Here is a 288,358-nt window from a genome sequence, read left to right as displayed (position 1 = left end):
AGTCAAAGAGACACTGCCTTTTGCACACTTGTTTTGCACCTTACCCCTTAGTGCTCATGTGTCCCTGCAGATAATTCTTTATTTTCACAGGATTATACCTAAGAAACTCTAATACTTTGTAGTCCATTTTATGATGATTGCAACCTCAATTTCTAAACTCTAGATTTTATTGTATATGATATACAGTTTGTAGTGATATTGGCTATTTTTTTTTTTGAAACCTGATTTTATTAGTATTGAGTACTGAATTTCCATTGTTTGGACTTTTGATAAACAGTAATGACAATTGCTAAAGTAAGTGAGTAATTAATGGTAGGATATAATTGGAGTTTAAAAAGGTTAATTTTCTCCCACTACTTCAAGTTTCTTCCTGAGTCTTTATGCACATAAGTACTCAGGGTAATAAATAATAATAAGTGACAGACAAAAATTATAGATGTTCTGTTTCTCATACAAATATTTACATTGTCATAGTAGTTTGTCATAGTACTTTTTGTCCTCTTTCCACTAATTCCCTTTCTTCTTCCCCATCTCATAAACTAAATATTAAGCATATCCTGTGGATAATCTCTGGCAGTCTTCATCTCAGTAATTTTATATAATTATGTCCTAATTTCAGGGAAATTCTAATGACAACTGAGTAGAAGACAATTGTGTATTTGCTATGGAGATGTGACTTATTTGTTGTTCTTTTTTTTAAAGAAAGATTTGTTTATTTATTTGAAAGGAAGAGCTAAAGACAGAGAAGGGGAGACAGAGAAAGGGAGAAAGAGAGAGAAACAGAGAGGGAGAGAGAGAGAGAGATAGAGAGAGAGATCTGCTGGTTCACTCCCCAAATGTCCACAATGGCCAGGGTTGGGCCAGGCTGAATCCAGGGGCCAGTAACAGCATCCGGGTCTCCCATGTTGGTTCCAGGGTACAAGCACTTTGGTCAGCCTCTACTATTTTCCCAGGCACATTAGCAGGGAACATATTAGAAATGGAGTAGCCAAGACTTGAACCATCACCTGGATGGGACGCAGATGTCACAAGAAGTGGTTTACCACTACTAGGCCACAATGCTGGCCCTGTGTGAAATGACCATTTGCATTGTTTCTTATTAAGCCACAAGAGTTCCAAATAGAGTGTTGTAATGAAAGTTAAAAGTAATGTCAACAGTGTTATGGACATAAAAATTGACTCTAAAGAGAGTTTTGGTATGTTTTTCATATCTAGGATATCAATTATACTTTACACTATTGCCAGCTGAGTTTCCCAGCATCTGAGGCGAGATTGGGTTTGGTACATGGGATATTTACTAAAGATAAACATCTCAAGGCTGCAACATTGCTGTAGGATTACCTTACAAGGAATTTGGAGACTCATATTTCATCAGAATGCTTTTGTGAGTGTCTTTGGGCAAATTGGCTTTCTAGAGCCAAAGCAATTGTGGAAATTGCTGAGTTGGAGCCTCTGTCATGATAGACAGTAAGTCATTCCTCAAAAATAAATCTTGCTCCAATATCCATGTCCAACACATTCTACCCTTTTCCCTAAATCCAGTTATTTATATTTTTTCAGGGTGTAACTGCTCCAGAAATTCACTGTATTTCTCTGCCTGGGGAACAGGAATCATGTCAGTTGAATGAACTACACCATAACCACTGTAGCAATTTACTGGCCCCAGAGCCACAGCTGGTACCTTCATTAAATAGTAGCCTTCATTAAATCCCATCAATTCTAAATTTCCTTTATTCTCAGCTACTTTTTTCTCAACTACTTGTCCATTTACTTAAAATTACTCACAGGATTTAAGGGGTTACCTCAGTGCCACACATATTTTTCTCTATCCTCATTAAGTTAGCAGTCCTACAAACTTGTGATCATGGTCAATTACCCTTGCCAAGGTGGTGATTCCCTTCTGTGACTTCTTGTCCCTAGGAATGGAACGTGAAGTGCTGAGCTGGCAGCCTTAATTTATAGTGATTTATCCTGGCATAGTTTCATCTACAAGTTGACAGTTAAACTGCAGACTCAGGAGAGTATACCAATCCATGGTCAGGCTCACACAATGGGTAGTATAGTATTTTATAGACCCAGTGGAACTTGTTTCACATGACTCACTCTACTACTGCCTTTATTACTCTGGAACACTATTACATGGGAATCTAGACCAATAGTTCAGCCATAAGCCCTAAGACTATGGTGCTTGTTGATGCCCCTCATTTGGGCAAATCCAAACCTCAGTGTTTATCTTATTCTATTAAAACATATATTTAGTCCCCCCATGATCAAAGGGCTCAACTGTGTACTTTTCCTGGAAATGGACATTTCCTTGAAAAATAATTCTGTACTGGGAAACAATTCATGGCCAATGTATCTGGCAGATTGGACATTCAGTATAAGTTGTATTTAAGTAATTCTTAATAAGTAAAACGTCATGGTATTGGTCCCATGAATAGTCTCCATCTCTCCCATTATTGCTACATTTTTTAACTTTTATTTAATAAATATAAATTTTCAAAATACAACTTTTGGATTATAGTGGCTTTCTCCCCCTATAACCTACCTCCCAACTGCAACCATCCTATCTCCAACTCCCTCTCCCATTACAATCTTCATCAAGATTCATTTTCAATTATCTTTATATATAGAAGATCTACTTAGTATTAACTAAGTAGAGATTTCAAAAATCTGCACCCACACAGAAACAAAAAGTATAAAGTAATGTTTGAGTAGTAGTTACACCATTAATTCACATAGTACAATGCATTAAGGATGGAGATGCTCCATGGGTGTAAGTGCACAGTGACTCCTGTTGTTGATTTAACAATTGCCACTCTTATTTATGACGTCAGTAATCACCTGAGGTTCTTTTCATGAGCTGCCAAAGCTATGGAAGCCTCTTGAGTTCGCTGACTTCGATCTTATTTAGACAAGGTCATAGTCAAAGTGGAAGTTCTCTCCTCTCTTCAGAAACAGGTACGTTCCTTCTTTGATGGCCCGTTCTTTCCTCTGGGATCTCACTTGCAGAGATCTTTCATTTAGGTCATCTTTTTTTTTTTTTTTTTCCAGAGTGTCTTGGCTTTCCATGCCTAAAATACTCTCATGGGCTCTTCAGCCATATCCGAATGTCTTAAGGGCTGATTCTGAGGCCAGAGAGCTGTTTAGGACATCTGCCATTCTATGAGTCTGCTGTGTATCCCGCTTCCTATGTAGGAATGTTCTCTCCTTTTTAATTCTATCAGTTAGTATTAGCAGACACTAGTCATGTTTATGTGATCCCTTTGACTCTTAATCCTATCATTATGATCAATTATAAACTGAAACTGATCACTTTGACTAGTGAGATGGCATTGGTACATGCCACCTTGATAGGGTTGAATTAGAATCCCCTGGCATGATTCTAACTCTGCTATTAGGGGTAAGTCCGATTGAGCACGTGCCAAACTGCATATCTCCTCCCTCTCTTCTTCCCATTCTTATATTTAACAGAGATCACTTTTCAGTTAAATTTAAACACCTAAGAATAATTGTGTGTTAATTAAAGAGTTCAACCAATGGTATTAAGTAGAACAAAAAATACTAAAAGAAATAAAATAGTAAGTTATTCTTCAACAGTCAGGACAAGGGCTGATCAAGTCATTGTTTCCCATAGTGACTTTACAGGTTTGCATTACCACCAACAATGGGTTAGTGTCCCTTTTTCCCCACATCCTCACCAGCATCTGTTGTTGGTAGATTTCTGTATGTGAGCCATTCTAACTGGGGTGAGGTGAAATCTTACCGTGGTTTTGATTTGCATTTCCCTGATTGCTAGTGATCCTGAACATTTTTTCATGTGTCTGTTGGCCATTTGGATTTCCTCCTTTGAAAAATATCTATTGAGGTCCTTGGCCCATCTCTCTAGTGGGTTGTTAGTTTTGTTGTTGTGATTTTATTGATCTCATTGTAGATTCTGGTTGTTAATCCTTTTTCAGTTTATAATTCGGGAATATTTTTCCCATTCTGTCGGTTGCCTCTTCACTTTCCTAACTGTTTCTTTTGAAGTACAGAAGCTTCTCAATTTGATGCAATCCGAAATGTTAATTTTGGCTTGACTGCCTGTGCCTCCAGGGTCTTTTCCAAGAAGTCTTTGCCGGTACCTATATCTTGCAGGGTTTCTCCAATGTTCTGTAATAATTTGATGGTGTCAGGTCATAGATTTAGATCTTCAATCCATGATGAGTGGATTTTTGTGTAAGGTGAAAGGTAGGGGTCTTGCTTCATGCTTCTGCACGTGGAAATCCAGTTTTCCCAGCACCATTTGTTGAATAGACTATCCTAATACAGGAATTTGTTTTAGATCTTTGATTAAATATAAGTTGGGCCGGGGCCACAGCTCACTAGGCTAATCCTCCACCTGCAGCGCTGGCACCCCAGGTTCTAGTCCTGGTTGGGGCAGCGGACTCTGTGTTCAACTTCTTCCAGTTGAGCTCTCTGCTGTGGCCCGGGAAGGCAGTGGAGGATGGCCCAGGTCCTTCCTTGGACCCTGTACCCACATGGAAGACCAGGAGGAAGCACCTGGCTCCTGGCTTTGGATTGGCACAGCGTGTTGGCTGCAATGCATCAGCAGTAGCAGCCACTTGGGGGGTGAACCAACAGAAAAAGGAAAACCTTTCTCTCTGTCTCTCTGTCTCTCTCTAACTCTGCATGTAAAAAAAAATAAAATATAAAATAAAATAAAATAAAATAAATAAAAGAGAAAGATGACTATGCCAGGTCTTTTTTGGTTTCTGTTGTCATCAAATACCGTATTCCAACCTTTCTTTTTCAGTCTGCATGCATCTTTGTTGGAAATATGTGTTTCTTGTAAGCAGCAAATAGATGGGTTTTGTTTTTTAATCCATTCAGCCACTCTGTGCCTTTTAACTGGAGAGTTGAGGTCATTTACATTCAATGTGACTATTGATAAGTAGTGAATGCCCTGCCATTTTTCCAAAGATATTTCTAATATATGCTTTGAACTTCCTGTGATTTTTTACTGAAAAATTTTGTTCCTTTACCTTCTTTCATATTGATGGCCATGTTTCTGTGTTTCTGTGTTTCTGTGTGTAACACATCTTTAAGCATCTTTCACAGGGCTGGATGAGTGGTGACAAATTCTTTCAATTTCTATTTGCTATGAAAGGTCTTTATTTCACTTTCATTCACAAATGAGAGTTTTGTAGGATATAATATTCTGGGCTGGCAGATTTTTTCTCTTAGTATTTGGGCTATATCTTACCATTCTCTCCTAGCCTGTAGGGTTTCTGATGAGAAGTCTGCTGTGGTTTGATTACAATGTGATGTGGTGAGGATCTCTTTTGGTCATGTTTATTGGAGGTTCTATGTGCTTCCTGTACTTGGATGTCTCTTTCCTTCTCCAAACCTGGGAAGTTTTCTTCTAGTATCTCACTAAAGAGGCCTTCTAATCCTTTCTCTCTCTCCATGCCTCAGGAACTCCTAGAACACGAATGTTGGGTTTTTTAATAGTATCCTTAGATTCCCAAAAAATATTTTTTTAGATTTCTAACTTCCTCTTCTTGTCTTTATTTTTTTTATTTTATTTATTTTTTTTATTGACAGGTAGAGTTAGACAGCGAGAGAGAGAGAGAGAGACAGAGAGAAATGTCTTCCTTCCATTGGTTCACCCTCCAAATAGCTGCTATAGTTGGACACTGAACTGATCCAAAGCCAGGAGCCGGGTACTTCCTCCTGGTCTCCCATGCAGGTGCAGGAGCCCAAACACCTGGTCCATCCTCCACTGCCCTTCCAGACCACAGCAGAAAGCTGGACTGGAAGAGGAGCTACCAGGACTAGAACCCAGTGCCCACATGGGATGCCGGCACTGCAGGTGGAGGGTTTACCTAGTGACCCACAGCACTGGCCCCTCCTCTTCTTGTCTTTGATTTGACTGTATACTTTCCTGTGTCCGATATTTTCTCTTCTATCTCACTGATTCTGTTTTTAAGGCTCTCAAATGTGTTTTTCATTTGTTCTATTGAATTCTTCATTTCATTTTGATTTCTCTTCACTATCTCAATTTTATGTTCTACTAAATTCCTCATTTCATTTTGATTCCTCCTTAAGATTTCATTTTCATGGGAGAGGTTTTCTGTCTTGTCCTGTATGGATTTCTGTAGTTCATGCATTTGTTTTTGATAACTTCTAAATGTTATCATAATTTTTTACATCCCTATCTCGTGTTTCTTCTATCTCATCATCTTCATAATCTTGTATTGGAGTGTTATGTTCATTTGGAAGCATTATGATGTTTTCCTTGTTCTTGTTTCCTCGATTTTTGTATTTGTTGTTTGGTATTGTGGAGATATTCTTTCGTTTCTTCTTTTTTCTTGCTGTGGTGTCTTTTCTCATTATACTATGACTTTAGACTAAGTAGACTGTCTGCTTTTGGTTAATCTCTAGAGGCTTGGTGTGGCCAGAGAGCTCCTTTCAGTTCTTCAAGTTTAAGGGTGTGCCAAAGGTGACACACCCAGGTTTGGCATGGTAAATCAATCTCTCTCTCTCTCTCTCTTTTATTCAGAAGGGAAGTAATTCTGCTCAGCTGAGCTCTTCTCCTTGATGGCAATCAATGCCTGTGCACTAGCCCCAGTGCATAAAATATTTGTCTGCTCTGTCCCAAGGACCACACAAAGGATCTGTGCAGTCCTCTTTGTAAGCTCAGATTCCCCTGCAATGTCTCCCACTGCATAGCCAAAGCCACCCGAATTTGTGGTGTATCCCACTGAGACTAATCACGTCTCAGCCACACCATGAATTTTCCCTCACACCCTCGGTTTTTTTTTTTTTTTTTTTTCCACAGTCGCAGTTCATAAGCTCCACATTCACTACGTCTTAGTCTTCTGTTATTTCTTCCTAACAGAGTCAAGTTTTTCTGCTTTGCTGAGGGCAGGCTCAGCCCCAATGTGGCACAGCTGTTACGTATGCCCAGAATGGCACCTGCTCTATTGTCTTGCTTGCCTTTGTAAGGTGAGTGGAGAGAGAGAATCATCTCCACAATGGTCCCTTTTATTTTTATTTTTTTTCTCTCCTCTAGTTAGGTTGGTGACTTTCCCCCATGGGTGTTCAAGCCTCGTTCCCTCTAGGCTTTTCTATTCACCAGTGTCTTAGGCTACTGCGGTTTTGCCTCACCTCCCTTTCCAGCGCTGGTGCATAGACTCAGCAGCTGGGGTCCCGAGTCGTGGTCGCCTGTGCCCTCCACATACGTCCACTGTGTCCCACTAATTCTGGAAGAGTTTCCTCTGCAGTTTTTTCCCTAACTCTTCCCTGAGACTGCAGTATCTCCACTTTTATTAAACTATCTTTTCTTGGACTATCAGTGAGCTCCCTCTCCATTCTGCCATCTTGGAACCCAAATCCAATATGTATCTTTTAAAAAAATAAAATGCTGTGTAAAATCCACCCATACAGCTCCTTATTAAATACAAGGGTCTCTATTTGTTGTAAATGTGGCTCTGATATTTCCAACATAGATAAAGTGTTGGTTAGGCATGCCACCTACTCAAGGATTCTCTAAAGTTCTGTTCTTTCTCCTCAGGTTTTAAAACATCTTTTAATTTACCAACAAAGTCCTTTTTCTTTCAAAATTGACTTTCAAATGTCTACTAAAAATAAGCAGCTTTTTTCTTTTCTTAAGAAGTCTTAAAAACTTCATTTAAAATGATTTCAAAAATTTTTGTATTAATATAAACTTATCTTTTAATTTCATTTTTTCCACAGATGTTTTGGAGTGCCATCGTATGTTAGTGATATTTGGCTATATGATTCCATTGTCCCTGCTTTTGTCACATCACTGTACTTCTTAACTCCCAATAACTCCCACCAGTAAGTACTGACCCTTCTTGTATACCATTTCAATTACCCACTAGTGAGGAAGTTTACAATTAGAACTCATGCCAGGAGCTCTATAAGCTCTACCTATTAGTAACTATTAGATTCGATTCTCACTTCCAAACAGGCAACAAGTGATCCACTTCTCAACTCTTGCCATGGTTTGCCTTCTCAGACCTCTCGTTGCATTGATCATCCAAATACAAAGGATAAGATGGAGTATGCTTGGCAGTCTGTTATGCATGAATCGACAGCTATGTTAAAAGAGGAGAGGACAACAATATTGGAGAGAAAGAAAATCGTTCTGCACTCCAAACACAACAAGAATCAAATATTACCATGGAGGAATATATGTAGCACATTAGAATATCACACATTCATCAAATTGCTTCATGAGTTATTGGATATAGGCCGCTCTTGGAAAGGTACACCACTGGATTTAGACATCTGTCTGTGGTGAAAGCAATTTCTGAAGGAAGTGTTAGCTGAAGGCTATTTCCTGTCAAGTAGGTAACAATTTCTTTCATGAAGGCAGATTTCTATATCCACCATATGGAACATGAATCAATGAAAATGCATTTTAAATATATAATGAATGTCATTTACTGTACCATGTAATAGGGTTACAAAAAATGGACAAAGAAAAGAAGTGCAGGCCCCACTTCAAAAAAACTTCAAAATTAATATTGAATATTGACAAATTAAACCAGTGCTTATAACATCATCTAAAGGGCAATGAAAAATGTATACCTAGATAGTATGTGAGTTTCAAGAGCAGGCATCTCACTATGACTGTGAAAACAGTAAAAGTTTCCCAGAAATGGGTACTAGAAATAAATATTAAAGTAGATATAAATGTGAATAGAAATTGAGGAGAATATTCAAAGTAATATATAATCATGTGGAAGTGAAGAAGAATTTAGTCTACTTGAGGAAATATTTCAACATAATGGGAACATAATATTCCAATGGGAAACTGGCAAGAAGTACAACTGAAAAGGTAAGTAGAATTTGGATAATAAAGGAATAAATGTGACACATAAAGGAGTACAGCCTAGAGGCAGAACAGAATCACTGACAGTTTGGTTCTGATCAAAACTATCATTTAGGATATTTACTCCAGCACATTATGTAGAGTGCATATGAGTAAAAACAACTAAGGCATGTTACTCTAAGTTAGACAAATGAGAAAAAAGGGAAATTTAAGTTAAAATAATATTTTTACTATGTGAACAAATTTGGTATCTTTAAATATTATATATTGCGGCATATATGCAAAACATCAAAGCTGCAAATGCCTCAGGGAAGGTCAATACAAATGTTAACAGATGCCAGTAGCATTACTACTTGGGGTGAATGTAAATGAGGAAGGGTTTTGCTTAGGCGATTATTGTTAGGTCTGTCACTCCTATAGAGTGTATCTGAGTTCTAAATAAATATTTTCCATAGCCAGAAGACTCCAATGGGAAAACTTCTTTCTTCCATGCGTCTATTCAGGTCAAGAGGGTTTTGTTTCCCCCGTAATCCACATTATTTTGAAATTCTTTCAAAATATTACTCTCTTATCCTTTTTAAAGTCTTCTCACCAATTCACATACTCTCTCTGGAATATTAGATAGGTTTTTTTTTTTATCAATAAAAGTGTTCAAGTTCAACTTAGAAAACATGGATTTTCACAAACAAAAATACCCATTCTGTTCACCGCTTGTGAAATCACATGCTATCATCTTTGTCTATTTCAGTCATCCTCACTCTGTTAGAGTGCCTTCTCGTTTTAAGCTTGTGCTGAGCCCCCAAGAGTCTCTTTAGAGGTCACTGGATGAAAGAGTCCTTTGGAAAAATGTTTTAAAGGATCTATATACTGCATTTTAAGCAAACACTTTTCTGAAAACTCTCCTTTTTCTAAATATAGCAAGGTTAGATATGTTCAGCTTTTTATCAGCTCATTGCCATGAAACACAAATACATATGTTCATCATTCCATAATTTTGTTATCCACACAATTAGCTCCTTAATCATGAGTTATCTTTAGTAGAAAGAATGTAACTTTATTTAAGTGTCTTTGAGACATTTGGATTTGGGATGTGCCTGATAACTTCTTACTCTGGGAGTAGACAAGAACACATATTTTAATTAACTTTGCAATTAGATATGGCATCATTGCAATAATCACATAAATGGAAGCAATTTGTGTCAATTCCTAGCTGGACACTTATAAGTATTTTCCATAGCTTTCACTTCCTGTGCATACTAACTGAGTTCAGAAGATAGCAGGGACTCAGACCATAGCAGAGGCAGAAAAAGGAAGAGTTGGATCCTTTACATGATAGCGCAGAAGTGAGCTGCCCTGCTAACCTGAGCACTCACCTACTTATGCTATTATAGGTGCAAGAAATAAAACCCTGGTTTTAATCTCCTTAATTTTTGAAAGCTATTCATTCTTCTGGCTTAACTGATCAATACTATGACCACTTTTCACTCTTTTCACTATTGTATCACTCACACTTCAACTGTTAAAACCTCAGAGGTCAAAGAGTAAACACCAAACTTCTCAGTCTGATTCCCGAAATCTTAAAAAAACAAACAAAAAAAAGTGATCTTTTCTTGTTGTTCCAATATCGTCTTTCACCACTGTTCCATTTTAGTACTAAATTATTTTCTACCCCCTGAAATGTCATGGATCTACAAATTTCTTTGATTTTGGCATTCAGGGTTCTCTTTGAAAGTTTTCCTCTCTACTTATTTATTAAATTCCCAAATCTCCTACAACACACTGCTCTAGTGATTATTCACTAGATCACCTCAATGCAGCATTAATTGCTTTTTCCCAGATACTTCTATACCCTACATATTCATTATTATTGGAACATATAGAATTGTATATTATAATCATTGGATTATGAATTTAATTCTCATTCTATACAATGCATTACTGAAGAATAGAATATTTCTTTATCCATGTCCCTATAAATATTTAAGATAAATTCATAGTACCCATTTAAGGAATGGATGACAAATAAATTAATAATTTAAGTTATCTTTAATATAAATGTTTAATTTGATTGAACTATAACTTTTTTTTTTTTGACAAGCAGAATGGACAGTGAGAGAGAGAGACAGAGAGAGAAAGGTCTTCCTTTACCATTGGTTCACCCTCCTATGGCCACTGCAGCTGGTCGAAGCCAGGAGCCAGGTGCTTCTCCTGGTCTCCCATGCGGGTGCAGGGCCCAAGCACTTAGGCCATCCTTCACTGCACTCCAGGGCCACAGCAGAGAGCTGGACTGGAAGAGGAGCAACAGGGACAGAATCCGGCACCCCGACCGGGACTAGAATCCGGTGTGCCGGCACCACAGGTGGAGGATTAGCCTATTGAGCTGCAGCCCTCCTGACCTATGACTTTTTATAGTTAAACTTCACCTATATACATTCTTTATAGCTTAATCAGGGAATCCTTAGTAGAAAATGAGCTTATATTCTGCAATTGTCATTCATTCACCTTGTGAAATAACATTTCTCTTACAAGTTAAGAATCTTAAAAGAAAAATACCTAAGGTGGGTAATAAAATGGTAACTGGTAAGTCTGTATCTGAGATGACCCCAAACACTCCAGCTACTTAAGAGCTTAAAGCACTTTATGGTTTAATTCTGATTGATTTGGGAACTGATGTGGCTCAGTGGGTTATGTCACTGCCTGTAGCATCAACATTCCTTATGAGTGCCAATTTGAGTTGAAGTTGCTCCACTTACAATCCAGCTCCTTGCTAATGTGTCTAGGAAAGTAACAGAAGACAATCCAAGCACTTGAGCCCCTGCCACTCATATGAGAGAACGGATGAAATTCCAGGCTTCTGGCTTCAGTCTGACCCAGCCCTGGTTACTGCAACCATTTAGAGAGTGAACTAGCATATAGAAGATTTCTCTCTCTTTCTCTCTGTGTCTCCCTCCCCCACATAACTATGCCTTTCAAATAAAGAAATCCTTAAAATTTTCATTTTTAACTTTTATTTAGTAAATATAAATGTCCAAAGTACAGTTTATGGATTACAATGACTCCCCCCCCCCATAACTTCCCTCCAACTGTTACCCCTCCCATCTCCCACTCCCTCTCCCATTCCATTCACATCAAGATACATTTTCAATTATCCTTATATACAGATCAATTTAGTATACATTAAGTAAAGATTTCATCAGTTTGCACCCACACAGAACATAAAGTGTAAAATACTGTTTCATTACTAGTTATAGCATTAATTCACATTGAACAACACATTAAGGACAGATCCTACATGAGAAGTAAGTACACAGTAACTCCTGTTGTTGACTTAACAATTTGACACTTTGCTTATGGTGTCAGAAATATCCCTAGGCTCTAGTCATGAGTTGACAAGGCAATGGAAGCCTTTTGAGTTCACCAACTTAGATCTTACTTAGACAAGGTCATAGTCAAATTGGAAGTTCTCTCCTCCCATCAGAGAGAGGTTCCTCCTTCTTTGATGGCCTCTTCTTTCTACTGGGATCTCACTTACAGACATCTTTCATATTTTTTTTTTGCAAGAGTATATTGGCTTTCCTTATTTTTTTCTTATTTTTTTAACTTTTATTTAATGAATATAAATTTCCAAAGTACGACTCATGGATAACAATGGCTTCCCCTCCATACCGTCCCTCCCACCCACAACCCTCCCCTTTCCCACTCCCTCTCCCCTTCCATTCACATCAAGATTCATTTTCGATTATCTTAATATACAGATCAGCTTAGTATACATTAAGTAAGGATTTCAACAGTTTGCTCCCACACAGAAACATAAAGTGAAAAATAATAGATGATTTTTTTTAATTATGATGAAATCAGATCAGACCTATTGTCATGTTTAATCCCAGTGAGAGTAAAGTTGGGAATTGATAATTTCTTTTTTTTTTTTTACAGAGGATCAGTTTAGTATACATTAAGTAAAGATTTCAACAGTTTGCACCCCCATAGAAACACAAAGTGAAATATATTGTTTGAGTACTCGTTATAGCATTAAATCTCAATACACAGCACATTAAGGACAGAGATCCTACATGAGGAGTAAGTGCACAGTGACTCCTGTTGACTTTACAAATTGACACTCCTGTCTATGGCATCAGTAATCTCCCTATGCTCCAGTCATGAGTTTCCAAGGCTATGGAAGCCCTCTGAGTTCTCCGACTCTTATCTTGTTTAGACAAGGTCATAGTCAAAGTGGAGGTTCTCTCCTCCCTTCAGAGAAAGGTACCTCCTTCTTTGATGACCTGATCTTTCCACTGGGATCTCACTCACAGAGATCTTTTGCCAGAGTGTCTTGGCTTTCCAGGCCTGAAATACTCTAATGGGCTTTTCAGCCAGATCCGAATGCCTTTAGGGCTGATTCTGAGGCCAGAGTGCTATTTAGGACATCTGCCATTCTATGAGTCTGCTGAGTATCTCACTTCCCATGTTGGATCACTCTCCCCTTTATTTATTCTATCGGTTATTGTTAGCAGGTACTAGACTTGTTTATGTGCTCCCTTTGACTCTTAGTCCTTTCATTATGATCAATTGTGAACTGAAATTGATCACTTGGAATAGTGAGATGGCATTGGTACATGCCACCTTGATGGGATTGAATTGGAATCCCCTGGTATGTTTCTAACTCTACCATTTGGGGCAAGTCAGCTTGAGCATGTCCCAAATTATACATCTCTTCCATCTCTTATTCCCACTCTTATGTTTAACAGGGATCACATTTCAGTTAAATTTCAACACTTAAGAATAACTGTGTATTAATTACAGAATTAAACCAGTCATATTAAGTAGAACAGACAAAAAAAAAAACACTACTAAGAGGGATAATGTATTAAGTTGTTCATTAACAGTCAGGGCTATGCTGATCAAGTCACCGTTTCCCATAGTGTCCATTTCACTTCAATAGGTTAGTATATTGGCTTTCCATGCCTAAAATACTCTCATGGACTCTTCAGCCAGATCCGAATGCCTTAAGGGCTGATTCTGAGGCCAGAGTGCTGTTCAGGACATCTGATATTCTGTGAGTCTGCTGTGTATCCCACTTCCCATGTTGGGACATTCTCTCCCTTTTTTATTCTATCAGTTAATATTTGTAGACACTAGTCTTGTTTGTGTGATCCTTTTGACTCTTAGACCTATGAGTGTGATCAATTGTGAACTGAAATTGATCACTTGGACTAGTGAGATGGCATTGGTAAATGCAATCTTGAAGGGACTGTATTGGAATCCCCTGGCACATTTCTAACTCCAGCATTTGAAGCAAGTCCAATTGAGTATGTCCCAAATTGTACATCTCCTCCCTCTCTTATTCCCACTCTTATATTTAATAGGGATCACTTTTCAGTTGAATTTAAACACCTAAGAATAATTGTGTTACTTACAGAGCTTAACCAACAGTATTAACTAGAACAAAAAAATACTAAAAGGGATAAAGTATTACATTGTACGTCAACAGTCAGGACAAGGGCTGACCAAGTCACTGTTTCTCATAGTGTCCATTTCACTTCAACATGTTTCCTTTTTTTGTGCTCATTTTGTCTTTAGTCCACATGTTGTAGCAAATATAAGAACCATTTCTATATCTGCAGGTGATACTCTTGAAATAGATGCAAAACCATATTTCTTTCAAAGATTTTTGTGTTAAATTCCGTAAGTTTCTAAATGTCAGTTTTCCCTTTACTCCTCTGCTGTATTATATTGCTTCCCTGCATCAACAAAACTTGTTGTCCTCTTATTTCTTCAAACATGACTCAAATAAATGGTAATGTTTAAGATTTCAAAATAGGAAAGAAATGTAATTATTGCATGAAACACTAATCTTATACATATTTTTTAACACATTTTCTAATTATTTCTGCCTTTAGCATTAAAATCAATGAATTTTTCTCTAGAAGTACCAGCCTTCCAATATACTGTTGGGCCATATGATTCCTTTTTGCTTTTATTTATTTCCCCATCTAGATATATGTTCCTAGTTCTCTAAATTCTAGTTTTCATTTTTTCCAGGATACAGAGATGTACTTTTTCAATATGTATAATGAAAAATGGAGTGAAATAGCCTTTACTATTGCTGCTCCCACCTATCACGATTTTATAAAGTCTTACATTTCTTTCATGTGTGTATTCGACCCCCTACAAAATGGTTAAGAACTCAGTTCTCTGTATTCAAAGGATTCAGAGTGCAGTCCACTCCTGAAGACAGTCATAGAATAAATGACAGCACTTGAAATCCTGTCATTTATTTTTTTCAAATTGTAAATTTTATTGTTAGATTAAGTTATCACAAAGATAATTATATAATTGTGTGTTGAAACTGATTGGAACTGAACGATGTACCAATTCATGATCATGACAGCTTTCATGAGTAGGAGAGCTTAGGGAGTGGCTAGGATTCCTGGAATCAGAAGAATCAGTCTGAAATGAAAACTTTTCCAGGCCCCACAACCTGCTTTCCTTCAAATTAGTTTTTTTTTTTTTTTTAATTTAATGAATTGGTTCCTTCCTTGAGGAGGGTCTGGTTCAGAAGAAATAGGAACTGGTAGAGCTGCCCCTGGCCACAGTGACCCAGCACTAACAACAATGCAATCTTGGGGACCCTTGCCTTCTAAATGCTGTTGTGGTCCAGTTCTACTGTGAAAGTACCCTTGTCTATATTCCTATATTCTTTCTACTTTTTACTTGTATAACTCTTTGTTTAGAGGAGTATTAACCCTGTTATTATAAAGTAAATTGGAAGTGTTATCAGAAGAAATTAAATAAAAACAGGAAAGGGAGAAGGAGGGATAGAGAAAGGGAGAGAAGGCAGTATTGTATTCTTGGAATTCTGTGAAATTCATGAAATCTTTTCTCTGTATACTAATGATTTTAAGATGTCATTTGAAAGAAAGCACACTCAGTTTGTGCTCTCATGTTTTGTGTTGGAGCTACATATATGCCCTATTTAAACTTAGCCATAGTCAGCGAATACTCCTTTTCCTTGGGTGATGTCAGGCCTAAATCCAAGCAAAACTTCATTGAAAATCCATACCCTTTCATTTTGCTATTCTTTGGCTGCAAGGATATGTCACTTTTATGCCCACTCAGATTTCTCCATTGTTGTTCAAAGCAATTATTGTGCAGAGTGTCTAGGTCTCTAGAGGCATTGCAATCTATACAGGACAATCCCAGAAGAATCAGCTGTTCCGAACATAATTGTTTTAGTAGTGAGCCATCCTCTTATCCTGAGTTAATGGTATTTAAGACTCTAATCACTTTAACATTTGATTTTTTCCATCACTATGCAGAAGTCTTTCTTTTTTTTTTTTTTTTTTTTAATTTTTGACAGGCAGAGTGTACAGTAAGAGAGAGAGACAGAGAGAAAGGTCTTCCTTTGCCTTTGGTTCACCCTCCAATGGCTGCCGCTGCAGCCGGCGCACCGCGCTGATCCGATGGCAGGAGCCAGGATCCAGGTGCTTTTCCTGGTCTCCCATGGGGTGCAGGGCCCAAGCACCTGGGCCATCCTCCACTGCACTCCCTGGCCATAGCAGAGAGCTGGCCTGGAAGAGGGGCAACCGGGACAGAATCCGGCGCCCTGACCGGGACTAGAACCCGGTGTGCCGGCGCCGCCAGGTGGAGGATTAGCCTATTGAGCCACGGCGCCGGCTATGCAGAAGTCTTTCATAGTGAATTTGGTTTCTTTGTCTTTCTTCCTAAAACTTATCTGGCTTTCTTACACAAATTATACTTATTTCCTGTCAAGTAACAATATTGGATATTGTTGACTCACAATCCTATACTCTGAATAAGTTTTACAGTGTAAAGGTAACAAGGCTCTTGGAGAGAAATTAGTTGATTCTAAAATTGCATTGTAACGCAAGTTAACTCTAAGAATTCAGTAGAGTGATTTCTTGAATCCCAAAATCAGCCTTACCTGATGCTAAAAGGAAAAAAAAAGCAATTCTATCAGTGGTCACTAATTTCCTTTGAATACAAGTTTCACACCCTAGTGAATTTTATTTTATGCCCAATTCAACCACTTTGCTGTGCACATGTACTTCCTAAATTCCGTCTCTGTCCCTCCCTAATCCTTTTATAAGCCAAAAAGTTGTCAAAACCGGATGCTTTTTTACTTTTTATCATTCCAGTGTCTTCAAATCCATTGACAAAGACTTGCTCTTGGAATAAGTCATGTTAGTCTGATTCTAATTATCCAATTATATTCTCCATATCTCTCAAATTTTTATGTTTGACAATACCTCTAGTTATCAATTTTATTTATATGTATATATATGTTATTTCTTTGTTTTTAGTTAGTATATATATACACACACAACAGTAATCAAATTTTATTTATGATTGAATATATTTCGTTATAATCAAAATTTCAAATATCCTATTATAAAGCAAACTTAATCACCTAGCTCTGCAAATCAGTGTTTTAACTGATCCTATCTAAATAACCAAGAGAAATTCTGGAATGATTTATTGATAAGGTATTGCATCTGACCCATACTTCCTTTCCCCAAAGAGAAGCTCTTTCCCTTTCCCCCTATAAAAGAGAAAATAAAATAAAAATCCTTAACATTAGAAAGTGGTGGTCTTTTACTGAGATTGTCCAAATTTTTCCCAGTTTCTAGAGCCCCAGGGTAGTTAGTCACATGCACTTAGCAAACCACACAGTGTTACAGCATCTCTAATATTTAAGATTGTAGCAAACTCATACTATCTCTATGTAAGGTGTAAGGGTGTGATTATTAGAGGGGATTGTTGTTGAAGAGAGCCTAATAAGATTTGTCATCTCTAAGACAGAGAGCAGCATTCCTAATGTAACTTTATAGGGAGGAAGCAAGAGAAGCCCTTCCATCACCATGTCCTGTAACTCTGTAGTCTGCTATCAATAAATCCATTAGAAAAACCAAGAGGAGGTCAGAAACCTACGGACGCCATTAATGTTGTCCATGTGACTCCACCTCCCTGGTTCAGAGCAGAACAATAGCAGTAAAAGGGGATGAGGGGGAGTGGTAGGTACATTTGGAAGGAAACAGAAAGTAATGAAGAGAACATTTTTACTGGAGGTCCCTGAAAGTGCAGTAACAGGAGATTTTATCTAATCATAATCTCTAGTCATACATTCTGCATACTTGTCATGCCCTCCCCACACCCTACTCTAGGGAGAGGAGTTTTCCTTTCATTTAAATTCCTGTGATGTTTTGCTTTGAGATATAGGACATAAACCATGACATACATTACCTCATTTTGGAAGACCAAAAATGAATGATTATGTTTTAGTTTCCTTCCCATTTCCTATCATCTATTCTGTGCCCTGATTCTGCTTCATTGTCTCTATTTCTGTATGTCAAAGCTACAGATAATGAGAATATTCTCTATTTTTGACACTCTGCCTCTCTACCTATGTGATCAGAGTAATTCTATCTAGTATTTCCAAAGTTCTGCTTTAAAAATATACATATATATATATTGCTTTACATTGATTGGGACATTTGATAATCTAGTGTTAAAAAATGGTGTACTCTCTATGGGAAAATGATCTGGGTAAAAGAATAATGGACAAAGTTAACTACAAAGACCAGATAGTGAATCTCAATATTTTTTTAGAAGTCTGAATCCTTTGCTTCCATCACTCAGGAAAGATGTTTCTCCTCTTAAAGTTTATTTAAAAATACAGGAAAAATAAGTGCTATTTCCTAGATTTAAAGTCTGCACCAAAATTCTTTAATAGGAGTAGTTCTGGGAAATATTTCCTAAAATCTATCCTTATCAGTGTTCCTTTATCCCCAATTTTGGGGAAACTTTTTATTCTGTTACTTTCTAGAGCAAAATCTCAGACAGAGTAAAAAACATATGGCAAAAAAGAAGTGTACCGTTTGCAATCACATTTAGGGTACCATACATGATTTTAATCTTTGCACTGGACATTCTCATTAGGAACTGCTTCAATAATTGATGTCAATTGATTCCCATAAAAGATTCTCCAGGAACTGAAAGAATATCATTGGACTGCAATTATTCTTATTTTAAAATATTTATAAACTATATTTAATGAAGGAAGATAATTGTACAAATACACACACATATACATATATATTTGGCTCAAGTTTAAATCCATTGTTGCTGTGAGAATTTTCTGGAAAGAAACCACACTGAAATTCCCCTAACATCACAGAAGACAAATAGTCAAGTGTTCCAGGTGTACCAATAAAATATTTAACCAAAATTTTTGTCAATTCTATAAAAGGGTTTCTACTTCTCATCCAGGAGTTTGGGGACACTCAGTATGCAGTTCCTTTTCTCCTCAAATAATTCACATTTTATGTTTTTACTCACAATGACTGCTTCTGGCATCAAAATATCAAGACTTCATATCACACCAATAACATCAATTTCAACAGTAGTGGTTTCAAGAGCTAGAATTATTTTATTAAGTAAGCTATGCAAGGACAAGCTGGAAATTCCAAGTATTTAAATAATCCAAATATTACCAGAGAACAGTGATCCTTCATAGTCTAGTAACTTGTACTTGCCATATAAATATTTTCCTAATGGTTGCCATGTCGTGATTACAAAATAGAAGCCATACTTTTCCTAATTTTATTTTATTCTTGGGTAAAGGAAAAAAATGATTGAAATATGAAGAGTGAAATGGTATAAGAGTGAAAATCTAGGGCCAGCGCCACGGCTCACGAGGCTAGTCATCCTTCTATGGCGCCGGCACCCCGGGTTCTAGTCCCGGTCTGGGCGCCGATTCTGTCCCGGTTGCTCCTCTTCCAGTCCAGCTCTCTGCTGTGGCCCAGGAGTGCAGTGGAGGATGACCCAGGTCCTTGGGCCCTGTACCCGCATGGGAGACCAGGAGAAGTACCTGGCTTCTGGCTTCGGATCTGCGCAGCACGCCGGCCGCAACACGCTGTCCGTAGCAGCCACTTGGGGGTGAACCAAGGAAAAAGGAAGACCTTTCTCTCCGTCTCTGTCTCTCTCTCTCACTGTCTAACTCTGCCTGTCAAAAAAAAAGAGTGAAAATCTAAAAAGAACACCTTTTCCTTGTAAGAACTTCTGGTTTTTGGCGGGTACTGTGGTTTAGTAGGTTAAGCCCCCACCTGTGATGCCAGCATCCCATGTGGGAACTGGTTCATGTACTGGCTGCTCCACTTCTGGTCCAGTTCCTTGCTAATGGCCTGGGGAAGCAGTGGAATATGGCCAAGTGCTTGGGCCCCTGCACCCACATAGGAAACCTGGAAGAAACTCTTAGTTCCTGGCTTTGAATCAGCCCAGCTCTGGGCACTGCGGTTATTTGGGCAGTGAACCGGCAAATGGAAGATTCTCTCTCTTGCTCTCTCTCTTTCTCACTCTTTCTCTCTCTCCCCCAATGTAACTCTGCCTATCAAATAAATAAATAAAAATTTAAAAAGAACTTCTGATTGTTAATAAACTTCGATCAAAGTTTGGCCCAACAATCAAGGAAAATGATGAGAATTCTGAATATTGAGTTGGGGATTTGTTTACCTAGCCCATAACATTTGCTTCATGAGGCGAATTCCAAATTGCATAACTTTATTAAAAAGATTAATTTCAAATCAACTTCAAAATAATGCAAAAATTATCTCTTGGAAATTAAGAGTAAATGGTTGTTACTAGATGCTTGGGTGAGTAGGAGGAAGGTAGGGAATGGGAGAGGTTGGTTAATGGGTACCAAGCTACAGTTAGAGAAGAGTAAGAAGCTCTAGCATTCTAGTGCAAAGTAGATTGTCTAAGGACCATGGTAATAAATTTATACTTCTCTAAATTTTTATGTCTTTTTTTGTGTGTATTTGAAAAGCAGAGAATCACAGAGAATGAGAGAGAGAGACAGAATTCGAGACAGACAGAATTCTTCCTCTGCTAGTTCATTCCCAAATTTTCCCTGACAAGAGTCATGGCTAGGTCAGGCCAAAGCCAGGTGCTGAGAACTCAATCTGGGGTCCTCTCATGGATTTCAGGAATGCGTAACCTTGAGCCTTTACCTGCTGCCTCCCAGATTTGCATTAGCAGGAACCTGGATCAGGAGTGGAGCAGAACTTGAACTCAGGCACTCTGATATGGAGTGTGGATGTCCCAAACACTATATACCCACTACATGAAATGCCTAACTCTTTGTATTTCTTATTCATAATACAAAGATATTCAAAAAGATTTTGAATGTTTTTGACCATAAAGAAATAGCAAATGTTTGAAGATTCACCGTTACCCCAAATGTTGTTACACAGTTTATATATGTAGATGAGTATCACGTGGTACCCCATAAACTTGTACAATTTGTATGTGTAAGTTAAGACAAAAATGAAAAGAAATTATGAAATATAAGTATACTGTGTGATTTTTAAAGATTTCTAAAGATTTTTATTTATTTATTCACTCATTTTGGAAGACAGACTGAGAGAGGGAGGGAGAGAGGGAGAGCACCAAACACTGTGCACTTACTCCCCATGTAGGATCTCTGTCCTTAATGTGTTGTACTGTGTGAATTAATGGTAAAACTACTACTCAAATAGTACTTTATACTTTGTGTTTCTGTGTGGGTGCAAACTGTTGAAATCTTTACTCAGTATATACTAAATTGATCTTCTATATATAAAGATAATTGAAAATGAATCTTGATGTGAATGAGATGGGAGAGGGAGCTGGAGATGGGATGATTGCGGGTGGGAGGGAGGTTATGGGGGGGGAAGAGCCGCTATAATCTAAAAGTTGTACTTTGGAAATTTATATTTATTAAATAAAAGTTAAAAAATAAAAAAAGTTCTTCCATCCACCGGTTTACTCTCCAAACAGCTGCAACAGCTAAGTCAAAGCCAGGAGCCAGGAACTGCATGGATATCTCCCACATGGGTGGCAGGAGCCTAAGGATTTAGGTTATCTTCTGCTTTCTTCTCAGGTACATTATCAAGAACCTGACTGGGAAGTCCAGTAGCCAGGATTCAAAGTGGCACCTGCTATGGAATGGTGGCAAGGTAAATAGTGACTTAAAATGCTGCAACATAGGCCGGCGCCGCGGCTCACTAGGCTAATCCTCCGCCTAGCGGCGCCGGCACACCAGGTTCTAGTCCCGGTTGGGGCGCCGGATTCTGTCCCGGTTGCCCCTCTTCCAGGCCAGCTCTCTGCTGTGGCCAGGGAGTGCAGTGGAGGATGGCCCAGGTGTTTGGGCCCTGCACCCCATGGGAGACCAGGAAAAGCACCTGGATCCTGGCTCCTGCCATCGGATCAGCGCGGTGCGCCGGCCGCAGCGCGCCAGCCGTGGCGGCCATTGGAGGGTGAACCAACAGCAAAGGAAGACCTTTCTCTCTCTCTCTCTCTCTCACTGTCCACTCTGCCTGTCAAAAAAAAAAAAATGCTGCAACATAATGCCCACTCTTACATGGTGATTTGTGATACCATATCCCTTAACCACAAAATTTCCTTAAAATGTATGAAACACAGTTTTTGCAGTTCTTGATAATTTAATGACACTTGTAAGAATTTCATTGTCTCAAGATATGCTTATATACCAGGCCTGTGCTAATTAATAAGAAATAGGATAAGGTTTTCAGAAAATAGCAAAGCATTATTTAGCCTATGGTTAGCAATGCTGCATTATAAGAAGCTGAAGATAATATCCAAAAAACTGAGCTCTCATCCAGGGGATAGATACTAAAATTTTTGAGTTAGAACTATTAGTGTACTATGAAACCAATTTAATTAGTTCTCACGGGTTAATAAAATTATACGCCAGTATACAGTGTATACACAGTATGCAGAGAAAAGGAGATGCTGCTAATAATTACTTGGATTTAACAGATATAAACCAGGAATTTGCCTGGACAATTTGCTATTAAGGTCACTCTAGTTATGGCAAGTATTTTTAAGTGACATCATCATAATAATAGATTATACAATATTTTAGTTGTCACACATGGTAAAATTCTGGATTTACAACTTTATTATGTTTTATATATATATTTAATAAACTTTACTGTGGAGTCACAGACAAAACATTTGAAACCCCTATGCTAAGTACAACCTCAAGTGCTTACAAGAAATCAGGGAAAGGAAAATGAGAAAACACTTCTTAAAGGACTGGTATGTGGGCTTCTATTCCTCTCAAATAAAATGAAACTATTGGTTATGGTTAAATCCCAGGTTGCTTAGAATGGACTACTGACAACATTGAAAATTGGAGGATATCACATGTCAGATTTTTGGAGATCTGGTTAAAATTGGAGAATAGTTTACTTCAAATGTAATAAATATAAACAACATTAATACAGATGTTTAGCCAGGATTTTATAATGTTAAGGAGCAGACACCATTCTTATTTATGATCAGGCAGGCACGGTAAATTTGCTTGTTGTTCATGCAGTTATCAAAAGTAGCTCACCTTTTTCCAGCTAATAAAGCTGTCAAAAAGTAGTGTTGAAGAAAATGATGCTTAGGTTCTTTGAGTATGAAAGAAACAGAGAAAAGTTCATTTTAGTTACACTCTTTTACTACCTGCTGGGTAAGGTATAAGAGTAACTGATACTTAATTTACTCCCAATCCCCTATCCCTTAGAATCAAATTTAAACATCAAGGGGATTTCATAGCATCAAAGCTGGTGCTCCAGAGTGTTTTGTATCCATGTGTGCAGATGTTAAGCCATTCTGGTTAGCTTGTCTTGGTCTCAGTCACCAGTAGGAAAAGCCACTCTGTGTTTGATGGCTTCAGTAGATGGCAATTGTGTGATATATTTCATATTTCTCAAATATGAAATAATGCAACATCTTCCATCACTCCAGTCTTTAAAACCCCATGAAGCTGGGAAAAGAATGGCAAAGCACAGGAGCTTCAGGACATGTTCATGGACATCTGCATCAGTTACTCTTTACCTCCTCCTCCCCAAACTACCCTTGAGTAATAAGAAAAGAAACTAAATCTCTCCCTATGTAAAACCTTACATACTTTGAGTGAATGAAACCATCCTATGACAATTATTTTGGAAAATGAAATCAGGAAAATTACTCATTTTTCTTTGTCATATCAATTCTTTGAATTGATTAAAAAAGGTGTTTAAAAATGAGATAGTGGCTAAGAAACACAGCGGACATCCAGATACATTTCATAAATTTATATGCAAAATTATATATCCTTTCTATATATTTTATAAATAAGCTTATTAAATAGAATAATATATAATACATTGCATATACTCTTATTTGTAAACACATAAAAGCTCATAACAGTACTTTTAAAAGTTCATGGAAAGGCTGGCGCCGTGGCTCACTAGGCTAATCCTCCGCCTTGCGGCACCGGCACACCGGGTTCTAGTCCCGGTCAGGGTGCTAGATTCTGTCCCGGTTGCCCCTCTTCCAGGCCAGCTCTCTGCTGTGGCCAGGGAGTGCAGTGGAGGATGGCCCAAGTACTTGGGCCCTGCACCCCATGGGAGACCAGAAGCACCTGGCTCCTGCCATGGGATCAGTGCGGTGTGCTGGCTGCAGTGCACCAGCCGCGGCGGCCATTGGAGGGTGAACCAACGGCAAAGGAAGACCTTTCTCTCTGTCTTTCTCTCTCACTGTCCACTCTGCCTGTCAAAAAAAAAAAAAAAAAAAAAGTTCATATTTATTTGAAAGGCAGAGAGAGAGAGAGCAAGAGCGAGAGTGAGAGAGAGAAATAGCTTCCATCCACTGGTTCACTGTGCAGATATCCACAACAGCCAGAACTGAACCAGGTCAAAGCCTAAAACTCAATGCATGTCTCCCATATGAGTGGGAGGGACCCCAGGTACTTGGGATATCACCTGCTGCCCCCGAGGGTGTTCACTAGAAGTAAGCTGGAATCAGGAGAATAGGGACTCAAACCTAGGCTCTCTGATGTGGGATGAAGGCATGCCAAGCAGTGTCTTAACCACTATGTCAAATGTTTGCACTACCAAAATTTCTCAATGGTATGCATTTTTTCTGATAATATTTATTTTCCAAGTACTTTTTGCAGATCTTTTATATCTATAAACTTATATGATATTTATGTAATTGAATTTTAACTTAATATGTTTGGCATAGACAATACAGAAACTACTAAGTCAAAATGTATGATACCCAACTGGAAAATATAAAATATTTTAATAAATGATTTGTCTCAAGAAAACAGATTCTGCAAAAATATACAATGTCAATAAATGATTGTGTGTTAGTCTCGTGGTTAGGTTTCTATATTAATTTTACAAGCTCTGCTACTATAAAATCTATACCTCAATACTTTTTTAAGTACCACTTCAAAATAATTTACATGAAATTGGGCCTAGGAACTTTGCCTTTATTTTAGTTTTTTCTCCATGATGAACAGCAGTCTCGACCATCATGGATTCTGCTTTAAATAATTGCTGGATATCTATTTTTAAAAACTGGCCTTGTCCCTGTTTTAATTATTCCAATAAGTTTCTATTGAAGTCATTTTATGTCAGTTATTGCTTGAAGTATGTATGATACAAAATTTTAAAAATTAGATTATATTCATAATCTCAAAAGCTCAGAATTGTTTGTGGAAGGTTAATCAAAAAGTAATTATAACATAGCACAATATATATGACAACGAGGTTGTATAAAGTCCGTCATCTCAGAGCAGTTTTCTCTCATCAAAATGCTACTGTTGAACTGCAACTCTTTTCTACATTCTGATGTTTGATGTTTCCTCCATCACAGTATTCTGGCTAGCTCTGATAGATATGCAGTCTTCTGGTGTGAGTTTTAATTTTATGCATGGCTTGTAAAAGACAATCCTGTATTCCACGCTCTTGCCAGATGCCTTGCAGTTATGCCAAAGCTACCAAGCTAGGTACCTTTTTTCTATTATTTAGATTTTATAGTGTAAGATACCTATTCCAAGTTCATGGTGATGGTGAAGGAGATGGCCTGGGGTATGAAGGATCTATAGAAAAATCACAAAATTATGTTATAGAATTAACCTTAACTTCTTCTCTGCTGCATTGTGTCTTCAGAGGAATGCAGAAGGTAACACAACAACGACATACCAACAGTTTATATGTAAGTGCATGTGAGGTGGGTGACTTCCTTAGTTGAAGGAATGTATCATATGTATTTTTGATGGTAAAATAATATATAGAATGACTCACATCCCCACCAAATACTGTGGAAAATGCTATTTTCTTGATTGTTATTTTGAGGTTTCAGAGAAGATTTGCAGAACTGAGTCTTAAAAAACAAACAGAAAGCCACCATTTTTAAGCTTGGGAGGATTTGTGCAAGTAGAGACAAAATACACACAAAGACGTAGAATTATAGAAATGCATGAAGTGCTGGCTCAATCTAAATAGGTATCATGGTGAGAATATGTTGGAAAAGAGGAGAGAGATGGTGTGAAATCCATCCAAATAGATTAGCTGAAGATTGTTTGACGGCACTGTGTCTAATGTAAAATTTAGTACTTGAGTCTAGTGATGAGAGTACAGTGATTGTTAAGCTTGGTCTTCCTAATCTTAGTGAATTCAGCATGGAAAGGTTTTCTTCAAAAGATAAATTTGAAATCCTCTGTGATTGCTTCTAATTTATCCCCAGCAATGTTTCAGGAATAATTACTATTTAGCTGAGTAGTCAGTGGATCTCATAGTTGACAGAATTTGTTTTAATAAAACGCTTTTAGAGTTCACCCTCGGAGAGAATTATGCAGAGAGTTATATCAGGCTGTTTCATTCTTTGTTTAATATCTATGTAAATCTATGGAAAGGCTTAAGGATATAGAATATTAAGAGCTTATAGTATTATCAGTAATATTCTTTTACACTCCTAGTGCTTATTTAATATGTATTCCTTCAAAACACAAAAGAAATAACCTTGTACTTCCCTGTCTTGTCACCTACAGTAAAATTTTTTGTAAGTTTTTAATTTGCTGGAAGTGTTAGATGAATGGATTAGAGACAGAGGTACGACAAGGCTGTGGTTTTATTAGCACTCCATTTAATTTACTTATGTTTCATTACACACCCTAACACCCTTATGTAGTTTCAGTTCCGTGGCATTAACTGCTCTGTCTTCTGTTAACGAGATATTTTATTTCGAATCACCTAGAATATCTAAACATGAATATGTTGCTAACAGGGAGAAGTTTTCATAGGATTGAAATGTTAGTTGTTTTCCATTTTGCATACTGAGTCCTAAAGACTGCAATGATAATATTACTGATTTTACCCTTGCAAGCACCAATGCCATAGTTAATACCTTAACACTCAATGACATTTTCTAGAGGTGGACAAGGAGAGAGAATGCATTAACAGAAGTCTGCTCAGCACATCAGCCACACTTGCACCTTCCCTGCAGTGATTACATTCCTGAAAATAGCCTGTCAAAAACAAAACAAAGAATTGGGAAAACTTTATGGCAAATTTAACTGAGAAATAGATGTTTTCTACATCAAGAGAATTGCCTGATAAATGCTTTGCAGAATTTAAAAGTCATTCCAAAATTAGTTGCAAAGAACTGACTGCAAATGACAGTCCCCAGATGTATTTTTCCTCCTTCTTCTTTTTTCCCCCTTCATTGCCGACTAGCAGCATTAAGAAAATCTAATGCTGAATGGACTACTCCTGTGAGATGTGAAAATAATTATACGTTCTGCCTGAACTGATAGGCAGAGAAACATTCTCTCTCATATTCTGCAAAGCATGTCAATTTCAAGTTTGTATGTTTTCTGTTTCTACTACCCACCAGTTGGAAAAGCAGTGATTGGAAAACGAAAGCATTATCCCTGCAGCAAGGAACCTTGAAAATTGGGTACATGACATACTTCTCTACTTTTAATGTGAGTAAATGAAAAGTGAAGTTTTTTCTCAGTATAGGTTTTAGGGTAGATAACAGAAACAATTTTGCAAATTTGAGGCTCAACAATTTTTGCATGCCAAGTTCTATTGCATTAAAAATAGAGAATTAACAATACATATTTATGGAGATGATGTAAGAAAAAAATGCTCTACAGTGGAATTTCATGTAATGAACCTAATTTTTCATTGACTTCAATTTTAAAGTCCAAGTAGATTTCCTATTTAAAACAAATGGCTAATAGAGCAAATTAGAAACATTTGAAAAAGAATCAGCTTTTGTAGATTGTTGAATACCAGAGGACCAGTAGAGATTTTGCAACATTTCCATTACTTAGCAACATTCTGGCATCTCATTCTCTGCTACTGACAGTTTCCAAGCCCCTCTTGGCTTTTATCCTGTCTGATAGACCAAGGGCTTTTTTCTCTGAGAAACCCACCCTTCCTCTCTCACTTAAAAAAAAAAAAAAAAAAAAAAAAAATCCTCAGGCAGGTGTTTTGGAGCAGCAGATTCAGCTGGTTAAACCACCATTCGAGGCCAGTGCTGAGGCTCAATAGGCTAATCTTCCACCTGCGGCGCCGGCACACTGGGTTCTAGTCCCGGTCGGGGTGCCAGAGTCTGTCCTGGTTGCCCCTCTTCCAGGCCAGCTCTCTGCTGTGGCCCGGGAGTGCAGTGGAGGATGGCCTAAGTGCTTGGGCCCTGCACCCGCATGGGAGACCAGGAGAAGCACCTGGCTCCTGGTTTCAGATCAGCTCGGTGCGCCAGCTGCAGTGTGCTGCCAAAGTGGCCATTGGGGGGTGAACCAATGGAAAAAAGGAAGACCTTTCTCTCTGTCTCCCTCTCTCACTGTCCACTCTGCCTTTCAAAAAATAAATAAATAAAATTAAAAAGAAACACCGTTCGAGATGCCTTCATGCCATATTGGAACCCCAGTTCCAATGGATGTTCTGCCCTTCCAAAAGTGCTTCTTGATAATGCACCTGGAGGTAGATGATGGCCTGTGTTCTTAGTTCCTGTCTGTCTCAGCCCTGGCTGTTATAGGCATCTGGGGAGTGATCCAGCAGATGGAATATCTCTCATCTCTCTCAGTTTCTTCATCTGGTCACCCTGCCTTTCAAATAAATGAATTAAAAAAAAAAAAAAACTCTATGCAAACTAATAAGACTTACAGAAATAAATAAATAGCTTCTTTTAGTAAAAGGGAAGTTTTTTTCAAGCATGGGATGATCTTATGTTGACAAGCTTAATTTATTAGACACTTTTCAAATGATAGCAAAAGTGCATCTATTTTGTAAAAAAAAGTCACAAAATTCAGGAAAGCATTAAAAATTCTTATTAATAAATTCTTATTAATACCTCTACCTGCACTTATCCATATTTAATCATTTTTGCATATTTCCTTATATTTTTATAGAAAAATATATGGAGATTTTATATAAATGATTAAATTATATATGTGACTTTTTCCCCCTGGTTTGAGCTTTTCTCATTTCATTAAATAAAGTATGTCAATTATTATTATTATTATATTATAAAAAATATATGATCAAATTTATAATTATAAGTGCTTAAATATTTAAGCATTTTTCAAATATTATCAGCATAAATGTAATATAGATGGCTCCAGACTCTCCATTCATAGTAGAAACAAATGAACAAATTAAAATATACTGTCTCTATCTCAAATGCTATGAAATTACTACATCCTTCTTCTATTTTGTTGGTTCTTGGGGCTCATATCTTTTCCTGTTCACACATTTTGGTTTGCTTTCTCCTCCATTCTCTCAATCTCTGTTGATCTCTTGCCTTCTATGACTGATCACTTCATTTCCCCTCCATATCTGTAGAGCCTCCAACCTGGAGAAAAGAGTACCACCCTCCAGAACATCAGCAGACAAGATTATTCTACATAGGTCATTTCCATTAAAGGCGTAGAAAAATGAAAGAAGTTTGCCTAATCGTAGAGCAAATTATTTGAACATCACATATCACTGCAAAAGAAAATTCTCAGGAATTCCCACAATAGGGAATTATTGTCAACAGTATTGCCAGGATCTCTGATATATAAACCCCGCCTTCACCTCTCCCCTATATGCACACTCCTAGATGCATAGAAATTTTCCCCCTCTCTTTCTCTCTTTCTCCTTCCTTTAAAAAATATTTATTTTTATTTATTTATTTAAAAGGTAGAATGACATAGAGAGAGAAAAGAAATCTTACACAAGTTAGTTCATTCCCTAAATGGCTATAATAGCCAAGTGTGGGTCAGGCCCAAGCCCTAAGCCAAGAATTCCACCCTGGTATCCAGTAGAGGTAGCAAGAGCCCAGGTACTTGAGCCGTCCTCTGCTAACTTCCCAAGCACATTAGCAGGAAGCTGGTTCAGACTCTAATATAGGACATGGGCTTTGCAATCAGCTGCTTAGCCCACTGTGCCACAATGCTGGCCCACCTTTAGCTCTCCTAATCCTGTGCTCTTCCACCTATTGCTTCCACTTCATTTGTCTCTGGCTATATCTAACTATTGGAACATCTCTCATTTTATTACACATGAAAATTTAGCAATACCCATATGCCATTAATGCTCAAGCGGTTTGATCTTTTTTCATCAAAGACCTATCAAGTTCCATTTATATATATATATATATATATATATGTATATGTTGTCTTGTTCTATTGATAGACTCACGTATTCTACTTGAGAGATTAATTATATTATATTCAGATTACAAAAAGTAACCAAAGTCAACTATTTATTAAATGGCATATATTTTCACAATTCAGGTCATGAAAAATGATTTTATTAAAACTTAAATTAAAAATGTCTAATCACTTCCTTAAGATGCATTAATATAAGAGAAATTTCTATATCAACATACAACGGGATTCTGTAAATCAAGAAATTGTTTTCAGAAAATGCAATAAATTATATTGCCACCGGAAGTAAATGGTTAACTAATTAGGAAATATTTTCATTAGATATATTTAACAAATTGATAGATAAAAAGGAAATTATTTATGAATATGTGCATATTTCACTACAAAGGAATATTAATTTATGTGTTTGTTGTTTGCCTTACTGAATTTGTTACCTGCATCTAAAACTTGCATGTCCATTGAGTAAGATGTTACTGCTGAGTATATTATTTTAATTGCTCTGAATTTTATTGGACATATTCCTAAATGAATGTTACGTGGAAAACGATGTCATATCTTATGGATAAATTAAGACCGACTCTAAATATTGCTGCATTGCCTAGAAGTAATGTACTCATTTTCCTTCACCTTTGAATACAAATGAGACAAATCCCAGTAATTGTTTTCCTCCTACAGCTGTGTGTGCAGGCAGGATGGTTAAACTAGAAACTCCTACCTAGGGAGGCAAAGTCTGAGTTAAGATATATAATGCATGGAATAAAGAGTGAGTGTAGCAAATGGGAAAAAAAAAAAGAGCAATTTATGAATAATAATGATAGTGGGAAATATATCATCACTCTTCTTCCAAAGAGCATTTTTAAAATTTTTTAAAGAAATTTATTTATTTGAAGCACAGTTACTGAGAGGCAAAGGCAGAGAGAGTGACAGGTCTCCCATCAATTGGTTCACTCCCCAGGTGGCCACAACGGCTGGAGCTGTGCCAATCCAAAACCAGGAGCCAGGAATCAGGAATTTCTTCTGGGTCTCCCATGTGGGTGCAGGGGCCCAAGGACTTGGGCCATCTTCTACAGCTTTCCCAGGCCATAGCGGAGAGCAGGATCAGAAGTAGAACATGGGGACTTGAACTGGTAACCATATGGGATGCTAGCACTGCAGGTGGCAACCTTACCCACTAAGCCACAGTGTCAGCCCACCAAAGAGAATTTCAATTCTAGAGAATAATATCAGCCATTTTTCTCACACAGAATGTCAATACTTGGGTAGAATATAAATACAGATACAAAGTCCCTCTAGAACATAAATTGGATTGAAGTTAACTTGCAATTTTTACCATACTATATCATTATATATATATATATATATATATATATAATGGTTATAATGGTTACATGTATCACATGGGATATTTTATACCCTTGAGAAACATTCTGATGTTGCACTGCATAGGATATGCTATTGAGAGGCAGATAGCCACTGATACATCAAGTACTTTCAAACAAGATAAAATTATTTGAACATCTTCTCTGCTACAAAGGTCAACACCTCACCCTTATCTGAAGAAGCTTCTATAACTCTTTTGACTTCAGAAGATATCTTTTTGGATAGAAGGCTCTATAATCAGGCTTTCATAGTATCAAAATAGTGTCCAGAAGCATGAATTTTAGCATGGCTTGGCCAATATTATCACTGATGAATTGCCCAAGAACATCAGTTAGGACATTTATGCTAAGCGTCAGGTGTGCTCAGACTTCCAGAAATTAAATATGTTTGTTGAGGCTGTCCTGGGAAAAGATGATTTCTGGGTAAATACAATGTAATTAAATTGCATAAATGCCACATATACTCAGTAGAAATAACATGCGTTATGTAAGCTACCCTGATCCCTGATGAAGGAAATGTGATTAGCAAGGTATAATGGCTGTGAAGAGACTTCAAAAGGATGACTTCCCTGGGCTACAATGACTCATACCTGAACAACATTATACACTGATCACAAATGTCATTTTAAAAAGATTTAATTATTTACTTATTTGAGTGACAGATGGAGAGACACACACAGAGTGACCCTCTATCTGCTGTTTCACTCTCCCAAAGCCCACAATAGTCTGGCAATGGGTCAAAGCAAAACCATGAACCAGGAGCTCAATCTGAGTCTCCCACATAGTTGGCAGGGACCCAAGTCAGGCCATCTTTTGCTACCTGCTAAGGTGCATTATCATTAACTAGATCAGAAGTAGAGTAACCAAAACTTGAACTGGCATTCCAATATGGCATGTGGGTGTCACAAGTGACAATCTAACCTATTATACCAGGATGACCACTCTCCACACATCTTGGTTCCACATAAAAAGCACTTTATAAAAGTTATCTATTACTTTCCAGGCAACTCTATTACTTTCCAGGCAAAAATAACTTTCCTTATCTTTCCATCATACTTAGGCCATTTCTTATTCAACTTTCATGAAAAATTTTTCATTAAACGCATGCAGTTTTTATATGTGCAAGAAACTTTTTAATATTTAATCCCCACAGAAATCTTAAGATATATGCATTGCTATCTCTATTTTACACTTAAAGAAACTTAGACACAAAGAAGTTAAAGGCTGTGCCTTATGTTTTATAGCAAGTTAGTGGCTAATCCAGCTCCTTATCCAGGATATCTGTCTCCAGAATCTCATTTAAATTACCATTTTAGCATCAACAGTTTTCACAGATTTTTTCCCCTTTGATCTCTTGTCCCTGTTTAGCTTCTCACTGAGCACTCATTGCTAAATTCATATTCCCCTTCTTTTAACATTCTATTTTGGACATACATAAGAATTTACCTATTTTATTGAAATAAAGGATGGTTTCACTTCAGGAAATGTTTCACAGCTGTATGTTTAATCTTCAGAAAAAGAGTAATTTGATGTGACAAAGCACACAGATCATTGAGACGCTCAGGTTGATTTAGAACTTTTTCAAATATACTAAAATTATCTTTTTTTACAAGAACATAAGCTGTATACTCTTGCCAGAACACTTATACCAAGTGCTGCAACTGGAAGATTGCATGGAAGCCACTAAAATTTGTCCACATACTGTCCAGAGGATCATTAGTGATCCTACTTCTATCCTTCCTACTTGTGGACATTTGCTAACATAAGTAGAGGTACAAATTTTAGACACACTTTTGCTTTCTTAAAATGCACCCCCAGAATATATTTTACACATAATCACGACCAATTTTTTTCCAAGGTCCATACTTGAAGATACTAGAGGATCCACTTAAGAAAGTGGTACTTCTTTCCCAAAAAATCTGCTTTCAGCTACTGCTCTTAGACAACAAACCACAATCTAAATTAGTGTTTAAAGGATATTGAAGTCTCCATTCAATTTCTACCACCTGTTTATCTAAAAATGCATTTCTGTCTTATAATAAAAAATAAATTTGCTTTATTACTTTCTATGATGACTCCTTTTTAAGAATTACTCATGCTTATCCCCTCAGAAATGTGTTTCACTTTCAGAACAACTGTGACCTATAAACCAAAGTTTCATATTCTTTATGATGACCCCATTGACTGATTCTGGCAGCCACACAGTAGTATAAGGAGTTTTATATTCTCTGAGACAAAATCAGGAAAGGATGATAACTACAGTTAAAACACACAGAAAGCTATACTCAAATTCTGTTATATTATCCTAAATACCGTGAAATTAGAATATTAGGTCCTGAGTTCCTTAAAGGTAATGGCATATTCGACCCAATGGTTAATTTTTCTCCTAGAGACTTACTGCATCATCATTTCTATAACTCCAAGCCTTATTTATTTATTTATTTATTTATTTATTTATTTATTTTGACAGGCAGAGTGGACAGTGAGAGAGAGAGAGACAGAGAGAAAGGTCTTCCTTTGCCATTGGTTCACCCTCCAATGGCCGCCGCGGCCTGTGCGCTGCGGCTGGCACACTGCGCTGATCTGAAGGCAGGAGCCAGGTGCTTATCCTGGTCTCCCATGGGGTGCAGGGCCCAAGCACTTGGGCCATCCTTCACTGTACTCCCGGTCCACAGCAGGGAGCTGGCCTGGAAGAGGGGTAACCGGGACAGAATGCAGCACCCTGACCAGGACTAGAACCCAGTGTGCTGGCGCCACAAGGTGGAGGATTATCCTATTGAGCCACGGTGCCGACCCAAGCCTCTTTCAACATGGATTTTCCTATTAGCACAATTTTGTCATATCCAGTTTTTTAGATACCCACTACTGTCTGAAACCTATCCAGCGACTGAGGATGTATATCACAGGTGTGCTATGGAATAGTTTCCATATTTCTCCCTTGATCTCATCAATCTAAAATACTTGAAAGAGATATAAACCAGGAAATCAACCAGTAGGCTGTATTTATCACTCTAGGAAAGCAATGGAGCACGCCCAAGTCTTAAAAAAAACACATAAACTTAAATCTGAGCGTGGTAATTGGTGAGGGCAGATATGATTCTGTCCCCAACTTTGAAAAGACACTCTTCTTTTTTCTCCTCTTGCTTGATCTTTCATTTCCCTCTTACTACTTAAAATAGTATCAATCAAGAAATTAACAAATAAAATGTTGAGTTTCTTCTGGAATTCAATGAGCTGAAATTTTGATTAAGTTCTTTGCCAGAAGAAGGAAATTTAAAAGTTTTGCTGACACTGCAAGATGTGTTTAGGTGAGCATAAGGGAGGCTGACTCTTTCCCAGTAGGGCTGCAATTGCCAGTCTGAAATTCAAGCTGCCTATCTGGGCCTTCATTGAAATAAATATAACGAGTATATCACTGTGATTATTGAAAATCAAGAGAATCAATTTTCATTGTCAAGAAGCCATTTTAAGAAGAGTAGATACGCATGTATAAAATAAAATGGAACTTTCCTATTATTATTTTCCTTCCTCTTATAAAGGCCATGTAGCCAGTACAGAAGCAAAGACAGAATAGGAGTTATTATGTGTAATGATATGATAGTACTCTATTTCACTTTCATTTTCTCTGTCTTCTTTAATCTTCACAAAATATATTTAGACAATTAATGCCTTCATGTAAAAAATGAACAAAATCTTCAGGTGCAAATAATAAACTCATTTCACAATTTCAAACTGTTATTGGCAACATGGGATCTTGGAATCGTGTTCTCTGGCTCTAAGGACACTGTGGATTCACCTCTGGAACAATTGCTTTAATTCTAAATGTACAAAAGATGGCGAATACAACCTAGTTTCTAGTTCATCACCCACAAATATTGCACAGCTTGTGGTTTGCATATTTTAAATTCATTCTTATTGCTTTCATTTGAATTAGGGCAAAGAAGAATTAAACTGAAACATGTATATACAGTCTCAAAAGCATAACCCAGCAGTATTTATTAATGGATGAGAGAGTGATTTAAAAATCTTATAATATCCAAAGCTATTTGTAAGATATACATGGGCACAGATATTTTTAAGTTTAAAATAATTAGAGAAAACTCAGGGAGAAGCTTCTTAACATTTGCAAAACTCAGGGAGAAGCTTCTTAACATTTGCATCCATAAAGTCCTTTGTTTCCGGAGGAAGTGTGTGAAGACAAAGACCCACTTCTTTAAAATCCCAGGCCTAAATATAGACCAGGCACTCTCTCAGGTCCTGTCTGGAGAGGTGCCCATCCGTTCTTATGGATGTCCCTTCCCTAATAAATCTTGCTATTTTACCTCCCACTAAAAAAATAATTAGGATGGGCTGTATAATCCATCTGAATTTAGAATTTGAAAATAGATTATTTCTTTAGTTATATAAGAACTGCACAGCTATAACCTACAGTAGTATCACCTTGTACTGATGTTATAATATATTACAAATACGCTTTAAACATTTATAAGTACCACAGTTAGCTACAAATATAGAGTATCATATGTGTCATATTGTCTACACTTAGACATACAGGACTTTGGATTTCATAAAATTCAGAAACTTATGTTTTATCTGACAAACTTGCAAAAGAATGTAATTTCAGTATATTCACTTTTCTATCATCCCATTATTCACTCTCTATCCATTTTTATGTAAAAATGAAACTGTTTCTGTGATGCCCTCTTGTTGGCTCTCTATACTGTTTCATACATCGTTTCATGCAGAACACCTCTGTTAAGCTTTTAGAATCAAATGGCTGTTATTGCTTTTTATTCTGTCATAGTCTTATCACAGTTTCAACTATGTTCATTCACTCTTAATATTTATATTCTTTCTTAAAGCAAAGATTAGTTTTAGAACAAATCTTCCAGAATTACCTATTATTTTTATCTTGCTACCAAGAATTTTATAATATTTCTTATTTTATCTGAATTCACTTAAGATTCTTCAAGCACTTTTAAAAATAAGCATCTCCTTCTCTTGCTAAGAATAAATATTGTAAGCAAAGATAAAACCTTTTCTACTATACTCCAATGTTTAATCTGAAATGTTCTGATCATAGGAGATAGCAAAGTCAACAGTAACATAATCCACATTTGGTCATCGGGAAGCAAAACATTTGAAGAAAGATTGAGTCATTGAATTGGTCTTCCCTCTGCATTTCATCCAGAGCTTAAAGGAAAACTGATGTGCCTGTGCTGTTAATTCAGACTGTAGGCTCCATGACCTCATTACCTGAGAAAAAGTTCTTCAAATAGAGTATACAAGACAGAGTTTTCCCCTCCAAAACAAAAGAAAAGGAAAGAAAGCAAGCACTCTCAGTGTTCCCTTGGAATTGGGTTGGGGGGCTATATTTTCTTATGGAGTCCTTTCTTAGTTGTAAAGTTAAGAGCAAGATTTTCAAGGGCACGCCATAGTTCTTTCAATAAGACACTAGCTGTTTTCAAAGAATGCAATCCCCTGCTTTTGGAACTAGTGTGAACAATGGAGGTCTGAATCTAAGAATTCACTTTCCAAGCAATGATATTTTGAATTAAAAAAAAAACACTTAAAGAAATAAAAACAAATGTATAAAGCCATAAAGCGAGCTTAAAAAACATTTCAGCTGTATTCATACCCTAAAACTGCAAGAGTTTTAACACATCAACAATAAAATATCTGGTATTGAGCAGATAAATTTCTTTAGTTTAAGGAAATTTATTGGGTCCAAGTAATTTTTTTTACCAAGTCTCATTAATTTCTCCCCTCAAAATAGTTGTGTATAGTCACACTCCCTCTGTCTTGTCTTCAAAAGTGGAAATTGAATCTTCTTTTTATCTCATGTTTCCTTCAGTCTTTTTATCCTATTATGCAGAAGTCTGGGCAATTTTATCAAGAGCAGATGTCTACTAGTCATCCTTTTCTTCCCTACATGAACCATTGCTGCACACACCAAGCACGAACTACTATCTCATCTACATTCCATGCAATCCATTCCTCATATTATTACCAGTCAACTCTTCTCAAGAAAGAAGCCTCTGCCTTGCGGCGCCAGCACACGGGGTTCTAGTCCCTGTCGGGGCACCGGATTCTGTCCCGGTTGCCCCTCTTCCAGGCCAGCTCTCTGCTGTGGCCAGGGAGTGCAGTGGAGGATGGCCCAAGTGCTTGGGCCCTGCACCCCACGGGAGACCAGGATAAGTACCTGGCTCCTGCCTTCGGATCTGCCTTCGGTGCGCCACCTGCAGCGCGCCGGCCACGGCGGTCATTGGAGGGTGAGCCAACAGCAAAGGAAGACCTTTCTCTCTCTCTCTCTCACTGTCCACTCTGCCTGTCAAAAAAAAAAAAAAAAAAAAGAAAAGAAAAAAAAAAAAAAAAGAAACTGTTTGTCACATAACATTTCCTCAATATGACTTTTAAGCATTAGCTGTTTGGGGGCACTAAAGCAAGTACCTATTTCTTTTGCTTTCTTTAGTGGTTCCTTAAGCCTCACACATGCTGTGAGATAGGGACTATGCAAAGCAGCAGAGAAACAGACATAACCCCTGCAATTCTTTATTTTACAGCGTAACAGAAGATAACCATTGAACAAGGAGTTGGTACACTGAGTTTTATAAAGGAAAAGTGTAGCAAACCATGCTAACATTTAAAGGGCACCTTATTATTCTTATTTTACTTGACATTATATTTCCCCAACCATAATATAATAACTATAATGAGCATTCTTCTGCTGTTTGCCCTGTTTCAAGATGTAATAATCACTTAGCACATTATTCTATTCATAACTGTATCTCATTGTCCATGTTTGCACTCCAGCTATAAACTTACTTAAAAACCCAGGAAAGATAGCACTCCAGATAAAATACCCTTTGTGTGGTGTCTATGTGTTATCTACATACTTTAAAAGCTGGTGAATCAGAAACAGAGACACACAGACAGGGAACTCCCACCTCAGGTTTACTCCTGAAACACCTACAACAACCAGGACTGCGCCAGCCAAAGCCAGCATCCCAGAACCCAGTCTGAGAGGAAGGACCAGGTACCTGAAACATCACTGCTGCCTCCAAGGTGCACATTGGCAGGAATTTCACATCAGAAATGAAGTCAGAGCTTAAACTCAGGGATTTCGACATGGAATGCAGGCATCCCACGTTGGGTCTTATCTGCAACGTCAAATGCCTATACTGTTTTTACTTTAGTTCCGTGAGCTAATTCCTCTCTTAGGTTGTTGGCATCTTGAGAGTAGAACTATATTTTACAAATGTTTGTAACACTGTAGTGTCTAGCATGATGCTTATCATATTACTAATCACTTTAGAGTGTACTATATTGCACTTAGTTATTTTGATAGATTAGTTATTTTGTGTCCTAAAATGATCTCCAAGTAATAAATTTAAAACAAGGTATAACTCATGCTCTCTATAGTTTCACTGATGGAAGCTGGTATATATTCACGTGTTCCCTATTCTTTACCTACACTGAACCCTTTACCTTACCAAGCCCTTTGTTGTCTCCTTCATCTTGTTTATCCACTTAATGTGTCATGTTACGTGCTGCTTCCCAACTAGATGTACATATTTCATTAATTTTAGAAGTACAAAAGTGAATATAATTATTGGATAAAAGCAAACAATGTAACATCGTGTAGCATTAATTTATCTCCAATATTTGATGAAACATATGTAATTTAACATGTAAGTAATATTCATTATTTTCTAATTTGCAGTGGTGTTTGTATGTATATGTCATATGGTATAATAACCAAAGTAAATCATCTTCAAAGTGAAAAATGAAACTTCTGTAATGTTTCAAACTTGCAGGGAACTGTCTTATTTAAATTTGATGTTTCTGCATGATTGAAATATTTTGGTGGAAGAATGTGTAGATCTCTGCCTCAGTCCATTTGTTTTGCTAAAACAGAATTTTTAAGACTGGGTGGCATATTAACAGCAGAATTTAATTTTTCATAGTTCTGGAGGCTGAGAAGTCCCCAATGAAACTACTAGAAATTCAGTGAATAGTGAGGTCCTGATCATTCTTTCCTGGATGGCTTCCAAAACACTGCATCCTCTCCGGGAGACGACTGCTATGTTCTCACAGGGAAAGCTTAGGGATAGATTCCTCAGCACCCAGTCAGCCCTAAGAGTCATTATCTCTAGTTACTAACACAGTGGTAATTAAATTTCAGCTTATGATTTTGGGTGAATACATTCAAAAATACTCTGAGATCCAGTGAGATGAGTAACCACTTTGAAGGTACCTGGATTTGGGTTTAATCAAGAGAATGATTTTTATTAACTGTGGATTCTCATAAAATTGATTTATCTTTCTAAGCATTATTTTTTCATCTGTAAATTGATGATAATAACTAGTTCAGCAGATTACTCTGAGTGTCAAATGTAAAGGACTGGCACATAGTGGATCCACGTATGTGAGAATCTCAAAAAGTAATTTACAGAGGCTATGACAATAGCAAGTAAGAAAATTAAGACTGTTCTGCCACTTACAATATATTCTAATTACTTCTATATTAGAACTTTCACAGCCATAGGTGTGTCTCAAGCATGGCATTGAGAAAATTAGCACAGAAGAAGCACATTTCGTAAAGAAATGTGCTAAAGAAAAGTTCACATCTAGGCATAAGGTCAAAATCAGTTTCATTTTAAATGAGAGCATGACCATCTGGTTGGTGTCCAAGGTCTCTTGGACATGAATTAGACATTTAAGCCCAAGGCTTAAGGAATACAAATGCTCCTAATAGAATAAATCAGAGGCCACTACTGGATTCAACCCTCTTGTCTAAGGCTCTAATGGAAAGGCCAGGGTTCAAGAGGCACAGAAGAAAATTCAACTCAAATTAAGTGCCTGTCTTTTCAGGAAGACCTTTGAGAGCATTTAGTTCCTCTCAAAGGACCTTTGCAACTCTTACTACACTTGGTATGGAAGCAAACAGGAATGCCAAGTGATCAAAATGGTAAATAAATAGTAATATTAGATAGCCAAAGACGAAGAAGGCTGGTTTGCCTAACCATTCCAGTAAAATTAATCACTAACATGATCTGACCAATCCTTCCTCTCCATCACAGAGGGGATGTCTGGCTGGCATGCCAAAAATAATTTATTAAAATATTTATGAATATGTAACAATTAATGTAGGGTTTCCCATTTTCAGTGTTTCCATAATGTTCTTATTTATAGTTTGAATTTATTAGTTGTTTCTTAAATTGTTTCTCCTGCCTTCTTTTGTGAAATTGATGGGATTTGCAATAAACAATGATACCTTCATTGGAAACCATAATTAGTCCTCTTCTCATTGCTTCTCAGAGAACTTAGTGAAACCAATTTTCTTTCTGCCTAATAGTACAAAACATTTTAAAAAAATCGCCTAAAGCACGGTGTCATGATATAAAATAAAAGTGCTCTTTGAGTGAGTTTATTTCATGAACATGGATTTTAAGTGGTGACTTCAAGAATAACAATGACTTCTATTGGCGATGTGGAAATTGATCCAACTGAACTCTGTTTGCAACTGCACTCTATTAACTGCAAAAGCTTAAATTCCTTTTCTCTGTATGCATTTCACAAGGCATGTGTGCAAAATTGTCTTAGTAAAGAACTACAAAGAAAATCCTTGCAAACTACAACATTATTCATTCAGTGGAATAGAAAAGGACATTTCTAGATAAAATAATTGATATTTTATTTTCATTTTTACTCTCAATGTAGTCATGTTTATTCTTTCCATAATTAGTATTTTGATACACAAATACATAAATATTATAAATTCACTATAAAATTATAGAGAACCTAAAACAAACCCACTGAAATATATCCACTACTCTTTTAACAAATGAACAAAATAATACAGTTAAAAGGATTTTATTTCAACATATAGAACTGAAATAAGCAGAGATTCACTTTCTAAAATCAATAACATCATTATCGTCATCTAGATATGACCATAAACTTTTCAAAGGAAGTAACACAAAATGAATCATATATCTAAATATTAAGTGCAAATCTGTTAAATCCCTAGATAGTAATACAGGAAATCTAGATAACCTTTATTTTGGTTGTGACATTTTAGATTCAAAATGCAAAGAATAAAAATATTCATTAAAGTTAAAAAGTGGGAGAAATATTTATAAAGTGTATATCTGATAAAGGACTGAAATCTAAAATATACCACAACAATGAAAAACCAAATGACCCCAATGTTTAAAGGGTCAAAAAAGAGGCATTTTAAGAAACAAGATTATGTAATAGCAAATATGCCTGTAGAAAGAGGCTCACTGCATATTTTCAGAATAGATTTTGAAACAAGAAAATGATTATTAAAATATGTAATGCAAACAACTAATAGCAAATATTATAGAATAGGGAAGCCACAGGAACTCTCATCCTTTACTTTTGGGGGATGCAAAATGGTATTGCCATTTTGGAAGACAGTTTCACAGTTTCTTTAAAAAAAAGAATTATAATTTTGCTAGCATTCTCTTTCCTTGGTTATTTATCCAATTTCATTGAAAACTTTTGTTCACCCAACACCTGCAAGATTTTGTACATAGTGGCTTTTTCCTAACCAAAACATGGAAACAGCCATGCTGTGGTAGATTCATATATTGAAAGCATAAAAAAAAACATGAACTGTCACCCTAGGAAAATATGTGAAGGGATATAAAATACCTATTGTTAAATGAAAAAAGCCAGCCAGAACATTTGATTTCATTCTAAGAGTGACATTCCAGGAAAGGCAAAGCTACAGAAAGAGAGAAAAGTTCAAGGGTTATCAATGGCTCAGACAGGGAGAGAGGAAGAGATGAGTAGAAGGAGCACAGAGGATGTTTATGACTAGGAAAATTTTCTGTGTGATACTTTAGTGGTCAGTATATACCAATGCACTCTGAAAGTTGTCAGATTCAAAATGGAGTCACTGTTTCAAGCCCTGGCAAATGGAACCTGGAGGGTTATGAAGGGAGGACTTTCACACCTGATTCATCTTATAAAGAAACTGTCACAAGGGAATTTTCTAAATCACAACTAACTACATAAGTCACACATTGGAAGTGAGCTTCTTAAATAAAACTCTGCCTGGCATACCTTCTAGCAAGACAAATCCAAGAAAACAACTTACTATGACTTTAAGAATATTTGACCTAATGACTACAGCCACTTATCAGTCAGAACCTCTTAGCTCTCACCTATAGTTTTAAGCACCACTGAAACTTCTTTCTAAACACCCTATGTAGCTTTCCTTTTTACCCAATAAAACCCAAATTGTCTTTGTGTTTTTTTTTTTTTTTTTCCAGATATATGCCAGAAGCTTCCTAGACCTATTTAGGAATAGCTTGGATTGCAATTCTATTTTTTCTTTATTGTCAAAATTAAAGCTTTACATAAAGACTCATCTCTTTATTTTATTTTTTTTTATAATACAGGTACCAAAACCCATAGAATGTATAACATAAAGAGTGAACTTCAGGCCGATACTATGGTGTAGCAGGTTAAAGCCCTGGCCTGAAGTGCTGGCATCCCACATGGGCGCCTGTTCTAGTCCCGGCTGCTCCTCCTCCAATCCAGTTCTCTGCTGTGGCCTTGGAAAGCAGTGGAAAGTGGCCGAAGTCCTTGGGCCTGTGAACCCACATGGGAGACCTGGAAGAAGCTCCTGGCTCCTGGATCCGGATTGGTTCAGCCCAGCCATTGCAGCCACCTGGGGAGTGAATCAGAGGATGGAAGACCTCTTTTCTGCCTCTCCTCTCTCTGTGTATCTCTGACTTTCAAATAAATAAAAATAAATATTTAAAAAATAGATATATGATATAGATATAGACATATACAGAATTAGAGATATATAGATATATGATTGGTAAAATTCATAAATATTTTATTTTTTCTACAAAAAATAATTTTCTACAAAAAATTATTTTTCTTTCTACCCAAAATAAGTTTCTGGCTCCTAGCTTTGAATTGGCCATGCCCTGGCCATTGCAGCCATCTGAGGAGTGAACCAGCAGTTGGAGGATCTCTTTCTTTCTCTGTCCCTCTATCTCTCTCTGAACTCAGAGTTTCAAATAAATAAATAAATATTTAAAAAACAAATTTTGGAGGCAAAATTTATACAATGTAAATAAAATACACAATATTTTGAAAAGTTGTATAACAGAGACTCGGATAATCACATGTATTGTAGACTAGAACTCACAGGCAAAGAGTTACCAGTAAAATGAAAACTAGAAGGTGTACTTGGGTCAGCCTGCCATAATTCAGCTTGAGTTGTGCTCCAGGAGAGTGACAGCACTCCTTGTTTGTCCACAACTAATGACTCTATGAGAGAGGTAGAATCCGCACATGTGGTTTATGGATTTTGTAAACACAGAATGTCATTGTCAGGGTAATCAAATCATCTGCAGCCGAAACAGGAAACTCAAAGGAGATGCATAACCATGCTGATGACCTGGCGACCTTCATGGAAGATAAAGCTAGGCATAAATGGGTGAAGTAGTCCAGTGTTAGAGTTGGTAAGGTTAAATCTAGTCCCATTAGTCTCAATTATATGTTGCCAGGTAACAGAAGACTGTTGCAATCCCTGGATAGATACCAAGAAAGGAAGATAAAATGTATCTGAAAGCCAGAAAATCAGTTGCTATTTTCAAAAGAATACTCAGGAAAGCCTTGAAGTAATTATCAAAGCAATGCGATTTTAAAGTAGATGAAGGAGTTAGTCCTGTGGTTATCTGGTAAAGAGGATTCTCAGATGTAGAGCAGCATGTATAAGGACCCTCATTTTCTAAATGGCAAGGACCTTGAGCATGGTATACATGCTATTCTGAATTACATTTTTAAGATAACTCTGCCTGCCTTTTTTTTTAACAGTCTGCCAGGGAACAAGAATATAAAGAGTGAGATCACTTAGAATGTTACTGAAATAAGCTTGGCGTGTGGTTCTGGGTCTTCTGGTAAGTAGATTCCAAAAAGGGATTCCGCCTACAAGAGATTTATTAAAAGGAAAGAATATGAGGGAAAATGAGGAGGGGAATGGGGGAGTAGTGGAGAACTAAACAACTGAGGGGAGGTCATCCCACCACTCTGAAAGATGGGCGAGTGGAGGAGAGGAAGGACAGGTGCATTAATCTTGGATTGTGTGCTCCTAAGAAAGTGTGGGACTTTAACCAAGGACACCTGACACATGAATACCACACCTCTCATAAATGGTTCTGACTTAGACCCCTGGTGTTCAGCCACTGACTAGAAACGATCCAAGGAAAACCTGACAGCAACACAACTGCAGCTGTAGGTTTCAGACTGTAGCAGAGGGATCCATAGATCCCAGCAGTCTCCTGCACTAGACATTTGCAAATGGCACACTCTCCTGTCCACCACATCAGGTGAGCAATGATAAGGGCTTACAATAGGGTACTACCAGTAGAGATGGGAAGGAATAAATCTATATATATTTAGAAGATGAAGAAAATATTTCTTGAAGAAGGATAGGCTTTTCGATGTGTGATCAGAGAAAGTATGATCTTTAACAAAGTTTAAAAATTGTAATTATTCATTTATCTGAAAGGTAGCATGAGAAAGAGAGAGAGAAAGAGAGAGATCTTCCATTTACTGGTTCACTCCCCAAATAGCTGCAACAGCCAGAGCTGGGCATGATGAGTAAGTTTATTCTGTATAAAAGAAAGTTATATTAATATTAATTATTTGAAAAAAAAATATCTTTTAAAAATCTTATTCTTTTTTTTTAGACCTTGAAAGTATCTTAAATTCAATATAGGTCTAAAAGACCCTCTCCTGGGTTTTCAAATAGAAAAAGAAAAAGTAATATGATTACTTCTCTGATGGAAATTTAGAAAAACTTAGTAGTTACTAATGAAAACAACCATAGCTACTAGAGAAGTTAATATGTTTTAAGTTGAAAAACTTATTGCTGGCGCCGCGGCTCACTAGGCTAATCCTCCGCCTAGTGGCGTCGGCACACCGGGTTCTAGTCCTGGTTGGGGCGCCGGATTCTGTCCTGGTTGCCCCTCTTCCAGGCCAGCCCTCTGCTATGGCCAGGGAGTACAGTGGAGGATGGCCCAGGTGCTTGGGCCCTGCACCCCATGGGAGACCAGGAAAAGCACCTGGCTCCTGGCTCCTGCCATCGGATCAGCGCAGTGCGCCGGCCGCAGCGCGCCAGCCGCGGCGGCCATTGGAGGGTGAACCAACGGCAAAGGAAGACCTTTCTCTCTATCTCTCTCTCTCACTGTCCACTCTGCCTGTCAAAAAAAAAAAAAAAAAAAAAAAAAAAAGAAAAACTTATTTACATTGATAAGATTATATTGCAGACATGTGAACTATAGATAAAAATTAACAGCATATTTTTATATCACTGAGATCTCCCTTCGAACTTTATTGAGGTAAAAATAAAGAAATGTTAGGGAAACGTAATACATTGATACTAGTGGAATTTTAAGAATTACGGGCTGATGTTGTGGCCCAGTGTGTTAAGCCATCCCCTGTAATGTCAGCATCCCATTTGAGTTTGAGTCTAGGCTGATGCACTTCCTATCCGGCTCCATGCTAATGAGCCTGGGAAAGAAGGTGAACACTGCCCAGTGCTTGAGCCCTCTGCCACGCACATGGGAAACCTGGATGAAGTTCCAGGTTCTGGCTTTCATTTAAGTAACATAATGATCTTTGTAAAAGTATGAAAATTGTTATGGTCCAAATTCGTTCCTTCAGTTTTGTGATCTTATTGTATGTTATGAACTAAAAGTTTGTGTCCCCTTGTTAGTTGTATGTTGAAACCTTAGCCCCCAGTGTGGTAATATTTGGAAATTAGAAATTGAGGAGGTAATTAGACTTCAAAGAAGTCACAAGTTTGGGAGCCCCTTATAGGATTAATTGTCTCTGTCTCTCCACCATATGACAATGCAGCGTGAAGGCAGCTGTCTCCAACGAGGAAGCAGGACTACCAGGGACACTTACAAGCAACCTTGAGCTTGGACTTCCCAAACTCCAAACCTGTGATAAATAAATTCCTGTTATTTAAGCAACTCAATGTATGATATTTATTATTCAGTCTGGAACAACTCAGATATTATGGTTGGAGGATAAATATGCCCTTCTCCCCCTATTCCTTTCCATACTACTTCTTAGCAATAGCATTACGTAATAGATCCGATTAGAGACAAAGCTAATATATTAAAAAGTACAACTGTGTGTATTTAAATTAGATTCAGGGAAAGTATTAGTAGAGATTAATGTATGCAATTAACAGGTGCTTTTATTATTTTGATTTGGCTTCAATAATTTATACAGAGGTTGTCTGTACAATCTCCTTTACTTGAAATTTTCAAAACAGTCATACACTCTGAAAAATTTCACCCTTTTTGTTGTAAGCTCTATTCTAGGACAAATGATGGCAGGATCACTTGCTGATTTACTATTTAGTGTTATATATTTATATCTTCTATAAATTATGTTAATAAACTTGTAGGCACATATATTTTAAGTCAAAAATTAATAGAAATATCTAAGCCTGCACTGTATATTAGTTACCATGCTGTTGGGCAACACTGTTAGTAGAGACAAATTTGTCCCTCATGAGATATACAGCAATATCTGGGGAAATGTTTGGATTTCACAATTGGGGATTGCTACTAGCATATAGTAGATTGAACAGAAGAATGTTTGTAAGCTTCTTACAATGCATAGGCCACAACAATTATCCCACTTAAAGTGTGGATATTGCTCAGTTCTAGTAGCGCAGTGATAGGCAGGACAGTATTGGTCTTCTCTCACATAAAATTGCACTTTGCACAAAGAACTTGAGAGCAACGATTAACACACAATATTGACTCAGAATATTCACATCAAAAAGTAATTTTATTTGAAAGTACTTTTACAGTTTTAACTTGTAATGTGAAAGATATGAAAAGATCCAATAAAACGCCCTTTTGTTTCATTTAATTTGAGACAAATTGAGTTGTGTCTAAGGGCAAAAATTATCTGTTTTCCTTTAGCAAATGTTAGGTGTCTGCATGTTGTTTAAATACATAAAGATCCAATCTATTCAGCTTATGTTCTTGTATTTCATCCATTCTACTCTGTGAAAATTGCCCTTTCGTCAACCCTCTGAAAGCCATGTTACAAAAACTCTGAAGCATCATTATGTTTAAAGTTATAATTTGTAAGGTATGAACATATAATTTATTAACTGTATGACCTGAAAAGATGTACTTTACCTTTGTGTAAAGTCAGGCTCCTTCAAGCGATAATAATGCTACTTATGTTATGTACTTTTACATGGATTAAATTGACAGCACCAAAGCAGTATTTAGAATTAAAACTCCCATGAAGGAAAATATGAGTACTTTCTGGCTGGCATTGTGTTTATACTCATCAAAAACTAAGAGTACCAAAAGTTGACCATTTGAATTTCCTCTCTTGGAAATGTCTGCTCAGATTCTTTTTCCATTTCTTAACTGGACTGTTTGTTTTGTTGTTGAGTTCTTGAGCTCCTTATAGATTCTGAATATTAAATTTTTATCAGTTGCATAGTGTTCAAATATTTTCTCCCATTTTTTCAGTTGCCTCTTCACTTTGCTGAGTGTTTCTTTTGCAGTGCAGAAGCTTCTCAGTTTGATGTAAACTCATTTGGTAAATATGGCTTTGATTGCCTGTGTTTTTTTGGGTCTTTTCCAAGAAGTCTTTGTCCATGCCAATGTCATGTATGGTTTCCCCAAAGTTCTCTAGTAATTTGATGGTCTCAGTTCACAGACTCAGGACTCCAATCCATTTTGTGTGGATTTTGTGTAAGGTATAAGGTACAGGTCTTGTTTCTTACTTCTGCATGTGGAGATTCAGTTTCCCAGCACCATTTGTTGAAGAGACTGGCATTGCTCGAGGGAGTGATTCTTGCTCCTTTGCTAAAGCAGGTCTTTTTTATTTTTATTTTTATTTTTTTAAAGATTTGTTTATTTGCGTTGAAAGTCAGAGTTACAGAGAGAGAGAAGGAGAGGGGGAGAGAGAGAGAGGGAGAGAGAGAGAGAGAGAGAGGTCTTCCATCTGGTGGTTCACTCCCCAATTGGCCACAACTGCCAGAGTTGCACCAATCCAAAACCAGGAGCTTCCTCTGGGACTCCCACATAAGTGCAGGGGACCAAGGACCTGGGCCATCTTCTACTGCTTTCCCAGGCCACAGCAGAAATCTAGATCAGAAGTGGAGCAGCCAGGACTTGAATAGGTGCCCATATGGGATGCTGGCACTGCAGGCAGTAGCTTTACCTGCTACACCACAGTGTTGGTCCTGCTCCTTTGTAAAATATAAGCTAGTTGTAGATGTGTGGATTGATTTCTGGAGTTTCTATTCTGATCCATTGGTTTACATGTCTGCTTTTTGTGCCAGTACCAGGCTGTTTTGGTTATAACTGCTTTGTAGTAAGTCTTGAGATTGGTATTGTAATGCCTTCAGCTTTCGTTTGTTGTATAAAATTGCTTTAGCTATTTGTGTTCTCTTGTATTTCCGTATGAAATTTTGCATCATTTTTTCCAGATCTGAGAGTAATGTTGTTGGTATTTTAATTGGGATTGCAGATTTAAATGACCAACAGACACATGAAAAAATGTGCAGGCTCACTAGCCATTAGGAAAATGAAAATTAAAAGAACAATGAGGTTTCACATCATGTTCATAAGAATGGCTCTCATACATAAATCGACAAACAACAAATGCTGGCAAGGATGTGGGGAAAAGGATATACTAATCCACTGTTGGTGGAAATATAAATTGTACAACATACAAGACAGTATGGAGATATCTCAGAAAGCTGAATGTAGATATACTGTATGACCCAGCCATCACACTCCTAGGAATTTACATAAAGGAAATGAAATCAGCATGTAAAAGGTTTATTGGTTTTACCATGTTTATTGCAGCTCAATTTATAATAGCTAAGATATGAAATCAACACAGATGTACATAAACTGAAGACTGGATAAAGAAATTGCAGTATATATACACTATGGAACACTACATAATGGTAAAAAAAATGAAATACTGTCATTTGCAATAAAGTAGATGCAACTGGAAAGCATTATGCTTAGTGAAATAAGCCAGTCCCAAGAAGACAAGTGTCATATCGTCTCTCTGATCTGTGGTAAACAATAGAGTACCTAAACGGTAATGTATAGGAGTGAAATTGGCAATTTGAGATGTGATGATTTTGAACAGCCCTTATGTCGACTGTTGAGGAACAAAATTTTTTCTTCGCTGTTCTTTTTTCTTCACACTATTTGGTGAATCTTCTACTTAGTGTAGGGTTAATCTTATGAGCATAAAATTAACTGAAAATAGATCTTTATAAAAAATAAAAATGTGAGAGGAAGGAGGAAGAAGAGTGAGAGTATAGGTGGGAGGGAGGAAGAGTGGGAAAAATCACTATGTTCCCCAATTTGTATATATGAAATGCATGGTTTGTATTCCTTAAATTAAAAAAAAAAAACTGAAAAAAGAATATCAAAAGTAAACAGAATTAAGTTTCTTTGTATTTTTCCATTCCTCAGAAAATGTATGTTTTAAGTGAAGAATATCAATATACAATTATAAGTTGGTTTATTTGCAATGTTCTTTCCGTTAAAAACTGTATTATAAACTTAGCTCAAAAGGGAAGGAGGAGATGTCTTCTCCAGTTTAGATTATCAGATATAATTTTCCATATGAACTAACTAGTTTTCCTATTGACTTGTCATTAGGAGAGAAACAAAAACAAAGTAGACCTCAAAGCTAGAAAATTCACTGTAAGGAGAAAAATCAGTGATTACTAGCTTTTTAATTGTGGTAAGGTAAATTTGAATTTTATCTATTTATTTATAATATAGATAAAGAACACAGTCAATTTTAGTATTCAATGCAGATAATTCTACTCAATATTTCATAAATTAACAAGAATTAGTGTAATATTTTTGTTTAAGAAAGTCATGAGTTATGTAAGAAACAGAAAGGAAAGCAAACAATAAAAGTTGAGAAGATAAAACTGATGCTGTCAACATTTCCTAACTGTGTCAATTATTTCATTCAAAAAGACAAAGAAATTCTGAGTTTATTTCACTTATTTTGATTGAAACTCACTTGCTTTTCTTATATTTTTATAATTAACTTGGGATTTGGGGAAGTATTTTAATTTTCACATGCCTAAAGGTTATTTTTCCATACTACTTCTTCTTAGTTGGTGCTATTGATTTGTGAAATTGAAAGAAGAATCAATAAAATTTGACTTTTTTGAAAGTTTTTTTAAAATCACAAATATAATATTTGGAGTTGTTGATACATATTCTCATATACAATTTGAAAAATATGAGAACAAATATGAGGTAAATATTTTCAGTAGTATTTAGCAAAAGTTTACAATATCTTACTGGACAGAAATATGCATGAGGAGTAAACCTTCAAAATAATACAATATTTTAAAAGCTTTACAGTTTTAACTTGAATTACAATGTCATAGTATTAGTTTCCTTATCTTTTGCTTCATAATTAATAAATTAAATTAATGTCTGATTTTATTTTAAATTGGCTGATGCTCATAAAATGAAGTGAGACAGAACAAAAGGTAAAAACATAACAAATAACAACAACAACAAAAAAAAACCTCTGCTCTTAGACCCTTATATTTCTATTTCTGTTTAACAAGAGAGGTTTTTAATTTTTTGTTATACTGCTGCTGATTTTCCTCCTTGAAAAAGCTCGACCCTCAATAAGGTAATCAGAAAATATGCCATTTAGATACTAGAAGTTTTTGACATAAAGTAGTAGTCACATGTATATGAATTATAGACCTTAGCTTTATTCAGTTGTGATGTTATTACTTTGTGCAGTACATATAATCTTAATTTGGACAAGAAAATTTAATTACTGAATATTAAATAATATTTTTTCTTTTCACTCTTCTATATTTTTCTCTAAATATATTTCCTCCCAAAGAAAAATCATGGAGATGCAAAATATGGTAACATAGTATGTGGAAACTGAGAAAATTTGTAAAATTTCATATGCAAAAAGAATTCTCAGGAGCTAGCATTTTTGCAAAGTTAACACACCAGTTGCAATGTTTTGAGTACCTGTTTTAGTTTGAGTACTCTCTCTGCTACCAATCCAGTTCACTGGTAATAGACCTGGGAAAGCATCAGAAGATAGTCTAAGGACTTGTATCCCTGCCCAAGTGGGAAAGCTGAGTCAGTTCTGCGCTCTTTGCTCTGGATTGACCCAACCCCATCCATTGTAGTCATTTGGGGAATGAACCAGCAATTGGAAGATCTCTATCTTTCTCTCTCTCTTTCTATCTCTGTTTCTCCTCCTCCCTGCTCTCTGGCACTCTGCATTCCAAATAAATATACAAATATTTAAAATAATAATTATCAGAAAAGCATTATAGTACAAAATAGCAGATGATAGAAAGGTAACTTTGCCTTATACATGATTATATAAAAATTATCATTTGTCTTATTTTATTATATCAAACAACCAACTAAGAACTATTTTCCTAATTTGATATTCTAATTTAATAATAAAACAGCAATTGGCAATCAAGATTCTGTAGTATGAATATATATATATGCAAACAGACTCTAAATGAATAAGTATATCTTTTCTCAAAAGAAGTTAATATAAAAATTAGAATTATACCTCTTCTGTTATTACTATGTTTTCTAAAGTATTTTATAAAACAGTAGTGTAACTTAATGACTACCAAGTAGAAACTCTACTTTATAAATCTCAGTAAAAAATAGTTTGACATATCATTTGGATCATTATTATGATACTACTTTAAAATATTTTCCCTTAGACTTTAAATTTGCTATCTCAGCTTCAATTCCATCTCATTTTACAGTTCATGAAATTAATCATATTATTTTAAAGAATAATTAACTGTTTCTCTAATCTTCTATAGGTTTAAATAAAGTGCTAGTTCAATAAATATTTAGTGATTTAGCTCATGCCATTGGTTAACAAATTTAGAATCATGTTTAGCCTTTTACTTCCTCACCTGTTTTTGATATAGAGGGTGGAGAAGTAAAATATTCACTTGTCAGACTCCTTTGAAACTATGTGTGCATAGATAACCTAATTCTGGTCTGAATTACACTAACAGAGTCGTTGAGGAAATGCTTTTTGAGAAAGCTCTGCTTACAAAACAGAAAGATACAACAAGAAATCTGTTAGTGTTATACTTTCGTTTTTGTCAGGCCTTCCTGCAAATAAAGTAAGTGGCTCTTTAGCAGCAATCTACATCAACTGGAGATAAACTGGAAGCATAAAAGGTAAGCACTGAGAAATAGACATAGAAATAGAAATATAAATAGAAATAATAGAAATAATAAAGAAATGATAGAAATAATAGAAACGGAGATAGAAAAAGAGTCTTAATACCTGATGATACCACTAAGTATATAGACTTGAAATCAAGAGATCTACTTCCAAGCTTAGTTGAGAAAAACTCTTTTTTTAAAAAAAATATGTATTTATTTGAAAGGCAGAGTTACACAGAGAGAGAAGGAGAGGCGGAAAGAGAGGTGTTCCATCCACTGGTTCACTCCTTAACTGGCCACAACAGCTGGAGCTGGACTGATCTGAAGGCAGGAGCCAGGAGCTTCTTCCAGGTCTCCCACGCATGTTCAGGGGCCCAAGGACTTGGGCCATCTTCTACTGCTTTCCCAGACCACAGCAGAGAGGTGGATTAGAAGTGGAGCAGCCGGTACTCAAACTGGCACCCACTAGGGATGCCAGCGCTGCAGGAGATGGCTTTACCTGCTACTCCACAGCACTGGCCCCAAAATTAAACTCTTAATTGGTTAAGTCCTATAGGTCGTTTTTCTATTCCTTGAAGCAAAATACATTCCCTACTGAGACAAATACCTACTATATAACACATTCACTAAAATTAAAAAAAAAATATGTGTCCATTTCCAATTCTTGTTAAAAATGGCTCTACATTGAAGGCACTGCATCTTCTACAGTATACAAAAAGACAAATACCATATGTTTTCCTGGATCCATGGCAATTAATAGATTACCTAAAAGTTATCTGTGGGAGCAAAACTGACACTTTATGATGCAATGATTCTGAACAGCCCTTGTCTTGACTGTTGAGGAACAATGAGTTTTTGTTTATTTGTTTTGTCTGTTGTTTTTCTTTTTATTTCATACTACTTGTTGAACTCTATACTTAGTGTAGAGTTAATTATATATGTACAAATTTAACTGAAAACAGATATTAGGATGGCAAAACCAACCCTTTTTTGCTTTCCATTAGCATGGAATATATTTTTCCATCCTTTCACTTTGTCTATTTGTATCTTTGTTGCAGAGAAATGTTTCCTGTAGGCAGCAAATTGATGGGTATTGTTTTTGAATCCATTTGGCCAGTCTGTATCTTTTAACTGATGACTTAAGACCATTTACAATCAACTTATCTATTGATAAGTAATGATTGGGTCTACCATTTTTCCATAAATATTCTTATTGTTTACTTTGGATTTCTTTTATAGTTTTACTGGTAGATTTTAGTTTTTTATAAAGCTAAAAAATTATACATTCTACCCTTTAATGAGTCATTTATAGTCTTAGAATTGTCACCAAAATTTTTTTTGAACTTTTATTGAATGAATATAAATTTCCAAAGTACAGCTTATGGATTACAATGGCTTCCCCTTCCATAACTTCCCTCCCACCACAACCCTCGCCTTTCCCTCTCCCTCCCCCCTTCCATTCATATCAAAATTCATTTTCAATTCTCTTTATATACAGAAGATCAGTTTAGCACATATTAAGTAAAGATTTCAACAGTTTGCACCCACACTAGTCTTGTTCATGTGCTCCCTTTGGCTCTTAGTCCTATCATTATGATCAATTGTGAACAGAAATTGATCACCGGGACTTGAGATGGCATTGGTACATGCCACCTTGATGGGATTGAATTGGAATCCCCTGGTATGTTTCTAACTCTACTGTTTGAGGTCAGTCAGCTTGAGCATGTCCCGAATTGCACATCTCTTCCCTCTCTTATTCCCACTCTTATATTTAACAGTGATCACTTTTCAATTAAGTTTCAGCACTTAAGAAGAATGGTGTATTGATTACAGTGTTCAACCAAAAGTATTAAGTAGAACAAACACAAAAAATACTAAGAGGGATAACATATCAAGTTGCTCATCAACAGTCAGGGTGAGTGCTGATCAAGTCACCATTTCTCATAGTGTTCATTTCACTTTAACAGGTTTCCTTTTTGGTGCCCAGTTAGTTGTCACCTATCAAGGAGAACAAGTGGTATTTGTCCCTTTGGGATTGGCTTATTTCACTCAGCATAATGTTTTCCAAATCCCTAACAGGGATCACTTTTCAGTTAAAATTTAAACACCTAAGAATAATTGTGTGTTACAGAGTTCAACCAATAGTGCTAGAACAAAAAAAAAAAATACTAAAATGGATACAGTATTACATTGTACACCAAAATTTAAAAGGATAAAAGAAAATATATAATCACAAGAAATTTTAGAGAAGAGTGTGTGTAGCAGCTTTATTTATGATACTCAAATACTGAGAGCCATAATATGGAACAGAATAAAAAAAATTGTGGCAAACGTATACTGTAATACCATGCCACAATGAAAATGAATGTAGTACTGATTCATGATCGAATCTCCAATCATTATGAGAGTTAATGAGGACAGAAGCAGGAATGGACATTTGTCAAAATGATTAAAGACGCTGTTGTGTATTTCTAAATCTCATATCCTCATACCTGAGTTTGAGTCCTTTCTCAACTTTTTTTTTTTCTTTTTTGACAGGCAGAGTGGACAGTGAGAGAGAGAGAGAGATGAGAGAAAGGTTTTCCTTTGCCATTGGTTCACCCTCCAATGGCCGCTGTAGCTGACGCACCGCACTGATCCAATGGAAGGAGCCGGGTACTTATCCTGGTCTCCCATGGGGTGCAGAGCCCAAGGACTTGGGCCATCCTCCACTGCACTCCCTGGCCACAGCAGAGAGCTGGCCTGGAAGACGGGCAACAGGACAGAATCTGGCGCCCCGACCGGGACTAGAACCAGGTGTGTCGGCACCGCAAAGCAGAGGATTAGCCTAGTGAACCGCGGCGCCGGCCCTTTCTCCACTTCTTATTGAGCTCTGCTATGTGTATCATGGGAAGAACTGTGATGACTCAAGCACTTAGACATCTGCCACCTACATGGGATACCTGGACTGAGTTCCACATCCTGGCTTTGGTCTGCCCCAGCCCTAACACTTGTTGGTATTTGGGGAGTAAACCAGCAGATTGCACATTGTCTTTTGTTTGTTTATTTGTTTTGTTTTGTTTTGTTTTGTTTAAATTTAAATTGCATACTAATAAAGATAAAATAATCTATAATTATAAATGTCAGCTCAGTCATTTTCCCTAGGCAGAAGCAATGGTATATAATACCATTGTGGAATTGACCAAAAATAACAATGAGAGAAGATTTTGAGATGGGAGAAATAATTTACAACTTGTTTTGTGCATATCTAGTCAAATGCAATTTCCAAAACGCATGAATAAACATTCTAGCTTTATTCATTTTAATTTATGTAAACTATATATTATTTTATAGATGCATATAATACATTTATTATACATATACATATTTTATTGTACATAAATCTAGATCAGAGAGAAGCTTGAGCTTTAAAATATCTATACCAATATATACCAAATATACATTTGAAATGAGGAATAGGTAAAAATTAGGGACACAGATGTAAGAAAAAGAATGGATCTGCTCTATTTTTTACATCTTCCTTGAATGCTACAAGACAATAAGATGATTTCCTTTTAATAGTGAGGGAATTATTTTTAATCAATATTTTATAGTCAGTTAAATTTTTAAGCAAATTTGGGAGCATGGTGACAACATTCAGACACTATAGGACTCAAAAATTATTTGCATTGTTTCTCTGGAAAGTTGTGGAAATTGTGTTTCATTTCAAAAGAAACCACCTAGAAATGAACAATAATGCCAGAAAAGCAGTGACTCCACATTCTTCCCTCACTCGGTGAGATCCAGACACATCTGTATTTCAGAAGCTGTCTTAGGGGACGTACACAGGCATACTCTCTGTCAGAAGACTTAAACTTCCTGATTACCCATCAGACATGATTGTTTTAGAGGTCTTTATTCACCGTTTTCCATATTGTAGCCTACTTAGCCCTAATTGTTCAACACCTCCTCACCCTCTCCCTGTAATTGGTCTTCATGGGATTCATCTCTATTTTATTTAAAATGAACGGGTACATTTATTTTAATGATACCACATCATATATATTTATATATTATGTGCATCAGAGAAACAAAATTAAATATTTATTAAATGGAACAGAATACTTGTTCATTCACTGTTATTTATAAGAATGTAAGCTCTGTGTTAACAGAGATTTTATTAAGTATTTCATAATATGCTTGGTAATGAGAATGTTATCTGCCATACATAATATTTATTGACTGCCAAACCTTTATTTCAATCATGTTTTCAAACATGACACTGGTTGTCCACATTATACTCTTTGCCCTTGTGAGAAAATACCATATTAATTTTACTGCCATTCAACAAAAAGATCTCTGTGAGTGAGATCCCAGTGGAAAGAACAGGTCTTCAAAGAGGGAGGTGCCTTTCTCTGAAGGGAGGAGAGAACCTCCACTTTGACTATGACCATGTCTAAACAAGATAAGAGTCGGAGAACTCAAGGGGCTTCCATAGCCTTGGAAACTCATGACTGGTGCATAGGGAGATTACTGATGCCATAAACAGGAGTGTCAATTTGTAAAGTCAACAACAGGAGTCACTGTGCACTTACTCCTCATGTAGGATCTCTGTCCTTAATGTGCTGTACATTGAGGCTTAATGCTATAACAAGTACTCAAACAGTATATTTCACTTTGTGTTTCTATGGGGGTGCAAATGATTGAAATCTTTACTTAATGTACACTAAAGTGATCTTCTGTAAAAAAAAAAAAAAAATTATCAATTCCCAACTTGACTCTCACTGGGATTAAACATGACAATAGGTCTGACCTGATTTCATCATCATTTAAAAAAAATCATCTATTATTTTTCACTTTATGTTTCTGTGTGGGAGCAAACTGTTGAAATCCTTACTTAAGGTATACTAAGCTGATCTTCTGTATATTAAGACAATCGAAAATGAATCTTGATGTGAATGGAAGGGGAGAGGGATTGGGAAAGGGGAGGGTTGTGGGTGGGAGGGACGGTATGGGGCGGGGGGAAGCCATTGTAACCCATGAGTCGTACTTTGGAAATTTATATTCATTAAATAAAAGATAAAAAAAATTACTGCCATTCAAAAGTATCTTGAATAAAGAGAGACATTTTTAACCTTCAAACTCTTTTATGAATCACTTTTAAATAGTCTTATGTGATTGGATAAAATTCCTCAGAGGAAATGTTGTCTAAGCTGTGAGATGCCTACTATGTGGATAGAAATGTCTTTAAAAAAAAAGGAAGAAGAGAAAGAAGTGATAAAATGTGATCAATACAACATTGGCATGCTACTAGGATGTGATAGTGAGATTATTATTTTACCAGGTGCTATGCCAGTGTATTAAATCTGGACCGAGAAATAAAATAGCTTGATTATTCTATAGATGTCTGGATTTTAGTGGGCGCAGACACTTATGGTCCTTTATTATTAGTTTGATTTTGTTTCATGAGTATAAATTTAATATAAACTAGATAGACTGATATATTCTTTAGTTTATTTCACTCAAATATAAAGTAATATAAGTATGCTTTCCACTTTCATGATTTAAATGGTATTCTTTAAATAAATGAAAAAAGAGTTTTCTGTCTCTTGGATTTTTCCTAAGAGCAAGTGAAATTTACTATATAATGCTTTCATATTGTATGCTTGAATTTTTTTTTAAAATAATGGCCATTGCTGATTATTGCGTTTGTCTTCAACTCCAAAAGAACTATAATCCCATAATTATATCAATAAATTCAAGCAATGCTTTGTAGGAATCACACATAACCATATCAGTTTTTATTAAGTGACTTACTTTGATATAGGACATTCTAAATATATTTTTGCTTTACACTTTGGAAAACAAACACTGGATACAAATCTTGTACCACTTATATTATTAGTTAGCAAAAATTCATGACTGGCAGGCCACCTAACCTCTCCACTATTTACTCTCCTTCTACGAAAATTAAGGAATTTGATTTCAAAAAGTAGTTTTCAGGTTATTCCTGAGTACTCTTGGAGCTCAACAATATCTTCAGGAATTACTTTGTTACAGTTAGGGGTTAAAAGGATAAATTAATGGGGTTAGAATTGGAAGATTTTTAGTCTTCTTTCTTCCACACTGGAGTGCTTTCCAAATGCCTTTCCAAACAGAGTATCCTACTATTAGTTATTTTATTTTTTGGCTTGCATATAAGAGTTTGTCTTATTTTTCCCTACAAAGATACCTTCAGTTCAAATTTTGGTGACCCTCTAACAAAAATTATCAATCTTTAATTCTTTATGATTTGTATACCCACAAAATGTTGTCAACCTGTTTTTTTTATTAGAGTTAAAAGCATTTAATAGAAGATCTACTGTCTTAACAGAATTTTAAGTGTATGATAGAGATTTAGAGCAGATATCTGTAGCATATTCATCATGCATAATTGAAATTTTATACTCATAAACATTTTCTCATGACACCTCTCCCCTACTCCTTGACAATCACCTTCACACCCTCTATTTACATAAAGTTGACTTCACTCAGTACATTGCACAAGCAAAATGATTGAAATTTTAGTCACTGACTCATTTCATTATAATAATATCCTGAAGAAACATCCATGTTATTCTATATTATATTATTTCCTTCTTTCTAAGGATAACTAACATCCTATTATGTACAGGATATACAGAATCTATATTTATAGCTAGTTACAATAAAAGAACATGAAAAAAAGATTAGATTGTGTGTATACCTTGACTAATATATATATGGCCATTCTAACTGGAGTGAGGTGATTTTTTTTTTTTTTTTTTTTTTTTTTTTTACAGGCAGAGTGGACAGTGAGAGAGAGACAGAAAGGTCTTCCTTTTGCCGTTGGTTCACCCTCCAATGGCCGCCACGGCCAGTGTTTCTTTTGGATTGCAGAAGCTTCTCAATTTGATGTAATCCTATTAGTCAGTTTGGCTTTTGATTTTCTGCACTTCTTATCCAGGAAGTCTTTCCCTAGGCCAAGGTGGCTCATGGAGTATAATTTTTGTCAGCTGTGGGCTTGTCATTTATCAACTTTATTGTATTGATGCAAATCATATCATAACTACTTTATAGAAACTTTTTAATCATGAAAAGATGTTTAATTTTTGTCAACTATTTTTCCTTTATCTATTGAGTTGATACTACGAATTTTGTCTTTTATTCTATTAAAGCAGTATATTATTGATTTGTATAATTGAAACGATGCTTGCATTATAGAGATACATCCCATGTGGCTTCAGTGTATGACCCTTTTAATGTATTGTTGAACTCATTGTTCTGGTATATAATTGATAATTTTACCTGGATGTTCTTCAGGAATATTGACCTACTTTTATATCATGTTCCTGCCTTGGATATAAGATTGTTCTAGTTTCATAAAGTATTTTTGGCAGCATCACTTCCTTCTTGAAATTTTGGAAGAGTTTGAGAAGGGTTGGTATTGATTTTTTAAATGTTTGTTCTGTTTTGTTCTTTTTTAAAAAAATTGCAGCTCTCAGTTTTCTTGATATTTTCTGCTTTTTTAAGCATTTAGGTGAAGATAGACAGAGAAGGTAGAGAAAATAGATTTCTGATCCACTAGTTCCTTTCTCCAAATGCCCACAGTAGCCAAGACATTTGAGATGGTACCAAATCCAGGACACAAGTTTCAGGAAGACAATCTGAGTCTACCATACAGCGCATGAAATGAAGCACACATTTGAATTTTCAATGCTGCATTCAAGGTCTGTACTAGAAAAAGTCTGTAGTCAGAAACCAGGACTAGGTATACCTGGACATCTCAACCACAAGGCTACAAACCAACTCCTTGATCTGTCCTATTTTTTTTTTCTGTTCTCTGTTTCTGCTTCAGTGTTTATCATTTGCTTCCTTCTACTAATTTGAGTTTAGTTTTTATCTTCTTTGTCTAGTTCCTGTTTTCAATGAAGTCATCAGATACTCCATTCCAAGGTGATAGTAGGGTTCTTTGAAAATGATTTATATATCTTTTTAGAAATATATCCTTCTCAGATGTCAATAAACATCCATGTGATGGATATTTTGAGTTTTCTGGCAAGCAGATGTATATTTTATTAAGATCAATTTTAGAAACTTTGGGAACTATTTCACTTTTTATTCATTTTCTTAGACTTCATTGTCTATTTTGAAAGATATGGAAAACAGCTATGTCTCCCTAGCTTTACTGACTGGTGTCAAAAGGAAGAAGACCTTCAACAATCACTGTAGCAGAGATTTGGGTAAGGCTTTCAAAACCTTTTGCTATCCCGAGAGCTTCATTTGTTCTGAGAGGCCCCTAGGAATAAAAAGTAGTCCAAGTCTCTTCATCACCTAAGACAAGGGAGACTGTAGCTAGTCACCATGAAGCTGGATCATTAGACACTGTTCACACTTTACTTAGTCAGCAAGAAGTTGGCATTGAAGGTTTGTAGCCCATTCATTACACACTGAGCTGAGTGGATGGGTTCTGGCAGCTGCTAGTTAAAACTGCCCATGAAGTTTTCACTGGTCCCAAGGCAGCAAAATCATGTTGAGTCCCGTTAATGCGTAAGATAGACAAGAGGGCAACTATTCCTCTGGGCAATGCCTGCAGAGCTGAGACATTGTACATATAATTGACATTTTTTTTTTCTATTCAGGGATAACAGGTGCTGGAATTTTTATCCATTCAAATCTGTGCCAAGACAAGGAGATGGGCAACTGTGACAGTATGACCCAAAATGCTGTTTTTACTCTAACCAGTTACCAGTAAACAAGAGATTACTAGACCCAATCAACTTATTTTGGACAATTTTCTTGAAACTATAACCAAATAATCCAAGTTTTATCACCTTTTATAAACATTTGGATGAATTTCTGAAATGTGTGCAATTTTGTAAGAGTTTCCATAATATACCAGACTATTTTCAATACAAAAATTTGGGAAAAAGGAATATTTTCAATCATGTATAAATAAAATAATATTTGAGTAATTATAGTGCTTTTAACAAATTGTCTCTACCTTGAAAAAATTTTACATGTTAATATTTCATATTGAGGTTATCTGAAATTATTATTCACTTGGGGAATTTCAAATTCTCAGTGCTTTGCTGTCATAGAAGACAGGATATGAGGGATATATCAGTTAATATTCATAATCTCTGTCATATAATCAGTTACATAAATATTATTAGGAAATTTGCAAATAAAATTTGCAACTCTAAGAGCTCAATAGTTCTATTTATAAATAATGTTGAAAGATGACAGTGATAGTTAAGTAACTCAGATTATTACCCCACAATATATTAGCCTATTGAGATATATATCTATATATATGTGTATATATAAAAAGAGAGATTACTATAAAATGTAGCTTCTCATGCTTGTTTTGGTTTCCATTTTCATGGTAAATCTTTTCCCATCCATTCTCTTTAAGTCCATGTTTTCTTTACTTGTGAAATGTGTTTTTTTTTTTTTTTCTGCTCCTTTAATTCACTCATCCAACATTAATTTGGGCTAAGGAATTTAATCCATCCACATAGAAGGTTAATATTGATAGATAAAGACTAAGTCATGGCTGGTGCCGTGGCTCAATAGGCTACTACTCCGCCTGCGGTTCTGGCACACCGGGTTCTAGTCCCGGTTTGGGCACCGGATTCTGTCCCGGTTGCCCCTCTTCCAGGCCAGCTTTCTGCTGTGGCCCGGGAGTGCAATGGAGGATGGCCCAAGTACTTGGGCCCTGCACCCCATGGGAGACCAGGAGAAGCACCTGGCTCCTACCCTCGGATCAGCGTGGTGCGCCGGCCATTGGAGGGTGAACCAATGGCAAAGGAAGACCTTTCTCTCTGTATCTCTCTCACTGTCCACTCTGCCTGTCAAACACAAACGAAAAAAAAAAATGACTAAGTCATATGTTTTTGTTGGTTGGCTATTGATTGTATCTACTTTGTTAGTGAATCTGATACTGTTCCGTTTTTCCATGATGTTTATTTCTTTCTGTGTTTTTATTTTTTCTTAATTAGTTTTATCAGGTTCAATACAGTTCATAGATACAATTCTAAGAATATAATGATATTCCCTTCCTCCCCCTCTCCCACTTTCTCTTCCATCCTCTCTCTCTTTGTTTCTTTCCTGTTTAGTTTTTGAGATAACAACCTTTAAGTTTATAATTTTTATTTTCCTTTAGTTATACAAGCTTCATTCATTTCATATATACAAATTTAGGAAAATAGTGATGTTTGGGAAGGATTTTATTTCTCCTTAAACTCTAACAGATAACTCTTTATCTATCTATCTATCTATCTATCTATCTATCTATTTGAAAGCAGAATTATAGACAATGTGGGAGGGAGACAGAGAGAGAAAGAGAAAGATACACACACACACACACACACATACACACTACACACACAAAGAGAGAGAGAGAGCTCTTCCATCTTCTAGTTCACTCCCCAGATGGCTGCAACAACTAGGACTGGGCCATGCCAAAGCTAGGAGCCTGAATTTCATCTAGGTCTCCCCTGTGTGTAGCAACTTCTCAAGTATTTGGGCCATCTTCCACTGCTTTCCTTGGTGCTTTAGCATGGAGCTGGGCTAGAAGTAGAGTAGGTGGACTCAAAATGATAATCACAAGGCATGGTGGCTTCATAGGCAGTGGCTTAACACACCACACCATAACCCTAGTTCCTTGTCCTTAACTTTTGACAATTTGGCTATAAGGGGCCTTGGAGAAAGTCTTTTTGCTTAACTTTGTGGTGTTTGAAGCTTCCAGTACATGGATGTCCACATTTTTACAAGACTAGGGAACTGTTCAACCATTATTTAAACAGGTTCTCAGTAACTTTTACCTTGTATTTTCTTTCAGATATTCTGATACTATGAACATTCGTTTGCTTGATGACCTGGTGTGTGCCATGTAGGGTTTCTTCATTCTTTTTAATATATTCTGTTTATTTTTGTCTGACTGGTTGTATCAAGAGTCTTTTAGCTTCTTCCATTGTGGCTATTCTGCCGTAGAAGATTTTTATATCATTGACTTAAGTTTTCAGCTCCAAAATTTCTGTTTTGTTTTTTTTTAGTGATTTTTATTTTTAAAAAGATTTATTTATTTGAAAGAATTACAGATGGAAAGAGAGAGACACAGTGAGAGATAAAAGAGAGGGAGAGATCTTTCATCTGCTAGTTCAGTCCATAGATGGCTGCAATAGCCAGGAATGGGCCAGGCCAAATCCATGAGCCAGGAACTTCATCTTTGTATCCCACATGGGTGGCAGAGATTCACACACTTGGACCATCTTCTGCTTTTCCCAGACTATAAGCACAGAGCTGGATTGAAGGTAGAGTATCTGGGACACAAACCAGCATCTATATGGGATACTGGCATTGTAGGTAGTAGCTTTACCCAGTATACCACAGTGCCAGTCTCTCTTTTTAATGATTTCTATCTTTTTATTGAATTCATTATTTATGGCATCTATTATTTTCTTTAATCCTTTAAACTGTTTATCTGCATTCTCTTGGTCTCTTTGAGTTTTCTTAGGAACATTATTTTGGGATATTTTCAAGCATGTCATAAATTTCCTTCAGATCAGGATCTACTTCTGGAGAACTGTTGTGTTTCTTTGGAAGTATCACGCTTCCTCCTATATTCACATTTCCTGTGTATATTGGCATTTGAACATCCAGTATAATAGTTAGTTTTTCTAATAGAGTAGCTTTTGTTGGAAAAAAACTTTTTTGTTTAGATGAAATGTGGGGTGTCAGTTCATGTTGATTTGGCTTTGGTTCTAGATGAGCCCAGAAATGTAAACGCTGAGTGGTTTTTTTTTTATTGGAAAGGAGTGTCAGTGGTTTCCACAAGGACCATAGTTGTCTAGTCTGTGGCAGTTTCTAGAGGTAGTAGAGGCTTTGAAGTGAATGTGAGTTTCCAAAAGGTGTGTGTCTTTAGTCCCCAGCTAGTTGTTGTCAATCATAGTAGGGACTGATTTTGATGGCTGTAGTAAAGTTTCTGGTGCTGTGAAATACAAAACGGGATGTTCTTACATTGCACCAGGCAGATAGGAGTCATGCTATGGCTAGTGTTTCTGGTATCTATCACCCTCAGATTGTATGATGTGGGTAGAAACTTCCCCACGTCTTGCTATGTTGCTATGTTGGTGTGACTAATGCTGTGGCTTTTAGCACCAACAATCCATGTATCAGCTGTGGGAGAGGGCAAGGAGAACTTGTTCCATTCTCATAGGGTAAATACTGGTTATACTGAGAATTGCACACTGGCAAGTATGAGTGTGGAGACATGGAATGTAGATAGGTTTCTTTTCCTCAGTCTTAACAAGTTATGCTCCAATGATTTGAGAAATATAGTACTAATAGTCACAGTCCTAGGGCTGTAGGATGCAATGGGGACCCTGAATAACAGGCTGAGCGCTGTTTCAATCGGGACTGTGGCCTGGAAGTCCCAAACCTAAAAGGAGAGGAATTAAGAAATTTTATTATAGATCCCACAGGTAAGTGTCAGTGACTCCATGGGTTGCACTACCAGCAGCAACAGTCCCAGAGTTGCAAGGCACATGTCCATATCAGATAAAATAGACTTCAAAAGCTCTAAAGAGAGACCAAAGAGGACATTGTATATTGATAAAATAATTGATCCAAGGAACTGATATTGTGGCGTAGTGGGTAAGGACACCATCTGTTTTGCTGGCATTCCATATGGGCAACAGTTTGAGTCCTTGAGGCTCCACTTCCAGTCCTGATCCCTTTTACTGCACCTGGAAAAGCAACAGAAGATGGGACTGGGCCCCTGAACCCCTGTGGGAGCCTGAAGAAGCTTCTGGATCACTCATCCTCAGGTGTTTGTCTCTGCTCAGTTTTCTTCCATTGTCAGGAAAAAAATTTTTCTCCTTTCCAGAAAATATTCTCTCCATGTACCTTCTTTCATTGAATTCTGAATTATTTGGAGAACTTCCAGATTCCTGGAGAAATGAATGGAAAGTTCAGATAGCTTGTAGGGGCTCATAGACTCCATACATCCGTAGCCTTCTCAGCCACTGGCACTCTGCATCAGGGTGGTACAGTTGTGTCAACTGATTAACTGTCAATGAAATACATTTGTCACCTATCCTCTACAGGTCATATTAGGGCTCATTCTTTGTGTTTTACAGTCTATGTAGCTTGAAAATTATACATGATGACATGTGTCTGTACCAATATCAAGTAAGAAATAGAATAATTTTGCTGTACTCTATTCATACCTCCCTCAGCTCTAATCCCTGGCAACCACTGATGTTTTTACTATCTCCGCAGCTTTCCCTTTTCCAGAATACAGTAAGAGAATTCCTCAACTATCCATGGAAAAAATGATTAAAAGATTATTGTATTATAACATGTTGGAAATCTATGCATATTTTTCACAATATGAATTCTCCATGAACTTTTCCAAAACATCTTGTAAGTTACATATTTTGCAGTTGTCTTATAGTTATTGATAGTATCCTCTGGTTGTGTTTTCTTTTTTGATTTGAGTTGTTTTTATTTTTCCTTTTGTATTTTGGAAGTTCCTATTTTCATGCCTTCACACCAAAGATTCTTCCTCAGTTATATCCAGTCTGCTAACAAGTCCATCAGAGTCCTTCTATGTTACTGTTCCAGTGTTTCTGATCTCATTCATTTCTGTTGATTCTTTCTTAGAGACTTCATCTCTGCTTACATTACACATCTGTTCTTGCATATTTTGTTCTTTTTCACCAATAACATTCTCAGTGTATTTTGCCAATTCCTGATGTGCTAACTACAATATTCTTCACATTTCTGACTCTGGTCCTGATGGTTGTTCAATATCTTCAAATGCTGTTTTGGCATTCAGTATGTCCTGTAAAGATGGGCTTAGCACACGTAGTGAAGGGAACTCTAGTAAGTAGGTTATTAGCAATATAGTAGGGAGGTCTGTAGGCATAAGAAGTGCTCTGTGGTCCTGTGGTTTGCTATTCTGTTAGAGTGCGTCCCTAGTTTTCCTCTCCATTTATTTGGAGCCAGAAGGCTACAGCTGTCTGAAATTGGGTTTTTCCCTTTTAAAGCCAATTAAGCTCAGCTAAAACCCCAGTATGAGTGCAGGATCTGATTAAATTTTCTGTTGTTTGTTTTGTTTTTGATTTTTTTAAGGGTTGGCCATGGTAACACAAGATCAGATGCACTGGCATATTTCAGAATGGTTTCTTCCTCCACCAGTCACTCCCACCCTGGAAATACAAGGAGAATTTTTCTGATATTAACTTTTATAACCAGGTGCAGCTCCAAGAGGTAAACTCACAAAATTGTGGGTACACTCTTGTTTGACACTCTGACATTTTTACTCTCAGACCCTCTTGCAATTTGTCAATTATCATTTGGGGTTCCCCACCCTAAAACTGATTTCTGAAGATATTTTCCTCCTGATTTTATATATATATATATATATATATATATATATATACACACATAGTACAACACATTAGGGACAGAGATCCTACATGGGGAGTAGGTACACAGTGACTCCCGTTGTTGATTTTACAATAGACACTCTCATTTATGATGTCAGTAATCACCCAAGGCTCTTGTCATGAGCTGCCAAGGCTGTGGAAGTCTCTGGAGTTTGCCAACTCTGATCTTATTTAGCAAGGCCATAGTCAAAGTGGAAGTTCTCTCCTCCCTTCAGAGAAAGGTACCTCCTTCTTTGAAGACCTGTTCTTTTCACTGGGATCTCACTCACAGAGATCTTTCATTTAGGGCATTTTTTTTTTTTTTTTTGCCCCAGTTTTTGGCTTTCCATGTCTGGGAAACTCTTATGGGTTTTTTAGCCAAATCTGAATGCCTTAAGGGCTGATTCTGAGGCCAGAGTGCTGTTTAGGGCATTTGCCATTCTATGAGTCTACTGTGTACCCTGCTTCCCATGTAGGATTATACTCTCCTTTTTAATTCTATCAATTATTATTTGCAGACACTGGTCTTATTTATGCAATCCCTTTGATACTTAATCCTATCTTTTTGATCAATTATGAACTTAAACTGATCACTTTGACTAGTGAGATGGCATTGGTACATGCCACCTTGATTGGACTGATTTAGAATCCCCTGGCACATTTCTAGTTCTACCATTAGAGGTAAGTCGAGTGAGCATGTGCCAAACTGTACATTTCCTCTCTCTCTTATTCCCACTCTTATATTTAACAGAGATTACTTTTCAGTTAAATTTAAACACCTAAGAATAATTGTGTGTTAATTAAAGAGTTCAAATCTTGATGTGAACATACACCCTCATTTCTCTTGGATTAGTATCTTGGGGTGAGATTACAAGCTCTTGTTCAATGAGTAAGTTTTAAGAAACTGCCAATATGCTTTCCAAAGCACTGTACAATTTTACACACCCATCTGCCATGTGTGAGAGATCCAGTTGCTTATATCCTGGCCAAATTCAGCCTTGGGATTCATTTTAATTATACCCATTCTAGAATAAGTACAGAGTTATATTTCCATGTGTTTTTAATTTTAATTTTCTTAATGACTACTGGTGTTGAGCTCCTTCAATCCATTTCTTTCTGTTTATGCATCATCTTTGGTGAAAAATTTGTTCAAGTCTTTTGTGTTTTTTTGGAGTACAAGCGAATCTTAGGGCCCAGGAATGAAGCCTAAGCTAAACTATGGACCTTGGCTGGTGATAATCTGTCAGTGCAGGTCCATTTGTCATAACAAGTGTACAACTACTTTGGTGCAAAATGTTGATCATGGGTCAAGTCTTGCATATGTCTTGGCATTGAGATCACATGAAAATTTTTTCTTATTAATTTTACTATGACCGTAAATGTTCTATATGCATTAGCATATATTTTGAAAATATTTTGCTTATTCTAAATTCAGCTATTCCATTTTTATTATTTGTTTCTGAGAACTTATTAAATATTCTGAATATGTGTCCATCCTCAAATATATATTTCATAAATACTTCTCCCTGATATCTAATTTCTCTTTTCCTTTACTTAGCAGTATATCTTGAAAAACAATTTTAACCAATTTCATTGTAGTGTGAAAGTTGGTATTTCCAGCAAAGAAATATTTGACTAATTGGAGGCCCTCTTCTTTTTGCTTTCTTTCAGAATGTTTGTTATTTCAATTCTTAGTTTTTCATAATGATCCAACTCATGCTAAATTATTAATACTAAAATATTGTATAAAATAGTTTGAATAATGTCTCATTTTATCTATTAGTATTGCATCTCTATAATATAGAAAATTATGATATAAAAGTATAAAAATCACAGAAATTAAGAGATGCATAATTGATTTGAAATTATATATTAGTATTCATATTATGATTTTGATTTTTGGACTTAAATTCGGTAAACCGTGTATGGGATGTGTTTACATTCTGTACACATGTTTAAATTTTTAATACTAAAAATAGATAAAATAGTAATATTTAACACTAATATAGGTATTAAATGTCATAATATAAATAAATATTATCATTTATGAGAAATGTTGAGAGGCATTTTATGTCATTTGATGAAATTCAGTCACAAGTAGATTTACATTACAATGTTGTAATATGTATTAATAACTTGCCTTTGTTAAATATTCAAGTGACATAATTTTCCAGTGGTAAAACCTTGCTTGTATATAAAAAGTTTCCTGTGGCTATTCTACTGCTTTCCAAGTATTGTAATATGAAACTTTATAATTGATATTAATTTTATCATATTATGATTTAAGTATATATTCTGAAAATTGTAGACATCTGGACAAATTAGCCTTTTTCTTTGAGTCTACTAACACAAAATTAATGAGTATATGCCTATGAATTTTCATAGGTAGTCAAATGCACACTTCTAAAATGAAGTTTTATTTGAATAATTTCATACAATTCTTAAGTTTGTATTTCTAGCCAGTTGGCTCACTAATCTTATTTTTTATGTTTTAATACACTGAATTTATTTTTGTTTTGCTTTCTTTTTGTTAGCACACTATGATTTGTTTCTATTTACATGTTTAATTCTAAATTTTTTTAAGAAATTATTCTAAGTGGATTAAATTCTTCATGCTGAGTATTAACATTCTTTTGATTGAAGATATTTTCTGTTTTAAATAAAGCAGAAGCACACTCTCATTTTAATAAAATCAATTGATACACTTTTATGTATTTAGATTAGTTATATCATTGCATTTGAGTTTTCTGTCTGAACTATAACAACATAGCTATGTATCCACTTTTTAATTTAATTTTTGAATTGTTTAACTGATACATAAAAATTCTACATATGGGGTGGATATTTTGAAGAGCAGTTAAGATGCATGGGAGGCCCATATTCCATATTGGAGTGCCTGGGCTGGAGTCCTAGCCCCACTCCTGATAATGTGTACTCTGAGAAGGAGTAGATGATTGATTAAGTATGTGGGTTCTTGCTACACACAAGTGGGAAACCCAGATAGGGTTCGGGGTTCTCAGTTATTCTTGGCCCAGTTCAAGCTGCTGTGAGCATTTAGGAAGTAAATCAGTAGATGGAATCTCTCTTTTTCCGTCCCTGTTTCATATGGAATGCAAAAAAATTATAAACATTTATGTATATGCCCTATGATGTTTCAATATATGTGCACATTGTTTAAGGTCCAGACAGAATAAATAAAATTGTCTGTTCATCAGCTTATCAATTGAGTATAAATGCTTTATAGTAAAAACATTAAAAAACTTTTCTTGTGGTTTTGTTTAGAAAAATTTGCATACTTTATCATTATTTATAGTCATCACTCTGTGCTATATAGCATCAGAACTTCTTACTCCTATGTAACTGTATTTTTAGATCCTATAAGAAACAGTTCCCAAAAATACCTCCCCTCTTCTCTCCCCAGCTTATGATAAACACAATTCTACTCTCAAGTTCTATAAAATGAAGTTATTTAGAGTCTACATATGCATGAAACCATGTATTACTTGTCTTTCTGTGATTCGCTATTTCTCTTAACATAATGGACTCCAATTCTACTCACATTGTTGTAAAAGACTTTTTTAATGGAAGTTATCTTTTTTAACATTTAGGTTAACAAAAATCTCAGCAGATAGTACAGTGTTCCATCACACTAGCAGTTTCATCTTCTAAAATTTTATAATACTATATTTAATATAATTAATAAGCTTATTCAGATATGCAAATTTTTATTTGTTTTCATTTACTTTGAAAGGCAAAGGCAGAGTGAGAGATTCAGAGACAGATCTTTTTTCTTTTTTATTTTTTAACATTTATTTATTTATTTGAAAAGCAGAATTACAGAGAGGAAGAGGCAGAGAGAGAGAGGTCTTCCAGCCACTGGTTCATTCCCCAGATGGCATCAATGGCCATCAATGGCTGCGCTGATCCAAAGCGAGGAGCCAGGAGCTTCATCCAGGACTCCCACACGGGTGCAGGCCCAAGGACTTGGGCCATCTTTTACCGCTATCCCAGGCCATAGCAGAGAACTGGATCATAAGTGGAGCAGCTGGGACTTAAACCAGTGCCCATATGGGATGCCCGGCACTGCAAGCAGTCACTTTACCCACTACACCACAACACCAGCCCCCAAAGACACATTTTCCATCCACTGATTCACTTCATAAATACCTACAATAGCCAAAAGGATGGGTCAGACCAGAGACAAGGGACCAAAACTTCTTCTAAGTCATTTATGTGGCAGAAACCCAAGCACCTGACTAATCACAACTGCTTCCTAAGGGTGCATGTTAGCAGGAAGCTAGATTGGAAGCAGAATAACTAGGACTTGAACCAGGCTGTGAGAGTCCTAATTTGCAACTTAAGTCACTGCACCAAACATTTGCCCCCTGTAGTGATATTTATTTATTAAATGAGGTCCATCCCTTATTCCGATTTCCCTAGAAAGCCTTTATATTCCAAGATCATCTCCAGGATACTACATTATGTTTAGATGTTATAGCTTAATTTCCTCTTTGTTGTGACAATTTCTGTGACTTTCCTTATTCATATGACTTAGAATTTTGAGGAGTCCTGGTCGGGTATGTTGTAGGATATTCATCTAATTGAGTTTTTCTCATGACTTTTCTGTAATTTCAGTGGGTTATGGGCTTTGGCATATAACAGAGGTAAAGTTTGGATCTAGCTGAAAAGCCCATGAGAGTATTTCAGGCATGGAAAGCCAAGACACTCTGGCAAAAGATCTCTGTGAGTGAGATCCCAGTGGAAAGAACAGGTCTTCAAAGAAGGAGGTACCTTTCTCTGAAGGGAGGAGAGAACCTCCACTTTGACTATGACCTTGTCTAAACAAGATAAGAGTCGGAGAACTCAGAGGGCTTCCATAGCCTTGGAAACTCATGACTGGAGCATAGGGAGATTACTGATGCCATAGACAGGAGTGTCAATTGGTAAAGTCAACAACAGGAGTCACTGTGCACTTACTCCTCATGTAGGATCTCTATCCTTAATGTGCTGTGCATTGAGATTTAATGCTATAACGAGTACTCAAACAATATAATTCACTTTGTGTTTCTATGGGGTGCAAACTGTTGAAATCCTTACTTAATGCATACTAAACTGATCCTCTGTAAAAAAAAAAAAAAAAAAGAAATTATCAATTCCCAACTTGACTCTCACTGGGATTAAACATGACAATAGGTCTGATCTGATTTCATCATCATTTAAAAAAAATCATCTATTATTTTTCACTTTATGTTTCTGTGTGGGAGCAAACTGTTGAAATCCATACTTAATGTATACTAAGCTGATCTTCTGTATATTAAGATAATCGAAAATGAATCTTGATGTGAATGGAAGGGGAGAGGGATTGGGAAAGGGGAGGGTTGTGGGTAGGAGGTACGGTATGGGGGGGAAGCCATTGTAATCCATAAGTCGTACTTTGGAAATTTATATTCATTAAATAAAAGTTTAAAAAAAAAGTTCCATTTTCAATACATTACATCAAGGGTACACACAATCAACATTGTTTCTCTCTGATGATGTTGACTTTGATCAGCTGGTTGAAGTAGTTTTAATAAGATGTTCTAATGTAAAGTATACTTTTAGCCATTCCATACTATATTCTCTGGAGGGAAATATTTATGTTCAGACCATACTACAGGCTTGAAGTGTGATGCTCAACTTCCTGAAGGGCAGTGATACTTTTGCCTGGAACATTTGTTTCTTCTCCTCCATTTTTAAATGGATTCAAACAATTTTATAAATTATGAAATCATGATTTTTTTATATATGAGGCACAATTCAGTAATAATTTTCTTAATTTTTTGCTCCAATTGCTCCAACTTTGGAAGTGGAACATGAGTATCTTGATCTTGTATTTGCTGGGCAAATACGTGTGTCCTTTCCTAAAATTAATTGGTTAGTAATTCAGAAGACACTGTCAACCAAAAATCTTTTCCAAAGAGCTATAGAATTATATTCCATAAGGGAAAAGAGGGCCAGCACTATGGCACAGTGGGCTAAAGCCCCAGCCTGCAATGCTGGCACCCCTTCTGGGTGCCTGTTCAATTCCTGGCTGCTCTTCTTCCAATCCAGCTTTCTGCTATGGCCTGGGAAAGCAGTGGAAGTTGGCTCAAGTCCTTGGGCCCCTGCACCTGCATGGCAAACGTGGAAGAAGCTCTTGGCTCCTGGCTTCGGACCAGCTTGGCCATTGCGGTCATTTGGGCAGTGAACCAAAGGATGAAAGAACTCTCTCTCTCTCTCTCTCTCTCTCTCTCTCTCTCTCTCTGGCTCTACCTCTCTCTGTAACTCTTTCAAATAAAAAATAATAATATACTAACTGTAGAGGACTAGACAACTTCTCAAACTTGCAATTTTTTTCTTTCTAATTTTGAATATAATGAGAGTCCTACTAAATGAGTTGTTCAACTTTTCATGGTTTTCAGTATCGTGTTCTAGTATAGTTCTTGTGCCTATTCCGTACAACCACACTTTCCAAAACTAAAGAATTCTCAGGCGCGTGTTTACTATTTAATTTTTGCTGCCCTTGTTGAATGTGTGTAGGAGAAGCAGGCAAGATAAATGGGCTAAGACAAGAGTATATGTGGTTTTAAGTTAGAGTTGATATATATATATAGTTTAGGGAACATCTACAGAATCCGATATACCTATGCTTACATCACCACATTGCTCAAATCTCCACCTAATATTCTCTTCCCATTATTTTTGGAGCCATCTGTTACAATCCACTTGTAGCAGAAGGAACCAATATATAATGAATTAGTGAGAATAATTAGTGCAGTTAGATAAAGTAAGTACATGAAAGGCAGGGAAGAGTAACAGCTATGAATGTGAGGTGATCTCTGAAAAGTGAATAATATGAAAAAAAACTGTATGGATTTCAATTTTTTACTACAAATATATTTAATTCAATTTTCTATAAAGTTATTGAGTTAACTTTGTATAATTTTATTAGATTGGGTTTATGCAGAGAAAATTCCTAGTGAGTGTTTTGTGAACTAAAACTTCAGTTAATTGTCAAGGAAGAAAGGGCAAATTTTAAATATATTCAGTGAGCTATAAAATATTGGTATATATAAAAATGTATGTTGGGCCAAAGACAAAATGATAAATTCATTAAATGTCTTATATTAAAATAATAAATTGTTTTTAGAATGTTTATGAACTTTTATGCAATATAAACATAGGGCTTTATTAAAATAACACACTTAAACACTGCTAGTTTCATTTTTCCTTGTATGTAGAGGGACACTTATTTTACTTTGATTACTTATTTTGCTTGATTTATAAAGAATCTCCATACATTTTTGAAAAGATCTTTTGTTGATTTCACCAGTAGTCACTCAAAAGCAATAATTGATGTCTTAACCATATACAGTATAGAGAGGAAAGCAATTTTGTTAAGAATTTACTTTTGATTTAAAACTGTAAGAATACCAGCCCAAATTTAGTGGAATTTCAAAGTGACAATGTACAGCCAACTCTCTCCCAAAAGGCTTAATCTTTCACTCTCTTTCTTTTTCATCTGCAATAAATAAGTAATCAAAATCTGTCAGATGTCACATATAAGAACTTCAGACTCTGGAAGAATCAAAGCTTTTCACCAGATAATTCCACAGGAATACACTTGGCTAAAACTGGAAAAGAAGACTCCTCCTATTGATAGATTCTGCAGTCAGAAAGTGTGTGTGTGTGAGAGAGAGAAGGCATGATTAAAATTTAAATCAAAGTATTTCTTCTAATACTGTGGTATAAAACCAAAACAATTCAAAAAAAAACTATGTTTAAACAGTTTATAGATGGAAGGAAGAGTTTAAAAGTGAGTAGGCTGGATTTTCAAATTTTTCAAAACTTTTTTTTTTTTTTTTACCAACTTTCATGTCTACCAACACAAAAGAGAGATGAAAGTAACTTGTAGCATGATGAATTGAATTGTCATGCAGGAAACCTGAGAATGAATGAGAACTATGTGAGACAAACTTCAAAAACTTCCTGCACTGTTTTCTCTGATCACCATTCCACTCACTTTTCATCAGTTTTCTGATCATTGCCCATTGGATTTAATTATTTGGAGAATATCCTATGATTCTGCCATTTTTCATCCACCATCATTTTGATTCTTTTACTTAAAAAGATACACCGTAATTTTAACTAGCTCTATCATCTCTTTCTTGCTCATAAACATGAACAAAGTTTTTATTAGATTTATAATTTGGAGAAAAAAATAGAAAAATTGAATGACAGTGAAAACAAAATTGGAGATAAGGGAAAAAATGATGAAAAAGAGAAAAGAAAAAATGAACACTCAAAGAATATTTTCCCAAAAATGATTAGCTTGATTTCTAGAAGATAATGAAAAATAAAAAATATTGATAAGTGGGGCTGGTGTTGTGGCACAGTGGGTGAAGACCCTGCCCTGAAGTATTAGCATCTCATATAGGCAATGGTTTGAGTCCCGGCTATTCCACTTCTGATCCAGGTCTCTGCTTTGGCCTGGGAAAGCAGTAGAAGATGGTCCAAGTCCTTGGACCCCTGCACCCACGTGGGAGACCCAGAGGAAGCTCCTGGCTCCTGGATTCGGATGGGAGCAGCTCTGGCCGTTGCAGCCAACAGGGGAGTGAACCATCTGAACCATCGGATGGAAGACCTCTCTCTCTCTCTCTCTCGCTCTCTCTCTCTCTTTCTCTTTCTCTCTGCATAACTCTGACTTTCAAATAAATAAATAAATCTTTAAAAAAAACTGTTCCTTTAAAAATAAATATTGACAAATGTAGCAGTCCAATTCCAAATCCAGAGCATCTTTACTCTGGGGGAAAGTTACCAATTCAACCCAACAGCTCCCCTGGACACCACTTCCTAACATGTTTTTGCAAGTTCTATGAAGGGAGAAAACCATAGAAAAAGTTTAAATAAATATACTACTATACGTTCAAGAACATGTTTCTGATGGAAATAGCATAAGAGTCATTGTGGACAAAAACAGAAAAAGTAAAACATCAAAAAATATGAAGTTGGGATGACAAGAAAAATTACATAACACAGAGAGATCATATTTTACATTTTGTTTTATATCTATAGCATGTCTTCAATTCTATTTGTATTCTAGATACTTAATAAGGGCAGTGGTCAATTATGTTATATCTATATATCTATATCCATATGTAAACTCATTAATTCTGTTCAGGAAGCTTTTAAAAATACTATTTCTTCTTATTTAATTATTGATTAAACTAAGCAAAAATACTTAGAAAATGTCAAAATTTTTCAAGACTGAAGTTATATCCAATGTTGAAATATGATTTTAAAGTAATAGTCCATTAAAATGAAAAAAAAAAACTTTAAAACAACTTAGTTTAGATTATGTAGCATTTAAGACTCATGTTCTCATGTAAGTAAATATAAATATATATTATATAACTTCTGTCATCCTACTGTATTTTTCATTACCATTTGCTTATTGCCTTGTTTTTGCTATTCATTTACATGACTCATCTTGCATTACTTATTCATTTCTCATCAACAACATGCAGCTAAACAAACATATTTACACATATTAATTCTTTCATCCATTCATACTTTCACTTGATATCTGTATTCATCATTGCTGGTTACCTATTATACAGGAAAGCAGAAAATGCGTGTGTGTGTGCACAGTGTAAATTCTGTGCATACGTATAACTTGATTCATTGTGAATGGTTTCCATGTCTAATTTGTGAACATTCCCAAGTTAGAGATTCTTTTTGGGAGCATTTTTTTTTTTTTTAAAGTCAGCAGAGAAGCAGGTTTATTCACACGCAGACGGAGAGCAGCACGCTCGGGAGGGGCGCAGGCAGGCTCAAGAGCGAGCTGCACTCTCCGAGGTTCAGGGCCATCCCTGGGCACTGGAGTTGTGCACAGGGGTGGGTTTGGGGCAGAGCTTAACCAATCCTATAGAGGGCAGTTTCGGCAGGGCTTGCGTGCCACCCATTTCCCAGCCCAAGGGTCATGGCATCAGGTGCATCATGGAAATAGGTGGCTCAGCCATGGCACTTAAAATGACCTTACAAGGAGCTGAAGGCCACGGCAGGGACACAGCTGGCAGCCACGTTGTTTATTTTGTGGTGAAACCTTGGAAGCTGTGATTTTCCACCGCAAGGAAGTTGGGGTGGGGCTGCAGCACAGGCGGGGCTAGGTGACACTCCAGCTTTCATCTCCACATACTTCAATCAAGTTGTGTAGTTCTTCTTCGCTTCCGGTATCTAGGATCTCTTCACCGGGTCTGTACTCCACGGCTATTTTACCACTTTCTAAAACCACAATCGACAGTTTCTGGAACGCATTTGACAAAGCCTTCTGAATGGCAAGGTTCTGGGCTGTCTTCTTCTTCATAAGGAACAACAATGGTCCTTCCTCCTCCAGCGTATCCAGCGGCTCCTCGGCCACGCCGACTCCACGACTCGAGCACTCATAGGATGGCAGCACCACCTCCGAGGCACAGAAGACCTTCAGGCTCCGCTCCGCAAGTCGCCGCTCCGTCTCTTCATTTTCCCTCTCTTCAAGGTCGGAGAGCTCCTGAAGCTTGATGATCCTTTTTGACCATCCATTGAAACCCAAGCAGTAGTTTGCCAGCTCTTGGCATCAGGAGCCGTTTAGGGCAAGGGCCTGATGTTGAACTGCCTTATGTCTGGGGCCAAGACGAACCTTCACTGGAGTCTCCTGGAAAAGCAGCTTCCGGTCACAGGCCGCCTGGGCTCTGCGCGCGTCCCTCGCGGAATATATTATATTTTACAAATACATTATATTTTACAAATGAGTAGCTTTTCGAATATTAACTTTTGTTTTCTCAATTGAGGAAATACAAATCTACATTTATCAATTACAAATAATTCAAGAATTATACAAATATCTTTGGTGAATTTAAAAATCTAGGGAAAATATAGCAAAGGGAAATTTTATTCATTAGCAATTATTTAGAAGCACATATATTTTTCTACTGTGTCTTGAGCTTGGACAAGGTCATTTAATCTTCTCTTTAATCAATTCTTATAATCCTGGCCCATTTCCTAATTTTAATATTATAAATTTCATAGTATTATTATTACTTATTTCATAATTCTCTACCATTTTATAAGAATGTGTATCTGTGAGCATGTTCAATATCTTTTAATCCAGTATGCTCAAACTGATTGGAAAGGCATCTATTTTTTTTTTTAATTTCCATTCCAGTGTGAATATAACAAAATTTTTTAAATTAAGTATTCAGTCCCTTAAAAATTACTCAGATATTTGGAATTATTAGTATATTAATGATATTAAGCAAGAATTGCCACCATAGGGCAATTAATGCTGTGATGTGCACCCCAGGAGAAAGAGGAAAGCACAGCAAATGCCTGTTCAAGTGCATCAAATTTCAAAGATTTTAAAATATAAATGGCTTATGGTGTAGTAATTTTGAGCTCAACTCTAGAAACTTTTCTTCTCTTCATATAAAATGATACTAATTTGCATCATTTCAATTTGTTTTTCTCTACCAAATTGGCTGGTATCAAAATGCTTTTATTTATACAGGACAATCAGAGTAAGTAAAATACTCTTTTTTAAGATAAAGTCATATTGCTAATAATGGTACTTGGTTTTATGAAAAAGTATTTAGGGTTGTAAAAAGATAACATATCAGTGCTTCAAGTGTAGGGAATAAAGCAAACATTTTTAATTCACATAAGAGGTATAAAAATAATATTCTGAGGCAAACAGTTTATTTATGAATTGCTCCTGGAAAAAGATTGCTTCATTTATTTATTTAAAATGTTCAAGTTATTAATGGAGTATTATATAAAAATAATAATTTGTAATTTTCCTTGCTTAGGATAATATTAATTATTTATTTTTGAAAGCCAATGCTTGTGGAAATTCACGTGGGGCTTCCTATTGTTAGGTTTTATTTTGTATCCAGTTATAAATCAATAATTGAATTGTTTAACAGTGCACAGAGTACCTTGATTAATCTATCCTCAAAATAAACACAGACAACAAACATCAAAAGATCCAGTACATGTTTTTCATTCTGGAAATAATAAATATGCCATCATTTTAGAAAAAACAAAAAAACAAAAACAACAACAAAAAAAAACCTTGGGCTTTTTAGACAAGAAATTAATGGAGAGCCAGTGTGTGACCCAGCAGATTAAGCTGTTTAAGACAGCACCATTCAGTATTTATCAGAGGTACGCTTCAATTCCCAGATGCTCTGCTTCAAATCAAGTTTCCTGCTAATGTGCCTCAAAAGGCAACAGATTATGGCCCAAAGGTCTGGACCTCTGCCACCTGTGTAGAAGATCCAGGTGGAGTTTCCTGGCTCAACACTTTGGCCTGGCCCAGCCCTGGTTGCAGTCATTTGGGAAATGAACCAGCAGATGGAAGATCTCCCTTTCTCTTTCTTGCTCTCACTTTCACTCTAGCCTTTGCTCTCTCTCTTTCTCTGTCATACACACACACACACGCGCACACACACACACGCACACACACACGCTCCCTCTCTCTATAGTAAATAAATACACAAAAATTTTGAAAATAAATTGAAAAAAGAAAAAAAAAAGAAATTGATGAGAAAATAAACTAAAATAGTTACATAAAAATAGTTCTTAATTCGAAAAGGTCTTCTTAAATAGAAAACTGCAGATAAACTAAAATTCATGATAGTAAAATTGAAAACTAACCTAATCTAAGGTTTAGGTACTCATACAAGTTTTACAAAGAGACAATGACCGTGATACTTGGTTTTCTGGATTTTTTTAAACTAAAAACCTAAAACCAATCTGAATATATTTCAATAGCAGATTTCAAAAAAGAAAGCACCTTGCAGGTATATAAAATTATGAACTGCATTTTTATACAACAGTGTGAATGAAACTGCAGAAAGAATGTTACAAAAGAGAAGATGGATTTTCTATTTTAAAAAATATCCGAAGCAATTTATCACAATTAGGTAAATTCTGCAGTGTTGTGGTCATGGATACTACTTATATTATTGTGTCATCATCAGAATTGTAAAAAATATTTTTAGGTCAAAGAAACAGATCACTCATTTTTTATAAGAAATAAATATTTCTACTTTCTCGCAAATTGTAAGATCTGTCATGAAGGATATTGCATATAAAATAGATAAATTTGACAATAGGATTGGAGAAACATAGATCATCAAAAACAACATCAGTCACATTAGTGTTGATGGAAGTTAGCCCAATTAGTTTATAAATAAGGGGAACCAAGACAAACAAGGCTACAATGTGTAAATTAATAAGCAGGAACCAATGTGTTCAGCAGTAACTGATCTTCAAGTGTCTGCAATCTGATTGCTTTCTGTGAACCTTTCTCAAAGTTTGATTGCAATTCATAATCTACACTGAGATATCACTAGAAATACTGATACTTGCAATGGGCAATATGCTTGAACAAGAAAAAAATCTGGTCATAATGTTCAAGTTGTGAAACCCTGGAAAAGTAAATAGGTTTTATAACAACAACTGAACAAGACGCACTGTAAAAACATTAATATTTGTGGATAGTTCCTTCTGGACAGAAGTGTGTCCTTTATCTACCTGTGACATGAAGCGTGGCTCCCATGTCCTACTATGAGAGGACAAAGCTTATTGGCGATCTATCAGCAGCATATTGATAGGACTATATTAGTTCTTGTCCTTCAGGAATGAGTGTTTCAAATAAAAGTAATATTTATTCCAAATGTTACACTAGGTATTTTTGAGCCCTCAAATTGATTTTGAGAGAAATTTCTGTCTTAGACCCATCAGAATCACTTTTAAGTTAGAGAGAGCCATGGGAATCAGGACAGGCCAAGGAACTGAATGAAATTACTTGACTTTAGAAGAAAATGGTTAAAATAACAAATTGGCTGCAATAAAGACAGTAGAATTGCTGGAGTCACAAGAGAAAACTGACTGTGGTAGTGAAACTACTTTGTCTATTGCTATAAAACTGTTCAGGGAAATCCTCAAATTTCACTGCCTCTATTGCTCATAACAGGGTCAAGGAATCCATGCTACAAAAAGTAATTTCTCAGTTACATTTTTATAAAACATTGACTTATATATTAAAGAAACTATAGAAAATGTGAAAGAAACTTTCAATTAACATGTTTTAAATTTTAAGTATCTATATAATTGGATTTTTTCAATTACAAACATAATGGTAATGTGCTGGAGAAATTTTCTCTTAATTAGGACAGTTATTACAAAGATCTCAGCTGAATTTTTTAAGTTTCTAAGTAAAGTTTTACCTAAAAGCATTTATTGAGACCAGCATTGTGGAGGAACAGATTAAGCCACTGCCTGCAATGCCAGCATCCCTTACAGGTGCCATTGTTAGTCCCTGCTGCTCCACTTCTGATCCAGCTCCCTGCAAATGCATCTGGGAAAGCAGTGGAATATTGGCTAAGTGCTTGGATCCCTGCACACACAAAGGAGAACTGGATGAGGCTCATAGCACCTTGCTTCAGCCTGGCCCAGCACTGGCTCTTGTGGCCATTTGGGGAGTCATCTAGCAAATGGAAAATATCTCTTTGTATTGCTTCCTCTCTCTCTCCTCTAACTCTGCCTTTAAAATATAAAATGAATCTTAAAAAAATTCTTCATTAGCATAACCTCAGAAATTATCCCTACCCCAAATCATCTAATGAATGAATGAGTAGTAATATTCTTACAAAAAATAATGATCCTCCATTTTGCTATGTTCTAGGTGTGTATTTTTACAAGTAGGCAAATCTACTGACCTTTTTATTTTCTACAATTTTCACTAATTTTTATCATAGGATAATGCTATGAATGATTTACTATTTTTATGTTGCTCTCCACCCAAAAAGCAATTTCAAAATGTTATTATTATTAAAAAAAAGAAGAGGATTTCTGAGTTTCTGCAAGCCTAGCAATGATAGTTATCACTGTATTGGGAACAAGATAGTTGTGGAAACATACCCACATATGATATAAATGATAATGTCCCTAAAAATATGTACACTGATCTTTTTCCCAAGCACTGGAGCATTCAGCATGGAACTCCAGGGGTTTCCCTCATTTTTTCATGTCTTACTGAACCTGTTGAACTCACTCCTCTATTGAATCTGTGTTGCTGTCTTTAAAATGCTGCTAGTTATCAGCTTTGTCTTTGACTTTCTTTTGTTCAAGTGAGGATCATGATTTATAGATTGTCATTTTAAACCATTTTAACTAAAGTTTTGACTCTCATGCTCTGTTTTCCTGTTCTAAGTGTAATAACTTGAAGGGAGTTTACATTTTAATAGCATGCTTCTTTATTTTCCTTTTGGAAATTTATCTGAGCTGTCACTTTGCTGGGGAAATTAGTTCCTTCCATGTGGTACTTTTATTTATTCAGAAGCAAAAATGGATTATTAGTGTATTAGTTATATGTATATATATACATATATATACAATTTTCTCATTAATGTTATATTCCAGTACATCTATATGTTTTTAATATAAACCATATTATTTTTCACCTCTGACTTCTATATTCTTTTTTAAGTTTTATTATGTGTTTGTGTATATAACCACAGACAGAGTCTTCAAAACTTGGTGGAAAATGTACATTTTCCAATTTCTTATTTTTTCATATTTATTTGAAAAGCAGAGTTACACACACACACACACACACTGAAGAGAGAGAGCAAGAGCCAAGAGCGAGAGGGAGAGCCAGAAAGAGTTCTTTCATTTGCTGATTTACTCCTTAGTAGCTGCAATGGCCTGCAGCTGGGACTGAGCCAGCCCAACTGCATCCAGGCCTCCAATGTGGGTAGCAGGGGTACAAGCACTGGGTCCATCTTCCACTGCTTTCCCAGGTGCATTAGCCAGGAGCTGGATAGGACAGATCCAGGGATGTAACTGGCACACATATGGTAGACCTTCGGAATCACAGGCAGCAACTCAACCTACTGTACCACAATGTCGGCCTCACTTTTTTTTTTTTTTTCTGTTTTTTAAACAGATTTGTTTATTTGAAAGGCAGCAAGAGACAGAGACAGAGAGAGAGAGAGAGAAAGAGAGGAGAGAGAGAGAGAGAGGAGAGAGAAATATCTTTCACCTACTGGTTCACTCTCCAAATGGTTGCAGCAGCCAGAGTTGGGCCAGGATGATACCAGGAATATGAAATTATATCTGAGTCTCCCACACAGGTGGCAGTGGCCAGAGTAACTGGGCCTTCATCTGCTGCCTCTCCAGGGATATTAGCAGGTAGCTGGGTAGGAAGCAGGGTAGCCAGTACTTGAATTGGCACTTCAATATGGGATGCATGTGTCTGAAGCAGCAGCTTAACCTGCTGCAGAACACCAGCCATTTGTGTGGATATATGTGTGTATGTGTATATGTAAATGCATATATATGTATGTATGTATGTATGTATACACACAGAGAGAGAAACTAAATAGGAAATTGTTTATAGAGTTATCAAACAGCATTATAATATTATTCTTTATTTGAAAGTTAGTAAAACTTAGAAAATCACTTTTTGGTTCATTTGCCTTAAAAAAAAACTAGTATCTTATTTGGAACATTGTTTAAGTATTATGCATATAACTGCTTTTAGTCTAAGTTATTTGTGAGGCCAGTGCTGTGGCATAACAGGAAAAGCATTCAATTGTAACACTGGCAACTGCTTATTTGTATCCTGGCTGCTCCATTCACAATCCAGCTCCTTCTAATGGCAACAGAAGGTGGCCCGAGTGTTTGGGCCCCTGCCACCCATTTGGGAGACTCAGAGGAAGCTCCTGGCTCCTGTCTTCAGCATGGCTCACCCCTGGTTGTTTTGGCCATCTAGGGGGTAAACCAGCAGATGGATAGAGACTTCTCTCTATGTAAATCTTTCAAATAAGTAGACAAATCTTTTTAAAAATAAGTTATTTGTTTATAAGTATCTGAACATTACTTTCAAGGTCATGTTAATCGTAATATTCTTAAAATTCCACCCAAAGCTGGTAACAGGACAGATTATAAATCATTAAAATTAAGAGAGTTCTTGGAAACCAGAGTAATTAAGTCTTCAATCACCTAGTTTAATGAAAAATATTTTATGTTATTTTAAATTTTGTAGACTAAATGGTGAAACTAGCACTTTCTGAGACTGTTATATTTTTAATTATCCTCACAGTGGACTATGCAGTTAAGTTGGCATAAAAATTAAGCATATACTTTATAAATCTTATACAATGGGAACCTTTTTTGCTGGTCTCTTATCCCTATAGGGGCCACTACTCAATATAAATTTACCACTTGTCAAATTTCAATTTGAGTGGGATGTCAAGTGAGGCTGTACTTCATGTCCTGTAAAATTCGCATTTAATACAAATGTTCAAAATATATTGACATTTCTGAAATGTTACATGTGACCTAGTTAAGTGGATTTGCAAATATGAAAGACATTCATTCTGACTATCATTTTAAAATTTTTCACTAGCATTTGATTATTTATGCGGTTATAAGTATCATTTAAATTGCTGTCCTGGTGATAATATCATGCAAGTTCATTCATTTCCTCATGTTAACTACAAGAATAACCGATTCTGACACTTGGGTGAGCTTGGGTGAGCTTTCCAGATTTTTACTTTGATCTCCTACTTTAAGATCAAGTGAAATATTAAAGACTTGGATCCAATTCTAGAATAGCTCCACACTACCCCCTGTTTGAATGAAGAAGGAATTGAAGAAAGAAAACATCTATCATCTATGCGTCATGAATTAGAGGCAGAATTGTTTTAAGTGGATGTGACACCAAAAAACCACAAAAATATATAAATGTATCATAGCTGGAAAATGTGTTTTTTTCTAATTTTATAAGTTTTTGCATTCAAACATCAGTGAAGCAGTCTTGAAAAATGTATAGGGCAACAACATACCAATGGGATAGCTAGAATAATTCAGTCAACACATCTTGTTATTTTATCACAGCAATTAGATAGCATTTCATATATTTATAAATGCTATGCATAAAACAATGCATGGAATATACTAAGCATTCCACAAATGTTTCAATCAGTCAAAGGAACTTTATTTACCATGAACACAAATGTTCAAGATTAATTTCTTTTAAGTGTGTTTTTACTGCAGAAAGACTGATGTCCCAGTATAAATTTCCTTTGTAGAACACACTATTTCCCCATAAAGAGCTCTGCATTAATGATGCAGTTTTTCCACTTTTAGTAAAGACACTAACTCATCATTATTAACAAATTCCCATTAGTTTTCCTACCGTCTAACTCTGATATGTTTGCTCTTACTAATTCTTACATTGCCAATAAGAAATCTAAATCGGGGAAGATTCTGAAATTGGTTTGTCATTTATTTTGTATATTGTTCTGTTTTTTTACAAAGCACATTCATGTGTAACTTGAAAAACCTTTTTAGGTTAGTAAATGCTTACATTCTTGTTTTAAAATTAATTCAAAAAACATCATCACAGTTTTCTTTGGCCACTATCTTAATCCAATATGCTTCAAAAAGATTAACCCTTTTATTAATTTTGTGTACATACATAACGTAGAAAAGTAGCTTTTATTACATATCACTTAGGAAAGTATTTCAGAGCAGTCATTAAAAATGAATTTAGGGGGCCAGTGCTGTTGCATAGAGGTTAAAGCCACCATCTGCAGTGCAGGCACCCCATAGGAGCATCAATTCAAGTCCTGGCTGCTAGACTTCCAATCCGGCTCTCTGCCATGGCCTAGGAAAGCAGTAGAAGATGGCCCAAGTCCTTGGGCCCCTGCACCCGCTTGGGAGACCCGGAAAAGCTCCAGGTTCCTTGCTTTGCATAGGCACAGCTCTGGCCATTGTGGCCATCTGGGGAGTGAACCAGCAAATGGAGGATCTCTCTCTCTCTCTCTCTCTCTCTGCCTCTGTCTCTCTGTGGCTCCACCTTTCAAATGAAAATAAATCTTTTAAAAAATGAATTTATAAGGGCCGGTGCAGTTGCTCACTTGGTTAATCCTCTGCCTGCGGCGCCGGCATCCCATATGGGCACCGAGTTCTAGTCCTGCTTGCTCCTCTTACAGTCCAGCTCTGCTGTTGCCTGGGAAGGCAGTGGAGGATGGCTCAAGTGCTTGGGCCCTGCACCCACATGGGAAACCAGGAAGAAGCACCTGGCTCCTGGCTTCAGATCAGCGCAGAGCCAGCTGTAACGGCCATTTGGGGAGTCAACCAATGGAAGGAAGACCTTTCTCTCTGTCTCTCTCTCACTGTCTATAACTCTACCTGTCAAATTAAAAAAAAAAGAATTTAAAATATGAGTTTATTTGATGCAAAAATTTTTGGTGCAAAATTTTCATAATATATAAAAAGGTTTAAAAGTAGTAGGCATAGACTTCAAATAAGCCTGCAGTAAAATAAGTTCACACTTTTTAAATATTTATTTATTTTATTGAATCTTTATGTTATTTTGAATATTTATTTATCTCATTTGAAATTTAGAGTTACAGAGAGAGAAAGACACAGAGAGCGAGATCTTCAATCTGCTGGTTCACTCCCAGATGGCTGCAACTGCCAGGCTGAAGCTTCTTCTGCCTCAACCACTTGGGCCATTTTCCATTGCTTTCCCTGGTTATTAGTAGGGAGCTGGATTAGAAGTGGATCAGCTGGGTACAAATTGGAGACCAAAGGATGCCAGTGTCTTAGGCAGAATTTTCACCTACTATGCCACAGTGCTGGACTCTAATCTCACACTTTGAATTCTATTTTTCCATGAACATTTTAAGGTACCATTGTACATTTAATGTCATATTATTTATAATCTGAATGGTGTCTCCCTACAACTATTTTTGATAGGTTCAAATACAAATATAACTTAGTTATTATGTTTCAGTGATACTACCATGCCAAGTAAATCCGTATTTTTCCTTGAGCAGGTGTATAATATTATTTAGTACATAGTAACAGCTCCTTTTTTCATGACTAACATTTGATTATTTCCCAATTATTTGAGTCCCTGCCACTCAGTAGATCCTGCTTATGCTACTGGCCCCAGCTTCACCTCAACCCAGCCCCTGCTATTGTGACCACCGGTGAAGGAAGCAGCAGACAGATCACTGTCTCTTGTATCTCTCTTTTCTCTCTCTGCCTTCAAATAAATTTAAATTTATTTTTAAGTGATATTTCATCTTTCATTGACAGCCACAGGAACAGAAAAAATATTTTAGTTATAGTGATATTCTACCATGGCCAACTGCAACAATATCAGATCGCTGGTTCCCATATGGGTGCCAGTTCATGTCCCAGCTGTTCCTCTTCTGTTCTAGCTCTCTGCTTATGGCCTGGGAGGGCAATGGAATATGGCCTGGGAAGACAGTAAGAAAGCACTGGAAATGCCTGGGCCCTTGCCACCTAAATGGGAGACCAGAAGAAGCTCCTGGCTCCTGGCTAGATTTATAAATATATATGATTCCATATAGTAATATATAATTGAGATAAACATAATATTTTATCATCTTTGTTGTAAGATCACTTGATTTTAAAATTTAAAATAAACTATAATAACCTTTGTTTCCATTTTAGCTTCATATAAATAACAATAACATAAGTGAGAATCCCTGATAATTTTTTCCTTGAATCTCTATATTTTGTTCACAAAGTTTAACTGCATCTAATGGCATAATTATGAAATCCAAATATAAATTCAGGAAAATTTGAAGACAGAGGAAACTCTAACTTAAGTATTTTTACTTTTGTTTTCATGATACAGGAGAATCCTTCAGGTGAGAAAGAATTAAAACCATAGTTCAAAAACAGAGAATGTATCTCCTTCATCTCTCCAGCTAAATTTAGCTAATGACTCATCAAGACTTTATAAATGTCCTCTTCCAGGGCCAGCATTTGGCAAAGGGGTAAAGCCACTACCTATGGTCCCATCCCATATGGCCCTGTTCCAGTCCCAGTTGCTCCAGTTCCAATGCAGCTCCCTGTTAATGTGCCTGGGAAAACAGCAGAAGATGGCCCAAGGCCTCTGCACCCACATGGGAGACTCGGATGAAGCTCCTCACCCTGGCTTTGGACTAGCCCTGGCTGTTGCTGCCATTTGGGGAGATAATCAATGGATGGAAGATACCCCTCCCCACTCTCTCTCACTCTCTCTCTCTCTCACTCTCTTTGTCTCCTCTTCTCTCTCTGTAACTCTGCCTTTCAAATAAATAAATACATACTTTAACAATAAATTTCAAAATGCCCCTTTCTCCATTTATGTTTACACTCAAACTTCCATTCAGAACAAGAGCCAGCTGTACTTCTTGGAAATTCAATTAAGAAATGATGTGGAGCTTTGAAAGGAACTTTCCCTCTAATTATTATTACAGAGTTATTTCATTTTTATCTCTGACTATGGAATCTACCTGTGTTATTAAACACATTCAGAAATTTAAAGAGGGTGAACACTGTCTGTGGGAGTTGTTCTGTCATCACAATGCTTTCACTATTAATCAGTGAAATACTAAGTGAATAAAACAATTATGGTTAAATACTTCTACAAAATTCAAAATCAGATATATCAAAAGAATTTTGAAAGTGTATAAAATAAGATATAAAATGGCAAAAATTTCTAAAACATATTTCAAGCCTCCCAATTTGCTAAATTATAATCCAGATTATTAAGACCCCCACAGAATAGTTGAATCAATGATACACATTTAGCATAAATACAAGGCTGCTTACAAAGAATACACAATTTTGGTACCCATTACCACTACCTTGTTAATTTGTTGTTATGTAGCACAGCAACATTATACCTCATTTCATCAATTTGAACCCAAATATTTCTCTACCTTTTACTTTCTCTGGAAAATAGGTTGTCTTACAATCAATGGTAGCTCATGGCTTAATTGGCAGTATTTTCCTTAATGACATGAAAAATAAAAGCAATCCTTGAAATAATAAATTAGTGTCTTTTCAAAATATTTATTTCCAGTATGCATTGTTTCCAAAGAATGTACAACATACACGTATGTTTTCAAACTCTGAAAATTATGTGGTGGTCATGCAACCATCTGAGGTCTACAGTTGAAATACTCACAGTACAGTCTAAATCAACAGAAGTTTTTACTTGGAAACAAATACACATTCCTCTTAGCAAAGGGCAATGACTTATAAAGGACACACTATAGTGTCTCTAGTACAGAATGTGCATTTTATATCATGCTATGATCATGTAAATAATGCCTGCTACAATTTAAGATAAGTATGTAATTCATTTCCTGTATCAGGGCACTTTTAAGAGTAAATAGATCTTTATACATACATATGTACACTTTATATATAATGTATACTTAGTATATTTAATATATATGCATACTTTATATATACTCTAAAATATACATGTATAGTTTATACATAAGAGAAAAATTAACGATAATAAAAAGTTACAACCCAGAAAAACAGAAAATGTTCATTCTATCCATACAGATTAGCTGAAAATGAGGAACTATTTCTCCAGAGGATATAGCCTTCTGCTATATGGTTTGTTCATAAAATCAAGCACTGATTTTTTTTACTTTTTAAAGATTTATTCATATATTTGAAAGGCAGAGTTACACAGAGAGAGGAGAGGCAGAATGAGAGAGGTCTTCCATCTGTTGTTTCTCTCCCCAGTTGGCAGCAATGGCCAGAGCTGTGCCAATCCAAAGCCAGAAGCCAAGAGCTTCCTCCAGATCTCCCACATGGGTGCAAGGGCCCAGGCACTTGGGCCATCTTCCACTGCTTTCCCAGGCCACAGCAGACAGCTGGATCAGAAGTGGAACAGCTAGGACTCGAACCGGCGTCCATATGGACCGTCCATATGAACCGGCGCTGCAGGTGGAAGCTTTACCTGCTATGCCACAGCGCCGGCCCCAGTAGTGATATTAATAAATAAATAAATAAATAATTGTCCATTGACTTAAAGTGATTCTGAAATTTGGAAGGCCTCTGAAAATTCAGAATTATTCTTACAACAAGATTAAGACTTGGCTTAAATTTATAATATGTTATAAAATAATTGGGAAGATAAAACAACTACCCCATTAGCATAACTAAAACAGTTCAATAAATTGTACTAAAAGTCACTGAACTTGTCACTGTCAAGCACATACATTGAAAACAGATATTTTGAAAAAAAAAGTATGAATTTCCTTGATGAAGTAATAAAGTCCACCATTACTGATCTCAACACTAGACTACACATGTGTTGTAGACATATTCATATATGTGTCTTTATGATAGACATACATGTGTGTAAAAGTGTGATAAAATAGGATGTATATAATTAGGATTAATGCTGTACACTGAGGCACGATTGTTGTTGGGGGAAAAAGTACCTAAGTGATTGAGTTCTGAGCCAAAATGGCCTGTACTATTGGTAACACAATTTAGTTGAAAGTGAAACTGACAGGGCAAGCAGACTTAGTGTTTGTCAAATATTTTCTTGCAAAAGAACAAAATGGAACTGTTGCTTCAAGTAAATCAACTGGTAGGACTTCTTTCTAAGAATAAAATTTGAATTTTCAATGTCAAATTTGAAATTTGGAAGACACTTTCCACCAGTTTATCTTGATCATTTTCCAAAAGACTCTGATGAAATTGGTTCATATAAAAATGTTTTTTGATTCTAACCATTTAGGATATACTCAATACAAAATTCTCTACCTTTTGAGTTTGAGTGAATCCTGTGATTGATGGCGATCATTCTAAAGATCATGTCTCATTGTAACAAAAATAGGATATTGTCAATGTAATTCAGGTTTACTAATTTTCTTTTTAAATAACCAACAAGGAAACTATCTATGTGGGACTGACCTAATCGCATGGGCCCTTTAAATCTGAGTTTATTTATCAGAGATTCGATGCCGCAGACAGTCTTGTGCTCGTCTTGGAACACAAGTTATACTGTTGTAGAAAAGGCAGGTAGTGGGGATTAGGGAACATTTTCGAGGCGCTGAGTATAGCCCCTGTTTGTCACCCAAAAGGAAAAGGAAAACCTACATCCTACATTGACATGGGAATTCTTCAGCAAAGTGAATGAGCTTAGAGGAGCACGAGAAGTCCAATTTAGCCACCGAGTCAAGAAAATGATTTAGCTATGAAAGGCTCTAAACAGAGAACCCAGACTAGTAAGCCACAGAAACCATCAAACAATAAATTCATGCTATGTTAAGCAATTACGTCTGTATTACTTGTTACTTAGTGAATTAAAACTATTAATTGAAGCAATGGATCCCTTCAATTCTGTTGGTGGTGTGGGTATGAGAATTTCTTTTCTTCATTTAAATTTTGTTCACAATTTTCACTGTGTATAGGATTATAGATTGTAGGTTTCTTTGTGAATTTTGTTTGTTGTTCTTTAGGCATTTTAAAAATGCTAGTCCATGTTTGCTGCTTTACATGGTATTCAGTGAGAAATTTGTGTTTCAAGTCTTTGTTCCAAATATATAACATCTGCTTTTCTTTCTTAAAGAGTTTAAATACATGATTATGATTTGGCTAAGCATGTATCTGTGTGTGTTAATATTACTATTTTTGTGTTTTCAGTATTTTTTTGGATTCTTGGTGCAATGTCTGTCATATATTATAGGAAATATGCAGCCATTATTTTTAAAATATATTATTTTTTAAAATATAGACTTTTAAAATATATTGTTTTTTAAAATATATTTTCTTCCCTGATCTCTCCTACTTCATCTTCTGAAATTTGGATTATGCCTATTGTCTTAGTCTACTTGGACTACCACACCAATATACCTTATACTGAGTAGCCTATAAATAATAAAATTTTTCTTCATGGTTCTGGAGGCTGGCGCATCCAAGATCAAGATACCAGCATATTCAGAGTCTAGTGAGGGCTCCTTCCTTGCCAGATGACTTTCTTTTTGCTTTGACCTGATGTCATTATAGATGGCAAGGATCAGCTAGGTCTTCTGAATCTATTTCACAAGTGTACTAATCTCAGTTACGAATTTGGAGCTCCCAAAATCTGATTGCCTCAGGGGACAAGATCATAACATGTGAGCTTGTGGTGGGAGGGATGCAAATATTGAAATTTGGTGCTTTGCCATAGTTCTCAGTTGCTCTGTGCTTTATTTGATTTCTTTTGTATTTTTTTTTAATTTACAGACAGAGGGATGGACAAACTGAAAGTTTTCCATCCACTGGTTCACACCCCAAATGGCTGCAATGGCTGTGATCTGAAGCCAGGAGCCAGGAGCCAGGAGCCAAGGGCCAGAAGATTCTGCCAGATTTCCCATGCAGGGAAAAGCAGAACATCTACTGCTTTCCCAGGCCACCACAGAGAACTGGATTGGAAGAGGAGCAGCCAGGACATGAAGCAGCAGTAGTATAGGATGCAGGCACTGCAGGCAGAGTTTTAGCCCACTAAGCCACAGCTCTGTGGGAGGCCCTAAAGAAGCTCCTGGCTTTGGATTGGCTCAGCTCCAACCGTCTTGGCCATTTGGGGAATGAACCAGCAGATGAAAGATTCTCTCTCTCTGCCTCTGGCTCTCCCTCTCCGTAACTTCACCCACCATCCAAGTAAAATAAATAAACCTTTAAAAAAAGAGAGAGTATGACTATATCTGAAAACTCTAGCTTTAATTTAATAGCAACAAATTAAAATGCTTTTTTCATTAAATGGTCAGAATATCTCCTAGTATAAGTGTCATACATTTTATTATGTGTGTGGTTATGTATGCAAATATATTTATTCATAGGGTAAGTATATATTCAGGTCCTGCTCAATAGCCAAAAAGCAGGATCCTAAGAATCACATTTATAAAATGGTAACGTATATATGAAATGAAGTATGATCCTTAGCTAGAATTCTACCTTTAATGAATTCCAGCATTAATCCCACATGACATCTGTCAAGAAGTGTGAGAATCAAAACTGCTCCTTTTGTTGCTTCTCACTCATTGTGAAAACAGAGCAAAGAAGAGTCCCTTTGGCACATTCATCAAAACTGTGATCAGACTGATTAAAATGCAGATATACTGGGGCTTCTCTTTCATCTGCAGTCCAACAGTGATGTCTGATTTATTTGAATCTCATTAACACTCTGTTTCCATGCCTTCTTTACTATTGTTTGCTGCTGTTACAAGCATCTGATTAAACAAGTACAACTGGGAATTTTGTATGCACATTCACTGTATATGTTTCTATGATATCTTTTGAAACCTGCTTTCCTGCCCCTAATGTACTCTTCAAGTATAGAATGAGTGTCAAATGGTGATTTGACTTTCTGCTAGAGCATATTATTTTTGTGTGAAGAATCATGGTATCCTATAAAATACTCAGTTTAATAGTACTCTCTATTTGGGATTTACTTCCTTTACTGTTAAAGAACTTACCATTTTGAGGTCTGAATTAAAAAGTCTGCATTTCAAGAAATATTTATTTATTGCTTTCCAGATTACAATGGTAATACAAAATGAATATTTGATTTTTATTATACACAATTTCACTAATCCTTTTTTTTATAAGTTTACCCATCCAAAAAATTCAGACCCTGGTTTCATAAGTGTAATATTTTAAAGCCCCCATTGACTTTATATCACTTCAGATTCCTCAATTACTACCCCAGGCCACATTTTCTAGTCATTTCTCTTTTACTCTTTCTGAAAATAGTCACTTTATTCCTCGACTTTCACACATATGCACAAACAAAATGATAGAAAGTAGAAAAGAAAAATAGAAATAAATAAGAGAACTCTGAAACTATTTTAAATCAAGATCAATTTCTTCATGCCATCTTTGTTTTTCTCCTACAGAATTGAAATGGGAATTTTGAGTTAATGCAATGCACTTTATATTAACTGCGTGCTATGCAATATTTGGTTCAATGCCTTAAACAGCAGGGGATATATTGGACTTTTCTGTGATTGCAATCCCCCCACTCATGTTCATAAAAATAATTGAATTTAAGACCTGGGGATGATGAAAGCAATTCAGATATCATCATATTTCAATCATTGTGATGCTGTAAATCTCAATTATACCATCAGATAGTTATGGAGGGTATGACATGAACAATAGAAAAAATGAATACCAAATATATTGTGAAAGCTTAAGAAATGTGATTATTGTATGTTTTGAAACAGAAAATCATGTCTATGCCACATAAGAATCTATAAAGTCATGCACCAACTGTTAGTAACCATTACCCTTCTTTATGTTAGTGAATGTTTATATTTAAATTATTCTCCTTACACTTTTCACTTACATCTCATCTTGCTGAATTTTAAGAGCTATTTAATTAGTTAATCATATTCTGAATACAAAGATCTAAGATTTGGTGATGAGAGTATAAAGAGGCCAGCACAATAGCTCAATGGGGTAATCCTCCGCCTGTGGCGCTGGCACCCTGGGTTCTAGTCCCGGTCAGGGTGCCAGATTCTGTCCTGGTCACTCCTCTTCCAGTCCAGCTCTCTGCTGTGGCCAGGGAGTGCAGTGGAGGATGGTCCAAGTCCTTGGGCCCTGCACCCACATGGGAGACCAGAAGCACCTGGCTTCGGATCAGCACGGTGCGCCGGTCACAGCGCGCAGGCCACAGTGGCCATTAGGGGGTGAACCAATGGCAAAGGAAGAACTTTCTCTCTGTCTCTCTCTCTCACTGTCCACTCTGCCTGTCAAAAAAAAAAAAAAAAAGAGAGAGAGAGAGAGAAAAAAGAGAGTATAAAGAATACACATTCTAATGTGTCATTTATTGCCAACATTTGGGGTGGAAGATTTTAGCATGAATTGTGTTTATGTTGAATAACAAAACCTCTAGGATTCTAGCTACAAAATATATTCATATATATATATATACACACACCTATGTATGACTTACTAAAATATTGATAACAACTTCAACAACTACTTTTATTGTATTCTAGATGAAAAGAATTTATTGCCAATCAATCAATCAATAAATAAGGTGGCTCTGTTTGTATCGAACTAGGAATCTTCTTATAATATTTTTAAAATTTAAAATTTGAATTACTAAACGTTACACAATATGATTCCCTATAACATGGAAAAGAACATGCACTTGTATATATGCTTCTACATAGAGATATATTTCTATTAACTAGGTAAATGAAGACATAAACTGCTAACATTATTTACCTATAGGATGATGGTGAAGTACAAGATTTTGAGGGACAAAAAGATAAATTTTCTTTTCTTTTTTTTGAAGATTTATTTATTTATTTGCAAGTCAGTTACACACACACACACAGAGAGAGAGAGAGAGAGAGAGAGAGAGAGAGAGAAAGTCTTCCAAAGTCTTCCATCTGCTGGTTCACTCCCCAATTGGCCGCAATGGCCAGAACTGTGCCGATCCAAAGCCGGGAGCCAGGAGCTTCCTCTGGGTTTCCCACGCAGCTGTGGGGGCCATAGCAGAGAGTTGGATCAGAAGTGGAGCAGCTGGGACTCAAACCAGTGTCCATATGGGATGCCAGCACTTCAGGCTGCAGCTTTACCCACTATGCACAGCACTGGCCCCGATAAATTTTATTTCTAAAATTGTGTAACAGAAGGGCAAGTGGGTACAGGAGTTTGGTGCAAAAGTTAGGACACTACTTGCGAGTCTATATTCCATATTGAGTACTGAATTCAAGTCCCTGAATCCCTCCCAACTCCAGCTTCCTGCTAATATGCACCCTGGGAGGCAATGGCTGATGGCTTAAGTACTTGAGTTTCTCCCACTCCTATAGGAAGTCTAGATTGGATTCTTTGCTTCCACAATTTGGGGACAGATCCAGTGAATGGAAGATCTCACTATAATCACTTCTATTTCCATTTTATCTCTTTGTATCTCAATTTTTTTTTTAATTTTTAATTTAATTTAATTTAATTTATTTAGTAAATATAAATTTCCAAAGTACAGTTTATGGATTACAATGGCTCCCCCCGCCATAATTTCCCTCCCACTGGCACCCCTCCCATCTCCCGCTCCCTCTCCCCTTCCATTCACATCAAGATTCATTTTCAATTATCTTTATATACAGAAGATCGATTTAGTATATATTAAGTAAAGATTTCATCAGTTTGCACCCACACAGAAACACAAAGTGTAAAATACTCTTTCAGTACTAGTTATAGCATTAATTCACATTGGACAACACATTAAGGACAGATCCCACATGAGAAGTAAGTACACAGTGACTCCTGTTGTTGACTTAACAATTTGACACTCTTGTTTATGGCATCAGTAATCTCCCTAGGCTCTAGTCATGAGTTGCCAAGGCTACGGAAGCCTTTTGAGTTCACCGACTTCGATCTTATTCCAACAAGGTCATAGTCAAAGTGGAAGTTCTCTCCTCCCTTCAGAGAAAGGTACCTCCTTCTTTGATGACCTGTTCTTTTCACTGGGATCTCACTCGCAGAGATCTTTCATTTAGGGTTTTTTTTTTTCCCCCAGGGTGTCTTGGCTTTCTATGCCTAAAATACTCTCATGGGTTCTTCAGCCATATCCGAATGCCTTAAGGGCTGATTCTGAGGCCAGAGTGCTGTTTAGGACATCTGCCATTATATGAGTCTGCTGTGTATCCCACTTCCCATGTTGGAACATTCTGTCCCTTTTTGATTCTATCAGTTAGTATTAGCAGACACTAGTCTTGTTTGTGTGATCCCTTTGACTCTTAGACCTATCAGTGTGATCAATTGTGAACTAAAATTGTGTATCTGAAATTTTTAAAAACAGGAGAAAATTGGAGAATTTCTAATGTTTTATCTGTTTCATAATTTTTAGTCCTTTCCACAAAATATTTAGTTCACACTTTATTCAATTATATGTTACAATTATGCTTTCTTGATAGTGATGCAAAACTTTTTGACTTCCATGTGAACATAATTTGTTAGTGTTGATGATTGACAAAACAAATCTCCTCAGAATTCTTTTCTAATTATCAGTACTACAATGGCTTTAGTAAGATAGAATATTATTTCTTCCCTTCCTGCAGCATTCTGACAAATCTAGGCTACCACGGTAGCACTGTTTCATGAAAACCTTCAGGACCTGTTTTTCTGTATAGTTGAGTACTTCCTCAAGATGATTGTGTTCATGCTTAGAACTGGTTGACTGCATATCTAGAAGGAGAAAAAAGCCCTGAGAAATATTTTGCTCTGGACTGAAGAGGCCCACAGTGAGAAGCATTTCATTTCTCTCCTACTCTGTTGGTGAAAACTTGGTCATATGACCTCACTTAGGGGACTTAGTTATTTATGTATAACATTGCCTATGCCCTCCATGTAAACAGACATTTAATGTGCGTCATGCGTACACTTATATGTGAATGTATTGTTGTAACACATGCATTATTGTACCAAAACTTATTTCATTGCATTGGGGAGGAGGATTGTATGCTTTAATTACATGCCAGAGCAGGCACCGTGGCTCATTTGGCTAATCCTCCACCTGGCCTGTGGCGCCAGCACCCTGGGTTCTGGTCCCAGTTGCTCCTCTTCCAGTCCAGCTCTCTGCTGTAGCCTGGGAGGGCAGCAGGGATGGCCCAGGTGTTTGGGTCCCTGCAACCGCATGAGAGACCAGGAGGAAGTACCCGCATCCTGGCTTTGGATCGGCACAGTGCCGGCAGTGGCAGCCATTGGGGGAGTGAACCAACAGAAGGAAGACCTTTCTCTCTGTCTCACTGTTTATAACTCTAACTCTCTCTCTGTCTCTCTCTCTCTCTCACTGTCTAACTCTGCCTGGCAAAAAATAAAAAAATAATAATAATAATTATGTGCCAGTAATCTCTGTGCGACAAAGTCCTTGTCTTATATAGTTTCAAAAAAATTAAAGATAATAATAGTACACTTTCCCTTTACATTTATGGGTCATATCAAACGAAATGTAAAACAAATCAGTATCCCCTTTTTTATATTCTAGTAGTTTTACTTCTTTCAAAGCTGGGTTATGATGTCAAATTAGTTAGAATGCTCAATCAAAATATCAATTAATTATATCTATTCACAGTGCATCAATAATGGCTATCAACCAGACATGTTGATATTGTTACTATATTTAGTATGACAATTTTTTATAAAATTGCTAATGTCCTAGAATAAGAAAAATATAATCATAGTTTTGACCTTTTTCTGTTAATTTTAAATGAAATTATCCCAGACTTTATAAAAAGAATATGTATATACTTTCATATTTTATAAAATTTAATTGTTCCAGAAAGTAATTCATCCTGAGTTTTATAAATACTAATATTTATTAAACAAAGAGTATTGTTTTCCACAAAATTATTACAACTCTTTCTTATTTCTGCTTAACATCTTAGCATTTCACTTTCTGTAATGTCATGTACCAAATTACTTTTAACAAGGGCTATCTAATTTAAGTCATTTCCTAGTGATGCATCAGTGAGCATAAATTGCTATTCAATTGTGTCAATTTTAATCTCTGAGTCAATGACCCACCAAAACCACTTATACCACAAATGTAAAATGATTCTGTTAACACACAGTTATTTTCTGGTTTCTTTAATCAGAGGGAGAGAAGGAGGGAGGGAGGGGGATTTTTTTTTTTTCTGACAGGCAGAGTTAGACAGTGAGAGAGAGAGTCAGAAAGAAAGGTCTTCCTTCCATTGGTTTACCCCCAAAATGGCCACTTCGGCTGGCACGCTGCGCCAATCCGAAGCCAGCAGCCAGGGGCTTCCTCCTGGTCTCCCATGTGGGTGTAGGGCCCAAACACTTGGGCCATCCTCCACTGTACTCCTGGGCCACAGCAGAGAGCTGGACTGAAAGAAGAGCAACCGGGACAGAATCCAGCACCCCGACTGGGACTAGAACCCGGTGTGCTGGCGCCGCAGGTTGAGGATTAGCCTAGTGAGCTCTGGCACCGGTCAAGAACAGCATTTTTCAAGAGAGGATATTCAAATGGCCAACAAACACTTGAAAAAATGCTCACTATCACTAGCTATCAGGGAAATGCAAATCCAAACCATAATGAGGTTTCACCTCATTCCAATTAGAATTGCTCTCATACAGAAACCAACAAACAACAAATGCTCCAAAGATGTGGAGAGAAAGGTATCCTAACCCACTGTTAGAGGGAATGTAAACTGGTGCAGCCACTGTGGAAGATAGTATGGAGATATCTCAGAAATCTAAATACAGACCTACCATATGATCCAACCATCCCACTCCTGGGAATTTAGCCACATCAAATGGAATCAGCATATCAAAGAGTTATCAGTACCCCGCATGTTCATTGCAGCACAATTCACAACAGCTGAAATATGGAATCAACTCAGATGTCCATCACTGTTGACTGGATACAGAAATTATGGTATATATTCACTATGAAGTACTACTCAGATGTAAAAAAAGAATAAAATCAACAAGATGGAAGCAACTGGAAACTACTATACTTAGTGAAATAAGCCAGTCCCAAAAACATATATTATGTGTTTTCCGTGATTTGAGGTAACTAATAGATTACCTAAAATGTAATTCATTGGAGTGAAATGGACATTTTGAGATTGGATAATTGTCTACAGCACTCATCTCTCCTGTTGAGGAAATGTTTTTTTTTTTTTTTCCTCATACTATTTGTTGAACTCTTTTCTTTACATAGGGTTAATGACATAATATATGATCATAAAGTAAACTGAACATAGATCTTTGTAAAAATGAATACTGGGAATGTGAAAGGGACGAGGAAGAAGGGTTGGAGCATGGACAGTAGAGAGGTGGGGGGGGGGAGTATCACTATGTTCTTAAATCTGTATATATGATATACATGGAACTTGTATAACTTAAATAGAATTTAAAAAAAAGAAAAAAAAAGATGATAGCTAAAATGCTTAGTACAGAGTCTGGTATATGCTTATGACAACCATTAGCACTAATCATAATTTTCATCCTCAAAATTCTTAATCCCCTACTTTTTGTGAAATATATTATATGAGGGACAAGCAGTTAGTCCAGTGACTCAGATGCACTTTGCATCCCATATTAGAGTGCCTGTGCTCCAATTCCTCTGGCTCCTGACTCAGATTTTCTGCAAATGCAGACCATGGAGGTTGTGCATTTAATCCCACAAAAGAGAAAAACCAGAATAGACTTGCTGCTTTTATAGTTACTGACTGGTGCAAGAACTACATTGAAGCTGCAAAAGAACTACCTTGGCCAGCGCTGCGGCTCACTAGGCTAATCCAACCTTGTGCTGGATACTTCTCAATCATATCCAAAATACAGTATTATTTGTTGCATTTCTAATTGTTTTTGATTCAGTATTTGTAGATTGCATGTTTCCAGGAATTCATCCATTTCTTCTAGGCTATACAATTTTTTGGTGAATAGATATTCATAGCAGTTTTTTCTGGTCCTTTGTATTTCTATGCTTTCAGTTGCAACATCTTCCCTTTTAATTTCTTCTCTCTGATGATTTTCTTTCCAAATGTAGTTACAGTTCCATTGATTTTGGCTATCTTTTTAGGAAAACAAAATATTTCATTGTGTTGATTTTTTTTTCTATTATTATTCTATTTTCTATTTTGTTTGTGTTTGCTCTTCCTTTTGCTATTTTCTTCCTTCTTCTAAGTTTGGGCTTATTTTGTTATTATATTTTAGTTTCTTGAGATGTAATGTTAGATTGTTTATTGTAGTTTATTCTTTTATGATGTAGGCATTTTTTGCTATAAACTTCTGCCTCAACATTGCTTCTCCTGTACCTCAAAGTTTTAGTATGTTTTATTTCCATTTTGCTTTATCCCAAGATATATTCTTTAAAGCTTTTATTTATTTATTTGAGAGGTAGGGTTATAGCCAGTGAGAGGGAGAGACAGAGAGAAAGGCTGTCCATCCACTGGTCCATTCCCCAAGTGGCTGCAACAGCTGCACTGGCCAATCCGAAGCCAGGAACCAGGAGCTTCAAGTGTCCCACAGGGGTGCAGGGATCCAAGCACTTGGGCCATCTTCTACTGTTCTTGCAGGCTACAGCAGAGAGCTGGATTTGAAATGGAGCAGCTGGGACTGGCACCGGAGCCCATGGGGGATGCCAGTGCCGCAGAGGTAGGAATAACCTACTGTGCCACCATGAAAGTCCTCAAGATATATTTTAATTCAGTTTTAATCTTTGACTTGTTGCTTTTTCAGGAGCATGTTTAATTTCTACCTATTTTTGAGATTTCCAAGATTCTCCTATTGATTTCTACTTTTACAAGACTGTGATCAGAAAATATACTTGATATGATTTCAATCATCTTAAAGGTGTTACAATTTATTTTGTAGCCCAACATATGATTTATCCTGGAGAATGTCCTTTTGTGCACTTGAGAAGGATGTGTATTCTGTTGCTTTCTGATATAATATTCTCTAAATATCTGTTAGGTCCATTTCATCTAAAGTGCAGTTCAAGTCCAATATCTTCTTATTGATTTTCTGTCTAGATGATCTGGCCAGCATTGAAAGTGGAGTATTTAATTCTCCTACCATTATTGTATTGTAGTCTCTCTCTCCCTTCAGAATTATTAATATTTGCTTTAAATAAACAGATATCGCACTGTTGGATGCCTAAATATTTACAATTGTTTTTATCTTCTTGATGAATTGACCTATTTATCATTGCACTGTGACATTCCTTGTCATGTTTTACATTTTTAGAATTAAAGTTTATTTTGTTCTCATATAAGTATAGTTATCTCACTCTTTTGGTTTCTATTTCTCCAAAATATCATTTTCCATTCCTTTACATTCAATCGTATGTGTCTCTAGAGGTAAAATGAGTCTCTTGTAGACAGCATATATTGGATTCTCTTTTTATTTTATTCTTTTAGACATTTGAGGTCCTTAGGAGAACTTAGTGGATTCATATTCAAGGTAACTATTGATAGGTAAGCACTTACAATTGTTATTCTGTTCATTCTTTTCTGATTAATTTGCAGATTCTTCGTTATTCTCTCCCTCTCCTGCTCTTCCATTGCATTTTGGTGGTTTTCTGAACTGGTATGCTTTGAATCTTGTCTTTTCATTTTTTGTGTATCTACTAAGGATTTTCCTTTTTGGTTACTGTAAAACCTACATTAAATATCTTATACTAATAATATGCTATGTTAAGTTGACAACGACTTTTCAGTTGTAGGAACTCTACAATTTTATACCCCTCCCACAATTTGTTTTGCTTTACATACCTTGTATCTTCAATTATTTTTACAAAATTTATTTATTTATGTGAAAGTCAGAATTATTAAGAGAAAGAAGGAGAGAGAGAGAGAGAGAGAGATCTTCCATCCACTGATTCACCCCCCAAAAATGGATGCAATGGCCAGGGCTGAATCAGTTTAAAGCCAGAGGCAAAGAAATTCTTCCAGGTATCCCATGTGGGTGGCAGAGGCCCAAGCACTTGGGCCATTTTTCTTTTGCTTTTCCCTGGCCATTAGTAGGGAGCTGGATCAAAAGTGGAGCAGCTGGAATACAAACTGGTGCCTACATGGGATTGTAGCATGGCAGGTGGCAGCATTACTCACTTTATTCAACACCAGCCCTGCAGCTTGCATCTTTTATAATTGTGTCCTTTAATAAATTGTTTTTATAGCTAGTCCTTAATAGTTTTGAGCTTTATCTTTATACTGAGGATTATTTTATTTTCATACAACCATTGCATTTTATATTTATGTCTTGAGTTTGACTATATAGTTATGCTTACCAGTGATTTTATTTTTCATTTGTTTGCATGTAGTTAAATAACAATATTTTCCTTCAGCTTTAATAAATACTTGCATCATTATTTTAAGGCATTTTAGTGTTAAAAAAATCCTCTCACTTTTTGTTTGTCTGAGTAAAATTTTATCTCCCCCTCACTTTAAAGGTTAGGTTGCTGGCTATAGCCCGTGCTCATAGTCAGATCAGTACACATATGTGAGTGTATCTCCAATCTGTCTATCCATTTTGATGGATTTTCTCAGTCATTTCATACTTAGGAGTCTTTCAACTGGATTCTGACTTTCTCTTGGAAAGAACTGATCTTTATATAGGTGTTTACTTGATGTATCTAAGGGATTAGAAGTGTTCAGAAATCTATTCTGCATGTTGTTGGTGTTACTTCCTCTGTTATTGTGTATGTTCTCAGCAGCCAGCATCAGTGACGGAAGGAGCAGATTATAAAAACTGACATATTTCCACTTAAATATGATATTTGTCCTAATCTCATCAGTTGAAATGTTGTTTTTGAATATTCAGAATCAAGGAAAACATACTAAAGACTGAGCCTTGAAAACACAAAATCTAAACTCAGATTTCATTTCTCACAGTCCTTGATTAAAATACGAAGTCATCAGGAAGGCTGATACCTTAAATTTTCTTAGCTAGCACCTGAGGCTTCAGCTAGCATCCTAATTATCAACTAACACTTCAGCTGGGACTAGCAGCCATGTGTAACCTACACGTGGGAGCCCAGAAAAGAAAAGGTGAGATGTCAGGAGGTAAACAAAGCTGAATCTGGGGAAAAGAGGTGGCAAAGACGATAAATCCTACTGCATCCTTTGCTGAGGGCCAGTTTCCCACCTAAAACACCTTGTCCTCTTGAGAATTATTCTTGAGATGTAAGAAGTACAGAGGAAAGCATTTTATGCTGTCATCCCAAACTACTTTCATCACCCCTGGAAAATTTTTCCCTAGTAAGACAGTCACACATTATTATACACAAAAGTTTGCTTTGAGATAAAGTCTCTATTAAAAGGACCAAAACCTAGATGATGCTCCATTGTAAAGAATGTTGGCCGCCGCCGCGGCTCACTAGGTTAATCCTCCGCCTTGCGGCGCCGGCACACCGGGTTCTAGTCCCGGTCGGGGTGCCGGATTCTGTCCTGGTTGCCCTTCTTCCAGTCCAGCTCTCTGCTGTGGCCCGGGAGTGCAGTGGAGGATGGCCCAAGTGTTTGGGCCCTGCACCCCATGGGAGACCAGGAGAAGCACCGGGCTCCTGCCATCGGATCAGCGCAGTGCACCAGCCGCAGCGCGCTGGCCGCGGCAGCTGTTGGAGGGTGAGCCAACGACAAAGGAAGACCTTTCTCTCTGTCTCTCTCTCTCACTGTCCACTCTGCCTGTCAAAAAAAAAAAAAAAAAGGATAAGAATGTTGAACACCTATGAACGGCATTTACATTGCCACAAGAAATTCCTAACTACTTTTCAGACTGAAGTCAGGAAACATTATTACTTTGAAATTGAAGACATCATAGCCATTCAACAGAAGAGAGCAAGAACCAATAAAAAGAAGCATCAAAAAATGGAAAAGTAAAAGAGACTTCCATTTAAATCATAATATAAGAAAAGGAACAAGAGGATCAGAAGGAAGGGGCGGTCTGATATCTATGCAAATATAGCTCTGTATTGACCTAAACATGGCAAGAAATTTTAAACATACCTAGTTGTATCTTCCAAATCTCCCTTTTTATGTCTGAAAGTAAAATAAATTTATTTTTTATCAATAAATGCAACCTGTTATTTAGATGCTGTGGGGTATAACTTCAATGTAATATATGAAAAAGATTTCACTTATTTTAGTTTGGTACATGTACTTTTGGCCATGTAATATGTACATTGAAGTATCATTTAAAGTTAAATGCATAAAGCTATGAATTGACAAATCCCAGCACTCTTGAAACTCACCCCCACAGAAGTCTATAATTGGGCTGGTGCAGTAGCATAGTAGGTAGAGCTGCTGCCTGCAGTGCCAGTATGCCATATGGTGCCAGTTCAAGTCCTGCAACTCCATGTCTGATCCAGATCTCTGGTATGGCCTGGGAAAGCAGTGGAAGATGGCCCAAGTCCTTGGGCCTCTGCATCGATGTGGGAGACAAAGAGGAAGCTCCTGGCTCCTGGTTTCTGATCAGAGCAGCTCCAACCATGCAGTTAATTAGGGAGTGAACCAATTTCCTCTCCTTGTCTCGTTGTGTAGCTCTGACATTCAAAAAAATAAATACATCTTTTCCAAAAAAAAAGTCTATAATCTTCCTTCCCATTTAATCTACAATAAGCAATCACTGCTCTGATTTCTTTTAACATCATTACTTCTGGCAGTTGTTTGGCCTAGCTGTTAAGAAGCCACTTGAGATGTCTACATCCCACATCAGAGCGCCTGGGTTCACAGCCTAGCTCTGCTTGTGGTTCCAGCTCCCTTCTAATGTACTCTGTGGGTGGCAGAGGTAATAGCTCAGATATTAGGAACTAGATTAGATATTAGGAACTAGATTATGTTTCTGGGGCCTGGCTTCCATCTGCCCCAGCCCTGGCTGCTATGGCAATTTAGGCTGTAAATGTTTTATGCATCTTAGATATGAGTCCTTCATCAGATGTATGTATTTAACTCAGAGGCTCATCTATTCAATTTTGTTTTATATTTTCAGTGTTTTCTTTTGATTAGCAGAAGATTAGTTTGTTGTATCATTCTAAATTGCATGGTTAGTGATTTTTGAAGAGTGCCTGAATAAAGGATGCACTTTTGTCTGTGGATAGCCAGACTTCACCCCATGTTGCCTTGGTGAAAAACATGTTTTGCAACTGAGCTTGTCAATTTTTTATATAATACGTATGATTTTGTTCACTCTAGCATTATAGTTACTGTTATTCCTCCAAAATTGTTCTTTTCCTAGGTCGTTTTGACTGTTCTAGATATTTACATTTCATACAATCTTTATATTCTGCATGTAAATGTCTTCCAAAAACTGCTACCATTTTTCTGGACTTTCATTGACTGTAAAGATCCATTTGGAAATAACATACAGAAAATAATGAATTTTAAAATTTGTGAGTCTGGTATATGTTCATTTCATAGGCCCATTTGTATTAATATTGGCAATGGATTGTCATTTTTAGTGTAAAATCTTGCTTTTTTTTGTTGTTGAACGTATCCCCGAGCATTATTGTTTTGCATTAGAGTATTTGTAACTTTAATTTTATGATTACTTATTTTCCATTTATACTGACCTTATTGTACTAAATATAAGGAGTAGATTATAATTTTATAGTTTTAATAACCTACAAAAAAGTCATTCACTTTTTTCTTTATAATTATGATAGTTGCTAGTAGCTTTTGTTATTGATCTTTTACATTAAACCAGGTATTAGATAGGATCTCTTTTCTATCCATATACATATTCACACACACACACACACACACACGTACTTCACTAAACATGCTTTGCATTATTATTTTCTAAATATTATGCAATTGAATTTTTGTACCCTTTCCCACTGGAACCATGGTTCATTGTAAGATTTTACTTTTCTAACATATGAGATGTATATTGTGTTATTTCCAATATATGAGACATACATTGTGTTGTTATGAACATTAATTTTAATGCATGGCAAAATGGATCATGAAATATTAACATTTTAGAAATTGCTGTCACCTTATTAGGCCTATTCTTATCATAACTGATAGGTATTGAAATAGTAGTGCTAAGTAATTAGAGTGGAGTGATACATGGGAAAAGGACCATATTAGAAGGGTTGAAATCATTACTCCCATATGTGACATAATTAATTTTAAGAATGTTTAGGACTATCCAAGAACATATGAAGTAAAAATTGGCACATAGGCTGGCTCCGCAGATCACTAGACTAATCCTCCTCCTGCGGCGCCAGTACCCCAGGTTCTAGTCTCGGTTGGGGCACTGGATTCTGTCCTGGTTGCTCCTCTTCCAGTCCAGCTCTCTGCTGTGGCCTGGGAGTGCAGTGGAGGATGGCCCAAGTGCTTGGGCCCTGCACCCGCAGGGGAGACCAGGAGGAAGCACCTGGCTCCTGGCTTCGGATTGGCGCAGCCCGCTAGCCGTAGTGGCCATTTCGGGGGTGAACCAACGGAAGGAAGACCTTTTTCTTTGTCTCTCTCACTGTCTAACTCTGCCTGTCAAATAAATAAATAAAAATTTAAAAAAAGAAAAATGTCACATGAAGGTGGAGATTATATATACAGTTTGATAATTCCACTTAAGTTGTTCCCAAGGAAATAGTTAGCAACAATTATTATAAAATACGTAATACCATATCCCGTATAATTAGGCTGCTAAATAGTTATCAATAATTTGAAAATTATACACTGTTGATAGGAAATGTATATATTATTAACACTGACATTAGAAAATATCACAATTATATTCAGGATTCTTCTCTTAGTATTTGACACTAATAGAAATATAACTTTATCTTGAAGTAGCAGCTATCTAACAAGGCAACATCTTGGAAACCCATCTATGTCTCCAAATCATCCAGGTAGGTATTCTCAGCGACTTTTGTGTATTCATCAGTTTACATGTGCTCAAAGTTAGAAAGGGAATAGCTTTTCAGTCAAGATCTTGGACTACTCAGAGAAAGAAAGTCCTTGGATTAAACCCAACAATGAGGAATGTAACCAGTCACATTTTCTTAATTTCTTGTTTCTCTTTTCCCTTATCTGGTTCACAAACTTATCATGAAGATTAAATCAATTAATATTTTTAGACACTGAAAAATGTCACAGAGAATGCAATATATTTGTTTGACAAATGGACAAAAACAATAAGAAATTTTGATTTGACCATGCTCTGAGGAAAATCAAAAAGTGAACTCAAGACTCTGCCTGTGACTCCCATTTCCAATGTGAATGCCTGTTGGAGTCCTGGCTGTTGCAGCCGTATAGGGAGTGAACCAGAAGATGGAAGAACTCTCAAATAAATAATTAAATCTTTAAAAAACTAAAAACAAAAATCCATGGAAAATGGAATTAAAACATGAGTTTATTTAGATTAAAAAAGGTTGAAATCTATGCCTCTTTTCACAATGTGATATTGCCGTGAGCCTTTTGAAGATGATGTCATATTGTGAGGTATTATCAATAGATTTTGTTCTAAGAACTGACATAAAATAGTTCCATGTCAGAAACCTGTGAGGTCTATTGTATATTTTATTTTTTAAATAAGTTCAGCAGAGAATAGGTTTTATTATAGTCTTTTTTTAAAAAAAGATTTATTTATTTATTTATTTGAAAGTCAGAGTTACACAGAGAGATGAGAGGCAAAGAGAGAGGGAGAGAGAGACAGAGAGGTCTTTCCTCTGGTTCACTCCCCAGATGGCCGCAAGGGCCAGAGCTCGCCAATCTGAAGCCAGGAGCCAGGTGCTTCTTCCGGGTCTCCCACAAGGGTGCAGGGGCCCAAGGACTTGGGCCATCTTCCACTGCTTTCCCAGGCCATAGCAGAGAGCTGAATTGGAAGTGGTGTAGCCGGGTCTTGAACTGGCACCCATATGGGAAGCCAGTGCTTCAGGCCAGGGCGTTAACCTACTACAGCACAGCACCAGCCCCTGTATATTTTATTGATTCTCACTGTTGATTAGGTCCCCCACAAAAAAAAAAAAAAAAAAAAAAAAAAACAGATAAAATAAAATAAAGCTTGTATTTGAACATTGTCTACATAGTAAGCAGATATTAAGTCTCAAGAACTCCATGAGATGATTTCCATTAGTCCTGTTTAGGGTGTGAGGCAGCTGAGGCACATAAAGCAGACCACATTACGAAAGTCACATGTCAAAGAGAACTCAAGCGCTGGTTCTCTATTAGGCATGCACACAGAACCTCCAAGTGTCATTTTCAAACAACATGCATTCTAATTCTAACAGTGACTTTTAAATAATGTTAACAAACGTAAAAAAATTGAAGCTTAGAATATCTTTTTACTCATCAATCCTTAGGTACCTCTAAATTCCAAGAATCAGTCCTTTCCAAAAAGATAAAATCTATAACAAAATAAATCATAGAGAAAATTGGAAATGATTTCTCTGTTTCCTTGACTCCACCTAAAACACAAACCCTGGTAAATAGTTGACACTTTATAAATGTTATTAAATGCATGAATAAATAAACATGGAAACAGTACAAGGACATATTTGCTCATTTACTTATATTATCTGGTATGAATTAAGGTACAACATGTATATATAACAAAAGCTTTGAATCACAAAGCTTTCACCCATGTCTATAGATTTGAAAGTGATTGTTTTTATATAAACTTTATTTCTGACACAAAAACACAAATTCCAAAGATGCGTTCCAAGGAACACCAGCATTAGTTAGGCTTATAGGAGAAAATAGTTAATATTTTTTAAAATATAGTGTCGCTCCCCGTCTTCATGGGGGAACGACACTAAACCCTGCCTAGGCTTCATATCCGAGTCACGGCACCATTATGTCGCTCCCCCTCTTCGTGGAGGAGCAACACAGGACCCTGCGCTGTTCTTTCGTCTGCTCGGCCCTCCCCGGGTTTGCTGCTGGTTCTTCCCGGGTTGGCTGCTATCCCTTCCACCTCCGTGGAAGGGCAGTTCCCCCTGGCCGCATTCCCCACTTCCGCAGGGGAGCGGCACACCGCCGGCCGGCTTTCTCGGGGGCTGCACGGGTTCCCTTAGATGTTCCCCATAGATGTTCCCGGTGCATGCCGTTTCTCTCCTCCTTTATAGTCCTTCTCTGCCAATCCCAACTCGGCTGCCCACACGCCGAGTACGCTGCTCTCCAATCAGGAGCAAGTCCTACAGTTAATTGGTTGAACTGGAGGCAGCTGTGCGGAAGCTGTTTACTTCTCTCCCAGCGCCATATTGTGGGAGAGCAGATGCATAGAATAAGTCTTAATTCGAGTAACTTAGTCTAGTCCGGATTGCTCCCCACATATAGTTTAAAAAATCCATATATATCATTATTTATTTGAAGGTCAAAAATAGATAGATATAGAGATACAGATATATATTGACAAAAATCTTCCATCAGCTGGTTCACTCTGCATATGCCTGCATAGCCGGGTGTGGAGCATGGCAAAGCCACAAGCTCATTATCCAATGTAGGCTTCCTACATTGGGGCAGGGACCCATAAACTTGTGCCATTACCTATTGCTGCCCAAAATGTGCAGTTATAGGAAGGAAGAATTGGAAACAGAACTTGGACTCTGACCCACGGGAGATGACATCTCAAGCATCATCCTAATCATTGTGCTAAATATTGCTTTTAAAATTCATTTTCTTGCAATTAACCATACTATTACCTAATGGTCCTATTGAAAAGGTACAATTTTATGCAAATAAACATCTAGTAGAATCAGTTACCTATATCAACACCAAGGCCTAGCTGGATAATCAATCATGATTGTTTAATTCAACTATATTGCCTTTATTTTTAATGAAGGACACTTAGATTTGGACATTAAATGTATGTTGATATCTGTTTGAAATATTTTCTCTTCTGTCTTATTTTACCAAGCTATTTAATACTCTTCTCTTGAAGTGTCAGTTAAAATGTCACTGCTCTGAGGGATATTATATTTACCATCACCATTAGTTCCCTTTCACTTCCAGGATTCATTTTCTTATTTTTTCTTCCTTTTTACTCAGTGTTCCTTATTAACATTCATCATGGCTTAAATATAGGACTGAATCATGCAAATAATGCAAATATCTGCACTCTATGTAATTACAATGTGGACTCATATTTCTATGAGATAGGAGTATATACATATTTATATATTCAGTACTTCACACATTCTACAGCTTTTGATTATCAGCAAATGCTTTTTGAATAAATATCAAACAGAAAGAATCATTTAAGAAGTTCTAAGCAAGACCATTTGTGCACTATTTAAAGGATTTCTAGACAAATAACAGGTGCAGACATAACTAATTATTTCCATGTATAACTAATTACTGTGAGAATAATAATATGAATCCTTCTTTGATCATTATTCTAGCCTCATAAGGTGGCCAATGCACCTCTAGGTAAATTAGTGTGTCAATCCTCTTTCTCCTTTTCTTACTTCCCTCTCCTGCAGTATGTGCTTCTTAGTCTCACTATGAATTTTTTTTTTTTTTCATTTGACTAAAAGGAGTTTCTGGCTCTACATTTAAAAAGATTTCTTAAATTTCCCTTGATTTCTAGCTTGGGGATGAAGAAATTGTAACATTTAAAATAATTTTAATGGCTCTTATATTTTGAACACACTCTATCCTTGATAGCAGAAACATTGTCTTAAACAACCACAGTAATTCAACAAAGCCCTTTTGCTCAGAGTTGTATACAGGTTGTTGGTGGGTGAAGAAGGGAACCTTATGAAAAGAGGTGTAGACACACCTATAATTTAGCTGATATCAGCCCATTCGGGCTCCACTACTCCTGCCCTTTAGCATTTCAGGTCCATGTAATGGTAGTATCTCTTCCTCTCTTTGAGACCCATTTAGACACCACATCTTCTGGATCATTCAGCATGGGTCAGGCAATATTCTACTGATATGTGCTGGCTTTAGAAGAACTCCATAAAGAAAGGCATAAGTATCTGACTTCTCTGAGATGCTTACACCTAATAATTCTTTGCTTCTTTCCTGAATCATCAACCATACTATAGTTCCAAATTGTCACAATGGTTGTTGGTCTACTTCAGAGGTGCTTCCTTCTTAAGCATCTATGGAACATACTGCAGGCTAAACTACAAATTCAAGGCTACTTTTTCCTGGGTGTCTTCTGCTAAAGCTTTGGATTACATTCTCAAAATACTTCCATAAAGAGCATATGATATGGTTCTTTGGCACTCCAGGATGTCAATAAGCAAAAAGCCCTAAGAGTTCAAAAAATATTCTGGTCATGACCTCTGCTATTGAGCAGTCCATTTTCTATTTGACTGGACTACTTGCATCACTTAGTAATCTTGTTTTGATTGCACTTTATATTCAAGGTCTTATGTTATGATTTTTTTTCAGGAATGCCTCAAAGTGTTCATCTCATTTTTTTTTTTTTCATTCCCATTGAAGCTCTACTCTTTTCTGGGGCTAATCACAGCACAACAGGTAGTGCATTCATTGACAGAATGCTTGTTCCACTTTAACTTTTCAGCCAGAACTGTTTAAGATGAAACAACAAGATGTCTCTGAGATTAGCTATTGTTTTCCCTGATAATCATCTGTCTTCAGCCAGTAGAACACAAACAACATAATTTTGTTTTCCCTCTCAAATTGATTTGGATAGTCTGCCAATGTGGGCTTCATCTTCAATGTTGTCTTATCTTTTCTTTTATTTCTTCTTTTTATTTTTTTTTAATTTTAGTTAACATATACAAACTTCATGCATTTGGCCTGCGCTGCGGCTCACTAGGTTAATCCTCCGCCTTGAGGTGCAGGCACACCGGGTTCTAGTCCCGGTCGGGGCGCTGGATTCTGTCCCGGTTGCCCCTCTTCCAGGCCAGCTCTCTGCTGTGGCCAGGGAGTGCAGTGGAGGATGGCCCAAGTGCTTGGGCCCTGCACTCCATGGGAGACCAGGAAAAGTACCTGGCTCCTGCCATCGGATCAGTGTAGTGCGCCGGCCGCGGCAGCCATTGGAGGGTGAACCAATGGCAAAGGAAGACCTTTCTCTCTGTCTCTCTCACTGTCCAATCTGCTTGTCAAAAAAAAAAAAAAAAAAAAAAAAAAAAAAAACCTTCATGCATTTAATATAAACATAATTGAGAACATGGTGACCCCCCCCCATCTCCTTCTCACCCATACTCCCACTCTTCTTCCTCCTCCTTCTCCCCTTCCCATGCTCATTTCTTACAAAGGTCAATTTTTAAATCTTATCCCTTTGTAAAATGAGTTATCCTGGGTCTGGCGCTGTGGGGTGGTGGTGTGAGCCTCTGCCTGTGCTGCCAGCAGCCCATATAGGAGCCTGTCTTTGTCCAACTGCTCCTCTTCCAATCCAGCTCTCTGCTTATGGCCTGGGAAAAGTAGCAGAGGACAGCCCAAGTTCTGGGGCTGATGCATCCACATGGTAGACCCAGAAGAAGCTCCTGGCTCCTGACCTTGGATCTGCACAGCTCTGGCCATTGCAGCCATTTTGGGAGTGAACCAATGGATGGAAGACTTTTCTCTCTGTCTCTCCCTCTGTCGGTCTGTAATTCTGCCTCAAATAAATTTAATACAAATCTTTAAAACAAATGAGCTATCCATTTGTAAATTACTGGTGAATTTGGGACATTTTCTCTAATATTTTACATAAAATAACAATGATTTCAACCACCTAAGCTTCAGCATAAATTTAATATTTGTTTTTGCTTCAATTTCATTAGAATTAAAGTTGCTCTAATAGGGACTCTTAGAACAAATTCCTCAGCGCTGGTGCTGTGGCGCAATAAGTTAATCCTCTTCCTGTGACACCAGCATCCCGTATGGTCGCTGGTTTGAGTCCCAGCTGCTCTTCTTTGGATCCAGCTCTACTATGGCCTGGGAAAGCAGTAGAAGATGACCCAAATCCTTGAGCCCCTGTACCCACATGGGAGATCCAGAAGAAGATCTTGACTCCTGGCTTCAGATCTGCACAGCTCTGGCCTTTACAGCCATTTGGGGAGTGAACCAGAGGATGGAAGACCTTTCTCTCTCTTTCCCTCTTACTGTATGTAACTCCACCTCTCAAATAAAATAAATAAAAAATTCTTTAAAAAATGATGCCTCCTTCCTAGTATTTCAAATCAGTTCCTGTTTAGATATAATAAGTTAGTGCAAGTAGTTTTGGCACAAAATTGTTTTGTAAACTATCCATGCATTTTTTTTAATTTATTTGACAGGTAGAGTATAGACACTGAGAGAGAGAGAGACAGAGAAAGATCTTCCTTCCATCGGTTCACTTCCCAAATGGCTGCTACAGCCGGCACTGCGCCAATCAGAAACAAGGATCTGCACAGTAAGAGCCAACAATTTCAGCGCTGGGTAATCATAACAGGTATATTTATATGAAATGCAAAGATAATCCAATACTTTTAGAGATACATGTAAAGATTAGAAGCATAGAAAATGTCCATGAGTAAGGTACTTCAGGACAGTATAAAATCCTTATATATTTTTAGGAAGTAGTAGAAACAGTTGATAGTTGTTCCTTGGATTATCAAATGATTGGATTGAAAAATACATTTAAAATAATTCGGTATGTTTAAATAAATGAATTACTGAGCAATTATGTGATATGAAGCATTTTACTAGGCAAACAAGAAGTAAATAACAAAATTACAATACTTAATCTTCCCTTAAAAAATCTTGGGATGGGCTTTTAGCCTAGTAGTTAGGACTGCTTTAAGATGTCCATGTCCTGCAGCAGAATGCCTAGCTGATATTCTGTACCAGCTCCTAATACCAGTTCCCTATTAACACAGATGTTTGGAGAAAGCATGTGAAAGAAGATTGAATTCATTACCATTGCAGGAATTTGGGGTGACTGCAGATAAATTTGGAGCCAACAAGCTGGTAGAAGCTCTGTTTGTTGTGTCATCTATCATCTTTCTCTCACTCACTTTCTCTCTTTCTCTCTTTGTGTGTGTTGGGGGGTACTTCAAATTAATTTTAAAATCTGGAGATTATAAGAGTTACATACAGAGAGAGAAGGCAAGATAGAGAGAAAGGTCTTCCATCTGCTGCTTCACTCACCAAATGACCATAATAGGTGGGGCTGGGCCGATCTGAAGCCATAAGCCAGGAGCTTCTTCCAGGTCACTCGAGTATATGCAGGGGCCACAACACTTGCCATCTTCCACTGATTTCACAGGCCATTAGCAGAGAGCTGGATTAGAAGAGGAAGCCAGGACAAGAACTGGCATCCATATGGGATGCTGGCACCACAGGCTGAGGCTTACCCTACTACTCCACAGCATGGATCCCATGGCATTAACCATTTAGCGACTGTCCTTCTTGGATTAATTGGGACAAGAAGTAGTAACCATATTTCACGTTGTAAGCATATTTTATTTATTAGTTTTTTAATTTTAATTTTGATTAAAATTGTATCTACAAACCATATTGAATCTCCTACAAACTAAAATTAAGTGAAAATATATTTTAAACATTTGTATTGTATTTGAAATGCAGAAACAGATATGAAGAAAGAGAGAGAGAAATGTCCACCTACTGATTCACTCCCCAAATACCCATACAGCATGTTAATATGGGCCAAGCCAAAGCTAGGATCCAGGAACACTACGCTGCTTCCCCACATGGTTGGTAGGAAGTCAGCTAATTGAGCCATCACCTGATTCCAAAGTGTTCATTAGCAAGAAGCTGGAATCTGGAGCAGAGCTGGACTTGAACTCCAACACTCTGTTACAGGATGTGGGTGTCCTGAGAAGCATCTTATGCCAAGTGCCAACCCCTGTAGCTGTATTTTCAATAATTACCTATCTGTGAGGCAGTCATTTCTGAGTAACAAATTAACAAAAGCTTGCTGACATTAAACAACACTTATCACATCCAAGTTCTGTAGGTCATAAGCCCAAGAGGACACTATGGCCTAGTATATTTTCTGGTTAGGGTCTCACCGGACATAAGCACAGTTTTAGCTAGAATGGCTTCTTATATGATCTCAAAGGACAAATCCACGTCCATGTTCATTGGATTTTTGCAGAATGTGGTTAGGAGTGGATACCAGTCTGGGGTGGCTCTCTCCTTCTTGAGGCCAACAATTTTCCTCTCTAACTAGCAAACATAGATTAGATTGAGTCTTTTTTTGCTCCTAATCTCACGAACATTCATTTCAGCAAAGTCAGCACTGGAGTGCAAGGATTTATTTTACAGACTTTGCTGTGGTTTTTAAAGTATTTATATGAATACATTACATCTGCCTGAATGAGAAGGAGCTTAACAAATACATAGAAAGTGCACATTATTTTTCTCACTATTTTTGAAATTTCATTTGAGTCTTCCTTTTGATTAACTCGAAGTTTATTAACTTGTAACTTTATAATTTTCTGCAAAACTCACTTTGCCATTCTAATGGACATAATCAAGAAGTGATATCTTTTCATATTAAGAAATCATGCAGATGATATGATTCTTTATTTAGGGGATCCAAAGAACTCTACTAAGCGACTATTGGAACTCATAGAAGAGTTTGGCAAAGTAGCAGGATATAAAATCAATGCACAAAAATCAACAGCCTTTGTATACACAGACAATGCCATGGCTGAGGAAGAACTTCTAAGATCAATCCCATTCATAATAGCTTCAAAAACAATCAAATACCTTGGAATAAATTTAACTAAGGACATTAAAGATCTCTACGATGAAAATTACAAAACCTTAAAGAAAGAAATAGAAGAGGATACCAAGAAATGGAAAAATGTTCCATGCTCATGGATTGGAAGAATCAATATCATCAAAATGTCCATTCTCCCAAAAGCAATTTATAGATTCAATTCAATACCAATCAAGATACCAAAGACATTCTTCTCAGATCTGGAAAAAATGATGCTGAAATTCATATGGAGACACAGGAGACCTCGAATAGCTAAAGCACTCTTGTACAACAAAAACAAAGCCGGAGGCACCACACTACCAGATTTCAGGACATACTACAGGGCAGTTGTTATCAAAATAGCATGGTACTGGTACAGAAACAGATGGATAGACCAATGGAACAGAATCAAAACACCAGAAATCAACGCAAAAATCTATAGCCAACTTGTATTTGATCAAGGATCCAAAACCAATCCCTGGAGCAAGGACAGTCTATTCAATAAATGGTGCTGGGAAAATTGGATTTCCACGTGCAGAATCATGAAGCAAGACCCCTACCTTTCACCTTACACAAAAATCCACTCAATATGGATTAAAGACCTAAATCTATGATCTGACACCATCAAATTATTAGAGAGCATTGGAAAAACCCTGCAAGATATAGGTACTGGCAAAGACTTCCCAGAAAAGACCCTGGAGGTGCAGGCAGTCAAAGCCAAAATTAACATTTCGGATTGCATCAAATTGAGAAGTTTCTGTACTGCAAAATAAATAGTCAGGAGAGTGAAGAGGCAACCGACAGAATGGGAAAAAATATTTGCAAACTACACAATAGATAAAGGGTTGATTACCAGAATCTACAAAGAAATCAAGAAACTCCACAACATCAAAACAAACAACCCACTTAAGAGATGGGCCAAGGTCCTCAATAGAGATTTTTCAAAAGAGGAAATCCTAATGGCCAACAGGCACATGAAAAAATGTTCGAGGTCATTAGCAATCAGGGAAATGCAAATCAAAACCACAATGAGGTTTCACCTCAGCCCGGTTAGAATGGCTCACATTCAGAAATCTACCAACAACAGATGCTGGAGAGGATGTAGGGAAAAAGGGACACTAACCCACTGTTGGTGGGAATGCAAACTGGTCAAGCCACTATGGAAGTCAGTCTGGAGATTCCTCAGAAACCTGAATATAACCTTACCATTCAACCCAGCCATCCCACTCCTTTGAATTTACCCAAAGGAAATGAAATTGGCAAACAAACAAGCTGTCTGCACATTAATGTTTATTGCAGCTCAATTCACAACAGCTAACACCTGGAACCAACCAAAATGCCCATCAACAGTAGACTGGATAAAGAAATTGTGGCACATGTACTCTATAGAATACTATACAGCAGTAAAAAAAAAATGAAATCCAGTCATTTGCAAAAAATGGAGGAATCTGGAAAATATGCTGAGTGAAACAGGCCAGTCCCAAAGGGACAAATATCGTATGTTCTCCCTGATCGGCAACAACTAACTGAGCACCAAAGTGGAAACCTGTTGGAGTGAAATGGACACTATGAGAAACAGTGACTTGATCAGCTCTTGTCATGACTGCTGATGTACAATGTAATATTTTATCCATTTTAGTATTTTGTTTTGTTTTGCTTTGTTTTGTTCTAGTACTATTGGTTGAACTCTGTAATTAACACACAATTATTGCCAGCACTAGTCTAATCCTCCACCTTGCAGCACCAGCACACCGGGTTCTAGTCTCGGTCGGGGCTTTGGATTCTGCCCCGGTTGCCCCTCTTCCAGGCCAGCTCTCTGCTGTGGCCCGGGAGTGCAGTGGAGGATGGCCCAAGTGCTTGGGCCCTGCACCCCATGGGAGACCAGGATAAGTACCTGGCTCCTGCCATTGGATCAGCGTGGTGCGCTGGCAGCAGCACGCCGGCCGCGGTGGCCATTGGAGGGTGAACCAACAGCAAAGGAAGACCTTTCTCTCTGTCATTCTCTCTCACTGTCCACTCTGCCTGTCAAAAAAAAAAAAAAAAAAACACACACACACACAATTATTTTTAGGTGTTTAAATTTTAACTGAAAAGTGATCCCTGTTAAATATAAGAGTGGGAATAAGAGAAGGAGGAGATGTACAATTTGGGACATGCTCATTCGGACTTGCCTCAAATGGTGGAGTTAGAAACGTGCCAGGGGATTCCAATACAATCCCATCATGGTGGCATGTACCAATGCCATCTCACTAGTCCAAGTGATTAATTTCAGTTCACAATTGATCACACTGATAGGTCTAAGAGTCAAAGGGATCACACAAACAAGACTAGTGTCTGCTAATACTAACTGATAGAATCAAAAAGGGAGAGAACGATCCAACATGGGAATCGGGATACACAGCAGACTCAGAATGGCAGATGTCCTAAACAGCACTCTGGCCTCAGAATCAGCCCTTAAGGCATTCGGATATGGCTGAAGAACCCATGAGAGTATTTTAGGCATAGAAAGCCAACACACTCTGGGAAAAAAAAAAAAAAAGACCTAAATGAAAGATCTCTGCGAGTGAGATCCCAGTGAAAAGAATGGGGCCATCAAAGAAGGAGGTACCTTTCTCTGAAGGGAGGAGAGAACCTCCACTTTGACTATGACCTTGTCTAAATAAGATCAAAGTCAGTTAACTCAAAAGGCTTCCATAACCTTGGCAACTCATGACTAGAGCCTAGGGAGATTATTGATGCCATAAACAAGAGTGTCAAATTTTAAGTCAACAACAGGAGTCACTGTGTACTTACTTCTCATGTGAGATCTCTGTCCATATTATGCTGTCCAATGTGAAGTAATGCTATAACTAGTATTGAAACAGTATTTTACAATTTGTGTTTCTGTGTGGGTGCAAACTGATGAAATCTTTACTTAATATATACTAAATTGATCTTCTGTATATAATGATAATTGAAAATGAATCTCGATGTGAATGGAATGGGAGAGGGAGCGGGAGATGGGAGGGGTGCCAGTGGGAGGGAAATTAAGGGGGGAAGCCATTGTAATCCATAAACTGTACTTTGGAAATTTATATTTACTAAATAAAAAATAAAAAAATAAAAAAAAAGAAATCTTGGAGAGACATTTTATTGTTCTACTATATTCATATACAAACTAAATGAAGTAACATTGCAGAATTGAGCTAGAAAATTGAAGGCCCAAACCACCTTCCCCAAAGCTGAAACCCTGTGGGGCGGGGGTTGTATAGTTTGGGTTCCTTATCTCTACAGCTGCACCTGTGGGAGGATAAGGGGCTTAAGCTGTGTAACCCTTGCCGCAGCCGCCGTTAATGCATCAATCAATTCTCCCTGCACGTGCTTTGAGTTTCCCGCGGTGTGAGTTGATTTGCTAGTCCCTGAAAACCCTATAAAAACCCTGACCCTTGACTTTTTGGGGCTGCTCTGTTCCTGCGTGTTCAGAGAGCCTCAGCATGCTGGATCAATAAACCCCTTGCTGATTGCATGAGAGTGTCTCTTGGAGTCGTTCCTTGGGTGGCGGATGCTTCTCGACCCTAACAACATAACCAGTGTTAACTATAGGAAGATATTTGCCTGCCATCCTTTCTTAATAAATGTTATTTTAAATCAAATAATCAATAGTTATAAATAACATACCTGAAGCAGGAATTGTAGAGCTTGCAAAATACATTTCAGATAGTTTTTCACTTAACTACTTTTACAAATCTACAGAAAGATTTAGTAAAAGACCAATAAAAATGAAAGAAAACCTCAACGTGAAATGCAATTAGATGCGGAAGCCAAAGCTTTGCCTAAAAATGAGAACAAGTAGAGACTTCAACATTTAAAAAGGTGATTTTTAATGATCATGCAATTTTAATATTTGCTACATTCACATGTTGACAGCATATGCTCTCTTGTAGCTATAGAGAAGCAAATGAGCTTAGAACAAAGGTCACAAGAGCAATTAGTTACAACTGAAAGCTGTAAGATGTCCTACATTTTTAATAACACTCACATAATGAATTGGAAAGTAGAATCTCAGAATGTTTTAAGGCCCCTTGCCTTAGTCAACAATACCTTTAGGTCAGTCGCTGAAAGGAAAAACCTTAGAAAAAGATAAGGATGTGGCTTGGTATAGTGGGGTAGTGGGGTATATAGTGGGGTACATAGTATTACTGTAGACCTACAAGTAGTTCTCTTTCTCCCCTACTCCTTTTGTATCTGAAAAATTCTGGTTTATTTCCAAATTTTGTCTCAGACCTCACCTTACAGGAGGCATCCATTCCAAGGTACCAAAGAAGTTTAATGACTCTTTTCCTTAGTATTAATGCTCTGCTCCATTGTTTACATTAAAATGATTATCTTCTTGAATTACAATTTTTGTCTAAATATTTTAATTGCCTCTTTTTTGAGACAATTTTAAAACCATGAATGTATATTTTCTTTTTTCCCTGTTGCTTTAATTCTGTAGAATATGAATCCATTTATTAATTTGTATATTATCATTATAAGTTCTTCTAAAATACGTAAATCTTTTTCAATGAAAATCTTTTTTTAAGTGTGCTATCTCTTTTTTTTAAACTTTTATTTAATGAATATAAATTTCCAAAGTACGATTTATGGATTACAATGGCTTCCCCTCCATACCATCCCTCCCACCCACAACCCTCCCCTTTCCCACTCCCTCTCCCCTTCCATTCACATCAAGATTCATTTTCGATTATCTTAATATACAGAAGATCAGCTTAGTATACATTAAGTAAGGATTTCAACAGTTTGCTCCCACACAGAAACATAAAGTGAAAAATAATAGATGATTTTTTTAAGTGATGATGAAATCAGATCAGACCTATTGTCATGTTTAATCCCAGTGAGAGTCAAGTTGGGAGTTGATAATTTCTTTTTTTTTTTTTTTTTTTTTTTACAGAGGATCAGTTTAGTATACATTAAGTAAAGATTTCAACAGTTTGCACCCCCATGAAAACACAAAGTGAAATATATTGTTTGAGTACTCGTTATAGCATTAAATCTCAATACACAGCACATTAAGGACAGAGATCCTACATGAGGAGTAAGTGCACAGTGACTCCTGTTGTTGACTTTACCAATTGACACTCCTGTCTATGGCATCAGTAATCTCCCTATGCTCCAGTCATGAGTTTCCAAGGCTATGGAAGCCCTCTGAGTTCTCCAACTCTTATCTTGTTTAGACAAGGTCATAGTCAAAGTGGAGGTTCTCTCCTCCCTTCAGAGAAAGGTACCTCCTTCTTTGAAGACCTGTTCTTTCCACTGGGATCTCACTCGCAGAGATCTTTTGCCAGAGTGTCTTGGCTTTCCATGCCTGAAATACTTTCATGGGCTTTTCAGCCAGATCTGAATGCCTTTAGGGCTGATTCTGAGGCCAGAGTTCTATTTAGGACATCTGCCATTCTATGAGTCTGCTGAGTATCTCACTTCCCATGTTGGATCACTCTCCCCTTTATTTATTCTATCGGTTAGTATTAGCAGGTACTAGACTTGTTTATGTGCTCCCTTTGACTCTTAGTCCTTTCATTATGATCAATTGTCAACTGAAATTGATCACTTGGAATAGTGAGATGCCATTGGTACATGCCACCTTGATGGGATTGAATTGGAATCCCCTGGTATGTTTCTAACTCTACCATTTGGGGCAAGTCAGCTTGAGCATGTCCCAAGTTATACATCTCTTCCCTCTCTTATTCCCACTCTTATGTTTAACAGGGATCACATTTCAGTTAATTTTCAACACTTAAGAATAACTGTGTATTAATTACAGAATTAGACCAGTCATATTAAGTAGAACAGCCAAAAAACTACTAAGAGGGATAATGTATTAAGTTGTTCATTAACAGTCAGGGCTATGCTGATCAAGTCACCATTTCCCATAGTGTCCATTTCACTTCAGGAGGTTTCCTTTTTGGTGTTCAGTCAGTTGTCACCGATCAGGGAGAACATATGGTATTTGTCCCTTTGGGACTGGCTTATTTCACTCAGCATGATGTGTTCCAGATTCCTCCATTTTGTTGCAAATGACTGGATTTCGTTGTTTCTTACTGCGGTATAGTATTCTAAAGAGTACATATCCCATAATTTCTTTATGCAGTCTACTGTTGATGGGCATTTAGGTTGGTTCCAGGTCTTAGCTATTGTGAATTGAGCTGCAATAAACATTAGGGTGCAGACCACTTTTTTGTTTGCCAATTTAAATTCCTTTGGGTAAATTCCAAGGACACTTGAGGAGGCAAGATGGCAGAATAGGAAGGGAGCACACTGATAGTCCGGGGAGAGATAGTTTAATAAAAGTGGAGATACTGCAGGTTCAAGGAAGAGTAGGGGAGGAAACAGCAGAAGAAACTCTTCCAGAACACGTCATTCACAGCGGACCTGCGTGGAGAGCGTGGGAGCCCACAGTTCGGGACACCAGCGGCAGACTCAACACACCAGCGCTGGAACGTGAGGTGAGCCGAACCTCAATAGCCCAAGACACCGGCAGGCAAGCGGAAAGAGGAGACTAGAGGGAACGACCCCCGAGGGGTGGGGGAAGTTCACCAGGCTAACTGGAAGCGAGAGAGAGAAAAAAAAAAAAGGTGACTGGTACGGACACGGGTTTCTCTCTCTCTGCTCACCTCTCAAGGGTGAGCAAGACAAAGAGCAGGCGCCATCTTGGACATACATCATAAGCAGAGCAACCTCAGGTCTGCACCGGCCCTGAGCCTAGCAGAAAGACCTGACTCTGGGCGGGGTGAATTAACAGGAGATTAGGACCTAGTAAATTTGTGGTGCTACTGAACTGAGACTGTGAAAAAAGAGATGGTGGGGGAGAGAACTCACGGAATTCACATGAGCACTCTCCAGAGACGCTACAATTCTGTAACTTTGGCAACCCAGTGGGAGACTGAAGGAGAATTTGAGCCCACTCTGAGGGCCGAACAGATTCCCTGTGTGGTCCTTGGGAAAGAGCTTCTGATCTCTGGCTCCTGTGGGTATATCATTTGCCTGCTATCTACCTCCAACTTCGTTCAACTGTGCAGAATTACTTCACTTTTGAATCAAAAAAAAATAAAAAGAAAGAGAGAGAGAGAGAGAGGTTTACCACGCCTAACCTGGGAGTGTCACCTTTGGCACACCAAACAGAGCTCTCAGGCCACACCCATCTCAAGCCCTAAGGCTCCATCAAAAACAGATAGTCCACTTAATCTAGAGTCATAGTATAACAAGAAAAAGCACCACAGTGAAGAAACCAAATATCTCCAATATGCCAAATAACAAACACAAAAACCTAGGTAACAAAAACAAGGAAGTCACCATGACGCCCTCAAATGAAAAAGACACCCCAATTCAAGATTATGAAGATGATGACATAGAAGAAATGCAAGAAGCAGATCTCAAAAAATTGATAAGAACATTAAGAAGTTCTCAAAAACAAATTCTTGAACTACATAAAGCCTTAATGGACAAGATAGAAAATCTCTCTCGTGAAAATGAAATATTAAGGAGGAATCAAAATGAAACGAAACAACTAGTACAACAGGAAACTGTGATAGTGACTGAAGTGAAGAATTCAATAGATCAAATGAAAAACACAATAGAGAGCCTTACAAACAGAATGGGTGAAGCAGAAGAGAGAATATCGGACTTAGAAGACAGAGAACAGGAAAGGATACAGTCAGACCAAAGAAAAGAAGAGGAAATTAGAAATCTAAAACATATTGTCAGGAATCTCCAGGATACTATTAAAAAACCCAACATTCGGGTTCTAGGAGTTCCTGAAGGCATGGAGAGGGAGAAAGGATTAGAAGGCCTTTTTAGTGAGATATTAGCAGAAAATTTCCCAGGTTTGGAGAAGGACAGAGAAATCCTAGTACAGGAAGCTCACAGAACCCCTAATAAATACGACCAAAAGAGATCCCCACGACACGTTGTAATTAAACTCTCCACAGTGAAACATAAAGAAAAGATCCTAAAATGTGCAAGAGAGAAACGTCAGATTACTCTCAGAGGATTTCCAATCAGACTCACAGCTGACTTCTCATCAGAAACTCTACAAGTTAGGAAGGAATGGTGAGATATAGCCCAGGTACTAAGAGAGAAAAACTGCCAGCCCAGAATATTATATCCTGCAAAGCTCTCATTTGTGAATGAAGGTGAAATAAAGACTTTTCATAACAAACAGAAATTGAAAGAATTTGTTGCCACTCGTCCAGCCCTGCAAAAGATGCTTAAAGATGTGTTACACACAGAAACACAGAAACACAGTCATCAATATGAAAGAAGGTAAAGGAAGGAAACCAAGGAAGGAAACCTCACAGCAAAAGATCACAGGGAATTCAAAGCATATATTAGAACTTATCTTTGGCAAATGGCAGGGCAAAGTTACCACTTATCATTAGTCACATTGAACGTGAATGGCCTGAACTGTCCAGTTAAAAGACACAGATTGGCTGATTGGGTTAAGGAACAAAACCCATCTATTTGCTGCTTACAAGAAACACATCTTTCCAACAAAGATCCATACAGACTGAAAGTGAAAGGCTGGAAAAAGATATACCATGCCAACAGAAATGAAAAAAGAGCGGGCGTAGCCATCTTAATATCGGACAACATAAACTTTACCACAAAAACTGTTAAGAGAGACAAAGAGGGACACTACATAAAGATTAAGGGATCAATTCAACAGGAAGATATAACAATTATCAACATATATGCACCTAACTACAGGGCACCGGTTTATCTAAAAGCTTTGTTAACGGACTTAAAGGGAGACTTAGACCCCAATACAAGAGTACTGGGGGACTTCAATACTCCACTCTCAGAAATAGACAGATCAACAGGACAGAAGATCAACAAGGAAACAGTAGATTTAAACGACACTATAGCCCAAATGGATTTAACAGATATATACAGAACTTTCAATCCTACAGCTAAAGATTTTACATTCTTCTCAGCAGTACTTGGAACCTTCTCTAGGATTGACCACATACTAGGCCATAAAGCAAGTCTCAGCAAATTCAAAAGAATTAGAATCATACCATGCAGCTTCTCAGACCACAGTGGAATGAAGCTGGAAATTAGCAACTCAGGAATCCCTAGAGCATATGCAAACACATGGAGATTGAACAACATGCTCCTGAATGAACAATGGGTCATAGAAGAAATCAAAAGAGAAATCAAAAACTTTCTGGAAGTAAATGAGGATAACAGCACAACATACCAAAACTTATGGGACGCAGCAAAAGCAGTGTTAAGAGGAAAGTTTATATCAATAGGTGCCTACATCAAGAAATTGGAAAGGCACCAAATAGATGAGCTTTCAATTCACCTCAAGGATCTAGAAAACCTACAGCAAACCAGACCCAAATCTAGTAGGAGAAAAGAAATAATTAAAATCAGAGAAGAAATCAACAGGATTGAATCAAGAAAAACATTCCAAAAAATCAGCCAAACGAGGAGCTGGTTTTTTGAAAAAATAAACAAAATTGACACCCCATTGGCCCAACTAACTAAAAAAAGAAGAGAAAAGACCCAAATCAATAAAATCAGAGATGAAAAAGGAAATGTAACAACAGACACCACAGAAATAAAAAAAAAATCATCAGAAATTACTACAAGGACTTGTATGCCAGCAAACAGGGAAACCTATCAGAAATGGATAGATTCCTGGACACATGCAACCTACCTAAATTGAACCAGGAAGACATCGAAAACCTAAACAGACCCATAACTGAGACAGAAATTGAAACAGCAATAAAGGCCCTCCCAACAAAGAAAAGCCCAGGACCAGATGGATTCACTGCTGAATTCTACCAGACATTTAAAGAAGAACTGACTCCAATTCTTCTCAAACTATTCAGAACAATCGAAGAAGAGGGAATCCTCCCAAATTCTTTCTATGAAGCCAGCATCACCTTAATTCCTAAGCCGGAAAAAGATGCAACACTGAAAGAGAATTACAGACCAATATCCCTGATGAACATAGATGCAAAAATCCTCAATAAAATTCTCGCCAATAGAATGCAACAACACATCAGAAAGATCATCCACCCAGATCAAGTGGGATTTATCCCTGGTATGCAGGGATGGTTTAATGTGTGCAAGACAATCAGTGTGATACACCACATTAACAGACTGCAGAAGAAAAACCATATGATTATTTCAATAGACGCCGAGAAAGCATTTGATAAAATACAACACCTGTTCATGATGAAAACTCTAAGCAAACTGGGTTTGGAAGGAACATTCCTCAATACAATCAAAGCAATCTATGAAAAACCCACGGCCAACATCCTATTGAATGGGGAAAAGTTGGAAGCATTTCCACTGAGATCTGGTACCAGACAGGGATGTCCACTCTCACCACTGCTATTCAATATAGTTCTGGAGGTTCTAGCCAGAGCTATTAGGCAAGAAAAAGAAATTAAAGGGATCCAAATTGGGAAGGATGAACTCAAACTATCCCTCTTTGCAGATGACATGATTCTTTATTTAGGGGATCCAAAGAACTCTACTAAGAGACTATTGGAACTCATAGAAGATTTTGGCAAAGTAGCAGGGTATAAAATCAATGCACAAAAATTGACAGCCTTTGTATACACAGACAATGCCATGGCTGAGGAAGAACTTCTAAGATCAATCCCATTCACAATAGCTACAAAAACAATCAAATACCTTGGAATAAATTTAACTAAGGACATTAAAGATCTCTATGATGAAAATTACAAAACCTTAAAGAAAGAAATAGAAGAGGATACCAAGAAATGGAAAAATCTTCCATGCTCATGGATTGGAAGAATCAATATCATCAAAATGTCCATTCTCCCAAAAGCAATTTATAGATTCAATTCAATACCAATCAAGATACCAAAGACATTCTTCTCAGATCTGGAAAAAGTGATGCTGAAATTTATATGGAGGCACAAGAGACCTCGAATAGCTAAAGCACTCTTGTACAACAAAAACAAAGCCGGAGGCATCACGATACCAGATTTCAGGACATACTACAGGGCAGTTGTTATCAAAATAGCATGGTACTGGTACAGAAACAGATGGATAGACCAATGGAACAGAATTGAAACACCAGAAATCAACCCAAACATCTACAGCCAACTTATATTTGATCAAGGATCTAAAACCAATTCCTGGAGCAAGGACAGTCTATTCAATAAATGGTGCTGGGAAAATTGGATTTCCACGTGCAGAATCATGAAGCAAGACCCCTACCTTTCACCTTACACAAAAATCCACTCAATATGGATTAAAGACCTAAATCTACGACCTGACACCATCAAGTTACTAGAGAACATTGGAGAAACCCTTCAAGATATTGGCACAGGCAAAGAATTTCTGGAAAAGACCCGGGAGGCACAGGCAGTCAAAGCCAAAATCAACTATTGGGATTGCATCAAATTGAGAAGTTTCTGTACTGCAAAAGAAACAGTCAGGAGAGTGAAGAGACAACCGACAGAATGGGAAAAAATATTTGCAAACTCTGCAACAGATAAAGGGTTGATAACCAGAATCTACCAAGAATTCAAGAAACTCCACAAAAACAAAACCAACAACCCACTTAAGAGATGGGCCAAGGACCTCAATAGACATTTTTCAAAAGAGGACATCCAAATGGCCAACAGGCACATGAAAAAATGTTCGAGGTCATTAGCAATCAGGGAAATGCAAATCAAAACCACAATGAGGTTTCACCTCACCCCGGTGAGAATGGCTCACATGCAGAAATCTACCAACAACAGATGCTGGCGAGGATGTGGGGAAAAAGGGACACTAACCCACTGTTGGTGGGAATGCAAACTGGTCAAGCCACTATGGAAGTCAGTCTGGAGATTCCTCAGAAACCTGAAGATAACCCTACCGTTCGACCCAGACATCCCACTCCTTCAATGAAAATCTTATTTGTTATATAATTTGATGATGGACATATTTTTGAAAATTTTAATTTTGAAATGTTAATTCTGTATGTTTATCTTTACCTAATATAAGTCTTACTTTTATTTTTATTTGTAATTTCCTATAGCCTTGGGGGAATAAATTAAGAGAATCATACAGTATAAATATTTTATCTTTTCAAATTTTGAGCTTTTTAATCAAATGTTTGCTGCAATTATGCCAATCTTCCATTTTTACTCTCGAGTACTTCGATGTGTTTTATTACTGGATTCCCTTAGAAATATTTATCAAAATTGGAAAATTAGCGCTGATGCAATTCTATTATATAATTTGCAAACCTTACTCAGATTTAATCAACTGGTCAAATATTTTTTCATAGCAAAAGGAAAGCTCTGTTAGGCAGTTTTTGCCTCAGTGGTTAAGATACCACCTGGGATACTCGTATCCCATATTGGGCTGCCGTGTTTCAACTTGTGGCTCTTCTCCCAAATTCCAGTTTCTCGGTTTTGCACGCTCTGGAAGGTAGCGAAGAGTAGCTTAAGTAGGTTAGTTCCTGAGACACATTTGTGAGACTAGGATATTGAGTTCCTAGATCTAAGCTTCAATCTAAAACAGCCCTAGGCCTGGGAAGTGAACCAGTAATTGATAATGTTTGTCTTTCTGTCTCTCAGCCTTCCAAATAAATCAAATCAATGAAATAAAAAGAAAACCAATGGTCACACATAACATGCAGTTTTTGGCATGTCACTTTTGACACCATTGGTATAGAAGAATTCTTGAATTTTTCTTGATATTTCATGAAACCGCCGGATCTGAAAAGTACAAACTACACATTTAGTAAACTTTCACTTAGGCTGGATTATATGATGTTTCTGATAGATTAAATATCAATTATACAATTTTACACTAATACCAAGCAAATGATACTAACTTTATATTACATATCAAGAAGTAAACACTGCTGATTAAATTCAAATAATGACATTTGCTTTAGGTAATATGTGTCAGGTGACTTTATAGTATTTATATCAAAATTTTGTATTTTATAAGTAAAAAGTGTCTCTTGGGCAGTTAACTTAAGAACTTACATAAGTGATTTTTTTTCTTTTTACTTTTCAAATATATACCCATCTGGTTTAATATCTGTTACTTTTGCTACCAAATGTTTTTCTATTTCCAACATTCCTCCACAGTGATTAGTGGCACTGTGCTATAAAAATAATTTCCTTCATTTATTTTATGTATTTATTTATTTATTCAGTCATTCACTTACTTGACATAGTGTGGAATGTTGTTTCTTACTTTACTCATTTGAAAATAATCATTTACTTTTGATGCTCAGATTTCCCTGGGCTTGTTCAATAATTCAAAAATTTATGTTTAACTCATTCAAGCCGGCTCTTTTCCTTTTAGCCTACTCTTCAATTCTTTCAGCTGTTCCAGTTGATAGAACAAGAAAACTCCCCAAGTGGTGGCTTTTTGACGTATGGTTAGGATGCTTTCAAGATACCCACATTCCATATCAGAGAGACTGGGCTCTAATTCTGGTTTTACTCCCAATGCTAACTCCATGCTAATGTTCACCTTTGAAGGCAGATGATGGCTCAAATAATGGGGTTCTTGACACCCATGTGGGGGACCAGGACTAAGTTTTAGGTTCCTGGCTTATACCTGGCCCAGGCCCACAATCGTGGGCATTTGTGAAGTGAATCAGAGAATGGAAGGACTGTCTGTGTCTCGTTCTCACTTTTTCTTTCTCTGTCTCTCAGAGTTTTTAAAAGATATTTCATTTATTCATTTTAAATTTATTTATATAAAATGAGTAAATTTCATATATTACTTATATACAGTTTTAAGATCATGAAAATACTTCACATCCTACCTTCCCTCCATCCCTTGCTCCAACCCTCCCCCCTCCTTCCTTTCTTATTCTAAATTTTTATAATGGCATACTTTCAATTTAAAATCACAAGCTTAACCTTCTAGTAAATGAAGAATTCAGTAAGTACTACATAGAAAAACCACTGTTCCCCAGGAGTATGGACAAGGGCTATAAACAATTATCAAATTTCAAATTGTCGACTTCATTCATATGCATTACATTTTTTGTACTCTGTGTATAGTTACGACAAATCAGGGAAAACATTTGGTTTTTTGGGGGGACTGGCTTATTTAATTAAGCATAGTGGTCTCTAATTGCATCATTTTGTTAAGAAAGAAAGTGTTCTGTTCTTTTTTATGACTGAGTAGTACTCCGTGGTGTATATAAACCACACTTTCTTTATTCAGTCATCAGTTGATGGACAGCTGGGTTGATTCCATATTTTAGCAATTGTGAGTAGAACTGCTATAAATATTGGGTAAGAATAAGGCTTTCCTATGATGATTAAATTTAATTTGGCTAAATTCCCAAGAATAGGATGGCTGGATCATGTAGTGGCTCATTTTCAGATTTCTGAGGAATCCCCATTCTGTCTTCCATAATAGTTGCACTAGTTTACATTCTCACCAATAGTGTATTTGTGTGCCTTTTCCCTCCTATCCTCATCATTTGTAATTTTTTGATTTTTAGATGATTGTACTTTTTCCTGGAGTGAGGAAAATCTTCATGGTGGTTTTTATTTCTGTTTCCTCAGTGGCTAGTAATCTTGAGCATATTTTCATGTGTTTCATCTTTCAAAAAATCCCTGTTCATATCCTTAGCACATTTCTTAGCTGAATTGCTTGTTTTGCGGTTACTGAGTTTCTTAAGCACTTTCTATATCCTGGATATTAATCCTTTATCAGATGTACAATTTGCAAATATGTCCCCCATTCTTTCAGTTGCCTCAACTTTGTACAGTTTCTTTTACTATGCAGAAACTCTTTAACTTGATATAATCCCAATTATCTATTTTTTGCCTTTATTGTCTGTGGTTCTGTGGTCTTATCCAAGAAGTCTTTGCCTCTGCCAATCTGTTTTAGTATTTCCCTTATAATTTCCTCCAGTAATTTGATGGTTTCAGGTCTTAGATTTAGATCACTGATGCACTGTGAGTTGATTTTTGTATAGGGTGTAAGGTAAGAGTAGATTTCTGAACAAATAAAATTTACCAAAATTGAGTCATGAAGACATAGAAAACTTAAATAGCCAAATAACCAAGAGGGAAATTGAATCAGCAATAAAGACTCTGCCAACAAAGAAAAGCCAAGGACAAGAGGGATTCACTGCTGAATTCTATCAAACATTTAACGAAGAAGCAATCTCAAATCTTTTTAAACTATTCAAAACAACTGAAAGAGAGGGGATTCCCCCAAATCCCTTTTATGAGGCCAGCATCACCTTAATTCCAAAACCAGAAAATTATAAACCAAAGAGAAATATAGACTCATATCCCTGATGAACAAATATGCAAAAATACTAGCTAATCGATTCCAATAACACATCAAAAAAGATCATTCACTCAGATCAAGTAAGATTTATCCCTAGTATGCAGAGATATTTCAACTTAAGGAAATAAATAAATGTTACCTCATATTAACAAACTGATGGGTAGAAAACACCTGATTATTTCAATAAATGCAGAAAAAGTATTTGATAAATAAATATTCAGAGTTAGGAGGTAAAATATAAATGTACATTCACATAGACTTATGTGTATATGCTTGCATGCACAAGAATGTAAGCATTCACAGAGCCAACTATTATAAAATGTTTAGGGAAATGAAGATTGACAATTTATATCTAGTCAAGTTGGTTACATAATTTCATTCTGCTAAGTAATCAATTGAGCCTAACAGACTCCAATAAAACCTTCTTTTCCGGAGGGCTACCAAAATAAGTATTCTTTATGAAATTCACTGTCATTTATAAATTTGAAATAAAGCTCCCCTCATGCCGCTAGTAAAGTATTTGGTCAAAGTTTCTATGTATCATGAAGCTCACTGTGATTTCTCCTGGCATACTGTATCCTTTCACTCTGTTCATGCATTTTGGGTTGGCACTGTGGCACAGTGGGTAAATCTGCCACTTGCAATGCCGGCATCCCATATGGGATGCTGGTTTGAGTCCCAACTGCTCCACGTCCGATCCAGTTCCTGGTTGATGCCCTGGGGAGGCGGCAGAAGATGACTCAATTGCTTGTGCCCTTGCACCCACATGGGAGACCTGTATAAAGTCCATGGCTCCCAGCTTCAACCTATCCTGCCCTGGCCATTGCAGCCATTTGGAGAGTAAACCATCATTCTCTCTCTCTCTCTCTCTCTCTCTCTCTCTCTCTCTCTCTCTCTCTCTCTTTACCTCTACCTCTACCTCTACCTCTACCTCTCCATCTCTGTAAATCTGCTTTTCAAATAAATCAAAATAAAATAAAAAGATTTATGCATTTTATACTCCATAGTCTTGATACTCTTTTGAATTAATTATCCAATATGTGTAATCAATCAATATATATATATATTCACCAACCAATTGCTGTACCCATTTTCATATGATGCTACATAAAAACAAACACAAACCATCATATACTACAAAGGTATTGCTATTCTCTATTCTTTCTACATTTTATAACTTCCCCTCCTATTGTTGAGAAATGGGTTATGGTTAGCCAAAAGATATATAATTATTTGTTTAAATTTTGAATGTATTAAAGTATTTTCAGAAGTGCTAATCATTGCAAAAACAAGTCTACTGATTAGAGTTCCATATAAATGTGGAGTTATTTTTCTGTATTTAATATGAAGGTATATAATTCTAACACTTAAAAATTACTTATTTTTATTCTATTCAGTGTGATTGCATTGTTTGGAACTAGTTCATTTGAATCTAAATTCAACTTAAAAGATATTTATCCCTCATTGTGGAGTCTACCTATTAGATCTGAATATGGTTTCTCCACAGAAATTCATAAAGGAGTTGAATCCCAATCATTATATGTCAATATTATTAATAGGGTGGAAACTTAATTCTACTCTGGTGTTTAGAGGTGAGGTCTTTGGAAAGTGATTAGTTTTAGATAAGCTCATTAGGGGGGAGACCCATGATTGAAATAAGGTGGCTTTCTTAAAAGAAAGCCCAAGATCAGAAACAGACACCTGGGGCAAATGCTGTGATGCAGCAGATGAAACCCCTGGCATGTAGTGTGGGAGTTCCATATGGGTGCCAGTTCTAGTCCCAACTGCTCCTCATCCAATACAGCCCTCTGCTATGGCATGGGAAAGCAGTAGAAGAAGGCCCAAGTCCTTGAGCCCTGCACCCACGTGGGAGACCTGGAAGAAGCTCCTGGCTCCTGGCTTTGGATCAGCACAGCTCCAACCATTGCAGCCATTTGGGGAGTGAACCAGCAGATGGAAGAGCCCTCTCTCTGTCTCTCCCTCTCACTGTAATTCTATATCTTGAAAAAATAAATGAAGTCTTTTTTTAAGAAAGAAAAGAAACAACACAGATACTCTTGTTGTGCTGCCTGACAATTCAGCCAACAAGAATGCTATCACCAGAAGTAAACTGATGTTGGTACCATGTTCTTGAGCGGACTGTAAATCACTATGTTTTCTTGTTTAAAAAACTTTTATTTAGTAAATATAATTATCCCAAGTACAGTTTATGGATTACAATGGCTTTTTTCCCCCCATAACTTCCCTCCCACCCGCACCCTTCCCATCTCCAGCTCCCTCTCCCATTCCATTCACATCAAGATTCATTTTCAATTATCTTTATATACAGAAGATCAATTTAGTATACTTTAAGTAAAGATTTCATCAGTTTGCACCCACACAGAACATAAAGTATAAAATGCTGTTTGAGTACTAGTTATAGTATTAATTCACATTGGACAACACATTAAGGACAGAGATCCCACAAGAGGAGTAAGTACACAGTGACTCCTGTTGTTGACTTTACAAATTGACACTCTTGTTTATGGCGTCAGAAATATCCCTAGGCTCTAGTCATGAGCTGACAAGGCTATGGAAGCATTTTGAGTTCTCTGACTTCGATCTTATTCCGACAAGGTCATAGTCAAAGTGGAAGTTCTCTCCTCCCTTCAGACAAAGGTACCTCTTTCTTTGATGACCCATTCTTTCCACTGGGATCTCACTCTCAGAGATCTTTTATTTAGGTCTTTTTTTTTTCCAGAGTGTCTTGGCTTTCCATGCCTAAAATGCTCTCAGACTCCTCAGCCAGATCCTAAGGGCTGATTCTGAGGCCAGAGTGCTATTTAGGACATCTGCCATTCTATGAGTCTGCTGTGAATCCCGCTTCCCATGATGGATCATTCTCTCCCTTTTTTATTCTATCAGTTAGTATTCACAGACACTAGTCTTGTTTGTGTGATCCCTTTGACTCTTAGACCTATCAGTGTGATCAGTTGTGAACTGAAATTGATCACTTTGACTAGTGAGATGGCATTGGTACATGCCACCTTGATGGGATTGAATTGGAATCCCCTGGCACATTTCTAACTCTACCATTTGGGGCAAGTCCGAATGAGCATGTCCCAAATTGTGCATCTCCTCCCTCTCTTATTCCCACTCTTATATTTAACAGGGATCACTTTTCAGTTAAATTTAAACACCTAAGAATAAATGTGTGTTAATTACAGAGTTCCAGTATTCTAGTACAGAGTTCTAGTATTAACTAGAACCAAAAAAAAATACTAAAAGGGATAAAGCACCTTGTTTTATTTATAAAGTTAGTCTGCTGCTGGTATTTCACTACATTACTTACCTAATAATTCACTTGTTTATTTATGAGAATATCAAACTTGGAATTGGCAGTATTGTGAAAGTAAATATATTCAAAGAATGGTTGTCCTCGCTGATTCCCATACCCTTTCCATCCCATTTTCACTTTTACCCAATAGGAAACAAGGCTCATTAACTTCTGGATTATCTTTTGTGTTTATGTTTTTTAAAACCATATAAACATAAGTTGTTTAAAATATTTTATTTATTTATTTGAGAGGTAGAGTTACAGACAGAGAGAGGGAGAAACAGAGAGAAAGGTATTCCATCTGTTAGTACACTCGCCAAGCAGCTGCAACTGCCACAGCCTAATAGATCTGAAGCCAGGAGCCAGGTGCTTCTTCTGAGTTTCCCATGCAGGTGCAGGGACCCAAGCACTTGGGCCATCTTCCACTGCTTTCTCAAGCCACAAGCAAAAAACTGGATCAGAAGAGGAGCAGTAGGACATGAACAAGTGCCCATATGAGATGCCAATGTCAAACAGTGCTGGCCTCAAGGCCATTTTTTGCAAAGGGCCAAATAATAAGCATTTGAGGCTCATTGACTTAGAGGCAATCCAAATATATCAATGTAAATATTTATATGACAATAGGGACAAAATCTTTAAATTTTCATTTATAAAATATAATGAGTAAAAATTAAAGTTGTATATATACATTATTTTTTATTTGACAGAGTTATAGACAGTGAGAGAGAGAGAGACAGAGAAAGGTCTTCCTTCCTCTGATTCACTCCCCAAATGGCCGCTATGGCTGGTGCCGCACAAATCTGAAGTCAGGAGCCAGGTGCCTCTTCCTGGTTTCCCATGTGGGTGCAGGGGCCCAAGCATTTGGGCCATCCTCCAGTGCAGTGCCCTCCCAGGCCACAGGAGAGAGCTGGACTGGAAGAGGAGCAACTGAGTCTAGAACCTGGTGCCCATAAGGGATGCCGGGGCCACAGGTGGAAAAGTGAGCAATGGCACCAGCCCCAGTTGTATATATTTTTAAACACGTGCATAATAACTAGAAGAATTAAAGTATTTGGGGGATTTATTTCTTATTAGGTCTAAAGTTAGTCTTTCCATTAATAAAATCAATGATAAATACTTATTTTTAATGATTTATAAACAGAATTTATACATGACATTTTAGGATATATCTTCTCATAGAGAAATACTGACAAAAGCTGATATCAAACTATGAGTACATGGTCTTAATTGAACATGTTTATTATGTGGAGGACATTTGCAGAATTACATTACATTTTTCTGTTGATATGTGCCTTTTAGCATGTCATCATATTGTAGATAAATCTCTTCAAAATGAAGGTTAGGTGGAAGCTTCTCAATTAGACAGTTAAATGGGTTGTAAAATGTGGAAATTTCATTTACACTTGCATTGAGATTTGAAAAGTGTTTCTGGCATGTAATTTGAACTTTCAGACTATATTTGCACCATCTTTCTTTTTTGTGGGAGTGGACACCTTGTTACTTCTTTTAACATTTGACAACATGATAAGTTTATGAAGACGCATGGCATTACTTGTGATTCAAACAACAGTCTCCATCAAAATGACTTTGCCACAGCGCATTTTATAGAAATGTTATTTGAAATTCATGAAGAAACAATATGAATTTAATGACAAAACAAATTTCAAAAATATCCACTGCCTAGTAGCTGTGGTGGACAATGGTTCTTCACTTTCAGAAGAATCTCAATCTTTGTGTTGAGCTCCAATACTTGTAATGTAAGTTTACCACTCCAAAGAAAGAAAATGGCTGTAGTGCAGGGCTAGTCAAGGCACTGAGTCACAGGGCTGGTGCTGTGACACAGCAGGTTAAATCTAACTGTGCTGCCAATATCCCATATCAGGGCAGTGGCTGAGTTTCACCTGTTCTACTTCCTATCTAGTTTCTTGCTAATGTGATGGGAAGGAAGTGATCATGCCCAAAGAACTTGGATTCTTGCCACCTATGGGGGAGACCTATGTGGAGTTCCTAGTTACTGACGTCAGCCGGCCTCAATTGTCTGTTGCAGCCATCTGCAGAATGAACCAGCAGATGGAAAGTCTAGCTCTCTATCAATAAGTGAAATAGATATTTCTTTTAAAAGGGGTATTAATCTCAGTTACAATAAAAAACTCAAAGAATTGAATTAGCTAAGTTTACAATTGTAACATTGAATACTGATTGACACTTTTCATTTTGCAATACAAGCTATAGTCAAATATTTTCCTCTTCACCGCATTTGATTGTAAATAATATAGTTAATGCCATAGTCTTTAAATACCTTAAATTTTCACAACCTTTGTAGATTTTATCTAGCTAAGACTTTTTTTTCTAGTTCTACACCTATTTTTACCATCATGAGTTCAAACACTTAACAGGAGATTCCACTACTAAATAAACCAAATTTATGTTTTCTCAGCTTCCAAAATGCCTCTGTCTATAGTTATTTCATGCAAAGTATGCATAGAAGTTGATTATCTAATTTTTAATTTAGTTCGTATCTGACACTAAAACATGAAATTAAGGAAACTCTCTTTTTTTACATAATATTGTTGGAGAATCCTTTATCATCTTCTCTTCTCATAAACACAAGTACATACATTGTAGCAGTTACCTTTTGCTAATTGTTCTTGGTAATCAGGACACTGCATGCAATATAGACACATAGGTAATACGCTTGTATGCCAGACAGAGGAAGAAAGAACCTCAAAGTTTCCAAATTCCTATATTTCTGTATGTTCTAAGGAAATATTAGTCTTGGGGATATTTGCGTAATTTTTCTAATGTGAGATTAAATTTTCTGAACTTCATATTACAAATAATAAAAAATACCCACAGTTTCAGATGGTGTCTTAAATATTGGAGACAACATATACTACATAATGTCATGTTGTTCAGGTCCATTTATAACTTATCCTTGAGGGTTGCCTATTTTCAATAATGAGTGAGGCGAAGCATATAAATGTCTCTAGGAAATCCATGCTACCACTAATGTTATTTTCTCAATTGGATCACATAACTAATGCTCTCCATTCTTTTGCTGTCAAATGTAGATGCGAGACAGACTCTTTTCCAAATTCCAGTGGAAGTTTTAGTATATTGACAGCTAAACTTTTGTCAGAGATGCTATTCTGACTTCCAAAACCTGCTTTAATTCAAAAAAGATCTCTTGGATGCTAATACGCACTAGACACATAATCATAGAACACCAAGGTTTCCACTTGAAATTTATGTGGTCTAGGCCGGCGCCACGGCTCAATAGCCTAATCCTCCACCTAGCGGCGCCAGCACACCGGGTTCTAGTCCCGGTCGGGGCTCTGGATTCTGTCCCAGTTGCCCCTCTTCCAGGTCAGCTCTCTGCTGTGGCCCAGGAAGGCAGTGGAGGATGACCCAAGTGCTTGGGCCCTGCACCCCATGGGAGACCAGGATAAGTGCCTGGCTCCTGTTGCAGCGCGCCAGCCGTGGCGGCCATTGGAGGGTGAAACAACGGCAAAAGGAAGACCTTTCTCTCTGTCTCTCTCTCTCACTGTCCACTCTGCCTGTCAAAAAAAAAAAAAAAATTATGTGGTCTGATAAAATAATTAATTTAGACATAACAAAGCAATATTATTTTGAGAAATTGAAATGTAATATGTAACATAGGGACAAATGAAGTCCAGATTGTGAAGCAAGGCATACATAATTGATTGAAACCCCCTTGGTCTCATCTCCCACTACTTTATAAGCTCTCTCCCAAGCTACATCTATTGCTTTATGATAAATTCACTCTAACAAGAAAGTGGAGTAGATAGATACAAAGGTAAATGCAAAATGAGAAAGCAGGGATTAGGAAATTATTACTAGAAAAAAATCAAAATCAGGATGAAATTCAGGGTAAAAGATGTTTAATAGGATAAAATATAATCCATAAGATCTAAGTATGATATGTAATTTAGATAACTACAAAATCCATTAAACATAGTCAAAGAAATGCAAAAGAAAAATACAATGAATATTATTGTAACATGGATGTAGAGTCACATTCTCATCTGTGAGGTGTTACATAGGAAAGAATAACATACGTTGGAATCAATAACTAAAGTTTGAAAATACATATGGTATCTCTATATGAACATAATAGAGAAATCAACACCTGAACATTTTTTTTTTTTTTTATTTTTGACAGGCAGAGTGGACAGTGAGAGAGAGAGACAGAGAGAGAAAGGTCTTCCTTTGCCGCTGGTTCACCCTCCAATGGCCGCCGCTGCAGCCGGCGCACCGCGCTGATCCTGGCAGGAGCCAGGAGCCAGGTGCTTTTCCTGGTCTCCCATGGGGTGCAGGGCCCAAGCACCTGGGCCATCCTCCACTGCACTCCCTGGCCATAGCAGAGAGCTGGCCTGGAAGAGGGGCAACCGGGACAGAATCCGGCACCCCAACCGGGACTAGAACCCGGTGTGCCGGCGCCGCAAGGTGGAGGATTAGCCTATTGAGCCACGGCGCCGGCTCAACACCTGAACATTTTAATTACTATATAGGCACTACATAATAATACCTAATATGACATTACTATTTTATGGGCAGAATTCAGAAGCATAATTAAGAGTTTGTTTCCTATAATCTATGTAATAAATTATCCTAAATATAGTAGCTTAAAATAATACACATTAATCATTTGAAGATTTGGAAGATCAAGTTAGGATAAGTTCAATTAGATATCTGCACAGATCACAGAGTTGTCAAAATTGGTGTCAGCTAGCATGGGCTTTCATTGTCATTGTCGGTGAGAGAATCTGCTTCCATGTTGTTTCCATTTGTTGGCTATTTTCAGTCCCAAGGATTACAGAGTTTGCTGTCAGGAGGATTCCTCCTAGTCTTTCTAAAGCTGCCTGCATTCCTTGACTTGTGGTACCTCCTAGTTTGCATGCCAGCTGTGAATATCAAATTCTTCTTGTGCTTCAAACTGCTCCAATATCTCCTTACACCAAAGCACTCAAATACTCTGTTCTGACCTCCTCTAGGGGAAAATTGCTATTTCCAAAATTTCAATTTATTTTTGACAGACAGCAATTACATTTATTAATGGGGCAAAATGTGTTGTTTCAGTACAAATGTACATTGTGGAATTATCAAATCAGGCTAATTAGTGCATCTATCATCTCCAGTATTTATCATTTCTTTGTGGGAAAACATTTGAAATTCCCTCTTTTAGTTGGAAATATATTATTAATTAGAGTCACTATGCTGTCCAAGACTAGAGTTCATTTCTCCTGTTTAATTTTGCTTTTCAGTGTTCATCTGATTACATTGGCCCCATACAGATAATAGAGGATAATTTTCCAATTTTAATGTCAACTGACAAGTTACCTTAATTACATTTGCAAAATCCCTATTGCCTTGTAATTTAACATATTCATGAGTGTGATATTAGGGCTGAAGAGTGGCAGAGTTCCCACCGTCAAAATTCTGCCTACTACAGGGGGAAAGATGTTATTTACTTGCAGTATTTCTTCTCCAAAAGCAATGTAAATAGAAAATAAAGGGAAATCATAAGGAATACCTTGGCTAGCTCAAAAGACATGATAAGCATTAGCACAGATGAAAGCTGAAAGCACATGTAAATCATCTGTACATCTAAAAGCAGCAAGTGTCCTAGAATGTAGTTCTCTCTGTGGAGCAGAACACAGGCATTCTGCTGCAATGGGGAGGGGTGCAAACTGCTCCCCTTGAGATGGAGGACTGAGCTCAACCTCATTTACTCAAGCATGTCTCCTTTCTTACCTTGAAAATAAAGTTGCATTAAAATGATAGTAAGATAGCTGTCTGGTTCTATGATTTACAGAGAATTTTGTTGTAAGGCATTAAGAAGACAGATACTATTCCTTGATTAATTCAGTTATCTTATGAAATTCAGATTGTCATTAGGAGATCTAGTTCTGGAAGGGAGTCCTCTGGGCCAGAAGATAATTTCAAAATCTAGTTGTTGGTGAGGACTGATCTCAGAGGAAACACAAACATGGCTTTAAAAATATGCAGAAAGTTTACCATTCTAAATGACAAAGCAAATACAAAATTACAAAACAAATGAAAAAGTGATATCTACAAATAATAACCAAGATAATACAGTGACATTATTTAGGGGAAAAAAGGTCAAAAGATGTGAAATATGTACAGCACAAATTTTTGAAATGAGCATGGTATCTGTAATACTTAAAGGAACTGTGAAATGAAAGCAGGCAAAATTACATAAGAAATTAAAGACTTGCCTAAAAACATAAGATAGTAATCACATTACAAATCATAGTGATAAATAAATAAAAATAGTAGAAACCAGTTATAAATATTATTACTTTGTCAATTTCACTATTTTATTATTTACTAATAAATATAAAATCATAAAATAATTTTATAGAATTTATAAAATATAAAATTATAATATATTTGATAAAGAATAAAATAAATAGTAATAAATAAATAGATATACAAAATAGTAATAAAATTCAATAAATAGAATAAATAATACATAAAATTTTGTTGAGAAGAATAAAGAAATTTCACAATTTGTCATGACTCAGATTAACCTGGACCTCATTTATAAATGTTGAGTGAATAAACCAGGCAGAGAAATAAAAATACTACATGGTTTCACTTTAAAGAGGAACCAAAATCAGAAGTCTAACATATGAGAAATAGAGAATACAAAATATTTATTATGTCAAGGGAGCTTGGATGAATACTGTGGGCAGTCAAAGAGATGAGGAAATTGAAAATGAGGAGATTTAGGTCAAACATACAATGTAGTAGAGATCTAGCATGAGCAAGTGTATAGATATCTAATGAACAACTTGAGGCCTGTTGGTAATAATGTATATATCTGAAGATTTTGCTACAGGAATAGCTATTAACTTTTCCTTCATCCCAAATGGGAAACTATGTAAGATAACATATAGAGATATTTTAAGTAATATTTATGTATGATTATAATAATATATTATCATTTATATCACACAAAATAACTTTCAACTATATAATTTGTTTCACTATGGTAACCATTTTACTTTTATTTGTATCTCATAGTTTCACGTAATATAGCTAAAATATAGGCAATAAAACATGGTTTAAGAAATAAACAAGAGGGGTCAGTGTTGTAGCATAGTGGGTAAAGCTGTTGCCTGTGACACTGCAACCCATATGTGTGCCAGTGCCTGTACCAATTGCTCCACCACCAATCCAGCTCCCTGCCAATGCTTTCCCTGAGAAAGCAACAGAACATGGTCCAAGTCTTTGGGCCTATGCACCCAAGTGGAAGATCTAGAAGAAGTCCCTGGCTCCTGACTTTGGCCTAGCCCAGCCCTTGCCTTTGCTGCTATTTGGAAGTGAACCAACAGATGGAAGAATAAACTCTCTCTCTCTCTTCCTCTCTTTCTTTCTTTCCCTCACCCACTCTCTCTGTAATGCTCCCTTTTAAATAAATAAGCAAATATTAAATAAATTAACAAGGAACCAGATTTGTTGCACAGTGGGTTAAGCCACAATCTGAGAAACTAGCATCCCATATGTGTACCAGTTCCAGTCTTGCTATTCCACTTCCAGTCCTGCTCCCTGCCAATGCACCTGGGAAAGCAGTGGATGATGGTCCATGTACTTGGACCCCTCACACCCCTGTAGGAGATCCAATGAAGCTCCTGGGTCCTGGCTTTGCAGCCATTTGTGGAGTGAACCAGTAGATGGATGATCTCTGTCTCTATATTTCTCTGTCTCTGTAACTCTGCCATTCAAAAAATAAGTAAACCTTTTTAAAAAAATCAGTAAACAAATGAATATCTATTTATATTTGGACTAAAATTAGAACAAAATTAAATCTAAGCAAGTACATGAATGTATGTGTGATAGGCAGTATATTATGTGCAGGAAGATTATAGTCAAAGGATGCAAAACTTTGGTTCCAGAGGAAGTAGATTCGGCTCCTAATTAAGCAATGTGCATTTCAATAACAATAAATGAGTACCTTTCAAATATTCTCATCACAATAAAATGTTAAATATTTGAAGTGATGGGCATGTTAATCACCTTTATTACTCATGGCAAATTGCATTAAAATTTGTGGACTCAAAATATATGAAACTATTATCTATCACTAGACAATAAAAACTAAATTCTAAGAAGATTTTACACATTATCCTAAAACACAAAAAAGTAAATATAGAGAGTGTAGAAACAAAAACTGTTTGGAAAAGTGCATAAATGGGTTTGGCGCTGTGGTGCAGTAAGTTAATCCTCTGCCTGCAGTGCTGTCATCCCATATGGGTGAGAGTTCTGATCCCGGCTGCTCCTCTTCCAATCCAGCTCTCTGCTATGGCCTGGGTAGGCAGTAGAGGATGGCCCAAGTCCTTGGGCCCCTGCACTCGCATGGGAGACCCGGAAGAAGCTCCTGGCTCTTGGCTTCCGATCAGTGCAGCTCCGGCCTTTTTAGCCATCTGCGGAGTGAATCAGCAGATGGAAGACCTCTCTCTCTCTCTCTCTCTCTCTCTCTCTCTCTCTCTCTCTTTCTCATCATCTGTAACTCTACCTCTCAAATAAATAAAATCTAAAAAAATGCATAAATGATGCTGATAAGGTAGAAGCTGATGAACTAATCTCGAAAGTATATTTTTTTGCTCCTTCACCATTTGCCGTTAGAATGAATCAAACACTATCTTCTTGAAAAATCACCTTTCATTGCTTAATTAGCTATGAGTTGAGAGTCCTAGAATTCATGGTTAAATTTTTTTATTTATCGATTTATTATCAGTTTTGCTTACTGGTGCATTTGCTTCAGAAATGGAAAATTCAATTTGGTCATATTTTAAAGTGCCAAGGGCGCTGCAGTCATTTACACTTTATTTTAGCATGCCCAATTGCCAATCCAATTATTTAGAGGTGCATTCTCAATCCAATGTGATAAATGTCCATGAGCCAAATGGTAGTTTATTTGTCTTTAGGCTTATCTGAGGATAAGACTCACACATTTGGTATAAAATCACACTATTTGAGTGACCATATTAATGCAACCAGGAAGTTGATTCTATTCCATTTAAATCCTTAACCAGTAGAGGGTTTGGTAAAGGCACTAAACATGTTCTGTGCTGTTTAAGCAGAGCTAAGCAACTAAGCATGTTATAGATAAAACATAGAAGTTTATTTCCTTAAGGAAAAAATTTAAATGCAGCTAATCCATGGAGAAGGAAAAGACTGTAAAAAAGTAATTCTTAACAGCTTTATAAAACTTTCATTTATGAATACAAATACAGTGACAAGAATGTTAAATTCATTATATTCTATTATCATTATTATCATTGTGTTCTTGCTAAGATTATAACTGAGTAGCTTGCATGTTTGTCTTTTCACTATAATCTGAAGGTGTCTTTCTGATCCTGGGAAATGTGATATAAAATCTTTGCAGACATTTGTGTCAAGTGGTATGAAATTTGTAATTCATGTGATCACACTTTCACACACAGAAGATAGGCAGTTCAAAATCTTGATGCCAAGATTTAACATAAAAAATAAATGCAGGGTATGTTGATGTATTATGAACATTTACTACATTATCACTTACAATTGAAAGACAAGGATTCAGAGAGCAGTAGACATACTAGACAGTTCTGACACTATTTCTGATCAGTTTCCTTAGAAATGCAACATGTCATTTTGATTGGATTAAAAGTTGGTTCTTGAACAAACCAGCCAACACAGATTAATATTATTGACTAATATCCTATACATTGCAACATCTACAAAATATTGAACTTCCAAATACAAATTTTGAAGCGACAATAATAAGGGAACACATACAAGTGATTGTTCAAGTACATATATTCATTTAACTTTTATTTTGGAGCATTCTACAAAAGGGGATGTATTATGAACCAACAACACCTATATGATAGCAATCTTGTTGATTATTCCTTGGGAAAACAACAAAAATATTTTTTAAAGTTTGCAAAAAGGAAAAAAAGTTCTTAATTGAAACCATTAAAAACCATGTTTTGAGCAAAAATAGTTCATAATATGTACTAATAAAATGTATTAATATTTTCATATTTGACTATCCCAAACATCTAATCTTGATCTTATTTAATAAGTTTTACACTTTTTTTATGTGAAAGACAGAATTACAGAGAGGGAGAGACAGAGTCAAAGAGAGAAAAGTCTTCCATCTGCTGGTTTACTACCAAAATGGCCAAAATGGCAAAGGGTAGGCCAAACTGCAGCCAGGAGCCAGAAGCTTTATCCAAGTCTTACACATGGGTGCAGGGGACTAAGAACTTGGGCCATTTTCCACTGCTTTCCAAGGTGCATTAGCGGGTAACTACATCAGAAGTGGAATAGCCTGGTTAGGAAGAAGCGGCGGCAGCTTAAACAGCTATGCCACAGTGCTGGTATCAGTTAAGTATTATACTTAAGAGACATCTTTATGAATGTGAAGATATTTTGCAGAGAGATAAGCAGGGAAATATAATAAAGTAGCTATTTATTCAAAATTAGCAGCTTTAATATATTTCTTATTTATTACCTTAATGAATGATACATAAAATTGTGTATAGCTTGCTTGAGCAACCAAATTACTTCAAGAGATCCTCACTAGCTCTCCAATCATAAAGTTGGGCTTTTCTGCAGAGTCTACAGCTATACATATAGCATTATGTTTTTTTTTTTTTTTTGAATAGCATGAGTTTTGGGTTGAACTGGGCACGTAGAACTTGCTAATATTTAGCTAGAAGCTATATACCTGATAAGAAAACATGTTGATATCTCATTGCAGTTCAGCTGCTGTACTTAGTGACTCTGGACAATGATCCTGTGAATATCATCCTAGCATAAAATGGCAGATGTGATACTGCAGCCTGTTAGTACAGGACTAGTTTAATCCAATATACTACCAGAAAATGATAAATAGTTCAATTCAGGTAAGGAGAACAGTGTTCATATGAATCCCATAACTAGTTCTTACCAGTAATTCTGATGAGAACAGCATAGCATTGGTCCATACCAACTTGATTTTTTTCAAGTTCCTTGACTAACAACTAATTCAAATTTCTCTTGAAACTAAAATTATGATTCTTTTATGTCCATTTCATTGATGTAGTTGTACATAGTTCAAGATTTTCTTATAATATCCCTAGAAATTCTTTCTATTTAGAATTTTCACTGAATGAATAATGAACCACTGAATGATCATATGAAAGGAGTGTATCATTGTGTTATTCATTTCATCTCTATGGTTTCAGGTTGTAAAATCTATGAAGAATTCTTAATGGTGGTTTGCCTAGCTTTTAAGGAAGAACAGTGTGAAATTAAGAAATTCTGAAATCTGGTCATGCGATGAAATTGACTATTTTTCCTTAATTGACATGATTTCTTCATTGCTATGTAAACACAGATATTTTCTCAAGTATACTATATCAGAATCTGAATTCTTCTTATTTCCTTAAATGCTATTGACTTCATTTACTTAAATGCTGTTTACTTTAAATTCTTTAAACACTCCCTTTGTAGTTATGAAAGGCTCTTATCATTTTAACTTGTTTATTTACATCTATATCATCTTCCTTACAAAATTGCAAGCATTTCAAATGCATTATCCACGTATGTCTTATTATTTTATATTTAACACTGCCTTATAGCACCCTGAAAAATGTAGAGGGAAGAAGAAAGTATATTTCCTTACATTTCTCAGTCCACACATTTTTCCCTGTTTTTACTCTTGTAGTGATGACAAATATCTGACCTCAGAGGAAAGGCACAATTCTATCACCGTTTCACAAAGAAAGAGTGATATGTGACTCTTTATGTACACAAAGAACAGCAGTCATTATTTTCTAATAAAGGAAATTTTACTTTGCCCTTTATTTTTAAGCAACACTTACATGTTTTAAAGATATTTATTAAAAAGTAATGTCAAAATATAGCATTTTTGAAAAGCAATCACAATCATGTTTAGCTGAGTATAGAAAAGCTGTGTCGAAAGCAATTTAGACAAAACAAAATAGGGAAGCTGGGTGTGGTTTCATTGATTGTGCCAAATACACTCATTTGAGATATTAAGGGGGAAATGTGGCAATGGGTTCTGTGAGGATTCTTTGCATTATTACTTCATGATTTTTGTTTTGTAAATTTAAAGTTATTGTGAAATAAAATGTTAAAAAATGTATGTCTTAAATAAATGGTAAAATGTCTTAGAACTTGTATTAGAAGGAATTTGCTTGTTTTTTTTTTTTAATTTCCTTTCATGATTTAGATTAATTTCTAATACAGACATCTATACTTTTTGTGCTGAATGTCATTTAAGGGAGAAAAGAAAGCAGTTATGTATCTATATATTATAGCAGATGAAACAGATTATTTTATCCTTGTCTCTTAAGCTAAAATAGTTGATCCACTATAGGGTAATGAGTACTTCTCTTCCAGGCTATTTAAAAGATCCTTTCAGTATACAGAGAAGTAATTATAAATGCAGACAACTTTCTGGAAAAAATCTATTTAGAGAAATGATGCACCTGCTTCTTCCCCCTTTCTATGTAGCCATGATAACAAAAGAATGGTTAAAAGAGATGTGGATTGTATTATGAGAAATATATCCAGTAGGACAGAAAATGAAAAAAAAAAAAGATGGTTTGTTCATACAAGGTGAATGAGGTTTAAAAGAATGAGATACCAATCAATCTGAGTTTCATAAAAATAAATATTTCTACAAAAAATGTAAAAGAAATCATATTCTGAAGCCACAGTTTTTTATTGCCAAGCAGGACTGCTTTTCAGAAGGCGGCATCTGTTGTAAACAGACCAGACGGATATATACAGAAATAGAAAGCTTCAAAGAAAGGGTGTGATTCACAAGCCTTGCTTTAATAGCTGTATCAAGCTTTCTTTTGAAGTAGATCGGTCTTCGAAGCAGGTGTCCTAAAGGTGCCATCAGACTGCTGAAAGTCAGCCAGTGTTTGAAAGCTTGCCAGCTTGAAGACCATTAATTGACAAGCTGTGAAAGTCCAGCATCACAGGAAAGGAAATTATACAAAGGGGTGAACCTTGATTCTTCGCATCTCACCCAGAGAAACAGTAGAGGGAGCTGCCAATCTTTCAAGATGGAAGCGTATGCACTGTGCAACTCCAATGATCGATCTCTAAATAAGAATTTCACTGGGCAGAACTAACTATAATGTGTTTAATTGCCATATGGCACTTGATTTATATTATTTTCCCAAAGTGCCAACTCAAAATTATTTGAGAGAGAGAGAGAGAGAGAGAGAGAGAGAGATAGCTGACAGTTTCTAGTTGCTAAGATTAGTGTGGTGGCCAAAAATGACACTGTCACTCCCTGAGAGGTGCAATGGGCAGAGATGAGTGCATCCAAACTACAGATATTGCAGAGCTACTTAAATCTCTTACTTGCCCAGGTTATATTTTGTATGAATATAGTTACATTTCTCCTTTATCTTTCTGCAAATGTGTCTGGGAAATGCAGGAGGATTTGAAAGTGAGCCCACGGAGCAAGTGTGAAGATTATTTTACAGATTGTTTTAAACACAGAAATTACATACTACCAGAGATATTTATTCAGTGTCTAACACAACTTGGGATGAGGTGCACATCTTCTCTTTCTTCTCTTGACTGCCCCAGGCAATCTCTTTGAAATTACAACAGAGTAGTAAACTACACAACAGCAAAAAATCTTGGCAATGCTAGATGGTGAGAAAGCCTCATAAGAATGTGAATGCTATTAGAAAATGCATTCTGTCTGCTACAGAGCAATTAAATGTGGAGCCCAGACATTAGAAGAGACTTGTTGAGTGAGAAGACACCCTGCTAGACAGGGGCCTGGTTGATCTGATTTCCATGATACACAGAGGTCCAAATTGGACAAACCTAACTTGCAAAAAGACTGGAAAAGGATCCACCCCCCCCCCAACCTTCTCATTACCAGAATTTTTTTTCTTCAAAATGTGATCTACTCATCTTCTTTGTTGCATCAAAGTAGGACCAGGAAAGGTAAAAGTGAAGAAATATGCACATTTATATTCACATTTGTATTTATATTCACATTTGTATAAAAGAGAATATTGAGGGCTGGTGCTATGGCATAGTGGGCTAAGCCTCCACCTGCAGTGCAGGAATCCCATATGGACCCGAGTTCATGTTCTGGCTGCTCCTCTTCAATCCAGCTCTCGGCTATGGCCTGGAAAAGCAGCAGAAGATGGCCCAAGGGAACCTCCTGGCTTCAGTTCTGCCTTCATTCTGGCTGTTGCAGCCATCTGGGGAGTGAACCAGCAGATGGAAGACCTTTCTGTCGTCTCTCCCTTACTTTGTCTGTAACTCTGTCTCTCAAATAAATAAAGAGAATATTTTAAAAATAGAGAGAATATTGAATGATCCCTTTTAAATGTCAGAATATAAAAGCTCCTTGTGGTCTCATTTACATAAAGAAGTACACATGTCAACCTGTACACCTAGTGGAGACTTCTACACTTGGGATAACAGTGCATATTGTATGAAGACATATATTTCTAATTTGAAGATTCCAATATAACCTGTTTTTAACTGTTGTGTTGTTTCTAGACTGAATATAAGCTGCAGCAAACTGAAATATTTTCAAATTAGAATTTGATTGCTTTTCAGCAAAGGTTATCTGTGATATCTTTAGGTACACAAAATTCGTTTAAAATATACCCAAATGACTACTTTGCTAATAATATCTTTTCCATTTGGTATTATTTAGATTTTATTTATTATTTTTTATTTATTGGAGAGGCAGTGAGACCAAAGAGCAATAAGAACTTCTATCTTTTGGTTAACTCCACAAATTCCTGGGCTGGGCTGCTACTGGAGCCAGGAGCTAGGAATGCAATCAAGATCTCACATGTGGGTGGTGGCAATCCAATTATTTGAGCCATCATCCCATGCTTTCCACAGTGTGCATTGACAGGAAGTAGGAGTCAGGTCTAGAGCACTGTGATGCATGATGAAGTGTCTTAACTGCTAGGCTAAACACCCACTGCATTAAGTTTGGATTTTGAATTGGCATTTAAAGAAAATGAAATGAATTGGGATTTAAAGAAAAGTTATAAAAGTAGTACAAAGGCAATCCTTATACTCTTTACTTAGCTTGCCCTAATGTCAACAATTACATTGACCTGGTACATGGTCAAACCTAAATTATGAACACTGGTTTAATAATGTTAAATAAACTATAGGCTTTATTCATACTTTCCCCATTTTATCATGAATGTTCTCTTTTTCATCCAAAACAAAATGTAGAATATCATTTTGCTTTTAGTTTTCAGGTCGCTTTTGTCTCCTCTAATCTGACAATTTCTGCCTTTCTTTTTATTTTGCGACTTTGACATTTTTGAAGAGTACTGCAAAGTTACTTTGCTGAATATATGTATGTCTGATGTTTTCCCATGAATAGAATGAGGTCATGAATTTTAGGGAAGAATACCATAGAGATTATGTGCCTTTCTCATCACATCACATCAGGGAGTGCATATCAATGTGATTCATCAATGGTGATATTAACCTTGATCATTTGGGCAAGGTAGCAGCTGCAAGGCTTCTCCACTATAAACTTACTATTTTTTCATTTTATTACCCTGTTAGAAGTGAGTCTCTAAATCCAGCTACACTCCAGGGGGCAATTTGATTACAAGAAGTCTTCATGGTTCTTTTGCTTTGGGTTCCATTATTCTTTAAAGTATATTTTCCTCACATCCAATTCCCCTACACTCTTTGGTGTCTCAAATTATGCATATATCTGGTTGCTTGAAGTTGCCTATGGATCACTAATTTTTGTATTAAACAGATTTTATTGTATATAAATTATACATAATATGTACTATTATTTTATAATTATTTATTTTCTCTTTGCTTTATTTTGGATAGCTGGTATGTCTGTGATTTCACATTCTTCACTCTTTTTTTGTAATATCTAATATGCTATTACTGCTACCTAACAACTTTGTTTTATCTCAGATTGTTTACTTTCATACCTATATTTTGAATATGTGAGTTTCCATATTATAGTAACTCTCTTAATATCATTGTGAGAAATTCTAACACTTGTGTCCATTGTGAGTTGGGTCAAAGTATCAATTGTTTGATTTTTTCCTGCAATAATGTATTAGATAGTTTAGCTTCTTTACATATCTTATTGATTGGGTTCTAAACAGTGTGAATTTTATCTTGTTGAGTCTATGACAATTTTGTATTTTTGTATTTATATTTTAGCTTTGTTTCAAGACACAATCAGATTATTGGAAAATACTTTGACTCTTGACGATCTTGCTTTAAAGATTTTTTCTGAGACAATGATAGCTAAGTTTAATCTGCAACTAATTATTCCCTTTTTCTCCAATATCCTGTGAGTTATGAGGTTGGTAGAAAAAAATAAACAAATAAAAATACAAAAAAATAGAGATTTTTAAAAGTTCTGTATGACTATCAGACACTATTCCCTTTTTTTTTTCTTTTTGTTTGATTTTCTCATTGGCCTTGGATAATGTCAGCATCTATTGATCAATATTCTAGGATAACCCTTTGCAGATCTCTCAAGGCTATTCCTTGTGGAGTTCTCCTTTCTTATACTCTTTTTCTATAACTCTACTTTCTTTTTTTCCCCTGGGTTCTCAGAATGTCTCTCCCTGTTTCAGTGTGTCCATTTCACATGTCCAGGTTCCCTCTGGAGTCATTGTGGTTTGAAAACACTTCCAAGGAAGTGAACTGCAACAATCACAGGGTTGAGCTCATTTGTAGCTAATATCTGAGAATCAGTGTATTGTACTTCATAATATCTAATATCTTTAAAAACAATTGTTTCATTTGCTTCTAGTTTTTTTTTTTTTTAATGTTTTAGGTAGATCATTAAGCCAATCCTGTTTTTCCAAAATATTTTTAAAAATCCATTACACAGTTATTCAATGTTATTTGACTTGAGAGAACAGGGTTGAATTTACTTAAATGGGCCGGTGCCGCAGCTCAATAGGCTAATCCTCCACCTTGTGGCGCCGGCACACTGGGTTCTAGTCCCAGTCGGGGTGCCGGATTCTGTCCCGGTTTTCCCTCTTCCAGGCCAGCTCTCTGCTGTGGCCCGGGAGTGCAGTGGAGGATGGCCCAAGTCCTTAGGCCCTGCACCCACATGGGAGACCAAGAAAAGCACCTGGCTCCTGGCTTCGGATCAGCGCAATGCGCTGGCAGCAGCGCGCCGGCCGCGGCGGTCATTGGAGGGTGAACCACCGGCAAAAGGAAGACCTTTCTCTCTGTCTCTCTCTCTCACTGTCCACTCTGCCTGTTAAAAAATAAAAAAAGAAAAGAAAAAAATTACTTAAATGACTCAACATTCAAAAATCAATAAATATAATCCACTGAATGAACAAACTGCAAAGTAGTAACTATATATTCATCTTAATAGACAGAGAAATAGTATTCAACTAAACTCAAAATCCATTAGTGATGAAAAACTCAATGCACTCATACTAGAAAGGAACTTTCTAAACCTGACACAGGACATATAAACAAACCTACAGCACATACTATTAAAAATTGTAAAATATGGAATACCTCCTGTAATATCAGAAATAAGGAGAGAACTTCTCTGTTAACAACTCTTCTTCAACTTACAGCAGAAGTCACAGTAGAGCCTAATGACATGGGACAGAAATTAAAAACATGAGGTTTTGGAAGACAGAGATAAAATGATCTATGTTCATGGATGAAGCAAGTGTATATGTGGTAGATCCTAAGGAACTCACTAAAATATCTTAAGACTAATAGCTGAGTTTATAAATATGGCAAGATAAATAATCAGTATAATAAAATGATTATATTTACATGTATAGCGACAATTAACAACTGAACTTTTAAAAATTTATAAAAATATTTTATAGTCACACAAAAACACTTGAAATACGTGTTTTTTATTAAGGATTCATTTTATTTATTTGAAATTCAGATTTACAGAGAGGGCAGAGACAGAGACAGAGATCGTCCATCTGCTTCATTTCTGGTTCCATCTGGTTCATTTCCCAAATAGCCTCAATGGCCAGGCATAAGCCAGGAACCAGGAGCTTCTTCTGAGTCTCCTATGTGAGTATGGGTGCCCAAGCACTTGGGCCATCTTCTGCTGCTTTCCCAAGCACATTAGCAGGAAGCTGAATTGGAAGTGGCCCAGCCAGGACTGCTCTGCTTCCAATTCCAGTTTCCTCCTAAAGAACAGCCAGGGAGGCAACTGTGATGGCTCAATTAGTTGGCTCCCTACCACTTAATACCAGTAGGAGAACTTTGTTGAGTTTTTGCACTAGGCTTCATCCTGGCTCAATCCTAGCTGCGGCAGGTATTTAGAAGTGAACCAGTGAATGGAAACACATACTCTCCTTTTCCCTCTCTTCTATTTTGTCCCCCCATGTCAAAAATAAATACACTAGCACAGCTTTAATTCCTATATGACATATTTAAATTTTGAAATTAATCACTTAACAATATGATTTTCAGTTCCCAATCAGTATGGTTCTACATTGCTTTCACATAGCAAAAATATGTATGATGATATAAATTATGTAGGGCATCAAAATGAAAAAGCAAAAAAAAAAATCAAACAAAGACATTTTCACACCAAATGCATGCTATTCTTGAGTTAGAGCACTTTTATGAATAGCAGTTTATTTTTTTCCTTCCACTTGTTCTTTACTATTCTTTATAGCCATGCTCAATCCCCAAATCCTTAACTGTCTCCCAAATGCCAAAAGTTTTGTATTTAATGTAAACAGAATGCATTTAAGCTTACATTCTATACCACTGTTTTATAATTAACCCACATTAATACCAATTAGACTTTTTCTCTTCAATCAATACATTTTGTATCTCCAGTGATAGAACAGTGCCTGGCATAAGCAATTTGAATAAGTGAACAAAAAGCTTAATGAATGATGTTTGCTTTAATTGCTCACCTGCATAATGCTAATTGAGTTAATCACTCTTAATATTCTATTTAAGAATAGCGATGCAAGAGTCCAAGCAGAGCGTTCATTAACTCCTCCTACTTATCTCTCATCTCTTGATCTTGGATATTGGATTTAGGTTGAGTGTACAGTTGCAATGGATTACAATGCAAATTGTGTGACTGATCCCCTTCATCACAGTTTTTCCCTTGGATATCATGATGGTCCAGAATGTTTGCTGTTAACTGAGTACAGACAATTTCACAATGTCTACTTGTATCCTTTTTTAAAAAGATTTATTTTGTATATTTGACAGACAGAGTTACTGAGAGAGGTAGAGACCGAAAAAGAGATCTTCAATCTGCTGGTTCACTCCCCAGATGGGTGCAACAGCTGGAACTGAGCCAATCAGAAGCCAGAAGCCAGGAGCCAGCAGGTACTTCCAGGTCTCTCTTGTGGGGGTAGGGGCACAAGGACTTGAGCCATCCTCCGCTGCTTTCCCAGGTGCATTAACAAAGAACTGGATCAGAATTGGAGCAGCAAGGACTTGAACTGTTGTCCATATGGGTTCCCAGCACTGCAGGCCGGGCTTTGACATGCTATGCCACAGTGCCAGCCCCTATTTGTATCCCTTTAAATGGATACTTGGGACATTTTATTTCAGAACAATTTTGCTATTTCAATTATATTTAAATAGTTTAATTCTATATTTTGTTTAAATTCGCATCTCATTTATGTGGTGAGATTTTTCTTTTAGCTAATGACCAAATAGAATACATTTACATTAATTGTGAAGTCTTATTTCAGTAATGGTCTATAACAAATTCTTGTCATTTGTAACAACATGAAAGAAACAGGAGGTCATTATGTTAAATGAAAAAGCTAAGCACAGAGACATTTGCACATGATCTTCTTCTTATTTGGAGTGTAAAAAAGAAAAAAAAAATCTCATTGAGTAAAAACATAATAGTAGCTACCAGAAACTGGGGAGGAAACCCAGAGGGCAGGATGGGAAAAGATTTATTGACAGGTATAAGTTGCAACTAGATAGGATTAAAGAGTTCTGGTGTTCTATTCTACAATAGAGTTAATATAGTTAATGTTAAAGTACTGTGTATTTTGATATTCAAAATACTAACTGGGGTGAGGTGAAAACTCATTTGTTGTTTTCATCTGCATTTCTGTGATGGCTAGTGATCCTGAGCATCTTTTCAAGTGGCCTGTTGGCCATTTGTCTTTCATCCTTTGAAAAATACCTGTTGATATCCTTTGCTCATTTCTTAACTGGATTGTTTGTTTTGTTACTGTTTCCTTCAGCTCCTTATAAATCCTGGTGTTAATCCTTAATCAGATATATATTTTGCATATATGTTCTCCCATTGCTTTTTTATGTTATTGAATGTTTCCTTTACTATGCAGTAGCTTCTTTGCTTGATGTAATCTCATTTGTCTATTTTTGCTGTAATTGCCTATGCTTTTGGCATCTTATCCAAGAAGTATTTGTCTATGTTGATGTCTTGCGGAGTTTCTCCACAGTTTTCCTATAGTAATTTGATGGTATCATGCTTTAGGTGTAGATCTCTGACCCATTGTGAGTTGACTTTGGCATAAAGTGTAAGATAGGGGTCTTGTTTCACACTTCTGCATTTAGAGAGCCATAATGTTGTTGAAGAGACTGTCCTTCTTCCAGGGAATGATTTTAGCTCACTAGCGAAGATTAGTTGGCCATGGATGTGTGGATTAATTTCTGGAGATTCAATTCTGTTATTTATTTTATTTTTTTTTTTTGGACAGGCAGAGTGGACAGTGAGAGAGAGAGACAAAGAGAAAGGTCTTCCTTTGCCATTGGTTCACTGTCCAGTGGCCACCGCGGCCGGCACACTGTGGCCAGCGCATCATGCTGATCCGAAAGCAGGAGCCAGGTGCTTCTCCTGGTCTCCCATGGGGTGCAGAGCACAAGGACTTGGGCCATCCTCCACTGCACTCCCTGGCCACAGCAGAGAGCTGGCCTGGAAGAGGGGAAACCGGGACAGAATCCGGTGCCCCGACCGGGACTAGAACCCGGTGTGCTGGCGCCGCAAGGCGGAGGATTAGACTAGTGAGCCATGGCGCCGGCCTCGACTCTGTTATTTTGGTCTATGTGTCTATTTTTATACAAGTACCAGGCTGTTTTCATTAAGTGCATTAAATACAAAGAAAACGGAAGCATAGTGGATTCAAGTACTAGATTCAAATCCTGTGACACTGACATTGTATATTTTTGCCAATTATTTATGGTTAGATATTCAGAGACCCAAATCAAATGATGGGATTAGTTTTCAGTGTTAGTGGTTATGGAGATATATTGGTTTAGCCTCTGTATTGGTAAATTTAAACATCGATGTAATTTACAGATATCATGTGCTTTTATATTTTTCCATAAAGGTTTACTAAACATTAAAGCCAAGAAGATATGCAGGTATCATTTAATCTAACTCTATTCAAATGAGGATAGTGAAGCCCAAATGGTAGTTGGAGAGTGACAGAATCTAAAAACAGTTGTGGAATCCCTAAGTTTTGATTTCCAGTTTAGTATTGTATTCAAGATACCATAGAAATGACTACAAACAGTTGGAATTCCTATGTGCTATACCTACTGCTGGTATCATATAAATATCAAATTATTTAACTGTATCAGCAACTATATATGTTGATAGAAATATCCTGATTATGCAGAGAAGAAAAGTAGATTCAATGCAGTCCTTTAACAAAGTCAATGTAAGGCAGTTTTTATATGAAAATGCCAGTTTTCTAATATCAGACCTGAAAATTTAAATGTTAAACTGCACAAGTAGATAGGCTACATTGCTTGATTATCATAAAGAAAGAAAATAACAAGGGTGAAGGAAGCAGTACAAGTCCGTCATCATGAAATTGCCAGCTTATCCTCTTCTCACCAAGAGCTACCTTGATGGAGATAAGACTGATGCAGTAATACTTCATCTAGCATTTAAGGCTTCACCATCACATTTTTACTTATTTAGTTTAATTTGTTTTCAGAAATTCTGTGCATACAAATTAGCTTTATAATAATTTTCTTTGTTCTCCTATCACTTAAATAAAAACAGATCTATTTTTATTATTTAGGGTATAAGTAGAATGTGCTTCACTTCTTTTGAAAATAAATCTTGTATTCCACTGAAAGTATCGTATACTTCCTTTGTAGTATTGTAACTAACTATGTAAGTTATTGTAAGTTACTATGTAACTTACTATGTAAGTTATGTAACTTACTATGACTTATAAGTATCTTTAAAGGAAATTTTACATTGACTTTATTCTACATTTGAATGAATAAAGTTATTATTTCTCAAGATGCACTGCAGAATAATGTAGTTTGCATATAGTAAGGGATCCGCATTTAAAAATAAATTACATATCCTTAACATATTATTTTTTGAAGATTTTTTATTTGAAAGGAAGAGTTGGAGTGTTGGTTATTATTTTCCATTACTTTGCTTTCCCAGGCATAGTAGCAGGGAGCTGGATTGGAAGTGGAGCAGCTAGGACTTGAACTGGCACCCATATGGAATGCCAGCACTGCAGGCTAAAGCTTTACCTATCATACCACAGCTCACATCCCCACAATATTAGTTTTAGGCTGAGCCAACTTCAGTTTCTGGACAGAAGAAAAGGAATAGTTTTTTAACAAGTTTTATGAAATTTGGGATTATCACTAATTTGAACATTGATGAATGATATTTAGCTCATTTTAATTTAAACTTTCCTATCAAATGTAATTCTGGTAAAATTTTAATATAATAAAAAGCAATGTGATTTTCAGAAGGAAGTTATTTTAATCTGTCTGATAAAAAATTTATATTTTATCCAGAAAGAATGTATTTAAAGTTGGGAAGTACCCTATATGCATATTAACTTTTAATATGCAACATTAGCATTTAGGGTTGGTTTATTGGTACAGCAAGTTAAATTCTTACCTGTGACATTGGCATTCCATTTGAGCACAAGTTTTAACCTAGCTGCTCCACTTCCTATACAGCTCCTGCCAATGCATTTGCAAAAGCAGTAGATGACCTGAGTGATTCAGACCCTGCCTCCTCATAGGGAAGACTCAAATGGAGTTCCAAATTCCTGGTTTCAGTCTGGCCCAGCCTAGGATATTGTGGTCACTTGGGGAGTGAACCAGCAAATGAAAGATATCTCTCTCTGCCTCTCCCTCACTCTCTGCCAACTCTGCCTTTCAAATAAATAAATAAATATTTTAAAAAATCTTAGAAATTCATTCTAATCATCAAACATCTGGGGACAGCACTGTGTCCTAGCAGGTAAGTCTCCGCCTGCAGTGAGTGCCAGCATCCCATATGGGCTCCAGTTCAAATTCCGGCTGCTCCACTTCCTATCCAGCTCTTTGCTATGGCCTGGGAAAGCAGTGGAGGATGACCCAAGTCGTTGGGCCCTTGCATTCATGTGGGAGACCCAGAAGAAGCTCCTGGCTCTTGGCTTTGGATTGGCCCAGCTCTAGCTGTTGCAGCCAATTAGGGACTGAAGCAGTGGATGGAAGACACACTCTCTCTCTCTCTCTCTGTCTCCCACCCCGCCTCTCCTCTCCCTGTGTAACTCTGACTTTCAAATACATAGATCTTAAAAAAAATTAAACATCTGTCTTCATTATGTATAATTTTAACATTAAAATGTGGAAGAAATTGCTAACTTAAAAAGCAAAAAGTGAATTAGGGCAATTTAAGTTACTATTTGAGCTGCCATATGAAGTTCATGAAATTATAGCATCTATTTCACCTATTGTTGGGAAGAAAAATAATTATAATGTTGTAAATATTTTCAATGCATAGCAGAAATTCATAATGTGAAAAACTATGGAAAAATTAGCTCAGCATGCAAATTTCAATGTTATCTACATGAGTTGTTATAAAATGAGGAAGAAATGTGACTGAAGTCCTGCTGTAACAGCTGCATAAATCATCTTTATCTTGTTTTTCACTGCTTTATAGGTTTATCAGAAAAACTGGTTTTCAATGCAGTTTAAAAATCTCAAACACTGACATATCATATTTTCCTCTCTCTGTGATTTGCTTGTACTCATAGTTTCTTGTTTTACTAATGATTCAAAATAGTTTGGTTGTCTGAGTGGTTGAATGAATACACATATTAAATCAGTATCTGATTATGATATTAGAAAAAGTTAAATCATTTTTTGTTGAAACTCAGTTGACAGAAGTATATCAAAGACAAAACTGTATTCTTGAATACTTAGTCACAGATGTTTTATTTAATGTTATTCAAGCAGCTAAAATATGTATATATTTCTTATTAATAAGTGCTTATTGTTGTAGATTTGGGAAATACCAGGGTGATTCTATTCTAAGTATTCTCATACCATGAAATGTATGATAATATCTTTGCCTCAACAACAGAAGCAGGACTATTGCTTCATGTGACACTGTCTTACATTCCTTGAAACAGCATCTGATTTAATAATAATAGGGTTTATTATTTCAGTGTATTATTGGATGACAGTAGAGCAATGTGGGTCAGTACAAGTGTCAGCAAAAAATGAACACATGGTCATTTAATATATTTGTATTGGTGTGAAGGTTAATTTTGCTGCTTTAGTTTAACAATTGCTATGTACTTTATTCTGTAAAAAATGAAGAAGGTAATAACTCCCTTTAATGGTAAATATATTTATTTATCTTCTGATAACTCTCATTTAATAAATGCTAATGTACCCTTGGAGAGTCAATTAAAAGCATGGCAATGTAACGCATCTAACGTCTGTGACTTTTCCAAATATTTCTCCTCCTACTGGCAGATAAAAACATGAGTGTCATTATAATGTATTCATTTAGCAAAATTACTTATCATTATTTGTTAATATATTGCTAAATGTCAGAAATCCAAGAGATAAAAAAACTTGATATTGTCCGTCTTCATGAACCAGAGCTAGTGGAGAAAATGCTAAACTTCCCTAGCTTATTTTCATTGACCTTAACCCATGGAAAGAGGAGAATCTCTACCTCACTAGAAATCATCTTAGTTTACCTGTTTTTCAAATAATGAGACATCTTTCCTACAAATCAACATAACGCTGGAGACAGGCATTTAGCAAAGTATTTAATCATAAAGGACACCACCATTGCATAGCGTAGTGCCTGCTTTGAATCGAGCTCCTTTGCTACAATTCTGTCTTCCTTCTAATGTATATCCTGGGTGGCAACAGATAATACTCAAATACTTGGGTCACTGCCTGCTATGTGAAGACACAGATAATTTTCTTGGCTCTTTGTTCCAGACTGGCATTTGGGCAGTGAATAAAAGATCCTCTCTCTCTCTCTCACTGTTTCTGTCTCTGTCTCTCTCTATCTCTCTGACTCTCCACTGCCACCATCTCTGTGTCTTTCTCTTTCTGGCTTTAAAATAAAGATCAATATTAAAACTTAAAAAAATAGGTGAATATTTTAACTAAGATTCAGAGAAAACAGACAAGAACTATTCAATAAGAAAGAGAAACAAAATTATTTGATATTAAAATACTTTTAAAATGCATATACAAAATATACTCGAAGAAAAAACTACAGACCTAAAAGAGATAGGAAGCAGAGTTCTTTATTATATTTGCAAAAACTTGAAGTTAAAGAAAAGTGAATTTTCAAAACAATAAGTGGCCCTGTACAGCTACAGTAAAGAGATGTGTGCGAGTGTATTGATACAGATGCATAGTCACTCATTTAAGTCTATTTTAAATATTTGAAAATTTACAGACAAATAAAATGCAAATTATTTTAAGATTTATTTATATATTTGAAAGTCAGAGTTACAGAGAGAGAGGAGAGGCAGAGAGAGAGAGAGGTCTTCCATCCAATGGTTCACTCCCCAATTGACCGCAACGTCTGGAGCTGTGCCAATATGAAGCCAGGAGCTTCTTCTGGATCTCCAACATGGGTGCAGGGGCCCAAGTACTTGGGCCATCTTCTACTGCTTTCCCAGGCCATAGCAAAGAGCTGGATAGCAAGTGGAGCAGCCAGGTCTCAAACATGCACCCATATGGGATGCCAGATCTTCAGGCCAGGGCATTGACCTGCTACACCACAGTGCCAGCTGTAAATTATTTATAAAAAGAGAGAGTGGTATCCAGAAATATTTTCAATGGAATTATAAAATGTTAGTGATGCACAGAATGCTGAAAATTTACACAGAGAGGACTGATGAAAATAATTTATATCTATATCTTGAAAAATTGCAGATTGTGCTGCCATTTACTTCAATCAGGATTTGGACAAGAAAACTGAAAATGATGTACATATGTATCAGAGTGATAGAAAAAGCTTTAGAAAGTAGAAAATAGCATAATGCACAGATATAGATATAGGAATTTTGAATGTTTTTTGATGTAAATGATAAATTCATAATAACAAGCCATATTAAATAATAAAGTAATATCAAAAAATCTTTGGGGTACTAATTTTAAAAGTCATGAAGAGAAAGGTAATGTTTGAAGGCATATGCATGGATATGAATTCTCAGGAAGAAGAAAATGTAGTATAGAATAAACATCTTGGGTTGGAGCCTGAGGGACACTAACATTAAGGAAGATGAATCTATAAATATTGAGCACTCCAAGTGCAGAGGAACACCAAAATAGAAAAAGCATTACAAATTCCAAAAAAGCAGAGTGTTTCAAAGGGGGAAAGAGAGAGCAGTAACACTATGCTAGAGAGACAGTAGATAATGTGACCATGAGAAATAGATTCAAAGAGAAGTCAATTGTGACCTCAGTCATATATAACTATTCAAGAATGACAAGTGAATGGAAATGGAATTGGACCAGTTTCTGCAATATACTGACATTCAGTGGATATAAAGAAAAGGGTAATAATTCAGATTAAAACAAATATGCAAACAGAAGAACAAAATTCTGACAAAAATATGCATACTCTAAAAACAATGCTGTATTTATGAGTTCTTAACGTATAAAAAGACAGAAGGATATAATTCGGAGGATTATTTTAGGTGAAAGAATGTCAAATTATGATCCATGACTACATCACAAGTTCTAAAATGACAAAGATTATGTCTGTCATTTTGCTGCTATGTTGGGAATGACATAAAATTCCATGACCTGGCCAGCGCTTCGGCTCACTAGTCTAATCCTCCGCCTTGCGGCGCCAGCACACCGGGTTCTAGTCCCGGTCGGGGCACCGGATTCTGTCCCAGTTGCCCCTCTTCCAGGCCAGCTCTCTGCTGTGGCCAGGGAGTGCAGTGGAGGATGGCCCAAGTACTTGGGCCCTGCACCCCATGGGAGACCAGGATAAGTACCTGGCTCCTGCCATCGGATCAGCATGGTATGCCGGCCGCAGTGCGCCAGCCGCAGCAGCCATTGGAGGGTGAACTAACGTCAAAGGAAGACCTTTCTCTCTGTCTCTCTCTCTCACTGTCCACTCTGCCTGTCAAAAAAAAAAAAAAAAAATTCCATGACTATCCATATTATGCTTTACTAATGAATAAATAAATTATTGTTTCTAACATACTCAGTAATGTCTGTTAAAACTTCTTCCTCCCTAATAGAAACAACCGTTATTAACTGTACTAATTACCTTTTATAAACATAATCTGTGTTAAGTTTCTGGTAACAGAGGTCCAAAATATAACAATAAAGTTATTTTTCTATGGGTTTATTTTTCTCTAACATGTAAGAAGTATTAAAATGGAAGATCAGGGATGTTATGATGGTTTGAAGACATTGAGAAAATACTGGACTGTGGGACCAGTGCTGTGGCACCCTGGCATGAGGAGCCAGCATCCTATATATGCGCCAGTTTAAGACCCAGCTGCTCCACTTCCAATCCAGCTCTCTGCTATGGCCTGGGAAAGCAGTAGAAGATGGCCCAAGTCCTTGGGGCCCCTGCACCCATGTGGGAGACCTGGAAGAATCTGCTGGCTTTTGGCTTTGGATCGGCGCAGTTCCGGCTGTTGTGGCCAATTGGGGAGTGAACCATCAGATGGAGGACCACTCTCTCTCTCTATCTCTCTGCCTCTCATTTCCCTGTGTAACTCTGACTTTCAAATAAATAAATAAATCTTTAAAAAAATACTAGACTGCTATTTTCTTCTTGATATTCCTAAAGGAAAAGCTCCTGAACTCAAGATTACCTCATTACTGCAAGATGGCCTGCTCCAGCTTTTACATTCATATTCCAGGAAGAAGGAGGGAAGAGAGTCACAGGGACAAATGCCTCTCGAGTCAGACCCACCCAAGAATCTCCAATTATTGGTAACTAGCAAGCCCTATCTGCAAGATAGGAAGAGAAATAAAGTGCTTTAAAAGCTGGCACCATGGCTCACTAGGCTAATCCTCCGCCTTGTGGCGCCAGCATACTGGGTTCTAGTCCCGGTCGGGGTGCCGGATTCTGTCCCGGTTGCCCCTCTTCCAGGCCATCTCTCTGCTGTGGCCAGGGAGTGCAGTGGAGGATGGCCCAAGTACTTGGGCCCTGCACCCACATGGGAGACCAGGATAAGCACCTGGCTCCTGCTTTCGGATCAGCATGGTGCGCTGGCCGCAGCGCACTGGCTGTGGAGGCCACTGGAGGGTGAACCAACGGCAAAGGTATGGGGGGGAAAGCCATTGTAACCCATGAGTCGTACTTTGGAAATTTATATTCATTAAATAAAAGAAAAAAAAAAAAAAAAGACAGCTGTTGCTTGTCTCAGCCGAAAAAAAAAAAAAAAAAAAAAAAGGAAGACCTTTCTCTCTGTCTCTCTCTCTCACTCTCCACTCTGCCTGTCAAAATAAATAGATAAAGTGCTTAAAATGGCATATGTTTTGGGCCTGTGGCATGGCACAGTTTGCTAAGCCTCTGTCTGTGGTGATGGCATCCTATTTGGGTGCCAGTTCTTGTCCCAGCTCCTCTTGTTCCAATCTAGCTCTCTGCTATGGTCTGGGACAGCAGTGGAAGATGGCCCAAGTGCTTGGGCCCCTGCATCTCCTTGGGTTACCTAAAAGAAGCTCCTGGCTCCTGGCTTTGGATTGGCTCAGCCCTAGCCATTGTGCCCATTTAAGTAGTGAACCAGTGGATGGAAGACCTTTCTTTCTGTATCTCTCTTTCTGTCTGTTACTAATGAAATCTTTTTAGATGCATAATTTCATTCCTCATGTCTTTATGTTAGACAATGGAAAAAATAGATTGTCAATAGTCTGCTACACTGGGATGTCACTAAGCACAGCTGAAATTGATTTCTACCCTTATATAACGAGTCAACTACAAAAATGCCAGCCCTCTTTCTAAACTACTTCCTTTACCTCACTGCATAACTCTGTCAGTGTCCTTCCTGGACTAATATCATGCTCAATATCTTTTCCTTGTGTGATCTCAGTGAATCAGCAATTTTCAAATTACTAATCCCAGTTCAGATTTCGCTTGTCATAAGCCTTTCTTCTCAACATTTCCTCCATGACCCCCCTACCCCTGCCTCCACAGGAGTCACCACATAGCAACTAGACAGAAGAATGTACTCATAATTATTCCTCTAAAACGTGTATATTAACCCTAACTCGTTTATTTAAAAAAAGGGCAGTCTCAAAGAAATCCAGAAAACGCTGAATGTGGACATAACACATGACTCCAACAACCGAGAGCCAAAGAGAGCACCACATTGGAGACATAGGTGAGGTCAGACTGCAGCAACCCATGTTGATATAGCTGGAGGGAGAGCGTGGCCTGAGTCCAGCCTGGAGCCCCAGAGGGTACTCGTAGACTGAGTGGAAGTAATAGGGACATGTTTCTCTTACCCCATCCCCCTGACAATGGCACCTAGGTCCTGTCTGGGAGGAGATGGGCACCGTTATGGGCAAAAGCAGCAGCTGCAGCAGTCTTTGTACACATACACAGCAACTGACTGAGACAGGATGCCGTTTTCTCAGCTGTACTAACAGCAGCAGGCGGGAAAGGATAAGATTTGGCCAGTGGCTCTTGGGTACACTGTGATCCAGAGATTGCAAGAGAGGAGAAAATGCACAATCCCACTGACTTTTAGCCTGGCTGAGAGTAGTGACAGGAGCTGCACACCTATGTAAGATTGTGAGGTGCCCCAAGCCTCCCGACAAATCACAGGTTCTGGGGCTCATGTCACCCAGGCAGAACACCCACTGACACATAACTCAGGGGATGTCTGCTCTCTGTGACCTGGACAGGCTGGCGGGGCAGAGCAGAACTTACGCACCCAGCCATTGTGGGATCCTTGTGTGCTGAGACTGTGAGGATTCAGTGGTGGCACAAGATCACAAGATAGCTAGGTCTCTGGGCAATCACTGTGGGCAGCTCCACGTGCTCGGACCTCCCTGGTTGCCTAGGGTGGGTCGCTGCAACAGGATTCCTGTCCAGACTGAACAGATCATTTGTGTGATTCACATGGTGGTGTGGATGAGTGTTGCACTCATGGTTGGCTAACACCTGGGTACTGATCACTCTTGGTGAAGAGGAGGTGACAATACTCCAGTAGAGGTGACAATTCTCCTGCTTCAGTTAACAAGATGAGCTTGGAGCTGGCGCTATGATGCAGTGGGTTAATGCCCTGGCCAGAAGTGCCAGCATCCCATAGGGGCACCGGTTCAAGACCCAGCTGCTCCACTTCCAATCCAGCTATCTGCTATGGCTTGGGAAAGCAGTAGAAGATAGCCAAAGTCCTTGTGCCCTGGCACCCACGTAGGAGACCCGGAATAAGCTCCTGGCTCCTGGCTTCGGATAGGTGCAGCTCCAGCCATTGTGGCCAATTGGGGAGTGAACCACCAGATGGAAGACCTCTCTCTCTCTCTCTCTCTCTCTGTCCCTCTCTTCTCTATGTGTAACTCTGACTTGCAAATTAAATAAATAAATCTTAAAAAAGAAAAGGAGGAGCTCTATCACGCGCAACTTGAGTGTTACCCTGGATACTCACCCCATCCTGGAATACTGACCAGAGCTCCCTGGTCACACCCAGCACAACTCTGGATATTCACTGAAAGTGAAGATATTCCAATAATCCACAGAGGCATAGTTCAAAGAAAAAAGCCATCAGAGGAAAAAGTGACAAGTAACTCCATAAATGCCTAAAATTAAACACAAAAATTAAAGAAACAGGAATAAGGAAGGCCAAGTCACCCCTCCCCAAAGGAATACAACATAACTTCAATATTAGCATGTGAACATGAAGAGACTGATGAAATCCCAAAAAGGGAATTCAAAAGATTAATCATAGGATTGCTCAAAAGCAATCAGAAGCGAATCTACAAATGAAAGATTTTTCCCATGAAATTCAGACTTTAAATATAAATCAATATGAAATATTAGAAATGAAGAATTTGGTATATCAAGTAGAATATGTGGTGGAAAGCCTTAACAATAGACTCAGTGAGGCAGGGCAAAGAATATGTGAGCTATAAGAGAAATCTTTATTTGGAAATCTTCCAGTCAGACCAATAAATAAATAAATAAATAAATACACAATAAATAAGAAAAAAATAGAAAAATTTAAAATGATGTTGGAGCTATATGGGATTCTATCTACTGACTCAATATATGGGTCTTAAGAGTTCCTGAAGGTGTGGAAAGAGAGCATGCACTAAAAGGAATATTTAGTAAAATAATTACAGAAAACTTCATCATTGGAGAAAAAAAAAACTGACATCCAAGTACAAGAAACACATAGAAGAAACATGACCAGAAAAGACCTTCATAGGACATATTATAATCAAACATTCTACAGAAAGACATAACGAAAAGATTCTAAAATGCCGGGTTACTTTCAGATGATCTCCAATCAGATTCACAGCTGACTTCTCATCAGAAACCCTACAGACTAGGACAGAATGGAGAGACAGAGTCAAGTTTCAAGAGAAAAATTTGTCAACCCAGAATAGTGTTCCCTAAAAAGCTCTCATTTATGAATGAAGGTTAAATAAAGAGCTAGTGCTTAAAGGATCAATTCAACAGGAAGATGTAACTATAGTAAATGTATATGCACTTATTTATAGGATGCCTGGCTATTTAAAAGAAATGTTAATGGATCCAAAGGGAGACATAGATTCCAATATAATAGTAACATGAGACTTCAACAATCCTCTATCATCATGGACAGGTCAACTGGACAGAAAATCAAAAAATAAACAACAATGTTAATTAACATTATGGGCCAAATGAACCTAACTGATATCCACAGAACTTTTCATCCTATAGTTATAGAACAAGCATTCTTCTCATAAGTGCATGAAACTTTCTCTACGATAGACCATGTGCAATGCCATAAAGCAAGTCTCAGCAAATTCAAAATATCAAAATCATAGCATGCATCTTCACTGACCACAATAGAATAAAGCTGGAAATAAACAACACAAGAATTTCTAGATAATATGCAGACATATGGAGACTGAGCAACATATTCCTGAATGAATAGTGAGTCATAGAAAAATAATCAAAAGAAATCAAAAAAATTTGGAAAACATTATGTTGAGTGAAATAAGCCAATCCCAAAGGGACAAATACCACTTGTTCTCCTTGATAGGTGACAACTAACTGAGAACCAAAAAGGAAACCTGTTAAAGTGAAATGAACACTATGAGAAATGGTGACTTGATCAGCCCTCAACCTGACTGTTGATGAGCAACTTGATATGTTATCCCTCTTAGTATTTTTTTTTTTGTTTGTTCTACTTAATACTTTTGGTTGAATACTGTAATCAATACACAATTCTTCTTAAGTGCTGAAACTTAACTGAAAAGTGATCACTGTTAAATATAAGAGTGGGAATAAGAGAGGGAAGAGATGTGCAATTCGGGACATGCTCAAGCTGACTTACCTCAAACAGTAGAGTTAGAAACATACCAGGGGATTCGAATTCAATCCCATCAAGGTGGCATGTACCAATGCCATCTCACTAGTCCCAGTGATCAATTTCTGTTCACAATTGATCATAATGATAGGACTAAGAACCAAAGGGATCACATGAACAAGAATGGTGTCTGCAAATACTAGCTGATAGAATAAAAAAGGGAAAGAATGGTCCAACATGGGAAGTGAGATACACAGCAGACCCATAGAATGGCAGATGTCCTAAACAGCACTCTGGCCTCAGAATCAGCCCTTAAGGCATGCGGATCCAGCTGAAATGCCCATGAGAGTATTTCAGGCATGGAAAGCCAAGACACTCTGGGGGGAAAAAAAAAAAAAAAAAAAAACACCTAAATGAAAGATCTCTGCGAGTGAGATCCCAGTGGAAAGAATGGGTCATCAAAGAAGGAGGTACTTTTCTTTGAAGGGAGGAGAGAACTTCCACTTTGACCATGGCCTTGTCTAAAAATGATCAGAGTCAGTGAACTCAGGGGGCTTCCATAGCTTTGGCAGCTCATGACAAGAGCCTAGGGTGATTACTAATGCCATAAACAAGAGTGTCAATTTGTTAAGTTAACAACAGGAGTCACTGTGCACTTACTCCTCATGTAGGATCTTTGTCCTTAGTGTGCTGTACATTGAGATTTAATGCTATAACAAGTACTCAAACAGTATTTTTCACTTCATGTTTCTGTGTGGGAGCAAACTGTTGAAATCTTCACTTAATGTATGCTAAACTGATCTTCTGTATATAAATAGAATTGAAAATGAATCTTGATATGAATGGAAGGGGAGAGGGAGTGGAAAGGGGAGGGTTGAGGGTTGGAGGGACATTATGGGGGGGGAAGCCATTGTAATCCATATTCTGTACTTTGGAAATTTATATTTATTAAATAAAAGTTAAAAAAATAAAAAAAATTTGTAAATGAAATAAGATGAAAATACATCATCTCAAAACTTAAGGGATATAGGAAAAGCAGAGTTAAGAGGGAAGTTCAAAGCTGGCACGATGGCGCAGTAGGTTAATCCTCCACCTGCAGCTCCAGCATCCCATATGGATGCCATTTTTAGTCCTAGCTGCTCCTCTTCCAATCCACATCTCTTCTGTGGCCTGGGAAAGCAGTGGAAATGGCCCAAGTCCTTGGGCCCCTGCACCCACGTGGGAGACTGGGAGGAAGCTCCTGGTTCCTGGCTTCGGATAGATGCACTCCAGCTGTTGGCAGCCATTTGGGAAGTGAACCAGCGGACAAAAGACCTTTCTCTCTGTCTCTCTCTCTCACTGCCTGTAACTCTACCTCTCAAATAAATAAATAAAATATTTTAAAAAGAGGGATGTTCATACCAATAAGTTCCTATATCAAGATTTGGTGAAGTGCCAAATAAATGAGCTATCAATATATATCAAGGACCTAACAAAACAACAAACAAAACCCAAAATAAGTAGGAGGAAGGAAATACTAAAAAATAGAGAAAAAGTAAAAAAAAAAAAAAATAAAAGATCAGTGAAACAAAGAGCTGGTTTTTGAAAAAAATAAATTTGGTACAATGCTGGCAGAAATAATGAAAAAAAGAGTGATGCCTGAAATCAGTAAAATCAATGATGAAAATTGGAAATATAACAACAGATACCACAGAAACAAAAAGAATCATCAGAAATTATTTCAAAGAGCTGTATGCCAACAAATTCTGAAACCTGGCAGAAGTGGATAGATTCCTGGACACATACAATCTATGAAAATTGAGACATGAAAACAGAATAACTAAACAGACCAATAACCAAGATGGAGATTGAATCAGTAATAAATAACCTCACAACAAAGAAAACCCCAGGACCAGATGGCTTCAATGCTGAATTCTACCATTTAAATGAGAGCTAATCCCAATTCATCTCAAGGTATACAAAACAATTGAAAAGGAGAAAATCCTCCCAAAATCCTTCTATGAAGCCTACATCACTTTAATTTCTAAACCTGAAAAATATATAACCTAGTAGAGAACTATATGCTAATATCACTGATGAACATGGATGCAAAAATCCTCAACAAAATGTTAGCTAATTGAATTCAATAACACATCAGAATGATCAGAAAGATTATTTACCCAACCAAGTGGGATTTATCCCTGGTATGCAGAGATGGTTCAACATTCCCAAATCAATCAACATGATACATCAATCTAAAAAACTGAGGAATAAAAACCATATTATTATCTCAATAGATATAGATGAAGCATTTGATAAATGCAACACCCTTTCATACTGGAAAACTTAAGCAAATAGGATATAGAAGTAACATTTCTCAACACAATCAAGACAATTTATGACTAACCCACAAACAGAATCCTACTGAATTCAGAAAAGCTGAAAGCATTTCCCCTAAGATCCAGAACCACACAATGATGTGTACTCCCATCAATACTATTTAATATAATCCTGGAAGTTTTAGCCAGAGCCATTAGGCAAGAAAAAGAAATTAAATGGATACAAACTGGGGAGGAAGAAGTCAAACTATCCCTATTTGCAAAAGACATGATTCTATACATAGGAGAGCTGAAAACCTCCATTGAGAGACTATTGGAACTCAAAATATGAGTTTGGTAAACTAGCAAGCTATAACATCAACACAGAAAAAACAATAGCCACTGTATACACAGACAATGCCACGGCTGAGAAAGAACCTCTAAGATCAATTCTATTCAAAATATCTACAAAAATGTTAAACATCTTGGAACAGATTTAAACAAGGATGTCAAAGATTTCTAAATGAATATGACAAACCATTAAAGAAAGAAATAGAAAAACACATACAAAATGGAAAAATCACCCATGTTTATGGATAAGAAGAATCAATATCATCAAAATGTCCAACAACTGCAAGTAATTTACCTATTCAATACAATCCCAATCAAAATACAAATTATAACAAATATAGTCTTCTCAGATCTAGAAAAAATGATACTAAAATTCATATGGAAACACAGAGACCCCAGATAATTAAAGCAATATTATACAACAAAAAGAAAGCCAAAGGCATCACAATACCAAATTTCAAGACATACTACAGCACAGTTATGTTAAAAAAAAAAAGTAAGCCTACTAGGGCACAGAAGCAGATGTGTATACCAATGAAACAGAATGGAAACTTAAGAAATCAATCCACACAACTAAAAATAGCTTATTTTATAAAAGAGCTAAAAGTAATCCCTAGAGCAAGGAATCTCTTCAGCAAATGGTCCTGGGAAAAATGGATCTCCACATGCAGAAGTATGAAACTAGATCCCTACCTACCACCATACACAAAAATCCTTTAAAATGGATTAAAAACTGAAATCTACAACACCAAACTCTCAAATTACTTGAGAACATTAGGAAAACTATGCAAGACATTAGCATAGGCAAAGACTTCTTGAAAAAGGCTCCAGAAGCACATGCAATCAAAGTCAAAATCGACAAACGGAAATGCTGCAAGCTGAGAAGTTTCTACACTGCAAAAGAAACACTCAGCAAAGTGAAAAGGCAACCAACAGAATTGGAGAAAATATTTGCAAACTACACAACTAATAAAGGGCTAATATCCAGAATCGATAGAAAGTTCAATAAATTCAACAACAACAATAAACAAACAATACACTTAAGAAATGGGCAATGGGCTTGAACGGCATTTTTCAAGAGAGGAAATTCAAATGGCCAACAGACACTCGAAAAAGTGCTTAGGATCACCAGCCATCAGGGAAATGCAAAGAAAAACCACAATGAGATGTCACCTTTTCCCAGTTAGAATGGCTTTTACACAGAAATCAACAACCAATTAATGCTTGCAGATATGGGTGGAAAAAGGTATCATAAACCACTGTTGGTAAAATGTAAACTGGTATAGACATTGTGGCAGACAGTATTGAGATCAGAAATGTAAATATAGATCTACCATATGATCTAGCCATCCCACTCCAGGAAATTTACCCAAAGGAAATTAAATCAGCATCTGAAAGAGTTAATTGCACCCCCATGTTCATTGTGCCTCAATTCACAATATGGAAGCTATTATAAAGCAGATATAATTAACCCAGATGTCCATCAATTGTTGAATGGGTAAATAAATTATGGTATATATACACTAAGGAGTACTACTCAGATGTAAAAAACAAATGAAATCCTGTCTTTTGCAACAAAATTGGATGCAACTGGAAACCATTATACTTAGTGAAATAAGCCAGTCCCCAAAAGAGTGACATCATATATTTCCCCTGTTTTGGAGTAACTAATAGAGTATGTTTAGTGTAATGTATGGGAGTGAAATGGATATCTTGAGATTTGTTGACCATTTACAGCCCATGTCTCTTCTGTTGAGGAACACTGTTTTTTCCTTCTTGCTATTTCTTGAACTCTTTACTTAGGGTAGGGTTAATATTATAATCATTAAGTAAACTGAAAATAGATCTTCACAAAAACTAAGAGTGGCAATAGGAGTGGAAGAAGGAAAAAGTGTTGGAGTGTGGGCAGGATGGAGGATTGGTGGGAAATATCATTAAGTTCCTAAATCTGTATATGTGAAGTACATGAAACTTGTATAACTTAGATAAAATCTTTAAACAGGAAATAAAATGAGAATACTATTATTGAGCCATATCAGCATTCTATCCAAAAGATTATGCATAATGAAGTAAATAAAATTATATGTAGATACAAGATACTTGTTGTAATGTTTGGTTCATTGGCTCTGCACGAAGTGATATTAATCTACTCAGGACATTTATATTTAAAAATATCAGATGGTCAAACATGTTATTCATGACACTCCAAATTCTACTTGATGCTTTTCTTTTCAAGACCTCCATTCACAGTTACTGAGTGTGCAGCAGTGGAGGGCCTGCTCTGAAGTGCAATCATGGGTAATATGCTTCCCAATCATTAGAAATATACTGATTGTTCTTTTTCATCTCTACCACTTTTCTCAGTGAGTAGAAGGCTAATATTTGGAGGACACTTGTTCTTTTCTAACAGAAGGGACTTGGACGAATATACACCTAAAAATAAGATAATGAGACAAAAGAAGATGAGGTTCTTTGTATTATAAATACATTTGATGTTCTATTAGTCATCTATTGTAGTTACCAAAGAAATGCTAGTGAGGGAGATATCTAGTATAACATTTGATTGTTAATTGACTTGCAGTCCAAAAACATTTACTATTTTGTTGTGTGAAAGTGATATGTGAGGTATGTGGATAAGAAAGAAAGAATGAAAGAAAAAAGAGAAATAATTTATAAACATGGTCTTAAGTACTTTTATAAGAACAATATCATTTTTAAACCTAATGCAAGCAGAGAAACTAGAAGGGAATGTTGACTACGTGATTCAGTCTTCCTTTACTACCAGCAATTGTATTCCCTGTCAGGTTCCATTGGCCCATTATCTTAAGCAATTCACTCAATAGAAAAAAACAGGTCAAGACTACATTTTAGTCGTGGTTTGATTTATTCAATTTTAACTCGTAATATAGGGTAAATCATAGATAAATAATTGGAACGGGTCATCAAAGAAGGAGGTACCTTTCTCTGAAGGGAGGAGAGAACTTCCACTTTGACCATGGCCTTGTCTAAAAATGATCAGAGTCGGTGAACTCAGGGGGCTTCCATAGCCTTGGCAGCTCATGACAAGAGGCTACGGTGATTACTGACGCCATAAACAAGAGTGTCAATTTGTTAAGTCAACAACAGGAGTCACTGTGCACTTACTCCTCATGTAGGGTCTCTGTCCTTAGTGTGCTGACAATTGAGATTTAATGCTATAACAAGTACTCAAACAGTATTTTTCACTTTATGTTTCTGTGTGGGAGCAAACTGTTGAAATCTTTACTTAATATATGCTAAACTGATCTTCTGTATATAAAGAGAATTGAAAATGAATCTAGATGTGAATGGAAGGGGAGAGGGAGTGGAAAGGGGAGGGTTGCGGGTGGGTGGGATGTTATGGGGGGAAGCCATTGTAATCCATATTCTGTACTTTGGAAATTTATATTCATTAAATTAAAGTTAAAAAAAAAGTAAAAGGCCGGCACCGTGGCTCAATAGGTTAATCCTCCACCTTGCGGCGCCGGCACACCAGGTTCTAGTCCCGGTCAGGGCGCCGGATTCTGTCCCGGTTGCCCCTCTTCCAGGCCAGCTCTCTGCTATGGCCAGGGAGTGCAGTGGAGGATGGCCCAGGTGCTTGGGCCCTGCACCCCATGGGAGACCAGGAAAAGCACCTGGATCCTGGCTCCTGCCATCGGATCAGCGCGGTGCGCTGGCTGCAGCGGCGGCCATTGGAGGGTGAACCAACGGCAAAGGAAGACCTTTCTCTCTCTGTCTCTCTCTCTCACTGTCCACTCTGCCTGTCAAAAATTAAAAAAAAAAAAAAAAAAAAGAGAAAAAAAAGTAAAAGAAAATGAAACTTCAAATAAAAAAATAATTGGGATATTATTATACTTCTTTTGGAATACAATACAAAATACATGATCATGATTTCAGAGTATCACATTACATTGACTTTATAGATAAGAACATGATAAAGAAAACAATGTTGATTGCCTCATTTTCAGAACTAAATACATCTGCTTTTTCTTGTTTCTGTTTTTTTCTTACAACTGTAGAATCATTTTAAAAAGATACAGTATGACTTGAGATGCTTTCCATTAGGCTAAAAGGAGCATTTATCTTGAACACCTTGTGCTTTATTAACAGCACTTTTAATTTCAACTTACTTTTTTCTACTTTACCACTATGCTAAGTGACAAAAAAATGCTATGAGTTGATACAATTGATTAGCTTTTGAGTGAGTTCCATAATATTCAGATTGTCAAGTACATATTACCATAATCTTAAAACAGAATATTTCGAACCAGTATCATTTTAAAAGTCATATCTGGAAGAGTTTATTGATATCATAGAATTCAGGAGTAAAAAGAGGAAGATCAAAATAGAAGATAACAGATTAAAATAATAAAAATGGAGCATTTACTGAGTGAAGAAGTTAACAAACACTGTCATTTATACAATTCTTTAGCTTTAAAATAATCTTTTTTGATTGATATTTTTAAGTTTTAAAAATTTTATTTATTTATTTATTTGAAAAGATGTGTTACAGAATGCGGGAGACAGAGAGTGAGATTCAGAGAGAAATCAATTTTCAATCAACTGGTTCACTCCCCAAATGGCCACAATGCTCAAGATTGGGATAGGCAGAAGTCAGGAGCATGGAATTTCATGCTGGACTCTCAGGAGGGTGGCAAGATTCCAAGTACTTGGATTATCTTCTGCTGCTTTCCAAAGTGCATTAGCAATGAACTTGATGAGAAATGGAGCAGCCAGGATACAAATCTGTGCCCAACAGTATGTTGGCATCACAGGATGCAACTTAATCTGCTATAACATAATGCCAGCGCTTTGGTTGATATTTTTTGTGTTGCGTGTATATTACACTTCTTCTTGGAGTTTTTCAGCTAATGTAAGACAAAGATTAAGAAATCCTTCTTATTTCTAATTAAAAAAAAAAAAAACATCATTCATGTAACATCTGTTTGAGATTTCCGTGAAAAATACTTCAAATCACCATTAAAGTAATACTACACATGGAAATAACATTTTGTGAGTTACTCAATAATTTTCCTATTTGAGTCATGCAAACATATTCAAGTTAATTAGGACAAATGGTATATTACATATTTATGTGTTATATATGTATATTTTTTCTTAGAATTAAGAAAAATTTCCAGGCATATGAAAAGTTTCAGGAGAGAAATAAGACCTAAGCAGAAATCTTCAGATTTCAAATTCCACACCCCCTATGCTAATGTATTTATTATCTCAGAATTGACCAAAAACTGTTCTGAAAAAATGACTCTATAGAAATAAACTCCCTGGCTAATGCCACGGCTCAATAGGCTAATCCTCCGCCTGCAGCTCCGGCACTCTGGGTTCTAGTCCCGGTCGGGGTGCCGGAGTCTGTCCCAGTTGCCCCTCTTCCAGGCCAGCTCTCTGCTGTGGCCCAGGAGTGCAGTGGAGGATGGCCCAGGTTCTTGGGCCCTGCACCTACATGGGAGACCAGGAGAAGCACCTGGCTCCTAGCTTCAGATCAGCACGGTGCACTGGCCACAGTGCGCCGGCAGTAGGGGCCATTGGAAGGTGAACAAATGGCAAAGGAAGACCTTTCTCTCTCTCTCACTGTCCACTCTGCCTGTCAAAAAAAAAAAAAAAAAAAAAAGAAAAAAAAAAAGAAAAGAAAAGAAATAAACTCCCTAAGGATGTCACAGAAAATAACATAGGAGAAAATCCTAGGGGTTGGATCTGTCACCAAAACAACAACAACAAAAAAACTAAGATCATGCACTTTGTCTAAACTCTTCAATCTGAATGGGTATTTGCAGCAACTGGTCAGCGTTCAAGGAGGGAAGAGGCTGCAGAACTTACATCAGGAAGCACTGTGCTTGAAGCAGCCATTAGCTCTCATTTCTCACCACTTTAGCAAACAACAGATATTGGCCTACAGTCTTGTGCTGTTTTCAGTCTGAGTGTGCTGGTAGGCTGCTTTTCTTCCAGAAATGGACCATTCTGTGTTTTGGTCAGGCTGGTGACTCTTCAAAGACACCAGTACAGGCATTTACCCACCTGACTTTGTTTGGGCCTCTCATGCTAGGGAAAATTCCCCAGAGGCATCTATCTAAGATTTAGAGACAAGCAGGTTTTATTGTTTTGTCCAGATATTTAAATGTTTAATACTATTTTTATTTTAAAATCAGAGAAACAGAGAGACCTCCCATCCTTTTTTCACTCCATAAAGAGCGAGAGCTAGGCTAGCCTGTAGCTAGAAGTCCAGAACTCCATCTGGATCACCCATGTGTGTGGCAGGGACTTCAGTATTTGAGCCACAATCTGTTGCCTTCCCAGGGTGCACATTCTCAAGAAGCAGGATCAGAAGCAGAGGAACAAGGACTCAAACCAGGTATTCCAATATGGGGATCCCACAGCTGAGTATCGAGATAATGTATAGAATTCCAGTGGTCACACACAAGAAGTATAAAATTTGCAAAACACTTTGGGAAAAAATACTGTGAGTAATTTTGTCATGAAGCAATAAAATAATCCTTAAGGAAGGAGAGAATTTAAGCATTAAGAAAAAGAAATGAAACTAAATAGTGTCTGAGGAAGCAGCCAGTGGAAGAGATGCAGAGAAAGAGGGAGAAAAAATATATAATAGAATAAGCACCAAAAATACCCCAAATCTCATGAAAATCCTGGATATACATTGAAAAGCTCAAGGAACTCCTAGCAAGATTAAGAAATCCACATGATTCAAATTAATGAAACATGAAAGCAAAGATAAAAATCTTCAAAGCACCAAGACAGAAGTGACTCATTATGCACCAAGGATCCTCCATAACTTTGGCGTCAGAACCTCTGAGGCCAGAAGGCATTTGGATGGAGTAAATCAGCATTTGTAAGAACCAACAGCCAAGACCTCGATATCTGACAAAACTATCCTTCAAGAGAAATTAAGACATTCGGATAAACAAAAGCTAAGGAAATCCTTTATTAATAGACTTGCTCTATAAGACAAGCTAAAGGGAATCCTGCATTCTGAAAGAACACTAGACAGTTAATCGAAGACGTATGAGGAAACAAAGAACTTTCATAAAGTTAACTACATAAGTAAGCATTTACATACATAAATATAAAACCAAGATTCTTGGATTATTTTACTTTTGGTTTGTAACTCTTCTTTATTTTCATGTTTGATACAAAAGGCAGATTCATAAAATAGTAATTATGATCAAGGATAATGCACACATACTGTGAAAAGATATTGTCTGTGAAAACAACATACTGCTAGAGGAAAGGAGTTGTAAAAAAGTAGTGTATTTTATGACATTAAATTAAATTTGTTCTATTAAAACTATATTATTATGTTTAAAAAGTTGTTATTTCCAAGAAAACCACTAAGAAAATAAACTTAAATATGCAGTAAAAAAGGAATAGAATTGCAACTTTACATTATAAAGTTCAACTAAATATAAAAAAAATAGTGGAAGATTGAGGAACAAAAAATATAAGACATAGAAAAAAACCCAATAACTAAATACCTAAAATAAGACTTCCCTTGACATTATATATTTAAATGTAAATAGATTAAAATCTTCAATTACAAGGCCATATCTGTCAGATATAAAAATAATCAGATTCATCTATATTTTGCCTTCAAAAAAACTTATTTTAGATTAAAAACACAAAAGGGTTGAAAATGTAATGATATTACACATAAATTAAAATCGAAAGATAGGATGTGGTTAAATAATTATCTGACAAAATATATTTCAGAAAAATAATAAAACCATAAATTATATGTAACAATCATAAATATATATGCACACTTACAGCAAGATATCAAAATATATGAAGTAAAAATTGACATAATTAAAATAAGCAATAGTTCTACACTAACAGTTGCTAACTCCAATAAATAACAGAAAATCAATAGGAAATATGAGTTTTAAATGGCACTATAAGCAATTTCAGCCTAACACACACACACACACACATACACACACACACACATATATATATGTATACACACACAGAATACATAGCCAGCAAGAGCAAAATACAAGTAAACAGATATTTCCCAGGATACACTATCTATTAGGTCATAAATAAAGTAATTAATTATTTAAAGTGATTGACATCATGCAAAATATTTTCCTCAACCACAAAATATAATTAGAAAACTATCACAGATGCAGCATTCACAAATGCGAGAAATGAAACAACCAATAGTACAAAGAAGAAGCCACAAGTTCTATTATTTTGGTAGGGCTGTGAAGTATGCTTAAAAGAGACATATTATGGCTATGAAATTAAAATTTACCCTAAGGAAATGAAATTGGCAAACAAACAAGCTGTCTGCACATTAATGTTTATTGCAGCTCAATTCACAATAGCTAAGACCTGGAACCAACCCAAATGCCCATCAACAGTAGACTGGATTATGGGACATGTACTCTATAGAATACTATACAGCAGTCAAAAACAACGAAACCCGGTCATTTGCAACAAGATGGAGGAATTTGGAAAACATCATGCTGAGTGAATTAAGCCAGTCCTAAAGGGACAAATACCACTTGTTCTCCTTGATAGGTGACAACTAACTGAGCACCAAAAAGGAAATCTGTTAAAGTGAAATGAACACTATGAGAAACGGTGACTTGATCAGCCCTCAACCTGACTGTTGATGAGCAACTTAATATGTTATCCCTCTTAGTATTTTGTTTGTTTGTTCTACTTAATACTTTTGGTTGAATACTGTAATCAATACACAATTCTTCTTAAGTGCTGAAACTTAACTGAAAAGTGATCACTGTTAAATGTAAGAGTGAGAATAAGAGAGGGAAGAGATGTGCAATTCGGGACATGTTCAAGCTGACTTACCTCAAATGGTAGAGTTAGAAACATACCTGGTGATTCTAATTCAATCCCATCAAGGTGGCATGTACCAATGCCATCTCACTAGTCCCAGTGATCAATTTCTGTTCACAATTGATCATAATGATAGGACTAAGAACCAAAGGGATCACATGAACAAGAATGGTGTCTGCAAATACTAGCTGATAGAATCAAAAAGGGAGAGAATGATCCAACATGGAAAGTGATATACACAGCAGACCCATAGAATGGCAGATGTCCTAAACAGCACTTTGGCCTCAGAATCAGCCCTTAAGGCATGTGGATCCAGCTGAAAAGCCCATGAGAATATTTCAGGCATGGAAAGCCAAGACACTCTGGGGAAAAAAAAAAAAAACTTAAATGAAAGATCTCTGCGAGTGAGATCCCAGTGGAAAGAATGGGTCATCAAAGAAGGAGGTACCTTTCTCTGAAGGGAGGAGAGAACTTCCACTTTGACCATGGCCTTGTCTAAAAATGATCAGAGTCGGTGAACTCAGGGGGCTTCCATAGCCTTGGCAGCTCATGACAAGAGGCTACGGTGATTACTGACGCCATAAACAAGAGTGTCAATTTGTTAAGTCAACAACAGGAGTCACTGTGCACTTACTCCTCATGTAGGATCTTTGTCCTTAGTGTGCTGTACATTGAGATTTAATGCTATAACTAGTACTCAAACAGTATTTTTCACTTTATGTTTCTGTGTGGGAGCAAACTGTTGAAATCTTTACTTAATATATGCTAAACTGATCTTCTGTATATAAAGAGAATCAAAAATGAATCTAGATGTGAATGGAAGGGGAGAGGGAGTGGAAAGGGGAGGGTTGCGGGTGGGAGGGACATTATGGGGGGGGAGCCATTGTAATCCATATTCTGTACTTTGGAAATTTATATTCATTAAATAAAAGTTAAAAAAAAGAAATTAATAATGGCCATAAGGCCCACTCAAGCATCTCACAGGACCAGCTTCATGTGTAACTCAGCAATATATTGCAGCATGTCCTGACGATTTTAAGTTCTGAATTAGGGAAAATCAGATCTCTACCACAGGACTTAAAAGCTGGTTTCCCTAGAGACATGACCTCCTCAGCCAAGAGAGAGAGTTCATAAATCTTAAAACAAAGCTTACCTTTTCAAGGAGATCTTATACATCCTACATGAATTAGATGCCTGGTAACTGATTTAGACTGATTATAGGTATAAGCAATAGGGGAGGGTCTCCAAACAAAAGACCTTTAAAAAGTGCCCACAGGGACTCCCCTAGTTGGTTGGACATCTGACACTTGACTATGCCTGGGGGAGTCACTGGGCTGCTCTGCACTGCCAGAATAAGTTGCTTGAATGTTGCATGGTGCCAAAGGCTCATCTTTGTGATGAATTGGATGAAAGGCAAATCATTGTCCCTGGGGACTCTGGTTATTAGGATCACTCAAGAACCCCAGACAGGACAGGTTGTCATATCAAAACACTACAGACTGTGTGGCATAAACAACAACAACAACAACAAAAATAAATAAATAAATAAATAAATAAAAAGAAATGTATTTTTTCATAGTTCTCACAGTCCAAGATGGAGTTATTATAGAGTTTCATTTCTTCTGAGATTTCTCCCCTTGGCTTCCAGATAACTGCCTTCTCACTGTGTCCTCACATGTTGTTTTCTCAATGTGGCTCTATGTGTTTCAGTCTCCTCTTTTTATAAGCATGCTAGTCAAAATGGCTTTGGACCTTATCCAGTGGCCTCATATTAACTTATTTACCTTTTCAAAGACCCTATATCTAAATACATTAACATTTTGGAGTTTCCAGTGTTAGGGCTCCTACATACTAACTTGGACCAAATAAAAGTGAAAATTAAACATAACTTACCAAAATTTATTTATGGGAAGCAATGAAAGCAGCCCTTAGAAATTTGTAATTATAACATCTACAATGGAGAAAACAAAAATCTCAAATCAACATCCTAACTATATACCATAAGTATCTAGAATAAGAAGAGCAACTTAAATCCAAGGTTAGTAGAATGAAGGGAATAATAAAGATGATAGTAGAGATAAATGCAACACAGAATGGACAGCAATAGATATAATAAATCAAAAGTGAGTTCCTTTAAAATTTTGACATAATTGACAATAATTTAGTAAAAAAGACAAAAATTATACTAAATTTATAAATGTTAGAAACGAAAGAAATGTTACTACTGATTTTACAGATATACAAGAAAAATAAATGATCACTTGAACTACCTTACACCAAAAAAGTGGGTGATATAGATAAGCAAATTACTTTGTACAAAGTAGATTTCAAAGCTGCAAATACAGTAGGGTTTAAACTATAATAACAAAAATGATAAGTATAAGAACTGAATATTTATGAATTTTTAATAATTCTATAATATATACATATTGTCAGGATCTCCCCCTTCGGGAACTGGCCAGGTTACCGAGAAGGAAGAGTCAAGGAGACTGAGGAAGGTCAAGCTAAACACACTTTATTGATACTCTAGGCAACTAGGAGGAGAGATCACTCAAGCCTACTCCTGCGGGCACTAGGCACTATGCACCAGGAGCTTTTCCCTGCGGGCACTAGGCACTAGGGACCAGGGAGAGAGAGGCTGAGCAACCTCTGGTTTACAGCGTCTGAGGGTCCCCTTATATACAGTTTCTAGAGGCTAGCCCCGCCCACATTCAGACCCCCCAGGGTCCCGTAATCATGGCAATGACAGTTTGTGGTTAGGCCATCCCTTTTCAAATCTTACCAGCTAGGATGATTACCTTTCTACTTTTCTTTCAAGCTGAGCTACTGCGCAGTTACTTTCTTTCAAATGGCACTACAGTTACTTTCTCCATGAATGGTTCCCTAACACATATAACACTGTATTATATGTATTTATATTTCTTTTGAAAAAATATATTAGGCTAAACATTTTGAATCAGGATGTTTCTTGATTTCAAATCAAATTTTCACTTCTCTATACATTTTTACCTTCCAAGTATTTCCACAATCTTGGAACTCATGAAAAGAAGAGAGTCAAGTAAAGAAATATGTTTCAGTCTCTAAAAGAGCTGGAGCTGGTGTTGTGGTGTAGCCAGTAAAATTGCCATTTGTGATGCCCTCATGCCCTATGGGCACTGGTTTCTGTACTGGCTGCTGCACTCCTAATCCAGTTCCCTGCTAATTCACCTGGAAAAGCAACAGAAAACGGCCCACGTTGTTTGGAGAACTGGAAGAAGTTTCCAGCTCCTGGCTTTGGACTGGCCTCAGAGCTAGGTGTTGGGTCAGTCTGGAGAGTGAACCAGTAGAAGGAGTCTCCCTCTCTCTCTGTAACTCTAACTTTCAAGTAAATAAATAAATCTTAAAACAACAAAACTCTAATAGCAAAGAAAAGTCTAAGACCGGATAGCTGCTCTAAGAACTTACAATATTTACAGAAGAATTAACATTAGTCTTCTCAAATTCTTTCAAAAACAAGAAAATGAACATGTGTTTCCTAAATCCTTCTTGAGTCCAGTAAAACCTTAACACAAAACCACACAAGAGACTATTTAAAAAGAAAGTGACAGATCAAAATTTCCTTTGAATATAGAGGCTTTAACATGGAAATAATACCATGTCTTGGATTGAAAGCCTGAACATTGTCAACACTATTGTTCAAAGCAATGTACAGTATCAACACAATCCCTATCAAAATTACAATGATGATTTTGAAAGAATAATGCATTGCAAAATTCACATCAAATTTCAAGCCATCCTGAATAATCAAAACAATATTGTGGGGAAAAAGATAATTAATTGGAGAATACACACTTTCTCATTTCAAAATGTACTAAAACTGTAGTCATCCAAACAGTGTCATTTTTTTTCATAAGAATAGACATATAATAGAATTAAATATCCTAAAGTAAACTGGCACAGCGGCCAATTGAATTTCCAAAATAGTCAAAGATCATTTAATGGAAAAAGAGTAGGATATTCAAACCATATTGGTGTAGAAGTGGAGATAGATATAGATATAGATATAGATATAGATATAGATATAGATATACATACATATCCAAGAAAATGAGATTAGGACATTTATACCATATCCAAAAATTAACTCTAAATGGATCAAGTACCCATATTTAAGAACTACCAAAATAAAACTCTAATATAAATTATAGAAACTAATCCCAATCTGGTGCTTATCTATAGTTTTTAAAATATGTCCTCAGTAGCACAGACAACAAAACAAAACAGATAATAGATGGATTATGATAGATAAATTAGAGCATCAGAGTTAAATAATATAAAATTTTGTTCTCAAATTATGTTATACAATGTAAATTGGTATAAATCTCATTCATACAGATTTCTTCATCCCAATATTAATGCTGAATTTTTGAACTTTGATTTTCATGTTCAGATTTTTAATTATTTTTAACAATGTAAGTTTCCTTTGGAACATTATAGAATTAGATAATCTAGTGGTGCATTATATGTAGAGCATACACTCATGTGTTAACAATACTGCATCTTTTAATGTTGATCTGCAATTAAGAAGGAATAAAATATAACTACCCATTTCCTATAATTTAAGACATTTGTGTGAATACTTAATGCAATACTTGAAAATAGTAATGTTTATTCCATGACTAATAAGCTGAAAAGAGATATAAGATTTTTTAAAATAAATTTTTAATACTGTTTTTGCAGGATTGCTCTTTTACTTCAACACCACAAAGTTATAGATTAACAAGGATTATGACATGAACACACTTGTTCTCAGGATGTGGTGAATAACAAGGGACTAGTCTCCAAACTTCACAGAATAATATCTGTATTAATTTCATGCTTGACAAACAAAGTTTGAGAGAGATCCATAGCTATTAAGCAAATTTCTTATAAATTAGAAACATAATCTGCAGAGGGATTACAACAAGTCATTTAGAAAGGCTGCTTGGCAGTGGTGAATATATGTGGCACACAATGCATTGGCATGTGTTTAGAAAATAGATTCCTTATTTGGCATCCAGGCCTCCTGTTGTCAAGCATCCCAGATACTGCACATCTCTAGTCATGAGTATAGTTATTCAAAGAGGTTAAAACATGGAAATTACTTGCAAATCATCATTTGGAGTCCACATTGAAGAAAAATTGAAATGGTAAGTCTGGTCAAATTAGTATTTTCTGTCTAATTATTTTGGTTTGGAAGCAAATATATTTTATGTGGACTACATTTCATATATATATATATATATATACACACACACATGTATGTATATGTATGTTAAGGAAAAACATGAAGCTATAAATGGATCCTGGTTTCAGATGTTTTTGAGTAAAGGAGATTTAAGTAACAGGCATGTTGTTCTGAGAACTGTTACAAATTTTCATAGGGTGCTTAATTTGCAAAGCAGGGGGTTACATTAATATTTTATAGTGATACTCAAAGTCACTGCTCTACTAATCCTGTGATGGATGTCCAATGAGGGAAACAGACAAAGAGACAGAGAAAAGAGGAAAGGGAAGAATTCAATGCATCCATCCTTCTCACTTTAGGAAATAAATTATGGCCATTTACTTCCAATGGCTTACAATTCATTGTCCTTAGTTCATTTTCATTAATAGGTTCATCAACATTAGCTACTTTTATTTCATATCATTGTACTGTACTTTATTGTATGTAAAACTATATGCATTGTTCTACTTTAATTATAAATATTCATTTATGGAATCAAACACCTACTGAAAGATATGAAGCTTTCAATTAACCAGACTATTTCTCTTTGAATTAATTAAGGTTATTTTCATTACAGCAAAGATATTTACCCAAATAACTACTGCTTAAAAAAATTTGGTTAATTATCTTCCAAGAACAACATCTGGCTCTACATAATTCTATGATGATTCCTCTCTTCATGTATTCTGGGAGACTTATTTCCATAGTAAAATTGAGGCAATTCTAATCCTTTCATAATAATAACCACAGTAGCAGGTACATTTCAGCATCTCTCCAAACACTGACTTCACATACCTGTGTTCTAAACGGGAAGTAGGGCAATGGAGTTCTGCTTATTTCTTTTGTTTCCCCCTTGCTTTATATGTGTCCATTATTTTTACTGAAGGAAATGTTCTCTTTATAAAAAGGATACAGGAAAGAATTTGGTCTGGTTGTTAAGCAACTCATTTGGATGTTCCCATATCACACTGGCATGACAGATTCAATATCCAGCTCTGGCTCTTGATTCCAGGTTCCTGTTAATGCAGGCCCTTGGAAGCAGTGGTGATGGCTCAAGTAGTTGGGTTCCGTCACTCTTGTGGGAGACATGGATTGGATTCCTGGCTTTCTGCTTTGCCATCTACTGCCCATAGCTGCCACTATTGCAGGCATTTGTAGAGTGAACCAGCAGATAAGAGATCTCTATCTCTCTCAACCTACTACCTCTTTTTTTGTCAAATGAAGAAACAAAAATATTTAAAAATATGAAATGAAATTAAGGCATAGACTCTCCTTCTGACTCCAAAGTCTATCTTAATACTATCATTGACAAAGTATGAGAGTTGGAGTGACAGATGGCCAACCGTCAGGAGTCCCTTAAGCGCATTTAGCAGTGCAAAGAATCCAGCCAGCCATTGATTTATCACTCCAATATTATAGATAATTACAACATTAAATGAATAAAATTGAATTCTTCAAATTTAGAGCCATGCCTCAATGTTTTATACCTACATCTGCATAAAAACACTATATAGTATAAATTATAAACAAAAACATACATAGAAGGATTGTTCAAAAACTCATGGAAATAAGCACTATATTTTAATTCTGTTTCCCACACACAGTATGAAACTTTTTTGTGCATATAAGGGTTATATTTCTTAAAAACATAGCCATGAATACACAGAAGAAGCATGTGTGAGTTGTAGGCATAAAACTCCACTCTGGTTTCAGTGTGATTGTAGCTAATTTGGTCTATTTTCCATTCCATATAAACTTTAGAGTCATCATCATTATTTACAGAAAAGTATGTTAGATTTTAATTGGGTATAATGTTACTTTTCCCATTTTTATTGAGACAAAATACACATAACATATAATGTACTGTCAAAACCATTTTAAGTGTACAATTCAGTGTTATTAAGTGTATTTGCATTTCATGTCACTATAACCATCATCCGTTTCCAGAATATTTTTCATTTTGCAAAACTGAAACTGTATACCCATTAAGTAATGGCCACCAATTTTTCTCACCTGCCATATCCTAACAACCATCATTCTCATTCTGAACTTTCTTTGAGTACTCCTACTACTCATGTAAGTGGAAAGATACAGAATTTGTCATCACTGTGGTTGACTAATTTCATGTAGTATGGGGTCCTCAAGAGTCATCCATGTTGTAGCATATGAGAAAATCTACTTTTCTAAAGTAGATTTTGAATGGAATTGTATGTGTATGCTACATATCACTTTACCATTCATCGGCTAAAGGACACTGGAATTGATACTACGTTTTAGCCATATGAATAATGCTGCTATAAATATGATGGTACACATTTCTTTTGAAGAGCTTGGTTAGTTTCTTTAGTTGATTGTCCTGAGTCTCTTTACAGGGTAGATGAATTAATTTTGTAAACAAATTTAGTCTCTTAATAAGGAAGTACAAATCTAGAAGTGGAATTAACACCCCTTTGTTGTTTCTCATTTGGTTAACAAAAATACTAGCTTTGTAACTTCTTTTTGCTAACCTTTACTGAGATACTTACTTTTTTCATATAGCTTTGAATGTCTGCTTAGTAATATTGCAAATTGTAGAATTCCCTTTAGCATTTCTTGCAGCATGGGTCTAGTGGTAAAACTCCTGAAGCTTTTATTTTTCTGGAAATATCTTAATTTCTCTTTCACCTTTGAAGAATAGTTTTGGCAGGCATAGGATACTTGGTTGAGTTTTATTTACTTTTAGCACATTGAATATATTAGCCCATGACTTCTACTCCCCAGATTTTTCTGTTGAGTAATATGCTGTTGATTTTATGAAGTATTCCTTACATATGAAAGTAAATGATTGCTTATGCTTTCAAAATTCTCTGTCTCTTGATCAATAATTTATAATTGTCTCACTGTGGATCTAACAATTCCTCTTACTTAAAGTTCTTTGAGCTTATAAGATGTTGATATTCACATCTTTCACTGATTTTGGGAAGGTTACCTATTGCATTTCAAATATTCTCTCTGTCCTTAGAGTGCTCTCTCTCTCTCTCTCTCTCTTTCTCCCCCCCATATCTCTGGTAACCCCATAATTATATCTGTGTTGATTTGATTGATGTGATTGATGATGTAACACAGGTAGCTTAGTCTATGTTTATTTTGCTCCAGTGCTTTTACTTTCGATTCCTCAGGCTCAATAATTTACATTGTCCTAAAAGTAAGTTCCCCAACTCTTTCTTCTGCCTGCTCAGATTGATATTTTAGCACCTCTAAGGAATTTTTCATGTCAATCATTGTACTTTTCAACTCCAGAATTTACTTAAGTCTTCATTTTAGGTTTGATATCTCATTAATATTTTTATTTTGCTCACACACTGTTTTCTTGACTATTTCCGTGGTTTTTTTTTATTTTAAACATCTTTAAATACAAGTATTTTAAAAGCTTTGACTAAATTTTAAGCATATCATTTTCATAACAATTTTGTTACTTTAATCTTTGAGTGAGCCAAATTTTCTTCTGTTTTTTCCCACCTTGGAAACCAGACATTTTAATTGAGAATGTGATAATTCTGAAAATCCAATTCTCCTTCTGCCAGAGGTGGTTGTCTTTTATTTCCATTTTAAATTGTTATAGGATACCTGTGAAAGCAATAGGTTAAGGTATAAACTAAAGGTTTTCTTAGATATTTTTGAGCATGTGACTTACCTGTGGCATATGCAATAATTCTCTTATTCAACAATATATTCAGTCACTTTTGGATGTCCTACTCTTCAATGACTTTCTCTAAAATGGAGATGAAAGAGAAAGATTCTAGTCTTTTAAATCTCCTAGAAGCCATTGCATTAGGACCAGGGAAATAGGGTTTACAACAGTAAGGGTCCAACAATCATGATTCTCCTTTTGGTCATCAGGACAAGCAATTAGTGGTAAGATAAAAGACCTCTGCAGGATAGAATATTTGTATCTCTCCTTGTCCCATTTAGCTATGTGTATGTTGCTTCAGGAACACATGGATAACTCTTTGCCATGGGACACAAGACTAGAATATGGCTAACTGCTGTTGTGCTAAAAGCTGAAATTGATTAAAATTAACCACAATTTACCATCTAAGGCTTCTCCTGGATGTCATGTCTTTAAGTTTCTCCATACTTTTAAAAATAGCTATATCATCCAACTTATGATAATATAATTGTAACTTGGAAAAGGAGTCTGATTTGTGGTGTTTCCTGCTCTATCATCTTCCCGAATACCCAAGAATAGATTGCTTTTTAACCATGTGAAACCTATGACATTTCTCATAGTTTACCATACTTCACTGACAAAAATAATTATGATATATGGTTCATCTAGTGAATCTAAAACTTTTTTAAACACAAGCACATGATGCAATCAATATATTTAAGATGGAAACTAACATTGGGAAGTGCAATGACTTGTAGAAAATTGTAAAGCAAGTTAAACATATAAATCAAAATGAAACCTAATCTGTTTACAACTGATTTAGGACTTACACACAAATTAATCTCACCATCTTTCCATTCAATCATTGAGCAAAGAGTTGATTGTTTATTTCTAAGAAAATATTGATTCTTGGGGCTGACACCATGACTCATTTGGTTAATCCTCTGCCTGTGGCATCAGCATCCCATATGAGTGCCGGCTTCTAGTCCCGGTTGCTCCTCTTCCAGTCCAGCTCTCAGCTGTGGCCCAAGAGGGCAGTGGAGGATGGCCCAGGTGCTTGGGCCCCTGCACCCGCATGGGAGACCAGGAGGAAGCACCTGGCTCCTGGCTTCGGATCGGTGCAGCACCGGCCATAGCGTCCATTTAGGGAGTGAACCAATGGAAGGAAAACCTTTCTCTCTGTCTCTCTCTGTCTATAACTCTACCTTTCAAATAAATAAAAAAAAATTTAAAAAAAGAAAAGAAAATGTTGAGTCCTTAAGAATGAAATGATAAATTATAACCTTTGTGTTTATATTTTTCATAATAGTCCTTTGCCATATGCTTAATACATTAATTACTCTATAAAGAAGGTACACAAGAGATTCCTGTCTACTGAATTATTACTATGAAAGCATACTTCAGAGATACTGTGAATTCATTGCAGACCATCATAACAAAATGAATATCATGATAAAGCAAGTCACACAAATTTTGGAGTTTTCCTCTTCACATAAAAGTAATGTTTATGCTACACTGGAGGCTATTAAGTGTACAATAGCTGTATGTCTTAAAAAATATATACACTGGGGCCGGCGCTGTGGAGTAGTGGGTAAAGCTGCAGCCTGCAGTGCTGGCATCCCATATAGGTGCCAGCTTGAGTCCTGGCTTCTCTACTTCCAATCCAGTTCTCTGCTAAGGCCCGGGAAAGTAGTAGAAGATGGCCCATGTCCTTGTGCCCTGCACGGGCGTGGGAGACTTGGAAGAAGCTCCTGGATCCTGGCTTCAGATTGGTTCAGCTCCCACTATGGCAGCCAGCTGGGGAGTGAACCAGCGGATGGAAGACCTCTCTGTCTCTCTTTCTCCCTGTGTAACTTTGGCTTTCAAATAAATAAATAAATAATATATATATATATATATACACATATATATTAATCTTCATTTAAAAATAATTTACTGCTAAGAACAGCCATAATCCTGTGTGCCTTCTGGGAGTCGATCATTTTGCTAGTGAAGGGTCTTGCATTAATATTGTAGGCTGCTGATTGGTAAGGATGGTGGTTGTTGCAAGTTTGTGTATTTGTGACAATTTCTTAGAATCAGACAACAATGGTGTGTGATGGATTAATAGACTCTTCTTTTGATGGAAGATGTCTCCACAGCATTTAACACTGTGTGATAGCATTTTACCTATTGTTGATCTTCTTTCAAAGTTAGAATTAGTCTTTTCAACTCCTGCTACTGCTAAGACTATATAGTCTTCTGTATCATTTACTATCAATTCAACAATGTTCACAGAATATTTGCCAATGCTAGATTCCACAGGTGACACAGAGAAGTCAAATGAGCACACACTTTTGGGGAAAATGATGCCAAAAGACTTGTTCACTGGAGCATTGCTACAAGTCTTCATTCATATAAAGTGCAATATCTCTGAAAGACACTAAAATGAAATGTCATGGAGTTTTTATCATCTCTTTTCCACAATTGTTCATCAAAGAAAATAATTTTAATGCCAGTGAATATGTATATTGAATAACTAAATATCTACCTACATATTAATTTACAGTACCCCTCATATGAATACCAATAATCTAATGATTTTTTTGGAAATAGCAATAAAATCTCTCTCAACTTTTATTATCATGCCACATTTCCCCAATGGTGTGATTTTACACTATGTTTCCTTTCCTTTTCTTTTACTCTCTCTTCTTTTTCTCTTTTTTCTTTCTTATTTTTTCTTTATTTCTTTTTATTATTATTAATACTAAGACTTTCAGTTTGCACTAGTGTGTAGACTATCTTGGAATCTGTTAATATCCATGTTGAAAAATCATGACATGTACATTGGCCATCCCAGAAAATTCCCATGTTCATCGAGACTTAAGCTTGTCAAAGTAGCAAAATGTGTAACCGGAAGCATAATTTTCTTTCTATGGTTTCTTTTCTTCATGGTTTTTATTGATAAACATACACTTTAGCATATTAGTTGACAATTTGGATGCAGAACCAGTGCCTCCAATTTTCACCAATATATCAGTATTTAAATATTCTGAGGGTAAAATAATGTTGCTGCAAAGCATTCATTTTGCATTCATTTGCTTTTAACACACACAGACACACACACAATTATCTTTACATTTGCACAAGAACTAGGGCTCAAAATAAATTTAATGACAATATAACTTCATCAAAAATTATGAGGGTACATTAAAGTTTATGAAAAATGAATCAAGAAATAAAGTAAATTTTGTTTTTAAAAATTTTGAAATCAATGCATAGTTTTCTCATAGTACAGATTTATCTTACCTTTTAATGATATTTTTAAATGATTTTTGAAGTATCCCTGTATATATACTATTTTAATGATTTATTTATTTATTTGAAAATCATAGTTAACACAGAAAGAGAGACAAAGAGAGAGGTCTTCCATCTGCTGGTTCAATACCCAACTGGCCACAAGAGCTGGAGCTGTGACAATCCAAAGCCAGGAGCCAGGAGCTTCTTCTAGGTCTCCTACACGGGTGCAGGGGCCCAAGGAGTTGGGCCATCTTCTACTGCTTTCCCAAGCCATAGCAGAGAGCTATATAGGAAGTGGAGCAGCTGAGACTCAAACCAGCGCCCGTATAGGATCCTGGAACTGCAGGCAGAGTATGCCACAGTACCATCCCTGTATATATACCCTTAAAGTAAACTTACAGCAGACTCAAAGTATGCTAATAAAGCTTTACATTAATTTGATTTATTCTATATTTAGGATAGGTCTCAACATATTTTATATTGAAAGACTACCTATAAATATTCAGCAATATATCTACTCAGTAAAAATTTTTCAAAGCTTTATTTTGTATATCTTCTCCAGCAGCCATCTTGTATTAAAAGAATTTTTGTATAATACTCGTCATTTATTTATTTACAATTTATTTCCACACATAATTTTAAGAAAAAAATTACAAAATCCATTAATTCCAAACACTTCTTGCCTAAAATTCAAACAAGAGATCAAAAACACATAGAACTTCTCAGTTAAGTAATAAGAAGATCTTCCTCCTCAAATAGTTAAATAATAAATGTTTAAAAATAAGAACAATCAAAAAATAACAACAAAGGCATAGACTTCAATCAAGTGGCATTTACACTTCAAAAATTGTAGTTAAAGGCAAAATTAAATGACACAGGTATATACAGACGCAGAGCCTTACCTCAACCTTTCTTCCTCAAAAACCATATTGTGATGTTACAAAATCTCTGATAGTTGCCATCACATTTTTAAAACTTTGGAAAAATGGATGTATGAGGAACCGTTTTGTTTTCTCTCAACTTACAGGATACAGTAGAATGTCTGACACAAACAGATTCTTAAAACTGGTGAGTCTCATAAGTAGAAATGAAGACTGTAATCCTCTTATTAAATTGGGTACAATATCAGCAATCGAGTGTATAAATGTCTTTAATAGTTCAGTTGAACAACTACTCCAATTTAACTAAGTTAATAAACCCTCAATAAATTATATAAGCCAATCTCCACAAAGAGAACTAAAAAGAGGTTTTTTTTTACTTTAATTTATTTGACAGGTAGAGTTATAGACAGAGAGAAAGGTCTTCCTTCCGTTGGTTCACCCCCTCAATGGCCGCTACAGCAGGCGCCCTGAGCCGATCCGAAGCCAGGAGCCAGGTGCTTCCTCCTGGTCTCCCATGCTGGTGCAGGGGCCTAAGCACCTGGGCCATCCTCCACTGCCCTCCTGGGCCACAGCTGAGAGCTGGACTGTAAGAGGAGCAACTGGAACTTAACCCAGAGCTCATATGGGATGCCAGCACCACAGGCAGAGAATTAACCAAGGGAGCCAGGGCACCGGCCCCAAGAGTTGTTCTTTAATCTGATGAATATTTCTGAATCATTGCCTCAGATTTTCCTCTAACTACATAAAAGTTCACAAAACATGATATATGTAATCTTCAACCTTCATGTATCCCAGACGACAAAATAGACAAACATGACATAGAATAAGAAAGAAGCCAAAAGCTCATTTAAATAATGCTGCTCAAAGAATATTCCATGAAATATCTGATCTACTCTTAGCAAGTTTCAAAATTCAGAGCAAATATTTATGGATTTAGACAGAAATTTGACATTATGCAAATTATTCAAAGTCTTCATCAGATTATTCATCTTATTTAATAAGCCATAGACCACTTTAAGTGATAGTGTCTTGGTTTATTTGTCGCATGGGGTATAGTCTGTAGACAATTCCATACACAGAAGTGTAGATATCAGCCTACAATGTATTAAGAATGATAAAATTAGGAATGATAAAAATTCAAGGAAAAAATAAGTAGTGATCTTTAACATAGATGGCTTGGGAAGCGAAATTTCTAAATAAAATCAAGGCAGAGCTGTTCATATATAAGCAAAGATACTGTAAATGGTTTTGCAAGTACATAACTGTATTCTAGAAAAGAGTAACCTACATAAAGGAGAAATGAAACAAGCAACATGGCACAGCATTTGGAATAGGGGGAAAGAACAGCAGAAGAATGCATCTTTTATATTAATATGTGAGTGTCTTCAGTAAAGGTGGATAACAACAAATACTAAAAAGGACAAATAACATGAAATGATGTAATACAAAGCTGAAGAAATAAAAGTAGTTAGAGCATAATTAGTACACCAGAAAGAAAAATTGGCCACAGAAACTAAATTGCTAATAAAAAGGAAGGATTAGGTATAGTAATGAATACAGAGGAATCATAAACATAACTAAAGAGCAATTAAAGCTGTGGGAGACTAGGATTATCCAATAAAATAAAAATATGTTCTCAAAATAGCAAACCCAATCTAGGGAGAAATAGTACATTCAACTATTTGATAGAGAAATTGCCCTTTAATTAAAAAATAAAATAAGAATATCCAGTTTTATAAATGGAAGGGCAAATCATTTCAAAATATTTGATTGCAGAGCCATCGAATTTAGGATATTTTGTCTGTATGTCTGTATCACTAAATTCATAGATAAAGAAATAATTTTTCAAGTATGAGAACACAATGAAATATTTGCTTAAATCAGAAAAGTTTTAAGACTCTGCTTCATAAGATAACATTTAATTTGAGAAGACAAAAAACAATGATTTTCTATTATAGCTTAGGAAATTTGTACCAAGAATATTATAATGGGATAAGATATTATTTTAGAACAGAAGTGGATGATCAAAATGTTCCAATGGATAATACTTGAGGTCCTCACAATGATTAGGGAAAAAAGAACTTGATTATGAAAACCAGCCAGTTAAAACAAAATAAATTAACTCAGTAATGACTATACCATTTTATAAAGGTAGAAAGTGAATACTCATTAAATTTAAACAATGAGTCAAAATTAAACTATTTTAGAAGCATTTAGTATGATTATATTAATTATTCTACAATATATGAAAATGTGTGAAAAATAAAATAACTTAAAATCGAGGAGTGTCTCACAGTAGCAGAATGCAAATCTCTGTCATTTGTATAATTTATTTGAAAGACAGAGTTTGAGAGAGAGGAGAGAGAGAGAGAGAGAGAGAGAGAGAGAGATCTTATATCTGATGGTTCAATCCCCAAGTGGCTGCAACAGCTGGAAATGTGCCTGGCCAAAGCCAGGAGCATGGAACTCCACCTGGGACTACTTCATGATTGGAAGGAGTCCAAGCCCTCAAGCCATCTTCAGCTGCTTTCCCAGGTATATTACTGGGTAGCTGGTTTGGAATAAGAGCAGCTGGAAAGTGAACCTGTGCTCATAGGGATGCCAGCATATCAGACTTTGACTTAACCCAATGTTCCACAATGCAGGACCCTGGTGAAAGAATTTTTAAATTTGAATGGCAATTACATGTGTATACTTAAATATTAAATAACAAACCTTAGCTAAATTACATATATATATATATATATATATATATATCCACCAGTAACTATAATTTTCAAAAAAATAAACAAATCTTTTTAAAAAATGTTCCAGATCTTAATACAGTATTTCATAAACAACATTCTGACATTTTGGCTATATAATTCTGTTTTTAAAAATGTTCTATACATTGTAGGATGTTTAAACCATCTGAGAAACTGGATCTTTGGATGCAGAAGTATGATGCAAGATCCTAAATCTATGACCCAATAACATCAAATTGCTAGACAATATTGGGGAAACACCACAAGGCATTGGCATAGACAAAAATGTCTTGAAAACACCCCAGAAGTACAAGTCATAAAAACCAACATTGACAAATGGGATTACATCGAGCTGAGAAGATTCTGCACTACAAAAGAAACACTCATCAAAGTGAAGAAGCAACAGATAGCATGGGAGAAAATATTTGCAAACTATTCCACTGATAAAGGATTAATATTCAGAATCTATAAAGAGCTCAATAAATTCAACAACAACCAAACAAACAATCCAGTTAAGAAACGTACAAAGGACTAGAACAGGCATTTTCTAAAGAGGAAATTCAAATGGCCAATAGACATGAAAAAAAATGCTCAGGACTACTAGCCATTAGGGAAATGCAAATCAAAAACAAGATGTTTCATCCTAGCCCAATTAGAATGGCTCTCATACAGAAATCAACAAAAATAAATGCTGGTGAGGGTGCAGCGGTAAAGGTACCTTAATCCACTCTTGGTGGAAATGTGAACTGAAGCACCCACTGTGGAAGACAATGTGGAGATACCTCAGAAATCTGAATATAGTCCTGCCATAACACCCAGCCATCCTATTCCTTGGAATTTAGGCAAACAAAAAGAAATCAGAATATGAAAGTAATATCTGTACCCCATGTTTATGGCAGGTCAATTCACAATATCTAACACTGGAATCAACCCAGATGTCCATCAACTGATGACTGGGTAAAGAATGTATGCAGCTCATGTTCCAGCCACTCCAATTCTGATCCAGCTCTCTGCTATGGCCTGGGAAAGCAGTAGAAGATGGCTCAAGTCGTCGGGGGCCTGCACTCACATGGGCGACCCAGAGGAAGCTCCTGGCTCCTGGCTTCGGATCAGCACAGCTCCAGACCTTGCAGCCATCTGGGAAGTGAACAGCAGATGGAGGGTCTCTCTCTCTCTCTCTCTCTCTCTCTCTCTCTCTCTCTCTTTCTCTCCCTGCCTCTGCCTCTCTATAACTCTGCCTTTCAAATAAATAAATATTTTTTTAAAAAAATTCTGGTATATATACACTATGGAGTACTGTTCAGCTGTATAAGCCAAAATCCTTTATTTTGCAACAAAATGGACACAACTGGAAACCATTACACTTAGTGAAATAAGTCAGTCCTCAAAACACAGATGGGCCGGCGCCATGGCTCAATGGGCTAATCCTCCACCTAGCGGCGCCAGCACACTGGGTTCTTCTAGTCCCTGTCAGGGCGCCGGATTCTGTCCTGGTTGCCCCTCTTCCATGCCAGCTCTCTGCTATGGCCCGGGAGTGCAGTGGAGGATGGCCCAAGTGCTTGGGCCCTGTACCCCATGGGAGACCAGGAGAAGCACCTGGCTCCTGCCTTCAGATCTGCACAGTGCACCGGCCGCAGCACACGGGCCGCGGCGGCCATTGGAGGGTGAACCAATGGCAAAAGGAAGACCTTTCTCTCGGTCTCTCTCTCTGTTCACTCTGCCTGTTAAAAAAAAAAAAAATGTCATATATTTTCCCTGATCTGTGGTTATTAATGTAGTATCTAACATATAATGTATAGGAGTGAGAATTGATGATTTTTGTTTTTGATAAGCAGAGTGGATAGTGAGAGAGAGAGAAAGAGAGAAAGGTCTTCCTTTTGCCGTTGGTTCACCCTCCAATGGCCGCTGCGGCCGGCGCGCTGCGGCCAGCACACCACGCTGATCCAATGACAGGAGCCAAGTACTTATCCTGGTCTCCCATGGGGTGCAGGGCCCAAGCACTTGGGCCATCCTCCACTGCACTCCCGGGCCACAGGAGAATTGATGATTTTTACAGTCTCTGTCTCTACTGCTGAGGAACAGTGTTTCTTTCTTCATACTATTTTTTGAACTCTTTACATTGTGTATGGTTGACCTTCTAAGTATAAAGTAAAGAAAATATATCTCTGTAAAAATTAATAGTGGGAATAGGAGAGGAATGAAGAAGAAGGGCTGAAGCACAGGCAGGAGTGGGGGTAGAGTGGAAAGTATCACTGTGTGCCTAAATCTGCCTATATGAAATACATGAAACTTGTATAACTTAAATAAAGTTAAAACAAACAAAAAAGAAACTCATGTCTCATACCATCGTGACTGGGCTTAGTATCTGTCTCAGGCTCCTTATTCCAGCTTCCTACTGATGTACACTTTGGGAAACAGCAGTTATGGCTCAGGAGGTTTGGACCTTCTATCCATGTTGGAGACCCTTCCTGGCTTAGTCCTGATCTAGCTCCCAAAATTTCAGACATTTGAGTAGCTACATAAGGACTGGAAATCTTGTTGCTCTCTTTCTCTTGCTTTCTCTCTCCACCACATTCTACATGTGTGTGTGTGTGTGTGTATGTGTGTTTGTCAAATTAATATTTAACTTGGAAGTATGATTTAAAAATCTGTTGTGGTTGAAAAAATATTTACCTAGAAACACAGTAATTATCTTAAATTAATTTTTGCTCATGCTTAAATACAATTTGATTCAATACTTTTTGTATTGACCTATTATATTTGTCCAATTGGTATCAGTAATTAGCAAAATTATCAATAAGAAGATAACTGTATTTAAAATATTGACTAATACGCTTTAGAAAATGAAACAAATTTAGTTTTCAGTATTTTATTTACAAAGAAAAGGGAAAATATGAACAAAATGTTACATAAACCTTATTTTTTAAAGGTAGGGTAAAAGGATATTCAAATTTTTATTACAAATCTTGAAGCAAGTTGATTGGGCATTATATATTTTAGGTTACAATTAATGTAAAATGAGACACTAATACCTCATATCTCACCAGTTAGTTCAGGTAATTTGGATAAATAAAGATGTAGGAATGTTGTCTTGGAATGAGCAATATGAATGCAAATTTTATAGGTACAACTTTAGGAATATAGCAGTTCTTCCCCCCACACCCACCCTCCAATCCCCACTCCCATCTCTCCTCCTACTCCCTCTCCCATCCCATTCTTCATTGAAATTCCTTTTTAATTAATTTTATGTACAGAAGATCAACTCTAAGAGTTTAAGAGTTTGCACCCACCCATACACACAACATATAAAGTATTATTTGACAAGTTTTGCAGTTAATTCACATAGTACAACTAATTAAGGAGAGAGACCCTATATGGGGAATAAGTGCACAGTGACTTCTGTTGTTAATTTAACAATTAACACTCGTATTTATGATGTCAGTGATCACCTGAGATTCTTGCCATGAGCTGCCAAGCCTATGGAAGCCTTTTGAGATCACAAACTCCATCAGTATTTAGACAGTTCCATAAGCAAAGTGGAAGTTCTCTCCTCCCTTCAGATAAAGTACATCCTTCTTTGATGGCCCACTTCTTTCCAGTGTGGTATCACTCACAGAGCCAGGTACTTATCCTGGTCTCCCATGGGGTGCATGGCCCAAGCACTTGGGCCAACCTCCACTGCACTCCCTGGCCACAGCAGAGGGCTGGCCTGGAAGAGGGGCAACCAGGACAGAATCCGGCACCCCGACCAATTGACATAATTCTATGTTAAGTAAATAGTTCAACCAATGGCATTAAGTTAAAAAAAATAACAAAATAAAATAATATAATAAACAATTCCTTAACACTCAAGACAAGGACTGTTCAAGTCATTACTTTTCATAGTGTCAACTTCACTTCTACAGGTTTCTTTTTAGGTGCTCTGTTAGCTATCACAGATCAGAGAGAACATATGTTATTTTTCCCTTTGGGACTGGCTTATTTTACTAATGTTTTCCTGATTCCTCCATTTTTTTGCAGATGACTGGATTTCATTTTTTACCATTGTGTAGTGTTCCAGAGTGCATATCCCAAAATATCTTTATCCAATCTTCAGTTGATGGGCATTTAGGTTGATTCCAGGTCTTAGCTATTGCCATTTGGGCTGTAATAAACACAGGGGTGCAAATAACTCTTTTATTTGCTGATTTCATTTCTTTTGGGTAAATTCTGAAGAGTGGGATGGCTGGATTGTATGGTTGGACTAGATTTAAGTTTCTGAGATGTCTCCAATCTGTCTTCCATAATCGTTTTACCAGTTTGCATTCCCATCAACAATGGATTAGGGTAACCTTTCCCTCATATCCTAGCCAGAATTTGTTGTTTGTTGATTTCTGTATGAAAGTCAATCTAACTGAGGTGAGGTGATATCTCATTGTGATTTTGATTTGCATTTCCCTGACAGCTAGTGATCCTGAGCATTTTTTCGTGCGTCTGTTGGCCATTTAGATTTCCTCTTGTGAGAAATATCTGTTAAGTCCTTTGCCCATTTCTTGACTGAGTTATTTTGTTGTTGTTGAATTTTTGATCACTTCATATATTCTGATTATTAATCCTTTATCCATGGTTCGCAAATAATTTCTCCCAATCTATCAGTTTCCTCTTCATTTTCCTGTTTCTTTTGCAGTACAGAAGCTTCTCAATTTGATGTAATCCCATTTGTTAATTTTGGCTTTTATTGCCAAATAAAGGAGCTTCTGTGGTCTTTTCCTGGAACTCTTTGTCTGGGCCAATGTCTTGCAGGGTTTCTCCAATGCTCTCTAGCAATTTGATGGTTTCGGGTTATAGATTTAGGTCTTTAATCTATTTTGAATGGATTCGTGTGTAAGGTGTAAGGTAGGGGTCTTACTTCATATTTCTGCATGTAGAAATCCAGTTTTCCCAGAACCATTTGTTGAAGAGACTGCCCTTCCGCTAGGCAATGATTTTACCTCCTTGGTCAAATATAAGTTGGTTGTAGATGCTTGGATTGATTTCTGGCATTTTTATTCTGTTCCATTGGTCTCTCCATCTGTTTTTGTACCAGTAGCAGGCTGTTTTAATTATAATTGTCTTGTAGTATGTCTTAAAATCTGGTATTGTGATGCTTCTGGCTTTGTTTTTGTTGTATAAGATTGCTTTATCTAATTGAGGTCTCCTTTGGTTCCAAATGGATTTTAGCATTAATTTTTCTAGATCTGAGAAGAATGTATTTGGCACTTTGATTGTTATTGCATTGAATATGTAAATTATTTTCAGAAGAATGAATATTTTGATGATGCTGATTCTTCCAATCCATGAACATGGGAGTTTTTTCCATTTTTTTGTGTGTCTTCTTTGATTTTTTTCTTTAATGTTTATAATTCTCATCACAAAGATCTTTGGCATCCTTGGTTAAATTCATTCCAAGGTATTTGATTGTTTTTTAAGCTATTGTGAATGGGATTGATGTTAGAAGTTCCTTCTTAGCCATGGAATTGTCTGTGCATACAAAGGCTGTTTTTTTTGTGTGTGTGTGTGCTGATTTCATATCCTGTTATTTTACCAAACTCTTCTAAGAGTTCCAGTAGTCTTTTAGTGGCATCTTTTGAGTCCCCTACATATAGAATTATATCAACTGCAAATAAGAATATTTTGACTTCATTTTTACTGATTTGAATCTCTTCGATTTCTTTTATTAATTTAGTCTCAAAATATTTGTGACTGACTATTTTTACTAGGTATGGTAGCAGCTGTTTTTGTATACTGGACTAGTGGCCTGGTGGGCTACAATTTCCATAAGGCCAGGACTTTCTCTGATTAATCCCAGTGCCCTAACTGAATGACCAATCATGTTCTGAAATATAGTAACTGTTTAATGAATTCATCAATGTGAGAGCAATCATCCACTTGAGCTACAATGTGTTATTTTTAACATCCATTATCCATTCAATTCCAAGTTCTCTATTTGCAACAATGCATTACTAATAAATTTCTAACAATTTAGAAAATATTAATACCAAATCATTGAAAACGGTCTTGATTAAGTAATTTCCATTAGTTTTCTGTTCTAAAAAAGCACATATGCTTAAGCTTCACTATATTAATTCTCTAGTCCTGAGAAATCATCCAAATATGTGATAGAATATTAATCTGTACCTAAAGAATGATAAAAGGATTTCTGTTCTGAATTTTTTCAAGATATTTTTGATATTTATTTTCTCTGTCCTACACTCCCTCCTGCTCTCCCTGACTCTGTAACACTTGGGATTGTGTTGAAATGTAAGAGAACCATCTCTGCAAAACTGAAATCTATATTTAATTAGCCCAATTTCAAATATACAATATTTTTACCTGGAATATGAATTGGAGACTCTTTGAAGGATTAGGCTCAGTAAGATTATAGAATAGTGCTGCTCTTGTGGGTTTGGGCCAGGTTTATAATGTTCTCTTAATATGGCTCTGCTTTTAGAATCATCTCAGGCATTACACTTGATCATGTTTATGAGTACTCAGGGACTTTTTAAGTATGCAAATTCTTTAGCTGACATATATACAGTCTAATGAAATGTTACTAAATATAGAGCTACCGTTATGAGGAACTAGTTTATAATATTTTAGCATGCATATCCACAACATATATTTTATGGGATCTATTAATTATACTTTTTAATTGTAAGAAGCTTAACCTGCTTTATAAGGAAATTTCTTAAAAAAAAAAAATCCCAGGGTTCCCCACTGTGTTTTAAGCTATACACAAAAATGTGTTTATTTTATAGTCATTATCTCTACTCCTCTAATTACAGTTTTTTGTATATATTTATTAAACTTTTTCTCATAGTTACTTACAGATTAGAAGGCACTTTCTTGTTCTAAAGATCTGTTTACATTCACTGCATTTGTATTTAAACATAAAATATGAGAAAGTAACATGTAATTTTATTCTATTTTGTGCTACAAAATAATACTTTTGTGCTTCAGTTGAAATTTCAGATGCAATGATTGGCCAGCTCAAAAATTGGAAAATATTCCCTGCCCTAATTGGAATATGAAGGAAGTATATGCCTTATTCTCGCTGCTGTGTTCATTGACTTACCTCAGTGTAGAACTCGAAAAATATACAGGATGCTAATGGCAATGATTCTATAATTGTGAGGTGGCAAATGCCATTTACTTGTGGAATATTATGATTAGTGGTAAATTAAGCAGGTGAATATAGAGTGGATTAAAATTATGTCTTTGCAAAAACTTATGGAGAGAGGGGGAGTACGGGGAGGGTGTGAGGTATGGGGAGTAAGAGAAGTAGTTGTCTTGGAACAGTACCTATGGACTGCATAGTGCAGGCACTATGGAGTGCATGAAATTTGTTATCTTTATATCAATTTTAAAAGAAAGGAAGAAAACTTTTTATTAGTAAGACATATATTTTGAGAACTTATATTTAAACCTAGGTGATTGATTTCTGAATGAAGTTTGTTAACTCAATCCAGCTATCACATTGCTGTCTCTTATGAGATCACTTATCACTATTAAACATTTAAATTTGTTCTTCCTCCCTAAGCCTGCCTGCTTCTTCATAATTTTGAAGTTTAATGTTATTGATATAACTTTTTGCTTTCTAAAAGTCTTTTTTGTTTAGTTTAAAAACAGAGAGAGAATACAAAGACACACACATATATCCCTCTCTGTAGATAGATAGATAGATAGATAAATAGCTATAGCTATAGCTATATATATATATATATATATATATATATATATAGAGGGGGAGAGAGAGAGAGAGAGAGAGAGAGAGAGAGAAAACTCCCACCAAATGCTCACAATGGGTATAACTGGGCAACACTGAAGCCAGAACTAAGAATTCAATCCCACATGGGTGGCAAGGAACCATTTATTTGTGCCATCACCACTGCTTCCCAGGGTCTGCATAAGCAAAAAGTTGGATCCAGAGGCCAGAGCCAAGTATTGAAGCAAGGTACTCTGATATAGAAGTCGGGCATTTTATTTTTTATTATGTTTAAAGATTTATTTATTTGCTTGAAAGTTAGAGTTACACAGAGAGAGAAGGAGAGGCAGAGAGAGAGAGAGGGGTCTTCCATCAGCTGGTTCACTCCCTGGTTGGCCATAACGGCCAGAGCTGCGCCTATCTGAAGCCAGGATCCAGGAGCTACCTCCAGGGCTTCCACACAGATGCAGGGGCCCAAGCACTTGGGCCATCTTTTACTGCTTTCCCAGGCCATACCAAAGAGCTGGATCTGAAGAGTATCAGCTGGGACTCCAACCAGCATTCATATGGGATTCCTGCACTGCAGGCAGGGGCCTTACCTGCTACACCACTGGCCCTGTGAAGTTGGTCATTTTAACTGACATCATAAGCAAAAGGCTAAACACCTGCACCTGTACCATTTTTGCTTAACTTGATACTATTCATGTTATGATTATGTAAAATAACTGCACTACTGAAACTACTTTAGTATGCTTACACCTCCTTTGTTATTAAAATGTTCATAATTCCCATAGTTAAAAATTATTTACTTTTGTTTATATTTTATGCACTTATTTGTATATTGTTCAAAAATGTAAACAGAAAAAAGAAAAAAAGAATTCTTGCATACCTGTCAATAATGTTTCCAAGTGAGAGTATTTCAAATTTTCTTAGTCATGTGTTTGTTTCTTGGAAAGATTTCACTTTGGTTCCCGCCTAAGTTGAGATTTTGTTACTCTTCACACAAATACAGTTTACACTTAAATAATGTATTTGAAAGACACAGACAGGCAGATATAAAAATATTGAGAGAGAGTACTATCTTCCATTTGCTGGTTCATTCCCTGAATGTGTGCAACAGCCCACGCTGGGCCAGTCCAAAGTCAGGAACTCAATCCAGGTCTCCCACGTGGGTTGCAGGAAACCATGTTATTGAGCCATAATCTTTTGACTCCCAGGGTGTGCATTTATAGGAAATTGGAATTAGACACGGAGTCAAGGGGCCCAGCATTGTGACTTAGTGGGTTAAGCTACTGCCTGCACAGCCAGCCGTTCCACTTCCAATCCAACTCCCTGCTAAAGCAGGGCCTCTCAACCAACGTGGGAGAACTGATGGAAGCTCCTGGCTCCTGGAATCAGCCTGGTCCAGCCATGGCCTTTGCAGCCATTAGCATGTGAACCAGCTGATGGAAGAATCTGTCTCTCTCTCTCTCTCTCTCTCTCTCTGTGTGTGTGTGTGCCTCTCTATCTGTAACTCTTTAAAATAAATAAAAAAATTAAATCTTAAAGAAAAAGAAGTGGAGCTGAGTATTGAACTTAGGCGTTCTGATATGCGGTTCAGGTATCTTAAGTGGTTTCTTAAATCCTGAGCCACATTCACTCCAAAAACACACAGTTGTGACACAGGTATGTCCTACCCCTATTCGCTTCACTGAAGCTCCTGGTTCCTAACTTTCCAATTGCCCTTTCTTGTTTGCTGAAATATATATTAAAATATATTTGTGTGACTGCAAAGTAAATTGGTCTGGCTATAAAAGTCTGAAAATACCTTTAATCTCTCACACAGTTGATGGAATATTTAACTTCGTATATACTGTAAAGAAAGCATAATTCTAGGGAAACTAGTTAGTCTTTGTTCCAACTTATTCTCCAGAGCTATTGAGAAATACGATACTTCAGATGTCAGTTTATGTGTATGTGACCTCAAATATCAGTAGCTATGAGCAGTTGCTCTGAAGTGATTCATTTTTTTCAAGAACTGAATCCTTTACCTGTGTGTCATAATTATGACAGGAAATTTGGGGAACAAGAGAGCAGAAAGGTGACCCCACTTAGTCAGAGATGTTGACCTGACAACCCTTTTTTTTAAACATTATTCCCATCCAAGCATGCCTAGTAGTGCTGGTTTTCTTCCTTTAAATTTTAAGTATGGGCATCAATTATTCTCTGTTGGTCCCTCTTACAAGTAGTTGAAAGAAAGTTGGAAGACATGCAGGATGAAGGAATCTCTGTCTCTTGTCAATTTGATGCAGTCAGTTAATGCTTACAATTCCTAAATCATAAGATTTTTTTTCACACATTTTAGCTTAAAATGAATTTGCTCCAATATCTCATTAAAACAATGTAATATTTTGTCAAAAATTAATTTGTAGTATAATATTGGATTTCTATGGTCTTCTGACATCCTTTTGAAACACTCCATCTCCACTTATATAGAAAAATGTGATTAAGCCCAATGAATATATATGTTTGTTTATAATATAAAAATGTGAGTACCTGAACATATGTAAATGGTTTATTAAAATTGATTATCTCTGACAGGTGGAAATAAATAGTCTTGAGTTAAGGAAACGGTAACTTTTTTTCAAGATTTTATTTATTTATTTGAGAGGTATAATTACAGACAGTGAGAGGGAGAGTCGGAGAGAATAGTCTTCCATTCGTTGGTTCACTCCCAAATGGCAAACAATGGCTTGGAGCTGAGCCGATTCAAAGCCAGGAGCCAGGAGCTTCTTCCAGGTCTCCCATGAGGGAACAGGGGTTCAAGCCCTTTGACCATCTTCCAGTTCTTTCCTAGGCCATAAGCAGAGCTGGATTGAAAGAGGAGCAGCTGGGACACGAACTAGATCCCATACGGGATGCCAGCACTGCAGGTGGAGGCCTAGCCTACTATGTTGCAGCCCCGGCCCTGGGTAGGCCCCTTTTTTGTTCCCTTTGGATGCTTCTGTAACAAATCTATGTAACTTTGAGATATCAGTGGCAGAAGTACAGCTTGGTATCTTTCAAATTAACTGCTAAACAGATTAAGGGAACTAATTAAATTATTGCCTTAAAAAAACCATTTTAAACTTTTATATGTTTTGGGAAAATTATTATTCATGATCTAGAAAGTTGCTTCTTAGGTCACACTGCAGTGACTATGATATTGAGTTAGAAAATACATCTCAAATAATTAAGCATGCAAAGAATATTGATACATGCATTTCTGAGACACATTTTTCTATATGTTTCCCATGATTAAAAGTTAATCATGCCAGTGCCGCTGTAGGTCAACAGGCTAATCCTCCGCCTAGCGGCGCTGGCACACCAGGTTCTAGTTGTGGTCGGGGAGCCGGATTCTGTCCCGGGTGCCCCTCTTCCAGGCCAGCTCTCTGCTGTGGCCAGGGAGTGCAGTGGAGGATGGCCCAAGTCCTTGGGCCCTGCACCCCATGGGAGACCAGGAGAAGCACCTGGCTCCTGCCTTCGGATCAGCGCAGTGCGCTGGCCACAGCGGCCACTGGGGGTTGAACCAACGGCAAAGGAAGACCTGTCTCTCTGTCTCTCTCTCTCACTGTCCAATCTGCCTCTCAAAAAAAAAAAAAAAAGTTAATCGCACTGTTTACTTAAAATATCACCTTACAGAATAAACAAGAGTAGGGAATAATTAAACCTGAAAAAGAGGAAAATGTGTCTATTCAAGTCACAAAAATAAATTTTTTAATAATCATTTTATTTTCTTTTTGAAGCTGATTTCCACTATTTAATTAATATATAAGGCTTTCTGTTCTTAGAGTGATTTGATGAAAGTCTCAAGCCTGAAACTTCCAGCTATGTGAACCTGAATCTCAATTTTTTTTTTCATTTTTAACATAAAAATATCAGTACCCATTCCTGCCTACTTCACAAAATCTACTGATTTAAAAAAAAATGAACTCATGAATGAGGAAACTGTATATATGGAAAATCTCAGAATGAATGATATTCTTCCCTTTTCAATTTCATCCCAGAATAAAAATCTTCATCCCTTTTAAAATTATGAACATATAAATTCAATAAATACACTAAGAAATGAAAAATTTTAACATAAATAACAGTTCCTATTTGACATTTTCATCTCTCATCTGGTATCATTCTGCACTTGTCATGAATAATTCCTGAAAGCCTTAGGGAATTTAGTTTTACTTCCTGTGATAGCTTTTACACAAATGAGATAAGAAACAAATAATGGCAGTAAATATTAGGTGTATGTTAAAGGACACATTGTAATATCTAGCTCTGTAGTATAAAAGAAATTCCCAAGAAATATAAGTTAGAAGGAAGAATGAAGACAGATAATTTGCACAGACTGGCAATTTTGTTTTAAAGCAGAGTCTTTTAACTTTCCCTCGAGAGGAAAAAAAAAAAAAAAAAACACCTATCTCAGCCATTTGTGTTTATTCACAAGACACAGGTTTGAAAGAGAACTTAAGCATCATTTAATTCCTTTTTTTTTTTTTTCATTTTAGAAATGAAGAAGCGAGGAGAGAAGGAGATTTTCCCCTGATCACCCTATGAGTTACTGCAGTAATTTGGATTAGGAACCTGAAGGGCAAACAAGCCAAGCCACTTCTACAGCACCCCCATTGCAAAGTCTTCTTCTCTGTGGTTGTGGCACAAGAGCTTTGCCTGTATATTTTTAGAAGCAGTATTTTGGCTCAAAATAATAACAGAGCATATAAATCTATTTTAAATAAATTTCATAAGCATATCAGAACAACTGCTTTCCATTAAATAAAATTTGAAGCTCTTTGCGTGACATTGGAGACTCACTGTTTTCAAGTGACTTTATTTTATCTACTGGAATGGCAGAGATACTTTGGGGTGGGGGGAGAAAGAGAGAGAGAGAGAGAGTTAAAGTTCTTCTATCCACTGGTTCACTCCCCAAGTTGTTCCAATAGCCAAGGCTGGGCCAGGCTGAAGTTATATTCCACTGCTTTCCCAGGCACATTAGCAGGAAGCTGGAAAGGAAATGGAGCAGCCAGAATTCGATTCAGCATTCTGATATGGGATGCCAACATTACAGGCAGTGGCTGAACTAGTTATACCATCATGATGGGCTCTTTGAGACTCCATTTTTAGTATTTCAGAAATAACTAGTGAATATTCATGGGAAATACTGTATAACATAAAGTAATGTAATTTTTAACAGTAGCTTGTATCAAGCATAGGAAGCTAGAAATCCCTGGTGTAAGAGTAAATTATCCTCTCCAACAAAGCACAACGTCCATAGGCTTGGTGCTAAAATATGTAGCATCACTCCTGCAAATCAAAGATGGAATCATTGTTTCATGTTTCTGTATTAAATGTATTTCCTTTCATCTAAGCCTTCAAAGAGCCAAGCGATTGTCATGCTGTGGAGGGTGTGGAGAAGAAAAGGGACTTCACAGAGGGTTGTCCAATTTCATGTATTTTAACATCTTTTAGAATATTATATATATTTAGCACCTGGCAATCTCTTAGCAGAATGAACATAACTTAGTCCTTTATATCTTACATGTTCTACTTCACATTTCATGTTTTTCTTGTGCTTCTTCTGGTAAAGTATGAGAAATTCTTAGGCTATGATCAGGCAGTGTGAAATTTGCATATTCAATTTAGTAGTAGTGGTTATTATTTCATTTGGAAAAAAAAATAGGCATTGGTCAGATCTCTACAACTAACATTTGACAGTACTATAAGTTTGTTTACTAAGTATGCACAGGAATTTAAAATAATAACAGAAATCACAAAAATTGTCTATTAAATTTATTAAAACTCTACTATACAATGATATATAGTTACTTATTGTATAAGGAGGCTTCAAAAAGTTCATGGAAAATGTATTTAAAGATGAGCTTATTTTGATGCCAAAACATTGAAAGCTATGTATATGGGTTGTCAAAGAGTTCATGAAAATGTCTATTATAAAAATAAATGCATATATTTCCAAAATATTTTTCACCCAAATAAACTTACCTTTAAATTCCACTTTTCCACCAACTCTTAGTTTATGCCTATCTCTAATTTTTATGAGAATTGTGGAGAATAAAATATGTAAGTAGATATCATCATTAGCATCTTTGCTTACAAAATGAGGCTAAAACACATGAAAATGTGATAGAAAGAGAAGACATAGCATTCATTTTAGCATTTTCTAAACTCCAAAGCATGTACTTTTCTACTAGAATGCTTACAGAAACAAAAATCTATCAAGTCAGCCTTTATCAAATCTCTCTTAAACATCCAGTGTTTATTTTAAAATGTCTAGGGAGAAAATTCGATTTACCAAGAATGTACTAGGAATTCACAACATCACCAGTCTTACTCACATTAGGCAATGAAACCCATTGGTGAATATTTTTCAGGAAGATTTTTATTCAGGGCTTTACTCTGAGATAAATCTTTTGTTTTCTTACCTAAATCCAAAGTTTTATATGTGTGCAAACACAAAAGCAGATGCATTGTATTTGTTGCTTTATCCTCAATAGAATATATGTTAGTGTTGACTGTATGTAATTAGAGGTTATTATGCCATTCTCAAGAGTTTACAATGTGACAATGTAATATATATATATATTACAATGTGATATATATATCTTATCTGCACTACAAATAGATCAAATTTGTTTTTTATCTTTCTATAAAGATTGAATTAACTTCCCACTTAAGCAGTAATGAAAATTCAGCTTTTGTCTTTCTTCCATGTTCTAGTTAGTTACAGAATTAAAATGTTAATAATTCATTTTTAATAACAATTTTACTCTTCACTTTCTTATTCACAACTGGATTATATTTTTAACAAATATGTTGTATAACAATATGTTAATTTAGTCTGGTCCTCAATGTTTATACTGCATCCATGGAAATTAAAAAAAAATAGAGTGTATATTCTTTATCAAATTCTACTGCCAAGTATATCTTATTTTTTCTGTGTGATTCTAAGAAACTGGACAGCATGCAGACAGGTCTAGAGTTTTATATAGTAAATCATGGTTTAAATATGTGCTAAGTATGTTTTGCTTGCAAATATTTAGTGTCAGATAAGATTTTCAAATATTTTATAGAAAAATTTCAGGGTAGACACATTTGTGGAATGAATGAATGAGTGAAAAAGGAGCAATACTCAAAGTATTTATTGACCTTTTATTTTATTAAACTCCATTACAAACTTCCATGAAAAAGTAGACTGAAAATAAAATAATTTCTGTGAAAGTTAAAGCAAAATAATTCTTTGAGATCATTGTCTTATTAATTAATCAGTATATAACCAATTTTCCTAAGGGTAATCAATAATAAAGTATGGAGATTTCTAAGAAATCTGCACTTAGATCTACCATATGATCTACCACACCACTCCTGGGAATTTACCCAAAGGAAATTAAATCAGCATATGAAAGAGATATTTTTAACCCTATGTTTTTAGCAGCTCAATTCACAATAGCTAAGATATGGAATCAAGAGCCCAGCACTGTGGCGTAGTACATTCAGCCTCTGACTGTGGCCCCAGCATCCTATATAAGGGCCAGTTCGATCCTGGCTGCTCTACTTCCAATCCAGCTCCCTGCTAGTGTGCCTGGAAAAGCAATGGAAGATGGCAAAATGCTTGGGCACCTGCACCCATGAGGTACCTAAAATAAACTCCTGATTCCTGGCTTTAGATCGGCCCAGTTCTTGCTATTGTGGCCTTTTTGGGAGAGAATCAGCCAATGAAGATCTCTCTCTCGCTCTCTCTCCCTCCCTCTGACTGTAACTCTGTCAAATAAATAAATAAATTTTTGAAAAAAAAAAAGAGATGAAATCAACCCAGATACCCATTAACTGATGACTGGATAAAGAAGATATTGCATATTTTCTCAATGAAGTACTACTCAGCTGTAAAAAAAGAATTTCTGTCTTTTGGAACAAAGTGAATGCAACTGGAGACCATTACACTTAGTGAAATAAGCTACTCACAAAAAGTCAAAAATCAAATGTTTTCTCTGGTGTGTTGTAGTTAACAAAGAATACAAAAAATTGTATAATAATGAAATTGGCATCTTATGATTTGATTATTGTTTTTAGTCTTTGTCTATATTCCTGTAGAACAGTGGTTTTTCTTCTTTTTCTTGTTGAACATTATAGCTAGTCATTCATTAAGCCTGTCATTATGGAGTAAATTGAAACTATCCTATTGTAAAAAATAAAGAAAAAAATCAAGGAAGGAAGGAGAAGGGATTGAGGGAGTGAGGGAGAGAGGGAGGGAGGGAGGGAAGTCTGGTTATCTTTTCAGAACTGTATCTATGAAATACATGAAATATGTCCTCTTTATTTTATGAGATTTATTTATTACTTATTTGATAGTGTTACAAAGAGAGAGGGTGAGAGATAGAGATAGAGATAGAGATAGAGAGAGAGAGAGAGAGAGAGAGAGAGAAATAGAGATATCTTATATCCACTGGTTCATTACCCCAATGACTGCAACAGACAGGGGTGAGCCAGTCCAAAACCAGGAGCTAGGAGCTTCCAGGTCCCCCACATAGGTGCAGGGGTCCAGATATTTGGATCATCCTCTGCTGCTTTCCCAGATGAATTAGCAGGGAGCTGGATTGAAAGTGGAGCAGCCAGGACTCGAACCAGTGAACCCTTTGGGATACCAACATCACAGGACAGTGGCTTAACCCACTATGCTACGATGGTGGCACCTATTCTCCTTATATTAATACAAAAATTTTTTAATAAAATATTCATATTCTGCTAACCTAAGAAACTACACTTCCAGTGGCAGCCCAAGTAAATATCCTTGGAAGAGGTTCCCCAGGAAAAATAGGTTTGACCACTATGCCATCAAGTTCCCCATCAACCACTGACTCAGTCAAGAAGAAGACAGAAAACAACATACTTATGTTCATTGTGGATTTCAAGGCTAACTCACACCAAACAATCTTGAAGAAACTGTATGCCGTTGAGGTAGTCAAAGTCAGTACCTGATCAGGCCTTCGTGGAGAGAAGGTGGCATACATTTGATTAACTCCTGATAATGAGACTTTGGTTGCTGTCAACAAAGTTAGGATCATCTAAACTGAGTCCAGATGGCTAACTCTAGATATATGTCTTTTTACCATGATAAAATAATTGATGAGATAAAATAGGAAACGTTACTGGCTTGAGCATTAGCAGATAGAAGTTTCTTTCTACACTACACTGTACGATATATAGATTTTTTTCATTGAGCTATCCAAGGACTTATGACAGTATGTGTGATATAGAACAAATATCAAATATTAATTGAATGTTAATATAAGAGTTAAATCATTATTTAGATGTTTTGTGATAGCGCTTTTATCTTATGAAGTTATCACATGTAGAAGTGACTTCATTACAATTCAAAAATATAGAAGAACACACTAATTTATTTTAAAGTAAATCTTAATGCAAATCTAGAAAATAATTTTAGAATGTATACATTCTTATTATGTTACACAAGGGTCAATGGTGCATATTAGTAAAAGTGGAGCTCCTTAATAAATGGTGGCATACTCGAACATATATACTGTTATAACATCATTTAAGATTAGTAAACAATATTTAAATATTTTCTATGTTTTTCTGTATTTGTGCTTCAGTGCTTCTACTGAATGCATGAAATATTTAACCAATTATTTATTACTAATTTAATTTTGTTTTTTGATTACATTGCTTTACCAGTAATAACAATATTATAGATTAATTATCATGTGTATGCAAAATATTTCTCTGGAATGTATATTCAGAGCTGAACTGCTGTGTCAATTTTGACATTTTTGCTCAAAAGAATAGTAAGTTATCTTGCAATTTTTTTAAAGATTTATTTTTTATTTATTTGCAAGACGGAGTTAGAGAGAGGTAGAGACAGAGAGAAAGGACTTCCATCTGCTGGTTCACTCCCCAATCTTGTAGGTGAGAAATGCTTCCTTTAGAATTGTTAACACATTACTTATTTTTAGGGAATGTTTATCAAGTACAATTGCTAAATTTTTGCTCCTAGTCTACACAGTGATGAAGTCATGACTTTGCCCCAGTTGAAAATTCTTTAATGTTTCCACCTCTTGGTAGTAGCTGTCAATCCTCTTTCTTTCTTCCTCCTCCCCTTGGGTCATCCCCTCCAGCTCCTCAGTGAGGTGGGGGAAATCTAGTCTCAAGTTCTGCTTTGCTTCTAGGATCCCACATCTACCTTTGTTAGCAGCCTTCCTCAACACTGGGTGTGGAGTTTCTCAAAGGAAATAGATGAACAAATTTGTGAAGTTGCTACAAATGAATTCTCCTAATAAATTACCCTAATAATTTTTCAGTACCTTCCCTTGATTGCATGTTTGCTTGCCCTGAACTGTGTTTCTGTTTACACACAGAAAACTGTTTTCTTATATGTGTGACTTGGTTGTGCTGTACTTTGATCTTGTCGGTGTCATTCTATCAAATTATACATTCTAGTAATTTCTCAGATATTATATGTCTCTTCTTATTTTCCACATGAATATTCTCATTTGCATTTTCCACTGCTTTAAAAGATTTGTGTCTGGAAGAACAGATTCTACTCAATATACCAGCTTTACACAACTTCCAAAATAAAATTGCTAATATAAATAGATAAGATGGAAAGATAGATAAAAAGAATAGATAAGATATGTATAAGTAATTATGATTTGTTAAGTTTGTCCAGCTGTTTTTTTTTTTTTAATTCAGAGTAAGTGAAAAAGAAAATATTCACTACCTTATGGAGGAATCCTGGCAGGTACATCACAATCAGCTTCCAGAGAACTGAAATTGATGTGTTCCAAGAAGCTCCTTTGATCACACAGCAGGAGATACAAGCAAGATATAGGAATATGCTATGAAGAAAGTCAGAAAACACAAATCAAATGTCACAAACATAGATGTTTTTGAATGGCATTTGTTGATTTCAATCCATCTGAATATAGGCAATTATATATAATGTGCTTCTGGATGAGAAAGAAAATCAAACATTTGCAAATAACAATGAGAATTGCTGCCAATGATAACTTTGATATTCCTGTTCTTATGATTTGCTTTTGAAATCTGAACATTTACACTTGCACAATGTTTCTTGCTGAATTCTGTGACTTTTATAGCCTGGATATCATTGTATTATATTTTCAGGATAATTGACTGGCCCACATTAAAATATACTAATGAAATACATGGTTAGGATTTAAGCTACAGCTGATCATCTTATTTTAAGTGTAATCAGCTTTGGAAAAACTTTCAATTAATTTACAATACTGAATTTTAACCATGTGATTTATGAAATCTGCTGAATATTATTATGATAGATAAAATTATAATGCTGCTATTAGTATTCACATTGAATTATTTTGTATTAGCTGAAAATTTCCTAAGCAACAAAGTAATATTTATTTTCAGTTAAATAATAGTATTAATGAAGATTGTATCTGCAAATTCACTATAATTGAATATTTGAAACTTCTGAATAAAGTTTAAAAACATTACTTAATGCATTACTGCCAAATAACTGGAATAGAACTGATATTATCTAAATACATACCAAAAAGATAATCAACATAACTGGGTGAAAGAACCTTACATATTGGATGAAATTGTTTTTCAGTAGAAAACAAAAACAGTACTGAAATTCAAATTCAGGTCACTTATAAATTCTAAAGATCTCTAAAATTTAAATTTCACGTGACAGTTAAACATTTTATGAAAACATTAAATGCACATAGAGAAAATATTGATTCTATCTAATAGAACAGTTAAGTATTATATGTTATCTCATTTTTCACCTGATTATTTGTAAAAAGAAAAACAAAACTTTTACACACTCAAATTCCAACTGATAGGGATACTAATTAAATTTTGAAATTTTAAACTTTTCACACTATATTCCCAATCATATATTTCCTTAGAAATCTATTTCTCATGTAAGTAATTTGATTAAGAAGGAGTAAAACTTTAATAGTCTTATTGGCCAGCACAAAAATATACAAAAGCCTGCACAGAAAGAACATTCTTGGGCACAATGGTGTTTCCTTGAACTGTTCTACATAATGTAGTGAAAATTACATAGAAACTCAATTTTGAGTTGGATTAATGTGATTTCAACTCAAATATTTTGCTCATATATCTAAAATGGCTTATGTTCTGGGAATTCCTTAAACATTCATGTTATTTCATTTTATTCTCACCTTTCATTATTTTTCTAATCGAGTTTTCTCTAAGAGTCATGAAGTAGATTCAGGGTCTGATATACTATTTTGGCAGAGTAAAATGTTTCTCAACTTTTGCTAGATTTACAGTTTTATAATGAATTTTATGCATAATTTAATCTTTATTTTATCTGACACTTCATTATAAAATGCTTTATATATGTGTGGATATTTGGATATGTATATATTCAAAGAAAATATTCAGGGAATCAATTTAACAATTTAGGTAAAATCAGTTTAGAATCAAGAGTAGAACACAGTAGGAATTAAGAATGACAATAAAATTGATATACATGGTGATTCTAGAGGGTAAGACACCTTAGATATATACTGCTGGATTTCACTCTACAGGCTTCCACATTGCAATCCTTAAAAATTTAAGAAATGTATGACTACTCTACTTAAATCTCAAAATATCACATTCAAGATATGTCTCCTCACATCAAGTAAACTTTGGAGTTTATCCCACTTAAGAAAATATCACACTCATGAAAGATGTGACTCATGTCTCCCTTTAAAATTATGTGTGGAAAGTTTGTAGAAAGAAAGATTCTATTTGTCTCAAGCTCTGAGACATTTAAAATTAGTAATTGTCATACGTTACACCTATGCAACTGACAAGACCTTGATATGGTACATAATGCATTTGTGTTTTCACCAAAAGACAGATAATAACTCAGTTTAACTCATCAAAGAATTCTTCCATGACAGTAGCAGACCTAGCAAATACACCTTTATTTCTTAGCTATCATTAACTGAGTTTGAGTTCATGGTATACCAATCAACATTTGACAAATCCAGCTTCATTTTCAATAGGGACTTATTCCAGTCTGTTTACCATCAAAGCCATTTTAATTGGAGAAATGAGATCATTGTTTTTAGATAATGGAGTCAATTATAGAAACTGAAGAAATCTTTAAATTTTTTTCTAGTTAAAATCATAAATGTTTTTGCCTATATCCTATAAAATGCCAATCAATATTCACAAGCTTAATAGGCTAAAATGTAATAGAAACTAATGAATTTCATTGCTTCTTCCATGCTGGTCAGATACTAATCTTGATGACTTATCAGATTTCTCTCATATCTACTACCTGTCAAGTTCAGGATATAAACAAAGATCTTTTTTTTTCCCGCATTTCATTCACTCCCTTTTTCTTTTTCTCTTAACTTTATATAATTTTTGCTGCAAAATCAGACAAGTATTTTTTTGGACAATTACAATGCTTGAATAGAACGTCTTTTTTTCCTTTTATGGTTAAAAATCTCTCCATTGTATCGGTGCCGTGCCGTGGCTCACTTGGTTAATCCTCCAGCATCCCATATGGGCACTGGGTTCTAGTCCCGGTTGCTCCTCTTCCAGTCCAGCTTTCTACTGTGGCCCAGGAGGACAGTGGAGGATGGCCCAGGTATTTGGGGTCCTGCACCCAAATGGGAGACCAAGAGGAGGCACCTGGCTCCTGGCTTCAGGTCGGCACTGCGCTGGCTGTAGCAGCCATCTTGGGGGTGAGCCAATGGAAGGAAGACCTTTCTCTCTGTCTCTCTCTCTCTCACTGTCTAACCCTTCCTGTCAAATAAAAAATAATAACAATTAATATATAGAAATAAAAAAAGATTTCTTTGGAGGGAAAATAAATTTAATCAAAAAACTCCCCAGCTTATTAAATGCCACTTTTAATTGAGGTTATTAATTTTATTGAAAATGATGAGGTTAATAATATATAAGAATGTATTTTCCTACTCCTCTCTGTACGATTTGGTGTAAAGGACATAGATGCATTGCTTAAGGAATAGAGTATGAGGAGAATCATGACCTGGAAATATAATGGTTACCACGGTACCAGTAAGCATTAAATAGACTACTTACTGTATATTATCCGAGGCAAAAATACTGAGGTTTAATATCAGAGTTATTATAAAATGGAACTGAAAAACTTATAAATATATAGAGTGATACAATCAACCAAATTCTAGTGTAAGAACATACTGAGGAAGTAATTTAGAACTAAAGATTTGCACAAAATAGGTGCATACAGTCTTTTGTATATTTCATTATTCTATGCAGTCCTTTTTGAAGTGATAACAAGATGGACATGTACAGTATTTGAATTTGTACCACCTAAAATCTTTATATTATGTTATTAAGAAACCTAATTTCACATCTATGTTAATTCTGAGAGGGAGCTCCCAGTGAACTAATGGCTTCCCACTAAGTCCTGTCTCTTAAAAGGCACATCACCACTTAATATCTAACACTCGGGACCAAACTTTCAATACATGAAATTTTGGGAAACACACTTACCCCATATCCAAACCATAGTGAAGAGTCAGAGAGTATCTGTTTTAGAAAAATGTCAGAATTTAATTTAGATAACTCATTTGTCAAGTTTTTGTTGTGCAAATAATAGGTATGTAGATATATTGGTGTGTTTTTTCTGTTAATGTTCATTGATTCTATTTAATGACTAAATGAAGAATTCCCATGCATACAAATGTGTTTTAAATCCAGGTGTGATTTTTCTGAATATGATTTAAATTACTTCTAATTTATTCTACTATGCTTTTGGAAGTATGATATAGGGATCGTTAGGCATGTATGATGATTTATGAAGGGATAATCTCTCAGGAGATTTCAACTAAAAAGCATTATATTGACTACTTTGCCCTTTGGTTTTATAAGTTTTGGTTTCTGTATCTATATCTTAACTTTATCTGAATTCCCAAAACATCAATTACAGTGATTTTACCATAATGATAGGTGTGTTTCTGAGACTTCTATGAAATTAAAGACTTATGGTAGATTGCTTATTTTTACTTTTTTCTTAATCTTCTTGCTTGCTAAAAAATCTATTTAAAATTCTCCTAATGATGAATCTTTTTTATTTTAATGACATTTTAGATGAAAATGAAATGTTTACTCAAAAGAGAAAGTGGCTTCACAAAGAACTAAGTTTCCATTTCAGACAGAAAAAAAAAAAAAAGGAAGGTGTAGAAAAAAGAGGCACAGTAAGAAAATAAAAACATTTTCCTAGCAATATAGTCACATTATCATTCTCTCAACTTCTTCATTGCTTGTCATTCTATCATCATTAAATTGTCTTCCCAATTCGGAATTCAGATAACATTAAAGTTTAAAAATTATGTCTATGGAAGATGCACACGTAAGATTAATGTCTGGGTAACATTTGCAAACAATAACATTGATTTTATAGGATTATATTTTATTTACCTTAAACTTAATTACTGAAAAACAGGCTATTTTGAAAAGTGTTTTCTCCCAGAGATGTCATTATAAAACAGTATAAACTAGGTGGTTCAAGGGATTGAAATGTATGTTCTCACAGTTCAGGAGAAAAGATATCCAAGATCAAAGAACTAGTAGGGTTGGTTTGTGGGAAGTCTTCTTGCTCACAAGTAGTTGCCTCATCACTGGAACTTCATATGGCTTCTCCTCAGATAGGTGCACTTCTGACACATCTTCTAGTCTTTAAACAACCACTCAAATTACATTTGGGCTTCATATACACAACCTTAAAATATCATCAATTTATTTTTACTTTCATCTTCACATAACATGTTCCTTATGTGTATATGTGGTCCAAATTTCTCCTTTGAATAAGGATAATAGTCACACCAATGGCCCACCATACTCCTCAATTTCACACACTGCAATGACCCTATTTCCAAACACAAGTACAGCTATATCAATCAAGATTGCTGATTCACAGAATGATACTCCAATTGCCACAGTGAGCTCTGTTCTTCAGGCAAGGTTGTACCTTGCCCTTCAAAGGTTATCCAGATTTATGAATAAAGCAAGAAAAAAATTCAAAATTCCTTTCCTTGATAATTAAGAAAATTGTTACATTTTTACTTCAAAATAGAAAATTCAAAGGCTGCTTAAACTGTTACAGAAGAGGTTGCAGAGCAAGATGGCAGAGTAAGACTCTTCAGCAATAGCCTCCCCACGGAGACATCAAATTGAACAGATTTAAGTCATACAAGCACCTTTACCAGAGCTGAGGAAACCAGATAACATATTTTGGAAATAATAAAAGACATACTGAAGAAGGCAGGAGAAAAGAGTTGATGATAATACCCTTCCTTCAACTTTAAGCAATTAAGGTTGTGGGCTCTGGGCACAACCAGTGTTGTGGCATTGTTGGACACATTACTGCTCACCTCATAGCTTTCTCAATCTCAGGATGTGCAATACAGAAAGAGTCATTGTCTGCCTGGAGGAAGAAGAGAGGGAAAAGCACAAAGCCATTACATAAGACCCTGAAATATTTCTCCGGAGTGAAGTACAGTGCCTAACAAATCCCACATCAAGTGATCAAAAGCCAGTTAACTATGAATGAGGCATCTGGGCCCAAACTAGGTGCAGGTGGATATTTTCAGGGATAGACTAAACTTTTTCAGGCACCCCACCAATTCTTACTGTACAAGACATCAACTGGAGTTTGGAGGAAAACTTAGGCCTGGAGCGCCCTCTAGTGCTGACATAGTGTCAATATGCCAACCTTATAGTGGCAGCAAATGGACAGGGACCCAAGTGCTGAAATAGTAACACTTAACACAACCTCAAACAAATACAAAACTGCCTGGAATTTCTCACGTAACAGACACAAAACCAGATTATGAAGAGCAGAACTACTTAATTCTTTGGTAAAGCAAAATAGTTATGCACCATGAAACATCAGTTTTCAGGGAGTCATACTCTCACTTAACAGACAAAAAAAAGCAACAGCAATCAAACATCAAACATCAGTATGTATGAACTTGTGAACAGATATTCAAAATAGTTGTTTGAAGAAAATTCAATAACCTTAAAAAAAGAGGCATAACTCAGGACTATCAGAGAAATATAAGAGAGTTCAAAGTAAATAAAAATACAAAAAAAGTCTTTAAGCAAAAGAGTGTAATAAACAAAATCGAAAATGCAATAGAAGGAATCAATGGCAGAATATCTGAAATAGAAGATGACTAAGTGAGCTTGAAGACAGACTATTTGAAATAGTAAACATGAGGGGAAAAGTGAAAAAAATAAGGAATCACGAAGAATGTAGACAGCTTACAAAATCTTTGAAGCAGAACTATAAGAAGAAATACTTGAGCAATTGTAATTATAGATACTTGAGAATGCCAAAGGTGTAGGAATCTTTGTCAAATAGGTAATTTTAAAAACTTCTCAAGCCTTGAAATGAATATAAATATCTAGGTTCAGGATATATAAAGGTCACCAACAGACTCCACTCACCTAGGTCTAGTCCCCAAAATATTATAGACAGGCCTTTAAACTTGAAGTATGGAGAGAATTCTGAACAGAAATAAATAATACCTAAGGGTGTTCCAACTCACCTTACAATAAACTTCTCAGCATAAATCTTACCAGCCAGGATGTGGTGAGACATTCACAGTACTGAAGGGAAGAAAATATGTTACCCAGTAAAGATGTTCTTCGTTGGTAAAAGAAAGTAAGTACATTCTGAGAAAAACAAGTTAAATAATTCATCACCAGCAGGCTTTTCTTAGAAGAAATGGTGGAAGGTGTTCTTCAAGCTGAAAGGAAGAGATGCTAGAGGGAAAGAAGCTAACACATTAAGATATCAGCAGCTATGCCCAGTGCCTTCTTTAAAATACCTACCACCGGTCAAACAGTTGCTTGATACATATACAGGGTCAATATTATAAAAACAATCATTTATGACTGAACAAAGAAATAAAGCTGAGTCAAAGAAAAATCAAGTAACCATAAAGGACACATTTTCCTTATCATGTCACTCTACCAAAAGCCTGTCTTGCTTTGGTGCACTGCTGGAGAGCCAAAATGTTACCTATACCCTCTTGGGTTTTTGGATTGCCTAAGAATTAAATTTTAATGAGATATATTAATAACAGAAAAGCAAGCAAATGCAATGCTTTACCCAAGAGAAGGCATCATAAAGGAATGAACACACTAAGAATCAGTTTGTTTGAATGCTTATATACTGAGTTGGAAAAAGAGTAATAAACAGCGAAAATGTTACAAGACTAAGAAGTTTGAACTGGGACACTTAATTGGGTGACAAAATAACTAAGAAGATACAGACTAATTTAACAAGGTTCAATTGTAAAGCTTTCTCCCTGACTCAGCTTTTCAGCCTTTTTGCAAATAAGACTTTCCTGTTATGGGGAAGATTTGTTCTACTTGAAAATTTTTTTTCATGCTTTTGAGAAGAAGGAAGGTCAGAGTTTTCTCCCTGTGTCTACTGTTACCTAAGTGTTTTCACTTTCAAAAAGTCAATTTACAAACCCTTAGCCAGGATAACCAAAAATCTCAAAGAGAAAAGACTCAAACCAAATCAGAGAAGAAAAAGGGAACAATACAACTAACACTACAGAAATGCAAAGGATCATTAGAAACTATTTTTTTTTTACTAATGTGTTCCATCTTTCAAAAAGAAAGACATGATTTTAATATCACTTAACAATATGTTAAAAAGTAGCCAGGCAGGCCTCCGTGTTAATAGTCGTACACTCTAAACAGACTGATGGTGAGTACTGGGTGGGTCTCGTTCACCTCCTCATTCTGCAGGGGTCTCACACAAGCTGGCTACGGGTCGGGGGTCAGACACGAACAGCGCGACTTGTACACTCAGGAACAGCAGACTGTGGAGGGCCCGCCTGGGGCAGGGGCACACGAGGGCTGAGTGAAGGCCGACACCCCGGCGGGGACAGGGGACAGGACAGGGCGAGACGCAGAGGCGACGGAGCCACGTGATGATGCAAACTCGAATCCTGGCGGGACGTGGCGGGAACTACTGTTCCAATCCGACAGCACAGGGCTACGATCAGAGAAGTCGCACGCACAGACTACACGCACACGAGCTAGCGACGCGGGCCAAGCGGCGGGCTCCCGGTCTGGGGGTGCCTCGGGGTGGCGTGGCCTGGCCCGCTCCCTCTCTGGGCGGTTCTTGTTCAGTGGGCGGCAAAGGTGGCTTTTTTCAAGCTGAAGTTGGACCAGTTGAAGAAACTATTAACTATAAACCAAGAAATACACACCTTGCCAAGACTGATTGATGATGAAATAGAAAACTTGAACAGATAAATCAGATTAATCCTGTGGTGAAAGGGCCTCCCATCAAAGAAAAGTCAGTCCAGAAGCAGATGTCTTTACTGATGAATTCTATCAAACATTTTAGAAGAATTAATACCATTTTTCTCAAGTTATTCCCAAATTCTGACATCTGTAAAGTGGGAGAAAGGCAAGAGTTGCGGCACAGCAGTTTGAGCCACTGCTTGGGAGACACACAAATTATATCAATGTGTCTGGGGCTGTGTCCACATCTGCTTCCTCTCCATGCACCTGGGAGCCAGTGGTTGAGAACCAACATGGAAGATCCAGATGATGTTCCTGGGCCAGCTTTCTGGTTGTCACAGGCATTTGGGATAAGCCAGCAAATGAAAAATATCTCATTCCCTCTCTGTCTTTCTCTCTCTCTACCTCTTCCTTCCCTACCTTTCATTCCCACCCTCTGTCTCTCATTGTAACTTTCAAATAAATAAAACTTTAAGGAAAAATAAAAATTAAATTTGTAAGAGACCACAAAATACCCCAAAGAGCAAAGTTAACTTAGAAGGGTTAAAGGGCATTACATTTAATGATTTTAAAATATAATGCAAGATTACAACAATTAAAGTAATGCTTTTGGCATAACAACAATTACACATATTAAAGAAATATAATGAATTTCTTAGAAGGAAGCCTAAATATCTATAGCCAACCATATGCCAAGAATATGATTTGGACAAATAATAGTCTTTTACATATATGGTTCTGGGAAACTTGTAAGTCCACATACAGAAAAGCAAAACTGGATCTCTATCCCTCACCACGTACAAAAATCAACTCAAAATGGATTAAATATCTACACGTAAGATCCAAAGCTTTGAAAATACTAGGCTGAAACAGGGAAGCACTGAGGGAGATTGGAAGGAGCAAGGATTTGCTGGATCAAACACTACAAGCATACAATACAAGCGCAAATATACACAAAAGAGATTTCAACAAACTAAAAACTCTGTACAGCAAAGGAAAATAATAAAGGAGACAATCTATGGAGTTGGAGAAGTTATTATGTTACATTATCTGGCAAGCAAATCAGTATCAAAACCACAAAAAAATCCAATTTTAAAGTGGGGAGTAGATCTAAAGAGACAAATCTCAAAGACAAGCAAGTGGCCAATATTCGTATTTTTTTTTTAATTTTTAAGATCACAAGTCGTGGAAATGCACATCAAAATAACAACAAGATATCATTTCACTTAAGTTACAAAGCTTTGTTAAAGATTTATTTATTTGTTTGAAAGAGTCACAGAGAGAGATGGAGAGACAGAGAGACAGAGATTCACATCTGGTTCACTTACCAGATGGCTGCCATGTCCAGGGCTGGGCCAGGCTGAGGCCAAGAGCCAGGAGCTTCAACCAGGCCTCCCACATGAGTGGCAGGGGCCCAAACTCTGGCCATCTTCCACTGCTTTTCCCTGGAATTCATCCGGGAGCTGGATTAAAAATGGAGCATTTACAGCACACACTTGTACTCATAAATGATCCTGGTGTTACAGCCAGTGGTATTACCCACTACACCACAATGCCAGCCCCTAGAACAGTTATTGAAAGAAAAAATAATATATGCTGGCAAAGATATAAAATAAAGGGAGCTGTTGATAAGACTAAATTAATATAGCTATTTTTAGAAAACCATGTAGAGGTTCCTCAGTGAAATAATAGCAAAACTAGTGTATAATCTAGCAATCCCACTATTTGGTGAATATCCAATGAGAAAGAATATTTCAAAGAAATGTGTGCTCTATCATGTTTATTGAATCATTAATTACAACAGCCAAGGAATGGAAACAACCTATATGTCCATCAAGTGATGAATGGATAAAGAAAATGCCATATGTTCACACAATGGAATACTTTTCAAACATAAACAAGGATGATATTATGTTATTTGTGACAATATAGATGGTATTGAGGGCATTATCTTCAGTGAATTATGCCAGGTACATAATGAAAAATACCACTTGATGTCATTCATATGTAGAATCTATAAAAGTAGATCATGAGTAAGTACAGAGTAGAATAGTGGTTATCAGACCCTGAGGAGCATAGATGGGGAAGAAGGGATAAGGGAAAGTTGTTCAACAAGTATTAAGTATGATTATATAGGAACAATAAGTTTGGGTTTTCTGTTGCACAGTAGGGTGGCTATAGGGAATGCTAAAGTATATTTTAAAAAGCTAAAGAAAAGGATTTAGTATTTGTACACAGAGATATGTAAGACCTAACTATATTTGAACTTTATACAGTGCATGAATATATCAAAATATCACATGGGAGGAAACACTAAACAGCTTTAAGTTGTATCTGTATAAATATAAGGAATTCTGATATTCTGTTGCATAGTAGGGTGACTATACAAAATGATAATGAAACTTGTATTTCTCTTGTAAAAAAGATTTTTAATATTTCCCCATAAATATACCTTAAATGTTCGAGGAGATAGATATTTTTATCATGATTTGATGTGACTCAATGTATATGTGTCTAAAAATACCATAGAAGAGCCCATAAATACATCCAATTTTTATATATCAGTTAAATTTTTAAATATTTTTAAAGAGCACAAGACATCTCATAATTAAGTATAATTTTTAGATGTTGATTAAGAATATAAATATTTTATAAATGCTATGCTCTTGCAATTCCATTGGGTATCAAGGAACATATATAGGAAAGAAGGCTATCAGGAATCAGGGTGGATACTTCTACTGGTACTGGAATATGATCCTGGAACAGGAACAAGCTGGGATGGGCTTCACACTCTGGAGGAAACTGAGGTAAGCTGAAAACAATGCTGTTCACATATATGGATAAAGGAACACAAATTTCTGCATCTCATGAAATAACTGATGGTAGAATTGGCCCCGAAAAAGGGATGATTGATATTTAAGATCTAGCAAGTTGGGCTGGCGCCGCGGCTCACTAGGCTAATCCTCAGACTAAGGCGCCGGCCCACCGGGTTCTAGTCCCAATCGGGGCGCCGGATTCTGTCCCGGTTGCTCCTCTTCCAGGCCAGCTCTCTGCTGTGGCCAGGGAGTGCAGTGGGGGATGGCCCAAGTGCTTGGGCTCTGCACCCCATGGGAGACCAGGAGAAGCACCCGGCTCCTGGCTTCAGATCAGCGCAGTGCGCCGGCCATAGCCGCCATTTGTGGGGGTGAAACAACGGAAAAGGAAAACCTTTCTCCCTGTCGCTCTCTCTCACTGTCTAACTCTGGCTGTCAAAAAATAAAATAAAATAAAATAAAAAAAGATCAAGTGAATTTGGGAATGCAGGGCTCTTCCATGTGTTTAACTAACTAAGGATCAATTGGTCTAGAAGGAAACATTTTGCTGACTAATCTTCATGTAGAAAGCTGCTCAATGGGCATTCTTCTAGATAAAACAGAAAAACTGGGCTGTCATCACCTTCACCAGCATTTGAAAGCCTTTTGCATTTCAGTTCCAGGCGAGGTACAGGAGATCCAAGTCTCTGTTATGGTACTCAGGTCTGACATAACCTGAGTCTCACTTTTCCAAGCTGTAATTGCTATGGTTTAGTAGTCACCTTTCATCCTGGCTAGCTTCTATTACAAGGACCACATAAGGACTTTCAGGTGGAGATGCTCCAGTCAGTAATAAATGACTCTGGGAATCAGTAGCCATAGAAGAGGTGCCACATTGGATCTATCCTGAAGGAATACAAGAAATAGCAGTTCTTACCACAGCTCTTACCCAGCTGTTCTGTTCTTCATGTAGGTAGATCTTTTTTTTTAATTTATTTTTTAAGTAATACAAATTGCACAAGTACTACTTAAGGAACATAGTTATTCTTCCCACCATACCTGTCCTCCCACCTTCACTCCCACCACTCTACCTCTTCCCTCTCCACTTGCCAGTCTCATTCTCCATTAAGATTCATTTTCAATTAACTTTGTACACAGAAGACCAACTCTTGAGTTCTCCATATTGGCATGAATCAGAATCACGTAGGGTAATTAAAAGAATAGAGTCAGGATGTCTAGATTCATCCCACATACACAAAAATGGATTTTAAATTGCTACATATGGATGGATTCTTATTTAATCATTGGATAATTTAATTTGATTAATAGACATTATCTTTTTTAACATTTATTAATTTATTGGATAAGAAAGAAAGAGTGAGAGAAAAACAGAGAGATCGTCCATCGCTGGTTCACTCCCCAAAGGTCACAATGCCCAGGGCCAGGGTAAACACGGAGCCAGGAACTTCTTCCCAGTCTCCCACATGGGTGCAGGGTCTCAAGCACTTGAATCATCCTCCCTTGCTTTTCCAGGAGCATTAACAGGAAGCTGTATAGGAAGTGGAGCATCCAAGACTAGAATAAGCAACCATATAGGATGCCTGAGCTGCAGGCCATGGTTTAACCTGCTATACCTCAGCACCAATCCCAAACATTATTTTTCAATACTCTACATGTTTATCTGTCTTCATCACAACACAGTGAATAAATACATAAATCACATATTGTTTTCCAAAATATAAATAGAAATTAATAATTCACCTTTGACCTTCAACAAAGCTACATTCTCTTACTGGTTTTTGTGGCATTATATGACTCTTTTAAATTTATTCATACTCTTATGAATATTTGTAACTTTATTTTGTTTTGTTGAGGTAAGGCTTTTCATGAATATACATGTGTTTCTAATACATTTGGTGCATGTTTAACTCTGAGGTTTAGGTTGATTAGATTTTAATCATTGCAATAGGTGTAATATTCCAAAGAATCATCTCAAAATACTCCTATAACCTTATTTACTTTTCTAATTAAAATTTCTGTATGTAAAACGGATTTCCAAGTACAATTCAAAACCTCAGTACCCATTTGTGCCATTTTTCTGATGGAGAATTGGACAAATGTGAACAATGAAGCCCAGATACCACAATTCTCAAAAATCCTGGTTACTTTGTGATGCTACATTTTCTTAGGCTGACGACTGGTAAAATTGTCTCTATTATATAATATTAACAGGCATATTATTAATTTTATTACTTTTATTACTGGCATTTTTCTGTTGACTATGATATAGATTCATTCTCAGTTATAAGAATTTTCTTCTGGAAGCAAAGATTTTGAAACAAATGATTATATTGTACAAATAAATTATATAAATTTTTATATACAAAATTTGAGATGATTGAGGTGCTAGAAAGTGATGGCATTTCTACTACCTCTGTTAACATAATGGTGGTACATTTTACTATATTATTATTTCTAAATGTGATACAATGATATACTACTTATATATTCTGTAGTTAGATTGGCATCTTTCTAATAGCATCAACTTTATTGAGAGAGGCATGTAGTTTAATATGTCTCTAATATGCCCAAACTGAATTCTAAGCACTGTTTGGTCTACAATGGCTGTAGAAAGATGCAGTGATTTTCTATGAAGTGCTTTTTATTTGTAAGGTATTTAGCACTCAGTCCCCCATGGATTTGTTTGCATGCCACTTGTCATGTAATTTAAAAATCTCTCACACAGAAAATAGTAACATCTTGTTCACAGACTAACCTTTTTATATTTATCACGTTCTGCTGTGCAAAACACTTTCTAACATGGTATCATTGTTTAATAGTCCATCTTTTCTTATAATTTCAACTCTGTCCATTCTTATGGGAATATTCTACCAGAGCCTGATCTTCATCTGTGGCAGACCTCTTCTTTCCATTACACTACATGTCCAGGCCCTTTCACAAGTCATCTGCCAATGTCATGCATATTAAAAACAGGCCATTCTATATGAACAAGAAGTTAATATCCATTTTCATAATGGAATGTATCTTTTCTTTTCAGTATCAAGCCAATTTCTCTTCTTTTTTAAATGTTTTTTTTTATTTTTTAATACTAGAGAATAGATTTTATGTACTTTGCAAATACATTTCTATGAAGATAACCATACTTCCATCCTTCTCCCCTTCCCTCCACCAATATGCCACTTAATTCTTTATTTTTCTTTAATTTTTGCAATAACATACTTTCACTTCATAATCACAGGCTTAATGCACCACTAAACATAATGTTCAACAAGTAAAAAGTAGAAAGTCCACTGTTCCACAAGTATATAGACAAGGGCTATAGACACCATTCAAATCATTAAGTATCAGTTTCATTCTTTTTTTTTTATCTTTTATTTAATGAATATAAATTTCCAAAGTACGACTCATGGGTTACAATGGCTTCCCCCCCCATACCGTCCCTCCCACCCACAACCCTCCCCTTTCCCACTCCCTCTCCCCTTCCATTCACATCAAGATTCATTTTCGATTATCTTAATATACAGAAGATCAGCTTAGTATACCTTAAGTAAGGATTTCAACAGTTTGCTCCCACACAGAAACATAAAGTGAAAAATAATAGATGATTTTTTTTTAAATGATGATGAAATCAGATCAGACCTATTGTCATGTTTAATCCAGTGAGGGTCAAGTTGGGAATTGATATTTTCTTTTTTTTTTTTTTTTTTTTTTTTTTTTTTTTTTTTTTTACAGATTATCAGTTTAGTGTACATTAAGTAAAGATTTCAATCGTTTGCACCCCCATAGAAACACAAAGTGAAATATACTGTTTGAGTACTCATTATAGCATTAAGCCTCAGTGTACAGCACATTAAGGACAGAGATCCTACATGAGGAGTAAGTGCACAGTGACTTCTGTTGTTGACTTTACAAATTGACACTCCTGTTTATGGCATCAGTAATCTCCCTATGCACCAGTCATGAGTTTCCAAGGCTATGGAAGCCCCTTGAGTTCTCCGACTCTTATCTTGTTTAGACACGGTCATAGTCAAAGTGGAGGTTCTCTCCTCCCTTCAGAGAAAGGCACCTCCCTCTTTGAAGACCTGTTCTTTCCACTGGGATCTCACTCACAGAGATCTTTTTGCCAGAGTGTCTTGGCTTTCCATGCCTGAAATACTCTCATGGGCTTTTCAGCCAGATCCGAGTGCCTTTAGGGCTGATTCTGAGGCCAGAGTGCTATTTAGGACATCTGCCATTCTATGAGTCTGCTGAGTATCTCACTTCCCATGTTGGATCACTCTCCCCTTTATTTATTCTATCAATTAGTATTAGCAGGTACTAGACTTGTTTATGTGCTCCCTTTGACTCTTAGTCCTTTCATTATGATCAATTGTGAACTGAAATTGATCACTTGGAATAGTGAGATGGCATTGGCACATGCCACCTTGATGGGCTTGAATTGGAATCCCCTGGTATGTTTCCAACTCTACCAATTGGGACAAGTCAGCCCGAGCATGCCCCAAATTATACATCTCTTCCCTCTCTTATTCCCACTCTTATGTTTAACAGGGATCACATTTCAGTTAATTTTCAACACTTAAGAATAACTGTGTGATAATTACAGAATTAAACCAGTCATATTAACTAGAACAGACAAAAAAAAAAAATACTAAGAGGGATAATGTATTAAGTTGTCCATTAGCAGTCAGGGCTATGCTGATCAAGTCACCATTTCTCATAGTGTCCATTTCACTTCAGGAGGTTTCCTTTTTGGTGTTCAGTCAGTTGTCACCGATCAGGGAGAACATATGGTATTTGTCCCTTTGGGACTGGCTTACTTCACTCAGCATGATGTGTTCCAGATTCCTCCATTTTGTTGCAAATGACTGGATTTCATTGTTTCTTACTGCGGTATAGTATTCTAAAGAATACATATCCCATAATTTCTTTATCCAGTCTACCATTGATGGGCATTTAGGTTGGTTCCAGGTCTTGGCTATTGTGAATTGTGCTGCAATAAACATTAGGCTGCAGACCGCATTTTTGTTTATCAATTTAAACTCCTTTGGGTAAATTCCAAGGAGTGGGATGGCTGGGTCGAAAGGTAGGGTTATCTTCAGGTTTCTGAGGAATCTCCAGACTGATTTCCATAGTGGCTTGACCAGTTTGCATTCCCACCAACAGTGGGTTAGTGTCCCTTTTTCCCCACATCCTCGCCAGCATCTGTTGTTGTTAGATTTCTGTATGTGAGCCATTCTAACCTGGGTGAGGTGAAACCTCATTGTGGTTTTGATTTGCATTTCCCTGATTGCTAGTGACCTTGAACATTTTTTCATGTGCCTGTTGGCCATTTGGATTTCCTCTTTCGAAAAATGTCTATTGAAGTCCTTGGCTCATCTCTTAAGTGGGTTGTTGGTTTTGTTGTTGTGGAGTTTCTTGATCTCTTTGTAGATTCTGGTTATTAACCCTTTATCTGTTGCATAGTTTGCAAATATTTTTTCCCATTCTGTCGGTTGTCTCTTCACTCTCCTGACTGTTTCTTTTGCAGTACAGAAACTTCTCAATTTGATGCAATCCCAATAGTTGATTTTGGCTTTGACTGTCTGTGCCTCCCGGGTCTTTTCCAGAAATTCTTTGCCTGTGCCAATATCTTGAAGGGTTTCTCCAATGTTCTCTAATAACTTAATGGTGTCAGGACGTAGATTTAGGTCTTTAATCCACGTTGAGTGGATTTTTGTGTAAGGTGTAAGGTAGGGGTCTTGCTTCATGCTTCTGCACGTGGAAATCCAGTTTTCCCAGCACCATTTATTGAATAGACTGTCCTTGCTCCAGGAATTAGTTTTAGATCCTTGATCAAATAGAAGTTGGCTGTAGATGTTTGGGTTGATTTCTGGTGTTTCAATTCTGTTCCATTGGTCTATCCATCTGTTTCTGTACCAGTACCATGCTGTTTTGATTACAACTGCCCTGTAGTATGTCCTGAAGTCTGGTATTGTGATGCCTCCGGCTTTGTTTTTGTTGTACAAGATTGCTTTAGCTATTCGAGGTCTCTTGTGCCTGCATATGAAGTTCAGCATCATTTTTTCTAGATCTGCGAAGAATGTCTTTGGTATCTTGATTGGGATTGCATTGAATCTATAAATTGCTTTTGGGAGAATGGACATTTTGATGATGTTGATTCTTCCAATCCATGAGCATGGAAGATTTTTCCATTTTTTGGTATCCTCTTCTATTTCTTTCTTTAAGGTTTTGTAGTTTTCATCGTAGAGATCTTTAACGTCCTTGGTTAAGTTTATTCCAAGGTATTTGATTGTTTTTGTAGCTATTGTGAATGGGATTGATCTTAGCAGTTCTTTCTCAGTCATGGCATTGCTTGTGTATACAAAGGCTGTTGATTTTTGTGCATTGATTTTATATCCTGCCACTTTGCCAAACTCCTCTATGAGTTCCAATAGTCTCTTAGTAGAGTTCTTTGGATCCTCTAAGTACAGAATCATATCGTCTGCAAAGAGGGATAGTTTGACTTCTTCCTTCTTGATTTGTATTCCTTTGATTTCTTTTTCTTGTCTGATGGCTCTGGCTAAAACTTCCAGAACTATGTTAAATAGCAGTGGTGAGAGTGGGCATCCCTGCCTGGTGCCAGATTTCAGTGGAAATGCTTCCAACTTTTCCCCATTCAATAGGATGCTGGCTGTGGGTTTTTTATAAATTGCTTTGATTATATTGAGGAATGTTCCTTCTATACCCAATTTGCTTAGAGTTTTCATCATGAAAGGGTGTTGAATTTTATCAAATGCTTTCTCTGCATCAATTGAGATAATCATATGGTTTTTCTTCTGCAGTCTGTTAATGTGGTGAATCACATTGATTGTCTTGCGCACATTAAACCATCCCTGCATACCAGGGATGAATCCCACTTGGTCTGGGTGGATGATTTTCCTGATGTGTTGTTGTATTCTATTGGCCAGAATTTTATTGAGGATTTTTGCGTCTATGTTCATCAGGGATATTGGTCTGTAATTTTCTTTCAGTGCTGCATCTTTCTCTGGCTTAGGGATTAAGGTGATGCTGGCTTCATAGAAAGAATTTGGGATGATTCCCTCTTTTTCGATTGTTCTGAATAGTTTGAGAAGAAATGGGATTAGTTCTTCTTTAAATGTCTGGTAGAATTCAGCAGTGAATCCATCTGGTCCTGGGCTTTTCTTTGTTGGGAGGACCTTTATTACTGTTTCAATTTCTGTTTCAGTTATGGGTCTATTTAGGTTTTCAATGTCTTCATGGTTCAATTTTGGTAGATTGCATGTGTCCAGGAATCTATCCATTTCTGATAGGTTTTCCTGCTTGCTGGCATACAGGTCCTTGTAGTAATTTCTGATGATTCTTTTTATTTCTGTGGTGTCTGTTGTTACGTTTCCTTTTTCATCTCTGATTTTATTGATTTGGGTCTTTTCTCTTCTTTTTTTAGTTAGTTGGGCCAATGGGGTGTCAATTTTGTTTATTTTTTCAAAAAACCAGCTTCTCGCTTGGCTGATTTTTTGTAATGTTTTTTTGGATTCAATCCTGTTAATTTCTTCTCTGATTTTAATTATTTCTCTTCTCCTACTAGATTTGGGTTTGGTTTGCTGCAGTTTTTCTAGGTCCTTGAGGTGCGCTGAAAGCTCATTTATTTGGTACCTTTCCAATTTCTTGATATAGGCACCTATTGCTATAAATTTGCCTCTCAATACTGCTTTTGCTGTATCCCATAAGTTTTGATATGTTGTGGTGTTGTCTTCATTTACTTCCAGAAAGTTTTTGATTTCTCTTTTGATTTCTTGAATGACCCAGTGTTCATTCAGGAGCATGTTGTTCAGTCTCCATGTGTTTGCATACTTTCTGGGGTTTCCTGAGTTGCTAATTTCCAGCTTCATCCTGCTGTGGTCTGAGAAGCTGCATGGTATGATTTTAATTCTTTTAAATTTGCTGAGACTTTCTTTATGGCCTAGTATGTGATCAATCCTAGAGAAGGTTCCATGCACTGCTGAGAAGAATGTGAAGTCTGTAGATGTAGGGTTGAAAGTTCTGTAGATATCTGTTAGATCCATTTGGGCAATAGTGTCAATTAAATCTGCTGTTTCCTTGTTGATCTTCTGTCCGGATGATCTGTCTATTTCTGAGAGTGGAGTATTGAAGTCCCCCAGTACTATTGTATTGGAATCTAAATCTCCCTTTAAGTCCCTTAACATATCTTTTAAATAGACCGGTGCCCTGTAATTAGGTGCATATACATTTATAATAGTTACATCTTCCTGTTGAATTGAACCCTTAATCATTATATAGTGTCCCTCTTTGTATCTCTTAACAGTTTTTGTATTAAAGTTTATTTTGTCTGATATTAATATGGCTACACCTGCTTTTTTTTGGTTTCTGTTGGCATGGAATATCTTTTTCCAACCTTTCACTTTCAGTCTGCATGCCTCTTTGTTAGAGAGATGTGTTTCTTGTAGGCAACAAATAGTTGGGTTGTGTTCTGTGAGCCAGTCAGCCAAACGGTGTCTTTTAACTGAAGAATTCAGACCATTAATGTTCAATGTGACTATTGATACGTAGTGACTTTGCCCTGCCATTTTCCCGGAAATATTTTCTAGTATATGCTTTGAGCTTCCCATGCTCTTTTACTGGTAGGTGTTCTTCCTTTCCCTTCTTTCATATTGATGGCCGTGTTTCTGTGTTTCTGAGTGTAGCACATCTTTAAGTATCTTTTGCAGGGCCGGACGAGTGGCCACAAAGTCTTTCAATTTCTGTTTGCTATGAAAGGTCTTTATTTCACCTTCATTCACAAATGAGAGCTTGGCAGGATATAATATTCTGGGCTGGCAATTTTTCTCTCTTAGCACCTGTGCTATGTCTCGCCATTCCCTCCTAGCTTGTAGGGTTTCTGATGAGAAGTCAGCTGTGAGTCTGATTGGAGATCCTCTGAGAGTAATCTGACGTTTCTCTCTTGCACATTTTAGGATCTTTTCTTTATGTTTCACTGTGGTAAGTTTAATTACCACATGTCGTGGTGAGGATCTCTTTTGGTCATGTTTATTGGGGGTTCTATGAGCTTCCTGTACTAGGATATCTCTGTCCTTCTCCAAACCTGGAAAGTTCTCTGCTAGTATCTCACTAAAAAGGCCTTCCAATCCTTTCTCTCTCTCCATGCCTTCAGGAACTCCTAGAACTCGAATGTTGGTTTTTTTAATAGTATCCTGTAGATTCCCAACAATATTTTTTAGATTTCTAATTTCCTCTTCTTTTCTTTGGTTTGACTGTATGTTTTTTTGTGCTCTATCTTCTAAGTCCGATATTCTCTCTTCTGCTTCACCCATTCTGTTTTTAAGGCTTTCTAATGTGTTTGTCATTTGATCTATTGAGCTCTTCATTTCATTTTGATTTCTCTTCACTATAACACTTTCCTGTTCTACTAGTTTCTGAGTTTCATTTTGACTCTTCCTTAAAATTTCGTTTTCACGAGAGAGATTTTCAATCTTGTCCATTAAGGATTTCTGTAGTTCAAGGATTTGCTTTTGAAAACTTCTAAATGTTCTTATCATAAATTTTTTGAAATCCGTATCTTGCATTTCTTCTATCTCATCATCTTCATACTCTTGACTTGGGGTGTTTTGCTTATTTGGAGGCATCATAGTGTCATCGTTGATCTTGCTCCCTCTATTTCTGTGTTTGTTACTCGGCATAGTTAATTCTTCTTGCGTCACTGTGCGTTTTTTTTCTTTTTTTTTTTTTTTTTTTATACTGTGTCCGTGTTAAGTGGACTGCCTGCTGTTGGAGGAGCCTTGGAGGCTTGAGATGGGTGCGGCCTGAGAGCTCTGCTTGGTTCTTCCTGGTTAAGGGTGTGCAAAGGTGACACCCTCAGGTTATGCGTGGTAAATCTCTCTCTTTTTATTTATTTATTTATTTTATTTATTCAGGGGGTAAGTAACACCGCAGGGCAAGGCTGTGCAGAATTGCTGGTATTAAGCTTCTAGTCTTTGGCTCCTCTGGACTCCCACTGGGTTGCCTAGGCTACTGAATTGTAGTGACTCAGTTCCTTAGCTCTCCCCCATTGATATGTAAATCCAGAGGGGAGGCCTGCTCTTTGTCTCTTGGGAATTCTTCAAGCCTTGCAGCCTTGTAACCTTTGCAAGGTTAGGGGGAAGATAAACCCCGAAGCTTTTTTTTTTTTCCTTCTTTCCGGTAGTGAGTTTGCTGCACTTTCCGGCCCCCCTCTAGATTCTGACCCCCGTTTCCCCACCAATGTCTTGGGTTATTGAGCTCACCTCCCCTTCCAGCGCCGATGTGTGGACTCGGAGCCCTGAGCGTCCCAAGTCTCCCTGCTGTTGTCTGTGTGGCATGCACTCCCCTTGGAGCACTGGCGCGCAGACCCTGGGGCTTCTGCGGCTCGGTCCCGCGACTTGGCTTCCGCGTGGTGGGCGACCTTGTTCTCCCAGTAGGTCCTCCGATTCACGGCTGCTCCATCCAGAAGGGTTTCCCCTGCAATTTTTTCCTGGTTCTTTTTTCTGCGGCTACCGTAACTCCCCTTTTATTAAACTAAATTTTCCCGGACTATCGGTGCGCGCCCTCACTATTCCGCCATCTTGGTTCCGCCCCCCAGTTTCATTCTTACACAGTTTTTATATTCCATATTAACTACTACATATCAGAAAAAACATGACATTTGTTTTTTGGAGATTGGATTATTTTACTAAGTGTAATGGTCTCTAGTTTTATCTATTTTGTTGCAAAAGACAGAATTTCATTCTTATCTAATTTCCAAATTGAAAAATTTGGAAATATCAAATAACCAGTTTCACTATGATAGTGGAATGAGTCTTCCCCTATTAAGTTGATAATGAAATGATCTTATGCTTTAAACCAACAAACAAAATCAAAAAAAAAAAAAAAAACTCATTCCAGAAATTTCTTAAAGGAAAGGTGATTGTCTTTCTATGTGTGTTTTTGTATCTCTGGGCACATACCTAGCATCAAAGACATTTGAGTCTTACTGTAAATCACAATTCTGGTAAGGAAACTGAGACTTGGGAGGTTCAACAAATTTGCCCAGGTTAGCATACAAATAATGTTTTACCTTTATCTTGTTTCCCATAAATGTCAAGGATAGCTTTTCTCCATCCCAGCACAGTGATATATAAGTCACCCGTTGGAAGATTAATAACCTTTGCCAAGATTGGAGTTGATTTATGCTCTGACTCTGTTGGCAACAGAGGCCTCTCTACCCCAGCCCTCATCAGCTACATTGATTAGGCACCAGAGCTTCTCCCAGCCTGCTGCTTAAGCAGATGCTAATGGGCAAATGAGCAACAGCAGGGGGGTAGGCTGGGGTGATATTCATTCATTAACAACTGTTCAAGCAGCAGGCTGAGGGAATCTGCAGATGCTGAGAGACACTAGGATGAACATTGACCTCAAAGGTACTTTTGAAAAAAAACTTGAGTTTTGTTTTACCAGAAAGTTAGGTTGCTGCGTTTACTAAATCTCCTGTTTTGTAATATATGGTAAATAATGAGTTTCACTCCTCTTTAGGTTCTTGCTTTTTTATTTTGCTGCCAGTGCATGTAATTAAATCAATCAAGGTCAAATTTTTGGTTCTAAGCCACTATCTTGTGAAATTGCCTTGTAGTAATAATCACAAGATGTCTTACAACCACAGATTCGTCAGTGGGCCAGTATTAATAATCAGAGATTCTGTATTTCCTCTTGAAAGGCAGAGAAACAGAGACAGACAGAAAGATGAACAGACATATAGCTCCTATCCACTGGTTCAATCTCTGAAGGCCTACAACAGCTGGAGCTCAGCCGAGGCAAAAACCAAGTGCCAGGGCTCAGTCCAGGTCTTTCATATAAGTGGCAGGGATCCAAATACTGAGAAATTACTACTGCCTCCCAAGGTGTGCGTTGCTGAGAAGCTGGAATCAGGAGTCAGAGTTGTGCGTCTAATCCAGGCACTTCCATGTGGGATGTAGATATCTTAACTGGCTTCTTAGCCACAAGACCAAATGCCAGCTCCCAAGAATCCATATTTCTAATAGTGTCATGGGGACATTTTATGACAGAATAAGGATAAAAGACATTTTTCTAAGCAGTTACTTCAGCATGTTGCTCAATACCTCCTTTGTCATATGAATCAAATTATCCTTTAAAATAATGTGAATTTACAAATCCCCAGTCCTATTGAAAAAGAATCCTTGAAGAAGTTCTCCAAATCTGCTTGTAAACAAGGGCTTTAGGCCCTAGTTTCAGAAAAGCAGGTGAATATAAAGTTAATATCTGGTCAAAAAAGTGGATTAAGAATTATTTGAAAGCACAGAGAATTTCTCCTTTGAAGACATGAGTTCATCTTAGAACTAATTTCTCTATTCTTTTTTGCTGAAGGATCAATGTAAGATTTGTAATGTTATCTATTAAAGTACTACCTTGCCTTCTGAATATGGCTTGCCTGTGGAATTGTGTTTATTCTGAAAGCTACTTGCTGTCTGCTCCCTTTTTCTGAAATGTTTACCATGCAAACCCTGGATCTTCTCAGGAAACATTCTCTGTGGTCACATCTGCAGGAAAATTATGCATACTTTGGTAGGTGGTTTCTGTTTAATTATTTGCACTGCTATAAACAATTGTCCTTGACATTTAAGATTATAGTTATTAAACCTGTATCAGTGTTCTTTGATCCAGTGTAGATCATTTTATTAAGCTTTGTAGAGCTATTCCTTTAGTTACTATAAACTTGGTGACTTAACAGAAATTTATTATCTCACAGTCGTAGAAGACTCACATTTGAAACCTAGGTGTTAGTAGTTTTGGAATCTATTCAATACCTCATTCCTAGCTTCTAGGAGTTCTGGCAGTCTTCTAAGTTACTTGGCTTGTAGATATATCACTCCAATCTCTACCTCTATCTCCATGTGTGTTTTTTTGTTGTTGTTGTTGTTCTCCTATGTCTCTATGTCACAGAGCTCACTCTTCTCTTTCTTATAAAGATAAGTTTTTGTACGTAGGACCTATCCTAAATTCAAGACAATCCTACCCTCAGTACCAAATAAATTCACACTCATAGTCATTAAATTAGCACTCACAGGTATTGAGTGTTAAGTCATATCTTCTGGAGAGACAGTGTTCAATCCTCTAAAAGCACAAAATTCTAAAGCTATTATAATATATATATTCCATTATATGTGTATATATGGAACAACATATATAAATTATTTAATGTGGGCATGTTATCATCCCTTTTAAACCAAAGCTAAAGAAAGTTATGTTTATGCTTATTTTTGAAAGATTTAAATACTCCTTGGGGTGGGTGTTTGGCACAGTGATGAAGATATCACTTAGAACCCACATTCCATATTGGTGTGCTTGGGTTTGAATCCAAGCTCCACTTCCACTTCCTGTTAATGCTCACCTTGGGAGGGAGCAGATGATGGCCCAAGTACCCGAGTTCCTCCTAGTCAAATGGGAGACTAAGACTGAGTTCCAGTCTCCTGGCTTCAACCTGCCCAGTCCTGGTTTTTACAGAACCAATGGGTGGAAGATCCATTCATCTCTTTCTCTGTCTTCCTGCCTCTAAAATAGAAACAAATAAATTAATTAATTTGAAAGTACACTACTCTAATTCTAAAGACTTTAACTATCTTCTTATACTATATATAATCATTTGTAAGAATTGTAAATAAACACATAATTTTTGAATTGGAATATATTTAGGATGCATATTTCCTGTTAGATACACATAATTACCAAACTCACTCACTGTATTATATTTTGGTGCTAACCAGAAACATTTATTTGTTGTTAGCTTTTTAGAGGATGATAGAGTCCAATTTTATTTTTATACACATATAGAAGGAAATATTTTAAGCAGTTTGTTCACTGTAAATTCAAACTGATGTCAGAATTTACTATTCAAAATATCCTAATATCAAAAAATTATCCTGATGATAACCTGAAAGAGTATAGCATCAAGGATTTTGCTTTCAGATTTTAAATGTGTTGATTAATTATAATCAAGGCAACCTATTAACCTGCATTCTCATTCTTTTTCTCTCTCCTCTTCTCACTCTCTCTCTCCCTCCCTCTTTCTTCCACTCTCAATATTGGAACCTGTGCATGTCATCGGCTTTTAAATTCTCAGTTGGTCCAAATGCTGAAGGAAGAAAAAAGGTCTGTAGCACACTCCTGGCCAAGCATTGGGAGTATAGCTTTCTCATTTTAAATTCACAAAGTGTAGTCCTTCTGGCCCCAGGAGGCGTGCGCTGCTTTACCTTGCTGCTGTAATGAGAATATACTGACACATTTTCATTATTAGATCAAAGGAGAAGGACATTACATGAAGTCACTTGCAAATGAAATATCAAAATTGGCTGGAGTATACACTTTCATTCTAATCAAATACCATTCTCTTTTTGCAGAATCAATAGAGGAAACCAAAGAAAGGAGACACGCGGTCTGAAATTAATACAGCTGGTGAAATCAGACTTAAAGCGGGTCCATTTATTCACAGCTGACTTGTAACTGAAACATGGATTTTATAATTAGAATGTCTTCAAGAAAGCAACTTAATTTATAGGATGGACGCAGAAAAATATCATGCATGCTTTGTTAGTGTTAGTATTGAATTGTACTGTACTTTGATTTGGTAATTCAAGGTGAAATATTTGAAACAGATTATTTCAGATGATCATTTTCTTCCAAAATATAATAGCATTTTTCCATTATATGTACATTTAATCTAAGTAATCATCTTTTAAAATATAGCTTTATCTTTAGTGAGTTTAATTCAAAGTAAACTGAATTATTGTTCATTATTATTGTCACTGGTTAATGACTATTGTCACCAGCTATAAAAAATCAGCGAAATTTTTTATTAGAGAAAGATGAGGCAGGTGCTTCTTACACTGTTCAGTGTTGGAAAGAATATATCATATATATATAAATATATATATGTCTTAACTTCATCTGTTAAATCATTAGTGCTTTTAGAATTTCTTCTCTGAAAACCTGCTTACAATGTAGAAAATTGCAAAGTTTACAATTTTTCTAAGTAGTATTTATTTGGCATTGTACCAAACCTACTGGACTTTGGATGTTAATGCTTGGATTTATATGAAAATAATGAGTAACATATGAGTATGAATATACCTACTCATTTACTTTCTTGACAGTATACATTTATAAACAGGTCTATATAAGCATTATAAGAGCTAATTAAAATCTGAGCATAATTATTGTATATTTATGGATATAAATAAGAAAGTTGGTAAGAATAGGTGAACTTATGGTGACGTTTATCCTATTGCTCACTCAGGTGATACTATCAAATACCTTCCAAGAGGTTTGTCTCTTAAACTTGACCCGGAGTCAATAGCCTTCCCAATTCAATGTCAAGCAAGGGAAAATTATTTTATGTGGTTATAGGCACTGTGCCATATCTATGGCCTTTGAAGAATACTGATAAAATCACCAGATTTGCAAAAATACATAAACTTAATCAAGAGCTGAAACTACAGCTTATTTGTGTGTGTTATCACACTTTATTATAGCTATATAAGATTATCCAGGTTACTACATTTTCAGAAAGGGATATTAAGGTATACAACGATGTCAATATGTCAAAATCCCTTTTTTCAATGAAGACATTCTTTAATGGATCAGAATAAAGGAATGAGAAGCAGTGTCCACAGCTTGACCTGTATGTTTCTAGGTATTTGAATGATGTTTGAGTTGCCACTAAAATAGTGCATCTGGGTATTTATATTGAATGAAGATATTCTGATTTTTTCATGGCTCCTTTAGCCTTGAAAAGATGACAATATAACTGGTGTACAGATCATGAGCAACAAATGGAAAATATAGACAGGGGCCGGTGCTGTGGCACAGTGGGTTAGCGCCCTGGCCTGAAGCACCGGCATCCCATATGGGCGCCGGTTCTAACTCCTGGCTGCTCCTCTTCCGATCTGGCTCTCTGCTATGACCTGGGAGGGCAGTGGGGAATGGTCCAAGTCCTTGGACCCCTGCACCCACGTGGGAGACCCAGATGAAGCTCCTGGCTCCTGGCTTTGGATCGTCACAGCTCCGGCTGTTGCAGTCAACTGGAGAGTGAACCATCGGATGGAGGATCTCTCTCTCTCTGCCTCTCCTCTCTCTGTGTAACTCTGACTTTCAAATAAATAAATAAATCTTTAAAAAATATAGATAGATATAAAAATGCTGAGCAACTATTTTAAGGGAATTTTAAAGTCCATAATCTTTTTTTGTAAAGATTTATTAATTTGAAAGTCAGAGTTACACAGAGAGAGTAGAAGCAGAGAGAAAGAGAGAGAGAGAGAGAGAGAAAGAGAGGGAGGTCTTCCATTCAATGGCTCAATCCCCAATTGGCTGCAATAGCCGGAGCTGTGTCGATCCAAAGCCAGGAGCCAGGAGCTTCTTCTGGGTCTCCCACCTGGGTGCAGGGCCCAAGAACTTGGGCCATCCCCCACTACTTTCCCAGGCCATAGCAGAGAGCTGGATTGGAAGTGGAGCAGCTGGGTCAAAAACTGGCACCCATATGGGATGCCGGTGTTTTAGTCCAGGGCATTAACCCTCTGTGCCACAGCACTGGCCCCAAAGGAATTAAAAAGTCCATAGTCTTGAATGAAAAAGTAAATCAATGAAAAAGGAATCTTCTGGAAAAGCAGTGAATAATCAGTTCTATTGCATTCTCTGGAATTCTGATCAAAATTATTTTAGATTACTATGGCTCCGAAATAATTTGGAAGAGATTTGTGAGATATTCTGTTAGTGAACATTTACACTATAGCTAATTACTAAAAGTATTGAAAGATAATAGCTACTCAGCTACACAAGAATAATTCACTCTTGTTTTTTTAATACTTTTTTCTATTTATTTATTTGAGAGGCAGAATTACAGAGAGGCAGAGGCAGAGAGAGAGAGAGAGAGAGAGATAGAGAGCTCTTCCATCCACTGGTTCACTCCCCAAATGGCCACAATGGCCAGAACTGGGCTAATCCGGAGCCAGAAGCAAGGAGATTCTTCTGTGTCTGCCATGTGGATTTATGGGCCCAAGCACTTGAACCATCTTCTACTGCTTTCCCAGGCCATAGCAGAGAGCTGGATCGGAAGTGGAGCAGCCGGGACTCAAGCGGGAACCCATATAGGATGCCGGCACTGCAGGCGGTGGCTTTACTCACTACGCCACAGCGCTGGCTCCAAGAATAATTTATTCTTAATGTAATCTTCACTAAAGTAATGCTAACGGGCTATTTCCAATGTAGAATGAGGAGATTTTACTATATGATTCACTCTGTTCTTAATTATAATCATATGGCACAGTCCTATGTAATAGAAAGAAAATACAGGATTTACTGCATTCTTAAAACTAAAGTATTAACAACTGAGACATTATATTTTCTTATTATTTGTAGTGGACATTTTGGCTAACAATTATACATCTGATAATGTTTTATAATACTTAAGAGTTAAATTATCGAGGCAGGTGCTGTGACTCAGTGAGTTAAATCACCACCTGCAGTGCCAGCATTCTATATGGGAGCCGATTTGAGTCCTGGTTGCTCTGATTCCAACCCAGTTCCCTGCTAATGGCCTGGGAAAGAAGCGAAAGATGGTCCAACTGCTTGGGTGTTGCACCCATGTGGGAGAGCTTGAAGAAACTCCTGGGTCTTGCCCTTGGACTAGCCCAGCCCTGGCTGTTGCAGCCATTTGGGGAGTGAACCAGCAGATAGATAATCTCTCTCTCTCTCTCTACCTCTCCTCTTTCTCTGTAACTATGACTTTAAAACAAATAAAAGAATTAAATTATCTTATTTCATTCTGTACTATTTGGAATTTACATTAGTTACTTAAATACATTTTCTCAGGAAGCACTTAATTTTTCGTGGCAGAATTTTGAAGTATAATCAGGAGACTGCATCCCAGAAAGAGACAATATAAACTGCACAAAGGTCTCTCTCTCTCTCTCTCTCTCTTTTTTTTTTTTTTTAAGATTTTAAGATTTATTTATTTGACCGGTAGAGTTACAGACAGTAAGAGAGAGACAGAGAGAAAGATCTTCCTTCTGTTGGCTCATTCCCCAAATGGCCGCTGTGGCCAGAGCTATGCTGATCCGAAGCCAGGAGCCAGGAGCTTCTTCCTGGTCTCCCACACTGGTGCAGGGGCCAAGCACTTGGGTCATCCTCCACTGCCCTCCCAGGTCACAACAGAGAGCTGGACTGGAAGAGGAGCAACCAAGCCTAGAACCGGTGTGCATACAAGATGCTGGCGCCACAGGCGGCGGATTAACCTACTATGCCACAGCACAGGCCCAAAATGTCTCTTGGTTCAAAGGTAGGCTTTCTGTCATAGGAAATTTAAGCTCCTTCCACTGAATTATTTGCTTAAAATTTGGCCATTGCCTGGGGCTGGTGCTGTGTGCGCAGCAGGTTATCGCCCTGGCCTGAAACTCCGGCATCCCATATGGATGCCGGTTCAAGACCCTACTGCTCCACTTCCAATCCAGCTCTCTGCTATGGCCTGGGAAAGCAGTGGAGGATGGTTCAGTCCTTGGGCCCCTGCACCTGTTTGGGAGACTGGGAAGAAGCTCCTGGCTCCTGGCTTTGGATCGGCATAGCTCCGGCTGTTGCAGCCAACTGGGGAGTGAACCATCACATGGAAGACCTCTCTCTCTCTCTGACTTTCTTCTCTCTGTGTAACTCTGACTTTCGAATAAATAAATCTTAAAAAAAAAAAAATTTACCCTTGCCTGTGCACGGTGTGCTGGCCTGGTACTGATTTGGAATTTTTGAACCAAAATTGAATCAGTCAATTGTGCCTTACTTTTTATTTTTGTTTTTGTGTAGTTGACTGAGTATTTAGATGAAAGCAACCACTACTGGAGAACTCAAGGGAACTTTTATTTTTAAGTGCTTTCCTCTGACTAAATGGACTTAATGGGATTTTATTTCTCCATGGTTTGAAATTAGAGAATAATTCAGTTAGTGTGGAACTTCTAAACAATTTCCGTAAATGGATCAAAGGCCATAATTTCCAAATAATTTCTCCAGGTGGCTCATTACTTGTGCTAGCTTTTCAGGCTCAACCTGATGATTACTCTATATTTGAAAACAGACTTGAAAAAGAACATATTTGAAAGACTGCAATTACCAGATTTCTAGAATTATTAGAAAGCAACAGTGATCAAGACTGCATATAAATCAAGACATTAGGTTGCTATGATTTGATATTAGTGTGAAGATAGGCATATGGATCAAATAATAAAATAAAATTTATCAAAATTTAAAACCTCTCATCAAAACACATTGATTAAAAAAGACAAATCACAGACAATAAGAAAATATTTTTAGCTTATATATTTTATAAAGTCTCCATATCTAAAACTTAGACAATCCGGAACTTCAATGATAAGATAACAAGTAGTCCAATAAATAAAAGAAGACATAATAATGATAATAAATATGAAGGGGCCGGCGCCATGGCTCACTTGGTTAACACTCCGCCTGCGGCGCCGGCATCCCATATGGGCACCAATTCTAGTCCCGGTTGCTCCTCTTCCAGTCCAGCTCTCTGCTGTGGCCCGGGGAGGGCAGTGAAGGATGGCCCAAGAACTTGGGCCTCTGCACCCACATTGAAGACCAGGAAGAAGCACCTGGCTCCTGGCTTCGGATTGGCGCAGCTCTGGCCGTAGCGGGCATTTAGGGAGTGAACCAAGGGAAGGAAGACCTATCTCTCTGTCTCTCTCTCTCACTGTCTGAAACTCTACCTGTGAAATAACAACAACAAAAATAAATAAATAAATAAATATGAAAACATTGTGAAACTCACTAGTCATTAGGGATATGCAAATTAATATCACAATAAATACATCCATGCACATATTAAAGTAGATAAAATTTAAAAGCCGGGGCCAGAGCTGTGGCCTAGCAGGTAAAGTCACTTCCTGCAGTGCCAGCATCCCATATGGGTGCCAGTTTGAGTCTCGGCTGCTCCACTTCTGATCCAGCTCTCTGCCTGGGAAAGCAGTAGAAGATGGCCCAAGTCCTTGGGCCCCAGCACCCACATGGGAGACCCAGAAGAAGCTCCTGGCTACTGGCTTCAGGTCTGCGCAACTCCAGCCTTTGTGAATTGGAGTGAACCAGCAGCTGGAAGACCCCTCTACCTCACCTTCACTCTGTAATTCTTTCAAATAAATAAATAAATCTTTAAAAAAATTTAAAAGACAATCCATGCCAAGTGTTGGTTTGACTGCAATTCTCATACATTTCTAGGACAAATGTATAAGTTCACCTAAAATATTTACAGTTATTTAAAAGACAAATATATATCATACTTCTTAATAATAATTTTATTTCCAAGTGTTTACATTCTACATTGAAAACATATGCTTGCCTACACTTGTACTTGTATGTCCATGGCAGTTTGTTAATAACAGCCAAAAACTGTAAATAATTCGTATGGCAGCAGGTGAATTTATAAGCATCTGTGATATATCCTGTCACATAGTTCTACTCTCCTGTAGAAATGGCAATCATTTCCTACATCAATATGACGAAGCTAAAGAATTGTGCTGTATAAAATAATTCAGATAAAAAAGAGCACACAGTTTTTTTATTTCATTTGCATAAAATATTGGAAATACAAATTGATAGATAACGTTTTTGAACAAATTATCTGAAGTTGGGGAGGAAATATGGAAGGAAAGACTACAAAGAGATAAATGGAAACTTTTGGAGAGATGGATCTGTTTATTCTCTTGACTTTGTTGAGAGCTTCCCAGGTTTACTTGATTGCAAATACTACCAAACTGTATGTTTAAATATATTCAACTTTCTGTTTATTAACATTACCTAAAGCCATTGGAAAATCATAACAGGATTTTCTATGATGAACAGACCAACAGAGCTTCTTATGGAGAATCTAGTATACCTGTTATTGATATGAGCGCTAGGATTTCTTGGCCAGGTAACTACGAGAAAGTTAACATCTTTGTTTCCTCTCCTATAAAATAGGAAATTAACAATACCTAAGAGGTCTACCAAAGGATTCAAAAGTGACAATATATACATACTTTACCTAACAACTAACACATAGTAAGTCTTCAATAAGCATTAATTCCCTTTCACATAATCTTTGCAAGCTCTATAGTTCATATTATGCTGCAAGCACAGAGTACTGGAGAAAATACTTACTTAAAAATAATAAAAAGTCATAATTTGTGTTTTCCCCAGAAATGTCATGTACCACAAACGTTGATGGCCCTGTGTATGTACATGACAGGCATCACGTAGCAGGCAAGTTTGAAAAATCATCACTTTCATTTAAAATCATACCCTAAAGGAAAACGAAATGTCAGAAATAACACCCAAGTAAGAAACACCTACATGCCCAGATGAAAAGCCAAGGTCTAAAACAGGTAACAGTCCCTGTCATGAACAGGAAGAATTAGGTTATGACTAGAGACAGTAATAGTCCTTCCCTATAACCTAAGAGTTAGAAAAGTTTAAGCACTCTAAAACTGTAAGTATATGACCAAAAGCCCTGAAATGAAAAATGGTTGAGTCAGTGATTTTGGCAGTTAATGACAGAACTAGAGCAACGGAAAATTCAGGCTAGTTTATTATGGAAGGGTGGGTCATTAAAATATCAGGGAGAAAAATGACCAAACTTCTTGAACCTAAAATTGTGACTTAATTAAATAGATGTTTAAAAACAAAGCCATCATGTATAATATACATTCTAATGCCTTAGAACTAGTCAGTATCCTTAGAAAATCCAAATTAATAATCCATAAAAATGTTTCCATTATGCAAACTTTGAAGTGTATAACAAATTTATAGGAAAGTACTTTATTATAGTATGAGGAAAAAATACTTAACCAAGTGAGATTAAAAATCAGTTTCTGGATCACTTTATGTAATACAGTTTCTATTCAAAAGAGAGAATTAAACTTCAGAAATATAACTATCCTCCCCAAACATTCTAGATTATCATCTTTTAAATATGAATCCTACAATCATGACTTATGTTACTAAAACACTTTTATTAAGAACATAGCACCTCTTATTATTTGTGTTAATCTTTTAACCTGTGTAATTTTTTATAATCATATAGAAAAGTTCCTTTTAAACTTCATTATCATATTTACTTTATTTTGCTTTAAAAAAGCAAAATATATATTTGGCTCTTAAATGCCAATAATAAGAAAACAACCTGATCTAAATATGGGCCAAAGATCTTAACAGAAACCTCATCAAGAAACATATGTAGATGATCGCTTCTCGGCCTTTTGGCTAAGATCAAAAGAAGAAACATATGTAGATGAAAAATAAGCATATGACAAGATTCCCCACATCATATATCATTAAGGAAGTATACATTTAAGCAATTTTAAATCATTACTCACAAAACCAAATGGCCAAAATCCCAAACAGTGACAACTACGGCAAGAATAGGAAACTCATTCACTGCTTTTGGGAATGAGAAATGATATAGCTGCTTTGGAAGACAAATTGATGTTTTCTTATAAAATTAAACATATTTTTACTATGTAATCCAACAACTTCACTTATTGTGCTTACCCAAATGAATTGAAGATATATATTCATGCTAAAACCAGAATACAGGTATGCAACACAGCTTTGTTTTTAATTGGCAAATATTGGAAACAACAAAATGGCCATTTGGTTGCAGAATAAATAGATAATCTGAGGTACAAACAGACATTGGGATATTGATCAAAGCTAAAAATGAATGAATTATTAAGCTATGAAAGGTATGGAAGAAACCTAAATACATATTGTTAAGTGAAAGAAATAAATATGACAAAGCCACATACAATGTGATTCCAACTGCATGATATCCTGGAAAAGGGAAATTATGGAGAGTAAACAGATCAGTAGTTGTCACTGGTTAGCAGGGAGCGAGGGATGAGTTGGCAGGGCACAGATGATTTTAATGGGCATTAAGATTATTCCACATGATAACACAATGGGAAATATGCAATTATATATTTTTCCAGACACATGGTATGTACAAAATCAGGAGTAAACCTTAATATTGTTTTTGGACTTTGGGCTATGTAGGTTCATCAGTTTTAGCAAATGTATCACTTTAATGATGAATGTTCATATTTTGGAGGCTATCTGTGTGCTTTCCTTTCAGTTTTTTGGTGAACTTAAAACAGCTCTAAAATATTTTAAAAAATACACATTTTTGGTAGAAGTAATATGTCTCTATAAACTAACTAGTAACAGGATAAGAAGAATAACTATTATTAATGCATAATAGGATTCATTCTATAATATGTAACCCATAAGAAGCATGTACATGAGAGAAAATCCATATAAATTTGTATATTTGCAAACATACTCACATGTGTAAGTATGGGCCTTGGGAGGGAGGATAAAAGTACTCAAACATATAAAAGCTAATTGCCTGCAGGCATATCTTAGTAGCAGGTAGGAATATTTATCCTTTCTAGTCTTGGAATGTCGATATCAGTGGTTCACTACAGATAGAATGAGAATATATGCTGGTATCATGTTTTCTGAGGTGGTTTAGCAGAACTTGTCTCCTTAATGAGAAAAAGAAATTCCTACGTAAAATATTAACCTTATAGCTGATGCTTAAGAAAAACTCGGTTTTCTCTGCCCCAATCAAACGTGTTCTTTTCAGAAAGTCTGAAAAATATCTCTTGTAAGAAACTGAGAATTTAGCCCACGGCAGGGGAACACACTCTTACTGTAGTCTTTCCAGTATTATATTTTGCTATTATGTATTCCTCCCTAGAGGTGATTTAACATCAGCATAAGAACATGCTCTGGATGAGGATACATTCTAAAATCAAGTTATCTTTTTCCTGAAAAAATAAAAATTTATAAAAGTGTAGTGATCTCCTGATTTCTCCTTATTAGTACTACAATCTAAAGCAGCACACTAAAAATCCTAGTGAAGTAATTCATAATGCATATTGGAGTGAAAGGGAGACCTCGATCCAATGGTCAGTGAGATTCCATTCCCATCTCGATAACCACATGTGTGAACAATTTTACAAAACAAATAACTTAATCTTTACCTAGTACTTAACTGAAAGGAGAGTTCAGTGAAGTCCACATATACCCATTCATAGCAATGTTAGAATTTCTCAATAATTGCAAGTCAATCCACAGAGAAGATCTCTGTTATCTAAAAGATGATGCGTTGTAACTGAATGGCCTTTCTGAAGCTCTAATAATTGATGTAAATATTAAACTTTTTGGCTATAGTTTGTTTTCCTTTCATAGTCAACTATATTGTGAGATAAAAGGCTTATATATTTGGACAATTCTTTTTTGATAATTGAATTCAATAGCTTGTTCTGAAAATTTTCCTGTAAGAATCTGTAAAGAAGATCTGAGTAAGCCAGAGTAAAACCAAGGAATCACAACAAGAATATAAACATTCATATAATTTATGTAATCAAGAAATAATTATGGCTTGGAGTTATTAATTAACATCCAATTATAGCACTAATATCTCTGAAAATGCCATTGTAATTCACCTGCTCATTTATTCACTGTCTTTCTTCCAGTTAATTGAATGATCCAAAAAGGTAAAAAGTATTTCCATAACGACTGCCATTTGCCAACTTCTGGGAACATATTGTAAGGCTGAAGAATAAATATTATATACCATTGCCTAAATTAAAGACGAAGAGTGAGTATAGATCCTCTGTCCTTTGATATGAATCTATTACCTAGGATTCAGATGCTTCTTTCTACCTTTTTCTATTTTTGAAAATGTTCTTATTATCTTTAATGTCATTTGAAATATGGAGTGAATGAGAGACAGAGGAAGGAAGAGCAAGAGAGGAACATTTTCATCCTCAAATGCCCATAGCAGCCGTCTGAGGCCAAAGTCAAAATCCTGGAACTCAGTCAGGGACTGCTGCTTGAGCCATCACCCATGGCCGTCTGGGATGCACGTTAGCAGGAAGCTGTGCAGGTCCCAGAATAGCCGTAACTGAAACTACGCAGTATGGAATGTGGCCATTTCAACTGGGAACATAACCCCCTGCCCCACAATCTTCACTTCTTTCCTGTTTTTGAGGACCAACCATATAGTTCAAGGAAAATCAAATTCTTATACACAATAGAGTGAAATAATAAAGTTCCAAAATGACAAATATTCGCCGAGACTGATTTATTCCAGATAATCCTTTAGAGGTAGATTTTAATGTCTTTCATTCTCCTTAAAGTTCTAAACTATCCTTTTATACATATTTTTAAAATCAGTTTAATTTATAGTTTCAGCTTCTTGATCCAGTAGTAGTGTATGTGTGCATGTTTGCGAAGAATTTGCCTAATTTAGAATGTATTTACAAATTTAACAGAAAATGTTTTATACATACTGAGTTAATTTAAGCTAAGTGTCTTTGTTTTTGATTAATTCTTTTGTTGTGATTTTAATGTTGTATATTCATTGTTTAAAGAATTTAAAGTGAGTTTTTTTTTGTTGTTTTGTTGTTTTTTTTTTTTTTTTTTTTTTTTTTTTGACAGGCAGAGTGGACAGTGAGAGAGAGAGACAGAGAGAAAGGTCTTCCTTTGCCGTTGGTTCACCCTCCAATGGCCGCCACGGCCAGCGAGCTGCGGCCAGCGCACCGCGCTGATCCGAAGGCAGGAGCCAGGTGCTTCTCCTGGTCTCCCATGCGGGTGCAGGGCCCAAGGACTTGGGCCATCCTCCACTGCACTCCTGGGCCACAGCAGAGAGCTGGCCTGGAAGAGGGGCGACCGGGACTATAACCCAGTGTGCTGGCGCCGCAAGGCGGAGGATTACCCTATTGAGCTGTGGCTCTGGCCTAAAGTGATTTATTAAAATAAGAGTATTTATAAAAACATAGAAACATAAGTGGTCTAAAAAACATAGAAAAACATAGAAACTTAGGTATTCATGTAAAGTGTAAACAGGTATGTTAAATCATATGGAATACATGATTGAAAGTGCTTCAATGTCTATACCCTGCATATAAAGATTTTTATGTTACTGGTTTGTTTAAATAAGAAAATAATCTCATAATGGAAAGAATTTGAAATATTTTTTATGTTTACTTTAATTTAGTTATCTAAAAGCTTTAGGACACATTTTGAATTTAATAATCTTACTATGCTATTCTATGAAGTGAAGCTAATTTTAGTCACTAGAGCAGAAAAACAAAGACACTACTGAAAATATTTTCCTCATATAGCAATTTGAGTTGTGACAAGACTTTGTTCATCTAATTTAGAAGCTCTACTCATAAATTTATAAATTGAGATGTTAAGTAATTTACTTTAAACTAAAAAGGAGTACTTTTTGCAAATTCACATTGATGAAGTTGTTATTTTTACCTTATGTAGGGAAAATTGTCATTATCTTTTATAAAATATTCCCTCTGTAATTAGAATTTTTAAAAAAACAACTTTTAAAAATTTTAAAAGTATTAAGATTTCATTCTTAATTAAAATCAAGCATGAGAGAAAAGCATAAAATGTTTGCCGTGACTGACATACATCAATCTGTTTAAGTATTATGAAGCCAATATTAACACATCATTATAGCAAAAATATGTGTGAATGTTTGTCATGGACAAACCCAATTTTAAAAATATTTTCATATTTAACAGACAACTTTTAATATGTATTGAATTAATTTATGATAAGATATTGAATTCATGTAAGAAAGAAAATGTACTCCAAAAAGATTGGTTTAGTATGGAAAATGTAGATGGACTAGCTAATTTCAGGATACGCATTTTTTTTCCAAAGGACACAATTTGTGGTTGCAAATTATGTTTTCAGATTCATTTATTTATTTGTAGGACAAGCAGATTGACAGAGAGAGAGACAAAGAGAGAAATAGGGAGACAAATGGGAAAAAATCTTCCATATCCTTGTTGATTTGTAGATAGAACATATGAGCAAACCTCAAAATTCAATAATAAGGAAACAACAAAAGCAATTTTAAAGTGTAAAATTATTTGAACAGATACTTTTCAAGATTCAGGAAAGGTAATATAATATGAAAGACATGAAATATGAAAAAGCACGTGAAGAGATCCTTAACAATAGTTTTAGGGAGATAGAAAATGAAATCACAAGGAAATATCATTATATATGGATGGGTGCATGTAGCTATAGATATCTGTATCTAAATTTAAAAGCATTGACTTTACCAAGTGTCACCAAGAATGTGTATGAGTTGACTCTCACATATCATTGATGGAAGTTGTTCCTTTTTTAGTTGAAGTAAATACCTTACTAATTCTCTGCTTTTCCTCTACAACAAGCAATATATATATAAAGCAATATATATATATATATATATATAATGTATAGTCTATAAATATAATATAAAAGTTCCAGGGCTGCTATTATTTTGTACCCTCATCACATACTTTCAACTTGCTTAGCTACCTCATGCTTAGTTTGAATATAAAGTTTGTCCAAGTATTCTGGGTGATAGGGAGGCAATAGCGCATGTTGCACATCAAAAACTAACAGCGAATGTAACTTAGATGTTACTGTTATAAATTGAACCTGATATATAATCAAGTTGTGCATATTAAGTGAAAATAATATGTATAAAATAATTATTACTATGGATGATATATTAAAGCAAACTGCTGGTTGCAATTTATTAACTTGAGGTTAAAAAAATAACAGACCCACTTACAGAGCACTTTACAAAGTCTGCTGCCTGAAATAAGCATTTAAAAGACCAACTACCAAAAGAGAAGAGATGAATCAAGTAAACTTGGGAAACCTACTCTCTGTACATGGTTCAGAGAATCATAATTCTCCTGCACATTTTAAAAGATCAGCTTTTCCCTAAATAAAAGCATTTGATTTGTTAAAGCTAGTATTTATCAAATTTATAAGACTTTAAAGTTTATTTTCCAATTAATAATTTTTCATATAGCTACAAATAGAGAACTATATCAAGAAATGCACCATTGGAAGTTTTGTTGATTTATGAGGTATTAGAAATAAAAAAAGAATGGAAAAGTGACAGAAATTTAAAATAAAGTTTTCTGAGTAGTTTTTACAGCTCTCATCCAGAACATCCTTCTTAATTTTGGAAAAATAACTTTATATTTATATACTTAAGTATCAGTTCTAAGTGAAGATGACTTGATTACCATGAACTAAATCAAAGTTTTCAAGTACCTATTTTATATGCCTCTGGGCCCTTTATGACTTTGAGTTTAGAGATTTTGCAAACTATTATTAAGAAGGTAAATCATAAAAAATCAGTAAACTGTATGCATTTATCTAAAAAAATTAGTTTGCAAACAAAAGAAGAAGATACCTTTCTCTGAAGGGAGGAGAGAACTTCCACTTTGACTATGACCTTGACTAAATAAGATTGGAGTTGGCGAACTCAGGAGGCTTCCATAGCCTTGGCAACCCATGATAAGAGCCTCCGGTGATTACTGACACCAATAAACAAGAGTGTCAATTGTTAAATCAACAACATGAGTCACTGTGCAATTACTCCCCATGTAGGATCTCTGTCCTTAATGTGTTGTACTATGTGAATTAACAGTATAACTAGTACTCAAACAGTACATAATACTTTGTGTTTCTGTGTGGGTGCAAACTGTTGAAATCTTTACTTAGTATAAACTAAATTGATCTACTGTATATAAAGATAGTTGAAAATTAATCTTGATATGAATGGGATGGGAGAGGGAGCGGGAGATGGGAGGGTTGTGGTTGGGACGGAAGTTATGGAGGGGGGGAAGGGAGCTATAATCCTAAAGTTGTACTTTGGAAATTTACATTTATTAAATTAAAGTTAAAGAAAAAAGATAAAGTCAGTAATCCCATTAGACATTAATGAAGATAAAATCCATTAAAGAGTTACAATGCATGTAACTAAATTAGCATAATTTAGTAACTGCATTGAAAAATCTTGAGGCAATGTCACCTATGGCTTTCTCATTATGCAATAGTAAAGCATTCCCAAGATAAGAGTATGATCATTGACATTTATATTGTTACCTGTTCACTTATTAATTCTTTAATTTAGTTGGAAGTTTTTCATGTACAATGGGGTGACAATAATGCCACCTTCCCATTCTCAGCACAGCCTCTGGCATAGGGTTGGTCTTTGTAAATGCCAGCCAGTTTCCTGTCGTTAAAATGTTTAGAATTTCAAAGTGGGCCAGCACTGTGTCGGAGCTGGTAATGGTGCCAGCATCCCGTATGATAACCAGTTTGAGTCCTGGTTGCTCCACTTTTGATCCTGCTCCCTGCAAATGCACCTGGGAAAGCAGCAGATGGCCCAAGTACTTGGGCGCCTGCAGCCACATGGGAGACCCAGAAAAAACTCCTAGCTTTTGACTTCGGCTGCTCCAGCTCCAGCAGCTGTGTCTATCTGGAGAGTGAGACAGCAGATGGAAAATCTCTCTCTAGCTCTTCCTCTCTCTGTAACTTTGCCTTTCAAATAAGTAAGTAAATCTTTTAAAAAAAGAATTTCAATATTATATGGCTTCAACTTTTTAATCAATTCATAAAATAAAAAATAACATATTTTGAAAGGTGATATGTAAAAATATGATTTTTGTTAATGTCCTTTAGCAAAACAAAATCTGCAAGGGAAAGTAGAACATGATTCATAGAATTTAGAAACAGTATTGTTTAGACAGTTGACTGAAATTATAGATAATTAAAAATAAAATTTGCTTATAAATATAAGAAAATAGAAATGATTTGAAAATGTAATGGTATTATTAATCCATGTATTTGATGATGTTAAAGGGTCATAATAAATATTTATATCTGATTAATTGATTTTTAAAAAATAAAAAAAAACACATAGCTAGTAGATTAAGTGTTTATGCTGGTGCAAAGATAAAATCATCTTCTGTTATTAAACAATATTAAGAGTTTTATAGACTGAGACATTTTAGAGGTTAATCCTTATGATGAAATGGCGTATTTCCAATTTGAAAGTACTAGCATCGTTAACTTTATCTCTCCAAACAACTATTCATCCACCCACAACAGTGAGTTCTTTCTACTGCCTCCAAACAAGGTGGGACTCCAGAAACAGCATTTCAATAACTTGAAGTATAGGTAAATTTTGGGCTAAGCAAAATACCACTAGATTATTTAAAAATGGACATATTAGTTAAGAACTGAGTCTTAAATCAGACCTCAATGTTTTCCCAAACATCTCCGAATCACTCCACGTTATTTTGATTTTTTTTTTTTATGTTCTGTATTTGCTTCATTTGGGGAAGGCTTATTGCCTGTTCACCTGTTCTGTAATTATGAATCCCCTCTTTTCCAATTTTTTTTTTTTTTCGGGTGGAACCTGCAGCTTTATTCGCAAGAGCCCGTGGCCACGGGTGCCACCTGGAGTGTGTGGGCCGTGTGCAGGCTGCAGGGGCGTCATGGCTGCAGCAAGCCGGGGGCTAGGAGAGCTCGAAGCCTGTGTTCATGCTGATGGCGTAGCGCAGCTCCTCCCGGAGCACGCCCTTCTTGCCGTAGTTGGGCAGCTTGAGCAGGTTTGAAGCAGGTGGAGGAGGTGGGCAGCCGGCCGCCCGGCTCGCGCTTGCGAATGGTGAAGAAGCCCCGGAGGACACTGCCCAGGGTGTCCCCGGTGTCTTGATCATCCGACACTTCCACACAGCGGATGGAGAACGGAGTACTAATGTACTATTGTTGAAGTACTATTAATCTAAATCTGCATTTATCATTTGAGATTTTGTATTTTCTAGGCTTTAGTTTTCAATTTGATTCATTCTCAAACTTTCCAAGTGTCTATTGTTCACACATTTTGAAAATATGTTTCTACAGATGATTTAACACATTTTCCAGTGTGTTTCATAAGGGCTTTGAGTTCCTTATCCTATAATACAAACAACTAGTTCTCTGCTTCTATTAATTTCCTTATGTCTTGATTGTCACTCATTTTTTTCCTGTTTACCTCTACATTTAGTAACCATTGTAAATTGGACACCATGACTATCTTTATTTGATTTTCATTCATTTAGAAGCATTGATTTTGATGATGATGATGATAGGTCATCTTTATAAGGAGCAACTGTATCCTATCAAGGCTTGTTTTGGGGATAAAGTACTCGCATTCACATAGCTTAACAGCTCTATTTATTTAATACTTATATATGTATGGTGTGTAGGAGATGGCAAAGTTGTTGTCCAAATGGTTCAAATATTCACAAAGGTCTCTTGACCTTGGTTACTCTGACTGTTCAAAACTTCTACTTCTCCAGCCATGTGTAAACTCCTACCAACTCACAGTCTCCTTTCCCTCCAGTACCTGAAGTCTCATGGCATCTGGTTCTGAGCCTGCACACACAGGTGGCTAAGGACTCAAGAGGATAAATACACAGATTCCAAGGATGCTTTCCTTGTTAGTTCTCTCCCCTATGCTGCTTTATCATACTGAGTACCACCACCTTAACTACCCAAAACTCTCCTCTCAATCTCATTTGCCAATTGAAATCACATAAATAGCATCAATACAAAGCAAAAAAAAATTAAATTAAAAATGTGAATTACAAATAAAACAGGATGAACATACCTGTACTGTTATATTTTCCATCCCTCAAGGATCACATTCTCAGGATAGCTATTGTCTAATGCTTGAAAAAGGATACTTCACTGTTTTATGGAATTTTATCATTGTTTATGGATGGGAAGTTAAGAAAAATATTGGAGTGGTATCAGAGATTCCTCAAACATCTTTAAATACTAATGATTTAGTATTTTTGTGAAAACAACTGGGAAATGTAAACAAATAGAGTTATCAATACCAGAGTGAAATCAGGTGTCCTAGAGCTTACACTGAGGTCCCATCATTAAACAACTGAAGAATAAAAAGTGGTGATCCCCAAATGTGGATTTATCTAAAGCATGAAATCTGTATGACTTAAATAAATATTTAGGAATTAAAAAAGAAAAAAGGAAAAAAAGAAAATATGGTGACCTAGACCGAAACTTGCTCTTTGAAAAATATTAATGAATGGCTCCTCCAAGGATTTCCTTTAATTAGATTTGTTTGGGAAAGTGCACAAGTGACTTAAGTAATTGTAGACATAAAAGGATATTATGCTAACCTTTTTTCTTATTCTAAAATTTTAAAGGAATACATAGTACAATTATATATTTCATGTCACTCTACAGTGTTTATGGTTGACTTACTTGATAGCATGGATGCAGTTATCTCTATAGGTATCCATAAATTCTTATACAGTATTACATTTGTTTAATTCCCCTGAATATTCCTTGTACCGGTCCTTGAATGAGTACACTCAATACTTTTTAAAAAAAGTGACTGAATTTAGATTATCTTTCTTTCAAGAGATTTTTTTTGCATTTGATATGCATAATATTTCTTAACATACCCTGAATGCTGATAATATATTATTATCCCTTTCTAAATAATTATATTTACATTATATAAAAGTTTTGTTATTAGAAGGGCACAGAATTCTGGAGCAATAAAGTGATTTTTCCAAGGTCATGTAGCTAGAGAATGGTGGGGTTGAAATTCAAACTTTATCTGGCACCAAGCACTTAACTGGTGTGAAAGCTTATTCTCAAGCAAAAGAACTAGGTATATCCATTAAAGAATTCTCACAATAAACTAAAATACTGCTTATTTTGTGTTGAATGTTACAGGATTCTCAAGGAGGTTCTAATAGGGTTAAATACAGGGCATTAAAAATTGTCGTCAGTAGCTGTCTAACAAGCCTATCAGAAGCAGAGGCTCACATATGTTCAGAGACTTTTTATTGCAATTGAAATCTGCTTACCATGATGGAAAATGTTACCCTAGGCAAGAGAGTAATTTTGCAAACCCCCAAATTTGAGGTGAGCTATAAGTGGGAGGTATAGGTGATATGTAACCTCCTAGTTTATATTGCCTTGCATCTGTTAAGAAAGCATGTTTGATAGTCTTTGGATGTTATTAAAATATTAACTGGGTGGGCACATTTCTCTTTACAGCTAGTTAATGTTGATTTTAAAAATCTGAGTCCTTCAATATTCCTTTTACAATAATATCTAATATCTACTTTTAAGAATTTTCTGATGCTACTGATAAGTGTCCTTCCCGACATTGGACCCAGAGTGGAAACCCTGAATCCTACATAGATTCCAAATTAAAGTGGAGTATTTTACAAATAAACTTTCATCATTCCTGTCATTTTTATGGAACCTAATCTGGTAAAGGAGAATATTGTGGCTAAATGACTGACAGGGAAAGTGTCTCTTTTTAATTGACATTGGGCAATTTATCAGCCTCTGATGTCAGGGACACTCCATTAGGCTGTGAGAAAGTGATTGGTGGGATAACATTCAATTGAAAATCTCTGTGGATGGTAGTTCATGCCACCATTACATCAACTTAATGAATGAGGCCCAATAGCGTCCTCCTCTTCCTAGAAGGAATACATCCATCATGGAACAAAAGATTCCCCAGTGACAATGCCTTGTCATGTTTTTGTCTTCTTAGCTTGTGTGAGAACAAAAGGGTTTCAGAGTCTAAACTGAGAAGAGTACTAGACATCCTCATCCCACAGAAAATAATTGCTCAAATTTCCTGAAACTTCTCAGCTCATTACTTTTGCTATGCCTAGAAGATTATCTACATGAATATAAACCCCCTTAGGCAAACACAAGACTGTTTCATGGCTTGTTCCAGGAATAGATTAACAATCTCCTGATAGTTAGGCTTACAAAACTGTATATAAATAAAGTTTTACCTGGTGTCATTGCTGATACTCAGCATAGAATCCGGAGGTGACTGGTAAAATCTTGAAAATAATAACCAATAACAGTCAGCAAACATATGCCCTATTTCCAGAAACATCTACTGTTAGTTCTCAAGCTTCTATTTAAAAAGAAAAGGGAAAAAAATGCATGTGGTGGAGTTTCCTTTTATTTTTTAGTCATAATTTTTCCCTTCCTTCTTTGGCATTCTCATGGCTTTCTTCTTTCATTTATTTTTTTTCCTTCATCTCCTACACAAGGAAACCTCTCAGAGCTTATAGACTTTGGGCAAATGTTCATGGCTTGACTTAAAACTGACATATGAACCCTTTGTTGAGGAAGACAGACAAACACAGGAAAGTATGTGTACATATGCTTTGTTTTAGAAAGACAAAGCAAATGGCTTGTAGTTCTGACGTAGTGTGCTACATGCATTATTACTGTGGCATCTGGATCTGGCCCAGATGAATTCTTTCAACTCCTACACTCCTTATCACATATTTTATATTAACAGTTTTAATTCAACACACCATCTGTCTTTATCAACATCTAACTACACAGATGTACTGTGATGTGAAAATATTCACAATCAAGTTAATCTGTATCATATTCACCTATTACTAAAGATGAACATTACATTGTTGATAATTTTTCTTTTGCTTCTCACTTTATCCTTGTTACTGTCTTCTTGGTTTAAAAATCAGCAAATTCAAATTAATGTTACAGTGACCTAAGTATTAAAGATGTTCACTCCAAATACAAAATTCATGTATTCTGTAAGATTTTCAAAATCATTTTTTAGATAGCAACTATTCTGTTCTAGAAAAAAAAATGAAAGCATGCTTTTAATCTTTCTGGCAGGAAGGTTTTTACCTAGGATAGCTCAAGGTTATTTTTTTCTGTACTTCTTTTTATTATTATTCTTTTTTACTTTTTACTGCTAGTAAGCTATTCTGTCAAGAATCAAAGTTTAATGAAAAATAAACATCACTAGTAGAAGCTTGGCAGAGAAGTTGATGTAACAATTTCTTAGAATTTATGTGAGCTACTGTTATTTAAGTCAAGGTGATTTCTTTTTCGATTTTCTCTTTTTTTTTTCCTTTCAATATCCACTGTGTCTATGTGTGTGTGTGTATCATAATCATATACTTGAAGAAAAAATTTCAGATTCAAATAAAGTAAATTAAAGGGAAAAGCAATAGATTTCTGAATTTGTTGTGAACTACTTATAATAAACTTATCATTGAGTTTCAAATAATACTGCTCCCTGATGTTGTTTCTCCCAATGACATCACATGAAATCCTTAGTGAGAATACAGACTGCACAGATTGCATTCCTCTGGAATACCTTTCAGGGATGTAGACTTATAACATACACATTTGCAGATTTTGCAGTGCTTAAGATCTAAAATGAATCATGCTGAATGCTGACTTCAAACATATCATCATATTTCTCTCAAATAATTTCAACTATTTTTGTAATATTTTCATTTATGAAGGACTAGTTTGCCTTGATATCTTTTCTATAGTAGCCATTGCCATTTGTCACATTTAAATAAAAAACAAATATATGAAAGCAAGGGTTGGCAAACTAGAGCTTGCCCACTAGGCAAGACCTGACAGTCACTTTAGTAAAGTTTCATTGGGATACAGCCAGAACACTCATTTGTGTTAGTTGTGACTACCTTTGTACTACACCAAAGTTCAATGTTTTCTGCAGAAACTATATGTCTCTCAAAATCTCAAATATTTAGAGAAAGATTTGCTAGCTGCCAGAATAAAGCAGGTCAAAATTGAAGAATTTTGTCCATAAGTCTGTACCTAAAATTAATTTTTTACTAATTAGTAAAAAAGCTATGTGCCTTCAAACAGGAAAATTTAGGCTTCTTGAAATGTATTTCTTTTTCATATTTAGGTCTTATTAGAATTCAATTGCGTCATCTCATCCTGGTACTTGGTATGTATTTTCATTTATTGTGTATTAATCTGAGAAGAGGGGAATAAAACACAAACATTTTTCATCCACTGTTTAACCCCTCAAATACAGACAACAACTGAGAGTAGCCCATGTTCAAAGTAGTGGACAGAAATTTACTCCATGTCTCCACATGGATGGCTAGAAACCAACCACTTGATTCATCACCTCCTACCTCCCAGGGTCTGCTATGCTGGGTAGCTGGAATCAGGAGAAAGAGTTAGGCACTAAACCCCGGAGTTCTGATATGAGACAAGATGTCTTAACCATCCTTTCCTAGGCTATTTCCTAATCTTTTTATTTGTTTATTTATTTATGTATTTATTATTTTGAGAAACAAAGAGACTTAGAAACAGGCAGACAATGAGAGAGATGGAATATACAAAAATCTGGTCTTATTGGTCCACCCTCCGAATATTCCCAAGAGCTGGGGCTGGGCCAGGTTAAGCCAGAAATCAATAACTCAACTTGAATTTACCAAATGCATGGCAGGACACTTGGACCTCCCACATTGAGGCTTAGTAAATAGCTGTAATTGGGACTGGATCCTGTAATGAAATATAGGAACTCCAATATTGGACTTGGTGTCTCTAGCAACAACTTAATTGCTTCACTAAACACCATCCCTAAGCCTTTTTATTGTTGCTAAAATATTTACATTTCTTTTAAAATAAAAATTATTTAGGAAGAATCATATTCTCGCAGGCGCCGTGGCTCACTTGGCTAATCCTCCGCCTGTGGCACCAGCACTCCAGGTTCTAGTCCCAGATGGGGTGTCGGGTACTAGTCCCGGTTGCTCTTCTTCCAGTCCAGCTCTCTGCTGTGGCCCGGGAAGGCAGTGGAGGATGGCCCAAGTGCTTGGGCCCTGCACCCGCATGGGAGACTGGAAGGAGGCACCCGGCTCCTGGCTTCGGATGGCCGTGGTGGCCATTAGGGGAGTGAACAAATGGAAGGAAGACCTTTCTCTCTGTCTCTCTCTCACTGTCTGTGCCTGTCAAAAAAAAAAAAAATTCATATTCTCTCTTTTTTTCTCTCTCTCTCTGTGTGTGCTGTAGATCTGAGATATTACACATTTGTTGTCAGTAGTAACCATGAGTCAGTTTTCAAATGTAGTTAAGTAACCAAGCCATATCATATGTGTCACATGTCATGCAGATATTTTAAAATTGAATGATGTTTGTATATCACTGTCAAATTTATAGAAACTTAAGTAGTAAGTAGAATTTTTACCCCCAGTTCTCACCGACAAAATAAAGAAAAAAATTGGTTTGAGAAACTGTAAATTCTTATAGCCAATGAGTTAATGAATTTAGTAATTCATTTTTAGTCATCACTCTGTTAATGAGTAATGTTTAAGATTGGCTATGCCATTTTATCTCTGTTTGGAATGTCCTTCGTCCTCTTCACATATAGGATCCAGCTCATTTATCTCCTTTGTCATGAAGCCTGGCCTGATGTCTATAGGCAGAGGGCCCTAATCACTCTCTTCTGGGTGCAAGAAATTTATAATCCCACTGTGACATCTATCATACTGTGTTAACATTACTTGTTGCACATTTGACTCATTGAGTAACATAATATGCTTAAGGTTGTGAACCTTTGCTTATTTTATATCTTGTGCCATTTGTAATCAATCTAGCATTGATTTTTCAATTAATATTGTGTCCAAATTTTGTATTTTCTCAGACATTTGTAAAATATTTATAGAGAGTAAACAGAGTTATTTGTAATAATAGAATGCTTGACAATATACATCTTGATGATAAACATTCACTCAATATTTATATAAATACAGTGAAGAGGAAGAGGGTCCCTTAGCTGTATTGTTTCTCCTTCCAAAGTTCTTATGTAATTACCTTATCTATATTTGGTCATGTTCAAGTGACAATTATCACTGTTGTCTACATCTTTGCACTTACTGAGGCATTTATTTATGCATTGGAAACTGTTCCAGACCCTTGGATTCAATTTTCTCTAATTTAATACAATTATCTGACAAAGAAATCAATTCTGATCTATGACAGTGTCCCAGTTCCGTCATGGCAGAGTAGATCCCTGAATTGTCAACAACACAGGAACAGATAAAATATCCAATAACATTTTAAAAGAAAATTAATTCTGGAATTTTTCTCAATATTGGAGAAATTAGAGCATACTTAAATGCCTCCTCAATTTGTCATGGAACAAAGAGAAATTAACTAATTGTGGAAGGGTAAACACTCCAAGAACAATAATTCTTAGTGTATGTACACTTAAAAATACGGCATCTACATATTAGATAAAAAAGTGATAAAACTGGAATGAGAAATAAACAATCCACTATTGAGTTTGGAGACTTCAATGACCTCTTATTGTAATTGGCAGATCCAGCACAAATTCTGACCAGATCACAAAAGACACACCATCATAAGTTGCCTGGGAACAGCAGTGTTTTCTAAGAAAGGTGTCGTTAAATGCTTTTTGCCATTGTGTGAAAACACCATAAAATGTACTTACATAAATCTAGATGGTATGTATCAATCATTTCATGTGGCCTCGATTCAGTCAAGAGATATGGTAAGCGCGGGATGTGAAGATGTTGCTAATGCAGTTTAACCTTTTATAAAAAACTACTTTTAATAGATTAGTATACAGAAGGAGAGTGTTCTAAAATATAAATACTAATATAGTATAACAAATATATAAACCAACAATATAGTCATTTATTATTTTTTTAAATTATTATGTAATGGCAATAATTGTATTGTTATATTTTTATGCAATTACAGCACAGTGAGTTTACACTAAGACCATCAAAAACATGTGATTAATGTGTTGTACTACTACATTAGCAAGGCTATGCCATCAGCCCTGGAAGGCAGGGGAGGATGGCCGCGGGTGCTTGGGCCCCTGCACCCACATGGGAGATCAGGAGGAAGCATCTGGCTCCTGGCTTCAGACAGGCTTAGCTCCAGCTGGAGCGGCCATTTCAGGGGTGAACCAACAGAAGGAAGACCTTTCTCTGTCTCTCTCTTACTGTCTCTGTCAAATAAATTTTTAAAAAATCAATTTTAAGTAGCTTTTTTTTTTCATTTTACCCATAAAGTGGAGAAAAAGAGTGAAAGAGAGAGAGAGAGAGACAGACAGACAGACAGAAAGAGATGAAGAGACATACTTCGTCTAACTTTTTATACATCTACAATAGTGCTAGGCCAGGCCCAAGTCCAGGGCCCAATAAATCCAGTTATTCCATGTGAGTGGCAGGACTTGAAGTACTTGAGTTATAACTTGATGCCTTCCAAGGTGCACATTAGCAGGAAGATGGAAAGGAAGTGAATAAACTAAGATTTGAACCAGGTACTTCAGTATGGGGTGTGATCATCCCAAGCAGCAACTTAATTGCTATACTACCCACCTGCCCCTTTGGAAACTAAACGGAATAGTTTAAATCCTATATTTGTTAGAGTCTTAATATAAATTTTTAAAATGTTTTAAGCAATGAAAATAAAAATAAAATCTGTGGATGCAGAGAAAGCAGGGCTTAGAAGGAAATTTATAACATTGACTGTACTCATATATAAGGGTAAATAATGTAGATTTGAAATTAAAAACCTGGGGCCTGTGCTGTGGTGCAGCAGGTTAAAGCCCTGGCCTAAAGCGCTAGCATCCCATAAGGACGCTGCTCGTCTTCCAATCCAACTCTCTGCTATAGGCTGGGAAAGCAGTAGAAGATGGCCCAAGTCCTTGGGCCCCTGCACCCTCGTGGGAGACCTGGAAGAAGCTCCTGGCTCCTGGCTTTGGATCAGCACAGCTCCGGCTGTTGCAGCTATCTGGGGAGTGAACCAGAGGATGGAAGACCTTTCTCTCTCTCTGTCTCTACCTCTCTCTGTAACTCTGTCTTTCAAATAAATAAAAATAAATAATAAAATTAAATAGAATTAAATTAAAAACCTAAGCTTCCACAATGGAAGCTAGTAAAAAGAAGAGGAAATTAAATCCAAAATAGATGAAGGTAAAGAGATAGTAACATCAAGAATCAATGACATTGAAAAAGAAAACAACAGAGAATGCAATACTATCAAAAAGCCAATAGATTGATGAACTTACTAACCCAGTAGCCAATATAACCCAGGAAAAGAATACACAAATTACTGATATCAGAAATGAAAGACAAGCCATCACTACTAATCCCACTAATATTAAAGGAAAATTAAAGGATATTATAAACAACTCTATGCTCACATTTAATAATCTGTATATTGGGCAGGAGTTTGATACAGTTTTTTTTTAATTTTATTTAAGTTATACAAGTTTCATGCATTTCATACATACAGATTTAGAAACATAGTGACACTTCCCACACTATTCTCCCTTCCAGCTATGCTTCATGCCTTCTTCCTCCTCCCTTTCACATTCCTACTCTTAATATTTACAAATATCTATTTTCAGTTTACTTAATGATCATATAGTTAACCCTACACTAAGTAAAAGAATTCAACAAATAGAATGAAGAGAAAAAGAAAATCCCTCAATAGAAGAGACAAGGGCTATAACCAATCACACTCAGAGCTCATTGGATGCCTGAGGCAGGTGATTGCAGTGGGAACTATGCTCATAGTGAGGACTACATAGATCACTTGTTATAGTTCATATGATGACATGGATGAGTGTTGAACACACTGGGGGCTAACTCCCAGGCATTGCTCAGGTTGGCAGAGAGGAGGTGATCACACCAAAAGAGGTAACCATCCCCCCTCTTCTGAAAACAAGAGATCTACCCTGCAAAACTTGGGTGTTACCATGCATTTTCACCCCACCCTGAAGCACTAACCAAAGCTCCCTGGCCATACCCACCACACCTCTTGATATTCACTGAAAGTGTAGACATTCCACTAAGCCACAGAGGAATGGCTCAAAGTTAAAAGCCATCAGAGAGAAAAAAAATGCAGCAACTCAAGAAACAAGAAAAAGGAAGACATCATAACTCCCCCCAAAGGAGCACAGCGATATTTAAGTATTAGAATGTGAAGATGAAGAGATTAAGGAAATGCCGAAAATGGAATTCAAAAAATTAATCATAGGATTAATTAAAAGCAAGCAGAATCAAATCTACAAACAAAAAAATACATAACATGAATGAAAAATTTTCTCATGAAATTGATTTTTTAAAAGAAATTGAAATAAAATATTAGAAGTAAAGATTCAATAGATCAAATAAAAATTGTGATGGAAAGCCTTAACAACAGACTCAGTGTGTTAGAAGAAAGAATATCTGAGCTACAAGACAAAACTGTGGAAATCCTTCAGTCAGACCAAAAAATAAAAAAGTAAATAAGTAAGAATAAGAAATTAGAAAAAATAAAAACAACATTGGAGCTTTATGAGATAATACCTACTGACCCAATGTATGGATTTTAGGAGTTCCTCAAGGTGTGGGAAAGAGAGAATAGACTAGAAGGCCTAATTAGTGAAATAATTACAGAAAAACTTTCCCAACTTGGAGAAAGAAAAGGACACCTTTTTATGTGGAAGCACATGAAACTCCTAACAGACATGACCAGAAAATTCTTCACCATTACACATTGTAATCAAACATTCCACAGTAAAACATAAAGAAATATACTAAGAGAATATTCACAAGAGAAATACTAGATTACTTTCAGAATATCTCCAGTTAGACTCATAGATGACTATCTAACCCTACAGGTTACATAAGAATGGCAATATACATTCCAAGAAAAGAAACTGTCAATCCTGAATACTGTATCCTCTCATTTATGAATGAAGGTGAAATAAGAACCTTTTATAACAAATAGAAATTGAAAGAGTTTGTCACCACTCATCCAGCCATACTAAAGATGCTTAACAATATGCTATATACAGAAACACAGAAATGTAGTGATCATTATGATAGAATGTGATGGCAGAAAATCCCCCAAGAAATGTAGAAAATAAATCAAAAGTAGACAATAGGGATATTTATGGAAAAACTCTCCAGTTAAAAGATACAGACTGGCCAAATGGCTTAAAAAACAGACCCATCTATTTACTGCCTACAAGAAACATGTGTTACCACCAAAGATACATTTAGACTGAAAGTAAAAGGATAGAAAATGATATTCCATGATAACAGAAAGCAGAAAAGGGCAGGTATTGCTATCCTAGTATCAGACAAATTAGACTTTAACAAAAAAAAACTGTTAAAAGAGATGAAGAAGGGCACTATGTAATTATGAGATCAATTCAACAGGACGATGTGGCTCCAATAAATGTATATGCAACCAACCACAGGATGTCTGGCTACTTAAAAGAAATGTTAATGTATCTAAAGGGAGATATAGACTCCAATATAGTAGTAATGGGGGACTTCAACACTCCACTTTCATCAATGGACACATCAACTAGATAGAAAATAATAATAATAAAAAAAAACTAAACAACAGAACTAATCAACAGTATGAACCAAATAGACTTAATGGATGTCTACAGAACTTTTCAACCCACAGTTGCAGAACGCACATTCTTCTCATCAGTACATGGAACTTTCTCTAGGATAGACCAAATGCTAGGCCATAAAACAAGTCTCAGCAAATTCAATAAAAATCAAAATTATACCATGTATCTTCTTTGATCACAATAGAATGGAGCTGAAAATCAACAATTCTAGAATCTCTAGATCCTATGCAAACATTTATAGACTAAATAATATGATCTTGAATGAGAGCGGTCATAGAAGAAATCAAAAGAAATCAAAAAATGTCTGGAAACAAATGAAGATGACAATAAATCATATCAAAACCTATGAGATACAACAAGTGCAGTAGTAATAGGGAAGTTTTTAGCAATTGGTGTCTACATGAAGAAATTGGAAAAGTACCAAATAAATGAGCTATCAATGCAACTCAAGGACCTAATCCAAGGGCAAGTTTAATCAATAAAAGAATCTAGGTTTCTGGACTTCATTAAATATCTACTATGTTATCTTTCCTATCTGATTACCTTCAGTTAACTGTGGCTACCATAAAATGTAGAATTCTTTCAGCTCTGTCTGTATTTATTACTCATAATTATTTCACTCAGAAGTTCCACTCTTAACGATAGCTGCAAACTGAAGAGCTAACTAAATATTAGAGAAAGTTTATATTTGTTAGACACATGCAGATTACCTAAAAGGAGAAAAATTATATTCATTAGATGATTTCCACAGAATTTTTATTAATTTCTTAAAGATAAATATGTGACATGGCTAAATTAATATAAGTTTAAGCAGCAAGAATCTTTTTCCTGAAATATTACAATCTAAAGCAAAACAAAAAACAGTAGCAAGCAAAACATAAACAATGTTGAAAATAGTCAAGAAAATATTAGAGTTACAATGTATATTGTGCTTGCTATATCTCATTTATATTCCATAATTCTTTATTTTTTCAGGTGATCTTTGAAATAGGATAGGACTTTGGTATGATAAATGTATTGACATTAAGCGTTGTCCAAAACTATTCATAATATAAATGAGTACAAGATATCATGGAAGCTGGATAAACTTTTTCAGTCAATGCAGCAGAGCAAACCTAACAGTATGAGTCCACAATGTATAATATGAGGCAACACGATACAGAAAGGACAGAGTTAAAAGCTTTGGGTTTAAACTCCAATCTGTTTCTTAATCTTGGCCTTGAGCAAGTAACTTGCCCTCTCTGGCAGTCAGACATCAGTGGTAAAATGAGCCTCTGTTTGTCCCTCAGGATTATTGAGTCATATATGAAATCATATATAAGACTCATCCTATCTAAAAATCACTATATAAATCGCTTTCCAAACATACAGTGATGCTATGCTACTTTTGATTTAGGAAATTGATGGAGGAAAGCTCCTTATGGGAAAAACAAAAATAGTAACAAACATTTCCAAATGTCTGATAGATTCTGAGAGCTCACGAAAAACAAGACTATATTTCACACTTTGAAATACAATCTCTGCAACTTCAATGAAGGGAAGCGTTGTAGATTACATTGGCATAAAATTATCACATTATTCAAACGTGCCATGATTTGTGTGCTAATTTTTAAATTTTTTGCCTTTTCAGCATAGCACCTATTCTCTTTTTTTCTTGCCATTTTAAAATAACATTAAATACACATTTTAACTGAACCTTGTCCTGAAGAGTAACATTGTGAAACAAATCATTTAAATATATGAATTATATTTTCAATCATATAATAACATAAAATAGAGAATTATGAAGCTTTATTTTATATTTCTCCTTTCTTCTTTTAGACTATTGAAACAATTAAGGCACATTTTAAATGTGCAAGAGTATACATGTAACTGCAACACACTGTTTCCCTCTCTTGTCCTCCAGCCATACATGCCTTTTTCCCAAGGACAGCTACCATCAAAGCTTCTGTTTATTATTGCAGATAGACTCATCATATGGAAACTGTTCATTTTACAGTCTTCAAATTGCCTTTCCATATCAACCACCAGTGAGAGCAACTACCTGCTTTAGTGTTCTTTCATGAAATTTTGATATTAGCAATCTCTTAAAAATTGTTTCTCTACCTTCTGGGTAAGCATGCATATCAATGATTTGCATGTTGCAAATATTTCATCCCTTGTATTGGTTTAGTGGTATTTTATTACCAATTTCTTAAACATTTACTTACATAAACTAGATATTGTGCCTTGCTATAGCCTTTGAGTATTATATATATATATATATTATATTTACTTTCATTTCCTAAACCTCTTATAACAAAAAATTAACTTGCTTTATTTACTTAATATTATGTCTCTGAATTACATGCATCTTAATAAAATACATAGTGTAGTCATTTATTTTAAACCCTGAGTAACATTTCTTTGTACTAACAGAGCAAAATGTGTCAATTTCCTTTTAAGGTACATCTTATTGCTGCTTACATATGCTACATATATACTAAAATTTTTTTTCTAACATCTGAGAGTACCTCAAAAAATACTAAGAAAGCGCCGGCGCTGCGGCTCAATAGGCTAATCCTCCACCTTGCAGCACCAGCACACCGGGTTCTAGTCCCGGTCGGGGCGCCGGATTCTGTCCCGGTTTCTCCTCTTCCAGGCCAGCTCTCTGCTGTGGCCAGGGAAGGCAGTGGAGGATGGCCCAAGTCCTTGGGCCCTGCACCCGCATGGGAGACCAGGAGAAGCACCTGGCTCCTGCCATCGGATCAGCGCAGTGCGCTGGCCGCAGCGCGCCGGCCACGGTGGCCACTGGAGGGTGAACCAATGGCAAAGGAAGACCTTTCTCCCTGTCTCTCTCTCTCACTGTCCACTCTGCCTGTCAAAAAAAGAAAAAAAGAAAAAAAAATCCTAAGAAAGTGGAATTAAATAAGTTATGGGCAAGTGTTTGGTCTAGCAGTTAAGAAGTCAGTCAAGCCATCCTCATCCCATGTCAGAGTGCTTGAGGTTAACACCCATCTCTGTCTCCTGACTTCAACTGTTTGCTGACTCCAGCAAACACAGACACTGAGAGGCAGCATTATTGCTCACGCAATTGGATTCCTACCACCTATTTGGGAGACCTGGCTTGTGTATTTTTGGTTCATTTTGCTTATGTGGTTTGTACAAGCAATACCTTTGTTGACTGTCCATCCAAATTTTCTTCTAGGACAACCCTGGCTTTTTAAAAACTTTCACCGACACCTGCTGGTGAAGGCCACTTACTTGCCATTAGAGATTTGCTGTCTCTAGGACTAATCATATCCAATTCGCTTGCTTTGCTTGAGTGCTTCCATCTGGCCTGTGCTTTTCCAGGACCCCAACATTCACACTAACAGCAGAAAGCCCAATTTCATGGAATCCTCCACTTTGCCAATCACTGCCTAAAATGACTGCAATCATCACTTTTCCAAAATATCTTTGGTTCCCTAACAATTTCCTTTTGGAATTAGTAAATAGTGTGTCTTCTAATAACCCAACTTTATGTAATAATCTAGCATGTTTGACTTTGATTCCCAGTTCAATATCCTAAGAACTCTGGCTTACATTCCATTTACGATTATGCCATCACTTTATTCTGTACTTCAAGGAGCTAAGCCAGCAGCATATTGGAATCAGTTCTATCTATTATTGTAGAATGTTGACTCAAGAGTCCAGGGAAAGTGCTCTCATAACAACAAACTTTCCCCTGTCTGGGTTTATATTGTGTATTTACCCTCCTCCAATACCTTCAAGATCCATTCCTGGGAATATTCTCACATTTCCTGTTGGTACATATTAGCAATATTCTGCAGTAAATTGATCTAACTTATTGGCTTAGAAACCATGAAAGCAGATCTGGGCAAACCTGGAACAGAGAAAATATTTCACTTTCCAAGCAAGAAGTCATTTTGTGATTGTGAAGGTATTAGTAATTTCAGTTTTCATTCCTTTTTGCTTTGTGTTTTCTGACATGGTCTCTGTCTGCATCAAATCACAATCCCCAAATATCTCTGCTTCTCTTATGAGAGGTTTTCCTAGGTGATTGTCGGCTTGCTGTTCATATGTATGAATGAGCTTGAAAAACTAATTGAGAGCTTTATGGATGTAGTTTTGTTAGGAGAATCCCAGTGTCAGCATATAATATATTTTCTCTTGGGCTTGTCACATTCTTCAGGGAGGAATTCTTCAATCAGAAATCCTGATTTTGAAGAAAATATGCCTGTGTGCCATGATGTCTAACATGTATACATTTACATAACCCTCTACTTTCAATAGCACCTCATTTTCTTGATTAAAATACCCTTTATTTATAGTCTCTCTACTCATGTAATAAGAATAAGAGTGTCGATTGTCTGTGGAAAGGAGAGAGATGTTTAGGAAATGTCTGTTATCTTAAACAGCAGTAGCCAAATACTTCTGGCTTCATTGTCATTGTATCCCTGGATCAAATAGGATATTGTCCAAAATTCCTTTGTCACCTGTGTCACCAATTACTGGTATCTTTTAGGAGGGAGGGCTGGATTATTTTTCTTATCAAATAGTTGTTTCAGGTCTGCTAGTTGACTTTTGTTGTTTTAATTTGCTGGTTTTTTTTTTTTTTATTTTACTGTTATCTCCTATCCAGTTCTCTTTGTCCTTGTCGTTTGATGCCTTTTAAACACTTGAATATTATTTTTAATTATCCATACATTTAATACACGTGATGTACTTTAAAATATAAATTTATAGCACTATCTCAATGAATGTCAAAATCTTTTTGCCCCTCCATCTCTTATTCCTAAGAGTTCTGCCGTTGTATCTTTCCAAGTAAAAGTGGTAAAAATACCATAAGAATAGCCCTGAATATGTCAAAGAATCATTTAGAGATATAATCATACTCCATCTGTACAATTTATCTGACACTGAGCAAGGTACTTCAAATGGAGAAAACTAAGCTTCAGTTTTTCACTTGTGCAATTAGTTTAGTAATATCTATTAACCCATGTTGTTCCAGAAACAAAATTATATAATGTGCTCATGAGTGATGTGTATATACCAGTGTCCCAGTGGACGAGATAAATGTAGTTGACATGTGTAATTCTATCTTGGTTGGGAAATGGAGTTTATCCTCTGTACCTCGATATGCAGTAAAACTGTATATATGACATACATTAAATTTGTTCATCTTTTAAAAGTAAAAAAAGTTACAGAAAAGAAAGAAAACAACTACATGGTGGATTATTCCCACATGGTGCGTCGGTAGGAAATACATGTACAAGACCAGTTTGGTGCTGATTCTTACTATATTGCATAGACCTCACAGTGGCTAGCTATTTTCCTTTTCCCATGTCTTTACCCAAACTTTTCTCTCCCCATACCATATTTTCTAGGTCCAATAATCCTGTTTATTTGTCCTGATACTCATATAATATGATTTCAAGGAACAAAAGCAACAGAGTTAAAAATCATTCCAAAACCATAAGCAGTAAATTATTTTCCTGGTATTTAGTAATTTTTGACTTTGTTTATGGTTTTATTTAAAGAGGTGCTTTTAAGTTAATAACAGGTCAGATGGAAAAGAATAGGTGTAAGACAAAAGACTGATTTTTGGCATAATGATACTATATTTATGATTTATCATACAGAATGTGTGATGTACAGTATACATTCTAGACATGTTAGACTTTTCCCTTATGTTCCAAGTTTTCAACTATTTATTTATTATAATAATTATAATGCTAGTAGATCTGTATTGAAGTTCTTCTGATGCATGTTATCATCAGAATCACCTTTACATTGGTGAATTATTTTTTCTCATTTTCTGAATCTTAAGAAAGTTACATAAATCTCTGTTTCATATGAAAGGTTATTAAAAAATCTTGGAAAATTATCATTATTTTTCATTCCACATGTCCATTAACTTTTTGAGGCACTCTTTCTTTCCTTTCATCAACTGGTAATTTGATAGCAAGTTATTTTATTCATCGATTTCTTTATTTGAGAGGGAGAAAAGAATAGATAGAAAGGATAAGAGAGAAAGCGAGGAGAGAACTGCTTTCTGCTGGTTCACTCCCCTAAAATCATTAAAGACCTTCAGTGCTGGGACCAAAGTTATAATCTGCAAACTCAGTCTGAATCTCCTATGTGGGCACCAGCATCCCAGTCACTGTGGCCATCACCACTAACTCTCAGAATCTGCCTGGGTAGGTAGCTGGAGTCAGGAGCTGGATCCAGTAACCTAAAGGATCTCCATTGTAAGACATGTGCCTCTTAATTAACATCTTAACAGCTAGATTAAACGACTGCCCCTGAACAGATTTTGAAATCCATATATTTAATCACTATATCATTCTGGGGTCCTAATTTCTTTCACATCTTGCATTGGTATCACCAGATACCTATGTTGCAATTGAGATTATATAACTTTTGTTTATCACCAAGGAGGTAGAAAACCTCCTATGTGCTGTGGTTAATGGATAGAGTATAAATAAATGACCTCTTCAAGAACTTTGTCTAATATTATTATCATATTTCTTTTTATATGTTCCCTGCTAAAATGAATGTAATTTATTGTGAAAGAGAGATGGACACTAATTTTTAGGGTAGATAATTTTGTTGCTTTTTCCTTGGAAAAATCAACAGATTTGACATTGGTGGGTAACTTCTGATCTGGAGATGAGCCAGGAAATTTCAAGAAATGGGGAAATAGGGATCCTAACCCAAACTGAACTTTTTTGCCAGAGGCTTTGCCTGTGGGGATCAGGTAACAGAGTTCGAGAAGAGAAGCCCCAGAGTGTAGAGGTCATCTCTAAGGATAGACTTCATCATTTTGCCTAAGGTCACTTCCTGTCTGAGAGTAAGGTCCATGGCTGATAAGACAATTATTTTGGTAGTATCAAGCCTTTCCCACTTTAAACTTAATGACATAGCACCGGTTTTGCCTAAACCTTAATTTCTTACTAGTGTTGAGTAATGTTCGTAATGACAATTAACACAACTTTTGAATTCTATGAATACTCAATATGGGGTTAGAATTCCAAATAACATTATTTCCCACAAAACACCAAAAAGCAGTTACATCTAATCTCAAGTGAAAAATCTTCATCTTGCTTTTTTGTTCCACAGTTTCTCGAAACACACCTAAACTGGAACTATTGCCATGAATTCATTAAGTTTGAATAATTGGTTTATTATCATAACTCATAATAAGAGTCAAATGGCAAAGCTTTGTAGATAAATTGATTCTGTTCTAATGTGTGTGTGTGTGTGTGTGTGTGTGTGTGTCATGTATGTATTACATATAGAAGGGCACTGAAAGGTATATTTCATGGACTTTAAAATTTTGTATGTAAAAGAGCCTTACCCACAAGAACCTACATTTCTACAGTAAGCCAGGCCCCTCTTAAATATTCATCATATGAGACAATCAGTTATTTTTGCCTTATTATCCTTCTCATTTCCAGTGTTTCAAATGAAAATGGGCCTTGCAGTAATAGTTCTTGTCAGAGGAACTTGGGATTCCCTAAGTTCCCTGAAATGCAGACTTTTATTCCTACCTTTTTTTTTTCAAACTTTTATTTAATGAATATAAATTTCCAAAGTACGATTTATGGATTACAATGGCTTCCCCCCCATACCGTCCCTCCCACCCACAACCCTCCCCTTTCCCACTCCCTCTCCCCTTCCATTCACATCAAGATTCATTTTCGATTATCTTAATATACAGAAGATCAGCTTAGTATACATTAAGTAAGGATTTCAACAGTTTGCTCCCACACAGAAACATAAAGTGAAAAATAATAGATGATTTTTTTTAAATGATGATGAAATCAGATCAGACCTATTGTCATGTTTAATCCCAGCGAGAGTCAAGTTGGGAGTTGATAATTTATTTTTTTTTTTTTTACAGAGGATCAGTTTAGTATGCATTAAGTAAATATTTCAACAGTTTGCACCCCATAGAAACACAAAGTGAAATATATTGTTTGAGTACTCGTTATAGCATTAAATCTCAATGCACAGCACATTAAGGACAGAGATCCTACATGAGGAGTAAGTGCACAGTGACTCCTGTTGTTGACTTTACCAATTGACACTCCTGTCTATGGCATCAGTAATCTCCCTATGCTCCAGTTATGAGTTTCAAAGGCTATGGAAGCCCTTCAGAGAAAGGTACCTCCTTCTTTGAAGACCTGTTCTTTCCACTGGGATCTCACTCGCAGAGATCTTTTGCCAGAGTGTCTTGGCTTTCCATGCCTAAAATACTCTCATGGGCTTTTCAGCCAGATCCGAATGCCTTTAGGGCTGATTCTGAGGCCAGAGTGCTATTTAGGACATTTGCCATTCTATGAGTCTGCTGAGTATCTCACTTCCCATGTTGGATCACTCTCCCCTTTATTTATTCTATCGGTTAGTGTTAGCAGGTACTAGACTTGTTTATGTGCTCCCTTTGACTCTTAGTCCTTTCATTATGATCAATTGTCAACTGAAATTGATCACTTGGACTAGTGAGATGGCATTGGTACATGCCACCTTGATGGGATTGAATTGGAATCCCCTGGTATGTTTCTAACTCTACCATTTGGGGCAAGTCAGCTTGAGCATGTCCCAAATTATACATCTCTTCCCTCTCTTATTCCCACTCTTATGTTTAACAGGGATCCCATTTCAGTTAATTTTCAACACTTAAGAATAACTGTGTATTAATTACAGAATTAAACCAGTCATAATCAATGCACAAAACTCAACAGTCTTTGTATACACAGACAATGCCATGGCTGAGGAAGAACTTCTAAGATCAATCCCATTCACAATAGCTACAAAAACAATCAAATACCTTGGAATAAACTTAACCAAGGGCGTTAAAGATCTCTACGATGAAAATTACAAAACCTTAAAGAAAGAAATAGAAGAGGATACCAAGAAATGGAAAAATCTTCCATGCTCATGGATTGGAAGAATCAATATCATCAAAATGTCCATACTCCCAAAAGCAATTTATAAATTCAATGCAATACCAATCAAGATACCGAAGACCTTCTTCTCAGATCTGGAAAAAATGGTGCTGAAATTTATATGGAGGCACAAGAGACCTCGAATAGCTAAAGCAATCTTGTACAACAAAAACAAAGCCGGAGGCATCACAATACCAGATTTCAGGAAATACTCCAGGGCAGTTGTAATCAAAACAGCATGGTACTGGTACAGAAACAGATGGATAGACCAATGGAACAGAATTGAAACACCAGAAATCAACCCAAACATCTACAGCCAACTTATATTTGATCAAGGATCTAAAACTAATTCCTGGAGCAAGGACAGTCTATTCAATAAATGGTGCTGGGAAAACTGGATTTCCACGTGCAGAATCATGAAGCAAGACCCCTACCTTACACCTTACACAAAAATCCACTCAACATGGATTAAAGACCTAAATCTACAACCTGACACCATCAAGTTACTAGAGAACATTGAAGAAACCCTTCAAGATATTGGCACAGGCAAAGAATTTCTGGAAAAGACCCAGGAGGCACAGGCAGTCAAAGCCAAAATCAACTATTGGGATTGCATCAAATTGAGAAGTTTCTGTACTGCAAAAGAAACAGTCAGGAGAGTGAAGAGACAACCGACAGAATGGGAAAAAATATTTGCAAACTATGCAACAGATAAAGGGTTAATAACCAGAATCTACAAAGAGATCAAGAAACTCCACAAAAACAAAACCAACAACCCACTAAGGGATGGGCCAAGGACCTCAATAGACATTTTTTGAAAGAGGAAATCGAAATGGCCAACAGGCACATGAAAAAATGTTCAAGGTCATTAGCAATCAGGGAAATGCAAATCAAAACCACAATGAGGTTTCACCTCACCCCGGTTAGAATGGCTCACATACAGAAATCTAACAACAACAGATGCTGGTGAGGATGTGGGGAAAAAGGGACACTAACCCACTGTTGGTGGGAATGCAAACTGGTCAAGCCACTATGGAAGTCAGTCTGGAGATTCCTCAGAAACCTGAATATAACCCTACTGTTCGACCCAGCCATCCCACTCCTTGGAATTTACCCAAAGGAATTTAAATTGGCAAACAAAAAAGAGGTCTGCACAATAATGTTTATTGCAGCTCAATTCACAATAGCTAAGACCTGGAACCAACCTAAATGCCCATCAACGGTAGACTGGATAAAGAAATTATGGGATATGTATTCTTCAGAATACTATACCGCAGTAAGAAACAACGAAATCCAGTCATTTGCAACAAAATGGAGGAATCTGGAACACATCATGCTGAGTGAAATAAGCCAGTCCCAAAGGGACAAATACCATATGTTTTCCCTGATTGGTGACAACTAACTAAACACCAAAAAGGAAACCTGTTGAAGTGAAATGGACACTATGAGAAACGGTGACTTGATCAGCATAGCCCTGAGTGTTAATGAACAACTTAATACATTATCCCTCTTAGTAGTTTTTTTGTCTGTTCTACTTAATATTCCTACCTTTTTAACAACACCCACAGCAACTCGAGCTTGTTACAGTGACTAAGTTGTTGCTTGGGATGTCTGCCCCCCATAACAAAGAGCATGGTTCAATTCCAAGCTATTCTTCTGACCCAGCTTTGTGCTTATGTGCAATCTGGCATGAACTAGGTGGTGGTTCAAGTACTTAAGTTCCTGCCATCCATGTGGGATACCTGGATGGAGTTCTAGGTTCCTCGTGTTAGCCTGGACTTGCTGTTGTTAGCATTTGGGGAATGAATCAGCATATGGAAGATATTGCTCGCTCTCTCTACACAAGCACTCTTCTCTTGTATTTTTCGTGACTTCTCCCCTTAACCTAGTAATTGGTATAGGAATTACTTTTATCAGGAACTACTCTTTTGATGTTCAACCCTCTAAGACAAATTTCCACAGGCAAACTTAAAATGCAGGCCCAAATTATTTGGTCTGTTTGCAAATTTTTCATTGGACGTTCTTTTGGCAACTTCCTAACACACTTGCATTTTGTTCCAGCTGGAAGTTCACAGTAATTTTATTAAAAGATTAAATAATTTTAGCATTGCTTTCTTGTGATCCTGCTTGCTCTTAGTTCAAGTTTACAAAAACATAGTATGAGATGAAAGATTAATATTATCAATAACACAATGATTATGTCTTTTCTGAGTAATATATTCCATTATTAATGAAGTAGGGAAAAAGAGTTTACTTTTTATTTCAGTCTCTTGCCATGCACCAATAAAGGAATTCTAGGTGCACATATAAAGTAGATTTTATTCAAAAGGTAAGAAAGAAAACACAAAGAGACACACATACACATACATGTGAGCGTAGTTTGACCTATGTTGAGAGATACATTGAGAGATCATGAATGGTAAGTGGGCACAGAAAAGAAAGGGAGTCGGGGAAGGAAAACAAAGAGAAACCACACCCCAGTGCTTCCTCCACTCATGTTGTCCAGCAGGACAGACAGAATTCCTTTCAGTTGTCAGCACTTTTTAAAAGATTGGAAGAGGGAGTGGCTAATTACATGTCACTTCCCTCTCAAGTCTCAGGTGAAGGAGATAAATCTCATGAAGGGGGCAGGTAATTGACAAGTAAGAGATGTATGAGACATGGGGTGGTACATTCCAGCTCAGAAGACCTAGCTAGCTACCTAACTATCCTGCAACATCCACTCTCAGAGATTTCTGATCCTTAATCCTGAGGGTATGCTGAGAGATGATAACCCATCTTCTCTATCTACTTCCTGCTGATCAGGGTCATGATCATTGCCTATCTCAGACTTAGAAACTTTTCCCTATTTAATCAATCTGTATTGTGAGTTGGAGAATCTTCATCTGTCATTGCCAAAGGTTGTGTCCCCTGCATAGTCATTATTATTCTGAGAAGCTGTCAAATTCTGAAGCACAAGTTTAATCAATCAAGATGAGTGTATTCAGAAAATAATAAATCGCATGTGGAATCCCCTTTATGAAAGGAAGAATATACACTGTTGACTCCCAAATAGTGTGTACTGATACATTGTCTCTGCACAGAATAAAATCATTTAGCTTGGGCATAAAGAATTATGATGTCTTTTTCAGTGAACATACTGCTATTAGAGTAGATATGACAGATTACATTAATCACTGCACATGCTCCTCCTTGTTCTCCCAATATATAATCCAAGTCTAATCAGTTGTACATGACTACATTAGACAGAACATCCACAGACTTCAGTACTTGCAGTAAAAGCTGGACTGAAGTGTAGGCTAGGTTGCCTTGGGAAATAAACCTATTTTTAAATGGCATCATGATGTATCATAAGATTACTATTATAATAGATGATTTTTTTTATAATAGTAATCTTATGATACATCATGATGCCATTTAAAAATAGGTTTATTTCACTATGTTTCTGTGTGAGAGCAAACTGTTGAAATCCATACTTAATGTATACTAAGCTGATCTTCTGTATATTAAGATAATCGAAAATGAATCTTGATGTGAATGGAAGGGGAGAGGGAGTGGGAAAGGGGAGGGTTGTGGGTGGGAGGGACGGTATGGGGGGGAAGCCATTGTAATCCATAAGTCGTACTTTGGAAATTTATATGCATTAAATAAAAGTTTAAAAAAAAAAGATTACTATTATAACAACTCATTAAGGAGTTTTCCTGACAATAGACAAGAAGTAAAACTTGCCTGTCATAAAGTGCAATAACCTTACTATAACAAAACCCAGACTTTACTTTTATTTTTACCTTTTGAAGAGCTATTTGAGGTTTTTAATTGACCCACAACAGTAGGAAGACTTGTCCTCTGTATGAACCTGAGAAGACTCAAGTTGTAGAAGTCTGAATTCTTGACAAGTGAACCAAGCTTGGTATGGCTTGTAATTTGACTACAGTAGGAGTTCTCAATAGTACCTGGTATAGTCGCTCCCATTTAGGCTGAAATTGATCTGACGGGGATCCTGTCTTCCAAGTCTGTGATAAAACTAGGTCTTCTGGGGAGACAGGCTGTTCATGACTTTCAGGATCTAGCACAGGGAGAATTGTATTATCATATTCCATCAGAGCTTTTAATACTTGACCTAGATTAATAATATAATTTATCTGGTCTTGAGTCTCTGAATCAAAGAGGATGTCACAGGTGAAGATGGGCCCTCCATAGTACACTTCAAAAGGACTAAGTTTTATTGAAGACTACCATTCTCAACCTACAGAAAGCAAAATACAATAGATTAAGCTATGTCTATGAGGATCCTTGGCAAAGCCTAGCAAGAATTTGCTTAAGACTATGATTAACTTTTTCGATTTTACCTGATGACTGAGGTCTCAAAGAGACATGGAGATTATAAGGCATTCCAGAGCAGTAGCTATTTTTTGATTTATGTTAGACATACATTAAGGTCCATTCTCAAGCCAGGGTGACCTTCGAAGGCCAAAGTGAGGGATTATGTCTATTAAGGCTTTACATACTTCTTGTGCCTTTTCTGTTTGATTTGAAAAAGCTTCTATCTGTCCTGAGAAAGAATCAATAATGGCCAGCGGATATTTGAAATTATTTGCTGAAGGTGTGTTAGTGAAGTGTGTTTGCCAGTCTTCACCTGGATGTGTCTCTCTCCTTTGCACAGGAGACAGTGAAGGAGGTAGCTTGATGTGACCATCAGGATTATTTCCCAGACAGGACAGGAATGAGTTACTTCCTTTATGACAGTGTGAAGTCCTTTCCCTGAAAATACCTGAGAAAGTATTTGCATTATAGTTGTGTATTACCTTACTAATCTTCCATTTAGAGACCACTGAGAGCAGAACTCTTTGATCTAAAGTCCACCATCCAGTGGCATCTTTAGTATAATCTTCTTGTTGAGCCCAGTCTATTTTAAAATCAGTATAGTAAGGATTTTTACCTATCCCATGGGCAGAGGTACTAAAGCTATTTAGAAAACCTCCTGGGCAGAAGCTCCTTTTGCTGCCTTGATAGTGCATTTCCTTTGCAAACATGGCTATCTTCCTTCTGGTGTCCCCTGCAGTGAATGACAACCACTTTTAAAGTTTCCTCTACTGCCTTAAGGATTGTTAATATTTCTTTTCCATAATTAATGGGAGAGTTCTTCACATTCAATAGGTCTCTTTCTCTCTAAATTGTTCTGTGTGCATACCCATGTAGGGAAAAGGGGCCCCGAGAGCAGTGCTGTTGTTGTGAAGGTGCTAGCCCACAAGGAGGGAAATATATATATATATATATATATATATATATATATATATATATATTTGGGGCATTTCCCAGTGCCCTAAGTGAACTTGGCGGCACTACCACTAGAGATCTTGACCTCTAGAGGGCACTGTACCCCCAACCAGTAGTCTAAGCTACCGAGATACAGGGACAGATAGCTCCTGTTCATCAATTTGCTCCCCAAATACCTGCTACAGCTGAGGCTGGGCCATGGCTGAAGCGGGTAAGTGAGAACTCAATCCAGATCGCTAATGTGGGTGGCAGAGATGCAATTACTTGAGACATCACCTGCTGCTCCCAGGTTATGCTGTCTCCCAGGAAGCTAGAATCAGGAGCAAAGATCGAACCCAAACCCCAAAACTCTGAATGGGAGCAGGTATCCCCAGAATTTTGACTGCCAGGCCAAACTCTCACCCATGAATTGTAGATTTTATGATGTATAAATTCATGTCAAGAATGTCCTCCAAAATTTAGTGTCTGAACTGAGATACAAGGTAATCACATAGTCATTATCAATCAGATTGTAAAGAATTAAGATAAAAGACCATACAAACATACTTGAAGTTATTTTTAGATTGGTTAAATTTTGAGTTATTTAAATTTTGTACATCAAATGCATTATTAAATTTAACTTAATCTGGTTTTTGTATTCTTAATATGTATCATAGAATGTTTAATAATAATAAGTCTGTGTAGCTCCTTTTGTATTTCTACAGCTTGGTTCTGTAGCTTTCGTATTCACAAAGGAATTATATCTTCAAAAAAGCTTAAGAATTACTACTCTGGGAACACCAGTGAAATCATAAATCCACTCCTAGGATTAGCCTATAGGTACTTTATTATTATTTATTATTATTATATTTATTATTATGTTTTTCTGTCCTCACTCTGCTTTCTCTTTACATTGAAGCTTCCAAGATGGAGTAGGTGTCTTCAAGTAGAAATGTGGTTTGATGTAGCCAAAAATGAAAGTATAGTGATACTCAAAGATCAAAGTAAATACTTAAATTTACACTTAGAGCCAATTATTAACCTGAGTAAATGTCAGAGCCCAGATGTTATCTGATCTAGACAGCTAATACCCTTTTGAAAATAAACAACTGGTTTCAATACTTGAGGTTGCCAAGAGGTACGACACTTTCATCTGTTAAAAAAAAAAAAAAAAAAAAAAAAAAAAGGCAGTCTCTCCAGCCTCTCACTTTGGCAGCATATTTTATAATTGTCAAAAGAGAACACCGCACCAAAAAATAAATCTATACTTTGAAAGCTATATTACAAAGATTACTAAATTGTATGTGTATATAGCACATGGAAAATGCTGTTACTGTAGCTCACACCTCTAATCTGGCCAAAGACTCTGGGCAAGTGTCATTTTTTTTAAATAAATGTAACCTTTCAAGAGATTACACTTAAAAAGATATTCACAAGTGTTTTCAAGAACCTATTCTTTCTCAATACCACTAGTACAGTCTAGTTATCACATAAAATTTAAGCAAAAAACACCTACATGTGACTATAGACAAAGTATTAAAATATTACAAAGATGAAGATCATTTACTGAAATATAAGTTATTAGTATCACATATTATTACTATATATTGCCATTTCACATTTTAGATATTCTTCCCTTTCATTTCAGCATGCAAAAATAGTAAATTAACAAATATATTGTTTAAATCTATGAAAACATGTTAACACATGGAATCTGACAAGTATATTTAAAAATAATAGTGATTCAACCTTAATCTAGAAATCATTAAACGCAGAAAACTGGGCTGAGAAGATGAAGCAACCAAAAAGCAAATGACAATTCAGGAAACTGACATGCCTTGGCCTTTGCTAGAAAATGTCCAAAAAATACTAAGCTGTAGAAGTTGAACCTAAAATGTAAGTCTAAAGAAATCATATGCCAGTGATCTTAAACTGGATTTTTTTTCTCTCAGAAAGGAGAAACAAAACTAAAAATTAGATCAAGAGAATTTCTTTATCCCTTGACAGTTATGAAATAATGTTTCCTCAATTAGTGCTGTCATTGGATGACTAAATATCCAGTTAGCAAAGCAAGATGTGTTATGTTAAACTAAGAACTCCATAATACACAGCTAGTTTTAAAAATGTTTTGTTATCTGAATCTTGAGCTGCACAACCTAACTTATAACCAGAAAACCTTTCCATTGCAACATAATTTCCAATCAAAACTTAAATTAAATGACTATCTACTGCAAAAGGTAAAGGCGTAAACTGAGGTGAGAAAAAAAAAAAAGAGCTGTATCTTTCATTTTTGATGATGCATGGGGAAATGTTAATTTAACAAGCACTCCATATGCCAGTACTAATGGAATAGTTTTTCTCTTCAACTGGCTTAGAAGAGAGGAATGTTAGTTAATTATATAACAATGATGTCAGCAACTGGCACATCTAAATTTGGTGATATGTGCTCGCTTCCTTTTTAACAGAAAATAATACAGTATACAGTGTCTGTGCAAGTATGAATTTCTGACAAATAATAAATCAGATTCCATTGCCCCATATTAGCTGGTTGTTGTAATGGCATTGATAAATGTTATTGATGCTATTGCAAATTTATTTGAATATGAGTTTTATAAATAGAACTGCTGAAGTCAAATCTCTCATAATTAGAAAAAATCACATCTTTGCTCATGTGAAAATTATTTATAATTTAGAACCTCTTAAAAACACCAATAAGATGTTAATGACTCTTAACACATAGAAAATAAATATTGATCATTTGTTTTCCCAGTGATAGTTTCATATCAAGGTAATTGGAGATGATGCTATCCCTGTAGATGATGCATCACTATAGAAATCCAGGATACTACTGAATAATTGAAAATCAAGAAATATTCTAGATAAGGGCCTCATTTCTTACATATCATAGATTGAAATGAATAGAAAAACTTTATTTTGGTGTTTCAGTAAGAAATTTTGCTTTCTCTTTAACACAACAAAGAAGCCACCTTTTAAATATATAAAACTGGTACTTGTAATCAAGTTAATTAGAAGCATCTGTGTAGCTTTATGAACTTTACATGTACAATGCCAGAATATATTAAAAGGATTGTACCAGCTTTCTACAAAATTAGCCATTCCTCCCATATTCATTAAAATTCAATCTCTTTTGTTCATTAAAAATACAAGTTTTGCTTATTTCCAACTTACTCATGTTTTCTATTATCATTCACAGCATCCACCAAATTACCTACACTTAACAGATCTAAATAAAATTAATATCTATTAAAGGTAATACTCAACTAATTACCTTCACTGTTCTGTTCATTTCTAATAACGCTTTTTGAATAGCCTCATAACGGCAGAGTGTTCCAAACATTATATAGCTCTAATGCGATATTGTTAACTATTCAAAATCTCTCTATTTGTAGTGCACTTTTAAGTACATAGGCAGAAAATGAAGTAAAAATCAGCAAACCTATTTTAAGAAGGTTGTGTTCTCTTAGCACTCTATTACAAAAGTTGTTTCTCCTGTTTTGTTATTGCTTGGTTGATTTGTTTCTTTTTATTTGGTGGGCAAGTATTAGTTATTCTATTTTTTAGGTTATTTTAAGGCAGCACATTTCAATACAAGAAACTTGAAAATGAGTGGAAACCGAGACGGCCATTCAGATCTCATGGAAATGGAAACATAGTTTACAGCTTTAAAAAAATTTCCAGATGCAAGGCAGTTAGATTTCAGGCATTATTGGAGTCCTCTAATACAAGCAGGAGGTGTTGGGCTTCATTCTGAGGCACTGCATTCATGTGATTTCATAATTCACTGCCTAATTTTGAATCTCCTTATACTCTTTCTCTAAAAGATACTGAATAACCCTCTAGGCATATTTCTAGTTAAATTCCAGGGGTGGGGACATCTGCTGATTCTATTATCTTCTCTATTAGGCAGAGCTTTCATTTACAGCTGACTGTCACTGATAAGCTCCTATTTTTGTCTTGATCAGGTCAGGTGCCAACCTGGCTCTAACCATGTTGCCAGTCTCACTTGGTAGTAAGTATCTAATTCTGTTTAGGATCGCTTTCTCAGTAGACATTTGGGAATACATGGGTTTCCTTCAGAAAATGGAAGAGGAGAGGTAGGTATCATGACTAGCCTCTTGAAATCTACTTTATTCCATCCCAGCCAAAGAAGATCAGGAAATATCATGCATTTATATGTCTGTTCAATGTTCACCTGAACACTGCCTATTTTTAGGGTATGAAATTTCACATATCATAGATGTCATAGGTACAAAGCAGAGTTAGAATAGGAACATATATTAATAAATTGTTACTAGGTAGTCTGTTTCTAGGAATGGCCTAGAAATTGATGGCAACATATGAAAACTGAAAAATGTCAACAAACCAATCAACCTTCTAGATTGACAGTTAAATAAGTAATTAAGTGTGAGTCCCAGAAAGCATCAAGGAAGTAACAGACCAAGTAGGTGCACCATGTTGAGAAAAAGCAGCATGTCAGGAATTTCTGAGTCAACCAAAAGAATTTGTTTGCAAGAAACTTCACACAGAAAATAATATCAGAAGCAGATGAAAACGAGTTTTGATACTAGTTCAAGCTTTAAATTCAAATGGAATTTTTTTCATACAAAAATCTAAAAGCACTGAGAAGTGTAAGACAGCCACAACAGGAAATAAACTAGAACTGTTTTTGGCATTAAAATATAGCAATGTATAAATGAAACTAAGAAGGAATACATAGTATTTCAAATAAGACTTCTATTTACTGTCTATCTATTGATTGAGAATAGAATGATATGAAGACGTGATCTGTTGTGGTGACACATCACATCAGAAGAGTTAGAGTTATCTAAGCAATTCAAACCAATTATTAACCTGAAACATCAACACGTAACCTTGAAAAGCCTTTCAGATATCTGAGTCATAGTAATAATAATAAAAAGAAACCACTAGGGAAGATAATGGATGTTTAACTCTATCTCATACTCTCAGACTACGGCTTTTGGATTTGCCCTGGTCTTCCTTGTTTTTGTAAAGAAAGTTTATTGGAATATAGACGTATCATTTATTTATATATTACCTACAACTACTCTCTCCTAATCACAGTAGAATTGAGTAGCCACTGCAATGTCAATGTGACATGCAAAGCTAAAAACGTCTACTATCTGGACTTTTACAGAAAAAGCTTGGTAATCCAGGCCTAGCAAATCAACCAGTAGAATGTTTTTAAGTACAAACTTATTTCCTATACTTGGAAACATGGAGATCAGTGCTCTAGTTTGTGATGTTATTTGATATTACTGATCCTCAGTATAGAGTACTATGCTTGTAATAAAAGAGAAAAAATAATCCCAGGAGAAAATGAGGAGGAATCAGAACTCAAGAGGTGACCATACAACAGGATGAACGCATTTTCTAGATTCTGATCACCAATCAGAGCAGCATGAGAATTCCCAAGATGGACAAAATGAACCCTCAGTATTACTATTGATAGGAAGCTCTTTAGACTATCTTTGATTTTTATTGAAAAAAAAAAAAACATATGAGTGGATTGTTGGACATGTAATCCACTAACAATTGTATGCTATTTTTACTGAAGCTGATTGGAGTTACAGCTTCAACGATATACACTCTAGGGCTTGCTATAAAATTTCTGAAATTACCATGTTTGAACTTAATAGATAAATAAAAGTTTACTTAACACCATTATAAATGTGTAGGAATATTTTATTACACTCACATTTTTTACGCACTTGTGACATTCTTTGGTTTGTTAAATTTTTAGCATCCAAATTCTGCTATTTTTAAAAAGGGTTCCTTTTTATCCTAAAAAATACCACTGCATACAAAAAAGTAATAAAACAGGTTAAATGAAAATGAAACTGGATCCTTGAGGTTATTTCTCTTTATAAAACAAAAAATACACTAATAGGTATTTAGCCAGGCTAATATAATAGTTTTTTTTTGGAAACTAGTAAAACCTAACAAAAGAAAAATAGTGACCTTTTTGTGCCTTTAAATTCAATTTAAGCAAAATCTGGGTGCTTAGCACACTTCAAGAAATGTGCAAGTTTACTGGAAACATTAATGAAAGAATAAGAAATATACTTATTGTTGACAGGAAACATATTAACAATAATTTCAAGTCTAAATTATAACCATATACACTGTCAAATAAACAAATGATGATAACAAAGTATTCTAGGAATTACAATCAAATTATGACACCTTTATTCACCTGAAACCAAAAACTCTGCCTATCCCTATGTCGTGCTGTTTTTCAAATAATATTCAACATAGTGCTAGGCGTTCCTACAAAAAATTTCACATGATACAGGCACTGCAGACTCTTCAATGAAACTATTATTTTTACATGTTTTAGGAAAAGGGAATTTTTAAATGCTAACAATTCTACATAGCATTTTTTTAGTCTCAAGAATATTTAAAAGAATAGATATGTTACATATAAAGAGCTTTTTAAGTAACTGGGGAACAATTAATATGGAGAAAAGCATTTTCTTTTACGTTGAAAATATTTTGAATGCCCATAAGTAACCTAAATTCTTTACTTATCTGAGTCACAATAAAGTTTGATATTGAAAATATAGATATTTTTCTTCACCTTGAGTTAAATATTTTCATACTTGACTTTAATTCTTCTGACCTCAGTACCTTGTAAGGAAGGTAGAATGATCTTTCCACCCTTTCCAAACACAAAAAATCAACCAAACAGCAATCATCTGTGCTCTGATCGCTGGATTCTATTAATTCTATTACCTTTAACAGATAAAGGAATTTTATGATGAAGAGATTTGGGGTGCAGAAATTATCCTAATTTATCCAGGTTGACCAAAATAATTAAATGAATCCTTAAAAGTGGAAGAGGGGAAAAAAAGAGTGGGTCAGAGACATGAGCCGTGAGAAGGATTCAACCCACCATTGCTACCATTGACAATGAGTAAGTCCAGAAAGCTTCTAAGGAATGAGAATGATTATCAGCTGACATCA

General features: G+C 36.3%; 1 pseudogene; it reads right to left on the bottom strand.

The window, feature by feature from the left end:
• Window positions 1-77,210: 77,210 nt before the first annotated feature.
• LOC100351554 (RAD52 motif-containing protein 1-like) lies at window positions 77,211-78,216 on the bottom strand (annotated as a pseudogene).
• Between the last annotated feature and the right edge of the window lie 210,142 nt (window positions 78,217-288,358).

This window comes from Oryctolagus cuniculus, chromosome 1 (genome assembly GCF_964237555.1).
Source record: "Oryctolagus cuniculus chromosome 1, mOryCun1.1, whole genome shotgun sequence".
NCBI classification, from domain to species: Eukaryota; Metazoa; Chordata; class Mammalia; order Lagomorpha; family Leporidae; genus Oryctolagus; species Oryctolagus cuniculus.
Note: the sequence above shows the minus strand (reverse complement) of the source record. Positions and strands in the feature narration are given on the sequence as shown.